The 272,639-nt window shown below is 45.2% G+C and overlaps 2 protein-coding genes across 2 annotated transcripts; one reads left to right on the top strand and one right to left on the bottom strand.

Moving 5' to 3' along the window:
- The first annotated feature begins 40,847 nt into the window (after positions 1–40,847).
- On the top strand, positions 40,848–128,588 carry CHPT1 (choline phosphotransferase 1). Its single transcript, XM_077472216.1, has 9 exons — positions 40,848–41,169; positions 64,071–64,218; positions 87,087–87,228; positions 88,941–89,025; positions 96,642–96,773; positions 108,814–108,972; positions 114,404–114,529; positions 124,989–125,099; positions 127,037–128,588. The coding sequence occupies exons 1-9, from the start codon at positions 40,927–40,929 to the stop codon at positions 127,079–127,081; spliced, it is 1,191 nt and encodes a 396-aa protein (XP_077328342.1). The 5' UTR covers positions 40,848–40,926; the 3' UTR covers positions 127,082–128,588.
- Positions 126,674–246,751, bottom strand: SYCP3 (synaptonemal complex protein 3). The gene is made up of 9 exons (XM_077472217.1): positions 246,666–246,751; positions 223,421–223,553; positions 217,240–217,339; positions 215,919–215,953; positions 215,690–215,807; positions 185,361–185,460; positions 150,071–150,169; positions 127,262–127,366; positions 126,674–127,116 (listed from the first exon to the last, which is right to left on the bottom strand). The coding sequence occupies exons 2-9, from the start codon at positions 223,542–223,544 to the stop codon at positions 127,063–127,065; spliced, it is 735 nt and encodes a 244-aa protein (XP_077328343.1). The 5' UTR covers positions 223,545–223,553; positions 246,666–246,751; the 3' UTR covers positions 126,674–127,062.
- Positions 246,752–272,639: the final 25,888 nt, after the last annotated feature.

The following is a 272,639-nucleotide window of genomic DNA, read 5'->3' as shown; positions in this document are numbered from 1 at the left end:
AGGGTTTTTGTTTCGGTTTGCGTGGAAGGAAGAGGAGTTCTGTTTTGGATCCGTTGAGTTTAAGGGAGCTCTCCATCATCCAATCTTCAATCAATGAGAGACAGTTTTCCAGTGCCTTGTATTGCTCTTTTTTGTTGGTGATGCATAGGTAGAGCTGGATGTCATCCGCGTAGGAGTGACAAAGTAGATCCTGGTTGCTGATGATTTTGGGGAGTGGGCGGAGATAGATGTTAAAGAGCACGGGCGACAGGGGTGATCTTTGAGGGACTCCGCATGTAATTTTTCGTGCTTCCGAAGGGAACGTTCCTAGTTTCACTTTCTGAGATCGGTTCTCTAGGAAGGATGTGAACCAGGGTAAGTCTGAGTCTGCAACTCCAGCTACTTCTGCGAGACGAGTGAGCAGGGTTTTGTGGTCTACAGCGTCAAACACTGCACTGAGGTCCAGCAGCACCAGGAGACACGATTCTCCTTCATCTGCTGCTTCAAGGGTGTCATCTCAGATTTTGAGGAGTGCAGTTTCTGTTCGGTGGCCAGGGCGGAAACCAGATTGTAGTGGATCCAAGAGTTTATGGGTGTCCAGATGGAGTTTTATCTGTTGTACTACTGCTTTCTCGATAATTTTGGAGAAGGTGTTGAGGCTTGTGACAGGTCTGCGATCGTTTGGGTCTTTGGGATCAAGGTCAGGCTTCTTTAGGGGGGGTTTGATTGTGCCTTGCTTGAGGGAGGTCTTCTCTCTCTGTTTTTCTTCTGATGTTGACCTAATGCTCTCTCCCACTGTAATGATGGGTGCACTGTGTCCACTACTTATGTTAGCATGGGTCAGGGTCGCCATTACCAGGTGATGTCACACGGAGGCCCCGCCCCTTATTATGTCACCCCCTGAGGCACGATGGGTGGTGACGTCATAAGGTGCGGGTCTCCGGTGACCCCACACCATGTCAATATAAGTAGGGGTTGTGTCAACATCAGAAGAATTACAGAGGCAGAAGACAGCAGAGAAGACCCAGCAAAAGAGCGAGAAGATAGCAGAGAAGACCCAGCAGAGACAGAAAACAGCAGACAGAGGGAGACTGGGAGCCCCCCAGAGAGAGCTAGAAGACATCAATGGAAAAGACCCAGAGAGGGGAAAAGAACCGGCAGAGGCAGAAGACGTCAGTGGAGGAGGAAAAAGAGCCGGAGTGGGGAGAAGAGATCAGAAGAGACGACATCGCTGCCTTAATAAATGACTTTAAAAATATGTGTAATGTGTTTAAAACAACCCCTTTCCTGAACTGCCAGGCTGTGTGCACGGATAAGGGTCTGGTATTGATTTTGGGGTGACTCCAATGCTGTTTTTTCAGCATGGGGGTTCCCCTGAATATCCATACCAGACCAGAGGACCTAGTATGTTCTTGAAGGGGGAACCCATGCTGTTTTTTTTACATTGTGCATGGAGTTCCCCCTAAAGATTCATACCAGCCACAGTGCCTGGTATTGTGGGGGATCAAAGTTGGATCCCTGTTCATTGAAGTCTGATGCATGTCGGATTTCAAGTCCCAGGGAAAAGTCAGATCCAAAGTGGTACGACTGTTGTGTCATACCAGTGTGAACCCGGCCTCAAAGAGGACTTTGACTACACATTTTGGGGTTGATTTACTAAAACCTGAGAGTGCTAAATCTGGTGCAGCTGTACATGGTAGCCAATCAGATTCAACATTCTTCAGCTTGTTCAATTAAGCTTTGACAAAACAAATCCTGGAAGCTGATTGGTTTCTCTGCAGAGCTGCACCAGATTTTGTACTCTCCAGTTTTAGTAAATCAACCCATTTGTGCATCATACAAAACAAAATGTGCCCACAAAGAGAACTATAGATTCCCGTACTGCCTTTCATCTTCTTCTAATGCCCAACATGACCTCCTCCTCTTAGCAAGAACAAGAAGAGACTCATTGAAGAGAAAAGTCTTGGCATGCACAATTTTTAAAAAGAAACAATGTACAGTGGTACCTTGGATTATGAGCATAATCTGTTCCAGAAGAATGCTTGTAATCCAAAGCACTCGCATATCAAAGCAAATTTCCCCATAGGAGTCAATGGAAACTCAGATAATTTGTTCTACCGTGAGTGCTATTGTATGCAGTCCCGCATGTGGCCAGAGGTGGGGGGTGCCGGAGACACTCGGAAACACTTGGAGACCGCTTGGAGCTGCTCGGATGCACTCAGAGACACTTGGGAACGGACGGTTTCCGGGTGTTTCCGAGTGTCTCTGAGTGGCTTCAAGCGACTCTGAGTATCACTGCCCCCCTTCACCTCAGGCCAAATGCAGTATTGCACACCCCATTGGCTTGAATCCTGCTTATCTTGCGAAACAATGCTCGTAAACCGAGTCAGGATTTTAAAAAAGTAATAACTCGTATTGCAAAACGCTTGTAAGCCGCGTTACTCGCAATCCGAAGTATTACTGTATATGTTCATGCTCGCATATTAGGAACTGGAGTTAAAAGCATCTTTAAAAAAGTGGACCTCAACTTTTTGCACAGTAAAAAAAATGTTCTCTTTAAAAAATAAACTATGCTGGTATATCTATTTGCTCCATGTCCTTACTTTTAGATTTCATATATTTTGCTTCAGATTTCTGTTTTGTTTCCTCTAAAACAATGGTGCACTGTACATGTGCAGAATCGGCTATTGTAAAATAGCCACATGTCATGGATGTCTGCCAATTTTGTGGACCAAACAGATTAAAACATTAGCGCTGATTTATTAAAGCAGTAGAGTTGTGTCCACCTTATAAAGTGAATTTTCAACTAGATTCATGAACGAGGTGAAGCTATTTTAAAATATTTACAAAAAGGATTTTTGCTTATACATGATTTGATGATTATAGGCAGAAAAGCTTCAACTTATTCCCTAAGCTAAGTGGAAATTCACTTTGCAAAGTAAACATGTTTTCCTCTTCTAATACAACTGAATCCATCGACCACTAAACAGTTGTGAATGGTGCTAGTAAGATCAATGTATTAAAGCAGAGCTCCAGTCGTTTTTGTTTACTACAAGTCAGCAGTACAAAAACTGTAGCTGCTGACTTTTAATAAACACATACTCACCTGTCCTAGGAGCTTGCATACGCTCAACTGAGACATCCCTTCTCTTCGTCTTCTCTCTCCGGTGCCAGCATCTCAACTGTGGGCACCCGGCCATGACTCACAGATTCACTGCACATGCGCGAGTTGCGCTGAACCTCCTGAATGGTCTGACAGTCTTCTGGGACCTGAGATGTGTCCCAGAAGACTGCACGGAGTGAGGGGGAGAAGAGAATTTCCGCTTGGATCACCCAGGCAATCTGAGCAGAAGTGGAACTGGGTACCTGTCTAAACCAGGTAGCCCCCACCCCCCCCCCCCCCCCAATATAAAATGACATGCAGGGAAGGAGGAAAGGAGTACTTGAAGTGGAATTTCCCCTTTTGGGTGGAGCTCCGCTTTAAAAAGCCAGTTTATTGGGATGCAATACAAACTAAGCACAATGACCTGGGCTTTTCTTTCCTGTGATTATTCCATCTGCAAATACATATATAACAATGGCTGTCACAGAGTTAACATATTATCTAGGATACAGTTAGGAAAGAAAAATACATTTTCATAAATATAAAAAAAAACGTGAGAATCGACTAAAGCACAATATTTTTGTCCGATAAATGATGCTTAGCACTTGCTAAATGCAAAAGTTGGTTAAAGTCAATTCACTAGAAATAAAATGTAAAAAATCCTTATTTATTATTTATCTCAAATTATAGGCACTTGATTTTTTTAGGAATGTACAAATTAACAAGGAGGGGAACTTTGAACTCACCAGTAATATGACCAGAAAAGAAAACAAGTTATACTGTAAGTGTGAAAAAGTAGGCATAAATTATAACTTTTAACTTATGATTACAGATACCCATGAGATAAATATACACTATAAATTAAAAAGAATACAAATGTTGCTCTGTGTTACCAAATTAGATGTGTCTTGGTTATATGTATCCCAGTACAAAGTACCAACTTCATATATCAAAATAACATTGTCAAAAAAAATGAAAATTCAAAGTGTGACACTACAATTCCAAAGTAACACAAAAATAAAAACTATCAATTATTAAATCAGTAAACATCTATACGGATGGAAGCCCATCACATATATGCAAATATCCACATAAAAACAAGTAATTATGTGTAGGACGGAATTCACCACCATTGGAAATATTTCTATATGTTTCCAATTGTGAATGACAACAAGCAGCCTTGTGAATTCAACTCCAACACCAATTGTGCCACCAAGCGATAACACCCCAAATTATAGGTGGACTTATAATAGCATGTTATCAGTAATCATGCATCCACAGCCTATAGGATATCACAACAACAAGTTGTACAATGGCACTGTTTTCACCTTCGCTCCTCTATGTACTGATGGGTTTACTTTCTCTTTGTTTCCCTGTAAAGGCAAAGCATAATGGGCTACTATGCATCGCATAGTAGCCCATTATGTGTCACTTACCTGACACAGGAGCCTACGATGTCCCCGATTTCCTCGCCGACTGTAAGCGTCCATCTTCCTTCCAAGGTCACGGACTCCGGCTCTGTGACTATCCGGAGTCCCGTGACGTCACTCCCACGCGTGGTATTTGGTGGTATTTAATTACTGCTGGGTTTTTTATTTTTTGCAATATAAGAGAAAAAAGAGAGAAATTTGGGGGGAAAAAACACTTTTTTTTAGTTTCTATTGTAAAATTTTGCAAATAAAAAATTTTCTTCATAAATTTGGGCCAAAATGTATACTGCTAGACATCTTTAGTAAAAATAACCCACATAAGTGTATATTATTTGGTCTCTGTGAAAGTTATAGCGTCTAAAAGCTATGGTGTAAATCATTGAAAAATTATCACATCTGATCACACCTGATGCAGTGAAGGCCTATCAAATTTCTTGAGACCCTAACAAGCCAGCAAAGTACAAATACCCCCCAAATTACCCCTTTTTGTAAAGCAGACATTCCAAGGTATTTAGTAAGAGGCATGATGAGTTTTGTGAAGTTGTAATTTTTTCCCACAATTCTTGGGAAAATGATATATATATTTTTTTGCACAAAATTGTCATAATAACAAATTATTTCTCTCACACAGCACATGCATACATGAAATGACACCCCAAAATACATTCTGCTACTCCTCCTGAGTATAGTGATACGACATGTGTGAGACCTTTACATAGCCTGGCCACATATAGAAGTCTAACATCCAAGTAGCACCGTCATGCGTTCTACGAGCATAAATTGCACATCTCATTTGATGACAACCTATCACAATTTGAAGGCCCTGGAGCACCAGGTCAATGGAAACGCCCACAAAATGACCCCATTTTGGAAAGCTAACACCCCAACGTATAATCTATGAGGCATAATGAGTCTTTTGAATGGTTCATTTTTTTCCAGAAGTTTTTGGAATCTGTGGAAAAAAATGAAAACACTTTTTTTTTTTACATAAAGTTGTCCATTTATAAGATATTTATAACACATAGCATGTACATAGCAAAAATGACACCCCAAAATACATTCTGCTACTCCTCCTGAGTATGGCGATACCAAATATGTGAGACTTTTACATAGCCTGGCCACATACAAAGGACCAACATTGAAATAGCACCGTCAGGCGTTCTATATGCATAAATTACACATCTCATTTCTCAACCACCTATTACAGTTTTGAAGACCCTGGAGCACCAGGACAATGTAAATGCCCGCAAAATGTCCCCATTTTGGAAAGCTAACACCCCAACGTATAATCTATGAGGTTTATTACTATAATGGTTCATTTTTTTCCAGAGTATTTTGGAATATGTGGGAAAAAAATGAAAACGTATTTTTTTATACAAAGTTGTCAATTTACAAGATATTTCCAACACATAGCATGTACATAGCAAAAATGACACCCCAAAATACATTCTGCTACTCCTCTTGAGTATGGTGATACCACAAGTGTGAGACTTTTACACAGCCTGGCCACATACAGAGGCCCAACATCCAAGTAGCACTGTCAGGTGTTCTAGGAGCATAAATTACACACATAAATTCCTGCCAACCTATCACATTGTTGAAGGCCCTTCATATTTCTAGCATGTACTGTACATACCAATTACAAACCAAAATACATTCTGCTGAGCAAAGGGTAAAGAAAAGATTACCTGCGGTTTTAGTAGTGCAGTGGTCCACAGAGGAGAGCATCGGTCCAGGCAGGAACGTGGACAGCAACAGCAAAACAGGCATCAGGCAGGAATAGTCAGTACAGGTAGAGATGGCTTCAGCACAGCCAATGCATTGGTTCAGATAGCAGGCAGGGATGTGGTCAGCAGAAGCAAAAGGATCAAAGGATCGTCCATGCAGCAGGCAGGAATACTGTCCATAGTTAGTACATGCAGCAGGCAGAGGTATGGTCAGCACAACCAGAGTATTTGTCCAGGGAGCAGGCAGGACCATCAAGCTTAGGGCATTGGTCAGGAAAGAATGGGGACAGGGGTAGAGGCTTATCCCACCCAAATCACTTTGAAGCCTCCGGACAACCAGACCCTGTTCTGGGAACACAGAAAACCAAAACCTGGTTTTCTGAACTCCGAACACTATTCTGGAGCCTCTCATATATGTGAGACCCCTGTGTAGCAGGGTAAAAGATCAGTCCAAGGGGCAGGCAAAAACATGGCCAACAGGCCGAGGTCAGTGCAGGTAAAAGGCAGAAATAGATGTTAGGCAGAGGCATAGTCGATACAGTCCAGGGTCAGTTCACATGAAAGGCAGAAACATGGCGGATAAACAATGCAGACGGTTGGCAGAGGCCTAGTCGAGAAACAGCCCAGAGTCAGTTCACATGGAAGACAATGATATGGTTGTTTAAGGCAGGGAAATATTCATGACAGAAATTGAAAACGGGGAAATGGCAGTATTAGAAATATGGGCTAATCATTTTCCAGAGTGTGATATCGCCTGAAGCATTCTCCGATGCAAAGGCCAGGTTGGGAGGGACAGTCGGAACAATGGAAACTGGTGTCTTTCCTAATTCCTCTTTTGGTGCACACCCGACATTTTTTTGGGCGTTGTCTTCCGGATCCTGATGGTGGAATATGGTCCAGAAAATGACGCTCATGTAGTCTGCTGCCAGAATCTGAGCGAATGCTTTCTGGGGGGGATACTTGTTGGTAGATAAGGGAAGTGACAATGTCTTCAATAAACTTTATTAAGGTGGTGGGTATTCCTGTTCATTTTTGGTAGATGATGAAAGAATTTAAAAGGGCCAAATGAAAAAAGTAAATTGCGACTTTTTTGTACCAGAAAGGGGATTTTCTTGTTGAAAGATAGGGCTGCAACATCTGGTAGTTTAAATCCACCCCCCCCCCCCCCCCCATGAATTTATTATACTCGCTGATACAGGAAGGCTTGCGAATGGGACTGCGTCTTCTGTGAAGTTCCACCGAGGTGTCATCGTGGGTGGTGGACATCATTTCCTATCCCTCCCCTTCACAGCCAACACTTCCTCATTCCTCAAGCTTGCCGATTCCCCCCTTTGAATGGTTGTGGTGACAAGACATTGTGGCAAGCCCTTTCCGTTTTTCCTTGTTGTACCACAGGCCAAAGTTTTTTTTTTAGGTACAGGTGGCGGAGAAGGGGCAAACTAGTGTAATAGTTGTCCATGTAAATATGATATCCCTTTTGGAGGAGTGGGAATGCCAACTTCCAAACTATCTTTCCACTTATTCCAATGTACGATGGACACTCAAGGGGCTGGAGCTGGAAATCTTTGCCTTCGTACACGCAAAATGAGTGCACATAACCGGTGGTGCTTTCACAGAGCTTGTTGAGCTTCAAACCGTACCTCACTCTCTTACTGGGGATATATTGCTTGATTCCCAGCCAGCCTGCGAAATGCACCAGGGATTCGTGAACACGTATGTTTTTGTCAGGGACATAAAGTTCAGAAAACTTCTTGAAAAAAAAATGAATTAGGGGGCGAATTTTATATAGTTTATCAAGGTTTGGGTGATTTCAGGGGGGGGGGGGCACTGTGAGTTGTCACTGAAATGCAGGAAGCGCATTATAAGTTCATATCGGGATCTGGACATGGCTGATGAAAAAACTGGCATACGATGGATGGGTTTGGTCGACCAATACTTATGCATTTAATTATTTTTTTTGTAAGCCCCATGTTGAACGTTAGGCTTAAAAACAATTTAAGCTCCACCACTGTTAGGGGTCGCCATTCAAAAGGGCGGGCATAGCTGGAGCTGGGGTTGGTTGCAATAAATTGTTGTGCAAAAAGGTTGGTTTGGTCCATGATGCCTTGAAGCAATTCGTCGCGGAAAAATAAATAAAAAAATCCATTTGGGAAAAACCCGCAGTGTCGACCTGCACACCTGGCTGTACTGTAAAAGGGGGGATCGTGGCTGACACTGTGGTAGAAGGCAGCCACCAGGGTTTGCCTTCTGGAAGCTGGGTTTGGGCCCTAATTCTTTGGTGTGCACTGGGCCTTTCCTCCTGGGGTCTAGCAGCGCTTGTACTGGGCCTCTCCTCCTTGGGTCTACCGCTGTTGGCACTGCTGGTAGCTGCCTGGTGTTCAGACCATCTTCTTTTAGGATGGACTGCTTCCTCCTCCAATTCGGATCCTGATGTGCTGCCTTCTGGGGGCTCATATTCCGAAACAGAATCGGAAACAGAACTGGGCAAAAAAAAACCCTGCTTGCATGGATCCTGGCCCTTTCATGCTGCTCCTGGAAGTCCTATTGGTGTAATCTTCTTGCCCAGACCATTATTTAAGGAGGTGTGAAGGATCCGGGGTGGTGCTGTGGATCCTGCGCCACCCTCCAGCTTGGCGTGTCTGCTCCCCTTTTGATTACCCTTCACGTGCCTCATTATTAAATGTCTTGGGTGTACCAACCTAACTTCCGGCGGTGACCGCGTCACTTCCTGTAATCTGTCCTGGAAGATTATTATTATTATTATATGGGATTTATATAGCGCCAACAGATTGTGCAGCGCTTTACAATATCGGAAGATGACTTGGAAAAAGATTCAAGAGCATGCAGTGTGCATGAGGCCTAAGGAGGAGGATTTGGGCTATTTTAGGTCAGCCACTGCATATATTTGTGGGGTTTTACTCTCTTGATATGCATTGTTGTTTTCTATATAGTATATACAGCATAAATAGTATATATGCTACTGTGCAAAAGTTTTAGGCATGTGTGAAAAAATAATGTTGTAAACTAAGAATGCTTTAAAGAAATAGAAGTGTTAATAGTTTATTTTTATCAATAACAAAATGGAAAATAAACAGAAGAGAAATCCAAATCAAACTGATATATGGTATGACTACTCTTTGCCTTCAAAACGGCATCATTCTTTCTAGGTACACTTGCACACAATTTTTGAAGGTTATTCCAAACACCTTGGAGAACTAACCACAGATCTTCTGTGGATGTAGGCTGCCTCTAATCCTTCTCTCATGTAAATCCAGACAGACTCGATAATGTTGAGATCAGGGCTCTGTTGGAGCCAAACCATCACTTCCAAGACTCCAAGATCCAAGATCCAAGATCACTTCCAGTTCTTCTGCTGAAGATAGTTCTTAATGACATTGGCTGTATGGGGTCATTGTCCTGCTGCAGAATACATTTGGGGCCAATCACACGCCTCCCCGATGGTATGGCATGATGGATAATTATCTGTGTATCTCAGCACGGAGGATACCATTGATCCTGACCAAATCTCCAACTCCATTTGCAGAAATGCAACCTCAAACTTGCAAGGAACCACCACCATGCTTCACTGTTACTTGGAGACACACGCATTATTGTACTGCTCTGCAGTCCTTTGGTGAAAAAAACTGCCTCCTGCTACAGCCAAATATTTCAAAATTTGACTCATCAGTCCAAGGCACTTGCTGCCAGTTTTCTGCACCACTGCTCCTATGCTATCATGCACAGTTGAGTCACTTAGCCTTGTTTGCACACCGTATGTATGGCTTTTTGGCCACAACTCTTCTACGGACAGTAGATGGGTGTACCTGGGACCAACTGGTTTCTACCAGTTCTGTGCTGATGTTATTGCTGGACATCATCCTGATGTCGATCAGAAGTCTTTTGTTTAGTACATTAAGTTTGGCCGACCACTGCATCTACAGTCCTCAGTGTTTAGGTTCCGCACATGTCAGAAGCGGGAGCTTGCAAACTCTTAAATATTAACATCTGAGTCTATGAGTCTGGGGGGGGGGGGTGAAGCAGCCATTTCTGGTTTGGGCACAGAGGCCCCAAATCTGTATCCAGGTCCTTGGTTCCCAGAGTCTGTGTATTTTCGGGGAGACATGGACCCTTATCTGAATCCAAACCATTCCAAAGGTCCCCCAGTGACACACCTCCCATTGAATAGAGCCCCCTCAAAAGCCAGAGCCCATAGACAGTAGACAAGAGGCTACCCTGCAGTCCCCTCCAAATGTCCCTGTCCTGGTTGGGTCTGTCACAACTTTTTTTTTGTCCGAAGTTGGGCTTTAATGTGCCCCAAAATATGTTGCATCAACATATGCTACATGAACATTCGGGAGCATCCCCATCCATTTGCATTTTAGTGCGTGGATGCACATTTTAGGCTCATAGGAAATGAGTAGACAGATGCAATGCACATCTGAGAATAAGTTCCTAGGCCTTACACACGTTCGGATGCTATAGGTTGAGGTAAAGTTAAATTTGCTTGGCTCCACTGTAGCCAGATGAGCAAGTTGGTTGCTTTTGGCTGTTCAGGCTTTCACAAGTTGCAGGATTGATAGCTCCTCCCTGCAATCCAGCACACTCTGGGAAGTTCTGGAACATAGGTGTGAAGTACCCAAATGGGCAGCCTGAAAATTTATGCTACCTTAGCAAATCCCTGGGTGGGGGAGTGGCCAGCAAGGAGCTGAGGTGTGCATAAATAGTTTAGGGTCTAGAAAAGCTAGGCTGTTAGCCTGGTGGAGTGAAACCCAGACTGAATAGGCTGTCTGCCCTCCTAGGCCATCAGGTGGAGCTACAGGTGGCTCAATGCAGTCTAACCTCAAGGAGAGCTGGGGGCTGACTGCTAAAGTTGAAAGAACAGTCTGGTGTAAAGTCTGCTGAGGATCTGGCTGGGAGGCTCACAGTACAGGGTCTGGCTGATACAGGAAGGAACCATCCATGTATATAGGGACATGGTGATTAAAGGCCTGAGGGATGTTCTGGAAAGACTATTGCTGTTTTTACCTCTTTTCGTGAGAGACTGTTCTAAAATTACTGGCTCAGTGCAGTTTTCAGTTTGGGACCCCCCTGAAGCTGTGTGTCCACTGCAGGCCTGTTTTGAAGAAGTTAGTTCTACCAAAGAATGTCCCCAGTTCAAGTTGCACTAGTTCTGGAGTATCCCATGGCTCACCCTATTCCCCATCTTCAACCAATAAACCCACAAAAGTAACTTCTGTCTGGTTACTGAGTGGAGAGACTGAGAAGCTGCTCTATGCCTGGCTGCGTGTCAGGAAGGGCATGCCAGCACCCAAGATGGCTGCCAAAGAAGACGACCTGTTACCTCTTCCTGTCAGGAAGGGCATGCCAGCACCCAAGATGGCTGCAGAAGAAGATAACCTATTACCTCTGCCCCTGTCAGGATGCCATTGGTGTGCACGCACCATGTGACAGCTTTGTCCGCCCAAACAGGCTTTTTAAACTCAGCCAGTTTCCAGGCTCAGTGCTGTCTGCTCTACAGCGTTCCCTGTGTAACCTGCAATTAGCTACCTGACTTCTGTTCCTGTTGTGACCTGGCTTGCTTCCTGACGTTCCTGTTTCCTGCCTGCATCCGACCCTGGCTTGTCCCCCACTCCGCGCTTGCCTGCTCCTTCTGCTACTCCGCTGCCAGCCTGTTGACGACCCGGCCTGTAATCTGATTCTGCTTCTGCTTCAGCCCCTGTTCCTGACGTGCCCGTTGTGTATGACCCAGCCTGCCTGTACTTGCCTTCTCTTCAGCCTTGAGGGTGCCACCGTCCCTTCTGCTGCATCTGCACTCCTGCCTGTGGGGATCAGTTGTCTACTTGTTCCAGCTACCTGCCTATCACTGCTCTGGGAGTTCTACAGACACCTCTACAGCCCGGCCGAGTGCTCCGATCCAGCTCCAGGTTCAGCGATCCCACCAGGCACTCGTGCGACTCTGCATCTCGGTGCTTCCTGTCAGCTCTATCAGGGGCTCCAAGTCAGAGTTGTAAGAGAGGCCGTCCTCTGCATATCAGGCTCCATCACCAGGTACGTGACACTGCGGTGCACTCAAAATGTTGTTTCTGGGGCGTAGCTTTAGGTTCATGAGCGCTGCTGCTTAGATCCACAGCTCCGGCTCTATATTCTCATCCTGCAGGCATCCTGTGTCCAAACTTCTCCCAAAAGGCACCAAATCCTTCCTAAGGACAGCAGGAATCTGATACAGGCATGATAGTGAACAAATACGGGTCACCCATGCCCCAGTCCATGGCAGAACAGCTAGCTAAGTACCGCAGGCAAGATAGTGCTGATCCCTCAGCTATGCATGAAGCCATGCTGCCGCCTTCCCTTACCTCAGCACAGCTCTCTACACAAGGGGGGAGTGACTCTCTGCCTAACGCCTTTGCACCCAGGCTGACAACCTAACACCTCTAGACTCAGTTACATGCTCAGGGGACTGCAACTCACCAGGTCCTTCTTCAGATGAGCCCACATTAGCTGAAATCCTGCTGGCTATAAAAGACTGTAAGGACTCCCCCACAGTTCAAATGGAAAGCATCCATATTGATTTCTCCCTACTGAAGCAGGATGTACAAAACATGCGGGAGGACGGAGGGGTGGAAGAACGTCTCAGCTCTCTGGAGGACACAGTGCACCCCTTAGTTGCTACAGTCCATGGTGGCTTTGAGGTTTCATGTGAATTCCAGCTTCTCTAGTCTCCATCTTGCTACACCAGTGGACAAACAAGTCCGCTGGTGAAGCCTTCCATGTCGGCGGGGTGTACGAGCGTGACATAATTCCGTCACGGTGATGCAGTCATGTGCATGTGCGCTAGGGATGTGTCCACGTGCATACAGCTCGAGAGGCCAGTCAGGACAGGACCACTTGCTTTCTGCCTTCCCAATCACACACAGCTGCATTGGGCAGGGAAACATATTTAGCTGTACAGGGGAAGAGGCTGAGTAATCATCCCGTGGAGACGCTGGATGACAGGCTGTCTCCACTTGTAACACTCAGCACATTGAAGGTAAAGTACAGTTTTATTTTTTAAGGGTTTTTTGGCTAATTGCTTTCTCTTAATGTATTACATTTGCACATTTTTGGGCTTATTAGTATAGCACTGACCCCCGAGGGAGCTGCTGGTTTGAATTGGGCCTGCACTCTACCGGGAAACCCCACTAACTTGACTCAATGCCCTTGGAACAGTTGTGGTGCAATGTAATACAGTACAATATATGACAATGCAAAGTACCTGCATTATACCCTCAGGTTCCACTGGCTCCACCTGGTGGGGAAAAACAGTATGCCACACAACTGGATACTTAACCAGAAATATTGTTTACTGCAAAATATTTAGACAGGTGGTTACAGAAATTGTGCTATCATCCCAATGTAGGACGACAGCACAATATATTTCAATAAAAAAACTGTATATTTATATAATATATACCTGGGAGCTCCCCCTACTTTAAAGGCTAAACGTGAGATCTCACTTAAAGTACTTCATCCTGGGTCTTCTTTCTTCGCTAGCTAAAAGTCACTCCTTTGTTATTTGTAATCCAAAAGTCTGTGGAGGGTTAAGCTGAAGTGCTCCTTGTGTAACTCCAATAACTTATCTACAACGCTTGAGGTGCCAAGGTAGATAGGCCTCAAGCCTGCTCAGTGTCAGTTGCTCTGCTACACCTCCGTGGAACCACAGATTCCAGCGAGGCCTGTATGTGAGTCTAACTGCGTGCAAAAGTCAACAAACCGTGGGTCGTAACCCATTCACCAACTGGATCAGAGTTCCGCATGATCACTTTAGTCCAGTGACTGTAGCTTGCCTCTCAGTCAGCTGGTCCAGACGCTCTGTATCACTCCGCTGAATGAATCCGGTTCTCCGATTCTCTGCTGAGTGCCTCTGGACCTTTTCTATCTGTTCTCCGTCTATCCGACTCCATCCAGTCACTTCACAACCGAACAGGCTGATGGCTACAGGCCATTGTCTCCGGGAAGCCTCCCCACAGATTCGCACAGGCAGGTAACGTGATCCCAAGAGACCTAAGATGGCTCTGGTACGGAACCACGTTAATAACCATTAACCGTACATTAAAGTATACATAACCACATCAATAAGCAAGGATGTCAGCGCTACATTAGAGAGCAATGTCCAGGGGCGTAACTAGAAATCACAGGGCCCCATAGCAAAATGTTGTATGGGGCCCCCCTGCAAACAGCCCCCCCCCCCCACAAAAAAAATTAACTAATTCAATTGAAAAACAGATTACCATACTCATGTGGCACAGTACCCAGGCCAGTAAATTAATTTGACCGTGACCAGTAAATTTATGCATCAGTGACCATGACCAGTAAAATCATTTGACCGTGACAAGTAAATTCATTCATTAGTGACCGTGACCAGTAAAATCATTTGACCGTGACCAGTAAATTCATTCATCAGTGACCGTGACCAGTAAATTCATTCATCAATGACCGTGACCAGTAAATTCATTCATCAGTGACCAGTAAATTCATTCATCAATGACCGTGACCAGTAAATTCATTCATCAGTGACCAGTAAATTCATGTATCAGTGACAGTGACCAGTAAATTCATGTATCAGTGACAGTGACCAGTAAATTCATTCATCAATGACAGTGACCAGTAAATTCATTTATCAGTGACCGTGACCAGTAAATTCATGCATCAGTGACCAGTAAATTCATTCATCAATGACAGTGACCAGTAAATTAATTTATCAGTGACAGTGACTAGTAAATTCATTCATCAATGACCGTGACCAGTAAATTCATTCATCAGTGACCAGTAAATTCATTTATCAGTGACCGTGACCAGTAAATTCATTCATCAGTGACCAGTAAATTCATTTATCAGTGACCGTAACCAATAAAATCATTCGACCGTGACCAGTAAATTCATTCATCAGTGACCAGTAAATTCATTTATCAGTGACCGTGACCAGTAAATTCATTCATTAGTGACTAACCAGTAAATTCATTCATCAGTGACCGTGACCAGTAAATTCATTCATCAGTGACCAGTAAATTCATTCATCAGTGACCAGTAAATTCATGTATCAGTGACCATGACCAGTAAATTCATTCATCAGTGACCGTGACCAGTAAATTCATTCATCAGTGACCAGTAAATTCATTCATCAGTGACCAGTAAATTCATTCATCAGTGACCGTGACCAGTAAATTCATTCATCAGTGACCGTGACCAGTAAATTCATTCATCAGTGACCAGTAAATTCATTCATCAGTGACCAGTAAATTCATTTATCAGTGACAGTGACCAGTAAATTCATTCATCAGTGACAGTGACCAGTAAATTCATTCATCAATGACCGTGACCAGTAAATTCATTCATCAGTGACCAGTAAATTAATTCATCAGTGACCAGTAAATTCATTCATCAGTGACCGTGACCAGTAAATTCATTCATCAGTGACCGTGACCAGTAAATTCATTCATCAGTGACCGTGACCAGTAAAATCATTTGACCGTGACCAGTAAATTCATTCATCAGTGACTGACCAGTAAATTCATTCATCAGTGACCGTGACCAGTAAATTCATTCATTAGTGGTCGACCAGTAAATTCATTCATCAGTGACCGTGACCAGGAAATTCATTCATCAGTGACCATGACCATTAAATTCATTCATCAGTGATCGTGACCAGTAAATTAATTCATCAATGACCGTGACCAGTAAATTAATTCATCAGTGACCAGTAAATTAATTCATCAGTGACCAGTAAATTCATTCATCAGTGACCGTGACCAGTAAATTCATTCATCAGTGACCGTGACCAGTAAATTCATTCATCAATGACCGTGACCAGTAAATTCATTCATCAGTGAACGTGACTAGTAAATTCATTCATCAGTGACCGTGACCAGTAAAATCATTTGACCATGACCAGTAAATTCATTCATCAGTGACTGACCAGTAAATTCATTCATCAGTGACCGTGACCAGTAAATTCATTCATCAGTGACCGTGACCAGTAAATTCATTCATCAGTGACCATGACCAGTAAATTCATTCATCAGTGACCGTGACCAGGAAATTCATTCATCAGTGACCGTGACCAGTAAATTCATTCATCAGTGACAGTGACCAGTAAATTCATTCATCAATGACAGTGACCAGTAAATTCATTCATCAGTGACCGTGACCAGTAAATTTATTCATCAGTGACCGTGACCAGTAAATTCATTCATCAGTGACCGTGACCGTGACCAGTAAATTCATTCATCAGTGACAGTGACCAGTGCAGGCCATTAATACAAAAATTACTGTGACCAGTGCAGGACATTTACCCCCGCCATGCTGCATATTAGAAAAATCAGTCAAACTCACAGACAGTGTGCAGTCTGGCCCCATCACTGCATCAGCTTAATTTAGCTTGTACGGTACCTCTGGAATTGTAGTCTGCAAATTCTGCAATCAAGTGAGGGCATTGACTGGTTCCTCCTCGGCGGTGCTGCCTGGCTCCTCTTGTATGCAGGCTGCAGTAGCTGAGCAGTAGCTCAGCATAGCATAGCTCAGTAGCTCCGCCCATCAAGCCTCCGGCCGAATGACGTCACAACGCTGGGACGGGGCTGACGCCGGTGTTCTAGGCAGGACAGAAGCTTGCCAATGCTGAGCCCCGGACTACTCGGCAGCGGTCCCCACTAGGCTGCGGGCCCCATAGTGACTGCGGGCCCCATAGCGACCGCGTGGGTTGCTATGGCTGTAGTTCATTCATCAGTGACCGTGACCAGTAAATTAATTCATCAATGACCGTGACCAGTAAATTAATTCATCAGTGACCAGTAAATTAATTCATCACTGACCAGTAAATTCATTCATCAGTGACCGTGACCAGTAAATTCATTCATCAGTGACCGTGACCAGTAAATTCATTCATCAATGACCGTGACCAGTAAATTCATTCATCAGTGAACGTGACTAGTAAATTCATTCATCAGTGACCGTGACCAGTAAAATCATTTGACCATGACCAGTAAATTCATTCATCAGTGACTGACCAGTAAATTCATTCATCAGTGACCGTGACCAGTAAATTCATTCATCAGTGACCGTGACCAGTAAATTCATTCATCAGTGACCATGACCAGTAAATTCATTCATCAGTGACCGTGACCAGGAAATTCATTCATCAGTGACCGTGACCAGTAAATTCATTCATCAGTGACAGTGACCAGTAAATTCATTCATCAATGACAGTGACCAGTAAATTCATTCATCAGTGACCGTGACCAGTAAATTTATTCATCAGTGACCGTGACCAGTAAATTCATTCATCAGTGACCGTGACCGTGACCAGTAAATTCATTCATCAGTGACAGTGACCAGTGCAGGCCATTAATACAAAAATTACTGTGACCAGTGCAGGACATTTACCCCCGCCATGCTGCATATTAGAAAAATCAGTCAAACTCACAGACAGTGTGCAGTCTGGCCCCATCACTGCATCAGCTTAATTTAGCTTGTACGGTACCTCTGGAATTGTAGTCTGCAAATTCTGCAATCAAGTGAGGGCATTGACTGGTTCCTCCTCGGCGGTGCTGCCTGGCTCCTCTTGTATGCAGGCTGCAGTAGCTGAGCAGTAGCTCAGCATAGCATAGCTCAGTAGCTCCGCCCATCAAGCCTCCGGCCGAATGACGTCACAACGCTGGGACGGGGCTGACGCCGGTGTTCTAGGCAGGACAGAAGCTTGCCAATGCTGAGCCCCGGACTACTCGGCAGCGGTCCCCACTAGGCTGCGGGCCCCATAGTGACTGCGGGCCCCATAGCGACCGCGTGGGTTGCTATGGCTGTAGTTCCGCCACTGGCAATGTCCTATGTTGGACAGTACATACATTTGCTTAATCTTTTTATATCCATGAATTATATTAACAATATGGGCTACTAAGGAACCTTTAACAGATTTATGCCCATACCATTGTGATATTAGGTGTATTTATATCCACCATTAGAGACTATACTTTAAAGCACTATATTGAACATACCATAGTTATCAAATTATATAAATGGGGGGGGGCATTTTTCTAGCCCCCCCCCCCCCATACATTTACTACAATGCCATAGCTTTCATTTGCTTACACACAGAAATGTATCCTTATATTTTGTGTATATTATATATTTCAGCTTATACTACTTCCATTTCCATTGCCTTTTCCTCTCTCCTCTCCCTCCACTGTAAAACACACGTATGATACTCTATAGCAAGGCTCAAAATTGCAAGTCCTGAGCTACTAGCCAGGTCTCAAGGGTTATTTGCCACCAGTTGCCCCACCCAACCCCAACCCTGCCCCATTTCTAATTCCGCCCCTAAATATGTCCTCATAAAATGACACTTAAATGTTTTATGCAGAATTAAGTTATAAAAATAAATATTAACAACAACTTTATCCGTGCCCACCAATGCAGCCTGTGTCCACCAATACAGCCTCTGCCCACCATGCAGCCTGTGTCCACTAATGCAGCCTGTGTCCACCATCCTGTGCCCATTATGCAGCCTGTGTCCACCATGCAGCCTGTGTCCCCCAATGCAGCCTCTGCTCACCATGCAGCCTGTGTCCACCATGCAGCCTGTGTCCACCAATGCTTCCTCTGCCCACCATGCAGCCTGTGTCCACCAATGCAGGCTCATGCAGCCTGTGCCCACCATGCAGGCCACCTGTGCAGGAGAGGAGAGGAACAGGAGAGCCACCCGGATGATGGAACACAGAGATAACAGCTTTCATTTCAATTGCTGTGTTCCCGCCGCCCAGTGTCATATATAGCCCCACCCCCTGGCCTGGGAACTTTGATTAACTTATTTCCGTCCCGGGATTGGATGGGTGATCTGTCTATCAAAGTCCTGGGACCAGGACGAGGGCCAGTATGTGACAGCGAGTAGCGGGGAACACAGCAATTGAAATGATAGTTGTTATCGCTGTGTTCCCTACACTCTAATCATCCAGACGGCTCACCTTTCTCTTCCCCACCATAATCGATGGACTCCCATTCAAGGTATGGGTTGAATGGGAGGAAGGACTCCCATTCAACCCAGGCTGCCGGTGGTGCTCCCCCCCTCCCTGCTCCCAGGCAGCCAATAGCGCGTCAGCCCTTAAAATCCACTTGCAAAATGCAAGCAGACGACTGAAGTTTTTGAGGGCTGCTCTACAGGCTTTAATTAAGCACATACAGTATACAGTATATTGATACACAATGATGTGCCATATATCTACTCGATGACCTAATAGCCCTATATCATAATACATTATCATCCATGTTTGCAGGTTCCTGTCCACCCATTGACCTCAGTGTTTTCCGCTGTCTAATATACCCTGGGGATGACCACTGGGAGATTTTTTCCTAAAAAAAATTAAAAATAGCAAGTTGATCACATTAGACAGCCAGAAGATTAATAGATTAATACTGTGATGAGCCATTGCAGCGAGAACCTCTGAGGCCGCGTACACACGCGCGGACTGTTGGCCCAACTTTGTCCGTCCAACAGTTTGAGCGAACAGTCCGCTCAAACTTAGCATGGACGGACATGGCCACACACGACGGACGAACAGTTTGCTGAAACCGTGCGCGATGACGTGAACGGCACGTACGACGGGACGAAAAATACGACGTCCTATACACTGCAATGCAACCTTCCGACGTGGAAATCCTTTCTGAGCATGCGCGAGACTTAGTTGGCCGAACAAGCCTACACACGAGCGAACAGTCCGCTGAAACCTTGTTTCAGCGGACAGTTTTTCGGAATTTCCGTAAGACCTTGTTCGGCCAACTGTCCGCTGAAACTGTCCGCTGAAGCCCCACACACGAGCGGACTGTCCGCCCAAACACTGTTCAGCGGACAAGGTTGGGCGAACAGTCCGCGCGTGTGTACGCGGCCTGAGACACAACCTTTTTATATGTCTATTTGATTTCAATAATCAACATGGAATATTTATCTGTGACACCATTGAAATATGAGTGAATTTTCGATATTATCAAAGTATAACATGTATCATGAACAGTTAATATGTTTATTATCACTGTTCTATAATTACATCCCTTTCTTGTTATAGATATATGGTCTAACCCCTCAAACACCCCTGAAGAAGGAACTGATTGATTTGCTCTGAAATGTGTCGGGTGAAGAAAAATCTTATTTGTTTTTATGTGGTGCTATTTCTATATAAAGTTGTGGTTATTCCATTTTTTAATATGGTTTTTATATATGCTTGTTTAATAAATATATTTTTACTATAATCATCATGTTATGTAATTAGTGCCTAAAAAGTCCACCCAAGGGGTATTCAGTTTGGTCTTCTGTCGCTCCTGGGTTTTTTCCCAGCTCTCTGGGAATTGTAAATCAGTTTGGCTGATCTGAATGGAAGAATTCTGCTTACAGTACACACTTTCCAGCATTTCTGTAAAGCTGTGCGATAAGTGAGTTGCGGAGTACTGCCATTTTGTGGCCAAATAAAATTCTGAATAACATTAAGGCCCCTTTCACACTGGGGCGGTGGGTGCGTCGGCGGTAAAGTGCTGCTATTTTTAGTGGCGCTTTACCGTCAATTTTGTGGCGCTATTCGGCCACTAGCGGAGGTGCTTTTACCCCCGCTCACGGCCAAGAAAGGGTTAAAACCACCGAAAAGCGATGTTGCAGCAGTGCTATGCCGGCGGTATAGCCGCGCTGCCCCACTGATTTCAATGGGCAGGAGCAGTGTATACACCGATCCTTCACCGCTCCAAAGATGCTGCTTGCAGGAGTTTTTTTTAACGTCCTGCAAGCGCACCGCTCCAGTGTGAAAGCACTCGGGCTTTCACACTGGAGTGGCTCTATACAGGCGCTACACAGACGCTATTTTTAGCGCTGTAGCACCTGTAAAGTGCCTCAGTGTGAAAGGGGTCTAACAGTGCACAGTGTTACACTAGGATGATGATGATTACTCTATGATGAGGCCATCTCTGGGATGTTTGCTGCATCGGGAGCTACATAGATTGGCTTTCACCTATAGCAAGGGCATTATCCAACTTTTGTCAAAGCTGCACAGTTTGTTTCTATCTAGGTTAAAAATTATACAATATTCCAGAGTAAAAAAGGTACAGGCAATTTTTTTTAAGCCCACAGTGTGCTGTGCAAAACTAAACAACATATGAAAAGTGTAAAAGTGCACAGGATGCATTAATGGTCCCCTCTCTGGTCCTCCAGGGCTCTACATTTCTGACAGGTAAAGAACAATCGCTTCATCACTAGTTGAATCCAACCACTAAGTACTAAGTATAGGATTCTCCTGGAGAGAGCCCACACCCACGTAGGCATGGTAGGGAGGAACTTAAGGGGCTAGTTCCTACTTCGCCTAGCCCAAAGATCCGCACCCTACAATCCTTAGTGAGTGACAAAGACACACATGAAAAGTGCAGTGACAAAACACCTGAAGAATAATATAAATAAAGGTGCCAATAACCTTGGGCCCTGGTAACAAACATTGCCCTAGTCTCAGCCAAAAGGCCTAGCCCATGAGGTGACATGGAAAAAAACAAGAGGTGTTGTGGCCTACTGCCTTTTCTCACAGTGGGGTGCCACTCCCAGAGGGTGCTTCACACTACAAGCTCTGTGACTTCCCAGCCCTCAGCTAAACCAGGTAGCACCACTCAGATCAGAAGGCACTGTGCCACTTGGGTCCCTCCACACTAGGGAAGTAGTAACCACCCCCACCTTACCCAGTGGACTCTCAAAGGGTATACTTCTGTTACGGACCGCCTGGCGCCCAGCTTCCTCCACTCTGGAACCAGGAACCAGGTATTATAGCTGAGAATTGCACCCAAGAACTAGATGACACTAGCTTAGGTCCAACCTGGAATTTACTTTATTGTAAACTCACACAGAATGTATACCACATAAAATCAGATGAGAGCTTGATAATATTATTCTAAACAATGCAAACTTTAAACAGTAATATCATCAGTACATCTAACAGTACAGCTAAAGAACAGCTAACATAAACACATAAACATCCCACAACAGTTCAGTAACGAGGTGAAGTGGACACAATACTAATCCCATCCCCAAGAGAATTAGCAGACAGACAGAAACAATAGGTGGCACAATTAACAATGCAAAATTTACACATAGGAGACACACAATAGTGGAATTATACCTATAAAAGACTGTAAGGCCTCCCTCACAGTTCAAATGGAAAGCATCCATATTGATTTCTCCCATACCTATAAAAGACTGTAAGGCCTCCCTCACAGTTCAAATGGAAAGCATCCATATTGATTTCTCCCTACTGAAGCAGGATGTGCAAAACCTTCCGGCGAGAATGGGGGGGGGGGGCGGAAGAACGTTTCAGCTCCCTGGACACAATGCACCCCTTAGCTGCTACTGTACACATGGCTACAGATGAGCTGGTGACCCTCAGAGCCAAGTTGGATGACCTGGAGAACCGTTCTCGCAGGAACAACCTCCATTTTGTGGGGTTCCCGGAACGCTCTGAGGGTTTCCTCCCTGAAGGATTCCTCCATTTATGGCTGCAAGATGTTTTTGGGATGGAGGTGCTATCCCGTGCCTATGTGATTAAAAGTGCACACCGCACCCCTCTCACATCTAACTCCCTCGGGGGCCCCTTCAAGATCCCTGATTGCAAAAATCCTCAATTTTCGAGACAAAGTCACTATCCTGAGTCTTGTTAGAGAAAAAGGGCCACTCAAGTTTAATGGCAACAATATCTCCATATATGCTATGAGTAAGCACTGTGTTTAGTGCAAAACCTGCCAGCTTTCCTGTCTGCTGTGGCATGTATTTTTGATCCTGTGTGTTTTTGAATAAAAGGCAATCGTTTTTTCTGAGTTGTTCAGAAATATTTTTTATCCAATATCTTCATATATCCTGACTCAGCTGAAGTTCAACGCCAGCGCATAGCCTTTGCAGCGGTGAAAGACCGACTCCGCACTGAAGGCATACCTTACGAAATGCTCTTCCCTGCTAAGCTGAGGAGGGTAAAGCTCACTTCTGCTCCTGTCCAAAAGAAGCCATGGCCTGGTTAGATGATCACTTTGGAAAACAACCCAGACAACGCCGCAATTGATGCTGCTTTCTGAAGTTACTTTAGTTCTCCCTACCTCTCTGCTTTTTCTAACTGCTACTTACTGGAGCACCTTAGGATTTCTCATTCCTCTGATTAGCACCCAATCCCATACTGCTGTGGATATTCTGTGGTATACACTTTTCCTATCCCTTCCTACTGGATGCTCTACATTGCCCTTGCTGTAGACCAGTTAGTTGCCTTAGCCAGTTCTACCACTTATTCTCCCTAAAGTTCGTTCCTGTCTTGCTTTTCATGACTGTTGCTGTTAGTGACTTATATTAAAGGTGAATCCCATATTCCACAGGATGGACACATACACCTTTCTGCATAGCCTTACTGGACCTGCTACCTCCCCCATACAAGTAGGTGGCGAGGCCATAGGTTTTTATGTTCCCTCTCATAACTGTTGCTGGGAGTTTTTTTCTGTTCAGGGAATCAAAGCTCACTATATTTGGGTTGGGTAAGCAGGTTTGGGGGGGTGGTTTTTTTTTTCTGAGCCCTTCTCATGTTCTGGTTGATGAGAATGATTGGACGTTAACCACGTCCTCATGCCAATGTTTTCTGTCCTGGACGTGCTGTTTGGGTTTGGCGAATTAAAATGCTTCCCCTGCCTGTAAGTGTAAACACAGGCAGGGGAAGTGATGTCATCTCCCTCTCTGGAATTCTTTTCAGTTCCAGAGAGAGGAGAGAAGACGTCTAAACACTACACTAACACCAGAACACAAAGGTACTCTTATCAACCCCTGATCGCCCCCCCCCCCCTCAGTCAACCCCTTCACTCCCTGTCACCGTGTCACCAATTGCAGTTGTCAGATTTTTCACTGATCACTGCACAGGTGTAATGTGTGACTGTAATAAGTGTTAGAGCAGTTAGTAGTAGGCCCAGGGTTCCCCCTAAAAAAGGTTTAACCCTTTGATCATCCCCCAGTTAACCCTTTCACTCCCTGTCGCCAGTGTGAATGAATGAATGACTTGTATAGCGCTACCTATACGAACTGAATCGCCTCAGGGCGCTTTTCTTGCCACAGGTGTTCATCTGCAGCTATTTATGCGGTCCTTTAACCTGTAGAGTCCCGACACACTTACAACATTGACATACACATATTATGGCCAATTTTTTTGGACAGGGTCTAATTAACCTACCAGCATGTCTTTGGAGTGTGGGAGGAAACCGGAGTACCCGGAGGAAACCCACGCAGGCACAGGGAGAACATGCAAACTCCAGGCAGATAGTGCCGTGGATTTGAACCAGCAACCCTATTGCTGCTAGGTGAAAGTGCTAACCACTACACCCCCTGTCACTAATAGATATTTTTTCTGATTGTTGTATTAGTGTTACTGGTTAGCCAGTTAGTTGATTCGTTTCACAGTCAGGTTTTTATAGCGTCAGGTACCCCTATATACTAACTAATAAAGGTTTTAACCCCCTGATTGCCCCCTAGTTAACCCTTTCACCCCCTGTCACCAGTGATCACTGTATAAGTGTTGCGGGTGACGTTGGTTAGTTCGTTCATTTTTTATAGCGTCAGGGCACCCGCAGGTTTAACCCCCTGATTTTGGGTGACATCAGTTAGGTTTTAGCATCAGTAAGGGTCTGCGTCACCCCAGGCAGCGTCAGATTAGTGCAAGTAGCGCTAACACCCACACACACACACCATACACTTCCCTTAGTAGTATAGTATCTGAAAGGATCAATATCTGATCTGATAAGATCTATACTAGCATCCCCAGTGATTTAGGGTTCCCAAAAATGAAGCGTTAGCGGGATCAGAGCAGATACCTGCTAGCACCTGCGTTTTGCCCCTCCGCTCAGCCCGCCCCAAGTGCAGTATCAATTGATCACTGTCACTTAATAAAAACACAACACACATAACTGCAGCGTTCGCAAATTCAAGCCTAATCCCTGTGAATGCTTATGCCGCGTACACACGACCGGACTAGGTCCGATGGATTTTCCGAATGAGCAGACTTGCGTACACATGCATCGTCACCTTCTTCTTCTTCATGCGTCGTCATCTTCTTCTTCTTCTGTTATTCCGATGTTGACACAACGCTCCCTCTGGCTGTAATGCCGTGGACATGACGTGTGATGACTTATGTAGCCATAAGGGGCAGGTTATGCCCCCCGGTGATCCCGCCCCTTATGACATCACAGTCCCGGGGCATGCTGGGAATGTGACGTCATAAGGGGCAGGCGGGACTGTGACGTCATATGCCTATATAAGTCGCCGCTCACCGTATCCACGGCATTACAGTGGGAGAGAGCGTCATGTCAACAATGGAAGAACAGAAGAAGGAAGAAGAAGATGGCGATGACGAAGGAGAAAGCCGGGCCACCGCTAGCAAAAGAGCAAAAGATAGCGGAGGAGCCCGAAGTTGGAAGAAGACCCCGAAGCTGCCTAATAAACTACTTTAAAAACCTGTGTAGTGTTTTTTTATTTACACTTTTTACCCCAGGTGAATGGGTAGGGGTACGATGTACCCCATACTTATTCACATAGGGTCGTGGGCTGGGATCGGGGGGCCCCTTTATTAAAGCTCATCCCCACCCCTTTCCTGACCGGCCGGGCTGCATGCTTGGATAAGGGTCTGGTATGGATTTTGGGGGGACACCATGCCGTTTTTTTCGGTGTAGGGGGTTCCCCTTAAAATCCATACCAGACCTAAGGGCCTGGTATGCCCCTGGAGGGGCATTCCCTCTCGTCCTCGCTGCAATAGGAAAATGTGTTTTTCCTATTGCAATGAGCGTGAGATGTACAATACCCTGTCACTGAGAACCAGCGCGAGAAACATTCTCGCAAGCAGGTGCTGTAGCTGGCCGTGCATCGTATTTAGTCCGTTGGACCAGCATACAGATGAATGGGCTTCCCGATAGGAACTGGGTCCGGCGGACCAAGATTTAAAACCTATTCTATTTCTAGGTCCGTCTGACTTTTGGGAAGAAAAAGTCTGACGGAGACCACATGCGATCGAATTGTCCGACGGATTCTGGTCCACCAGACCAAGTCTGCCAGAAAGTTAGATCGTGTGTATGCGGCATAACAGTGTTTTTGGTATCGTTTGAAGTAGTCGCTGACAGTCAAGTGCTCTTTTTTCCTGTGAGTCTCACCAAAATGTCCAATCGAAGGTACACTAGTGAAGAGGCCTACACGTTTCTGAGCATGACAGATGAGAGTGAAGAGGAAGTCACCCATCTGTCAGATTCAGGCTCAGTATTCAAACCCGTAGACAGCAGCGGCACCCTGACAGATAGCTCTGACGACGAAGTAGTGGCCCCTGCCAAGGTCAGGTGCACCCGACCCCGTTCTTCTGCTGTTGTTGAGGTCCAGCAGGGCTCTCATATGGAGCAGAGAGCCAATACTAGTGCCACTCATCCTTCTGGTGAACTGGCAAGCACCAGCAGCCTGGTACACCCTGGTCGTAGTCAAACCAGCACTGCAGTATCATGTGGTGACGTGGCGAGTCCCATAAGTGCAGCAAGCACAAGTAGAGTCCTGCAGCCACCAAGAAGACAAAGACAGGTCCGTCAAACCCATAGGGCCCTTCTTGCTGCATTTGCCAATCCTAATTGGGAGCCCACCACTTCTGCAGCACCAGTACTTCCCCCATTCACTGGCCAACCTGGAATTCAGGTGGAAACAGTTGATTTTATGTCACTTGATTTTTATTCGCTGTTTTTCACGGAAGATCTCTATAGATCTATTGTGGACCAAAGCAATTTGTATGTTGGTCAATTCATCGCAGCTAATCCCCATTTGACCCTTGCCAGAGAATGGAAACCTATTACGGTTTCCGAATTTAAGACCTTTCTGGGCCTATCCCTCCTCATGGGCATAAATAAAAAGAGTGATTTGCGGTCATATTGGTCCACTGACCCAATTCATCATATGCCAGTGTTCTCTGCCTCCATGGCCAGGGTTAGGTACGAGCAGATCTTGCAGTTCACGTATTTTAATGACAATGAACTATGTCGTCCTCGGGGTGACCCTGAATACTATCGGCTCCACAAAATTTGGCCCCTTGTAAACCACTTCAACCAACAGTTTGCAGCCTTGTTTACTCCCGATCAAGGTGTCTGCGTTGAGTCCCTGATTACGTTTTCTGGTCGCTTGTCTTTCAAACAGTATCTTCCCAGCAAGCGTGCCAGATATGGGGTCAAGATGTATAAGCTCTGTGACACCCTCAGGCTATACATATAGTTTTATGGTTTACGAGGGAAAAGATAGTCACGTGAAAAAAATTGGTACAGTGTTGCATGACCTGAGCTGAAAATTGGCCTGGGCAGGAAGGGAGTAAAAATATTGAAGTGGGTAACAAGGAAAACACGACTCCTCAGGGGGAGCGCTGCGTATGGAGCACACAACCCCTCAGGGGTAACGCTGTGTACAGAGCACACGACCATTCAGGGGGAGTGCTGTGCACGGGGTAGCGCTGTGTATGGCGCATGCCGACCCCTCAGGGGGAGCGCTCTGTACGGAGCACACGACCCCTCAGGGGGAGTGCTGTGTACGAAGCGCACGACCCCTCAGGGGTAACGCTGTGTATGGAGCACACTGACCCCTGGGGGTAGTGCTGTGTACGGAGCACACCAACCCCTGAGGGATTGGGGGGCAGCTGTGCACGGAGCACGCTGACCCTTCAGGGGGAGCGCACTGTACTGAGCATCCTGACCCCTCGGGGGAGCACTGTGTATGGGGTAGCACTGTGTATGGAGCACACTGACCCCTCAGGGGGAATGCTGTGTACGGAGCATGCTGACCCTTCAGGGGGAGTGTTGTGTACGGGGTAGCGCTGTGTACGGAGCATGCCGACCCCCCAGGGGTAGCGATGTGTACGGAGAACACCGACCCTTCAGGGGGAGTGTAGCGCTGTGTACGGAGCACTGTCCCCTGAGAGGGGGCACTCTGTACGGAGCAAGCCGACCCCTCAGGGGAGCACTGTGTACGGAGCACAACGACCCCTCAGGGGGACCGCTGTGTACGGAGCACACGACCCCTCAGGGGGAGTGCTGTGTACGAGGTAGCGCTGTGTACGGAGTACACCCACCTCTGAGGGGTCGGGGGATCACTGTGTACGAAGCACGCTGACCCCTCAGGGTTGCGCTGCGTACGGAGCACACTAACCTTCAGAGGTAGCGCTGCGTGTGGTGCACACTGACCCTTCAGAGGTAGTGCTGTGTACAGAGCACACCTACCCCTCAGGGGGAGCGCTGTGTATGGAGCACGCCAACCACTCAGGGGGAGCGGTGTGTACGGAGCACACCTACCCCTCACGGGGAGCACTGTATATGGAGCACACCTACCCCTCAGGGGTACAACTGTGGATGGAGCACACCGACCCCTCAGGGGGAGTGCTGTGTACGGGGTAGCCCTGTGTATGGAGCACACCGACCCCTGAGGAGTCAGGGGGAGCACTGTGTACGAAGCATGCTGACTTCTCAGGGGTAGCGCTGTGTATGGGGCACACCGACCCCTCATAGGTAGCACTGTGTACGGAGCACACCTACCCCTCAGGGGGAGCGCTGTGTATGGAGCATGTCGACCCCTCATGGGTAGTGCTGTGTACGAAGCATACAACCCCTCAGGTGGAGTGCTGTGTGTGGAGCAGTGTTAATCACTTAAGGACCGAGCCTCTTTTTCAGATTCGGTGTTTACATGTTTAAAACATTTTTTTTTGCTAGAAAATTACTTAGAACCCCCAAACATTATATATTGTTTTTTTTCTAACACCCTAGAGAATAAAATGGCGGTCATTGCAATACTTTTCTGCAAAAAATTTCCATAAGTGACATTTAAAAAATTCTACAGGTTGCTTGTCTTGCGTTACAGATTCTAGGGCTAGAATTATTGCTCTCGCTCTACCGATCGCAGTGATACCTCACGTGTGGTTTGACTACCGTTTTCATATACGGGCGCTACTCACATATGTGTTCGCTTCTGTGCGCGAGCTCATTGGGACGGGGTGTTTTACCTGATTTTATTTTTACACTGTTTAAAAAAACAAAATTGGATCACTTTTATTCCTATTACAAGGAATGTAAACATCTCTTGTAATAGAAAAAAGCCCGACAGGTCCTCTTAAATATGAGATCTGGGGTCAAAAAGTCCTCAGATCTCATATTTGGACTTAAATGCAATAAAAAAAAATGTAATTTGAAAAAATGACATTGAAAAAATGTGCCTTTAAGAGGTATGGGCAGAAGTGACGTTTTGATGTCGCTTCCGCCCTGCTATGGTATAGAGACGGGTGGGGGCCATCTTAGCCTCACTCGTCTCCATATCACAGAGAAGGCAGGTCCCGATCGCCTCAGCCACTACCGACGGCTCTGGCAAGCGGCGGAGGGTGCGAGAGAGCGGCGGGAGGGGGGTAGCACCTCTCCCGCCACGATAACGGTGATCTTGCAGCAAACCCGCCGCAGAGACCACCATTATCACACACACGACCGAAGCCTGAAGAGATGGATATCGCGGTTGTGGCAGCAGCTGCTGCCGTTACAAGATATACAGTGCCTTGCGAAAGTATTCGGCCCCCTTGAACTTTTCAACCTTTTGCCACATTTCAGGCTTCAAACATAAAGATATACATTTTTTATTTTTTGTGAAGAATCACCAACAAGTGGGACACAATTGTGAAGTGGAACGAAATCTATTGGATTTTTGAAACTTTTTTAACTAATAAAAAAATTAAAAGTGGAGCGTGCAAAATTATTCGGTCCCCTTGCGTTAATACTTTGTAGAGCCACCTTTTGCTGCGATTACAGCTGCAAGTCGCTTGGGGTATGTCTCTATCAGTTTTGCACATCGAGAGACTGAAATTCTTGCCCATTCTTCCTTGCAAAACAGCTCGAGCTCAGTGAGGTTGGATGGAGAGCGTTTGTGAACAGCAGTTTTCATCTCTTTCCACAGATTCTCGATTGGATTCAGGTCTGGACTTTGACTTGGCCATTCTAACACCTGGATACGCTTATTTGTGAACCATTCCTTTGTAGATTTTGCTGCATGTTTGGGATAATTGTCTTGTTGGAAAATAAATCTCCGTCCCAGTTTCAGGTCTTTTGCAGACTCCAACAGGTTTTCATCCAGAATGGCCCTGTATTTGGCTGCATCCATCTTCCCCTCAATTTTAACCATCTTCCCTGTCCCTGCTGAAGAAAAGCAGGCCCAAACCATGATGCTGCCACCACCATGTTTGACAGTGGGGATGGTGTGTTGAGGGTGATGAGCTGTGTTGCTTTTACGCCAAACATATCGTTTTGCATTGTGGGCAAAAAGTTCGATTTTGGTTTCATCTGACCAGAGCACCTTCTTCTACATGTTTGGTGTGTCTCCCAGGTGGCTTGTGGCAAACTTTAGACAAGACTTTTTATGGATATCTTTGAGAAATGGCTTTCTTCTTGCCACTCTTCCATAAAGGCCAGATTTGTGCAGTGTACGACTGATTGTTGTCCTATGGACAGACTCTCCCACCTCAGCTGTAGTTCTTTGCAGTTCATCCAGAGTGATCATGGGCCTCTTGGCTGCATCTCTGATCAGTCTTCTCCTTGTCTGAGCTGAAAGTTTAGAGGGACGGATTTGCAGTGGTCTGATACTCCTTCCATTTCAAAATGATCGCATGCACAGTGCTCCTTGGGATGTTTAAAGCTTGGGAAATCTTTTTGTATCCAAATCCGGCTTTAAACTTCTCCACAACAGTATTACGGACCTGCCTGGTGTGTTCCTTGGTCTTCATGATGCTCTCTGCGCTTTCAACAGAACCCTGAGACTATCACAGAGCAGGCGCATTTATACAGAGACTTGATTACACACAGGTGGATTCTATTTATCACCATCAGTCATTTAGGACAACATTGGATCATTCAGAGATTCTCGCTGAACTTCTGGAGTGAGTTTGCTGCACTGAAAGTAAAGGGGCCGAATAATTTTGCACGCACCACTTTTCAGTTTTTTATTTGCTAAAAAAGTTTCAAATATCCAATAGATTTCGTTCCACTTTACAATTGTGTCCCACTTGTTGGTGATTCTTCACAAAAAATTAAAATTTTATATCTTTATGTTTGTATGTATGTTTGTACCTCTTCAAAAATAAGACGTACATCGTTGTGCGTCGGTCGTAAAGTGGTTGGTTTGGCAGCAAATTTAAATTGCGTTTTAGTTTTAGGACTAAAATGGCATTTTAATTGTAGTCCCATTTTAGTCTTCTGCATTTGTTTTAGTTTTAGTGGTATTTAGTCGACTAAATCTCCAGGACATTTTAGTCATCTAAAATCTAATGGGTAGAGTTAAATTGTAATGCATTATTTAAGCATTTCTCTATAATTTCCAAACTCATATACTGCTGGAGTGAAAAATCGAATATGTTATTATTCATGGTATTGAGTTATGACCATGTACTACAGACCGGTGTTATTTTTTACGTCAAGTTTCAATTCAGTTTCAGTCTTAGGCCGCGTACACACGGGCGGATTGTCTGCCCAACTTAGTCCGCTGAACCGTGTTTCAGCGGACAATCCGCTCGTGTGTGGGCTTCAGCGGACTTTTTCAGCGGACAGTCTGACGGACTTTGTCTTTCGGAATTTCCGTAATTTTGTCCGCTGAAACTTGGTTTTGTCCATCCAAACTTGGTTTCAGCGGACAGTCCGCTCGTGTGTAGGCAAGTTGGACGGACTAAGTATGGCGCATGCTCAGAAAGGATTTACACGGCCGAAGGTTGCATTGCAGTGTATTGGACGTCGTTTTTCTAGTCCCGTCGTACGTGCTGTACACGTCATCGCGCAAGTTTTCAGCGGACTGTCTGTTCATCGTGTGTGGTCAAGTCCGTTCATTCAAAATTTGAACGGACTGTCTGCCGGATTGTCTGACGAACTTAGTTGGGCAGACAATCCGCCCGTGTGTACGCGGCCTCAGTCTTTTGACTAAAATAGCATTTTATTTTTAGTCCCATTTTAGTCTTTTGACTAAAATGGCATTTTAGTCGTATTTTAGTCATTTCAATTGTTTTAGTTGTATTTTAGTCAACTAAAATGGTAATAAGTTAATGGACTATAATATTTTAGTCGATAAAATTAACACTGGTATGGAGCACACCGACCCCTCAGAGCTAGCGCTGTGTACGGAGCACACGACCCCTTAGGGGGAGCGCTGTGTACAGAGCACAGCGATCCGAGGGGTCGGGGTGAGCGCTGTGTATGGAGCACAACGACCCAAGGGGTCGGGGTGAGTGCTGTGTACAGAGCACATCGACCCGATGGGCCGAGGTGAGCGCTGTGTATGGAGCACACCGACCCCTCAGAGGTAGCTCTGTGAACGGAGCATGCGACCCCTCAGGGGGAGCGCTGTTTACAGAGCACGCCGACCTCTCAGGGGTAGCGATGTGTACGGAGCACGCCTACCCCTCAGGGGGAGCGATGTCTATGGAACACACGACCCCTCGGGGAGCGATGTGTACGGAGCATACAACCACTTGGGGAGCGCTCTGTACAGAGCACACGACTCCTCAGGGGGAAAGTTCAGTATGGAGCACGCAACTCCTCAGGGGAAGCGCTGTGTACAGAGCACACCGACCCCTCAGGGGGAGTGCTGTGTACGGAGCACACTGACCCCTGAGGGGTTGGGGGGAGCGTTCTGTAGGGAGCAGCTGAATCCTCAGGGGTAGAGCTGTGTACAGAGCACACTGACCCCTCAGGAGAAGCGCTCTGTACAGAGCACACCGACCCCTCAAGGGGAGCACTGTGTACGGAGCACACCGACCCCTCAGGGGGAGTGCTGTGCATGGAGCACACCGACCCCTCAGGGGGAGTGCTGTGTATGGAGGACACTGACCCCAGAAGGGTTGGGGGGGAGCGTTCTGTAGGGAGCAGCCGAACCCTCAGGGGTAGAGCTGTGTACAGAGCACACTGACCCCTCAGGAGAAACGCTCTGTACAGAGCACACCGAGTCCTCAGGGGGAGCGCTGTGTACGGAGCACACCGACCCCTCAGGGGGAGTGCTGTGTATGGAGCACATGACACCTCAGAGGGAGTGCTGTGTATGGAGCACACCGACCCCTCAGGGGAAGTGCAGTGTATGGAGCACACTGACCCCTGAGGGGTTGGGGGGGAGCGTTCTGTAGGGGGCAGCCAAACCCTCAGGGGTATAGCTGTGTAAAGAGCAAACCAACCCCTCAGGGGGAGCGCTGTGTACGGAGCACACTGACCCCTCAGGAGAAGCGCTTTGTACAGAGCACACGACTCCTCAGGGGGAGCGTTGTGTATGGAGAACACCGACCCCTCAGGGGGAGTGCTGTGTACAGGGCCGCTGATAGGGCAGTACAGCCAGCCCTGTTGTACTGGGCCCAGCCCCCATCAGCTCCACAGGAGGGCCCGGGTAAATTTACAGTTAATTTATGCATATTACAATTTCGAAACCATTCTCCCGCTATTACTTGCTTAGAGAAGGGGGTTTCTAATTACATTTTCCTGGGCCCCATCTGGTCTACAGATAGGCCTAGGAGATGAGTGCAGCGTTCAGACTATTTTTCCTTTTTCGGGCGCATGTACATGAAGCCGCCCGCACATTGTTCTGCTAGCTAATTAGTCGTGGCTGCCGCTGCCCACTGCCTTCCCTGGTGGAGTGATACTACGAGGCTCCGTTTAGTTCCGCCTCTCATTTTCCTTTGCCGACTGCTGAGACTCAGGCAAGGCGACAGGTGGCTCAGTGGATGAAAGAGATAGGCTGCACTGATGGGAGCAAGAACCTGGAGGACACATGCACTGCACACAGTGAGTGGAGCACAGAAGTTGAATCCTTCACTGCGTCTCACTTAGGTACAGCATAGCTGGTCATGATTATTAGCATTATGACACTCACGCAGGCAGCACAGTCAGCATGTGTTCTGTCATGGATCTGTTACAGTGTGTCCTATTGCTGTTTGGTGCTTACTTTGTTATGGCTGTATTGGGTTATGGTTACTGTACACACAGTACAGCCATAAGTTAACAAAGTCAGCACCCAAAAGCCAAGTGACACTGTGAGATCCATGACAGAGCACATGCTGACTGTGCTGCCTGCACAATTTTCATAATGCTGATAATCATAAGACGCAGTGTGATGTTACTTTACACTTGTGTTTGGGAGGGGGGGCAGTAAACATGTGCCCCCCAACCACCCACTTTAACCGCTTCCTGTCTAGCAACATACTGGTACATTGCTGGATTGGAAGGGTGATATCTTTGTCATCGCTGCAGCAATGATCAAGATATCATTTTTTAGCCGTGACGAGTCTGCACAAAGTAAAAGTAATCCTAGTGGCTAAGAAGCCCCTGGATTACTTTTACAGGTAGTGGAAGGGGGTTCCACCACCGTCCCTCCATCACCTTTATTGGGCTCTCCCGTGCCATCAGGGGTCCCATTAAAGATGTGAGCGGCAACATTTAGTTCCTGGGACACAGTATGCGTGCATATGTAAACAGTGACAAATCTGCAGAGGTTGGGTCAGGGAAGGAGCCTGGGGTGGGGTCAAGGGTGGGTTTAAAAGGGGCCCTGTCAGGTAGGCTGTACGGGGCCCCATGATTTCTAACATCGGCCCTGGCTGTGTATGGAGCACACGACTCCTCAGGGGAGTGCTGTGTACAGAGCACACGACTCCTCAGGGGGAGCACTGTGTTCAGGGCATGCCGACCCCTCAGGGGGAGAGCTGTGTACGGAGCACACTGACCCCTCAGGAGAAGCGCTCTGTACAGAGCACACCAACCCCTCAGGGGGAGCGTTCTGTACGGAGCACACTGACCCCTGAGGGGTTGGGGGGGGAGCGTTCTGTGGGGAGTAGCCGAACCATCAGGGGTAGAGCTGTGTAAAGAGCACACCGACCCCTCAGGTGGAGCGCTGTGTATGGAGCACACTGACCCTTCAGGAGAAGCGCTCTGTACAGAGCACACCGACTCCTCAGGGGTAGAGCTGTGTAAAGAGTACACCAACCCCTCAGGGGGAGCGCTGTGTACAGAGCACACCGACTCCTCAGGGGGAGCGCTGTGTTCAGAGCACGCCGACCCCTCAGGGGGAGAACTGTGTACGGAGCACACTGACCCCTCAGGAGAAGCGCTCTGTACAGAACACACCGACCCCTCAGGGGGAGCGTTCTGTACAGAGCACACTGACCCCTGAGGGGTTGGGTTGGAGCGTTCTGTAGGTAGCAGCCGAACCCTCAGGAGTAGAGCTGTGTACGGAGCACACTGACCCCTCAGGAGAAGCGCTCTGTACAGAGCACACGACTCCTCAGGGGGAGTGCTGTGTACGGAGCACACCGACCCCTCAGGAGGAGTGCTGTGTACAAAGCACACCAACTCCTCAGGGGGAGCGCTGTGTACAGAGCACACCAACTCCTCAGGGGGAGCGCTGTGTACGGAGGCCACCGACTCCTCAGGGGGAGCGCTGTGTTCAGAGCACGCCAGACCCTCAGGGGAAGAGCTGTGCACGGAGCACACTGACCCCTCATGAGAAGCGCTCTGTACAGAGCACACCGACCCCTCAGGGGGAGCGTTCTGTATGGAGCACACTGACCCCTAAGGGGTTGGGGGGAGCGTTCTGTAGGGAGCAGCCGAACCCTCAGGGGTAGAGCTGTGTAAAGAGCACACCGACCCCTCAGGTGGAGCGCTGTGTACAGAGCACATTTACCCCTCAGGAGAAGCGCTCTGTACAGAGCACACCGACTCCTCAGGGGGAGCGCTGTGTACAGAGCACACAGACTCCTCAGGGGGAGCGTTGTGTTCAGAGCACGCCGACCCCTCAGGGGGAGCGCTGTGTTCAGAGCACGCCGACCCCTCAGGGGGAGAGCTGTGTACGGAGCACACTGACCCCTCAGAAGCATGGGCGTCCGCAGCAGGGGGCAAGGGGGGTCAAGTGCCCCCCCCTGGAATCCCCAAGGTGTTGCCGCCATGCTGCATTTTTTTACAGAGTCCGCCGGCGGCTGCATCCTCCGTTCTCTTCTCTGAATCACAGAGCTGGCTGCCTCTGTGTTCGGCCCCCCCCCAGACCTGCTTGTGTGATAGTAGAGAGAATCAACGTTCCGCCTATCACACGAGCCGGTCTGGGGGGGGGGCGGGGCCATGTTACAGAGCGGCCGCCGTACACAGAGCCAGCCAGCGCTTTTATCCATAGGAGGAGATGCTGCAGGTACAGCCCGCCCTGTGTGCCACAGTGCCTGGATAGGAGGATCGGGGGGGGGGGGGCTGCAGGGGGCCCCCCTTGCCAATTCTCCTATCCAACTTATTTTACTGTCCCCAGTTCACCTTGTGCTCCCTGCCCCCTCCCCCCAGTGCTCTCCTCCACCACCACACTCTCCCGCCCCCCCCCCCCCAGTGCCCTCCACTCCCCCAGTACTCTCCTCCACCACACTCTCCTGCCCCCCCCTGCTCTCCTCCACCACCACACTCTCCTGCCCCCCAGTGCCCTCCAATCCCCCAGTGCTCTCCCCAGTGCTCTTCCCCCCTGTTCTTTCTCCCCCCCAGTGCTCTCCCCCTGTTCTTTCCCCCCAGTGCTCTCCACTCCCCCCAGTGCTCTCCCCCCTGTTCTTTCCCCCCCCCAGTGCTCTCCACTCCCCCCAGTGCTCTCCCCCCTGTTCTTTCCCCCCAGTGCTCTCCCCCCAGTGCTCTCCACTCCCCCCAGTGCTCCCCCCCTGTTCTTTCCCCCCCAGTGCTCTCCACTCCCCCCAGTGCTCTCCCCCCTGTTCTTCCCCCCCCCCAGTGCTCTCCACTCCCCCAGTGCTCACCCCCCTGTTCTTCCCCCCCCAGTGCTCTCCCCCCTGTTCTTACCCCCCCAGTGCTCTCCACTCCCCCCAGTGCTCTCCCCCCTGTTCTCCCCCCCCCAGTGCTTTCCACTCCCCCCAGTGCTCTCCCCCCTGTTCTATCTTCCCCCCCCAGTGCTCTTCAGCTCTCCCCATCACTCTCCAGCCCCCACCCCAGTGCTCTCCAGCCCCCCATTCTCCCCACCCCTGTTCTTTCTGCCCCCCTGGTGCTCCCCAGCCCCCCCCCCAGTGTTCTCTACCCTCCGTGCTCTCCACCCGTTCTTTTTGGCTCCCCCCAGCACTCTCCACTCCCCCCCCCTGTACTCTCCACTCTCCCTGCATTTTGCCCCCACCCATGTGCTCTCCAACCCTACCAGTGCTCTCCACCCCCCATAGTGCTCTCCAGTCCCCCGTGCTTTCCACCCCTGTTCTTTCTGGCCCCCACTGGTGCGCTCAAGCTCTCCCCCCCATTGCTCTCCACTCCCCCCTGCTCTTTGTACCCCCCAGTACTCTCCAGCCCCCGTGCTCTCCACCCCTTTTTTTCTGCCCCCCCCCCAGTGCTCTTCACCACCCCACACTCTTAGCCCCCCCCCCCCCCCCAGTGCTCTCAGCCTACCGTGCTCTCTACCCCTGTTCTTATTGGCCCCCCCAGCACTCTCTGCTCCCCACCCCTGTGATTTCCACTCCCCCTCACTCTTTGCCCCCACCCATGTGTTCTCCAACCCCGCCAGTACTCTTTGCTCCCCCTTCCCTCCAACTCCCACCCAGTGCTCTCCACTTCCCCAGGACCAGAGGACAGGCTGACTGGGGCTGGAAAATTAGGACGGCTGAAGGTGCAGGTGGCCAGAGACCACTCCATCTCACAGCAGACAGATCCTCTGGAAGGAGCACCGTCCCCATTCAAAACGAGAACAGACCCTGCCTGCTGCTGGCCGTCATGGATATCCTGCTGGCATGCAAGGTACCGTACCAAGCATCAACAACACACCTTCCCACAGACAGGGACTGCAGACTGGGACATGGGGCACAGGAGGGGCTGCAATGATGGACACAGAGAGGCTGCATTCACGGCACAGTGAGGCTGCATTTGATGGACACACTGAGGCTGCATTTGATGAACACAGTGAGGCTGCATTTGATGGACACTGGTGAGGCTGCATTGAGCTCTTGCATCAAGTTTGCAGTCTCTGACCATCTCCTGTAGCATGTCTGCAGTCTCTGAGGGAGTCTGGAGAGGAGTCAAGAGTGGGAGCACCGCCAGGATGGGGGTCATGGGAGAAGTCAGACTTGTGTGGACTGTGGACAGGAGACTATAGGATAGAACCAGAGCCACCAAGCTGGAGCCGATTGACTGAGCCCTGCACAGTGCACCTGAGAGGAGGTCAGTGAAAGCACTGCCAGGCCAGTCGGGGGGGGGGGGGGGTCACTGATGTAAGGGGGGAGTGAATACGATAATGTAAGGGGCACTGATATAAAGGGTTTCCTCCTTTATAGTAGTAACTCACCCCCCTTACCTTACAGTATTCTTTCTGCAGAAGGTGGTCTCCCCATACGTTATGAGTTCCTGGGGTCCCCCTTGTTGATTGATCACTTACCACTATTAACTGGTAAAATGTATGGTTTTCCCTTTCATGAACAAGAAAATAATGACGTTATGCTGTTGAGCTGGTATAATAATGCTGTGAGGCTGGTTTTTGAAAGCATGCACGTCCGCAAGGTTACTCAGGTGGCTGCGTACCATGCCCATATTGTATTGCAATGTAAAAAGATGTACATTCTCTAGGCCAGGGGTCTCAAACTCGCGGCCCGCGGGCCAACTGCGGCCCGCGGGACAATATTTTGCGGCCCCCCGCCTGGAAAAGCACTTAGCCACCTTCCCTCCGGTACTTGAAGAAGATGAAGTCGCCGCTCTGAACGCACTTGGTGCAGGTCAGCCTCCGGCGATGTTACACAGCGGGCAGCGCTCCACCGCCAAGTACAGTACCTCGGCGTCTCACCAGGGGGAGTAAGTGGCGGTGGAGCGCTGCCCGCTGTGTAACACCGCCGGACGCTGACCTGCACCAAGTGCGTTCAGAGCGGCGACTTCATCTTCTTCGATGGGAGGGACACGGAGAGGCAAGTACCAGCCTGTCAGTCACGCTCTCCACGCCTCACTTTTTTTCTTCTCTTTCCCGTTCAGGCGACAGGACGTTCTGCCATTGGAGGCCCTGCATGGGAGGAGGAGACGCAGGGGTTTCTCAATGGGCGTCTCCTTCTCCCTGGCTGTGTTGTGATCCAATCACATCAAAGAGTGTCACAGACAAGGAGTTTTTTTCTTCCTGGCTGTGACTCTCACTGTGATTGGATTGAGGCACATGGAGAAGGAGACGCCCATTGAGAAAATCCGGCGTCTCTTCCTCCTTGATGCTCAGTATTAGCATACAGGGCAAGAAATATACAGGGGGGCACAGCAGAGTGGAGGAGTGCTATTTTTGTAAACCAGACAGGTGCGTGCCCACCCTAAAGGTTTTTGTGGAAAACTTGATGCGGCCCAGCCTTACCCAGAATCTACCTCCAGCGGCCCCCAGGTAAATTGAGTTTGAGACCCCTGCTCTAGGCTATATGGGCATGGAACACAGCCGCCAGAGTAACTTCCAATACAAAGTGAAGATGAATTATCTGTTATATAACACATATGTATTACCAGTGGAAAGATTTTCATGAGATTGTCTAAAAGGGGCAGGGCATGAGAGGCCTTAAAGCGGTAGTAAACCCGCACAGTTTTTTTTTTTAAACCTGCAAAGCAAAAGGCATAATGAGCTAGTATGCACCGCATACTAGCTCATTATGAAATACTTACCTTAGAACGAGGCCCCGACATCTGGCCCGATCCACGCCGAGGGAGCTGACATGCTCCCTCTGCGTTTCTTCCGGGTGACTCGGCTCCGGCGCTGTGAGTGGCCAGAGCCGCGATATCGTCACTCCCGCGCATGCGCGCGGGAGATTTCATTCCGGCCGCTGCCGGATTTTCAGGCCGAGAATCCCCTTGTGCGCATGCGCCGCTGCAGTCAGCGGCGCATACCGAGGGGGATATCTCCTAAACCGTACAGGTTTAGGAGATATTTTTTTTTACCTACAGGTAAGCCTTATTATAGGCTTTCCTGTAGGTAAAAGTTTAAAAATCGAGTATACAACCACTTTAAAATGATGCCCCCCCCTTGGAAAAAGTTCTGCGGACTCCCATGCTCAGAAGCGCTCTGTACAGAGCACACGACCCCTCAGGAGAAGCGCTCTGTACGGAGCACACTGACCCCTCAGCAGAAGTGCTCTGTACAGTGCACACCGACACCTCAGGGGGACTGCTGTGTACGGAGCACACCGACCCTCAGGGGGAGTGCAGTGTATGGAGTACACCGACACCTCAGGGGGAGTGCAGTGTATGGAGTACACCGACCCCTCGGGGGAGTGCAGTGTATGGAGCACACTGACCCCTGAGGGGTTGGGGGGGAGCGGCCGAACCCTCAGGGGTAGAGCTGTGTAAAGAGCACACCGACCCCTCAGGGGGAGCGTTCTGCACGGAGCACGCAACTCCTCAGGGATAGTGATGTGTACAGAGCACGCAACCCCTTGGGAAGCAATGTTTATGAAGCACGCCGACCCCTCACGGAGAGCAATGTGTACAGAGCACGTAACCCCTCAGGGGGAGCGTTGTGGACGGCGCGCTGTGTGTGTGTTGTTGTCTCGGGCTTCCTCGGTCTTCCGGGATGAAGTTCCCTAGTCCGGCCCCCTGAACTTTAGGGCGGCGGAAGGGAGTTGCTGTCCCGGACAGACAGGAAGGAGAGCCGGGTGGGGAGAAGAGGATGGCGGCCGTCCTGTGTTTCCCGGAGCCCCTGACTGCCCTGCAGCTGAAGCGGCTGGAGGAACACAAGTACAGCGCCCAGGGTCGCTCTCTGCTGGAGCCCCTCATGCAGGTCTATTGGAACTGGCTGGTGGAGAAGGTTCCCCTATGGGTGGCCCCCAACACTATCACCATGGTGGGGCTCATCATGAATGTACTGACCACCCTCGTCATAACCTACTACTGCCCCACCGCCACCGAGGAGGTGAGTTGTCACCTGTGTGTAGTGGGCGCAGTGCCAGGCCGGCAGCTTCTCTGTTCTATTATATTACAGGGGCAGCGATCGTTGCCCCATGGACTGTCCTCACCTACACACAGGACTTTCTGATCACTTCATTTGTCTTCCTATAGACACACTGACAGCACTGATTACATTCGGTGCATGCTTGTTCTTATGGACTACACCGATCAGCCATAAGATTCCGGCCACTGACAGGTTAGGTGAATAACATTGATTATCATGTGACAATGACACTTGGATATAGGTGAGATATATTAGGCAGAAAATGAATCTAGGTTCACGCTTGTGCCAGTCCTGCATGCCACATTTGCATGGGCACCAATCAGGCTGCTGTACCTGGGGGAAAAAAAAATGCTAATTTTCTCTGCTGTTTTTATTTTTTGCGCTATAAACAAGAAGATTGACAATTTTGAAAAAAATATATTTTTTACTTTCTGCTATAAAACATATGCAATAAAGCAATCAAATGTCTTCATCAGTTTAGGCCAATATGTATACTGCTACGTATTTTTGGTAAAAAAAAAAAAAAAAGTCGATCATTCATTCATTCAGCCTGCCATACTTGGTTTGAATCTCAGCCAGAGATTCGAGCCGTCTATGGCCAGCTTAAAGCGGAGTTCCACCCAAAAAATTTCCTTCTGCTTTAAGTGTAGGTGACCCCCTGACATGCCACATTTGACATGTCATTTTTTGGGGGAGGAGTGGGTACCCTGTTTTTTTTATGGGAATGCAGCTCCCTCTTCCTCCTCTGTCTCCGCAGCGTGGTAAGGAAGTTTACTTCTCTCCCTTCCCTCCCTGCAATCTTCTGGGACACTTCACAAGTCCCAGAAGATTGCCCGGCCATTCACAACACGCAGTGCGCGCCCGGCTGTGAAGCCACAGCTAGGCGCCCACAGTTAGAATGCCTGCGCCTCGGAAAGGAGCGAGGCTTCCTGCATCCACATCGCTGGACCGTGGAACAGGTGAGTGTCTGATTATTAAAAGTCAGCAGCTACGCTTTTTGTAGCTGATGACTTTTAAATGGGTGGAACTCCGCTTTAAGGAAGGAAACAGGGGCGTTGCTAGGTCTAGAAAAGATCTGGGGCTAGAGCCCATAGCAGGGTAGTAAAGAAAGTCATACGCTTGGACGGGCATAAACATGTATATATCCCCAGCGAGCCCCCCACTTACATCAGGATCCCCAGCGAGCCCCCCACTTACATCAGGATCCCCAGCGAGCCCCCCACTTACATCAGGATCCCCAGCGAGCCCCCCACTTACATCAGGATCCCCAGCGAGCCCCCCACTTACATCAGGGTTCCCAGCGAGCCCCCCACTTGCATCAGGGTTCTCAGCGAGCCTCCCCCTTAAATCAGGATCCCCAGAGAGCTTCTCCTCCCCTTGAGAACCCCTGTAGGCCAATTCAATAGATGAGTTACTGTGGCTCATATTGCTGAAAAAGTTCATGCTGGTTTCAATAGAAAGGTGTCGGAGCACACAGCACATCACAGTTTTTACATATGGGGCTGCTTAGCCGTAGGCCAGTCAGGGTGCCAATGCCCACCTGTGTCCACAGCCAAAAACACCTACAATGGGCACATGAGCATCAGAACAAGACCATGGGCCTTAAGAAAACATTTTGTCAGCCCTTCAGGACTCCAAGTGCCCAACGTTGATATACATATATTGTCCTTAGGCACATTTGATAACATTTTGTAGCAGAGCTCCCAGCAACGTTCTGAGTGAACATTTCAGACTGCTCACTGTGATTTGTCATGCTGACAACTAGTCACCACAGGACACAATAGTGACAAGGGGTCACCAGAGGGAACAGGTGGCAGTCACTGCACCATTATGCCCCGTACACACGATTCGAAAATCGTACGGAAAATTCCGCATTCGAATCGATCGTACGATAATCGGATCATTGGTACAGAGCTTTCGAGAGCTAATCGGGACAGTTTATCCGATATTATTCTATCGGACATGCGTGGAAATTTTTTTCGTATGATATCAGATCGTACCATTTTCGTTTAATCAGTACGGCTGTCGTTTCGAAAATGCAATACAAATGCATTACAACACATGACATCACTTCCGAATTTTTATTCTGTCGTACGAAAATTTTCGTGACTTTAAAAAACACATCAGATTCTACGTAAGATTAGCATGCAAAAAAAAAAAAAAACGGACGATGATTCATCCGATAATCTCATTGTGTGTACGGGGCATATCTGGAGCATTCGATTCTGCTGTTTCAGCTAGTGTGGAAGAAATGGTGTTGGGATTAGGTGAGTGTACCAGCAAGGGATCTCTAATGTTATATGACCCAAATAACACTTGTTTTGTTACATTGTATTGAAGATGCTGCAGATTTTCCTTGTATGCTTGTTTTCTTATAGCTGTGGTTTTGTTGTCACATTGGCCATATGCTATGGTAGTTATTCTTGTTTGTTGGTGATGGAGACTTGCTTGGCCAGTCTTCATAGTCTGTTCAGCTCAATGTTTGCCTTGTTTGTTGTCACCTGCTAATGTGTCAATCTGCCAGCTCAGCATTAGGAAACTTCATGACACAACAGATCGTTTTTCAGGAAGAATCTCAAATTATTTTCAGTCTGTTTTTTTTTTATTTTTTTTGTGTCTTTGCACTGCCATCTTCTTATAAGATCTATAGATTGCTGGGTTTAGTGAATTGATGAGCACCAACTTCAGTACAGAACCACGTTCATATAATTCAGGATAGGGAACCTAGCTCATGCAACATGGTGTGAATAGGGCTAAAATCAATGATTGTATAAAGCTGGCCATAGAGAGAATTTTGAAAGCAAACTCTTGGGAAAAGTTTTAAGAAAATTCTTACGAAAGTTCTAAGAATGGTCAAATGTCAATTAAAAGATTTTGGTTCCTTTGTATGTGTAGGATTCAGCCATAAAATGTACCAAATTTCAGGCTGCATTCACACCTGAGTATTTTCAGCTCATAAAACGCCTGAAAAACGCACAAGCAAAATCTTATTTATTTCAATGGCACCTGTTCACATCTGAGTGTTTTGTCACCTGACGCAAAACGCCCTAAGCTCAAAAAAGAACATGCACTTCTTTGGGGCAGATTACAGGCGTTTTTCTGCCTTTTACATTTCTGAACAAAATCGTGGCAAAAAAGGTGGCAAAATCGTGATATGATGACACTGTATTGCAATTGTGACAGTATGTGAAAAAACCCAAATTAGTTCATTTTTATTTTCAAAAAATTGTGACAAAATTTATAAAAAATCACCATGCCTATGACTAAATACTTTGTCTACCTGTATACTTTTCTAAAAGGGGTCATTTGGGGGGTATTTGTGCAGCCCTTTCATTTTTAGGGCCTCAAGAAATGAGATAGGAAGTCAGTACGTAAGGACTGATCAATGTTCAAATATACAGGTGCATCTTGTAAAATTTGAATATCATCAAAAAGTTAATTTTATTTCAGTAATTCAATTCAAAAAGTGAAATTCTTATATAGATATGTTACACACAACGTGATATCTCAAGCATTTCATTCTTTTAAATCTGATGTTTATGGCTTAGAGCTAGTGAAAACCCCAAATTCTGTATCTCAGAAAACTAAAATATTACAGAAGACCAATAAAAAAAAAAAAAAAAAAAGTTTTTAATATAGAAATGTTGGCTTATTGAAGAGTATGTCCCAGTACAGTATAGTATGCACTATACCAATACTTGATCTGGATCCTTTTGGATGAATTAATGCATCAATTCGGTGTGGCATATAGGCACTGCTGAGGTGTTATGGAAGGCCAGGTTTCCTTGATCGTGTCTTTCTGCTCTTAACAATACCCCACAGAGCCTCTATGGGGTTTAAGTCAGGCGGATTTGCTGGCCAATCAAGCACAGCGATACCATAATCATTAAAGCAGGTATTAATACTTTTGGCAATGTGGTCAGGTGGCAAGTCTGGCTGGAAAATGAAATCAGCATCTCCATAAAGCTGGTCAGCAGAGGGAAGCGCATGAAGTGCGCTAGAATTTCCGGCTAGAGGGCTGCGCTGACTTTGGACTTGATAAAACACACTGCTGCCCACACTGCCAAGTGTACCAATACCTGGTTTAACGATCATGGTGCTTGATTTGCCAGTAAACTCACCTGACCTAAACCTCATAGAGAATCCGTGACGTATTGTCAAGAGGAAGGTGAGACACCAGACCCAACAATGCAGATGAGCTGAAAGCCGCTATCAAAATTTTGAAACAGAAACTTGAAAAACATGTTTTTTCAAAAATGTAGTTTTTTTTCTGTTTATATAGCAATAAATAAAAAAACAGCAGTGATTTAAATACTGCCAAAATAAATCTCTGAAAAAAGTGATATAGGCTTCTTTTGGGTACCGTGCAATTACCAAGTAGTAAAAGTAGTGCAGTGCTGAATAGCAAAAAAAAAGGCCTGGTTACGAAGGGGGTAAAACCTTTCAGAGCTCAAGTGGTTAAGAAATTGACCATTTTTTGGCTTCCATTTAAGGTTATGTTCAGGACAGTGACAGAATGAATCAATATGCCCACGATTACAGGTTTCAAAGGTTAGCTTAGTGGGAAGTGTAGCTGAGGCATGAGTTTGTAGTGCCCTTTGATGACTGGGGGAAGGGTCAATCCTCTTAAGCAAGCAAGAAGAGTCAGGTACAGATAACTAATGAATGCTACTACTGTTTTTCAAGGGTTTGCAGTTATTCTGAGGGCTCAGAGCTTGTTTAAAGTGGTAGTAAACCGCTGCGGAAAAAAACAAAACAAAACGCTAGCAAGACAATGCAATAATGTGCTAGTATGTATTTCATACTAACACATTATGAAATATTTGCCTTAGAACGAAGCCCTTCCAGCGGTGCCCGCTCACTGCTGAGAGGACTGACATCTTCCCCTGGCCTTTCTGCCAGGTTCGCAGTCTAAGCCGAGATGACATCACTCCCGTGCATGCGTGCAGGAGCCCTGGGTTCCGGCAAGAAGCTCTGAATGATGTCAGCGGCTGCATGAAGGGTGAATATCTCCTAAACTGTGCATATTTAGGAGATATTAATTTTACCTACAGGTAAAATAAAACCTATGTGGCTCACGGCCAAAGTTAAAAAAGCTATAAACTATAAGAAAAGAGCTTTTAAAAAATATAAAAATGGAGGAAGACTAGTGTCATTTAACCACTTCAGCCCCAGAGGATTTTACCCCCTTCCTTACCAGAGCACTTTTTGCGATTTGGCCTTGCTTCGCTTTAACTGACAATTGCGCGGTCGTGCGACGTTGCACCCAAACAAAATTTGTCATCCTTTTTTCCACAAATAGAGATTTATTTTGATGGTATTTGATCACCTCTGCCGTTTTTATTTTTTGTGCTATAAACAAAAAAAAGAGCGACAATTTTGAAAAAAAACACAATTTTTTTACTTTTTGCTATAATAAATATCCCATTTAAAAAAAAAAAAAAAAAAGCTTTTCCCCAGTTTAGGCCAATAAGTATTCTTCTACGTATTTTTGGTAAAAAATTTTTTTTGCAATTAGCGATTATTGATTGGTTTGTGCAAAAGTTCTAGCATCTATAAAATAGGGGATAGATTTATGGCTTTTTTTTTTTTTTGCATGACATGCAACATTATGGCGGACACGTCGGACACTTTTTCCACATTTTTGGGACCATTCACATTTACACAGTGATCGTTGCTATAAAATTGCACTGATTACTGTGTAAATGTGACTGACAGGGAAGGGGTTAACACCAGGGGGCACTGCAGGGGTTAATATGTTCCCTATGGGAGTGATTCTAACTGTGGGGGAGGGGACTCACAAGGGGAGGAGACCGATCAGTGTTCCTCTGTACTGGGAACACACCATCGATCTCCTCTCCTCTGACAGCATGTGGATCTGTGTGTTTACATAGACAGATCTGCAGTCCTGCTGTGTTTCCGCGCAATCGTGGGTGCCCGGCGGACATCGCGGCCGCCGGGCACACGCACCGGGTCCTGAGCGATGCTGCGGGTGCGCGCGCGCCCCCTAGACGGCTGGGAATAAGGGGACGTCGTATGACGCCCACCCAGGATGGGAGATCCCATCTGTGGGCGTCAGATGGCTGAAGTGGTTAAATGTTACAAAGAATATAACAGAATATGTAAAAAGGAAATCAAGGGTGCAAACATTCAAAACAAAAGACAGATTGCAAAAGATAGTAGGACAAACACCAAAAAATTCTTCAAATATATTAATAGTAAAAAGGTCAGGTTTGAGCATGTAGGCCCTTTACAAAATAATCTGGAGTGGGTGACTGGGGACAAAGAGAAGGCTAATTTATTAAATACTTTCTTCAGCTCTGTGTACACAAAGAAGCATGGAGGAGCTCGTCTCCATAATGGGGGTGGTAGTGACACAGCCCCAAATCCACAATGGCTCAAAAGTGATATGGTCCAGAAATATTTGGACAGAATAAAGGTGGCTAAAGCACCTGGACCTGATGGCATCCACCCACGGATCCTAAAAGAATTGAGCTCTGTCATTTCAAAGCCATTGTATCTAATTTTTAGGGACTCATTAATGACAGGAATAGTACCACTGGATTGGCGCAGGGCCAATGTGGTGCCTATATTTAAAAAGGAACAAAGTCTTTACCAAGTAACTATAGACCTGTTTGTTTAACTTCTATAGTTGGGAAGATACTGGAGGGATTAATAAAAGACCACATAGACGAGTTCTTGCAGGAAAAAAATATTTTGAGCAACAGACAGCATGGATTCATGAAGGACAGAAGTTGTCAGACAAACCTGATTTCTTTTTATGAGGAGGTAAGTAAAGCCTTGGACAGAGGGGTGGTGGTGGACGTGGTATACTTGGATTTTGCAAAAGCATTCGATACAGTTCTGCACACACGGCTCATGTGTAAGGTAAAGTCTACAGGTTTGGAAATATCAGCTTGTAAATGGATAGAAAACTGGCTAAAAGACAGAATTCAGAGAGTCGTGGTTAATGATTCTTACTCTGAATGGTCTAAGATTATCAGTGGTGTACCCCAAGGTTCAGTGCTGGGACCCTTACTTTTTAATATCTTTATAAATGATATTGGGTCTGGGATCAAAAGTAACATTTCCATCTTTGCAGATGACACCAAGCTATGCAGTGGAATAACGTCCTTACAGGATGTCTCCAATTTACAAGATGGCCTCAATGCTCTGTCTAATTGGGCGACTATGTGGCAGATGAGGTTTAATGTTGAGAAATGTAAATTGTGCACTTGGGGGCTAATAATATGCATGTATCATACATGCTAGGGGGAGTACAACTGGGGGGGATCCATAGTGGAGAAGGATCTGGGGGTTTTGGTAGATCATAAGCTCAATAATAGCATGCAATGCCAAGCTGCGGTTTACAAAGTGAGCAAAGTCCTGTATTAAGAGAGGTATGTACTCCAGAGAGAGAGATATAATTTTGCCCCTGTTCAAATCATTAGTAAGACCTCATCTGGAATATGCAGTGGAGAAAGTGCAGAGAAGAACAACCAAACTGATAAGAGGCATGGAGGAACTCCGCTATGAGGAAAGATTAGAGGAACTGAATTTATTCTCTCTTGATAAGAGGAGATTAAGGGGGGATATGATCAACATGTACAAATATATAAGAGGCCCATATAGTGAACTTGTTGTTGAGTTATTCACTTTACAGTCAACAAAGAGGACAAAGGGGCATTCTTTACGTCTAGAGGAAAAGAGATTTCATCTTCAAATAAGGAATGGTTGGTTTCTTCACAGTAAGAGCTGTGAAAATGTGGAATAGACTCCCTCCAGAGGTGATTCTGGCTAGCTAAGTAGATTGCTTTAAGAAGGGCCTGGATTATTTCCTAAGTGTACATAATATAACTGGGTACTAACATTTATAGGTAACGGTGATCCGGGGAAAATCTGATTGCCTTTCGGGGGATCAGGAAGGAATTTGTTCCCCTGATTTAGCAAATTGGATCATGCTCTGCTGTTTTTTTTTTGCCTTCTTCTGGATCAACTGTGGGTATATGGCATTGTATGATATTATTATTATTTTTTTGTGGTTGAACTGGATGGACTTGTCCTTTTTTTCAGCCTGACTAACTATGTAACTATGTTATCCTTATTATAGGCTTACCTATAGGTAAAAATAACAAAACGGGCTTTACTAGCGCTTTGAGTGGACTTGTGCTTCTCCTGTGTAGAGTAAAGCAACAAGTTTACCTTAACCACTTAAGGACCGGATTTGCCCCCTTAATGACCAGGGCATTTTTTTTTGCGATATGGCACTGCGTCGCTTTAACTGACAATTGCGCGGTCGTGCGGTGCTGTACCCAAACAAAATGTATGTCATTTTTTCCCCACAAATAGAGCTTTCTTTTGGAGGTATTTGATCACCTCCTGCGGTTTTTATTTTTTTGTACTAAAGACCAAAACAAAAAAAGACCAACAATTTTATTAAAAAGAAAAAATATATAATATATATATTTTTTTTTTTTAAACTTTTTGCTATAATAAATATCCCCCAAAAAAAAGTCTTCCTCAGTTTAGGCCTATATGTATTTTTCTACATTTTTGGTAAAAAAAAATGCAAAAAGTTTATAGCATCTACAAAATAGGGAATATATTTATGGTATTTTTATAAATTTTTTATTTTTTTTTACTAGTTATGGTGGTCTGCAATTTTTGGTGGGACTGCAACATTGCGGCAGACCAGACGCTTTTTTGGGATCATTGACATTTATACAGCGATCAGATCAAAAAATAGCCACTGATTACTGTAGAAATGTCATTAGCTGGGAAGGCGTTAACACTAGGGGGGTCAAGGGGTTAAATGTGTGTCCTAGGGAGTGTTTCTAACTGGGGGGGTGGGACTGCCTGGAGGAGGAGACCTATCAATGCCCATAACCAGTATGAACAGCAGATCTGTCTCCTCTCTCCTGAGAGAATGGAGATTTGTCTGATTTCATTGACAGAACTCTGTTCTTTTTCTCTCAGAAGCAATTGTGGGTGCCCAACGGACATCGCGCCTGACCGGGCATGCGCATCGGCTCCGTTGTCATGCCCCCCTAGTGGTCTTAAAGCAGCCCACAGCGATTTACCCAGGGGAGCCAACTTGCCGCAGTATAACTATAAGTGGTTAAAGTAGTATTAAGGCCTGGTTCACACTTGTGTGCTTTTTATGTGCGTTTTGCAGCCCATATAAATGCATGTCATGAAAATACATTGACTTTAACCACTTTCAGACCGGACCAATTTGCTGGTCAAAGACCAGACCACTTTTTGCGATTCGGCACTGTGTCGCTTTAACTGACAATTGCGCGGTCGTGCGACGTGGCTCCCAAACAAAATTAACGTCCTTTTTTTCCCACAAATAGAGCTTTCTTTTGGTGGTATTTGATCACCCCTGCGGTTTTTATTTTTTGCGCTATAAACAAAAATAGAGCGATAATTTTGAAAAAAACGCATTATTTTTTACTTTTTGTAATAATAAATATCCCCCAAAAATATATAAAAAAACATTTTTTTCCCTCAGTTTAGGCCGATACGTATTCTTCTACATATTTTTGGTAAAAAAAATCGCAATAAGCGATTATTGATTGGTTTGCGCAAAAGTTATAGCGTTTACAAAATAGGGATAGTTTTATAGCATTTTTATTAATAATTTTTTATTTATTTTTTTACTAGTAATGGCGGCGATCTGCGATTTTTTTATTGTGACTGCGACATTGTGGGGGACCCATCGGACATTTTTGACACATTTTTGGGACCATTGTCATTTATACAGTAATCACTGCTATATAAATGCAGTGATTCCTGTGTAAATGACACTGGCAGTGAAAGGGTTAACCAGTGGGTGGCAGTGTAGGGGTTAAGTGTTCCTAGGGGTGTGTTACTAACTGTGGGGGGGTTGGGCTGTCATTTAGTGTACACTGATCTCTGCTCCAATCACATGGAGCAGAGATCAGCGTCACTAGTTGCTAGGCAGAATGGGACAATGTTGTTTATACAGCATTTCCTCCATTCGGCCGCTTCGTGAGACGATCGCGGGGATGCCCTCGGCGATCGAGTCCGCGGGTCCCGCGACCGGACTCACGGGGGTCCCGACCAGCGCGGGAGCGCGCCACCGGCGGCGCGCTCCCGATGGCACGGCGGCAACAAATATTGGACGTACATGTACGCCAATATGCCTGCCCGTGCCATTCTGTCGACGTACATCGTCGTGCGCTGGTCGGGAAGTGGTTAATAAAGCCATTCACAGCTGCCCACTGCATTGTTAGGCTACATTCACACCAGAGCATAGCGATTTTCAAGTCTTTTTCTTTGAGTTTTGCAAGCATACACAAGCACTAAAACTAAAAACCTAATATTGCACAACCATCCCTACTTGTATATTTCTCTTTCTTTAACCACTTAGCGCCCATACTACGTCTATTGACGTCATGGGCTTTCGGTGGTTATATCTGAATGATGCCTGAGGCCACAGACCTCATTCAGATATCGGCGTTTTCAGCCGGCGATTCCCTGCACCATAAGAATGATCATAGCGGCTGTTTCGCCACTTGATCGTTCTTACAGGCGACGGGAAGTTACCATCGAGATTTCCGGCGGACCAGATCGTCCCCGGAGTCTCTATGATCGTTCGGAGGCCAGGCGCAATGTTATGACATCACGCCCGGCCTCGGTATTCAAATTAATGGCGCCGATTTGGCTAGGAAGCCAGGATCTTCTTCTTTTTTTTTTTTTTTTATTCCCAGCCTAGAGGTGAGATATGGGGTCTTATTGACCTTTAGCATCCACCTCACATATCCAAAAGGCTTGTGTATTTGACCCAATAGAATGCAAGAAAAAAATATTTTAAAATAGTAAAAAATACGGTGTGGTTCCCCTCTTATAACCAAGTTCAAGTGAGGTAGTGGACAAAAGAAGGGGTATGTATAGTCCACAAATTGCATTATCAGGGATTTCTTCCAAGAGATACTCTTATGGATGACCACAAATTGTAATAGCTGGTATATATGTGCAGTGTATACTTTGTTATATAAGAGTGTATTCTCCAATAGCTGTTACCCGGAGGACCTCCCTCACACTGTACTAGATCCACCTGGTAGCATGTGGCAATAGTGGCCTGTTCATAGGCTCCACTTTGACTATTTTATATACATTTACCTGCTTTTTTTCTAGCCTATTGAAGTCTGGTAGCACATGAAAACGCATGTAAAATGCCCTAAAAAGCACGTTCAAGAACAAAAACACAAGGAAAAATGCATGACAGTGGAAGCAGAGAGATGTGAACTGAGCCCTAAAGGATAAGTTCACCTTTAAGTAACCTGTTACACCTGTATTCAGGGTGTAACATCTTACTAATGCAGCAGCCTTGCACCCCCTCGATCCTCCATTGTGACAGTGTGCAAGGGATCTTCTCCCACAGTCACAATTTAAAAACAGTGCGGCAGTGCAGGGCTCTGCCCATACAGCCACATCATTCATTCGCAGAGTTTTATAAATGAACGAATACAAGTCTTGTCAGCCCTTGCTGCAGATGGCTTGTAGTTCTCAATGAACTACCAGGGAGCTTATCAGCACCCTCATAATTCACTGACACTTCCTATAGCTGAGAATCGGCAGCCCTGTGTAATCAACTACAGAGATCAAGTTTTTCCTTACTCCTGGCAGTGAAGGAGTCATGGGTAGTGAAGGAAAGGGATGTATTAGATGCTTTGTGGATGTGGTGAGGGTAATGGGCTTCAAGCTGAACTCCAACCTTGCATTCAGTCTTGCACAGTTGTAGGGTAATCTTCTGTTCTGAAAGAGATTTCGCTGCACACTGTAGGCTTCTCACAGCATGCATTGGATTTTGATTAATTTATCACAGGTAGGCATTATTTAGGGTGGTCTGTATGCAAATGCAGTCTGCATAAGAATATCCACTGCTCCAGGCAGGCATCCACCCATTAAGGTATTTTGATATTTGCATAACTCTGAGGGCTCTTTAGAGGAGTACTGTGACAAGGTGCTGTGATGTTTTCAATAAGCTATGTATGGCACCCTGCAGGCCCCTCCCACTAGCCATGCATTGCGTAGGAACCACGGAAACCCACTGATGATGTCATTTGATCTAAAATAAGGTATGTAATTAAACGGGTTTAAATAAAAATGTGGATAGAAATATCACTGCGCAACCCTTAAAAAAATAATGAAAAAGCAGCTACACCAGAATGTGACAAATATTCGAATAAAGTGCTGAAGAAAAATGTAGCATTAAAAAAATGTGGAAACATAATATTAAATGCTGAAATAGGATAAGACCATATAGAAAATAGTGCTATAGCCACAATCCTAGAGAAAATGCATGATATAAGGTGCAGTCCAACTGTGAAATAATGATCTCCTGATGAGAAATTAGTCCAAAACAAGTGAATCCTTACAGTGAGAAGAGGTTTATGCACTCTTACCGAAATGGATGGATACGAATGTCGTACGACACCGAATCAAACGAGCATGAATATTCCAATGGATGTATTCTCCCAAGTGGAACCAGGAATTCAGTGGCGTCTCCATGGTATCCAACGAATGTGGGTAATCGTGCTCCGCCAATGATAAAAACCACTCTTATTCAATCATAACATATAGAAAGAGGGAATACTCCAATGGTGCAGGTCAAAAAAAATTATTTATTTTATTAAACCAAGTATAAAAATATTGTAAAAAGTTTTTAATAAAAATGTTATTAGAATGTTGATGAGGAAAGGAATAGAAGAACCAGAGGAGCCTAATATCCGCAGATTAAACTTCATCTTTAAAAGTGAACCTGTTGATTTGCCCTGCTTGTGCAGGTTTATTTTAATTCGAAGGGACTTTCCAGCTTGCTTGTTTTTTTCAAACAATGTAGGAGTGCCCCAAGAGAATAAATATGTATTTAACCACTTGCAGACCACCCACAGTACATTTACTGTGGGCGGACGGCACAGGCAAGCTGGATGAGGCACATGTACCTCATCCACCTTGGAGTGTGCAGCGCGCCACTCCAGCGACCGATGTGTACACTGGACAAAGCGGATTGGGGCTCCCGGTACTCAGCTGCTATGAGTGGCCTGGGGAATCATGTGATTGCGAACACAATGTCAACAGCTTAACAGTGCTTCTTATACAGTGATGGTGGGATTGGCCCTCAGCTATCACATGGTACCTGAGCCAATCACCTCGCCCTGTGTCTTGTGATTATCTGTAGCCAATCACAGATCACTAGTAATCACAGCTGTTATGAATTAAACCCATCAAAACATTTCTGTTACAGTGATCATTAGTGGAATGGCAACAAAAACAAATAAAATTATGATGAATGTATGTTAAAAAAAAAAAAGAGGAAAACCATGTTAAAGAAATTAATGATTTAATTTTTTTTTCTTTCCATGCTGTTGCCTGTCAATTTCCCTGATCACTGCCACACCAGTCATATGATGGTGCTGCACTGCGCTGGCGACAGTATGGTAGAAAAAAAAATGTCTTAATTTTCTAAAAAATTGTGACAAAAAATTACAACTTCAAAAAACTTGCCATGCCTCTGCCTACATACTTCAGACTGTCTACTTTCCAAAAAGGGGTAATTTGGGGGGAATTCGTATTGTCCTGGCATTTTAAGGGCCTCAAGAAATGAGAGGCTGTCAACATTTATTTTATTTTTTTGTCAACATTTTCAAATATATATATCATAGTTTGTAGACTATATAGCTTTCACACAAATCAACGATTATACACTTATTGGAATTTTTATATTTTTTACCAAAGACATGTAGCAGAATACATTTTGGCCTAAATGTATGAAGAAATTCGATTGTATTGGATATGTTTTATAACTGAAGTGGAAAATTTAATCTTTCTTTTTTTTAAAAATTGTCGGTCTTTTTTTGTTTTTATCACAAACAAAAAAAGTGTTGATTAAATCATACCAAAAAAAGTTATATTTGTGTGAGAAAATTGAAATAAATTGGGGCGTGGCCTGGCATGCAGCGCAGATGGCAGCATAGAGACAGAGCTCCGCTCTTCCCGCATCCTCACAGCCACACACTGACCGCTCCGATCCAGATAATGGGCAAATCAAACAGATCCCAATGCCGGCTTGTCAGCTAAGAACTCACCTGCAGTACAGAGATCTCACAGTATACCGGATCTTTTCACATCTCGGCATCAGACGGCTCGGGGCTCCAAGGCTTCCAAGATGGCGCAGGACGACCACGAGGACAACTACAGTGAGGACTCGCAGGCAGCATCAGAGGATCTGGTAAGACACCACTCCTCTCCCAATCAGCCCTTGACATATGCTGATATGTCAGCATTCATTGCTGACATAAAGGATGCTTTTTCCTCTGTCATCACTGAATTAAAAGCAGACGTGCTGGCTCTGAATGAGAGAACACACATTGAGCGCTCGGCACAGACGAGAGATAAAGCAGTCACTAGACTGGAGACTGTCTCAGAGGCACACACGGCCCAATTGATAGCAGTCAACCTACACTTAGAAGATTTGGACAATAGGGGCAGGCGGCATAATATTTGGGGGAGGAAGATACCGGAGGCAGTCTCACCAGAACAGATCGTCCCAGCCCTAACGTCCATATTTAATACCTTGCTGGAGAGACCTGTGGACACTACCATTGACTTTGAGTGTGCCCAGGCCAAACGAATCGGCACCGCCCAGAGATGTGATATGTTGTGTCACAGATTACAAGCTTAAAGAGGACATTCTAGCACATGCTCCTCAAAATGAGCTGATCACCTTTAATGAGCAAACAATCACATTATTCCAAGATCTCTCTCCAATTACATTGAATAATTGCAGGGCTCTGTGTCCTTTACTGGAAACACAGAGAAACCATCACCTCACCTACAGATGGAAATTCCCTTTTGCCATGTCTTTCACGTCAGAAGGTGTGACACATACACTCAAAACCCCAGATGAGCTACCATCATTTTGCTCAGCTCTACAACTACCGCCTGTGGATTTACCCGATTGGTATTGAGAATTCTGGTTTCCGTCTGCGCCCAATAGCCCGCCGGTTTCGCCACATTCAACACCAACAAAACATGTGCCTAAAAAAAGGGAAATTTCAGAAGCAGCAAGGAGCTGAATCCATGAGACCTTCCCAAACATCCAGGAGCACAACAGCCAGAGAACACACCTGAGGTACCTAGGCAGTAGGATCTTCATTTTTGTCTTTCTTGACAAACTGCATTATGGAGGTACACACTGTTCCTGGATGAGGGGGCTATCACACCCTCTCGTACTCCCCTCCGGTTGAATTCTCCACTGAAAGCGGAGCCATTTTAAACGCCTGATTGCTACTTAGGCGGTCACCTGAAATCTGTTTCTTAAACCACCACTCCATGCCTCTGAGCTTCAACTGCACAGGTATGTGAACTTTGGGAGCTCAACATCACCGTGACTCCACCGCGCCCCCCCCCCCCCCCCCTCCTGGGGGCATTAGTGAACCGATATATAACTTGATGGCTCCCCATACCCATTGTTTGACCCATGGTTCAGTTGCATAATATGACTTATATAATACTGCACCACTTTAGAGATGCGCGCGTTTTGCCTCCGAGCTCCCCTTTTACCAAGGCTGAGCTGGTGGCAGTATGTGCTCACTCCAACATCCTTTTAAAGCTTGATTGCCTATCTGGATCCTTAATTTGTATGCTTAAAGTTATGCTTACTTTCAGTGTTACAGTTGTGTGTTTAACATTTTCCTATAGGTTGCGAGAGGGGAATGCTACATGTCTTTTACATAGACAGACTACTTGACACCCTAACCAACCCGCTAGTTACTCCCACGCACTCCACACTGTGCCTTATCTTGGGTGTTTCCACTGGGGGTTTTTTTTTTCTTTCCTTCCACCCAGTTTTTCTACAGTTTTTACAAACTGTGGGCACTAAGGTAGGCACAATCTGAGGAGCCCCTCTACAGTCTGTAGAGGTGTGCATTTGTGAATTTAATCCTCCTGCCTATTCAGGGGGGCCCCCTTCCCCTTTTTCCTCTTTTTTTTTTTTTTTTCCATCGGTGAGTAGAGACCCTCGCTTTCTTGCATAGACGCCCTAACTATAGGGGGCAAAAATGGCATACTCTCTAGGCAGATGCCCCACATTAATTTCACATAATCTCAGAGGCCTCAACATGCCAAAAAGATTGGTATCCCTACTAAGGGAACTGAAAAAAGCACAACCTACCTTTGTGTTTATACAAGAAACACACTTTTGCTCCCAATCAATAAAGTAAAACCTTTTGCTTCTCTGAAACAAGACTTGAGCTCCCCAAAATGCTTTACACATTGGACCTACCGTCAAATACATGACTACATCCACACTTCCCCAGACAAACTACAGCTAACTAGACAGACCACCCCCTTTGAAAATATCTGCCACTCTGGAACTCTGATAGCCAAATCCACCTCCCTAAGGCCGGGTTTACACCGCTGCGATGCGGGAACGCCGCGAATCCGCGGCGTTTTCCCGCATCGCATTACTCCCGCCGGCAGTTCACACTGCCCTATGCGGACGGCTGGGAGTGTCAATGATTTGTTAATGACACCCCCAGATCCGTCCGCATATCGCAGTGCGATCTGCCGACTCGCACAGGAATCGGATCGCATGGTGTGAACCCCCATGCGATCCGATTCTGTTGCGGACCAAAAAAGGGTCCCGTGCGAGTTTGCTGCGGGAGCGATGCGAATTCAGCCATACTATCTGTATGGCTGAACTCGCATCGCTACGGAGATCGGATGTGATTTGCGGTGCGAATCACATCCGGATCTCCCCCCGCAGCAGTGTGAACCCAGCCTTATGTACTCTTGGCTCCAAGGGGACAGAAGAGGGGAAATCCAGGGAGCAGGAGTACAGTGGGAAAAAGCTTTTGAAACAAACAATGGCGGCAAGCCTCAATTTTTGCTCATAAATGTTCCATTGGTACTAAATTGCAAGAAATGTCCTATAAAGTGCTTACACATTGGTATCCTATGCCCGTTAAGGTGAAAAAGTGGTACCCACTGTCCTCGGACTCTTGCTGGAGATGTGAACAAGATAAAGGTGCAGTGCTTCACATTTGGTGGGATTGCCCCACACGGAGTCCTTTCTGGAATAAAGTGTGTGACCTGATTAAATCCATTACAGACACAAAAATCTCTCTTACACCTATGTGTTGCATATTGCACATCGCGGATTGCTCTATGAAACGCTATAAAAAAATCTTTGACGGGACACCTACTGAATGCAGCAAAAATTTTGATCCCAAGGCATTGGAAGTCGAAAGAAGTCCCTAGTACTCTGACCAATACATGCAACTTGATACTGGTTGAGGCCTTTACGGTTTCTGGGACAATACCTTGTAGCACCGATGGTAGGTTAAATCCTGGTTTGAATATTCTTTAACCACTTACAGACCGGACCATTTTGCTGGTCAAAGACCAGACCACTTTTTGCGATTCGGCACTGCGTCGTTTTAACTGACAATTGCGCGGTCGTGCGACGTGGCTCCCAAACAAAATTGACGTCCTTTTTTTCCCACAAATAGAGCTTTCTTTTGGTGGTATTTGATCACCTCTGCGGTTTTTATTTTTTGCGCTATAAACAAAAATAGAGCGACAATTTTGAAAAAAACGCATTATTTTTTACTTTTTGTTATAATAAATATCCCCCAAAAATATATCAAAAAACATTTTTTTCCCTCAGTTTAGGCCGATACGTATTCTTCTACATATTTTTGGTAAAAAAAATCGCAATAAGCGATTGCTTTGCGCAAAAGTTATAGCGTTTACAAAATAGGGATCGTTTTATGGCATTTTTATTAATAATTTTTTATTATTTATTTTTTTACTAGTAATGGCGGCGATCAGCGATTTTTATTGTGACTGCGACATTGTGGCGGACACATCGGACATTATTGACACATTTTTGGGACCATTGTCATTTATACAGTAATCACTGCTATATAAATGCAGCGATTCCTGTGTAAATGACACTGGCAGTGAAAGGGTTAACCAGTGGGTGGCAGTGTAGGGGTTAAGTGTTCCTAGGGGTATGTTACTAACTGTGGGGGGGTTGGGCTTTAATTTAGTGAACACTGATCTCTGCTCCAATCACATGGAGCAGAGATCAGCGTCACTAGTTGCTAGGCAGAATGGAGAAATGCTGTTTACAACGGCATTTCTTCATTCGGCCGCTCCGTGAGACGATCGCTGGTATGCCTGCGGTGATCGAGTCCGTGGGACCCGCAACCGGACTCACGGGGGTCCTGACCAGCACGGGAGCACGCCGCTGAGGGCGTGCTCCTGATGGCAGGGCGGCAAATTTAAAGGGACGTACTATAAATACAAATGATGTTACACCACCCACTACACTATCAACTTGGTTTCTATGCTCTCTCACCGAAGGATCCTGTTCCCATCACCCCTCCCTTCCTTTCCGTTTTCCCTCCCCCTTTCCACTCCTCATCCCCGGTTTTATTTTTTGTTTCCTAATATACAGCTTGATACGCTGACCTAGGCTCCAAATAAACGAGTAAGATAACTTGCCTTGCTAGGCTGTACAGCCAAGGTCTTATTAGAGCATAGTTCTCATTACTTATGTATGGTTGTATTAGTATTGTTCCTCCTCTCTTCTATCTTAAAATTCATGAAGATGTACGCTAAATGGACTGAATCACTATATCTATGGATATGTTGTATTTTGTAAGCTGTTTTTACAATAAAATACCATTGAAACTAAAATGAAATAAAGTTGCATGACTGTGCAATTGCCAGTTAAAGTACAGCAGTGCTGAATAGCAAAAAATGGCCTGGAGTGGCTAAAACCTTCTGGAGCTCATGTAGTTAAACAAATGAAAGACCACAAATAAACACCGTACACACACAGCTTTGTGTATTATATGTTCTAAAGCTGTGTATATCGTATTACAAATAATAATAATGGGACCAAAAATGGGTCCAATGAATGCAAATTGTTATATACCTAGAAGGCCACTCTAAGAATCGCTTTAAGAAATACACCCAGGCAGGGTCAGACTGTACTGTTTCAAACATAAACTTTATTTAATTCCTACCTTTTTACTTTCTCTACATTTCTGTCTTTTTCTTACATTTGTCCTTTACTAGATGGGTGGGTTTACGATTGTTTAAATCCAATAAATAAAATCTTTGAAAATAAAAGATCTTAACCACTTGCCGCCCGCCATATAGCAAAATTACGTTGGCAAAGTGGTTTAGTTATCCTGATCAGACGTCTTATGATTTGATCAGGATGAGGAGCCCACGGGGGTGCCCAGCGGGGCGATCAGTGGTGCGGCGTATCAGTCTGACACACCACAACTCCGATATAGGTAAAGACTTTTACTCTTTACCATGTGATCAGCTGTGTCCAATCACAGATGATCACGGTGTAAACAGGAAAAGCCATGTAACGGCTTTTCCTCTATTGCGTCTGTCAGACACGAGTAGAGGTGAGCCGATTGGCTGCTCCTCTGACGTGGGGGCGGGGTCTGCGCTGATTATCAGCATAGCCTCCCCAAGGATGCCCACCTAGGACCATCAGGGACACCACCATGGATGTCCACCACTTGTGACCACCAGGTATGCCACCCATGGCCACCAGGGATGCCAATTAGTGCCCATCACTAATGCCTGCCAGTGCCTGCCAATCAGTGATAAACATCAGTGTCATCTATCAATGTACATCAGTGCTACTTATCGGTGCTGCCTTTCAGTGCCACCTATGCGTGTGTCATGGTTTTGCAATAGAGTTTGTCTGCTTACCTGTTTCCATGTGTTCATCTTTAGAGACCAGCCGATCCTCACCTGACTGCTTTTGTAATCCATCCTCTGGCATGACTCCAACCTAGCTCCTATCAGAGAACTCTATATTAACCTGTGCACTGCAGGCCAACCCTGCTGATCAACCTTTGTGTGTTAGGTTCGTTACCTGCCGTGTGCTCTGCTGTTGTTCTGTAACCGACGTTGGCGTGTCCTTGACTATCCCTGTTTGCCTGTGATCCTGACCTTTTGGCGTGTCCCTGACTATTCCTGTCTGCTTGTGGCCCCGACCTTGGCTTTGTCCCTCACCATCCCTATCCTCCTGTTGCCTACTGTGGGTGTGAGCTGGGGGACCCTGGGGGTCGCGACCTGGAGCCAGTTGCAGCCAAGTCCATCCTCACTACTAGAGGCTCTGGTGAACACCTGCTGGCTCTTAGACTCCGCGCCCCAGGGAATCTTATGCTCTAACCCCGGTGGAATCCATCTTGGTGTTCTGGCGGCCCTGCTTTCCTATCACCTTGACCCCCTGTCCGCAGCAGTCAGCCATAGGGTCCACAACCTTGCGGTGCACTCCTGATCCCTACGGTGTGCATTTGTCACCTGGCCTCAAGGTGACCTGACAGCGTGCCCATCAGTGCCGCATATTAGTGCCCATCGGTGAGAGTGCAGCCTCATCAGTGCTTGTCAGTGAAGGAGAAAACCTACTTATTTAAAACGTTTTGTAACAAACGAAAAACAAAAAAAAAATTTTCAACATTCTCGGTCCTTTTTTTTTAAATTTTTTTTTTGCAAAAAAAAAAAATCCCAGAGGTGATCAAATACCACCAAAAGAATGCTCTATTTGTGGGAACAAAATTATAAAAATTTTGAGTACAGTGTAGCATGACCACAAAATGTATAATTTAAACAGTGACAGCACTGAAAATTGGCTTGGGCAGGGAGGGGAGAAGCACCCTGTCATGAAGTGGTTGAAAAGGGTAAAAATTTGGGAAATATACATGTATTGTAGAGAACAGAGATGTTATGTACATGCTCTGTGTTTGTTTTGTTTTTTTTATCTTTGCCCTGACATACAAAAAAAAACAATTAAAAGTCTGCAGCTACAAATAGGACACTTGCATGCCCCTGGATCCAGCTAAAGTGCCTTGAAAAAGTTTTCATACCCCTTTAAATTTTCCACATTGTGTCATGTTACAACCAAAAACGTAAATGTATTTTATGTGATTTATGTGATAGACCAACACAAAGTGGCACATAATTGTGAAGTGGAAGGAAAATGTATAAATGGTTTTCAAAATTTTTACAAATATTTGATAAGTGTGGCATGCATTTGTATTCAGCCCACCTTTTACTCTTATACTCCTAACAAAAATCTAGTGGAGCCAGTTGCCTTTAGAAGTCACCTAATTAGTAAATAGAGTCCACCTGTGTGTAGTTAACCACTTCAGCCCCGGAGGATTTTACCCCCTTCCTGACCAGAGCATTTTTGTGATTCAGCACTGCATCGCTTTAACTGACAATTGCACAGTCGCGCAACATTGTACCCAAACAAAACTACACAGAGTGCATGAGCATCATGGGAAATGTAGTTCCGAAACAACTGGGGTGCCAAGGTTCGCCATCACTGGTCTATCACATAAAATCCCAATAAAATACATTTATATTTTTGGCTGTAACATGACAAAATGTGGAAAGTCTGCTTCGGGTGCAGGTGCTGGACTCTTCACTAAGGGAAACCGGCAGTGAATGCTTCCAGTTAGTTTCATGGCCGGCTTCCAACTGCACATGTGTGAACTGCTTTGTGATTGGTCCCACAGTCTTCTGGGACCTGTGATGTGTCCCTGAAGGCTGTGGGGGGAGCGGATACCTGTCAAAATCAGGTACTCGCGCGCCCCCCCACCCAAAAGTATTATGTACCAAATATACAGGAGGAGGAATAGCGGAAATTCCCCTTTTGGGTGTTGGGCTTTAATAAACGTGTACCTTTTACCGTGCTGGATTGGTAGTTTAACCTTCCTGTATGATTGTCAGATTTTTGCATCTCAAAGTGGTATATTGTTTCGCATTGAAATTTGGCGTTTTATATTGTAGGCCTGTAATTCTTAGGAATAACTCGCTTAAATCTGTCCAAACGATAGTCTAGTAGACATCCCGATTATGATGAAGTTTGAAACACAAAATCATAAATTATAATAACGATAAATATTAATAATAAATTTTATTCAATAATGTAATCAAATCAAAAACACTGAACTTTGCTCAGTTACAGAATTGTCGCTGTCGTCACTTTCAGTGTCTGATGACAAATTTCCCCACTAATCACTATCGCTCAATTCTGCAAGTGTTCTAATTTTACTATCGCTGTTTTCTAGCGGTGGAGAACACAGCGGGGGGACATTGCAGGATCCCGGGGACAAGGTAAGTAACCTCTACTGGGATACTGCAATGCAGCCCCGAGTTGCTCGGGCTTGCTGCTTTTGACACTGAACATGAACCCCGAGCCACACTCGAGATTACCGCCAGGGAGGTTAAGGCCTCATGCACACAGGATGTTTTGCAAACTGTCCTTGAAGCCTTTCCTCCTGGCAGCAGCGTTTTGGTAGAAAAACCATTTGAACTTGTAAAAAGTGTGTAATTCTTTTAGACGCATTTAGAGGTGTCAAGCATATGGGAGTTAATTCATTTAATTAGCCACAATAATATTTTTTTTTTTCTGGCCATTGAAATGAATTAATGCTCAAGCGCTAAACATGCCTAGCATTAACACTCATTTACAAGAGTGAAGTATTTTTTCTGCCAAAACTCTGCTGCTCCTGGAAGCACTGACAGTGGGGTTTTTTTTTGGCCTCTAAAAGCTCCTGCCATTTGGTAGCTAAAAGCCTATGTGTGCACGGACATATAGGCTAACATGCAGGGGAGTTTCAGAGGCAGGGAAGAAAAGTAGCTGTAAAAATGTCCAGTGTGCATGGGGCCTAAATAAGGTGTTGTGTCTATTACTAGTTTAAATTATTATTGTATTGTATTTTATTTAAAACTGCTTTTTCACTTCCATAATGTTTACTTTAACAAACTATTGCTTTTTACAGGCTCCATCATGGGCATTTCTGCTTTGTGCCTTTGGTCTGTTTGTTTATCAGTCACTGGATGCCATTGATGGAAAACAAGCACGAAGAACAAACAGTAGCTCCCCATTAGGGGAACTTTTTGACCACGGCTGTGACTCTATATCTATAGGTAAGGTAATATTCTCCTAAAGTGTTGTTTTTTTTCATTTATTTTTATTTTGTAACCTTTTCTTTATTTGATAAATATATAGTTAAATTGTGTAGATGCCACAGAATCTGTGATGTACTAACGGCTAAAACCAACAGTCACTACTCTGTACTCCTACTCCTGATCTCTCTGCTGTCTTTGATATGGTTGACCACAGCCCCAAAAAACTCCACTCCTTGGGTCTCCATGACTGTACTCCTCACTGGTTCTCATCCTACCTATTCCACCACACCACTTATTCTACCTCCTCCTCTCAGCTGTTCTTGAACCCCCCCCCCCTATTCTTGAACTACACCTCCTCCCTGGGTCAGCTGATTGCCTCCCATGATTCTCAGTACCATCTTTACTCTGATGACACCCAAATCTATCGCTGTACTCCTTGGCTCACTCCATCAGTCTCCTCGCGCATTGCTAATTTATTAACAGACATATCAGACTGGATGTCGCACCACTTTCCCAAACTCAACCTATCCAAAACCAAGCTCATAATTTTTCCTCCCCCAGATGCCCCTTCCCCTGACATCTCTGTCAAGATTAATGGCACAACTATCAACCTGCATGACAAGGTTCTAGGTGTAATCCTGGACTATGAACTCTCTTTTTGGCGCCACATCCAATCACTCTCCAAAGCTTGTGGCCTCCACAACAGCTCTAAAATATGCCCCTTCCTAACCAACGACATCACAAAACTTCTAATTCGCCCCCTGATTATCGCTCACCTTGACTACTGCAACTCCCTTCTCACTGGATTATCCTTTCAATAGCCTGTCCCCCATTCAGTCCATCATGTATGTTCCTGCCAGACTCTACCTTACCAACCTTTTAGTGTCTTCTACCCCTTTCTGGCAATTCCTCCACTGGCTTCTGCTTGCCCAACAAATTAATTACAAAATACTAACAACTTGCAAAGACATCCACAACTCTGCCCCCAACTACATCACTAACCTAATCTCAAAATATCAACAAATTGTTCTCTTCGTTACTCCCAAGACTTCCTGCTCTCTAGCTTCCTTGTCACCTCCTCCCATGCCAGCCTCTAGGACTTCTCCTGAGCCTTTCCCATCCTCTGGAACTCTGTAGCCCAATCTGTCCTATTTTCTACCCTGTTCACCTTTTAGGTGATCCCTGAAAACCCTTCTCTTCAGAGAGGCCTATCCTGCCTGCACTTAGCAACTTTGATTTGATCTTCTTCATCAGCAGATCCGCCACAGTTATTACCTTTTTGTATCTCTTGACCCTCCCATTTAGATCAATGATTCTCAACTCCAGTCCTCAAGTAACCCCAACAGGTCATGTTTTCTGGATTTCTCTCAGATGAAACGGCTGTGGTAATTACTAAGGCAGTGAAACTGATCAAATCACCTGTGAAAAATAATGGAAGGCCTGAAAACATGACCTGTTGGGGGTACTTGAGGACTGGAGTTGAGAAACATTGTTTTAGATTGTAAACTCTAATAAACAGGGCCCTCAGATTCCTCCTATACTGAATTGCATTGTAACTGTACTGTCTGCCCTCCTGTTGTAAAGCGCTGTGCAAACTGTTGGTGATATATAAATCCTGTATAATAATAATAATAATAATAATAGATGCAGGCCAGAGGTATATTTGGTGCAAATACATATGTAGTAGATTGTCAGATCTAATCTAATGCAGCAAACTCAAGCCAAAATGATTTCTTTATCGTACATCATGGGACACAGAGCCTTAAGTAATTAGTTAATGGGTTATAGGTCACCTTCAGGTGATGGACACTGGCATACCCAATCCAGGAAGTCACTCTTTATATAACACCTCCTCCTTCCAGGAGCACATCAGTTTTTCCGCCAGTGTCTAAGTTGTTGGTCACGAGTGAAGATGTGCTTTGAGGAGCTCCAGGAGGGATCCATGCTGGATTTAAATAGCCTCCATAGACCAGATCCATCCAAAGTGCCACTGAGGCCTAAGTGGATGGTACCTCGTATCCGAAGCACAAGGTTTTTGCCTGTAACGCCTCTCTTTGTCAGGCTGGACCCCGGGAACCCAGGGCTTAGGTCTTGCTACTTTACCTAAAGCTTTCCTGGTGGGGTATTTTACAAGTCCAAGGGAGTTGGAACCCTGTTTTAGGGACCTGGTCCTTGAAGGTTTGCTAAACACAGCCCACCCTGATGGGTGAAGGTTAGATTGTCTATTAATTCAACAAATCCTGCGGCGGGGATAAAGTAAGGGCAGAAACTTGGGTACTAAAAACACCTATGTATTCAAACATTTTTTGTCATGCCTTCATTCTCCACTAGAGGGAGTCTATGCACATACCTTACTCTGTTGTTTTCACTATAAAGCTCAGTCAGTGTGTGTGGCCACAGCAGCATGTGCAGGGGGATTCCTCTCAGGTAAAAGAAATCTGCTAAATGTTTTCTTTCTCCCCCCTGAAGGGACCAGTGGGTTAGGGGAACATCAGAGCTGTACCCCCTTACAGAACACCCCCCCCCCCACCGTGGGGGGTGCGGAGGTCCCACTGCTAATATTGTTAAAGCGGGAGTCCACCGGGACTCCGCGTTTTTTTTTTTTTTTTTTAAAGCCAGCAGCTACAAATACTGCAGCTGCTGACTTTTAAATAGTGACACTTACCTGTCCAGCGCGCCCGCGATGTCGGCACCCGAAGCCGATCGCTCGCTCGTGCCGCCGCCATCTTGGGTATGGGAATCAGGAAATGGAGCCTTTTCGGCTTCATTTCCCGGTTCCCTACTGCGCATGCGCGAGCCGCGCGGCGCAATCCGGATGGTCCCCGCTGCCTCTGGGAGCTGTGTGTTTCCCAGCAGGCAGCGGGGCACTTGCTGAAGGGGGCGGGCGCTTGCGGAAAGGGGCGTAACGTACGCCCCTTTCCGCAGAGAGCTAGCCCGGAAGTGGGTGCAGTTACCTGGATTATCCAGGTAACTGCACCCCCCTCCCCCCTGAAAGGTGCCGATTGTGGCGCCGGAGGGGGGGGGGGATTCCGATGAGCGGAGGTCCATTTTAGGGTGGACCTCCGCTTTAACTATTGTTACTGTTGACTGGTGTTACTGTTGTTGTGTGCATGCTACTAAACAGGTCTCTGCCTCCCCTCCCCCTTCCTGTTGGGTCTGTAGACTCGAAAGCACCATGCACGAGCGTGGGAAAATGTTTAAATGAAAAGAGGGGCGGATTTTTTTCCCAGAGGGGGTGGGGCCTAAGTGCAGTGCCGTGAACGTCCATGAGGATGCACAACAGGCAAAAACAGATAAAGCTAAAGCTGGGACAGTCTCTCCTCAGCTGACAAGGAGGAAACATGCAGCCTGCACACAGGGACACAGGAGCTGTGGGACACGTGAGGGTTGCAAGCTTGCATTCCTGATACAGGAAGGACACTTTTTTTTTTTTTCCAAGCACTAGGCTGAACTTTATAGCGGATTTATTTTTCATGACTATATTCAGCGATTAAGTGCAATTGTATAGTGCCTCTGTTTTTGTGCTTAAGACTATGCCTACCAAAAAAGATGCTGTCATCCTCGCCTGAATTATCAGTTATATCAAGCCAGGGTGAGCCATTGGAACAAATTGATGGTACAACTGCTTCTCACATCTCAGCCCCTGTATATGTGACTGAAAATGTTATTTTCTCCAGTCATCTTCCAGGACGGCACACCTGAGAGATGACTGGTCCACCTGACAGGAAACACAATCAACAACAAGTTCAAAAGTCCCCACCCCTCCCTCAGACCCTCAGTTATTGATTGTGTTTCCCACAAGTGGCAGCGAAACCAAGTTTCTTCTTTTTTTATGTTTTTAATTGGAGGGGTCTGGGACCTTTTTCCTCTAAATCTTTCCCCAGACTTTGAGACTCGAGCAGACAGGGAGTCTGCGGTAGTCTCAAGCAAGGTCGGATGCGGACCTCCATGGGGTGATCTTCTCCTGAGGGAGACTAATTACAGGCTCACAAGACAGGGGAGTTGTCTTGGTAGCGCTGCTCCCCGTCTGGAGGGTTTTGCCTCTCTTACCTAGGGGGGGACCCTTAGAAAAGGGGGTCGGGGACCTCTTGTTTTTCTTAAACCCCCTTTTTCCCCCAGCTGGGCTCAAGTAGGCAGGGAGCCTGCATTAGTCCAGAGAGGTCACAGGAGACCCTCGGGGGGGGGGGTTCCTGCCTAGTTACAGGAATAGTTCAGGCTGCATAAACAGGGGAGTTGTTTTCTGCAGCTCTGTTCCCCGTTTGTACTGTTTGCCCCCCTTTTTACCTTAGGATCTCGGGCAGCGTCGGTGTAGGAGCAAGGCTCCGTCTGCGGTGCATAGTGCTGGACACGACGGCGTGCGTTCCAGCGTCTCTGCGCATGCCCGGAAGTCCGTCGCGCCGTCCGAACGTCACTTCCGGGCGACGGACTTCTTGAAAATGGCGCCAATCACCGGGACAAGACGCTGTAGCTGGTGCAGTGGAAAGCACCCAGGCAGCACGGACAGGGCTGGAGACGGGTTGACCGCAGATCCAGACCCACGACCACACTATCTTGGCAGCAAACAGGAGGGGACGCTCAGGACAGCACCCGGTCCACTTTAGCGATCCTGCGGGGCAGTGAAGACGCCATGGACATGGAAAGGGCATTCGAGCAGACAGCCAGTGAGGTCGCCACAGGGGGTGAGTGATCCGGCTGTTTATTGTAGGAGCAAGGTACTCTGTGAGACCCCCCTTCTCCTTTAGGACATGTGTAGCTAATGGGGACTTTTTTATTGTCTCTAGGGACCCAGGATTCTGCCCAGGGGTCAGCCAGTAGGTCCAAGGGTAAGGCTACTTCTAAGTCCAGGCGCTGCGGGTATTGTAACTCTAAGCTGCCACAAGACCACAGCAAGCCCTTCTGCGATAGGTGCATTTTTAAGCTCGCTGGCAAGGAGACCACTCGGGTAGTGAAGGATTGTCGGGCCTTACAGTCAGAGATGTTAGCTACGCTTCAGGCCTTCCGTGCTACACTGGAGAATCCCCTCTTTCACAAGAAGACTTATCTACATCCTACACCGGTTCCCAGGACCAGGTCTCTTTTCTATCCGAGGCAGAGGAAGGTCAGGTCCCAGATTTTAGTACTGGGGAGGAGGATTCGGACCAGGATAGCCAGGGAGAGGCTAAACCTGGAGGTCTCTTGTTCTCGACAGACGATATGGAAGGCTTATTAAAAGCCATCTATGCCTCAGAGGATATACAAGTACCTTCTACTCAGTTGTCAGCCCAGGATAGGGTATATAGAGGCTTAGGGAGGTTACAGGCCAGAACCTTTCCTGTGCACCAGTCCCTGAAGGATATAATCCTCAGGGAATGGAAGGAGCCTGAACGCAAGCTTCTTAGGTTAAAAGCCTGGAAGAGAAGGTGTCCTTTCAAGGACGAGGAGGAAGAGAGGTTTTTTAAGACTCCCCGCCTAGATGCAGCCTTAGCACAGGTGTCCAAAAGGTCCGATCTGTCCTTTGAGGATTCAGGAAGCATTCAGGACCAGATGGACAAGAAGTCGGAGATCCTACTCAGGAGGGCTTGGGAGGCAAATGCGGCAGCTATGGCCCCCACCTTAGCCTCGGCCTGTGTAGCCAGAAATGCAGATGCGTGGCTGGACAGACTAAGGGAACACGTCTCGCGTAACAAAGAGGCTAAAGAGATTGTAGACTCGCTGGAGGTAATCAGCAGAGCAGTAACATATGTGGCAGATGCAGCAGTGGAGACTGTCAGAACCACAGCTAAGTCAGCGGCACTTCTAAACTCCGCCAGGAGGGCCCTATGGGTAAAGACCTGGGACGGGGACTTCACCTCTAAGTCTCGTCTCTGTGGGATTCCCTTTTGAGGGCTCCCTGCTCTTTGGCTCGGGTTTGGATCAGGTCCTCTCCCGGTCCACAGAGAGGGGAAAGAAATTCCCGGGGAAACCTAAAAAAGAGAAGGGCAAGAGATTTTTTCGTGGCCCCCAGTCAAGAGGTCAGCATAAGGGGAGAAGTGACCAGAGGAAGAAGTGGGGTCTTGGGAAGGGAAAGGAAAAAGGTGCGATCCTTTTTTCCGGTTCTGCTCCTTCCCATAAGGAAGCCAAATGACGCCACCGTAAAGGTAGGCGCAAGGCTCCGCGGTTTCCTTTCCGAGTGGCAGAAGGTTACGTAGAGTCCATATATTTTAAGCCTCTTAAGAGAGGGGTACAGACTAGAGTTTCAGCTGTCTCCTCCACAAAATTTTCTTGTCACCTTTCTCCCCAGGGACCCTACCAAGGCAGAGGGTCTGCTGGGAAGTATACGAGAACTGGCAGAGCAAGACGTTATTGCTCCGGTACCAGTCAGTCAGTTGACCCAGGGCTTTTACTCACATGTTTTCGTGGTTCCGAAGCCCTCGGGCAAGTTTCGGTTGATAATAAATTTAAGAGGTCTCAACTGTTACTTATTACACAAAAAGTTCAGAATGGAAAGCATCTATTCTGTAAGGAGACATCTTCAGGCAGGAGTGTTTATGGTCACTCTGGACCTGAAAGACGCATATTTGCATATACCCATTGCTCCAGAACACCAGAAATACTTACACTTCGCAATACAGATGCAGCAGAAGATAGAGCACTGGCAGTTCAGGGCACTCCCCTTTGGTCTGGCAGCCAGTCCAAGGGTTTTCACAAAGGTAATGGCCGAGGTGGTGGCATACCTACATCTCCAGGGAATAGGTTTGATACCCTACCTGGACGATTTACTGGTCTACGGGGTGGATCAGACGCAGACCTTGAGAGACAGGGACACAGTGCTGAGGACCCTGGAGTCCTTGGGTTGGATGGTCAGCTGGGAGAAGTCCTCGCTTACTCCATCTCAGACCAAGCTTTACCTGGGCTACCTGATAGACTCGCAGTCACAGAGGGTGTTCTTACCAGCAGAAAAGGTAGCGAAAGTCCAGGCCGCAGTTATCGCCCTCCTCCAAGGGGGGGGTAGCCTCCCTGAGGTATATCATGAGACTCTTGGGTCTCATGACCTCTTGTATACCGGCAGTGACTTGGGCGCAACTCCATTCTCGGCAACTCCAAGCCTTCCTTCTTGCCTCCTGGGGAGGAAGAAAAGAAGCATTGGAAAGAAGAGTGTCTATCACAGAAGAGGTTGCTCTCTCTCTACAGTGGTGGCTCGACTCAGACAATCTGTTGAGGGGTCGCTCCTGGTTCCAGATAGACCCGCTGGTCCTAACCACGGACGCCAGCGCCTGGGGTTGGGGTGCTCACTTGGGAGACCGGTATACCCAGGGGTCCTGGAACTGCAGCCAAGCCAGAGAGTCCTCCAATTTCAGGGAACTTCTGGCAGTAGGCAAGGCGCTAAGCTCCTTCCAAGAGCAGCTTCAGGGCAGAGAGGTCCAGATCCTCTCGGACAACCTGGTCACGGTTGCCTACCTGAACCACCAGGGGGGGACAAGATCAGGCAGGCTGAGGAAGTTGACTCAGGAGATCCTAGAGGAAGCGGAGGGGAGGATCCTCTCGCTCTCAGCGGTACATTTAAAGGGGTCCCTCAATTTTCAGGCCGATTTCCTAAGCTTCAGGGAGAATGGGGGCTGAACAAGGAGGTCTTTGCCCTGGTGTGCAGACATTTTGGCAGACCAGAAGTAGATTTATTCGCTTCCTGGAGGAATGCGAAGGTCCGCAGGTTTTTCTCCCTCTTCAAGGAACAGGGAGCAGAGGGAGTAGACGCCTTTGTACAGATGTGGGATTTCAGGCTGGCCTATGCCTTTCCCCCACTAGCACTCATTCCCAGAGTTCTACAAAAGTTGGCTCAGTCAAGGACAGACCTGGTGTTGATAGCACCCTGTTGGCCGAAGAGGGTTTGGTTTCCCTCCATTCAGAACCGTTTAGTAGCTCCCCCGCTGCATCTGCCGGTACAACGAGACCTGCTCATTCAAGGTCCAGTCTTTCACCCCGACCCGGGACGTCTCTCTCTGACAGCATGGCTCTTGAGAGGGAAATCCTCCGTGATGGGGGTTGCTCGGAGAAAGTGATAGATACTCTTTTCCTCAGTAGAAAGGGAGTCACCAGGAGAATTTATGCAAAGGTCTGGAAAGTTTTCTCCCGTTGGTTACAGTCTAAGCAGGGGGCTCTCCAGATGATACCTACCATCCTAGATTTTCTTCAAGAGGGGGTGGACCAGGGATTGGCAGTTAGCACTCTTAAGGTCCAGGTAGCAGCCCTGTCTGTATTTTTTGACAGGAGACTAGCACAGGAACCCCTGATAAAAAGATTTCTGTTGGCCAGGGAAAGGGTGACCCCAGTCAGGTCGGTCAGGTGCCCTCCGTGGGACTTATCCCTGGTGTTAGATGTCCTGACAAGAGGGCCCTTTGAGCCGGTGGCTCAGGTTTCCGTTCGATTATTATCATTTAAGTTAGCCTTCCTTCTGGCCATTACCACGGCCAGAAGGGTTAGTGATTTACAGGCTCTTTCGATTAACCACTTGCCGACCGCCGCACGACGATGTACGTCGACAGAATGGCACGGGCAGGCATATGGGCATCCCGGATCGTTCAGAAGCGATCCGGGATGAGGGGGCGGCCATTCATTCATGGCCACCCCCTCTCGATCGCTCCTGACGAATGGAAGTGAGGCGTGACATCACTTCCTCTCCTGTAATGTAAACACAGGAGAGGAAGTGATGTAATCTCTCCTCTGTGTCGGTATTTTTCGTTCCGGCACCGAGGAGAGAGGATCGGTGAGTTGCACCAACACGACACTTCACAGTAGAACATGCCAGGCACACTCACACCCCCCCTTTACCCCCCGATCACCCCCCCCAATCACCCCTGCCCCCCCAGTCACAGTGACACCAATAGCATTTTTTTTTTTTTTTTGCATTGGTGTCATTTGTGACTGTAATAACTGTTAGGGCAGTTAGGGTTAGCCCCCTTTAGCTCTAGGGTACCCCCCTAACCCCCCCAATAAAGGTTTAACCCCGTGATCACCCCCCGTCGCCAGTGTCACTAAGGCTGGGTTCACATTGCAGCGGTTTATGAGAACGGATGTGATTCGCACCGCACTGCAGTGCAAATCACATCCGATCTCTGTGCGATTCGAGTTCAGCCATACAGATAGTATGGCTGAATTCGTGTCGCACCCGCCGCAAACTCGCACGGGACCCTTTTTTTGGTCCGCAGCAGAATCGGATCGCATGGGTGTTCACACCATGCGATCCGAGTTTGCAGATCGCACTGCGATATGCGAACTGATCTGGGGGTGTCATTAACATTTCACTGACACTCCCAGCAGTTCGCATAGGGCAGTGTGAACTGCCGCCGGGAGGCATGCGATGCGGGAACCCGCCGCGGATTTGTGGCGTTCCCGCATCGCTCCAGTGTGAACCCAGCCTAATAAGCGATCGTTTTTCTGATCGCTGTATTAGTGTCACAGGTGACGCTAGTTAGGCAGGTAGGTATTTAGGTTCGCCGCAGCTTTTTATAGCGCCAGGGACCCCCATATACTACCTCATAAAGCCCCCTGATTGCCCCCTAGTTAACCCTTTCACCAGTGATCACCATATAACTGTTACAGGTGACGCTGGTTGGTTAGTTAGTTATTTTTTTATAGTTTCAGGGCACCCACCATTTATTACCTAGTCTCACTAGTGTACCCCTAAATTTAGGGGTGTCTACTTTCCAAAATGGGGTCATTTGGGGGGGTTTGTGCCATCTTGGCATTTTATGGCCTTCAAAACTGTAACGCCCTTAGAAAGCCTGAAGGCGGTGCTTGGTTTTCAGGGCCCCGTACGCGGCTAGGCTCCCAAAAAGTCCCATATGTGGTATCCCTGTACTCAGGAGAAGCAGCAGAATTTATTTTGGGTTGTCATTTCACATATGCCCATGGCATGCATGAACAATATATCATTTAGTGACAACTTTGTGAAAAAAATAAATAAAATAAAAAAGTTTGTAATTTTCCCGCAACTTGTGGCAAAATATAAAATATTCCATGGACTCAACATGCCTCTCAGTAAATAGCTTGGGGTGTCTACTTTCTAAAATGGGGTCATTTGTGGGGGTTTTGTGCCATCTTGGCATTTTATGGCCTTCAAAACTGTAATAGGTAGTGAGAAGTGAAATCAAAAATTTACGCCCTTAGAAAGCCTGAAGGCGGTGCTTGGTTTTCGGGGCCCCGTACGCGGCTAGGCTCCCAAAAAGTCCCACATATGCGGTATCCCCGTACTCAGGAGAAGCAGCAGAATTTATTTTGGGGTGTCATTTCACATATGCCCATAGCATGTGTGAGCAATATATCATTTAGTGACAACTTTGTGTAAAAAAAAAAAAAAACATTATTTTTTTTGTCATTATTCAATCGCTTGAGGCAAAAAAATAAAATATTTAATGGGCTCAACATGCCACTTATCAATTTTCTTAAGGGGTCTACTTTCCAAAATGGGGTCATTTGGGGGGGTTTTGTACTGCCCTGCCATTTTAGCACCTCAAGAAATGAGATAGGCAGTCGTAAACTAAAAGCTGCGTAAATTCCAGAAAACGTACCTTAGTTTGTAGATGTGACAACTTTTGCGCAAACCAATAAATATACAGTTATTGACTTTTTTTTTACCAAAGACATGTGGCTGAATACATTTTGGCCTAAATGTATGACTAAAATTGAGTTTATTGGATTTTTCTAATAACAAAAAGTAGAAAATATCATTTTTTTTGCAAAATTTGCGGTCTTTTTACGTTTATATCGCAAAAAATAAAAATCGCAGAGGCAATCAAATACCATCAAAAGAAAGCTCTATTTGTGGGAAGAAAAGGACGCAAATTTTGTTTGGGTACAACATTGCATGACCGCGCAATTACCAGTTAAAGCAGCGCAGTGCCAAATTGTAAAAAGACCTCTGGTCATTGACCAGCAAAATGGTCCGGTCTGAAAGTGGTTAAGGAGCCATTTTTGCGTATCCTAGAGGATAGGATAATCCTCAATCAGGATCCCCTTTATTTGCCGAAGGTAGCTTCGGGTTTTCACAGAACACAAGAGATTATTCTCCCGTCCTTCTGCCTGAATCCTAAGAATAAGGAAGAGGAAAGGTTCTATCTCTTAGACGTCAGGCGCTGTCTCCTAGCGTACTTAGAGAGAGTAAGAGACTTTAGGAGATCCAGTCACTTACTAATCACCTTCTCAGGGAAGAGAAAGGGTTTGCAAGCTTCTAAGCCAACGATAGCGAGATGGATCAGACAGACCATAACTATAGCTTATGGGCAGGCAGGTAAACCAGTGCCTACCCACCTTAAGGCGCATTCAACCAGGTCCCTGGCGACCTCCTGGGCAGAAAGGGCAGGCGCCTCAATCGACCAGATCTGCAGGTCAGCAACATGGACGAGCCACAAGACATTTCTGAGGCACTACAGAGTGGAGCTGTTGTCTCCTCAGGACTTGGCATTTGGCAGGAAGGTCCTACAAGCGGTTGTCCCACCCTAAGGTAGGCCTGAACTTCTTGCTCATCCTCTCAGGTGTGCCGTCCTGGAAGATGACTGGAGAAAATGACCAGTTACACTTAGGCCGCGTACACACGGGCGGATTGTCTGGCCAACTAAGTTCGTCAGACAATCCGACAGACAATCCGTCCTACTTTTGAATGAACGGACTTGACCACACACGATGAGCAGACAGTCCGCCGAAAGCTTGCGCGATGACGTGTACGGCACGTACGACGGGACTAGAAATTCGACGTCCAATACACTGCAATGCAACCTTCGGCGTGTAAATCCTTTCTGAGCATGCGCCATACTTAGTCCGTCCAACTTGCCTACACACGAGCGGACTGTCCGCTGAAACCAAGTTTGGACGGACAAAATTACGGAAATTCCGAAAGACTTAGTCCGCCAGACTGTCCGCTGAAAAAGTCCGCTGAAGCCCACACACGAGCGGATTGTCCGCTGAAACACGTTTCAGCGGACTAAGTTGGGCAGACAATCCGCCCGTGTGTACGCGGCCTAACCGGTAACGGGTTTTCTAGGAAATCTTCCAGGACGGCAGGCCTACTTCCCTACCCTTGTTTTGTTGGTGTGGTATGTTCATTCCTCACAGAATGTTCCCTCTGACACTGGTGTGGGGTTTTTTCCTTTGCCATAACTGAGGGTCTGAGGGAGGGGTGGGGACTTTTGAACTTGTTGTTGATTGTGTTTCCTGTCAGATGGACCAGTCATCTCTCAGGTGTGCCGTCCTGGAAGATTTCCTAGAAAACCCGTTACCGGTAAGTGTAACTGGTCATTTTCCGCCACCCTGCAGGGTCTGGAAAGAAGATTAGCGGCTTTAATCGCATCCTCCATTCATATGGATAGGAAGCGTGCTAGATCTCCCTCTCCCACTTCAGAAACATTGCAAGGGGAACGGTGGGCACAGGATGAGGTTTTACCCTCAGGCGATCAGGAAGAAAAACAAACCAATGATTCCTCTGCGGAGGAAACAACGGTAGATGAACCTTTTTCAGCCTCTCAATCTGAGAAATTGCTAATACAAACTCTTAGGGAGGTGGTTCATTCTACTTTCATGCTACCTTTAACAGAGTCTCCTAAAAGCTTGGTTTCTTCCTTGAGTTCCTTAAAACCTTCTTAGCCTTTGCATACGTTTCCTGCACATACATTACTAGAGCAGCTTGTTTTTGATGAATGTAATCGTCCGGATAAGCATTTTTTCCCTCCTAAGAGATTTTCTCCCCTGGAGGAGAAAAATGGAATGTACCAGCAGTTAACGCTGCGATTTCCAGTGTAAATAAAGGCCTAACTTGTCCTGTAGACCATGCATAAATGCTTAAAGATCCAACAGATAAAAAAATTGGAATCCCTGTTAAAATCTACTTTTTCTATGGCAGGGGCCGTTGCTTAGCCTGCAGTCGCTACAATAGGCGTCTGTCAATCCCTAAAGGACCAATTTAAACAGGCCCTTAGAGAGGTTCCTGCACAACAAGCTCGGGAATTGGTTGAACTACTAAAAGCATTATGCTTTGCCATAGATGCCATTAAAGATTCTATTCACCAGGCATCCTGCCTTACGCTTATGCTTGTGCATACGCCTAGAATCCTGTGGTTAAAAAATTGGTCAGCTGAAGCAACATGTAAAATCCTCCTAACTGGGTTCCCTTTTCATGGGGAGCAACTTGTACAACAAACAACTTCTAGTGGCAAAAGTACTCTTTTGCCAGTCAAAAGAAAGTATAAACGCCCTTCATTTAAATGGGCTCTTTCCCCTGCACCAGGGGCTTCTGCCTCGAGGCAGCGGCGACCACCTCCAGCATCAGACTCTAGAGGAAAACCTCAGGGTCAGACCCAGGCTCAAAAGAAGTCCTGGGGTTGGAAACCTGCAAAGCAGAATCCTAAAGCCTCATTATAAAGAGGCAACCCCCCTCACTGCGGTTTTCAGAAGTCTGGAAAGAGGAAATTCAGGACAGAGGGGTCATCTCCACGGAAACGCGGGTACAAGCTGAAATTTCTGGACTTTCCATCATCTCGTTTCCTGAGGTCAAGCGTTCCCAAAGATCCAGAGAAAAGACAATCTCTGTTTCAGGCACTAGACCGATTCATTTCTCAAGGGGAGATCATAAAGATCCCTGCAAAAGAGGAAGGTTTGGGGTTTTATTCAAACCTTTTTATGGTCCCAAAATCAAATGGGGATGTTAGACCCATTCTAGATCTAAAAAATCTAAATCGGTTCCGGAAGATCCGCTCCTTTCACATGGAGACGATCGGGCCAGTAGTTTTTATCCTTCTAGGAGGAGAACTTGCATCTATCGACATCAGGGATGCATATCTGCATGTTCCTATGTTTCCCACTCACCAAAAGTTTCTGCAGTTCAAGTTAGAACAGCAGCATTTCCAGTTTGTAGCCCTGCCCTTCGGGCTAGCCACAGCACCCTGGGTGTTCACAAAAGTGCTGGCCCCACCTCTAGCCAGGTTAAGGGCACAGAGCATAACAGTCGTAGTGTACCTAAACGATCTATTGCTAATAGATCAGTCGGTGCCTCATTTGGAGCAAAGCGTACGCACTACAATCAATTATCTGGAAAGTTTGGGTTGGATTCTGAACCTAGGGAAATCTTCCTTAATACCACTAAAAAGGCTGGACTACTTGGGTCTGATCATACACAGCTCAGGAAAAGGTGTTCTTGCCTCAGGCAAAAATCAACTCCATAAGAGAGCTGGTGTGGGTGGTCAGGTCAAAAGGCGATCCCTCCATTCGCCTCTGCATGTGGTTGCTAGGAACCATGGTGGCTTCATTTGAAGCAGTTCCCTATGCCCAGTTCCATTCCAGACTGTTGCAAAAAAGTATCCTGTAGACTTGGAACAAAACAATTCAAGCTTTAGACTTGCCAATGTGGCTGTCCCCAAGAGTGTCCCAAGAGTGTCCCAAAGCCTCACTTGGTGGTTACCAACCCAGAATCTGCTGAAAGAAAAATCCTTCAGACCAATCATCTGGAAAGTGGTAACAATGGATGCCAGCCTTTCAGCCTGGGGAGCAGTACTAGAAAAGACAAGTGTCCAAGGAGGGTGGTTAAGAACTGAAAGATAAAAGTGGTCAGCCTTCGCGCCGCTAAGTGGTAATAAGTGACTAAAGTGGAACAAAATTCAAAATCAGATATAATGAAACACAGATGCTGTGAAAAAGAGCCTGAGTGATATAAAGTGCAAATGCTAACTAAAGGGATTGGCCAGAGGACGAACCGGAAGTAGAGTAAGGCGGGAGGAAGTTGTCATTATACCCTCTTCCTGATTGTGCTTGTTTTTGCAATTAAAATGTGAGAGTCTTTACTGCTTTTTAATAAATCTACCTGCCGTTTTTTAAACTACTACACTATGGAAGTCTCCTGTTTCTCCCTCTCTCCCCCTCCTCTCTCTTATTTTGAGCCATACACTGTGAAATAGAAGTGAAGATCCATTTCACCTGTTCTGGAAGCTGGGACTGGCCCTCTAGTGGCGGAATTGTATCATTGCATCCCTCCTTTGGATTTCCTGATGGCTATTATTTATTATTTATGAATGAAATAAGAGAATCCTGGAGTTTGTTTGATTTGCTTATTCACTTCGTTTAAAGGTGAGAGTTCTGGGAGCCTTGAGTAGCGGACATTTTATTATTGTTCTATCATTAAACCTTTTTTCCATTTTTTTATATATTTTTTATATATTTTTATGCGTGCTGTTTTTTGGACTATATTTTTTTTCACGGCATTGTATGTATGCACATATTTATATTATTTTGAATTTGTGTATTTTATTTGAGTGGCACGATTTGCGCAGGACCCACCCCTTTATAAGAACTGAAAGAACCTTGCCCATCAACATCCTAGAGATTCGGGCAGTGCGTCTGGCTCTAAAGGCCTGGACTCTCAGGTTACGGGATTGTCCTGTCAGGATTCAATCTGACAATGCCACAGCTGTGGCCTATATCAATCACCAAAGGGGCACCAAAAGTCTCTCAGCACAGAGAAAGGTGAACCATATTCTAACTTGGGCCAAAAGGAATGTTCCGTGGCTATCTGCAGTCTTCATTCCAGGAGTACAGAATTGGGGAATGGTCTTTTCACTCCGAAATATTTCTGGCTGTTTGCCAAAGATGGGGGACTCCGGACGTAGATCTTCTTCTAGCATCCAGGTTCAACATTAAGTTAGTCAACTTTGTGGCCAGAGCAAGGGATCCACTCGCATGTGGAACGGGTGCGTTGGTGACCCCGTGGGATCAGTTCCCATCTATGCAATCCCCCCTATTCAGTTGCTGCCTCGACTTCTTTGCAGGATCACGCTGGAAAGAAATCCGGTAATTCATGTGGCACCAGCATGGCCCAGAAGGTCGTGGTATGCAGAAATCATAAAGATGGCAGTGGAGGGCCCATGGTCCCTCCCACTACAGTCAGATCTGCTCTCACAATGACCGATATTCTGTCCTTCCTTGCAGTCTCTAAATTTAACAGCTTGGCTATTGAAACCCACATTCTGAAGATACGTGGGCTTTCCCGGGTCAGTTATCTCTTCCTTAATGCAAGGAAGCCACCCTCCAGAACTATATAGTATAGAGTCTGGAGGGCTTATGTTTCCTTGTGTGAATCCAAAGGTTGGCACCCTCGGAGATATATCATAGGCAAAATTCTTGCCTTTCTACAGTTAGGGGTAGAAATGAAATTGGCTTTGAGTACTATTAAAGGCCAAGTCTCAGCTTTATCGGTCTTATTTCAAAGATCGCTTTCTACACGTTCTTTAGTCCAAGGTTTTATGCAAGGGGTTATGCGGCTTAATCCGCCCTTCAAACCTCCCTTGAACCCTTGGAACTTGAACTTCGTTTTGTCTGTGTTACAAAAACAGCCATTTGAACCGATACAACATATTCCCTTAGTCCTTTTGACAAGGAAGTTAGTATTTTTGGTTGTTATATCCTCAGCAAGGAGGGTTTTGGAATTGGCTGCTCTTTCTTGTAGAGAGCCATGTTTGATTTTTCATGAGGACGTGTTATGCCCTCGTCCAGACTTTTTGCCAAAAGTGGTTTCAGGTTTTTACCTGAACCAAGATATTGTCCTGCCATCGTTTTTTCCAAAACCATGTTCCAGAGAAGAAAAGTCACTACATTGTCTTGATGTAGTGAGTGCAGTGAAAATCTATTTAAAGGCAACTGCTCCAATTCGTAAGACTGATGTCTTATTTATTCTGCCAGAGGGTCCTTTGAAAGGACAGGCAGCGTCGAAATCCACTGTCGCTAAGTGTATTTGGCTAGTTATAATTCAAACTTATGATTTAAGGGGTAAGATTCCCCCTTTTCAAGTTAAGGCGCACTCTACCAGGGTGGTTAGTGCTTCTTGGGCAGTGCGTCATCAGGCCTCCATGGCTCATCTGTAAAACCACAACTTGGTCTTCAATGCATACATTCACAAAATTTTATCAGGTGGATGTAAGGAGGTATGAGGATATCGCCTTCAGACGCAGTGTGCTGCAGGCAGCAATATAGGTCCTCAAGTCTGGGGGTACCCTCCGGGTTGTCTCCCCCTCCCCTCAAGTAGCATTGCTATGTAACGTCTCATTAAGTAATTACTTAAGGCTCTGTGTCCCATGATGTACAAAAAAGAAAATGGGATATTTATAACAGCTTACCTATAAAATCCTTTTCTTGGAGTACATCATGGGACACAGATCCCTCCCCTCTTTTTTGGCATTTAAGTATATATTGCTTTTGTTACAAAAACTGATGTGCTCCTGGAAGGAGGGGTTGTATAGGGAGTGAACTTCCTGGATTGGGTATACCAGTGTCCATCACCTGAAGGTGGCCTATAACCCATTAAATACTTAACCAGTTGCCAACCGCCGCACCCCGATGTACGTCCCTACTTTGGCTAGCTGCCATAACCCCGGTATCCCTGTGTTCGGCCTGGTGGTGGGCTACAAGATTCGCCGCAAGATCACTTTTATCGGTGGTGGGAGAGGGCCCCCCTTCCCGCCGCAATCCGGTGCCCTCCGCCACTTACGGGAGCCATCAGCAATGGCGGAGGTGCCCGCGTCTGTCCCCTGGGCTGACATGGAGACAAGTGAGGGGAAGATGGCCACCAGTCTCCATGACACTGCAGGGCGGAAGCGATGTCAAAACGTCACTTCCGCCCATATCTCTTAAAGGGCCAATTTTATATTTATTTTTTTAAATGCCAAATTGTTTATTATGTAGTTATTTTTATTGCATTTTAATGTAAATATGAGATCTGAGGTCTTTTTGACGCCAGATCTCATATTGAAGAGATCCTGTCTTGCTTTTTTTCAATTACAAGGGATGTTTACATTCCTTGTAATAGGAATAAAAGTGAAAAATAAAAAAAGTAAAAGGAAAAATAAGAAAAAAAAAATAACAATTTTTAAACGCGCCCCGTCCCGCCGAGCTTGCGTGCAGAAGCGAGCGCATATGTGAGTAGCGCCCACATATGAAAACAGTGTTCAAACCACACATGTGAGGTATTGCTGCGATCGGTAGAGCGAGAGAAATAATTCTAGTCCTAGACCTCCTCTGTAACACAAAACATGCAACCTGTATAATTTTTTAAATGTCGCTTTTTGGAGATTTTTAAAGGTAAAAGTTTATCGCCATTCCACGAGCGGGCACAATTTTGAAGCGTAACATGTTGGGTATCAATTTACTCAGCGTAACATTATCTTTCACAATATAAAAAGAAATTGGGCTAACTTTTTAGACCGCTGCACAAATATGGTGTGACAGAAAGTATTGCAACAACCGCCATTTTATTCTCTAGGATGTTAGAAAAAAATATATTTTGGGGGGGGTTCTAAGTAATTTCCTAGCGGAAAAAAAAACTGTTTTTAACTTGTAAACACCAGATCTAAAAAAGAGGCATGGTCCTAAAGTGGTTATGGCTCTGTGTCCCATGATGTACTCCAAGAAAAGGATTTTACAGGTAAGCTGTTATAAAAATCCTATTTTTTCAGTGCCAAAGGATTACAATTTCTGTCAACTATTTTTTTTCTATTTGGGTAGTTTCTCCTGTTTGGTTGATTTATGTCAGATAAAACGGGAAAGGAAAACTCCTACTCAATGACAACGAGAGCATGAGGAACACAGTGGTCGATGTTTGGGACTTACCAGTTCAGTAGATTTCTCCACAATTCCTTTTCAGGATAGGATAGGCAGTGAGGAGAAGACAGAGTTATAAATACCTCATAGATTTTAATCCTTCCCACTTTATCCAAACAAAATCAAAGTTTTGGCTCTTTTTTTTTTTTTTAAAGTGACACTGTTTTCAGCTTAAAGTGACAATGTCTGCTGATAGCCCACTCCCTCGGTAAAATATACTTACTGACCTGTGCTCATTCACAACCTCCCCGCTCCATTGCTGTAACAATGTATGTAACCTCCCCCATGTCAGTGCTTGTGCGTGAGCAGTCAGTCTTCAGGCCTGAACATTGTCACTCTGAAAGAGGAGCTTATCCACATTTACTTCTACAGCATAGAGTAATAGGGGGTGTGGATAGATAAACCTAGAGTGAATCTTGCTTGAGGGTTGGGTTATCAGGAGACCTTGTCACTCTGCCCTGAATGGGCAAACTGATAGGCCACTTTCACACTGAGGCAATTTACAGGCCTTTAGCACTAAAAAAACAGCGACTGCAAAGCGCCTAGCCCGAGTGCATTCACCCTGGAGTGGTGCACTTGCGAGACTTTAAAAAAAGTCCTGCAAGCACCATCTTTGTTGTTATTTAGGAGTGGTGTATACACCGCTCCTGCCCATTGTAATGCATGGGCAGCGCTGCCGAAGTGCCTGCAAATCGGTTTGGCAGCGGCGCTACACAGGCGCTATTAACCCCTTCGGCCACTAGCGGGGGTTAAAAGTGCCCCACTAGTGGGCGATTAGCCCTGCTAAAACTAGCAGCACTTTACCACCGATGCCCTCACCGCCCCAGTGTGAAAGTAGCCTTAAAGGGGTTGTAAACCCTTGTGTTTTTTCACCTATGCATTAAGGTGAAAAAACACCTGGCAGTCACCGGCCTCCCGCCCCCGCTTTACTTACCTGAGCCTCTTCATCTGCTCGGCGGGGACAGGCTGCCCCTCTCTCCACGGGGTCCCGGCTCCTGATTGGATAAATTGATAGCTGCGCAGCCATTGGCTCCCGCTGCTGTCAATCAAATCCAAATCCACTATTGTGAAAGATAATGTTACGCCGAGTAAACTGATACCAACTGTTACCCAACATGTCACGCTTCAAAATTGCGCCCACTCGTGGAATAGCGACACATTTTTACCCATAAAAAATCTCCATAGGCGACGTTTAAAAAATTCTACAGGTTGCATGTTTTGAGTTACAGAAGAGGTGTAGGGCTATAATTATTGCTCTCACTCTACCGATCGCAGCGATACCTCACATGTGTGGTTTGAACACCGTTTTCATTTACAGGCGTGTTCACTTCTGCACGTGAGCTCGGTGGGACGGGGCACGTTTTAAAAAAATATATTATTTTTTTTCTTATTTTACCTTTTTATTTTTATACTGTTCTTTTTAAAAAAAATGGCACTTTTATTCCTATTACAAGGAATGTAAACATCCCTTGTAATAGAAAAAAAGCATGACAGGACCTCTTAAATATGAGATCTGGGGTCAAAAAGACCTCAGATCTCATATTTAGACTAAAATGCAATAAAAAAAGAAAATTCTTTTTATTTAACCGCTTGCCAACCGCCTCGCGCCGATATACGTCGGCAGAAGGGCTCATACAGGCAAACTAATGTTCCTGTACGTGGCCCTTTTTAAGAGGCGGCCTGCAGGCGTGCGCCCGCAGCAAGCTCTGTGAGTCGGGTCGCAGGTCCCGCAGACTCAATCGGGGATACCCTCGATCTTCTCACGGGGAGGAAGAATGGGGAGATGCTAATGTAAACAAGCATCTCCCCCCCCCCCCCCCCCCGTTCTGCCTAGTGACAGTGTCGCTAATCTAAAAATAAAAAATGCAGGGGTGATCAAATACCACCAAAAGAAGGCTCTATTTGTGGGGAAAAAAGACGTCAATTTTGTTTGGGAGCCACGTCGCACGACCGCACAATTGTCGGCTGTTAAAGCGGCGCAGTGCCGAATCGCAAAAAGTGCTCTGGTCGGGAAGGGGGTAAATCCTTCCGTAGCTGAAGTGGTTAAAAATTTTTTTTTTAAATGGCCCTTTAAGAGCAATGGGCAGAAGTGACATTTTGACGTCGCTTCTGCCCTGCAGTGGTATGGAGACTGGTGGGGGCCATTTTCCCCTCACTCCTCTCCATACCCAGCAAGGAAGAGAATCCGATCGCCTTTGCCGATGCCGACAGCTCTGGTAAGTGGTCGAGGGCACTGGAGGGCGGGGGGGCCCTCTCCTGTCGCCGATTTAAATTGATCTTGCGGCGAATCCGCCACAGAGACCACCATTATCGGAAACTGGACCACCAGGCCGAAGAAGAGGATACAGGGGTTATGTCAGCTAGTTGCTGCCATAACAACAATATCCTTCGTCAAAGTTAGGGCGTATATCGGTAGCGGTCCGGAAGGGGTTAAACATTTACGGGCGAAGAAAGAGTGGAGAACAACAAATGGCGAGAAACATAACATCTCTATCCAAAGCGGGTCCACAACAATATGGCAAGTATCTAATCAATAATATTGGCTAACATCCCACTCAAAGTTGAGACCTGAAGGAATGCGAGTCTGGAGCCGGTGTATCCAGAACACCTCCCTTCCACATAACATCCCTTTTTGGTGCAAACCCCTTTTCTATAACCTGTGCTTTTATAGTCTTGATGGTACCATCATGGCGCACTCTAAGTGTTTGCTTCCCTAATTTTTGACTACACTGTATACGTGTTCGTAGAAACGGTCTTGCAGACGTCTTTTAGTCCTACCAACATATTGCATATAGCGAATGTCACAAGTAACTAGATATACTAAATAACTTGTGTTACAATTATAAAAGGACCTGTTTTCATATTCCCTCTGGTTGGATGATGCCCTAAACATATTTCCCACCAGAACATGGCAACAGCAGGGACTTCCTGACGACCCACATTTGAAATGCTAAACTAACCATGTGTGAAAGAAATGTTGATTCCGAGGCTTCCGACGCTTCATATCCCTCTTCTTCTTCGTTCTTGCTGGAGCCATTTCCTTCTTCCTTCTGGTGCTGGAGCCAATCACGGCGAGCAATGTATTCTATTAATGAATACAAAGCCTGCTGGGATTGGCGGAGGCTGTTACATCATCAGCCCGCGCCTCACTCTCAAAGCCAATCGGAGCAGGCTACTGTGTGTAGCCTGCTCGGATTGGCAGAGATTGCTGCTCCAATCCGAGCAGGCTCTGTATTCATTTGAATACATCGCTCACTGGGATTGGTTCAGTGGTATATACTGTATGTAGCCGAAGCTACATACAGTATTACCGGACAGCCAGAAGGCATCCCAGCAGCGGACCCGGCGTATAAGACGACCCGTCCTTTTTGCTCAGTTTTTTTAAGTGTAAAAGGTCGTCTTATACGCCGGCAAATACGATATATATATATATATATATATATATATATATATATATATATATATATATATATAATATGTGTGTACGCACTAACATAGCAGAATGAATTTTGCAATATGAACCTGAATTCCAGGTATGAATTTAATTCCATACTTGCATTGCTCTAGCTTGAACCAAGTAATTATGCCTTTTCCATACCTGAGTGACTGAGGTGGAAGCTGAAAATCCACTGTATTAGTCATAGATATTAAAGTAATTGTCACAATCTCCTGGGTCCTGTGCCTATGGCCGTCCTACTGTATACTGACCACAGGGGGTTGCTTGCTTGGAGAAGGCCTTGTATTTTCTTAAAGAATACAAGGCACAGTATTCTCTTATTGGAAGAGATAGAGATTGTGAAGTCACTGTCCCTCCTTTCCACCTGGTCCAATCCATTTGTTAAAAGAATACAAGGCATTCTATTAATAGCGGTAGTGCCAAGCAAGCCACCCACAGTGGTCACTATACAGAAAGGAGGTTGCAGGCACAGATTGCAGCGGTCACTCTACTTGCACCGACTACTACAGTGATTGTCAACTTCCACAGTTGACACTCAGATATGAGATTGTAACTATGCAATAAAAATCATACCTGGAATTCATCTTTAAGTTACATATATTAAGAAACAGCTTTTGTTTAAATACCATTGTAAAAAGAACTGCAGTAGTCCTTCGCATCCAATCAGAATTCACAGTATTGGGCTGTTGGTATGCTGCGCTGGAAGTTTTGTACAGCTATTTATCAGAAAGTATGAAAGTATGTTGATTGAATCGCAAAGATTCCCACTTGAAGTTTCATATTTGGATCAGTCATGTGTTTGCAGTTGTTTCTTGATATAACAACTTTTCCTTTTTCTGTGCAGTGTTTGTTGCGGTGGGGACAATTGCTGCAGGACGGCTTGGAACAATGCCCAGCTGGATGTTTTTCTGTTGCTTTATCAGCATGTTCATGTTTTTTTGTGCCCAGTGGCAGACCTATGTGTCGGGTACTCTGAGATTTGGAGTGTAAGTTGTTTTTGTATTTTCATCCTCTTGTACAGTGCCTAATAAATGTCCATTGAGTGGCAATAAAAATTTAAGAATTGGTTGCCTACTGTGTTTAACCACTTCAATACCAGGCACTTATACACCTTCCTGCCCAAGCCAATTTTCAGCTTTCAGCGCTGTCGCAATTTGAATGATAATTGCGCAGTCATGCTGCACTGCACCCAAACAATTTTTTTTATCATTTTGTTCCCACAAATAGAGCTTTCTTTTTAGTGGTATTTGATCACCTCTGTGATTTTTATTTTTTGCACAACAAATAAAAAATTTGTCCGAAAATTTTGAAAAAAAAAAAGTTTTTCTTTGTTTCTGTTAAATTTTTTTGTAAATAAGTAAGTTTTCTTCTTCAATGGTGGGCATTGATAAGGCGGCACTGATGGGCATAGATGAAGTGGCACCAATGAGGTCGCACTGATAGGCGGCACTTATGGGTGGCACTGATGGACCCTGATGGGTGGCATTGCTGGGCATCACTAATTTTATTTGTGCCATAGAGGTGCCAGTCAGTGCCCATTTCTGGGCACTGATTGGCATATGTTGGGCATTAATTTTCACATGTGAATGGCCATGGGGGATGTACCTGGCCATCCACACATTAGGTGCTTCCCTGGTGGTCCTGGTGGCTGTGCTCGCCCTCCGATTGGCTCTCCTCTACTCGCGTTTGTGAGATACGAGTGAAAAGCCGATCAACGGCTCTTCCTGATTCAAAACGGCTGAACACATGGTAAAGCGCCTCCTTCGGAGGTTCTTTACTGAGATGGGTGTAGCGGTGTGTCAGACTGACGCATCGCACCACCGATCTCCGCGATGTGTGCCCCTACGGGCACATGGCAGCTGTTATCCTGCTGGATGTCATATGATGCCCAATCAGGATAACTGAACCACCACCCGGCTGACATTCTGCTATAAGCCGGGCAGGAAGTGGTTAAAAGATAACATAAAAGAAATATATTCTTAATCCACTTTGTAAGAATGAATAAGAATTACTTACATATGGTGCCGGACCTACTTATATTGCATGTATATAACCAGTTTATATTACTGTATCTTTAACAGCAAAAACCTTATTTACATGAATATCATTAGACGGGATAGAGGCAGAACAGCAAGGAAAACATTTTCACAAAATTCATGGTACCATTGCCACTGACTGGTTACTGGTTATAAAACCAAACAACAATTAGTAATGCTTAAAGCTAAACTGCTTGTTTCTGTCTAGGGGTTTGGAGAGCTGAGATACACTCACCTAATCCTCCGACCCCGTCCAGTGCAAGACCGGTCCCTTCGGCTCCTGTGGTGGACTGTTCCTGATGACATGCTCATAGACTGGCTCTGAATGTGAAGACATCAGGTACGGCCCACCACTGGCCGTGGGTGAGTAAAGGCTCTGTGTTCACCCCTACACAAAACGAACAGTTAACCCATGCAGTTTATCAGGGCTATAACCAGCTAGTGTTTAGAAGTATGTTTGTATTCCGATTAGCAATGTGCTTCAGGGCTGAGTACCCATAGTGCCCTGATTTCTTACAAATATAGCCCTGCAGGCCTATATAATTTTATCATCGTGTGTAATGCTGTGTTACATATGAGTTGGCTGTATGGAAAAAACAATTTGACTGGTTTTGCACTGAATGTCATACTTTTAGAACACAACTATCTTCTTTTCTCCATAGGATTGATGTTACAGAGCTTCAGCTTTCAGTTACCACTCTATTTTTGTTGTCTGCATTTTTTGGGACTAGATTCTGGGACATTGAGGTAACATGTACACTTTTTAATCTCTGTGTTAGATCTACTCATTGTGTATATTTCCTGGTCCACCCTGCTGCTTTTGCCATGGTAGCTTTTTAAAATAAGAGGAAAGAAAAACAATTTTTCTGTTACATTACACCAAGGCATGATGATGTTGCTGTCATGTTCTTATGATTGTTTTAAAGGAGAAGTATAGCTAAAGCTTGTTTGGCTGTACTTCTATGGATCACAGGAGTGCAGCTTGTTCTGCACTTCTGCCACTAGTTTTCAGCCGACTGCAGGCTTTAGCTTGCTGTCAGATGGTGTCACTCAGTCAGTCCAGGCACGGTAAAGATACCGACCAACCATATGGTCGGGATCCACCCAGATGCACTGAGAGCCTGAGCCAGCCCCTCTCGCCTCTTTCACAGCCCAGCGCTGGAGGGGCAGATTAGAGAGCCAGTGACTGACTGGTCATGGCTCCCTACTCAGAGCAGAGAGGGAGAACTGCGCAATCAGTGGTGTTTGGTTCTCAGGCAGAGCTGATGGGGGACAGCTGCAGCTCGGATGTTCATATATTAGGGGCAAATCTTAGGGGTCTGTTTATAAATGTTTTAACACAACTTTCAATCAACAGTTAATAGGTCCCCCCCCCCCCCCCCCAGTCGTCTTCTAGGCAAGCCCTTGAGAGATGGAGCTCCTCCTCACACACAGGAAACGCATTGCCACTAATTTCTTTAAAAGGCGGTCCCCCAGGTTCCTGGTCAGTCTTAGTGTTTCCTCCATCCGGAGAAAATAAGGTTGCCTGAGGGACCGCTGGAGGCACCATCTCCAAAGGGCTGGGCTGGGACATGCGTCTCATGGCTGCAGCAGGGAGAGCACTTTGTGAGCCTATGGGCTGCGGGGGGCGAGTGCACCCTTTCCAGGATTGCTGAGCAGAGGAGGAAGGACATGCGGCCGCAGGCAACCCTCCTCAGTCTGAGTGCAGGAGGTGACCCGGATTCAGGCTTCTTCTGAGCCCAGGCATGGAGAGGCATCATCCCCTTGGTGGCTCCGGCGGGGGGGTCATGTACCCATGGCCAGCGGCTGCTTGAGCCAGAAGAAAAGGGGCATCATTTCTGGGACTGGGTGGTGTCATTGGTGCGCACGGGGAAACTGGTCCTACCCCTTAAAGGCGCGGGAAGCTTGAATGGCCAGCTAGTGCCATTATCGTGGACATGGCTGCAGGGGACAGCATGAATGCCACCGGAAGGTGTAGGATGCAAGAGGACAAGCTGTCCAGGATGCAAGAGGACACAGGCATCAGCAGGACACAGGTAGACACCAGAGGGTGACCTTTTGTTGTCTAATTTTGGGAACAGCTAGCTAGTGGTAGTGGTCTCTAGCAGGCTGAGGCATTACAGGTGGTAGTCCCCTGTGCTTTATGTCTCGGCAGGCCAAGCCTTCTAAAGAGCCTAAGCCCACTCCCACGAAGTGGTGTGCAAAATGTGCTACCAAGAAGTCCTGGAATACACAGAACCGATGTGTCAAGCTTGCATAGACAGACTGGTTAAAAAACAGATGCAATCTACACAAAAATCTTTGGATCTGTGAGGGATGACATGGCTACTACCTTTTTAAGGATCTTAAAATGTTTATTGCAGAGGTAAAACCTCCAGCAGCTCCCTCTGGAAGTTCCTCTACCATAGCCTCGCCAAGGTCAGTCGCCTCAGGGTCGCAGGAGCAAGCGAGGGAACGAGCAGGTAGCAGCGCAGCTTCAGAGCAGGAAGATGGGGAGAAGGAAAAAGAGGGCCCAAGTATAAATTGTCCCTAGAAGATGTAAAGGACATACTTGGGGCTATTTATGTAGTACTGTACCTACCCTCTCATCATCACACCGTACCTACTATTCGCAGAACCGTCAGAAGTACAGCTGGTAAAAGACCTGACAAAAGCTCAACTATGGCTGAAGTTATTAGGCTGGATTTTAAACATCAAAAAATCCAAGCTGTGTCCCATTCAGAACATGCAGTTTCTGGGATAGCTGCTCAACTCCATAGAGCAGAAAATGTCCCTACCAGAGAAGAAAATTCAAGGCCTCGCCAAAAGAGCAAGTTCTGTACAGAATAACCTCCCGATATCCATCAGGGAGCTGATATCGGTTCTGGGTCTGATGACGTCAACGATACCAGCAGTGCAACGGGCCAAGTTACAAGGCCCTTACAAATCTTTCTCCTAACAAAATAGCAAGAGGCTCCAGAGAGAACACTCTTATACTATACTTTTCTACATACTCCCAAACTCTGTGAAGAGTTCGTTCTGGTGGTGGAGGATCCACACAAATCTAAACCTGTGTCTGGCATGGTCTTTCCCAACCTCATGGAAGTTGACCACGGATGTGAGCAGTTGGGGATAGGCAGCCTATCTAGCAGGTTAGCCTGCTCAGGGGAAATGGTCCCTGAAAGAAGCCTAGGTGTCTTCAAATTGGAGGGAGCTTATGGCAATAGCCAAAACCTTAGAACACTTCCAAGACCAGCTGAGAAATCATCACACCCTGATCCTGCGACTCGGCAGTAGCTTATATGAACAAGCAAGGGGGCACGAGGAGCCCCTCCTTAAGCCAATCTTTCAATGGGCAGAAGGGAATCTACTTTAGTTGGGAGTGGTCCACCTAAAGGGGGGAAAACAAGTGGCAGACTTCTTCAGCCACCAAGAGATCTCCTAAGAGGAAGGGGAATAACACCCAGAGGTGTTCAAGGAAATTACAGCCCACTGGGAAATACCAAATATAGATCTATTTGCATCCCGGTAAAACACCAAGGTGAAGCGTTTCTACTCGCTAAACCCACAAGACCGGCCTCTGGGGATAGATGCACTTCAAAACTCGTGGGATTTCAAGATGTGCTACGCCCCGCCCCCCCCCCCCAGTATATCTGATTCCTCAAGTAATGAAGAAATTCCTACCGGAACAGACAAAGTTGATACTGATAGCACACCATATTGGCCCAAGAGAGCCTGGTTCTCTCAGATCCTCATTCTCTCAGCAGGAGAGCTGTGGCAACTTCCTCACAGGGATGACCTAATGTGTCAGGGACCCCTAACAGGCCTAAGACTAGAGAGCTTCAGATGGGTAGCCTGGTTACTGAGGAAGACATCTGGAGATCGAAAGGACTCTAAGATAAAGTGGTGGCGAGTCTTCTGGGCGCTTGAAAGCTGAACACCAGCGCCATCTACAAAAAGACCTGGAGAAAATGTAACAGCTGGTGCACTGAAAATAACAGACAAAAGATGGATGCACCGACTATTCTTGAGTTCCTACAGCAGGTCGCTGATAAAGGTCTAGCACTACGGTGTATCTAGAACGAACACTACAAAAAGACCTGTTGGTCTCTCGCTTTTGCAGACTGCTGGTTAAGTTTAGACCACACAAGACACAAAAATGTCCCACATGGGATCTGCCTGTGGTAATGAGAGGGATCATCAAAAGTCCTTTTGAAAACCACAATAGTGTGTGTGTGTATGTGTGTGTGTGTGTGTGTGTGTGTGTGTGTGTGTGTGTGTGTGTGTGTGTGTGTGTGTATATATATATATATATATATATATATATATATATATATATATATATATATATATATATATATATATAAAATATGTGTGTGTGTGTATGTAAATTAGTAGCGCTACAGATATAGTACACAGTAATAATACTCATATAAAAACCCCACAGTGATGTGGTGTAGCGAGAGAAGGTAAATAGTCGATGAGTAGTGTAATAATCAGACACTACGTTGCTGAGCTCCAACTGTCATAACACCATGTGAGCAAACGTGCCACCGCTTCCCCAATCAGATGTACATTCACCAGCTAATATTGCCTCGCACTCTCTTGTGTTTTGGCAAAAACAGCAAACCCTCAACGTTAAAACGATATCCCACCAGATAGGAGTCCAAAGATAGACGTAATATGTGGAGAAAATTAAGCTCCAAATAGTGTGATACCTTTATATAAAATTTTATTAAAACCATAGCATTACATCACCAGCCTAATGGTAGTGCACTTACCAGAAGGCAATATGACTCTCACATTGGTATCTTGTATGATGCCAGGGAAATCAAGTCGCGGCGAGCATAAGAAAAAAACTTTAAATTTCCCCCAACCTCCTCATCAAAACACTTGGACCGTCACTTCTGGTTGCTGTATAGCCATGTACCGATGCATTTCGTCATACCGACTTCGTCCTGGGATTGGAAAGTCCCTTTGAGCCTCTACAAGAAACATCTTTTTGCCTGCTGACACTCAAAACTGTGTTTTTCGTAGCTATGACTACAGCACGTAGAATAGGGGAACTCCAGGCTCTATCTGTCAGAAAGCCTTTTCTGAAGATTCACAATGACAGAATCGTCCTTCAAACAGATCCAGGATTTACACCAAAAGTGACGTCAGCTTTTCATAAATCCCAGGATATAATACTACCTTCATTTTGTAGTTCACCGGGCAAGAACCAAGCCTTCTAGATGTTAGAAGATGCCTTCTTCAGTACCTTGAAGTCACCAATGAGTTCAGAGCATCAGACGCTCTGTTCGTCCTGTACGCTGGAAAACAAAAAGGTAAACAAGCATCCAAATATCCGCTAGCTAGATGGAGCAAGTCAGTGATACTGGAGTGCTATGAAGTTCTGGAAGTAACACTACCAAAAGATCTAAGGGCTCATTTGAACAAGGGCTTCAGCGGCCTCGTGGGCAGAGAAGGCAGGAGCCACTCCAGAGCAAATTTGCAGGGCACCAACTTGGTTTAAAGATCTCTACCTTTTCAGCATTACAGACCAGATTTGATCTACAGTCAGGACCAGGCTTTTGGTGTGAAAGTCCTCCAAGCCGTTGTCCCACCCTAGTCTGGTGAGTACTTGGTTATCCTCTCAAGGGCTGACCTGGAAGATTACTGGGGGAAAAGCATAGTTGGTTCTTACCGGTAACTTTTTCCAGTAGTCTTCCAGGGCACGATCCCACCCTAATGTTTACCCTTGTGGAGTTGTTGTGTTTTTATGTTTTTCAGATTCCGACCTTCGGTTCTCTTGGATGACTGACCAGGGACCTGAGAACAGCCCTTTAAAGAAATTAGTGGCAATGTGTTTCCTGTGTGTGAGGAGGAGCTCCATCTCTCAAGGGCTGCCCTGGAAGACTACTGGAAACAGAGTTAACGGTAAGAACTAACTCTGCTTTTCTAATTTAATTTAATTAACTTAATTGGAAAAATGTGTGAATCCTGAGTGAAAGTTGTATGAATCGTGAAAATAATTTATCAATAGCTCCTCCATGCTGCTAGACCAGTCCCCGCCATTGCACTCCAGAGGTCTAAGGTCCTCTGATGTCATCAATACTGATGCAAGGACTATAACCCTGCATCTCATGTGAGTAGGTCATGAAACTTTTCATTGCCAGAGTGAAGGGAAGCAAAGCATCAGGTAGCTAAAAGGGCTTAAAATAGATGACCAGCTAACCCCTGGCAGTGCAGGTCATGCCCACTGTTAGGAGGAGCTTTATTATTACTGTAGTTGGGCTTTAAAGCAGTAGGAAACTGCTTTTTCACTTGTACTTCCAGGTAAGCTTATATTAAGTCTTACCTGTAGGTTCAGTGAATATCTCAGAAATGTGTACCTTTTTAGGAGATATTTGCATCGGCTGTAGCCGATTACTTCACTGCACATGCAAAGTACACTCTCTGCGTTTAAGGCACAGTGAGTGTGCCCGGAAGGTAGAGAGCGATGTGGAGCCGCTGTGGCGCCCATGCGTGGGAGTGACGTCTTCGCAGTCTGGGCCATTCAAGTGGCCAGAAAGAGTGAGCCTGGGAGGAAAACTGGGTCAAGATGCAATTGCTTGCAGTGGTCACACCTAGCCACTGAAGGGTTGTGTTTTAAAGGTAAGGTAGCACATACTAGCACATCATGTCATTAACCTGCAGGGCCCCAGCTAATTTTTTATTTTATTTTTTCTTTCAGAGTTTAATACTGCTTTAACCAACAAGACCAGAAAAGCAACATTTAAAACTTTTTGTTGGTTGTAACATATCCAAAAAATGGACATCTTATTTTATTACAATCACTGACACAGTTTTTCCATTTCTTGCGCTCATTGTGGTTCAAAATAATGTAAAATAAAAAAAGTACTTTTGAAATGTGATTATTTTATAAAATCGCTGCCCTCATGTAGAACAGGTTATGTCAGGAGAAGTTGTGGGTAAATGCTAAGGTACTGTTAATCATGCTCACTTTCAAATATTTTGCTCAATAATTGGCATTGGCTGGGCATTTCATTTTTCTCTCTTCACTTTACGCTGCCAATGGAAGTTTTCTTGCATCTGAAAAGAATGTTTCAGGTAATTATTTTAATAACTCATCATTCATCCTGTTATGTCTAACTGGCTGATGCAAATACATCTGCACAACACAAAAAAGGCAACTAATATGGTTTTGGCAATAAATACATATCACACTACACTTATTTTATGAAACCCTGATGGGCTACCAATTTCCTTCTTGCCAAAAATATATAATAATGTAAATACACAACCACCATGCACGGCACTCCTATATACACCCTCAAAGCCAGTTGCTGCATAAAGAAGTTCACACCTGGTCTTTCAAAGAATTTGCTTCATTTTCAGTTAAAATACACAGCAAGGCAATGATATAATGTGTCCAAACATCACCAAAAATGTGCAGATATATAATAGTTGCTATTCCTCCGCAAGCATCAATTAGTGTATATTACTACTCAAGCAGTATATGTAGCTAGGTCACTGCATTTGCCTATATAGTACACATGACTCTAAAGTTCCCACAGTAGCTGTGTATCAGTTACTCCAAGCAAATACCTTACTGCTGATCTTTTGACAAGGATGCAGTTTGTAGCATAACATGCTTGCATAAATTAGTGCAGTGTAATTTGTGTTTATTGTCCTGGAAGGGTGTTTGAACCTTCATATACCTGTTACTTGCATTTTAGTAATATATATATATATATATATATATATATGTGTGTGTATATATATATATATATATATATATATATATATATATATATATGCTAATATGAAAGAACCAATTAGGAGAACTAACAATTTGTGCAGTTGAATGGTGATTTGTATATGAGCCGTACACAGTCAAGAATGAATGCTAAGTCATTAGTAGGTTGCACAGGTGTATGCACTCAGCTGTGGCCACTCAGCCTTTCCAGTCCTATGACCGATTCCCTGGCTCTCTGCGTGTCAATACAAATCAAGCTCTTACATGCAGTTAGGGACAGGTAAGCAGCTCAGGAAGCATCCAGGGCTGCTCATCTGTCTCAAATCACATGCACCTACTCATCTCTGTGGTTACATGCATACAGCTGCAGTGCTTGTCAGCCACTTCTGATCACATGCACCTATGCTTGCAACAGAAATACATTCATTCTTGGTGGTGTTAGTGAAGTTATCCAATATTGGTTTTCTTGAGCATCTAATGTTTAGATCCTTCAGATATGGACAAAATGATGTATGAATGTATATGTTCCAGAGCTTTCTGTGCAATTATGCAGCATCTGAATCTCATGGTGTATTATGGAATATGTTTTAAACAGAAACATTTCTTTATTATTAACATTACTTTCTTTTTACTACATTTACAGATTCCTTTGACTGGACTACCTATGAAAGTCCTTCCTCTTATGGGTATTGTGTTTGGATCAATTTATTCCTGTAGCAATTACTTTAGAGTCATTCTCAGTGGTGGCATAGGAAAAAATGGATCTACTGTAGCTGTAAGTAAATTTGGAAATATTCTTTGCAGTAATATCTGCTTTTGTAAAGCAATTGTAATTTTTTTTTTTTCCCCTAAAAAAACAAACGTCATACTTGCCTGTTCTTTAGTGGTTTTGCACAGAGCAACCCCGATCCTTCTTTTCTGGGGTCCCTCACTGGCGGTCTCGACTTTTCCTCTTCTTTGAGTGGTTCAGATACAGCTAATTGCAGATCAAGGTAAAAAGCCAATCACAGAGGCCCTTTATCATGTGATAAGCTGTGTCCAGTCACAGCTCATAACATGTAAACAAATGCTGGTTATCTGCATTCCCTTTCTCAGTGATGTCGGTGTGTGAGGAGAGGAAAGCCAATAACTGACTTTCCTGTTTCAGGGGACATATACACTGATAATTGGGACACTGATCATCAGTGCCCTGATTATTTATGTAGTCCCATCAGTGGCAGGTAGTGTAGCCTCATCAGTGCAGCCTCATCAGGGCACATTAGTGAAGAAGAAAATTACTTATTTGCTAAATGCTAAACGGAAACAAATTTTCAATCTTTTTTTGTTTTTTGTCAAGTTTGCAACCTTAATGGTTGCAAAAAAAAGAAAGATGATGGAGTTTTTCTTCTACAGTCACTTCAAAAACTTACACCATTAAATCACTTATTACTTGTAGGACTACATATGTAGTATATATGCTTCAATGCTTTTGTGGGTTACAGTATGTTGGGCGTACCACCCGAGCATTGAATGTCAGACTCAGTGAGCACAATTCCTAAGGGCTACAAAAATCATAGTGTCTCCAGACACTATGATTTAGGTCATAATAGGTATCCAACTGGAATACTTTTCATAGGGATGGAAAGCTTTACCCCTCATTGAAGAGGAAATTTAAAAGTTGAACTGTCTAGAATTGAAACTAAATGTATTTATTGTTTAAAGAGTTACGTTCCGTTCTTCCCCAGAAGTGGTTTATTTTTGAGATGGGAGACACAGGTCTTCTATTTCCACCGCTGGTTAATACCAACTAATTGAGTCACTTTGTTTGGAATGTGAGTGACACGCACAGGCAGAAAGAGGCTTGGCTCAGGATGACGTTATGGTTAATCAGAGAGAGGTGTGGTAGAAACAGAGAGCCACAGAGCGAGGAGGTTGAGAGCGAAACTCTCTGGTAAGAGTACATCCCTCTTTATGGTGGTGGAGGAATTGAATGAGGAAGCATCCTTGCACATTTCATCATTTTGAAGACATTATACTGATGTGATTTTGAACACACATGGACTGATTGTGTTTCAATGCTGGTTCACACTGGGGCGGCTTCAAAGTTGCTTGATGCTGAAGCTGCCCCGCACAGTGCGACTTCAGCGCGGCTTGCAAACAACTTCTGTAATAGAAGTCAATGCAAGCTGATCCGAAATCACCCCCAAATAGTACAGGAACCTTTTACTAAGTCGAATGGTTCCATTGCACTGAATGGAGCGTGACTTGTCAGGCGGCTAAGTCACCTGACAGGTCACCCCAATGTGAACCGAGCCTAACTGACAGGGTAAATAATGACATTCATATAAATATTTACTGATGCAAAAGTATATCAACATGCTCAAAATACTGCAACAGTGAAAAAAAAAAACATATAGTAATCTTGTAGTGGTATTTGAACTGGCAGGAGGAACCGTAGTGTGTGTGGTGGTGGGGAGCTGGCATTCACACCCCAGGAATTGTTGAATACTTGCAGTAACTGAAAAAAGCACAGTGGCAGAATTTGAAAACCAAATGCCTTGATGCCAACAAGGAAGTGGCCTCTGCTGGGGATTATAAGGGACAAAGCGAAAGCTGTACAGTGCTCTTCCTGGAAGGTATGTTGTTGTGGTGTAATCGTATCAACCTCAAGTAGAAGGCAAGATTCCCCTTTACAAGGGGGACCGAATAGTTTTGATCATTGGTGAAGGAGGATTCTGGAAAGGAAATGCTAGAGTGCACATTGGGTGGTTTCCTGCAGAATATGTGGAAAAGGTTCAACCCAAGTCAAATGAAGGTTGGCAAGGAGGAACTGTGGGAACGTATCTGATCACTACTTTGCAGCCACTGGCAAAAATCAGCAAGGATATCTCTTGTGATGGCATAATTGTTACAGGCTGACATTCTTTGCTTGCTCTGGTAAATGCAGAGTGGTGGCAGTATTGGTGCACTTCTGGATATATGTGTGGCAGCTTTTTGCACTAATGCCGCGTACACATGATCAAACAATCGGGTGGAAAAGTCCGCCGGACAATCCCCCCGTGTGTAGCCTCCGGCATACTTTTTTGACCCGAAAGTACGGCGGACTTAGTAGTTTAGCACTCCAATCTTCCCGCCGGACTTGCATTTCGGCGGACAATCTGGCCGTGTGTATGCCAGTCCGCCGTACTTTTGGAATGAACGGACTTTTCCCGCCCGGAGAAAAGTCCGCTCATTTCGAGCGGTTCTCCAGGTAGGCTGGGCCCGTGAAGGAGACGTCGCTGGCCCCGCCACTTTGTATGGACTTAAAGGGGAACCCCAACGCCGAATAAAATCGGCGTGGGGGTTCCCCCCAGGTCCATATCAGACCCTTGTCCGAGCACGCTACCCGGCCGGCCAGGAAAGGGGTGGACGAGCGAGCACCCCCCCTCCTGAGCCGTACCAGGCCTCGTGCCCTCAACATGGGGGGTGCCTTGGGGAAGGGGGGGCCACGCGGCCCCCCCACCCCAAAGCACCTTGTCCCCATGTTGGTGAGGACAAGGGCCTCTTCCCGACAACCCTGGCCGTTGGTTGTCAGGGTCTGCGGGCGAGGGGCTTATCGGAATCCCGGAGCCCCCTTTAATAAGGGGGCCCCCGGGTACCGGCCCCCCACCCTATGTGAATGAGTATGGGGTACAATGTACCCCTACCCATTCACCTGTGAGAAAAGTACAAAAAAAACACAACACAGGGTAAAAATAGTTTATTGCACAGCTCCGGGGGTCTTCCGTATTCGGGGGGTCTTCTCGCCGGACTCCTCCGCTATCTTCTTCTAGCTCTTTTGCTAGCGGAGGAGCCCGGCTTTCTTCCTCGCCGCCGCCCTTCTTCCGACTTCGGGGGTCTTGTCCCCCTCTTCGGTTCTTCTGCCGGGCCACCGCGCCTTCTTATAGCTCTTTTACAGGCGGTGGCCCGGTCTTCTATCGACGCCGCCCCCTTCTGTTCTTCTGTTCTCTTCTTCTCTTCAGATCTTGACTCGTCGCTCCCTCCGCTCACAATGGCTCCGGCGCGGCGACTTATATAGGGACATCACCGGATGATGTCCCCGCCTATTATGATGTCACAGTCCCAGAGGATGCTGGGACTGTGACACCATAATGGGCGGGGACATCATCCGGTGATGTCCCTATATAAGTCGCCGCACGCCTGGTCCCCGTCATTGTGAGTGGAGCGAGCGACGAGGCAACATCTGAAGAGAAGAACAGAAGGCGGCGACAGAAGACCGGGCCACCGCCTGTAAAAGAGCTATAAGAAGGCGCGGTGGCCCGGCAGAAGAACCGAAGAGGGGGACAAGACCTCCGAAGTCGGAAGAAGAGGCCGCAGCGAGGAAGAAAGCCGGGCTGCTCCGCTAGCAAAAGAGCTAGAAGAAGATAGCGGAGGAGTCCGGCGAGAAGACCCCCGGAGCTGTGCAATAAACTATTTTATCTTGTGTGTTTTTTTTGTGTACTTTATTTTACAGGTGAATGGGTAGGGGTACATTGTACCCCATACTCATTCACATAGGGTGGGGGGCCGGGATCCGGGGGCCCCCTTATTAAAGGGGGCTCCCGGATTCCTATAAGCCCCCTGCCCGCAGACCCCGACAACCAACGGCCAGGGTTGTTGGGAAGAGGCCCTTGTCGTCATCAACATGGGAACAAGGTGATTTGGGGTGGGGGGGGCGCGGCCTCCCCCATGTTGAGGGCACGCGGCCTGGTACGGCTCGGAGGGGGGGCGCTCGCTCGTCCCCCCCTTTCCTGGCCGACCGGGTAGCGTGCTCGGACAAGGGTCTGATGTGGACCTGGGGGGGACCCCCACGCCGATTTTTTTCGGCATTGGGTTCCCCAGGTGGCAGGGCCAGCGACGTCTCCTTCGCGGGCCCCGCCTACCTGGAGATGCGCTCGAAATGAGCTGACTTTTCTCCGTGTGTGTGGGTGAGTCCATTCATTTCAAAAGTAGGGCGGATAGTACGGCGGACTTAGTCCGCCGTATTAGTCCACTGTAAAAGTGCTGTGTGTGGGCAAGTAGCTTGTTCGGAAAGTCCGACGGACAGTCTGGTGGGAAGTCCGCCAGACTAAGTCCGTCGGATAGTCGGCTACGTGTGTACGCGACATAAGGAGTACTTCCAACAATATTTACTTGTGAAAACAATATTTATGTTGGACATTTAATAATATGAACTTTTTTTTTATGATATACTTTACACTTTAAAGTGGTTGTAAACCCTTACAAACCACTTTGACCTACAGGTAAGCCTAGATTAAGGCTTTCCAGTAGGTCCAAGAAATATCTCCTAAACCTACACGGTTTAAGATATATTTACTAAAAGACATTCACTGCTGTCTACAGCGCATGCGCCATAGACAGTGGCGCGCAGGAGCACTATAGCAGTTAGCAGCATGCCGCTGCTAACGGTGATATGCCGTTAGTGGCAGCTCGCATGCGCGGGAGTGACGTCATCGCTGCTCCGGCGCTGTGAGTGGCCCGAGCAGTGACACCCGGAAGAAGATGGACGCTCCGTACTACAGGGGACAGTGGTGACATCACTGGCTCCTGTGTCAGGTAAGTGACATGCATAGTAGCCCATTATGCTTTACCGTTGCAGGGAGACAAAGAAGAAGTAAACCCATCAGGGTTTACTTCCTCTTTAAGCGCTTTATTATTGTGTGGACTGTTTTTTTTTTTCACTGCTGCACTATTTTGAGCACTTTGGTATACATTTGCATTAGTGAATATTCGTATGAATGTCATTATTTACACTGTCAGTTAATGTTTGAGCTCTGCACTTAATTTTTATTCAAGTGAGTTTTGTCATCTCTCAGTGCTAGCAGCCAGATATTCTCTAGCGCTCACTTTATCTCTTGCATTAAACATTTGTGGCTAGTTAATTCATTTTTATCTTACAAAAGGTTTAGTTTTTTTTTTATGCTTAGTGTAATAATGAATGTATATTAAATAAATGATGCAGTACATTCATTTTCACATTTTGTTTTTTTTTAATAAAAACAAATGAAATTGAGGTACTTGCACTTCTTTTGCTGTCATCCATTACCTAAACCAAACCCTAAATTTGAATGTAACTCTAAATTTACACTCAGACACTCATTGTGTCAAGTAGTTTACACAAATACAGCATTGGGAAACACATTTATATTACTTCGTATCAGCGCATATGTGGAATCTGTTTTTCCATCTCTTGCACAGCTCTTGAGTCCGCAATAGAAATTTCAGCATCTGACGCGTCGGGGGGTGTCAAATGCCTGTGTTTCCCTGTTGAATTTTGTGGTTCCTTCTTCCTAATCATTGCTGTATCCCTTTAGAGCAGTCAGGGGAGAAATACAAATATCAAACACTGGTGCACTACCAAACATTGTCAAAATCCAGCACTTCCTGTTCATAGAAAAAGTAGACCTCATGCATCCTTTCAATTAACCTAATTTACATTGTGTATATATAAATAACCTGTTTGGGATTTAGTGTTCTAAAAAATGGCAATATAACACAATATGTATAATATAAATTACAGCACAATCAATATCACATTGCACATCACATTGAGTCCACTTTACCCTCAAAGTCATTGTGGTCTGTATATATAGACATGAGCTTCTACCTCCATCCAGGAGGTATGCAGTCACCATCCTGGGCATCTCAAGATAAGGAGACCAGACCAAGATATATACGATTTTGATAAGTGAAATCTGTATATCCAAAACATTACATTTATGTGAAATAAGATGTTTTAATCGGTATGGTGAACTTCCAGGTTTTATTGTTTTTGTAATAAAGTATGTTATACTGTACAAATGGTTGCATTTTTATAAGAATCATGTACAAATTTAATGATTGCAGATGTTGATCTGTAATATAGCCCATTATCTAATGTAAAAATTGTGTAACTATATTAAAATACTTTTTAAAGGGTGATCAACACTGCATCAGCACTTTCAGTATTACCACTATCATATTCTAAGGGGACATTTTCACTGAATATTACAGTAAAATGTAATCTGGTTCATGGTCTTATCATGTAAGCCTATTTGTGATGATGTGTTTTTTGCTGTTATCTGCAATAAAGTAAAAGCCTTCACAGCAAAAAGCTTCATGCACACGAGACGCAGATGCAAACGCTGCTGGACACATGTTGAAACCGACGTTTAGAAACGCGCGTTTTGCCGCGATTTTTACCGCGATTTAGCGGCGTTTTACCGCGCTTGCGTCTAGAAGCGTTTAGTTAAGCTAACATCATAGACCCTCCCCAGCTCAAAAAAACTGTATTATTAACTATTTCAGCAATTTTGTGAGACCAGAGTGAGTAGCAGCAGCTGTGAGAGCTGCAGTGTACTTGTATTTAGCGTGTCACTTGCCACGGCACCTGCCACAAGTTGTGGATTGTCCACTTGCCACGTCACTTGCCACATCATCTGCCACAAGTTGTGGATTGTCCACTTGCCACGTGACTTGCCACATCACCTGCCACGTCACTTGCCACGTCACCTGCCACAAGTTTTGGATTGTCCACTTGCCACGTCACTTGCCACGTCACTTGCCACAAGTTGGGGCTTATCCACTTGCCACATCACCTGCCACGTCACCTGCCACAAGTTGTGGATTTCCACTTGCCACGTGACTTGCCACATCACCTGCCACGTCACTTGCCACGAGATGTGGATTGTCAACTTTCCACGTAATCTGCCATGCCACCTGCCACAAGCTGTGGATTGTCCACTTGCCACGTCACCAGCCACATCACCTGCCACAAGTAGTGGATTGTCCACTTGCCACGTCACTTGCCACATCACCTGCCACGTCACTTGCCACAAGTTGTGGATTGTCCACTTGCCACATCACTTGCCACCTGCCATGTCACTTGCCACAAGCTGTGGATTGTCCACTTGCCACGTCACTTGCCACATCACTTGCCACATCACCTGCCACGTCACCTGCCACAAGTTGTGGATTGTCCACTTGCCACGTCACTTGCCACATCACCTGCCATGTCACTTGCCACGAGATGTGGATTGTCCACTTTCCACGTCATCTGCCATGCCACCTGCCACAAGCTGTGGATTGTCCACTTGCCACGTCACCAGCCACATCACCTGCCACAAGTTGTGGATTGTCCACTTGCCACATCACCTGCCACGTCACTTGCCACATCACCTGCCACAAGTTGTGGATTGTCTACTTGCCACGTCACTTGCCACATCACCTGCCACGTCACTTTCCACAAGATGTGGATTGTCCACTTTCCACGTCACCTGCCATGCCACCTGCCACAAGTTGTGGATTGTCCACTTGCCACGTCACCAGCCACATCACCTGCCACAAGTTGTGGATTGTCCACTTGCCACGTGACTTGCCACATCACCTGCCACGTGACTTGCCACATCACCTGCAACAAGTTGTGGATTGTCTACTTGCCACGTCACTTGCCACATCACCTGCCACGTCACTTGCCACAAGATGTGGATTGTCCACTTTCCACGTCACCTGCCATGCCACCTGCCACAAGTTGTGGATTGTCCACTTGCCACGTCACCAGCCACATCACCTGCCACAAGTTGTGGATTGTCCACTTGCCACACCACTTTCCACGTCACCTGCCACGTCACCTGCCACAAGATGTGGATTGTCCACTTGCCACGTCACCAGCCACATCACCTGCCACAAGTTGTGGATTGTCCACTTGCCACATCACTTTCCACGTCACCTGCCACAAGTTGTGGATTGTCCACTTGCCACGTCCCTTGCCACGTCCCCTGCCACGTCACCTGCCACAAGTGGATTGTCCACTTGCAACATCACTTGCCATATCACCTGCCACAAGTTGTGGATTGTCCACTTGCCACGTCACCTGACACAAGTTGTGGATTGTCCACTCGCCACGTCACTTGCCATATCCCCTGCCACAAGTGGATTGTCCACTTGCCACGTCACTTGCCACGTCCCCTGCCACAAGTGGATTGTCCACTTGCCACGTCACTTGCCACGTCACCTGCCACGTCACCTGCCACAAGTTATGGATTGTCCACTTGCCACGTCACATGCCAGTCACCTGCCACAAGTTGTTGATTTTCCACTTGCCACGTCACCTGCCAGGTCACTTGCCGCGTCACCTGCCAGGTCACTTGCCACGTCACCTGCCACAAGTTGTGGATTGTCCACTTTCCACGTCACTTGCCACTTCACCTGCCACGTCACTTGCCACAAGTTGTGGATTGTCCACTTGCCACATCACTTGCCACCTGCCATGTCACTTGCCACAAGTTGTGGATTGTCCACTTGCCACGTCACTTGCCACCTGCCATGTCACTTGCCACAAGTTGTAGATTGTCCACTTGCAATTGCAATTGTTTAAAATATTTTTCTAATGGTTTTTCATCATTTGCAATCATTTTTGAGATTTTTAATGTAAAAAAAAAAGGTCACCTTTAAAAACGCATATAAACGCAAACGCGGCTAAACGCGGTAGCGGCGTTTTGCCGCGTTTTGCATCTGAAACGTGTTTTTTTTTTCTTCTGAACGCATTTTTTTGCTTCTGGAAAAACGAGATTAAACGCAACTGCATAAAAACGGAAAAAAACGAGACTGTGTGCATGGACACATAGGATAACATTGAATGAGTTCAGGGGCAGTTGAAAAAACTGTCCAACTGCATCTGAATGCGTGTTTAACTGCGTCTCGTGTGCATGAGGCCTTGGGCTTCATGCACACGAGATGCAGATGCAAACTGCTGGACACATGTTTTTAAAAGCTGAAACCGGCGTTTAGAAACGCGCGTTTTGCCGCGACTTTTACCGCGATTTAGCGGCGTTTTGCCGCGACTTTTACCGCGATTTAGCGGCGCTTTACCGCGTTTGCGTCTAGAAGCGTTTAGTTAAGCTAACATCATAGACCCTCCCCAGCTCAAAAAACAGTATTATTAACTATTTCAGCAATTTTGTGAGACCAGAGTGAGTAGCAGCAGCTGTGAGAGCTGCAGTGTACTTGTATTTAGCGTGTCACTTGCCACGGCACCTGCCACAAGTTGTGGATTGTCCACTTGCCACATGACTTGCCACGTCACTTGCCACGTCATCTGCCACAAGTTGTGGATTGTTCAACTGCCACGTCACCTGCCACAAGTTGTGGATTGTCCACTTGCCACGTGACTTGCCACATCACCTGCCACGTCACTTGCCACGTCACCTGCCACAAGTTTTGGATTGTCCACTTGCCACGTCACTTGCCACAAGTTGGGGATTGTCCACTTGCCACATCACCTGCCACGTCACCTGCCACAAGTTGTGGATTGTCCACTTGCCACGTCACTTGCCACATCACCTGCCACGTCACTTGCCACGAGATGTGGATTGTCCACTTTCCACGTCACCTGCCATGCCACCTGCCACAAGTTGTGGATTGTCCACTTGCCACGTCACCAGCCACATCACCTGCCACAAGTTGTGGATTGTCCACTTGCCACGTGACTTGCCACATCACCTGCCACAAGTTGTGGATTGTCTACTTGCCACGTCACTTGCCACATCACCTGCCACGTCACTTGCCACGTCACCTGCCACAAGTTGTGGATTGTCCACTTGCCACATCACCTGCCACGTCACTTGCCACAAGTTGTGGATTGTCCACTTGCCACGTCACCTGCCACAAGTTTTGGATTTTCCACTTGCCACGTCACTTTCCACGTCACCTGCCACAAGTTGGGGATTGTCCACTTGCCACATCACCTGCCACATCACCTGCCACAAGTTCTGGATTGTCCACTTGCCACGTCACTTGCCACATCACCTGCCACGTCACTTGCCACAAGATGTGGATTGTCAACTTTCCATGTCACCTGCCATGCCACCTGCCACAAGTTGTGGATTGTCCACTTGCCACGTCACCAGCCACATCACCTGCCACAAGTTGTGGATTTCCACTTGCCACGTGACTTGCCACATCACCTGCCACGTCACTTGCCATGTCACCTGCCACAAGTTTTGGATTGTCCACTTGCCAAGTCAGCTGCCACGTCACTTGCCACAAGATGTGGATTGTCCACTTGTCACATCACCTGCCACGTCACTTGCCACATCACCTGCCACGTCACCTGCCACAAGTTGTGGATTGTTCACTTGCCACGTCACTTGCCACATCACATGCCACGTCACTTGCCACAAGATGTGTATTGTCCACTTTCCACGTCACCTGCCATGCCACCTGCCACAAGTTGTGGATTGTCCACTTGCCACGTCACCAGCCACATCACCTGCCACAAGTTGTGGATTGTCCACTTGCCACACCACTTTCCACGTCACCTGCCACAAGTTGTGGATTGTCCACTTGCCACACCACTTTCCACGTCACTAGCCACATCACCTGCCACAAGTTGGGGATTGTCCACTTGCCACACCACTTTCCACGTCACCTGCCACAAGTTGTGGATTGTCCACTTGCCACGTCACCTACCACAAGTGGATTGTCCACTTGCCACATCACCTGCCACAAGTTGTGGATTGTCCACTTGCCACGTCATCTGACACAAGTTGTGGATTGTCCACTTGCCACGTCACTTGCCACGTCCCCTGCCACAAGTGGATTGTTCACTTGCCACGTCATTTGCCACGTCCCCTGCCACAAGTGGATTGTCCACTTGCCACGTCACCTGCCACAAGTTATGGATTTTCCACTTGCCACGTCACATGCCAGTCACCTGCCACAAGTTGTGGATTTTCCACTTGCCACGTCACCTGCCAGGTCACTTGCCACGTCACCTGCCACAAGTTGTGGATTGTCCACTTTCCACGTCACTTGCCACCTGCCATGTCACTTGCCACAAGTTGTGGATTGTCCACTTGCCTGGTCACTTGCCACCTGCCATGTCACTTGCCACAAGTTGTGGATTGTCCACTTGCAATTGCAATTGTTTAAAATATTTTTCTAATGTTTTTTTTATCATTTGCAATCATTTTTGAGATTTTTAATGTAAAAAAAAAAAAATACCTTTTGATAGGGAACCCCCAGAAATTAGGGGATTCCAATAACATGTTGACTGCTGAACCACATTATTAAAGATGTATTTAATATTCAAGCCTATGGTTTTAGCCATAGGCAGGGGAGCAAGCATATACAGTACATACAGTACATGGTGAAGTCATTGCTCTTCCTGAGGCTGGGAGCCTTAAAACATTTATACAATTCTAAAAGGGGGTGTGGAGGTCTTGTGAGTCTTCTTTGAAGGTCTGATCAAGTTGTAATTGTATTTATATTCACAAAGGGATGGTCACTTCGCACCTAGCTGTCACTTCCAGATTCTCTGGGAAAATGCCCATTCACAGCTGGAGGTGTGACTGGCATTTGGACACTATCAAGACAGTTATAAACACATCCTGTGTATTTGAAACAAATACTCTTGCTTAATCAGAATACATGTTTTTGATAATCATGACAAAATTGTTTATAAATAAATGGCAATTCCATTTACCCGCTCACCTTTAAAAACGCTTATAAACGAAAATGCGGCAAAACGCGGTAGCCGCGTTTGCCACGTTTTACGTCTGAAACGTGGAAACTTTTGCGTCTGAACCCATTTTTTTGCTTCTGGAAAAACGAGGTTAAACGCAACTGCATAAAAACGGCAAAAAACGAGACTGTATGCATGGATACATAGGATAACATTGAATGAGTTCAGGAGCAGTTGAAAAAAGTGTCCAACTGCCTCTGAACACACGTTTAACTGCGTCTCGTGTGCATGAGGCCTTACAGAAAAAGAAACTAAATTGCTATATATATGAATGAAAACTGAAAGTACAATAAGCATTTTTTTTTAATTCTCGCAGGGAACAAGTGTACTATCTCCTGGCCTCCATATTGGACTAGTGATCATATTAGGATTAATGATCTATCTAAAATCAACAACCGATTTATTACACAATCATCCATGTCTTTACACACTAACATTTGGATTTGTAAGTGCCAAGATTACTATTAAGCTTGTGGTAAGTTTTTCAATGTTTGTTTAGTGAAGTATTTCATACAACAATATAAATGTTCAAAGTGCAGTTCATGCATTGTAACCAACTAGAAGTTACTATTGTTTCAGCTGTTGTAAGAAAAAAATAAATCTTCATGATTTGGGTTACAGTACATAATTGCACCGATTAAGCCCTTAGCTCTTCATACATACTGTATAATCACAAAAAAGGGGACTTCACACTATTATACATCTATAGAATGTTGGGCTATGGAGTATGTGTATCAAAGATTATTAGTAGGCAGTCATCCAAATGCCTTGTTAGTGCTGCTTAGCAGGTTACTATTAGAAGAGTTGCTGTTGTTTACAGTGATCAACATTATTGTGGGAAAGCATAGATGCAGCGCCTACATTGAGAAAAGTATTCCATAGTCTTAAGCAGTCTCAGGCTAAAGTGTGATCACGTTACAACAACTTCTGCAGCGAGCGTAAAGCAGAATTTTAAGAGTTCAACTAATTACACGTTTATACAGTATCTCACAAAAGTAAGTACACCCCTTACATTTTTGTAAATATTCTATGGTATATTTTCATGTGACAACACTGAAGAAATTACACTTTGCTACAATGTAAAGTAGTGAGTGTACAGCTTTTATAACAGTGTGAATTTGCTGTCCCCTCAAAATAACTGAACACACTGAGTACACTCCTAGGTAAAAATGTCCAATTAACCATTTGTTAGTGTTACAAGGTTTCAGGTGTGAATGGGGAACAGGTGTGTTATTTGGTGTTATCGCTCTCACTCTCTCATACTGGTCACTGGAAGTTCAACATGGCACCTCATGGCAAAGAACTCTCTGAGGATCTGAAAAAAGGAATTGTTGCTCTACATAAAGATGGCCTAGGCTATAAGAAGATTGCCAAGACCCTGAAACTGAGCTGCAGCACAGTGGCCAAGACCATACAGCAGTTTAACAGGACAGGTTCCAACCAGAACAGGCCTCGCCATGGTCGACCAAAGAAGCTGAGTGCACGTGTTCAGCGTCATATCCAGAGGTTGTCTTTGGGAAATAGATGTATGAGCGTCGCCAGCATTGCTGCAGAGGTTGCAGAGGTGTGGGGTCAAGCCTGTCAGTTCTCAGACCACATGCTTCATCAAATTGGTCTGCATAGCTGTCATCTCAGAAGGAATCCTCTTCTAAAGATGATGCACAAGAAAGCCCGTAAACAGTGTGCTGAAGACAAGCAGACTAAGAACATGGATTACTGGAACCATGTCCTGTGGTCTGATGAGACCAAGATAAACTTATTTGGTTCAGATGGCGTAAAGTGTGTGTGTCGGCAACCAGGTGAGGAGTACAAAGACAAGTGTGTCTTGCCTACAGTCAAGCATGGTGATGGGAGTGTCATGGCCTGGAGCTGAATGAGTTCTGCCAGCGCTGGGAAGCTACATTTCATTGAGGGAACCCTAAATGCCAGCATGTACTGTGATATACTGAAGCAGAGCATGATCCCCTCCCTTCGGAGACTGGGCCGCGGGGTAGTATTCCAACATAACAAACCCAAACACATGTCCAAGGTAACCACTGCCTTGCTAAAGAAGCCGAGGGTAAAGGTGATGGACTGGCCAAACAGTCTCCAGACCTAAATCCTATTGAGCATCTGTGGGGTATCCTCAAACGGAAGGTGGAAAAGCGCAAGGTCTCTAACATCCACCAGCTCCTTGATGTCATCATGTCAGTGGCAACCTGTGAAGCTCTGGTGAACTCCATGCCGAAGAGGGTTAAGGCAGTGCTGGAAATTAATGGTGGCCACACAAATTATTGACACTTTAGGCCCAATTTGGGCATTTTCACTTAGGGGTGTACTCACTTTTGTTGCCAGCACTTTAGACATTAATGGCTGTGTGTTGCATTAGTTTGAGGGGACAGCAAATTTACACTGTTTTTATACAAGCTGTACAGTCACTACTTTACATTGTAGCAAATGTTCATTTCTCCAGTGTCACATGAAAAGATAAAATATTTACAAAAATATGAGGGGTGTACTCACTTTTGTGAGATAATGTATATGTGTTTATAGTGTTCCTGTTCTCATATGTGTAACACTACCCCCCCCCCCCCCCCCACCCCAGAAGAGTAGCTTAATTGTTTTGTAATTGCTCTGCACACCTGAAGATGATACACCTTGCTAAGCCATCACTTACTGACACCCTTAGATAGTTTAACCACTTCAGCTTCAGAAGGTTTACCCCCCTTCATGACCAGGCCATTTTTTTGCGATATGCCACTGCAGTACATTAAGTAACAATTGCATGGCCATGCAACACTGTACCCAGATAAAATGTTTGTCCTTTTGTCTTTTTGTTTTTTTTAGTAATGGTGGCAATTAGCGACTTATAGCGGGACTGCGATATTGCAGCGGACAAATCAGACATCTGACACTTAACACTTTTTGGGGACCAGTGACACTAATACAGTAACCAGTGCTTAAAATATGCACTGTCACTGTACTAATGACACTTAGCAGATACACAGGATCACTATATTCCCCTCTCACAGAACAGCAGTCTGCCTTGTTTACAGAGTGTAACAATCTTTGGCTTGTGACAATTCATCTACTAATAGCAGTCTCCAGATCCTAAAGAGAGGACTTGCGAACTACTGCTGATGGCTGAGGAGTTTTGAAGGATTACCTTCTTCCTCAGAGCAGCACTTGTCAAAAACAGTTTCCTGGGTTTCTTATTTTGACACTTTTTTTGGTGAATGGGTAGGGGTACGATGCCAACCCAATACCCATTTACATAGGAGGAGGGCAAGGTGCTTTGGAGTGAGGGGCGCAAAGAAATCACCACCCATGTTGAGGGCATGTGACACCCCCCCCCTTTCCTGACCTGCCAGGCTGCATGCTCAGGTAAGGGTCTTGTATGGATTTTGGAGGGGCCCCACTCCATTTTTATTTATTTTGTTGTGGGTTTACCCTTAAAATCCATACCAGACCCGTAGGGCCTGTTGTTGCCCGGCGAACCACATGAATGATCCCAGGGCACACCTGCGATTCACCCACGGCACACAGTTTTAGAAACACTGTGTTAACCCCTTCTCAGCCAGTGTCATTAGTACAGTGATAGTGTATAATATCACTGATCACTGTATTAATGTAAAGCCCCTTTCACACTGGGGCGATGGGTGCGTTGGTGGTAAAGCGCCGCTAAAAGCGGCGATTTACCGTCAATTTTGCAGCGCTAGTGGGGCGCTTTTACCCCCGCTAGCGGTCAAGAAAGGGTTAAAACCACCCACAAAAGGCTGCTGCAGCAGCGCTTTGCCGGCGGTTTAGCCACGCTGCCCATTGATTTCAATGTGCAGGAGCGGTATACGCACCGCTCCAAAGATGCTGCTAGCAGGACTTTTTTTAGCGTCCTGCCAGCGCACCGCTCCAGTGTGAAAGCCCTCCAGTGTGAAAAGGGTCTAACTGGTGAGGTCAGTGGAAATTAGTTCACCCCAGCTTCAGTTAGTGTCAGATTTCTCACCACACTATCGCAGTCCCATTACAAGTTGCTGATCCTTGCCAATAGTAGTTTAAAAAAAAATTCCAGTATATATCATGGTTTGTAGCCACTATAACTTTCATGCAAACCAATCAATATACACTTATTGGAATTTTTTAAATCAAAAACATATATAGCAGAATACATTTTGTCCAAAATTTATGAATGAATACGTTTTTTTTTTAAATATTGTATTAGATATGTTTTGTAGCAGAAAGTAAAAAAATATAGTATTTTTTTTTCAAAATTTTCAGTCTTTTTTTTTCATTTGTATTGGAAAACAAAAAAAAAAACTCAGTGATGATCAAATACCACCAAAAGAAAGCTCTATTTGTGTGCAAAAAAAGATATACAATTTGTTTGGGTACAGCATTGCCAGTGAAAGTAGTGCAGTGTTGAATGGCAAAAAATGGCCTGGTCGTGAAGGGGGTAAAATCTTAGAGGTCAAGTGGTTAATGAATGAGTAAGCCCTTGTACACACGGTCAGAGATTCCGACAGAATGTGTCCTATCGGACCGTTTTGTCGGATATTCCGACTGTGTGGTCTGCATCGGACTGTTTCCGTCGGAGTATCCGACGGACCAAGTTTTCCAACTTGCCGGTAAAATTTTCCGACAAAATGCTGCTATCGGACATACTCCGATCATGTGTAGCCTACTCCGAGGGACAAAGTGCCACGCATGCTCAGATCAAATTCCTAGACCAAAGCTATTGGCTACTAGCCTGAACGTAGTCCCGTCGTAACTAAATAACGTCCTCACGTTATGTACAGTCGGATTTTCCGACAATTTAGTCCGACCGTGTGTATGCAACATCACTTCCAGACCTCTTCCGGAATTAATCCGTCAGAATTACTCCGACGGATTTGGTTGTCGGAATCTCCGACCGTGTGTACAACGGCTAAGAGAACAGGATTTTTGTAATTGCTATAAAATCTGTTTCTTGAGGAAAGAAAATGATACTTTTTGTTTCTATGTTACTAGGTTACACTGAGTGTCCGCTGTATATTCTGATTTCAGAAGGTGTTATTTGACTTGCTAAATTATTATCCTGAGGCAGATTGCCAAACCAGGCAGTTTTTAACCCATGTTGAACAGCAGTGGGTGGGGTTTTATATGGCTTGTATGGCATCAAAATTATCATGGATTCCATTCAGGAACATCTGTGTCATTTTGTGACTGGTTAAAGTGATTGTAAACTAATGGTGGTTAAAAAAAAAAAAAATCCTGCAATGCAATGTCATAATGTGCTAGTATGCATTGCGTTATGAGAAACTTGCTTTAGAATGAAGCCCCTCCCAAGCTGCGATATCAGTGCTGAGGCAGCTGACATCTTGCCCCAGTCTTCCTTCCAGGTTTGCAGTTTCCGGCATGGGCTCTGAAGGTCCGGCACTGTAAGCCCTCCATGTAAGCCTTATTATGGGCATATGTGTAGGTACAAGTGGCAGGTACGGAGTTAACTACCACTTTAACAGTTTGCCTGCTTGTGTCATTCTCAGTGTATTTCATCTGTAAGGCCTCTTGTACACTGCTCAGTACACCTTTTTTTTTTTTCTTTACTGAGCTAAAATGCAGCCCACGCTGTGCATTCTTCAGTAAAAAAATAAATAGAAAAATATTTTTTTTTTGTTCAGTAAATTACAATTCGTGCACACAAATGCATGCAAATTCCCAATTGGATATTGTGCAGAACAAGAACGCGAAAATAAGTTTTTGCGAAAATGCACGCAAATACATGCAAAAAAAAACAACCCATCTAAAAAAGCAGATGCTCAAACAGGAGTATCATGTGCAAGAGGCCTAATACAAAGAACAATGCATGAGGTTTAATGAGCTCAATGACTATAACTGTAATGTCGCCTCCTATTTTATTTTTTCTTTGTTAATTCAAATTTTTTTTTTTTCTTCAGCTGGCATATATGACCAAAAGTGAACTGTATATTCAAGATGGTGCATTTATTGGACCAGGTCTTTTATTCCTAAACCAGTACTTCAACAGCTTTATAGATGAATACATTGTTTTGTGGTTAGCATTAGTAAGTATGTTTTTCGGTTATCGGACATGTAACTCTGCCCTTATCTTAAAAATCATAAGAAAGTAATGTGATTCTACATATACCTTTAGATAATTACAGGCTTTTTATTCTTTGCTTCCCTTTAATTAACTTTTCCTCACCATTCCTCTAAGGCCTGTTGCATACGGGAGTAAAAAATGCTCTTTTTTTCTGATCTGAAATGTTGGAAATGATCTGTAACATTGCACACAGCTGAGTAAAGATCAGCAATACAGCGTCGAGTACAGAGCAGTAAAATGGAAAAAAAATTCTACATTTTGAGTGCAGTAATTTACTTGTGTACTTACTCATTTAATGGTTACGTGAGTAAAAGTAAGTATATTACAGTGCTGGCAATAAAGAAGAATTTTACTCTTCTATACACTTGCGCACTTTTACACACCTATACTCAACATTACTCAGGTCTAGGAGCAAACATCAGAAAATTGACGCCATGTGCAAGGGGCCTAATGGTCGCCATTTTCACTAAGGGCAGATTAATCTACCTCCCTTTTACTTCCTAAACTATGGGTTTTCTTTCTCAAAAATGTAACCATGTATATCATCTGAGGGGAAGTCACTGGGGATGTAGTCTTCCTGGGATGCATCTATGAGGCCAGGGTTACATCACCAGTGCCTCAGGAAACCAGTAAGTGGAAAAATAAAGATTGTAAGTAAAAGCTAAAATTGCTTGATTAGTGAATGTAATAGGATTTCATATCAGCATGCTGATATATTTAAGAGAATAGGGGGAGTTGGGACATATAAGTGCCTCCATCCCGATGATAGATAGGTACAGTGCCTTGCGAAAGTATTCGGCCCCCTTGAACTTTTCAACCTTTTGCCACATTTCAGGCTTCAAACATAAAGATATAAAATTTGAATTTTTTGTGAAGAATCACCAACAAGTGGGACACAATTGTGAAGTGGCACGAAATCTATTGGATATTTTAAACTTTATTAGCAAATAAAAAACTGAAAAGTGGTGCGTGCAAAATTATTCGGCCCCTTTACTTTCAGTGCAGCAAACTCACTCCAGAAGTTCAGCGAGGATCTCTGAATGATCCAGTGTTGTCCTAAATGACTGATGGTGATAAATAGAATCCACCTGTGTGTAATCAACTCTCTGTATAGATGCATCTGCTCTGTGATAGTCTCAGGGTTCTGTTGAAAGCGCAGAGAGCATCATGAAGACCAAGGAACACACCAGGCAGGTCCGTAATACTGTTGTGGAGAAGTTTAAAGCCGGATTTGGATACAAAAAGATTTCCCAAGCTTTAAACATCCCAAGGAGCACTGTGCAAGTGATCATTTTGAAATGGAAGGAGTATCAGACCACTGCAAATCTACCAAGACCTGGCCGTCCCTCTAAACTTTCAGCTCAGACAAGGAGAAGACTGATCAGAGATGCAGCCAAGAGGCCCATGATCACTCTGGATGAACTGCAGAGAACTACAGCTGAGGTGGGAGAGTCTGTCCATAGGACAACAATCAGTCGTACACTGCACAAATCTGGCCTTTATGGAAGAGTGGCAAGTGTCAAAGTCCAGACTTGAATCCAATCGAAAATCTGTGGAAAGAGCTGAAAACTGCTGTTCACAAACGCTCTCCATCCAACCTCACTGAGCTCGAGCTGTTTTGCAAGGAAGAATGGGCAAGAATTTCAGTCTCTCGATGTGCAAAACTGATAGAGACATACCCCAAGCGACTTGCAGCTGTAATCGCAGCAAAAGGTGGCTCTACAAAGTTTTAATGCAAGGGGGCCGAATAATTTTGCACGCCCCACTTTTAATTTTTTTATTAGTTAAAAAAGTTTCAAAAATCCAATAGATTTCGTTCCACTTCACAATTGTGACCCACTTGTTGGTGATTCTTCACAAAAACTAAAAATTTTATATCTTTATGTTTGAAGCCTGAAATGTGGCAAAAGGTTGAAAAGTTCAAGGGGGCCGAATACTTTCGCAAGGCACTGTAGGTACAATAGGAAGTTTGGGACTTTAAATGAAGCACTTGGATAGTGGAGGTAAATTTGACCATGTTTAAGTTTCACCATGGAATGTGTATTAATTGTAAAATATACAGACAATAAAAAATGTTCATTTCATATGCATGTAAGGACGTGCACATAGCATAAGCGTAGTAAAAAAAGTACTCATACAACGCATGATTCTAAAAGTAAATATATTGAATAGTATAGCATCATAGTATCAGGGTAATAATATCAATGACAGCATGCCTAATATAGACAAATTTACCCACATGGTAAATATGCATCCACTAAGTAGGGAGAAGTTTATTATATATAATTTCATTTAAAGTCCCAAACTCCCTACTTTACCTGCTGATATATTTAGGGAATGGGGGAAAAAGTCAGATTTAAAGCAGGAGTAAACTCGCTGAGGTTTTTTTTTTTTTCATACCTGCAAGGGAAAAGGCATAATGAGCTAGTATACACCGCATACTAGCTCATTATGAAATACTTACCTTATAACGAGGCCCCGACATATCGCCTGATGCACGCAGAGGGAGCTGACATGTTCCCATGTGTGCCTCTGTGGGATTTGCACCTCCAGTAGAGGAACACTGGGAGTAGTTCATCTTATGTAGATGGACTGGGGTCACGTACTACCATCTTAGATTTTGTTATAAATGGATGAATTGTGCCCAACAAAAGGACCTAGCCAGTTCTGCAGTTGAGTGCAGTAAAGACCACAGGTAGGGTATTGGTGAATGATCATGCACCTCTAATAAGTGGGAGTGTGAAAGAGAAAGCATGTGGTAAATTCTAATGGAGAAAATTCTAGGCATAGCTTGCTCAAGAAAGGCAGTTAATTAACCATAATGCTGGAGCACTGTACAGAATTTAAGTTGAATAATCCCCTTCTTTGGTAAAATGTATGGCTGCAAAAGAGCCTGATCTATCTAAGCTGAGAAAGTGGTTATCAAAGTCGACCGAAAGGCTGTGGATCCCAAGGGGTGAGAAAGGACAAAATCAAGGACAGATTGTGGGATTTGAAAATTCTTACAAGGCATGTAGGCGTATGCCCAAGGTTGGCAACCCGTTGATGGCAGGAAGCCGACAGGTAGATCTTGATCAAGGCTGTGTGCCAATGCTTCCCCCTGTCTCCGACGGCGTTGCTCTCCCTTCACTAGCAGAGAGGAGTGAGGGGCAAAGCCGTGGAGCTGCGTTAATCACCGTTGCAAGTTAACTCTCAGATGATTGATTTGAAACGGGGCAGAAGACACTACTGCGACACACACTATGGCTCGCTCACACTGCAGCGATATGGGAACCTTGCGACTCCAGTACGGTTCCCTCATCACGTCTCCCACTGCAGTTCACACTGGTAGTGTCAGTACAAAGTTAATAACACCCCCAGATTGGTTCACATATCGCAGTGTGAACTATCAATTTGGGCAGGAATCTGAATGCATGAATGTGAACACCCATTCCTCTCCTGACATAATTACATACATCAGCACAGAACTATCAGCCCATCCCCTGCAGTCCCAGTTACATGCAGACGATATTGCATTAAAAAAACTAAAAACTGCCATTTACTATTGGCACAAAAGAGCACATATAATGGGAGTTTAACCACTTAACAATCGGCCCATAGCCAAATGACGGCTACAGGATGGTTGCTCAACTCTGGGAGGACTTACTATGACGTCCTCCCAGAATTGCGCTCTCGCGTGCCTCCTGGGGCACACACTCAAGAGCATCACGGCCGCTCATCGGAGCGATCACTTGTAAACAAACCGGTTCTTCCCTTCCCTGTGGGCTGGATCTGTAGTGCCCACAGCGCTGCTCACCGACAATTAACCCTGCAATCCCCTGCCAATACTCTGCAATACTCTGCCAATATACTCTGCAATACTCTGCCAATATACTCTGCAATACCCTGCCAATATACTCTGCAATACCCTGCCAATATACTCTGCAATACCCTGCCAATATACTCTGCAATACTCTACAATGCCCTGCCAATACTCTGCAATACCCTGCAATGCCTGTGGGCTCCTTGAGGGTAGGGACCGATGTGAGTGTGCAGTGTACAGAGACAATAGTAGACACTCACTCAGGTTGAACTGGTGTCTTTATTCAACCTTACTAACTATGAAACTAACTATGAAACTATGCCCTGCCAATACTCTGCAATACCCAGCAATAATCTGCAATACCCAGCCATACTCTGTGATACACTGCAATACCCAGCCATACTCGGCCATGCTCAGCCATACTCGGTGATACCCTGCAATACCCAGCCATACTCGGTGATATCCTGCAATACTCGGTGATACCCTGCAATACCTAGCCATACTCAGTGATACCCTGCACTACTCGTCCCCCTCCCGCCGCCCTCCGGTGCTTCTACTGACTCGCCAATACGATCAAAGCCAGAATAGTTTTTTCTATTTCAGGCTTTCCAGCCTAGAGGTGAGATGTGGGGTCGTATTGACCCCATATCTCACTGTAAAGAGGACCTGTCATGCCATATTCCTATTACAAGGAATGTTTACATTCCTTGTAATAGGAATAAAAGTAATCAAAAAATTTATTTTTTGGGAAAAAGTGTCAAACTAAAATAAAGTAAAATGAATAATAATAATAAAAAAAAAATGTTGTCCCCATGTGCTTGCATGCAGAAGCGAACGCATATGTAAGTCGCGCCCACATATGAATACGGTGTTCACACCACACATGTGAGGTATCGCTGTGAACGTTAGAGCGAGAGCAATAATTTTGTCCCTAGACCTTCTCTGTAACTCAAACATGTAACCAGTAAAAAATGTTAAAACGTTGCCTATGGGGATTTTTAAGTAGCGACGTTTTGGCACCATTCCACGAGCGTGTGCAATTTTGAAGGGTGACATGTTAGGTATCAATTTACTCGGCGTAACTTCATCTTTCATATTATGCAAAACCATTGGGCTAACTTTACTGTTTTTTTTTTTTGTTTTTTTTAAAGCACTTTTTTTGCGAAAAAAAACACGTTGGAAAAATTGCTGCGCAAATATCGTGCGAGATAGAGTTGCAACGACCACCATTGTATTTTCTAGGGTCTTTGCTAAAAAAAAACATATATAATGTTTTGGGGTTCTATGTAATTTTCTAGCAAATAAATGATGATTTTTACATGTAGGAGAGAAATGTCAGAATTGGCCTGGATTCTCCAGAACGCCTGATGGTGCTCCCTGCATGTTGGGCCTCTGTATGTGGCTGGGCTGTGTAAAAGTCTCACACGTGTGGTATCGCCATACTCGGGAGTAATAGCAGAATGTGTTTTGGGGTGTAATTTGTGGTATGCATATGCTGGGTATGAGAAATATCCTGATAATATGACAATTTTGTAAAAAAAAAAAAAGGAAAAAAAAACTTGATTTTGCAAAGAATTGTGGGAAAAAAATTACAAATACACATCATGCCTCTTACTAAATACCTTGGGATGTCTTCTTTCCAAAAAGGGGTCTTTTGTGGGGTATTTGTACTTTTCTGGCATGTTAGGGTCTAGATATTGGCACCATAGCTTGTGGACTTATTTTTATCAAAGATATGTAGTAGAATACATTTTGGCAAAAATGTATGAAGAAAAATTACTAATCTGCTAAATTTTATAACAAACGAAGAAAAATTTATTTTTTTTACAGAATTTTTGGTCTTTGTTCTTTTATAGCACAAAAAAACCCAGCGGTGATTAAATGCCACCAAAAGAAAGCTCTATTTGTGTGAACAAAAGGACAAAAATTTCATATAGGTACAGTTTTGCATGACTGAGTGACTGCCGAGTCCCCCCGATAGCGGCTGTTTACCACGTGATCGCTCCATCAAATGATGCAGCAATCACTTCTAAACAGCATGTCATGACGCCGGTTCCTCCCTCCCCTCTCTGTACCGATCAGTACAGTGTGAGGGGAGAGATTGTTTGCAGGGCTGTGGGCACTACAGATCGAGCCCACAGGGCTGCTCAGTGCCCATATTCTGGCAGTACTCTGCAATACTCGCCAACACTCTGCAATAAATTTTAACAAAAACAAATAATTTTTTATTTTATTTTTTAAAACAAATTTTCAGTCTTTTTTTGATTTATAGCGTAAAAAATAAACCCAGCTGTGATTAAATACCACCAAAAGAAAGCTCTATTTGTGTGAAAAAAGGACAAACCTTTAGCCTCTGTGGCGGTATGATTCAGTCTGGAATTAGGTGCTGAAAGCGGTACAATTATTTTGCATGGAAATTTGGCGTTTTATTTTGTAGTCCTGTAATTCTTAGGAATAACGCTCTTAAATCTTTTCAAACCAGAGTCTAGCAGACATCCCGGGGATGATAAAGTTTATAATATAATAAAGAATAATAAAAATTATTCAATAATGTAATCAAATCCTAAAACACTGAAAAAGGGACACGTTTTGGTTGCTATGGACAATCTCCAAATTCCAGGCAGAAAAAACAGTATTTATAATATAAAAGTGCATGCAGGGCACTGCACAGACCACTAGGGACAAAGGGGGTGTGTATTTTGTAATACAGCACTGTAATCTGTAAGATTACAGCGCTGTGTGTGTTTTGTGTCTTTTTACTTTTTTAAATTTGCCGCCGTTCTCCGCTCCCGTGCGCCGTAACGCCGCAGGGAACGGAGCTCAGCCACATTCGGCATTGTGAATCGAGCGGAGGACAACTCGATCACGCAGCGTGGGGGACATCGCTGGATCCAGGGGACAAGGTAAGTAAGTCTCCCTGTGTCCTCCCCTGCATCCAGCGAAGCGATCCCGAGTCTGGCTCGGGGTTACCGCTTCTATCAGTAAATTCCTAACCCGAGCCAGACTCGGTATTACCGCTAGGGGGGTTAATAAGGGTACAGTTTTGCATGACTGAGTAATTGTCATTCAAAGTCTAAGAGCACCGAAAGCTGAAAATTGGTCTGGTTATTAAGGGATTTAAGTGGTTAAGAGGCTTTACAACCACTTTAAATTGTAAGCTCCATCAGGGCAGGTGTAAACTCAAAACAAAAACACAAATATTGTATACAATGTAAAAAATGTATTATATTGAAAAAAAATAAACCAGTGGCATAATATCTCAAACTCTTATCACGCATGCACATAGAGGGCAAACTTCGGCAACCTGGTCAAGAGTCTCTTAAAGGTGCAGAAGCGCCAATAAATGTATGCTGGTTTACATTTGTCCAAATGTAAGAGATTCTATACAGGATGGAATAGAGAGCTGAGCTGAACTCCACGGCTTGGAGAGAGAAACTGCTAGTTGGGGTCCTTTTGAATAAAAGGGGTCATAAATCTCTGGTGAGTGTGCTATGTACCTATCTGGTGCAGAGAAAAAGCACTATTTATTTTGGTGTCACCTTTTTTTAGAGTTTTTTTGCACTGATCACTTTAACCACTTGCCTACTTAAACCCCCTCCCGCCCAGACCAATTTTCAGCTTTCGGTCCTCTCACATTTTGAATGACAATTAGTCATGTAACACTGTACCCAAATATTTTTTTTGTCCTTTTTTTCATACAAATAGAGCTTTCATTTGGTGTTTTTTTTATTTTTTTTTTGTTTGTGCTATAAATGGAAAAAAGACCGAAAATGTTGAAAAAAAACGCATTTTCTTTGTTTCTGTGATAAAATTTTGCAAATTATTATTTTTTTTCATGAATTTTGCCCACAATTTATACCTCTACATATCTTTGGTAAAAATAACCCAAATTAGTGGATATTATTTGGTCTTTGTGAAAGTTAGAGAGTCTACAAGCTGTGGTGCAAATCATAAAAAAATGGATCACATCTGATGTACTGGTGGCCTATCTCATTTCTTGCGACCCGAACAAGCCAGGAAAGTACAAATACCCCCCAAATGACCCCTTTTTGGAAAGTAGACATTCCAAGGTATTTAGTAAGAGGCATCGTGAGGTTTTTGGTGTTGTCATTTTTTCCCACGATTCTTTGCAAAATTAAGATTTTTTTTTATTTATTTGTTTTTTCCACAAAATTGTCATTGTAATAGGTTATTTCTCTCACATGGCATGAGTATACCACAAATGACACCCCAAAATAAATTCTGCTACTCCTCCTGAGTATTACAATACCACATGTGGACTTTTTCACAGCCTGGCCACTTTGAGAGGCCCAACATGCAGGGAGCGCCATCAGGTGTTCTAGGAGCATAAATTACACATCTAACTTGTTGACTACCTATTACACTTTTGAAAGCCCTGGAGCACCAGGACAATGACACGTGGCACTGATACGTGGCACTGGGGACAGATGGCACCGACAGGTGGCACTGGGGACAGATGGCACCGACAGGTGGCACTGGGGACAGATGGCACTGGGGACAGATGGCACTGGGGACAGATGGCACTGATATGTGGCACAGGGGACAGGTGGGCATATGTGTGTTTCACTCTGTGTATGTGTTCTTACTTTTCAGTGATGCTGCAGCTGTTCATCTCTCCCTCCTCACACGCTGTCTCTGTGTGATGAGGGAGAGCTGGCGATGAGAGATGAGCTCATATGTTTACATATGAGATCACCTCTCAATGGACATGCCGATTGAGTGCTAAATGGCCGCCGTGATTGGCCATTTAGCACGATCTGTGATTGGCTGTGTCCAAGGGACACGGGCAACGCAGAACTTCCCCGATGCATGCCCGCGCCCAGAGGGGAAGTAAACAGGATGACGTCCAGGGACGCTCTCCCGGCAATTAGCGTCCACGCTGTAGCCGTCTTTTTGCTATAGCGCGGGCGCGACGTGGTTGATTGGTATTTTTAGTTGTATGTATGATTTATGTTTTGATGACACTATAAATTTTTGTGGGGGTTGTGAAAGTGCAGTTTATTCTTTCTGGTTGATTCCCATGAGGACAGGGTCTGATATAAATGTACAGTATGAAAAGCCTTACGTAAGCTGTCGGCACTACATACTTGTTATTAGTAATTTATGAGCAAAGATTACAAAACCATTGCAGCTGACATTTCTTCACCATCCTTCCTTTTCCTTGTAGTCCTTCTTTCCCCGTCCCCATTCTCAGTGGCCAGGGGTATTTTCTGTTACCTAATTATTCTAGAAAATAATTTTAGTAAAACAGCTAAACCTGAAGTATAGTTTTTTGGGGATATAGCACCAAACAAGTTATACGTAATGGTGTGTATTCCATTACCTGCAGGTAGCTGCCTCCTAATAAATAAAATCTGTTGTGCCTCCTCTGAGCCACTGGATACTGTCCTAAGTGGCTGTCTTCTGGTGCTGTAAAGGTTAACAGCAGCCACTGCGAAAAGTAGCACATCTCTGCCATACACCAAGCTCCTACTATTATTGTCCCACAGCACGTTGTATTCTTTATATGGGGTGGAACAGTTGAATGACAGGATCTCCACTGTTTATTCAGAATGCAATGCATTGTGGGAAAATATCGGTAAGATTCCTGTAACTGGCGAAAGGGATCGGATGAGCAGTGCAACTTTTCTCAGTAACACTATCCTTCAGAGCACCAGGAGACCATCAACTCTGTGGAGGCACAGCAGGGAGAATCTTTACTAAAAGCAGCTGCTTGCAGGAAATTAGATACACATCCTTACATATAACTAATGTGTTTGGTGCAGTATACCAAAAACAAATACTTAACCTCAGCCTAAAGTGGTTGTAAAGGCAGAAGGTTTTTCATTTTAATGCATTCTATGCATTACAATAAAAAGCCTTCTGTGTGCAGCAGCCCCCTAATACTTACTTGAGCCCCCTCTCTATCCAGCGATGTTGTAGGATTGTCTCGGCTGCCCGGGACTCCCCTCCTCATTGGCTCATCCCCATTGGCTCCTGCTGCTGTCAATCAAAGTCAGCCAGTGAGGAGAGAAGGGGGGCAGGGCTGGGCCCCAGCTCTGTGTCTGAATGGATACACAGAGCTGCAGCTCGGCTGCTTGCTGTGGGGGCACTCATCAAGAGGGAGGGGCCAGGAGAGCTGAAGAGGATCCAGGCTGCTCTATGCAAAAAAAACACTGCAACAGAGCAGGCAAGTATAACATGTTTGTTACTTTTATACACTGGCCTTCGGAACATAATCTGGAAGGCCAAACAATTAGGCTCCGTTCACACCTTGGCGCTCCATTTTGCGGGCGGAAATGCCGCAAATCGCGGTAAAAACACGCAAACAGAATCATGGGACGCGCCGGGTGTCCCGCGATTCTCTTTACGTGTTTTTACCACGATTCATCGGGCGCCAATTGTGGGGATCAGAAGAGCGTTCCGCGATTTGCAGCGTTTCTGAATCGCGGGGAGAATCGCGACGATTCCGCCCGCAAAGCGGAATGCCAAGGTGTGAATGGAGCCTTAAAGATTGTCCTTGAATAGTGTTTAAGTGCAGTAAGACTAAAATTCCTAATTCCTGTAAATTAAACTCAGAAGGGCATAAGACTAATTGAATTTTTTTTTTTTTTTTTAGGTTATTTCGTTGTTTGAATTGACAAGATACTGCATAGGCATTTGTCTACAAATATCAACACACCTTCGGATATCTGTCTTCAGAATCCCTTCTATCCCAGCTGCTGTGCAGGTTCAAAATCAAAATCATACTGACTGACTGCTAAAACAAATGGAGGAAAAGAAACAGGGGGGAAAACAATGACATATTTATATGGTACCATAAAAATAATAGGACTCAATGAGACTTAAATCACTGGTTGCCTAATGAATAACTGTATGGCAATCCATTTTCCTAATTCAAATGTAATTGAAAAAAGAGCAAGTCCATTGGATTCTATACTTGAGCAGTGGTACGGAAAACAAATATCTGCTCTTTTGCTGATGAATTGTAGGAATATATGGGTAATATAATGCTCTTCTCAAACATATTTTTAATGACAGTATTTTCTGTCCATATTGCTTCAATTTTGGTAATGTGTTGTATCTGAAGCATCATTTGGTTCCCTTCACATTGTTCATGATTAGCTTATTGGGTTTGCCAAAAAGAAAAGATATACCTAACTTACTAAAATAACCACCATTTATTATTTTTTAATCTAAATGGATTTGCTTTTTCATTTAATAGCTTTTAATTGTTTAACAATTACAAGTTTCTTCTCCTCCATAAGAGCAGTTCTAAATTTTCTTATTCTTACCATAAAAGGAAATTAGTTTTAATTTGTTTTTATTTATTGCCTAATATAAAAAATTTAAGAAGTTTTTAAACGTTTTAAAATTACCATTACCAGCTAAAGATATGCTTCTGGACCAATGTGATTTTTCTTTTTTTTTCTTGCTTGTAATAACCCTTATAACACTGGGCAGGAATCCAGCTGTACAGTGTTCTTAAACTGGAAATAATCTTGTGAAGCACCAAGCCATGTGGTATTTGTGCTCTGTGGAGCTGATTCGTTTATTTTTGTTTTAAAAATGAAATTAAATTGATACGGTTTAATAAAAGGTTTTATTTTGTACAGGTAACTGTGTTTTGTTTGAAACTTAGCATACTTTGAAAACGACTTTAAAGCTCTAAAAATTATTACAGAAACCGCCTACAGAAGGCAAACTGCAGTAGAAAATCTTTAGGCTCTCAGGCTTGTAAGGATAGCACATAGCTGGGGATACAGTGTCTGCATGGCTGACAGCAATAACAATATAACAATACACATTTGTTCATTTTTTGGCAGCTGAGATTCCATATCCAAAAATACTTTTAAAAATCAGCATGGGTTACTTCTACATCCACTGTTATTTTGGTGGGTCCTGCGTTTTCACACATCTAAATTTATACTAACGTATGCGATATATAAAAAAAACTTTCTGGGACAGTGTGAGCAAAATGCTCTTAAAGCAGTCATAAACGCAGGTCCATTGTACTCAAACCCAGAGTAATTAGGGATGGAGAGCAGCTGCAATGGAGTGAACATAAACTTATACAAAGCAGGGTTGTATGGCACTTTGATTCAGGTCAAATGACTTGCATCAGCTGTGAATTATGGGAGTTGGCATCAGTGAAGTCTTCATTTACTTTAAACGTTTTTCTGACATCAACATCTTAGTACACTGCCATTACAGCTTAAAGTCATGGGGCCTGCTTTTTCAACTGATACTCACTTTCAGGGAGATTTACTAAGAATGGGGCACACAGAATCTGGTCCAACTGTGAATAGTAAGCAATCGGCCTTTAACTACCACTTGTGCTCCAGTTTTAGTAACCCCCCCCCCCCCCTTATCTCCCATACTCAATGCTTGCCTAATTGAGTTTAGGTTTGCCTTAATGATTTGCTTAATGTTCTTGCATTCCCTTCCTCTCTTTACCTGTAAATGTATACAAAAACAACTTGGATCATTGCCACTAGCAAGTTTTAGATTACATATTGTACACCACAAAGCAAAACTGTTTTACATATTAACATTTCATGTTTCTTTAAAACAAAACAAACTTTATTTAACTTTGTAAAATCAGAAGTCAAAATGGGACTTGTGTTCTTTTTTGGTGGATAATTATTTAATTATATGTTTAAATAGGTAGAAGTTATTCCTTCAGGGAGCCATCAGAATAACATTGACTGAAGCGACTTTCGAACACTTGCCATCTCTTGCTGTTGCTGACAGAAGAAAAAAAGAATGAAATAAAGTTAATATTTTTATATTTCTCATATATTTTGATAATAAAGCTGAAAGTAAAAAAAAAAAAAAAAATACTGTATTGAATGTCTCGCATGACAATGCAATCACTGGAATTTAACTTACGGTGTCCATAAGAATTTTCTTTTGTAACAAAGCCATTTCCTTTCTGAGTTCATTCTGAGCACCAGATAGAAGATTTTCTTGGTTCTTTTCCAGATCATGCATGTTCTATAAATATTGAGATTTCTTTTTTTTTTTTTTTTTTAAATACACTTTAAATTCTAAGACATATTATCTCCCTCCTGTCTTCATATGTGTTATAGCTGCTACTCCTTAACAAATGCAGATGTTTAGTATTAAAGTGTTCCTAAACCCACAACAGTAAAATTAGTCTGTATATGCAGTAAAACATGCTTGTCATACTCACTCTGGAACCTAAGGGGTTAATCCCCTGCATTATTTAAAAATGTTGTTTGATCCTGTCTTCTCTGATCCTCGTCTTCACTCATCCTCCCCTTCCCTCACAGTCCCCTGACCATCTCCTGATAGAACAGAACCTTGGATCAGCACTGTACAGACAGAGAGTCAGGGGTCCTGCAGCCTAATAAGAAAGTCCGAGTAGTATGAAAATAACTCCTAAAGACTTTAACCAGACACTGATGGAAGTCACAGGGCTGCTATATACTGCTGATGAGAAAAGGTATTTAGCAGTTTATATTTAGTAAAACTATTGCATTTTCGTGTACTGTGGGAGACCAGATATAGTGAATGCAGGGTCCTGGGTTTAGTAACACTTTAAGATCAGACATAATTTAAAGTTTTTTTTTATTTGTGAATAAAAAGTTCATTCAGTTTGTGAAAGTTGGTTAATATATTTGATCAAAATAACTGATAGGAATGGGTCTGGGGTGGGGTAACCTTGGATCATGCTCCTACTCACCAATCAAATGGATAAAATTACAAAATGTCTTTGGGACTGAAGGTGTAAAATGTGTAGCAAAGCAGATTCCACTTCAAATAAAAGGAGGATGTTAACTTGCATGCTTGTTCCAGGGTAGAGATTTCAAAAAGAATTAAAGCCATCCAACGGCAGCCTACAAGTTTACTTTAATACCTTGTGTGTTACAAAAGCCTTCACTACAGCCATGAGCCCTTGTTGATTGTCTAAGTTTTAATAGGCAGTCCATTAAGCTATGCAGTAAAACCTGTTTGGAGGTGACACTGTGGGTCATAATAATGCAATTTTAAATATATAATGAAAAATAAGGTAAATGCAGTGCATTAGAACATGTATTTCTCAAAAATATTGCTCAGTTTTCATTAAAATGAAAGAACACAGGGATATATTTTTAAAATGCTACAGGTCATTTGTTCTGTTATGGCTATAATAAATTTGGTTATTTTTAAATGCTGTACTTTATAAATCTTTAATAAAATGACTTTAAATGTTGGTGATCTAATTACAGTTGCATTTGTTTATGCCACTTTAGTAACCATGGCTCGTACTGCACTCTTTTCTTTCTTTTTATATGCTAATGAGTGAATAAAATAAGGAAACATATTTTCCAAATGCATATTTGTTATTCTGAGTAATATAGAGTATATTTTACCAAATCATTCAGGCTGAAAAATTTATATTACATAATATTGCTTTTGCAATTTCTAAGTTGTAGGTTGAAGTGAGCCAGCCACTCCTGCCCCCTCCACAGCCTGGTTCTGCAGTGAGGGGCAGAGCAGAGAGCCAGTGACTGACAGTCACCATCTCTGTGCAGGCTGAGGATAGAAAACTCTGCGATCAGCTGTTTGATTGCTCAGTTCTCGGTCTTTGAGGTGGCAGTGGGACAGCTGCAGCTGGAATTGTTGCTTCCTAAACTTCTCTTTTAAGCTACATGTAGACTGGTTTATAAAACTGAAACAGTAACACATAACAACCAGCTAGCAGAGGGAATGTTACTTTAATAAGTAAATAGCTACATGCCCAAGCATAACTTTTGTAGGCTACCTATCCCTTTAAGTTGAAAATGATCCCTGCAGCATTTCAGCTTTGTAATAGAGTTCTACATATTTATTTAGTGTAAATTGCTAGGATAACTCATATACTTTCCCCGCCACTTTTAAAGTTCCTCCCTAATGAAACAAAAAACTGACCATGGGTTGATAAAGGTCACTGACCAAGAGCATTTGGTACTTGGAGGAACCCAGTGTGTTAGCTGATTCACTAAAGTCATCTATTTGTGTTGTTACTGGATTGAATGAAGAGTCCCTCCTTTCCTGTCCATATCTTTGTAACAGCGCAGAGAATGAAGTGAAATCTCCCCTATTGGAACATAGACCACAATAACATGTTCTTGATGTCTCCATAAAGAGGAACTGTCCCCTGTCCAGTGCTATTACATACAGTGCCTTGCGAAAGTATTCGGTCCCCTTGAACTTTTCAACCTTTTGCCACATTTCAGGCTTCAAACAAAGATATAAAATTTTAATTTTTTGTGAAGAATCACCAACAAGTGGGACACAATTGTCAAGTGGAACGAAATCTATTGGATAATTTAAACTTTTTTAGCAAATAAAAAACTGAAAAGTGGTGCGTGCAAAATTATTCAGCCCCTTTACTTTCAGTGCAGCAAACTCACTCCAGAAGTTCAGCGAGGATCTCTGAATGATCCAATGTTGTCCTAAATGACTGATGGTGATAAATAGAATCCACCTGTGTGTAATCAAGTCTCTGTATAAATGCACCTGCTCTGTGATAGTCTCAGGGTTCTGTTGAAAGAGCAGAGAGCATCATGAAGACCAAGGAACACACCAGGCAGGTCCGTAATACTGTTGTGGAGAAGTTTAAAGCCGGATTTGGATACAAAAAGCTTTACACATCCCAAGGAGCACTGTGCAAGCAATCATTTTGAAATGGAAGGAGTATCAGACCACTGCAAATCTACCAAGACCTGGCCGTCCCTCTAAACTTTCAGCTCAAACAAGGAGAAGACTGATCAGAGATGCAGCCAAGAGGCCCATGATCACTCTGGATGAACTGCAGAGAACTACAGCTGAGGTGGGAGAGTCTGTCCATAGGACAACAATCAGTCGTACACTGCACAAATCTGGCCTTTATGGAGTGGCAAGAAGAAAGCCATTTCTCAAAGATATCCATAAAAAGTCTCATCTAAAGTTTGCCACAAGCCACCTGGGAGACACACCAAACATGTGGAAGAAGGTGCTCTGGTCAGATGAAACCAAAATCGAACTTTTTGCCCACAATGCAAAACGATATGTTTGGCGTAAAAGTAACACAGCTCATCACCCTCAACACACCATCCCCACTGTCAAACATGGTGGTGGCAGCATCATGGTTTGGGCCTGCTTTTTTTCAGCAGGGACAGGGAAGATGGTTAAAATTGAGGGGAAGATGGATGCAGCCAAATACAGGAGCATTCTGGATGAAAACCTGTTGGAGTCTGCAAAAGACCTGAAACTGGGACGGAGATTTATCTTCCAACAAGACAATGATCCCAAACATACAGCAAAATCTACAAAGGAATGGTTCACAAATAAACGTATCCAGGTGTTAGAATGGCCAAGTCAAAGTCCAGACCTGAATCCAATCGAGAATCTGTGGAAAGAGCTGAAAACTGCTGTTCACAAACGCTCTCCATCCAACCTCACTGAGCTTGAGCTGTTTTGCAAGGAAGAATGGGCAAGAATTTCAGTCTCTCGATGTGCAAAACTGATAGAGACATACCCCAAGCGACTTGCAGCTGTAATCGCAGCAAAAGGTGGCTCTACAAAGTATTAACGCAAGGTGGCCGAATAATTTTGCACGCCCCACTTTTCATTTTTTTATTAGTTAAAAAAGTTTCAAAAATCCAATAGATTTCGTTCCACTTCACAATTGTGTCCCACTTGTTGGTGATTCTTCACAAAAAATAACATTTTTATATCTTTATGTTTGAAGCCTGAAATGTGGCAAAAGGTTGAAAAGTTCAAGGGGGCCGAATACTTTCGCAAGGCACTGTAGGTTCTTGTAAGCCCTCTCTTAATGGCAATAAAGTTAAATTTAAAAAAAACATTTAAAGCATCTCTGTTGCCCTGTGCACATCTACAAATGCAAACACAGAGCACGGATATGTATGTAAGCAGTGATTGCACACACATTTGTTATATTTCCACAAACGTCAGAATGAGAGCAATAATTCTAGGCCCATACTTTATGGTTTACTCTAAAATGATGAGCTGAGGCATTTAAAGGGTCACAGACGCAGTTTTGAGGCTTGACATGTTTCTATCTATTTACTTTATACTACCTCATTTTTATTTCTTTTTTGTATTTAAAAAAAAAAAAGGGGGGGGGTTAAATTGTGTTTTTGTGTGCACTAAAATCAGTTTAAGTGTATTTTTTTTTTCCCTGAAAATTTAGAAGTAATAAACAGTTGTGCAAATATTGTGCAACATAAAAACGCAGCTAAAGTGAAGGACCTCTGCTTTCGGAACATATATAATCTTCTGGGGATTTTAAGTAATTTTATAGCCAAAAATGCAGATTTTGCAAAAAAAAAAAAAAAAATGAAAAAACTGATTTAGAGAGGAAGTGGTTAAAATAAAATGTAAAAGCTGGGGCTACACTTCCCTGCTCCTCATGGTAAACATTTAACATCCTTTTGTTTACAGAAGCACATATCAATAGCAAATATCTGGCAATCCTGCAGGTCCCCAATTTATTAACCCTTTCCTTGCCAGGCCTTATGCTCCATTTCTACCCTCAGGTGGCCAGACCATTTTTGCAATTTTTCCTTTGCTCTTTTATTTTTCACTTAGTTTTTAAATATATTTTCTGAAAGTACATGGGCAGTAGAATAAAAAGACTGCTACTGATTTCTACGGTCCCATGATATTTGCGCAAATGTTTATCAAATCAATATTTTTACTTAAAATCCACTAAAATCATGATTAGCAGATAAATACACAGCAAATATAAAAGCTTAACCTATATTGAGTTAATAACAAATATTTGTAATTTTTACATTGTGCCTTTTTGCAAAATGAACGTATCCCAAAAATGTGAATATCCAAATTTCTCTAACAAGCTGAAGATTAATTTTTCCCTTACAGCTTTTAGAATTTGTGAAAGACCCCCAAAACCAAATATTTTCTGAAAGCATGTGACCTCTAGAAAAAAAAAAAAAAAGGTGCTACTGATTTTTTTTTTTTTTTTTTTAGACCCCGCGGTATTTGCGAAAAGGTTTAGCAAATCAATATAATTGCAAAAAATACACTAAAACACAGCTAATTTTACAAAATTCCTGCTAAATCCCTACTACATATAAAAGCTTAACCTGTATGGAGTTAACAAGGAAAAAATATTTTTACATTGTGCCTTTTTGCAAAATGGTGAAAATTGAACTTACTCAAAAATTTCTCTAAAAATCTGGAGGTTTTAATTTTTCGCTTTCAGAATTTGTAAAAGACCCAAACCATATATTTTCTGAAAGCACATGGCCAGTAGAATAAAAAAAGGTGCTACTGATTTTAAAGGCAGCGTGCAAATGTTTTCAAATCAATATTTTCGCTAAAAATACCCTAAAATCTTTAATAGTGTACATTAAGCCAACATAACAAAATTCCTGCTAAATTGCTACTAAACCATCGTTCGCATGTGGCATAATAAAGTGTATGCCCATGGCGGGGAAATGTTTACCCGCACAGGAATGCACAGATGTTCCATGCATCCCTGTACAGGCAGTCCCATTTATGTCAATTGGGATGCAACGGCTGCACAGGCATAGCTGCTGTTCCCAATCTGACATCCATGTGGGTACTTCACCCCAAACTAGACAGTGTGAGCTCAGGGACATGCATGTGGACCTACATGGATGTAAAATTTGGAGCAACAACTCTCTTGATGCAGGTGCTACATCCCAAATGACATCAGTGGGACAGCCTGCACAGAGATGCGGTGAACATCTGCGCGTGTGTATGCTCTGTGTGAACAAGGCCTTAGGCCCCTTTCACACAAGCAGACTGATCAGGTCTGCCCGTCTGTTTTTCAGGCTGGCCCAATCGGACCACCCATTGTTCTCTATTGAGATACCGATGTAAATGGACATGTGTCCGATTACGCCTGCCTGCATCCGATCCAGTCCAGTCAGCTAAAAACAGATGGATGGGGATTCCATTACCCATCATCTAGCAGATAGTATCGGATGGAAATGGACAAGCGGTCCGGTTCCATTTTACTGCCCCATAGAGAATAGCGGGCGGTGTCCTAGGTTGTGCTCAGGGCGCAGAGCATTGCACCCCGAACCCACCCACTTGTGACAATAGCGAATTAATATTTGCTGTTGTCTTCCGGCTTCTCCTCCTGGCCAATCAGGACAGATCGGGTTGGCTGAGAGAAGAAGCTGAGGAAGCTGTGGAAGGGTGAGTGGCGGGACAGTCACAGTGAAGGGGGTGAGCATGTGTGGACCTGGGGGGGGTCTTACTTTGTTTTTAAAGAGATCTAAACAGACCCCAATATCTCTCTTTTTTTTGAGACAGAGAAAGGGACTGAAGATAGTCCCTTTCTCTGTAGCACTTTACATGAATAAATGGATCTGTATAGAGATTTCATTCATATAATGACAGTTTGATACATTGTAACTCTCGCGGTTAGAATGATCAGCTGTCAGTGGATATAAGCAATGATCGCTGCCTATATCCATTGTACGGGGGGTGGGTTTGGTGTACACATGTATACCAAGCTCCCCCAAGCCACAACTTCGACCACCCCCCCTCCCCCCACGATATCCAGCCTGATCACAGGATATCTGTACAGGAAGAAACTGCAGGCTGAGGGAGGGAAGGAGATATGCTGCTCAGAGTGGCCATGGATCGGGGGTGCGGGGGCAGTGTGGGGGGTGATTAGAGGTATTGAGGGGACACATCTTGATTCTCCCCAAGCCCCATGCAGCACCTGAAGCTGGAGTTATAGATTTCTGATATTGTCATTGAAGTGACCATAAGCTTTTATAGGAGAGGGAGATATGACGTCCGTACGGACTTGGCCACCTGCGGGCACTTCTATGAGTCCATACGGCGTACAGACCTGGCAGTGAAAGGGTTAAGGGGCTTGCTTTTAATACTGCCACACTAGACATGGAAGCAGATCTGTGCTAAGATGGTCAAATTCCATCCTTTACACTCTTCTCAGTAAAAATGCAGGATGCTTTTCTGCAGTAACGACTGTAGTCCCATTGCCAGCCAATTACATCACAGGCTGATATCCGAGTGTAAATAAATTGTATTAAAGTCTTTCTGTTTGGAAGAGCACTGAAGTTGCCTTATATTTGGTTCACCCAATTCCCTTGAAGAGCACAGAAGTTTTTTCACATACTTTGTTCACTTAGTTCCCTTTTGATATAAGGGGTTGCCAGTTGGATGTTTTTTTATGCACCTTTTATGAACTGAATCATATATTTTTCACTTTATTTCATCAATTTTTTTAATTTTTTTTTTATAGACTTGTTTTTGCAGGAGTGGACTTTATGCCCTTAAATTTTTGTTGTGTATTTTTGCACTGAATATTCTTATAGATTAGTGCACCTGTTTCTTTTAATTATCTATGCTTATGGTAGGGGTTCGGACCTTTTGGGTTGCAGCTTTTCTTCCTCTCTACATTTTCATTTATGTGTTTGATTTCTTAATTTCAATAATCACACTTCCCTTTATCAGGAGAGTAGGATAAGCACAGGATTTTAACCCTTTTTGACATTTTTAATATGAATACCCATTTCCTGCTGCGATCTCATCTTAATTATCAGTATGGATATTTTATAATATCATAAAAGTAGGAGGATTATTCCAGAAGAAATATTTGACAAGCCTGAATCTGAATCAAGTGGCATGAGAGGCATCTTTGACATTCAAAAATGTACTTGTCACAGAATTAAACACATCGTGGGATGTTGTATTTCTGGAAAAGATACATTAATGGCTTCACCCCCGGAGATTTTCCCCTCTTCCTGACCAGATCACTTTTTGCGATTTGGCACTGCGCTGCTTTAACTGACAATTGTGCAGTTGTGCGATGTTGCACCCAAACAAAATGTCTTTTTTGTTTCCCCCACAACTAGAGCTTTTTTTTGGTGGTATTTGATCGTCTCTGCGATTTTTTTATTTTTTGCGCTATAAACAAAATAAATAGCAACAATTTTGAAAAAAAAAAAACAATATTTAAAATTTTTTTGCTATAATAAATATCCTCCAAAAATATATTTAAAAAAAATGTTTTCCTCAGTTTAGGCCGATATGTCTTCTTCAAATTTTTGGTAAAAAAAAAAAATCGCAATAAGCGTATATTGATTGGTTTGCGCAAAAGTTATAGCGTCTACAAAATAGGGAATAGTTTTATGGCATTTTTATTAATTTTTTTTATTAGTAATGGCGGCGATTTTTATCATGACTGCAACATTATGGTGGACACATCGGACACTTTTGACACTATTTTGGGACCATTGTCATTTATAATAGCGATCATTCCAAAAAAAAAAGCACTGATTGCTGTGTAAATGACACTTGCAGGGAAGGGGTTAAACGTGTCATAGGAAGTGATTAATAACTGTGGGGGGATGGGCTACCACTCACATGACAGCAACTGAATATCAGTGCAGCCCCAACAGTGCCCACAAATACTGCAAATCTGTATCCATCGGTGCAGCCTCATTTAGTGCCCATCAATTCAGCCTAATCAGCACACATCAATGAAGGAGAAAAGTTACTTATTAGAGAATTTTATAACTGAAACTAAGCAAAACATTTTTTTTTTCAACATTTCTGTTCTTTACATTTAGAAAATAAAAAAAATCCCAGTGGTGATTAAATACCACCAAAAGAAAGCTCGGTCTCAAAAATATGATAAAAATGTTGTTTGGGTAGTGTTGCATGACTTTTCAATTGTCATTCAAAGTGTGACAGCGCTGAAAATTGGCATGGACAGGAAGGGGGTGAAAGTGCCCTGTAGGCAAGTGGTTAATTGGCTGCTATAGCGGAATTGTCTGATAGGAACTGTAAATGGTTACCTTTGACCTGATGCTGAATGACCAACAAGGCCTGGCCACTGCACTTAGTTCCCTCCCATTTGGATAAGGCTTTTGATTCCGCCAGAGACCATCTTCCCTGTGCCAAGTTGGACCCCAGCTGGGCTCTCTAATCCTATATGTTCCTGCATCCGTGCTCAATGACACTGGCCAGCGTTGGCGACCCATAAATCAGGGCACACAGGTGCCCCCCCATCCATGCATTTCCCCCCCCCATCTACATGCGGGGCACCAGACGCATGGATTTCAATGTTTTTTTTTCTTTTTAGCACGTGATTAGAGCCAGAGGCCCTAGGAGGGTTCAAAAAAGGGTGGGCTCGGGGCGCAGTGCACCGCACTCAGTTGTGTAATGATAGCGAATAAATATTCGCTATTGTCACACAGATTCTCCTCCCAGCCACTCAGGAAGCGGGTCCTGACTGGCCGAAAGGAGAAGTGAACCTAGGTGGAAGAGGGAGGAGACGCATGGCCGCTGTGAGGAGACACGGGAAAAGCTGGAGGGAATTGATGCTCACGCCATAGATGGGGTAAGTGCAGAACTGACCGCGCCCCCCCCCCCAAAAAACAAAGTTACTTCTTGGTAACATTCTTTCCTGGAGTCTCTCAGGACAGCATCTGAGAGACCTTGGCTCCTCCCCTCTGCAGGAAACACTGCACCAGCCCCTTTTAAAATTCCTCCTTCCCTGCTGGTTCCTCAGTTGTTTTAGAGCACCTCCAGTCTGCTGGGGAGACACAAGAACACGTGATACACATAATCAACAAAATACCACAGTTCCTGTTTCAGGAAATCTCAAATCATTTACATTCGGATGGGTACTAGTGCTGTCCTGAAAGACTCCAGGAAAGAACGTTACCAGTAAGTAACTTCGTTTTTCCCTTAATCGTCTTTCAGGAATGCCACCTGAAAGCATAAGTGAGCACTTACCCTTAGGGCGGGACTACAGCTTGTAAGACCTTGTATTCAAAGACTTGCTCCTTGGTCGACAAGAGATCCACTCTGTAGTGTTTGACAAAGGTATCAAAGCTGGACCAGGTTGCCGCTTTGGCATTGCTCCAGCCCTCTGCCTGTGAGTTTGCCATTGACCTTGTCGAATGTGCCCTAATACCATCTGGGATCTGCTACCCCCCAACATGTAGGCCTGGCTAATCACTTCTCTGAGACACCTGGCTATAATGCACCTTGAGGCTTTCTGGCCTTTTTTAGCCCCTAAAAATAAAACAAACAGGGAATCTGTCTTCCTGAAAGGTTTGGTTTCCTTTAAATAATGCAGGATGCGCCTCCTTGCATCTAACTTATGAAACTTATTCTCCTGTTCCAAGAAGGATTTGCACAAAAAGAAGGTAAAATAATATCTTGACCTCTGTGAAACTTTGAGATAACTTTAGGTAAAAAGGCTGGATCTAGCTTAACCACTTCAATACAGGGCACTTTCACCCCCTTCCTTCCCAGCCCAATTTTCAGCTTTCAGCGCTCTAGCGCTTTCAGTGACAATTGCGCGGTCATGCTACACTGTACCCAAATGAAATTGTTATCATTTTGTTCGCACAAATAGAGCTTTATTTTGGTGGTATTTATTCACGACTCCGTTTTTTTTTTTGTGATATAAGCGCAAAAAAAGCGGAAATTTGGGAAAAAAACAATATTTTCTTTTTTCTATTTGAAAAGAAATCCAATAAAACCAAATTTTGTCATAAATTTTAGCCAAAATGTATTCTGCTACATGTTTTTGGTAAAAAAAATTCCGTTAAGTGTATAATAATTGGTTTGTGTGATCACGGACATATGTACGCAAATAATCATGTACATATGTGTGCAGGTGATCACGTACATATGTGTGCAGATAATCATTGGGACATGTGATTTTAGTGGGACATATGTGGGGGACATGTTTTTATTATTAGGGACATGTGTTTTTATTATTTGGGGACATGTATGTTTTGGGGACATGTGTGTTTTGGGGACATATGTGGGGACTGTGTTTGTACTGTGTGGTGTGTTGTGTGTTTACACTACACTGATGATCAGTGAGTAAAAAGCTGTAAAAAGCAGCTCATACTCACTGATCATCAGCCGGCTGCAGCGTTCTGCTCTCCTCTCCTCAGCGGTGACTTCCGTGTGAGGAGAGGAGAGCCGATTGCCTAGCAACCGGCTGTTTGTTTACATCACATGACGGCCGTGATTGGACACGGCCGTCATGTGATCAGGAGGGCCAATCACAGAGCCCTCCTGCCGATCTGAGATGTGCCGTGTCCGGGTGACACGAGCACATCAGGATCGCGCCGCTGCGCGGGCGCGCGCGCGCGAACCCGCTACTCCTGAAGGACGTTCCTGAACGTCCTATCAGGATTAGACGGCTCCCACCCGGCCGTATATATGCATTGGCCGGGTGGGAAGTGGTTAAAAATGATATGATCCGGAAAAACTTAGGAAAAAGGAGGCTTGGTTGATAAGGCCTCCATTTCATAAACTCTTCTGGCGGTCGTGACCGCCACCAGAAAAACTGCTTTAAGCGTCAGTTTCATTGGACAAATTTCTTGCAGTTCGAATAGGTCCCCTGTCAAGGTTTGGAGCACCAATGACCGGCCCCATTTGGGAAAAGGTGATCTCTGTACTGGCCTTTGTCTACTTAAGGTTTGAAAAATCTAATTATCCATGGATTGGAAGCTAGCTTCTTTTCCTGATAAACAGAAATTGCCGATACCCGACTCTTCAATGTACTGATGCTCAGGTCCTTATCTGCCCCGTATTGTAGATATTCTAGGACCGCCTCTAAACTTTGTGCTGCACAGTATTTCTCGCTAGTTGTTGAATTGTATACATACTTTTCTATATATGGTGTGAGTCTCCATCTTTCTACTATTCAGCAATGTATTGATCAGCTGGTCTGAGAATCCCTTGGCCTTCAACAACTCCAGGTCCCATCTTTCTACCTGGGGACACCATACTGGTCCCTGAAAGAGGAGATCCTCTCTGGATGGTAGAAACTATGCAGGTTCTATAGTCAGTTCTGTTAGTATGGAGAACCATGACCTTCTGGGCCAGTGTGGTGCAATGAGAATCATTGATGTATTCTCTGTTCTGAGTTTCCTTAGTACCGCTGGTATGAGTACTGACCCTTCAGTTGTTCCTCGAAGCGTTTGAGTGCCAGAAAGACTGCCTTTGGTACTTAACAAATTCGAAGATCTTTTCATTTCTTCGTCTTTCCACACTCCTTGTGTTATCTGTGGACCTAGATGGGCCCCCCAACCTACGCCACTTGCATCTGTAGTCATTTGTTGAGTGACTGGTATGGTCCACATACGTCCTTTGGTTAAATTTTCTGGCTTCCTCCACCATCATAAGGACTTTTTGGTATATGTATCTGAGTGTCTAGTGAATCTTGTCTGTGATTCCATATTTTTAAGATAAAGCCATCGCCCTTCTTATTGTGCGTGGTTGGTTATTTTGTAGAATTTTCATTGCTTCTTGAATTTTTTGTACTTTTTCTCTGGGTAAAATCACCTTTTGTTTTGAATCTAGGGTGTATCCCAAGTACGTTAGCTGTTGGGAGGGGAGCAGGTTGGACTTCTCCAGATTTAATAACTATCCCAGTTTTTGGAGGAAATCCTGGGTGTAACTCAGATCTTTGGTTAATTTTTCTGGAGTGGTGGCAAAGATCAGCACGTCGTCGAGGTAAGTGATGACTGCGATGCCCCTGAGTCGGAGTGTCGCCAAAGGTTCTACCAATATCTTTGTGAATTTTTGAGGTGAAGATGAAAGCCCAAAAGGAAGAGCCTGAAACTGAAGGTGGCACATCTCTTCCTTTGTCTTTATTGCCAATCTTAGATATCTTTGGCATTTTGCTCTATTGGGATGTGTAAATATGCATCCTTTAGGTCCAGGGAAGCCATGTAGCAATTTGGGTGTAATAATGCCTTTACAGAAAAGACAGTCCATCCTGAACCGTCTGTAGGTCACTGACTGGTTTAAGGGCTTGAGATTTAGTATCGGTCTGAATTTCCCTGAGGGTTTCTGGACCACAAACACATGCCTATTTTTTCTTGTGGTACATAGCTTACCACTTCTTGTTTTATTAGTTCCCTTATGGCTTCCAATAGACCCCTGGCCTTTTCTTTGTTTTTTGGCAGTTACGTGGCATAAAATCTGCTTGGGGGTAGAGTAGAAAATTCCAAGCGATACCCTTGACGCACAATTCTTAGTATGAATCTGCTTGAGGAAATCGCCTCCCGTTGTGGGAGGGAGGCCCCCAATCTTCCCCCCACCACGACCAACTTGTCACTGTTTGTTACGGGTTTGCTCAGAAGGAAAAAAAATGCTCCTCCTTTGCCTTTCTGGTTCCAGGGTCTCTTGACTCACAGCCCTGGATGTGAGGCCTCGTATCTGTTCTTGGTCTTTTCTTCCCTTATTGCGGTTAACCCCAGGTTGGTTTTATGTTTCAACAGAAATGCTTTTTATCTGCTCTGCGGTCTAGTACTTTTTCCAATGCTAGCCAGAACTCCATGTTTCTAGTCACTACATTTACTGCCATAGCTGACTTTAGACACCCTACTGTAGAATCCCATGATTTTTTCAGAAGGGAATCCATTCTTTTGTTCTTTGGGTCAGACAGCACTCCCATGTCTTCGAAGGCTAGGTCTGTATGCCTTGAGACCTGGGCAAATGCTGCGTCTAGTTTGGGAACCTTGTTCCAAATCGACACAGGGTCATCCGCAAATGGAAATCTTCTTTTTAAAGCTTTTGAAAAGGAAGAGTTTCCTCTCCGGATCCAGACATTCTTCCTTGTCTCTACTAAGACATCATGGACCAGAAAAATGTCCTTTCTTGTTCTCCTAGACCCTGGTACATGTGGTCATGTAATGTTAGGGTCTTCTTTTCAGGTTGCATAACTAGGGTGGTATAGATGGCCCCCAGGAGGCTCTCTACTTCTTGCGAAAGATTATACCTGGAGGGATTTTCTGCCATCACCTTAAAGAGCTTCTCCCTCTGATTCTTGGGTAGCGGAAGCTGCACTATCTGGCTCCTCCTCCCTGGAGACTTCTGGTGGGCCCGCACTTGTTGAGCGTACCTGCAAGTTTGGCAATTCTACCTGTTGAAGTGGTAGCGGAGCAGTTTGAGGCTGCGGGATCTGAAAACCTGTGAACAATGTTTTGACAGACTGAAAGGTATTGGCTAGTTCTTTAACTGAAGCTGCTAACTCTCTGCCTTGGTCAGTGGAATGTTCCTGAACTACCTTGTCTATGCATTCTTTACATAGCGTCTTTACCCAGGAGCCTCCAAGTGTGACTTTACATGAAGGGCACCTCCTCTTGGAACTATGAGGTGGTTTGGTTTTGTCTGTTTTGCACTGAAATACACAATTGCAGGTATCAAAAACAAATTCAAGTTTACAATTTCCTGTATACATCCTCTTCAGTGTGCAGTTTTAAAAAAGAAACGTGGATTTTCTTACCCAGGGTCCTGTGTTTATCCCTTGGCACTAAGGATATGCTTCCCCCCCCCCGCTGAAACAGAAGAAGACATGAGGATGTCAGATCTGTAGAGCAGAGTGGGAGCTCTGTTACATTAAATGCACTGAGCTGCTGCTCTCTTGAAAATGACTAAGATTGGTCAGGAGAGTAGTAAGGTAAGGGGAGCTCCTCCTTAGGTCCCCCTTACCTTTGAGTGACTGGAGCTGGCCTCCGTGGGAGCAGTCTGCCGCTCCTCTGCCTTGGACATGTTCCAAACGGTTTCTTCCTTGTGCCACCAATGGAGCCTAATGCTGTCTCTATAGCAATGTGGCTCCTCTCCAGTCCTCGCCAAACATTGCGGTACGGCTTGCTTTGTACAGCAAGCGCGGATGCCCCTGCCCTTTCTTGTGGGGCCGGTACCTCCTTGCCACACTTCAGCAGGTAAAAGCCTTTCTGGTCAAGGGTCCTAGGAGCTCTGTACTGTACTTTCAGGATATCCATCTGAGCTTTCCTTGCTCCTGGACAGGTTCCTCTGTCGGTGTCTCCCCTCTGGAGGAAACACAATAACTGAGGAACCAGCACGGGAGGAGAAATTTTAAAAGGGGCTGGCGCAGTGTTTCCTGCAGAGGGGAGGAGCCAAGGTCTCAAGTGGCTGTCCTGAAAGATGATTAAGGGAAAAAATCGACCAGGCGCCACTGCTAGCCGAGTACATAGAAGTCGCCTTTAGAAATGTGAATGCTCCACCACCAGAGAGTTTGCTAGACCCTCCTTAGAATATAAGCATGATTGTCTAGAGATTGTAGGTTTCCCTTATAAAACTGGAGGAGAAATCCCTGGCGGGGTCTTTGGTGGAAAATTGCCCACTGCACCACAAGAATTTAGCATGTCATAAGACTGAGTGCTGAGAGAGGGGTTGATTTACTAAAACTGGAGAGTGGAAAATCTGGTGCTGCTCTGCATGGAAACCACTCTGCTTCCAGTTTTTTTGTCAAAGCTTAATTGAACACGCTAAAGTTAGAAACTGATTGGCTACAATACACAGCTGCACCAGAATGTGTGCACTCGATGAGGTTGTTTTACTAAAACGAATGTCCCTTATTGGAATTGAGTGGTTACGCTGAAGCTGGGCCATATATGTGCAGATCTTTTTAATCTTTTCTTCTGGGAGAAAAATCTCTCAACAATGAAGGTTTTAAACACAGAAAAAAAATAGCTTGGGGAGGCTGGAGATTGATTTCTCTAAATGTATTAACTATCCCAAGTCTTTCAACCACTGTAGAGTCTGAAAAATATTTCTCTGTGGTTATTCTTTCAAAGCGGCTGTTAACATGAAGTTGTACAGATAAGGAAAGATTGTAATCGAATGCAGCCTCAGATGAGCTAGGACCTCTGCTAGCAGTTTGGAAAAAAATCCTGGAGTTGAAAACCCTAATAGTAGAGCTCTGCATTGTTAACGATAAACCACTCCCTCTATATCAACAGCCAGCCGCAAAAAGTTTTGAGAGATTTCCCTGATCAGCATTTGCAGATGCACATCCTTTAAATCCAAGGTCACCATGAAACAATCTTGTTGTAAAATATTCTTCAGAGAAAAGATGGATTCCATACAGAATTCGTTGTCTCCTATTGCTTTGTTTAAAGGTTTGAGCTTGAAGAGCAATCAAAATTTCCCTGATGGTTTTTGACCCAAAAAACGCATAAAATAAATACCGTCTCCCTTGCTTTAAGACAGGGACTAAAACCTTCTGCTCTACAACATCCCCCATAGGAAGAGTTAGCGTACTGGCCTTCTAAAAATATTTGGGTAGCTTCGTTACCAACAATCTCTTTGGGGAATTGCTGTTGAATTCTAAAGTGTACTCATCTTCTATAATCTTAAGAATAAAACTGTTTTCCACTGTGGAAGGAAACCACTTAATCTTCCTCCCACAGATTGCATCTTGTCATTGGGACTTGGTGGTCTGATCAGGGGGTTAAAAAGAATGCCCTCCTTCCCTTTATTACCCTTGTGGCCAATCCAGTGCTTTTTTGGTTTAGCGTCTTTATTCTCTTGAGATTGAAACTTTTAGGGCTTCTTCTAGCTCAGGACTGAAAAGCAAATCCCTCAAAAATGGCAGACTACATGGCCACAGTTTAGAGGATGCATCCCCACACCAGGTCTTAAAAAGGAAGTAAACACTGATGGGTTTACTTCTTTGTCTCCCTGCAAAGGTAAACCATAATGGGCTACTATGCATCGCATTGTAGCCCATTATGTGTCACTTACCTGACACAGGAGCCAGCGATGTCACCAATGTCCCCTCTTCTTCCGGGTGTTGCTGCTTCAGTTACTCACAGCGCCGAAGCAACGATGACGTCCCTCCCACGCATGCGCATGGGAGCCGACACTAACGGCATATCGCCGTTAGCGGTATGCTCCTAACAGCGATAGTGCGCCTGCACGCATGCGCCGTAGACAGCAGTGCCTGTCTATTAGTAAATATCTCCTAAACCGTGTAGGTTTAGGAGATATTTCTTGAACCTAAAGGTAAGCCTTAATCTAGGCTTACCTGTAGGTCAAAGTGGTCTGTAAGAGTTTACAACCACTTTAAGTCACAGTGATATTCTTACCACAACAACTAAGGGCATGAACTCTTGCTGACATCTGATTCTGCAGAAGCATCTTCAATATATGTAACTGCTTTGAATAGCATAGGAAGAGATTCTAGCACAGGGATATGCAATTAGCGGACCTCCAGCTGTTGCAGAACTACAAATCCTATGAGGCATAGCAAGACTCTGACAGCCACAAGCATGACACCCAGAGGCAGAGGCATGATGGGATTTGTAGTTTTGCAACAGCTGGAGGTCCGCTAATTGCAGATCCCTGTTCTAGCAGTTGCTCTGTAGGTTCTCCAGCCATCAAATTAGCCTGCAATTGTGACAGCTAAAACTGCAGATCTCTTACAACACAATTAGTGGCCAAAGCCAACTTCATTTTTTTTCATGTTGCACTCCTAGGCCCATTTAAGAAGATCACCTCTTCTTTTTTTTTTTTCCAGAAATTTTTTATTGAGTTTTATATAACACAAACAGTTATAATGAGGCACATAGGGTAAGTTTCACAGCATTTGCATAGTACCAATATGCACAAAAGTCTTACAATTGCCATCAATTGATAAACAATAGACAATACTGTTATGTGTCACCTATAAGCAATATAGTGCATATAATATTAGTAGAAAGGTGAACACGAAATACCGTAGCAAAAATAGGCAATTAACTGCTAGATTAGAAAAAACAAAAACAAAAAAAAACTTCAAACCAAGGGGAAGTTATATAGATGGCTAAACATGGCCAGGGTCCGAAAGCATGTCTCATCTCCTTACGTCCACCCCTACAGGGAACTTGCTGTGGAAGATCACCTCTTCTATCCATAGAATCTTTTAGTAACCCCATGTCCTCAAAAGGCAAGAGCCCTTTTCTTTTTTTAAATTTCAGATAAAGAGGCATTCTGCCATGGATGCTTATATTCCAGACTAGGCTAGGATCTCCATTAAATAAATTGAAATCTCCCTTTGATACTGTTGGAGAAAGGTTACTTTTCTGAATCAGACCACTCTTTAAGGATCAAAAGGATAAAAGATGGAAGCAATCAGATAAAACTTTATGCACTGGAAAAACTCAGGATTTTTTCCTTTGCAGCCCCTGATACATTTGACCATGTCTTGACAATTGGACTTTTTCTTTGTTAATATCAAATGTCTTGTAACTGGAAACTGGTAGTTCATCTACCTTTCCCTAGGACAATTTGAAACTGGAAATCTTGTCAGCTTCTTCCTGGTCTTCATCATGGTCAGACACAGACTGAGAAGGTCCGGGTCACTGACAACTGTCTTGACCTCTTTCCCCTGAAAATTCTGTCCCAAACCGAATGGCACCAGATTGGAAGGAATGTGCACTGATAGAAGACTGACTGACTGGCTGGGTTTGCTGAGCCATGCATATCAGACAAAAAGGATTGGAAGGTATGAAATATGGATGCCAAGTTTTTGACCAATGTCAGAAATGTGGTGCATACTGCGACTGATTCTTCTTTAAGAAGATCCCCAATACAAGTGTCAGAGCAGTTTAGAATAATTGGATCTAAACTTAACTACGCACCGCAGTCATTTTCTTTTTAGGAGTAGTACACTTATCCTACTCTAGGCCCTTAGTTTGAATCAAACCAGCAAAAGGACCAAATGACCATGTTTACAGGGACAAGACTCCATACCCCATACCCAACTGAATCACAAATGCAGCCGAACAGTGTCTGACCAGCACAGTTCCACCACCAAGGAGACCCAGGTGACCTCTTCAATCCAACCACTAGTAAAACAACACAGTATACCCAGCAGCACAGAAACCAGCATTACCGCTTACCTGTGAGGTGCTGATGCCTGCTTCCACCAAAGCTTTCGAATGGGAGGAAGCCCCATAGCCACATGCACCAAACAACCAGGAGGGAATGATCCTCTCCCATGCCGCTGCCTGGGCGCATGGAATGGTCAGCCAAAAAAAGATAACCATCCACGGTATAGACCTTCGCCAGGCACAGAGAAGGTAATGGGTCTCTTCCTGTTCCCTCACTAGGAGGGATCCCAAAACAACAGACAAGTTAGGTGAGGAACTCGGCTACATGCTAAAGAGATGGCCAGTTCCCCAGGCAACATGTTCTTCCAGATGGAGAAAACACTCAAAATTGTGTGCCTGGAAGACAGCCTTTTAGCTCTGATGTGGCAATGTGTTTCCTGTCCTGGTGGGAGGAGCTCCATTTCTTAAAGGCTGTCCAGGAAGATGACTGGGGGGAAAAAAAATCAAGCTGGTGATGATATTGTCCAAAGATATACAGGAAACTAATGATGTGAAAGTACTAATTTATACATGTGGTGGTACCTGCACATACCTTCAAATGTGCCTTGTGCCGCGTACACACGATCAAACAATCGGGTGGAAAAGTCCGGCAAACTCAAGTCCGCCGGACAATCCCCCGTGTGTAGCCTCCGGCATACTTTTTTGACCCGAAAGTATGGCGGACTTAGAAAGTAGCTTTGCACTCCAATCTTCCCGCCAGACTCGCATTTCGGCGGACAATCCAGCCGTGCGTATGTCAGTCCGCCGTACTTTTGAAATGAACGGACTTTTCCCGTCCGGAGAAAAGTCCGCTCATTTCGAGCGGGTCTCCAGGTAGGCGAGGCCCGCGAAGGAGACGTTGCTGGCCCCGCCACCTGGTATGGACTTACAGGGGAACCCCAACGCCGAAAAAAATCGGCGTTGGGGTTCCCCCCAGGTCCACATCAGACCCTTGTTCGAGCATGCTACCCAGCCGGCCAGGAAAGGGGGGACGATGGAGCGCCCCACCCCTGAGCCGTACCAGGCCACGTGCCCTCAACATGGGGGGTGCACCTTGTCCCCATGTTGATGAGGACAAGGGCCTCTTCCCCACAACCCTGGCCGTTGGTTGTCGGGGTCTGCGGGCGGGGGGCTTATCGGAATCCAGGAGCCCCCTTTAATAAGGGGGACCCCGGATACCTGCCCCCCACCCTATGTGAATGAGTATGGGGTACAATGTACCCCTACCCATTCACCTGTGAAAAAAAGTACAAAAAAAACACAACACAGGGTAAAAATAGTTTATTGCACAGCTCCGGGGGTCTTCCGTCTTCGGGGGTCTTCTCGCCGGAAGTGAGCGGAGGGAGCGACGAGTCAACATCTGAAGAGAAGAAGAACAGAAGGCGGCGACGACGACGACAGCGGCGACAGAAGACCGGAGAGGGGGACAAGAACCCCGAAGTCGGAAGAAGAGGCCGCGGCTAGGAAGAAAGCCGGGCTCCTCCGCTAGCAAAAGAGCTAGAAGAAGATAGCGGAGGAGTCCGGCGAGAAGACCCCCGGAGCTGTGCAATAAAATATTTTTACCCTGTGTTGTGTTTTTTTTGTACTTTTTTTTTTACAGGTGAATGGGTAGGGGTACATTGTACCCCATACTCATTCACATAGGGTGGAGGGCCGGTATCCGGGGGCCCCCTTATTAAAGGGGGCTCCCGGATTCCGATAAGCCCCCCGCCCACAGACCCCGACAACCAACGGCCAGGGTTGTCGGGAAGAGGCCCTTGTCCTCATCAACATGGGGACAAGGTGCTTTGGGGTGGGGGGGCCATGTGGCCCCCCTTCCCCAAGGCGCTCCCCCATGTTGAGGGCACGCGGCCTGGTACAGCTCAGGAGGGGGGGGGCGATTTTTTCGGCGTTGGGGTTCCCCTTTAAGTCCATACCAGGTGGCGGGGCCAGCGACGTCTCCTTCGCGGGCCCCACCTACCTGGAGACGCGCTCGAAATCAGTGGACTTTCCTCCACGTGTGTGGGCGAGTCCGTTCATTTTAAAAGTACGTCGGACTTAGTACGCCGTATTAGTCCGCTGAAAAAGTGCCGCGTGTGGGCAAGTAGCCCGTTCGGAAAGTCGGACGGACAGTCCGGCGGGAAGTCCGCCAGACTAAGTCCGCCGGATAGTCGGCTACGTGTGTACGCGGCATTGGAAACCCTGAAACCTATGGCATGCTAATCTGTAAGATTCAACACTGACTAAACCGGACCACAACCCCCCACTGCTTCCTTTTCTTCATCTGCCAAGATTGGCAGCCTCACCATTCAAGGGGAGGCGAGGTTTCCGGGAACTCTGGCTGCACTCCAGTAGGGCTGAAAGCATATGCAGGCTACTCCTTGCACCTGCACTGTATAAATATATTTACTTCACACAGATTTTGTTTTTAAATTATTGATGGATATACTTAAGCACTGATTTCCAATCAACACTGTTATTGTAGGGCTGTGGAAATTAAAGATTAATTCCTCGATTAATTTTTTTGATCGATCAAAATTCTTTTGATCGGTACTCACCTCTCCACCGGCTTCCAGGTCTTCAGGGAGTTCCATCAGAGATCCGGTGACATCACGGACATCGACGTCACTGGACTCCTCCCTTCCCCAAATGCCTCCATCTGCAAATGAAGGGAAGGGGGGAGGAGTCCGATGACTAAGTTCTGATTGAAAGTAACGCGTACGGGGGAGGAGTTATGCATGACATCACCCGCTGCTGCCCTATGGAACTAACACGATTGTCGGTTTTACATGCTGTGTTTTTATCATCTTTATGCAAGTAGTTTCTGTTTGAACACAAAAATGTTATCTTATACTTAAGCTGTAAGCACTTAGATTTTTTCTTTCTATCCATGACCTGGCATCCTTGCTGAGATCTAAGGAGATGTGAGAGAAGTTTATGGTTCGTGTTAACCCTTTTGATACCCACTTGCATGACCACCTGTTTGCACAGGGGTCCATGCCATAAGGTGAGAGTGATTAGTTAGACCGGGGGTGGAGGGATTGTCACTGTGGAAAAAAAAATTACTTACGCCAGTGCAACAGTTTGAATTTAAAATGTATTTGTGTGAACTGTAAAGTTAAGTCATGGATTGTGGAAACTAACTAGGGTCGGGTGATTGTATATAGCGTATACCACATTTACCACTGACTAATGCAGAGTTGCAATGCAAGGAGATCAGCTAAAAGTAGTTGGATCTGTATGTGTGTTATGATCAAAATTAGTCAATTAATCGATTTAAAAATAAATCGATTAATCGAACACGGAAATTTGAATCAGTAACAGCCCTATGTTATTGCAATACTTCAGTTTGGACACATAATGGTGTTGAAATAAATAACACATTTTTCAGCTTATATCTGTCTAAAGTAGAACACCAATTTTCAAAGAATGCCTTAGAAGACATGCATGTCAGACTGTACTAACTTATAGAAAAGACACAACAGCTGTGTCATATTGAAAGCCATTGGGGTTGATTTACTAAAGGAAATAGACTGTGCACTTTGCAAGTGCGGTCCCACTCATTTTCCCCAGAGCTTAGTGAATGTGGTGAAGCTTCACTTTAAAGAATATCCAATCATGTGTATGGAAAATAAACAGTATTTTTGCTTGCACAACTGGATAATGGAAAACAGTATAGCTTCACCACATATGCTCTGGGTAAAATAAGTGCAACTGCACTTGCAAAGTGCACAGTTTATTTGCCTTTAGTAAATCAACCCCAATGACTTTCTATATGACACAGCTGTTCTGTCTTTTCTATAAGTTAGTACAGTCTGACATGCATGTCTTCTAGGGCATTCTTCGAAAATTGCTGTTCTACTTCAGACAGATATAAGCTGAAAAATTTGCTATTTATTTCTGTTCAACAATATTGAATATTACTTTAGGATATAACAGCACATATGTTTAAAATATTTTTGCACAATGATATTTAAATTACATACCTTGACATTTACTCTTCTGTACATATTTGTCTATGTACCTAAATTGTCCATTCATTCATAATAATCATGAGAAATACCTTTAAGAACTGTTCATACAGTTGCTTGATTGTTTTCAGTCTATGGTTCTGCACTATTCTGGCCTGTTGAAAAAGTTTCTGCTGTTGGCGGAACATAGTCTAATATGGAAGGCAAAAGGAAATAAGGGTTTAGACTGATGTAATTGGTAACATTTTAACTACAAGTATGCAGTGAATTTCTTTACAGATGGAAAATCCTTCCTTTATTTTAGCTCTAACAATAAAGACTGTGCAAAGTTTTAACAAAAAATGCCTAGATATCCCTGCACTTCAGTTATAAAGTAGGGTGTGCCTCAGAAGCCCTAACATGGTGTGCCTCTTGGGCTCTATTTTTTAACCCATTCACACCTACCATGTGCAAATTTGTGTTCATGGCTTTTTAGAGTGGGCGGTTGGCTTTTTAGTGATAACAGATGCGGCTAAAAGGAGCAGGAGGGGACTCCCCCCCCCCCTCCCTCCGCCACTCCACCCAGGCCTCCCACCCCCCCCCGGGAAACCCAGGCCATCAGCCGGCACTTTAGTCGCCTAGGCTGAGACCCATAAGTTTTTGGCGAAATGTAAACTGTGTTCAAATCACACATGTGCGGTATCGCCGCGATCGTCAGAGTGAGAGCAATAATTCTAGTGAAAGACCTCCTCTGTAACTCTAACCTGGTAACCATTAATTTTTTTTTTTAAAACGTCGCCTATAGAGATTTTTAGGTACTGTCATTTGTCACCATTCCACAATTTCAAAAGAAATTGGACTAACTTTACTATTTAACTTTCCTTTTGTGATTCTCAACCAGGGTTCCATGGAACCCTAGGATTCCTCCAGAGGTTGCCAGGGGTTCCTTCAGCATTGGGCAATTTCTGTCTCTCAGATAAGTTCCCACTGACACCCCTGATCTTTTTAACTATCTGTAAAGAGGTAATTCTTCCCAATTACTAGAAGTGTAAGGACCATTCTTCCCACTCACCATCACACTAATGTATAATAAGTTGTAGATTTCTAATTTTTAGCAGAGGTTCCCTGAGACCGGAGAACTATTTCAAGGGTTCCTCTGTGATGAGAAAGGCTGCATTAAAGTGTTTTTTTTCCTCCAAAAAAGTGGGTTTGAAAGACCGCTGCGCAAATATCGGGTGACATAAAATATTGCAACGATAACCATTTATTCCATAGGGTCTCTGATAAATATAAATATATATATATATTTGAGGGTTCTAAGTAATTTTCTAGAAAAAAATACAGATTTTTAACCTGTAAGCAACAAATGTCTGAAATAGGCTTAGGCGTGAAAGGCATAAATACAGACTTCAGCAAGAAAGACCAAGTTAGACTTACCGGTAACTTGTTTTCCAGAAGTCTTTCAGGACAGCACCTGAGAGATAGTGACTCCTCCCTCCTCGTTAGGAAACACCTTCTTCCTCCAAACTTTAAAGGGAGGCACCTCCCTACCACACCTCAGTTGTAGAAGAGAACCTCCGGCCCCGGCTGGAACACATAAACATATACGTTAGTCACAGCGTAGCATAATACAATACAATAGGGCGGGATGTTGCTGTCCTGAAAGACTTCTGGAAAACAAGTTACCGGTAAGTCTAACTTGATCTTTCCCAAGGCGTCTTTCAGGACAGCACCTGAGAGGATAACAGAGACTTACCCCTTAGGGCGGGAACAACAGCTTGCAGGACCTTTCTGGCAAACGCTTGATCGCTGGCCGATGTGAGGTCCAATCTATAATGTTTCACAAATGTGTGAAAACTCGACCATGTCGCCGCCTTGCAGATCTGCTCAGGGGTGGCACCAGCTCTCTCTGCCCATGTAGACCCCAGAGCCCTGGTTGAGTGTGCACAAATTCCTGCCGGAGGGGATAACCCTGCTTGGGAATATGCCTCCGAGATAGATAATTTCAGCCATCTAGCTAAAGTAACTTTAGAAGCCTGGAAACCCTTTTTATTTCCTGAAAAAAGTACAAACAGTGAATCTGAATGTCTGAAAGGCTCTGTCCTTTCTAGATAACTCAACAGAGTCCTCCTGACGTCCAACATGTGGAAAAGAGTCTCCTTATCTCCTTTTGGGTTAACGCAAAAGGTTGGAAGTACTATGTCCTGTATACGGTTCTGAACTGAAGCTGCCTTCGGTAAGAACTTTGCATCTGTTCTAAGAATAACTGTCAGGAAAAATGGACAGATACGGTTCTTTAATTGACAGAGCATTTAGCTCACTGATCCTGCGTGCAGAGACAATGACAATCATAAAAACGGTCTTTAATGTGAGAAACCTAAGGGGCGCCTCCTCCAGGGGCTCAAAAGGACCCCTTGTTAGAAACTGTAGGACTACCGACAAATCCCATCTAGGAAAAACGCTGGTCTAGACCTCTTGAGAGCTCTAAAGAATCTGATTACCAGCGGATCTGAGGCCACAGATCTTTCTAAGAACACTGTCAGTGCCGCTTACTGTACCTTCAGGGTACTAACTGCTAGTCCCTTGTCTGCTCCATCTTGTAAAAACTCCAAGATGGAGACAAGGCTCCCTGGCACCTGGGCAGCTGAAAAACACCACGTTTTATAACGCTTCCAAACCTTAGAGTAAATGACCCCTGTAACCCTTTTCCTACTTGCCAAAAGGGTTGAGATCAAACGGCTGGAAAAACCCTTGCTCTTAAGGAGCTGCTCTTCAGAAACCAGGCTGTGAGGGCCAAGCTGGCCACTCCTGGATGGTTTACTGGGCCCTGCAACAACAGATCGTGCCTGAGGGGCAGATGCCAACAAGGCTTGATTGCCAGACTTAGAATGGTCGAAAACCAGGCCCTCTTTGGCCAAAAGGGCGTGATTAGTATAACTGGCACTCTTTCCTTCTGAATTTTTCTTAAAATTAACGGAATTAACTGAAATGGGAGGAAAGCGTAGCAAAGACGGAATTCCCATGGATATGCTAGCGCATCTGTGCCCAGTGACCCATCGCGACTGTCCAGGGAAAAGAACTGGGGAACCTGGGCGTTCTCCTTTGAGGCGAACAGGTCCACCTCTGGTAGCCCCCATTTCCCGGCAATCATTGCGAAGACCTCTGGGTTTAGAGACCGCTTACCGAATATGGTTTCTGCTTAGGAAGCCTGCTAACCTGTTTAGATCCCCTTTTAGGTGGACTGTTGATAGAGACAAATGCTTTTCCGCCCACCGAAGGATCTCCATGGCCAGTACTTGGAGCAACCTGCTTCTTGTACCCCCCTGCCTGTTTAAATAAGCCACCGCCGTGGCATTGTCTGTTAGGATTGATGTATAAAATACCTCTGCGCCAACCAACCAAACAAAGAAAAAGAAAACTGCTGCGTACACTAGAAAAGGGGTTTGCCTACCCCAAAAGTTTTGCCAATTATAGATGATAGTGTCGCGCAGTATGAGACAAGAAAGAAATAGGGAGAAAGAAAAAGGGGAGAAAAAAGAAGGGAAGGGGTGGGGGGAAAAAGCAAATAGGGGGGTAGATAATGGAGCTATAGATGAAAGGTAGTGAAAGAGAACTATATAAATTAATATGGACTTGATATAAAAAATAACCTTTTACCTTATATGTTTCGTAATGAGCTATGTAAATAAATATATAGTAGCAATCATAGGCTAGTATCTGGACAACAGAAATCCATATACGTACACTCTAATAGTAGTACACACAACTGTGCAAAAAATGCAATATAGCGTGCCAAGTGAATGTGCAAAATATAGAACAAATCTAAATATATCAAATACATTAACTAAGAAAAAGTAGTGGCAGCAAAAAAGAAAAAAAAAAAAAATTAAACATGGACTACTAGTTCATACAGTGCATTACATTGTGCAAATACTGCTAGCAGCAAAAAAAGCAGTGCATAGTTTTGTGTAAACGTTGCAAAGTGGCAAAAAGGAAAAATAAAGTGCTAATGATACAACTTGATTAGTCCTGAAATATTAAAAATAGGCGTGCAAAATTCTGCAAAATAAAAGTTCAACTTTGTTTCAAACTTAAGTGTTGGTGTTATCATGCAAACACATCAGTGCAGTGGTTGTTTCTTTCCTCCGTCCAATAAGTGAGAGGATGTGCCCTTACCTCACGGCTGTGAGGTTACAGCCTTATTATAGTGTAGGTGTGTGTATCCTATCGCTCCAGTTCTGCAATCTTAGGATGGGTATACCTCACAAGATATAAAGATGGTAATCCATAGTGTAGTAGTTCAGCAAAACAAATTTTATTTAAGATATAACAACAGGGTACTCACATTATGGAGCACTCATATACAGCGGTGTATGAATAAAAACGAGCGGTGCACTCCAGCACTCCATTGTCTGTTAGGACCTGAACATGATGGGACTTATGCTCCTGAACAAACAACTCCAGAGCCAAGGCAATCGCCTTGAGCTCCCTCCAGTTTGAGGACCTTACTGCCTCCTCTTTGGCCCAGGATCCCTGAGTAAAACGTGTTCCTAGGTGGGCTCCCCACCCCCAGAAACTGGCGTCGGTTGTTAGTCTTTTCTCGACTGGAAAGGCCCAGACTAACCCCTCTGATAGGACATCCTGTCTTTTCCACCACCATAGGGACCTTTTCACCTGGGTTGGCACTCTTACCTCTGCCTCTAGGGATGCCACTGTGTGATCCCAAGATCTTAGAAGAAAAGCCTGCAGACACCTGAAATGCAGCCTTGCCCACTGGACTGCCGGCATTGTTGAGGTTAGAACCCCCAAAGCTGACATAACCTGTCTTACCGTCAGATTTTGACTGGTCCGCAGTAAAGACACTGCACTGGAAATCCTGTCCTTTTAGTCTAAGGGAAGGAAGATCTTTTGATCCACTGAATTTATTAGATCCCCTAAAAACCGAATCTCCTGGGATGGGTTTAGGGAAGACTTTTGGAGGTTCAAAATCCACCCCAGAGCCTCTAGATGGCTGCGAGCTTTGCCCAGATTGATCTGCAATTCTTCGCTGGATGGGGCGAAAAACAGCAGATCGTCTAAAAAAGGAATAACTGTGATTCCCTGAAGTTGCAGCGGAGCTAAAGCTTCTGCCATCACTTTGGTAAAAATCCGGGGGGGGGGGGGGGGATGATGACAGACCGAAGGGTAAGGCCCTGAACTGGAAATGATGAACCACAACCCCCAACCTCACCGCCAGCCTGAGGAACCTCTGAGACTGGGGCGAGAACGGAACATGCAGGTATGCATCCTTTAAATCCACTGACGCCATAAAACATCCTGGCGTCAGTAGATTCCTGACTGAGAAAACTGAGTCCATCTTGAACCTTCTGTACCTGAAGGACTAGTTTAAAGGTTTTAGGTTGAGAATCAACCGAAATTTTTCTGTCGGTTTTTTTACTAGGAAAACATGCGAATAAAACCCCTCCTGCTGCTCTTGCAGGGGCACCTGTACTACTACACCCTGCTGTATCAGTTCCTCGAGAGAGGACTTTATGGCTAGGGCCATTAACGAGTCCTGCGGGTGTTTGTAATCAAGAACCTTCTTGGGGGGTTGTTGGCAAACTCGAGTGTGTAACCCTGCGAGAGAGTGGTCAGAATAAACTGATTTGAAGTTATCCCTGGCCACTGCGGAAGAAATTCTTGTAGTCTTCCGCCCACCCGCAGAGACGAGTCATTGGGATTTTTCGGCCTGTGTAGGAGGTCGGAAGAGAATTCCGCCTCTACCTTTCGGCTTCGGGGCGGACCAATTTTTCCTTCTCCCCTGCAACTTGCTGTCTTGATCCTGAGTTTTTTGAGGTTGAAAAAGACGTTTTGGTAGCTGTTTTTTCTTTTTGACCGGGAAGGATCTCTTTTTATCGGCTGTCCTGTCAAGAATATTATCGAGGTCAGGGCCGAAGAGAAGGTCACCCGAGAAGGGTAACCCACACAGCTTGTTCTTTGATGCCGAATCACCGGGCCAGGTTTTAAGCCATAAGGCTCTTCTTGCAGCAATAGTTAGAGCTGCTGACCTGGCTGACATCTTAATTGCCTCAGCTGAGGCGTCTGCAATATAAGCGACTGCCGCAGTCAGGGTAGGAAAAGAATCTAAGATTTCCTGTTTGGGGGAATCTGCAGCTATATGCGACTTTAGCTGGTTGATCCAGTATTCTAAATTCCTGGCTACACAAGTTGTGGCCATTTCTGGCTTTAAATTGCTCATAACTGATTGCCATGATCTCTTGAGCAAAAGATCCATGCGTTTGTCCATCGGATCCTTTAAAACTCCCATGTCTTCGAAGGACAGATCCGTGGACCTTGAAACCTGGGAGAAGGTGGCATCCAGTCTGGGCACCTTGTTCCACACTGCTGCAGGGTCCTCCTCGAAAGGAAAACGCCTCTTGTGGGCTTTGGATAAAAGGGATTTCTCTCTGGATCCTGCCATTCTTTCCTAATGGCCTCAGAGATGACCGGATGAACTGGGAACGTTCGGCCCTTAGGCTCGTCCAACCCAGCATACATGCGGTCATGGAGTGATAATTCCTTTCTTTCCTCACTTAAACCAAGCGTAGCATGAATAGCTTTAAGGAGCCCATCTACCTCTTCAAGGGACAGTTTGAATTTAGAGGGGACCACCTCAGTCTCCTCCAACTCCTCTTTTCCGAATCCTTAACGGAAGAGCAGTGGACTGCTTTTCCCTATCTGAAGGGTCCTCAGGCAGAGATTCCAACACTGGGATAGAGAACAACCCCTGGAAAGACTCTGAAGTGGAAGGCTGACTAGCAGCCGGGTTTACTAGTGAGTCACGAAAATTCTGAATCGTGGCGTATAGCTCCTTCTTTACAGAGGCAACCAGATCCTCACATACACAGGCTGATTCCTCTTTAACCAAAGAAGTAATGCAGGCACTGCATAAGGTTTTCTTCCAATTTTCTCCCAGCTTGGCCCTGCAAGAAGGGCATCTCTTCTTTGGGTCAGAGCTCTTAGCCTATGAAGAAAAAGACAAAAAAGGGAAAAAAAACAGGGGACCCTTAGTGAAACCCAGTCTCAGCCTTGATAGGGATCACCACACAGGTGCACTGAGAAGAAACCAGTCAGCCTCCAGTGCCCAGACAGGCCCCTTGCCACCAGGGGGGAAAGAAAAAAAGAGAGAGAGACCAAAAGCCAGGAAATGGGAGAAAAAGGCAGACTTTAACCGCTGCCTCCTACCTGGACTTTGCTGGTGCCTGTGCCTGTCCCCACTGCTGCAGACGCTGATTCTTCCATAGCAGGTGTGCAGAATTCCATTTGTGGCTTCACACGCCGCCTCCGGACTCCCATAATGCATCTGCACCGGACCGGAAGCGGAAATAGGCACCGGCTCCTGTCCTCCCTCCTCTCCCCTGCGTCCACGCCGGAAACAGCGTTTTCGCCGACCCAGTGACCCGCTCTGTCTGCCTACGGACGTGCGGGCGACTGAATCTTCGGCTCTCTCCGAGCAACAAGAGGGGAAGAGGAGCCCGCTTGCTACCGCTGCCGAGGCCTGGGTAGGTCTGGAGGACAGCGGGTCCCTAAGGAGGAAAAAAAGGGAAGGAAGCCCTGTCCCTCAGGAACACCCAAGAGATCTTGACTCCCTCCCAAAAGATGTTCCCTCCGGGCCGGAGGAAACACAATAACTGAGGTGTGGTAGGGAGGTGCCTCCCTTTAAAGTTTGGAGGAAGAAGGTGTTTCCTAACGAGGAGGGAGGAGTCACTATCTCTCAGGTGCTGTCCTGAAAGACGTCTTGGGAAAGTGGCTTGCACCCGCACTTTTGGTCAGTCATGCCGCCAATCATATATACAGACCGATAGTGAGACTCAAGAGGGAACATCCTAGAGTTGGAACAGGTGGAATATAGGGCGCGCTGGGTAAAGGTAGACCCTCTTAAGGGTAAAGATCCACAATGTGGCCCAGGCAGGAAATGGAATCGGCAGGCAGATGTCTGTACAGCACTTCAGTAGAGGGAAGCACACGCTGGTAAAAGCAGAACACAAAGAAGGTGCTTCTAATGCCGCATACACACGATCAGACTATCCGGCGGACTTAGTCTGGTGGACAAACTGCCGGAAAGACTTTCCGAACGAGCGGACCTGCCCACACACCGCCGGACTACGGCGGGAGTCCGCCGTACTTTTGAAATGAAGTACCTTGCCCACACACGGAGGAACGTCCATTCATTTTGAATGTGGCTCCAGGTAGCCAGGACTAGCGCAGGGGGTCAATTTTGCCACCTCCATGGGCGAGATTGACACCTGGTATGCACTTAAAGGGGAAGCCCTATGCCGAAAAAACGGCGTGGGGTCCCCCCAAGGTCCATACTTATCAGACCCTTATCCGAGCATGCAGCCCGGTCGGCCGTACCAGGCCACATGCCCTCAACATGGGGGGGTGCTTTGGGGAAGGGGGGGCCAAAGCCCAACACCACACAACGCGTCCCTGTCATTGCGGCCAGAGAGATCGTTGAGTCAACATCTCAAGGAAGAAGAAGAAGAACAGAAGAAGAGAAGGCGACGGCGGCGACAGAAGACCGGGCCACAGAAGATAGCGGAGGAGTCTGGCGAGAAGACCCCCAAGACGGAAGAAGACCACCGGAGCTGTGCAATAAATTATTTTAAAAAGATGTGTTGTGGTTTTTTTTTTTCACCAGGTGAATGGGTAGGGGTACATGGTACCCCAATACTCATTCACATAGGGTGGGGGGCCGGTATCTGGGGGCCCCCGGAACATGGGGACAAGGTGCTTTGGGGTGGGGGGGCCGCAGGGCCCCCCTTTCCCAAGGCACCCCCCATGTTGAGGGCACGGGGCCTGGTACAGCTCAGGAGGGGGGACGCTCGCTCATCCCCACCCTCTTTCCTGACCGTCCGGGCTGCGTGCTCGGATAAGGGTCTGATATGGACCTGGGGGGGACCCCCACGCAGTTTTTTCAGCGTAGGGCTTCCCCTTTAAGTCCATACCAGGTGACAGGACAGCGAGGTGTCAATCTCGTCCATGGAGGCGGCGACATTGACCTCCTGCGCTAGTCCCGGAGGACTGGAGCCACGTTCAAAATAAACAGACTTTTCTCCGTGTAAGCAAGTCCGTTCATTTCAAACGTCAGGCGGACTAGCGCACAGACGGCCGGATTGTCCGTCTGACAATTTTTGAGTCAAAACTACTTTCTAAGTCCGCCGGACTTTTGGGGAAAAAAAGTCTGCCGGAGCCCACACATGGGCGGATTGTCCAGCGGGTCTGATTGTGTGTACGCAAGACTTCAATTGCCCATAGAAGAATAAAAATGCTTACAAGAGATAAAGAGTAAACCGTCTCATCAATATGCATAGGACGTCCAGTCCAGCGGGTTTCCTATAGGATGTAGCAGTCACAGCATGTACTCCAGCTGGCCAGCGGTGAGGAGCTGTGTTTCAGAGTATTTAAAAAATAACCAGACATGTACCCTATAACAGACCCTATATTGCATGGATTATTGGTGTGACCTGTGATGTGTTTCAGAGTATTTAAAAAATGACCAGACATGTACCCTATATTGCATGGATTATTGGTGTGACGTTTTAAACTGTGTCAGATGTTTTGGTATTGTAACCAACTGTGGATTCATTGGAAACTGTCATATAGAATGGCTCAATGAGTTTATGAACCACTTAACAACCGAACCATAGACGAATGACGGCTACAGGGCAGTTGCTCAACTCTGGGAGGCCGTCATATGACGTCCTCCCAGAATTCCGCCCTTACGCACACTCAAGAGCATCCGACGGATCACGGTAAACGCCCACTCATCGTGGCCATTTACCACGTGATCACTCCATCAAATGACGGAGCGATCACTTGTAAACAAACCGGTGTCATGTTATGACGCCGGTCCCTCCCCTCTCTGTACCGATCGGTACAGTGAGAGGGGAGAGATCGGTGTCAGCAGTGCTGTGGGCTGGATCTGCAGTGCCCACAGCGCTGCTCACCAACAATTAACCCTACAATGCCCTGCCAATACTCTGCAATACCCAGCAATGCCCTGCCAATACCCAGCAATTCTCTGCAATACCCTGCAATAATCTGCAATAGCCTGCAATACCCTGCCAATACTCTGCCATAAATTGCAATACCCGGTGATACCCTGCAATACCCAGCCATACTCGGTGATACCCTGCAATACCCAGCCATACTCGGTGATACCCAGCCATGCTCAGCCATGCTTGGCCTCTGTATGTGGCCAGGCTGTGGAAGTCTCACACATGTGGTATCCCCGTACTCAGGAGGAGTAGGAGAATCTATTTTGGGGTGTCATTTTTGGTATGTACATGCTATGTGTTAGAAATATTGTACAAATGGACAACTTTGTGTTAAAAAAAAAAATACATTTTAACCACTTTCCGCCCGCCGGCCGTCATGATGTCCTTGACTTTGTGCGGGTATATCTGAATGATGCCTGTAGCTACAGGCATCATTCAGATATCAGCTTTTACAGCCGGCGATTCCCTACATCATAAGAATGATCATAGCGGCTGTTCCGCTGCTTGATTGTTCTTACAGGAGGCGAGAGGGGACGTCCCCCTCCCCTCCCGCCACCCTCCGGTGCTTCTACCGAATCGCCAATACGATCAAAGCCAGAATCGTTTTTTTTTTTATTATTTCAGGCTTCCCAGCCTAGAGGTGAGATGTGGGGTCTTATTGACCCAATATCTCACTGTAAAGAGGACCTGTCATGCCATATTCCTATTACAAGGGATGTTTACATTCCTTGTAATAGGAATAAAAGTGATCAAAAAATTTATTTTTGGGGAAAAAAGTGTCAAACTAAAATAAATAAAGTAAAATGAATACAATAAAAAAAAAAATAATAATAATAATAATTTTAAAGAGCCCCTGTCCACATGTGCTCGCATGCAGAAGCGAACGCATACGTAAGTCCCGCCCACATATGAAAACGGTGTTCACACCACACATGTGAGGTATCGCTGCGAACATTAGAGCGAGAACAATAATTTTGGCCCTAGACCTCCTCTGTAACTCAAAACATGTAACCAGTAAAAAAATTTAAAGCGTCGCCTATGGGGATATTTAATTAGCGATGTTTGGCGCCATTCCACGAGCATCTGCAATTTTGAAGGGTGACATGTTAGGTATCTATTTACTCGGCGTAACTTCATCTTTCACATTATGCAAAAACATTGGGCTAACTTTACTGTTTTTTTTTTTTAAAGCACAAAACTGATTTTTTTTCCCCAAAAAAACACGTTTGAAAAATTGCTGTGCAAATATTATGTGAGATAAAAAGCAACCACCATTGTATTCTCTAGGGTCTTTGCTAAAAAAACATATATAATGTTTTGGGGTTCTATGTAATTTTCTAGCAAATAAATGTTGATTTTTACACGTAGGAGAGAAATGTCAGAATTGGCCTGGGTGCTCCAGAAAGCCTAATGGTACTCCCTGCATGTTGGGCCTCTGTATGTGGCCACACTGTGTAAAAAAAAGTCTCACACATGTGGTATCGCCATACTCGGGAGTAATAGCAGAATGTGTTTTGGGGTGTAATTTGTGGTATGCATATGCATATAACCTGATAATATGACAATTTTGTGAAAAAAAACCTTCATTTTGCAAAGAATTGTGGGAAAAAAATGAAAACTTCAAAAAACTCATCATGCCTCCTACTAAATACCTTGGAATGTCTTGTTTCTAAAAAGGGGTCATTTGGGGGTACTTTCCTGGCTTGTTAGGGTCTCAAGAAACGAGATAAGCCGTCAGTACTTCAGGTGTGATCAATTTTCAGATATTGGCACCATAGCTTGTGGACTCTAACGTACTAGTACGTCCCTCCCCGTAGGGCGGGGGGCGTGACAGCAACAATCACTCCCCTTCCCCCGTGGCAGGTGGGTTTATTAGAGGAGCGATCAGTCTCCAGGGCGAGACCAATGATTTATGGTCTGGCCCTGGCGATCGCTCCCAATGAATGAAAACCTTCCCCTACCTGTGTAAGTGTAAACACAGGCAGAAGGAAGTGATGTCACCTCTTCTCGTGGAGTCTTTTGGATTCCAACAAGAGAGGAGACATCTAAACGTGAATTGCACCAACAACACACTAACACCAGCACACATAGTTACACTTTCCACCTCCCTGATCACCCCCAGTTAACCCCTTCACTCCCTGTCACTGTGTCACCAATTGCAGTTTTCAGATTTTTCACTGATCACTGCATTGGTGTCATTTGTGACTTCAATAACTGTTAGGTCTAGGTTACCCCCCCCAAACTCCCCTAATAAAGGTTTAACCCCTTGATCACCCCCCAGGTAACCCTTTCACCCCCTGTCGCCAGCGTCACTAATTGACCACCGTATTTGTCACTGGTGACACTAATTAGCCAGTTAGGTGATTAGTTTCACCATCAGGTTTTTATAGCCTTGGGTACCCCAATATATACTACCTAATAAAGGTTTTAACCCCCTGATTAACCCTTTCACCCCATTGGCAGTGTCACTAATTGATCGCCGTATTTGTGTTACTGGTGACGCTAATTAGTCAGTTAGGTGATTAGTTATACCGTCAGGTTTTTATAGCCTCAGGTATCCCCATATTATCTATTAAAGGTTTTAACCCCCGATTGCCCCCTAGTTAACCCTTTCACCCTGTCACCAGTGATCAGCGTATTAGTGTTACAGGTGATGCTGGTTAGTTTGCTTTTTATAGCATCAGGGCACCCGCCGTAAATTAGCCAATAAAGGTTTAACCCCGATCACCCGGTGGGTGATATAAGTTAGGTTTTAGCATCAAATAGGGTCTGCGTCGACCCAGGCAGCGTCAGATTAGTGCCAGTAGCGCTAACACCCACGCAACATACACCTCCCTTAGTAGTATAGAGTCTGAACGGATCTATATCTGATCAGATCTACAGATCCGGCTTCAAGAAAATGGCCGCCAGTGTTCTGAATAGGGAATCACCGGGAAAATGGCAGTTTAAAGCCCAGAAGCATGCTGTCCTTTGCCCACACTGAAAATGGCCGTCAGCCAGCGCCATGAGAGACAGAAAAAAACATGTGGCAGAGACACAGCGCTGCACCGACACAGGGGCAAACTTCACAGGCACCTCCCGGGAGTTTAGCACTCAGGATCCAGGCACCCCCAGACAGCCAGAACCCAGGTGAGAGTCCAGGGGCACACACACACCGCTCAGTATCCATGCACAGCCCCCCCCCCCGTGAGGGGGGAAGGAGGGGACATAGGGACAGGGGAGAGAAGAGAGGGGGTGAGGGGGCCCCCGAATCGACCTCACTGGGAATGCCCAGCTGCTCAACCCTGCCGAGACCGGGAGAGCTGTACTTACCAGTCCTGAAGAGCTGGGAGACATTCCATTGTAGCCAACTCCTGATCAGTACAGGAAAGATTACTGGCCTGGCATACTGTGACGCAGACATCATTAGCCCGGTCATATATATGCCCCGGAGCATAAAAGCTCACCGACCACCTCTGGAGCTGAGGTATGTTGTGGCCTGCCGAGCCATAGCTGTGACTTGCACACGCTCGATGGCCGGACTGGGGAGACTACAAGGATAAGTGAACCAGCCTGTTACCCAGCCGGGTGTTGATAGAAGATCACAGGATCATTCATCTTGCGCAAAAAGCCAAGCTTCTACATAAAAAAAACACATGGACCTATGGGCCCGCAGGGTTCCTAGGTCTATCTCCCTCACTAGGCAAAATAAAACTGAGGCTGCTAGGGCAGAGTGTGGGGATTGTAGCCGAAGGGACCACCCCCCTGGGTGGAACTAAGAGTTCTGTAGTGTTGTATTACAACTTTGCCTAGTATCTCCTAGTGATAGGGCTAACAACCCACTTTGTTACAGAGAGGAGCTGTGTCGGTCGGTGAATATAAGAGAAAAGTGTCTGTTTATTTATTTCAATTGGCTTTGCTGAATGCCTTTCTGCTATACAAAGCTTCAGGACGAACTGGATCCTTCCTTAGATTCCAGGAAGAGGTCATCAGAGCCCTTCTGTTTCCAGACGGTGGTTTGGCCCAACTTCCCACTGCAAATGCAGTAAGCTGGCTGCATGAGAGGCATTTTCCATATGCCATCCCTGGTAACCCTACCCAAAGAGCCCCCCAAAGAAAATGTTGTGTTTGTAGAAAGCGCAGATATAGGCGTGACACCAGCTATTTTTGTCCCTCCTGTCCTGTCCATCCTGGTCTTTGCATTGGTGAATGTTTTGAACGCTACCACTCACTAGTGGAGTTTTAGCGTAGGGTACCGCACTGCACAGACTATCTCTCTATTGTTCTGCTCTTTTTACTGTATTCTACAATGCAATGTTTTATTGTTACTATGTTTTATCATGTTTGCTTTTCGGGTATTCTTTTATACTTTACTGTTTACTGTGTTTTACTGTTAACCATTTTTTCGTTTTCAGGTACGCCATTCAGAACGGGTTTATTTATCTTAACAGCAACAGCGTTTGCTCCCACGATATGTAAAGCTGTGACTCAAGTGCTGTCGGAGGTGATTTCACCACCACAGTTAAAAAAAAAAAAAAAGCATATATGCCGAAGCATGGGGGCAGTGGTGAAGGAGTGGTTTGCTCCTAACATTAGGGGCGGATGTCCCCATGGTTTGGCATATATATTTTAGCCACAAATTGCGTTAAAAAATGTTTTGTTTTTACTATGTTTTATTGTATTTGCTTTGCAGGTGTGGTAAGTCTTACTGTTATACTGTAATGTTTTATTGTTAAACATCATTTGCTTAGCAAGTATGCCATTCAGCTGCAGCACTGATTTATTTATCTTGACAGCAACAGCGTTTGCTCCCACGATACGTAAATCAGCAACTCCAGCGCTGTAGGACGTGATTTCACCACCACAGTTAAAAGAAAATCGTGCATGTATGCCCATCATTAGAAGTGGATGGATGAAGGAGTGGTATTCTAATGGTGGGCATTCCCACCAATCAGTCTCTTTTTTTGTTCAGCCCACAGGCTGCATGAAAAAAAGAACATTACAATGTATACCCAACAAGGACCAGCAACGTACTGGTATGTTGCTGGACTTTGAGTGGTTATACCAGAATGATGCCTGCAGGTTTAGGTATCATCTTGGTATTATTCTTTTCAGCCAACGGTCGACTTTCATGTAAAAGCAATCCTAGCGGCTAACTAGCCTCTAGACTGCTTTTATAAGCAGTGGGGTGGAACATCCCCCCCCCCCTTCCATGGTTTTCTCTGGCTCTCTTGTCCCAACAAGGAACCCAAGACTGCAGCCGGTGGTTCCGCCAGCTGACCATAGAGCTGATCAGAGACCAGAACGGCTCCAATCATCTCTATAGCCTAAGAAACCAGGAAGCTATGAGCATTTCATGATTTAGGTTTCGCCGGATATAAACAGCGCCATTGGGAAATTGGCAAAGCATTTTATCACACCGATCTTGGTATGGTCAGATGCTTTGAGGGCAGAGGAGAGATCTAGGCTCTAATATACCCCAATTAGAAAAAAAAAAAAAAGAGGAGTACCTGTCACTACCTATTGCTATCATAGGGGATATTTATATTCCCTGAGATAACAATAAAAATGATAAAAAAAATTAAAGGAACAGTTTAAAAATATAATAAAAAAGCAAAATAAATAATAAAAAAAGAAAAGTGCACCCCTGTCCCCCCGTGCTCACACGCAAAGGCGAATGCAAGCATCGGTCTGGTGTCATATGTAAACAGCAATTGCACCACGCAAAGGTCAGATCGAGGGCAGTCATTTTAGCAGTAGACCTCCTCTATAAATCTAAAATGGTAACCTGTAAAGGCTTTTAAAAATGTATGCAGTTGGTCGCCGCTGCACGTTTGTGTGCAATTTTAAAGTGTGTCGTGTTTGATATTCATGTTCTCGGCATAAGATCATCTTTTTTATTTCATCAAACATTTGGGCAATATAGTGGGTTTTAGTGCATTAAAATTAAAAAAAGTGTTTTTTTTCCACAAAAAATTGCGTTTTGAAAAATCTCTGCACAAATACTGTGTGAAGAAAAAAATTGCAACACCCACCATTTTAATCTTTGGGGCCTTTGCTTTAAAAAAATATATATATAATGTTTGGGGGTTCAAAGTAATTTTCTTGCAAAAAAAAATATTTTTTCATGTTCTATTTGCTGATAGGCATTTTGAGTCCATGGAATATTTTATATTTTGCCACAAGTTTGGGGAAAATTACACTTTTTTTTTTTTTGCACAAAGTTGTCACTAAATGATATATTGTTCAAACATGGCATGGTCATATGTGGAATTACACCCCAAAATATATTCTGCTTCTCCTGAGTGCGGGGATACCTCATGTGTGAGACTTTTTGGGAGCCTAGCCGTGTACAGGACCCCGAAAACCAATCACTGCCCTCAGGCTTTCTAAGGGCGTACATTTTTTATTTCACTCCTCACTACCTATCACAGTTTTGAAGGCCATAAAATGGCAAGATAGCACAAAACCACCCCAAATGACCCCATTTTGGAAAGAAGACATTCCAAGCTATTTGCTGATAGGCATGTTGGGTCCATGGAATATTTTATATTTTGCCACAAGTTGCAGGAACATAAATTTTTTATTTTTTGCGCAAAGTTGTCACTAAATGATCTATTGCTCAAACATACCATGGGCATATGTGGAATTGCACCCCAAAATACATTCTGCTGCTTCTCCTGAGTATGGGGATACCACAGGTGTGAGACTTTTTTGGAGCCTAGCCACGTACAGGACCCCAAAAACCAACCAAGTACGTTGTTTCCGGCAATAGATATGTGGTGGGCGGTCTTTAACCACCTCAATACAGTGCACTTACACCCCCTTCCTGACCAGACCAATTTTCAGCTTTCAGCGCTCTCACAGTATGAATGACAATTACTCAGTCATGCAACACTGTACCCATATGAAAACTGCGTCCTTTTTTCCACACAAATAGAGCTTTCTTTTAGTGGTATTTAATCACTAGTGGGTTTTTTATTTTTTGTGCTATAAATAAAAAAAACTGGGGGGGCGTGGCTTGGTGCCGGGACGAGATGGCCGCGTTCTAAAACAGCTCCGTCCGCGGGAGTCCTCAAGCCCTTTATCTCGCAGCCTACCTTTCGCTCACGATGGGGAAATCAAGGGGACAAGGCTCCCAGTCCCGTTCTAGATCCCCGAGAGGATCCGACGCTCCGATCGGCCGCGGCATCCCGGAACTCTTTCGGCCCCGCTCACGAGAGGCCGAGGCCTCACTTCAGGCCTACGCAGAGGAGCCTTCTCCCAGCAGAAGCCCACCGCCCACCGCGCGCTCACACACGGCGGAAAGTCCACCGGGCAGAAACACCCTCACCATGGCTGACCTTAGGGATGTGGCTGCGGACATCAAAAACTCGCTGACAGCGGTAATCACAGATCTCAGAAGAGACATCCATGCCATGCATGCCCGAGTGGCGGAAGTAGAGGAAACAACAGCCTGCCATGACACCGCCATATTGCAGCTCCAGCAATCCTCCCTATCATACAACACACAGTTGAGGGATGTCAATCGTTACATAGAGGACCTGGACAACAGAGGACGCCGTCACAACATCAGGGTAAGAGGCATCCCCGAATCTGTTGATCAGGCAAAATTGGCTCAGGTCACCATACAAATATTTAATGATCTGCTAGGCAGACCTTCAGAATCGCCTCTTGAGTACGAGAGACTGCACAGGGCCTTGAGACCTAGAGGCAGGGACACTGATCCCCCTAGGGATGTTGTATGTTGCCTGGTGAATTACAGAGTCAAGGAGGACATTCTGAAAAGAGCCAGGGACAGACGCCACCTCCTATACCAGGGTTCTGAGATTAACATTTTTCAGAACTTATCACCTGTAACCCTCCAGAACAGAAGGGACCTGCGCCCCCTGCTGGACATCCTTCGCCGTAAAGGTATCCAATATAAATGGAGGTTCCCATTTGGCTTAACTGCTACAGTGGCAGGTCGCACTGCAATCCTGAGAGTCCCTGAGGAACTGGCAAGATTCTGCGACACGCTTCAGATTCCCATTGTTGATCTTCCAGACTGGTATAAGGCTTTCCGTCCTACCCAGCTTCAGAGAGCTTCCTCAATGGATACCATTCCTGAAAGGGAGGAATTTCACATCAGGAGACGCAGATCCTCTTCACCAAGGCCACCACCGCAAAGGAACCGAGAGGACAGATCGTATACTAGTCCCACTGCCTCCCCCGCTCACAGGCGAGCCAGACCAGACTGTCCTTAATTCATTAATCTCCTTTGACTTTCACTTTGCTCATTAGCCCTTACAAGAGCTCTTACCTGTTCGGCTCCTGCTCCCCCCCCCCCTTCCCTATTTTTTCTTTATTATCATCTATTTATTTTTATGCCTCTCCTGGTCCCCTCACCCATTTTTTTGCCCCCTTCCCCACCGCGACCTTCTGACCTGTGGCCCTCACAGAAGTAGCCATTTGCCTGTGGGCTAGAAACGCACAATTACGCACGCCCTAGCGATCTTCTGGACTCTAAATCTCTCATGCTCAGTTAAATGTGACTGTATTCTTATATTGCTGCCCTAACTATATCGGCAGAGGAAAGTCGCTTCTTTACTTTTCAATCCCGATCCCCCCCTTTTTTTTTTTTTTTTTTTTTTTTTTTTATTATATTGTATATCTATATGCCTTCTGTGTTTGTACATTATTCGGCCTCTTGAGTTTTGACCGGCCGACTCCTCCTGGCTACCGCCAATCTAGGCCTTTGTTTTTGCTGGTAAAATGCGGGGAGCGGCTCCAGCTGCTGTATCTGCCGAAGAAGCCTACCCTTCCCCCCTTTTCTTTTTTTACTTCTTCTTCAGACGGCGTAGTTTGCTATGTTTGCAGTTGTTTAACTTGTTTCTTTTTTTTTATTATTTTATTTATTTTTTTTCTTTCTTAAAGTAGGAAAATTATGTATGGTCTTATTTGAAGGGTGGGCTACAGGTTCTGATTGTTTTAACGACAAAGTTAGGCAAGATTAGTACTTTGGGGACACCCCCTGACAAACGTATGTTGTATTCCATTATACTGTTATCTCACCTGTTAGGACTATTGTTGGTTAATCACTCTGACCTTTTTCTCTGTTTTTGCACTCGGGTTGCTCTTCCCCTCTACCTTCGTTCCTTAGCCTCATGTTAATCTCATGTGCTGTGTTCCTCCGGTGCTTAATTATTTTTGTCCCCATTGCCTTATTTATTTTAGCAGGCTCCCTTGTGCCTCCCTGGATATATCTGAGGACTCCCGTTGGACTGACCCCGATCAGGACTTGACCCGGACCACCCTCTACTCCCCCACTCAACGGAAGGTATCCCCGACCGTTGACCACACCCGGATCCCCCGACTCAAGTCAGGGTAAGGTAGCCAGCTACCCAGCCCTCCGGTATTTACTGTTCCCTCTCCTCCCTACCCCCTCCTCTTCTGCCTCCCCACATTCCTTGATCCCCCCCCTATAGGCCTTTCCCACCTCCTGTTTATTTCCCTTTCCCTTAACTCTGTTCTCTCCGGTCTCCTCCACACCACATAGAGGCTCGTAAGCCTATACCCCCGCTCTCTTGTCAGCTGTTTGATTTGTTCCCTCACTGTGACGCTATCACTGGGGTTAGAGTCCCAATTCTGGTTGATTCGCGCTATGTTACCCACCCTCCCTTTTTACACCATGCACACTTCGAACACAGGTGATCGTCCTGCCACTCTAAAAATAGTGTCCCAAAACGCGAAAGGCCTTAATGTGCCTGAAAAGCGCAGCCAAATCTTGAGCCTGATGTCACAACAAAAGGCAGATATTATCTTTCTTCAAGAAACCCACTTTTGCACTAAACATATACCCAACCTTGTCAGTCGCAAATATCCCACGGTCTACCACGCTACTAACCCTTTGGCAAAAACTAAGGGCGTCTCTATCCTTCTAGCGAAACATTTACCTTGGCAATTGGAGGACTCCCTAATTGACCCTAATTGAGGGAGATATGTAATCCTAAAAGGGCGTCTTCATAACCTCCCTGTCACCTTGGCAAATATCTATAGCCCCAACACAGCTCAACTAAGCTTTTTTCGCTCAATTTCAGACCTACTAACAAGCTTTGGGAAAGGGCTGATCATCTTTGGTGGGGACTTTAATATTACGCTACAACCCCTTCTAGATTCCTCGTCAGGTACTTCATCCCTCCCCTATCGAAACTTGCGGCAAATTAGAACCCTCTTACAAAACCTCACTCTGCATGACTCCTGGCGCACCCTGCACCCCAATGCCAAAGACTACACCTTCTTCTCGCCTCCACACAATAGGTATTCCCGTTTAGATTATCTATTTGTTTCCCAGGGTGACCTTCCCCTTCTTAGAGCCGCCACGATTGAACCCCTTGTTATAGCTGACCATCACCCTATTTCGATACTACTTACCCTCCCACACCAGAGACAGGCCACAAAGATCTGGCGTCTAGACGCCTCCCTACTCTCCTCGGAGGCTAACATTAACCTCATTAATTCTAGCTTGGCCCATTTTTTCCGAGAAAATGTAGACCCCTCGATCTCGCCAATAACGACCTGGGAAGCCCACAAGTGCACAATACGGGGAAAGTTTCTTGAACTTTCTGCAATCAGGAAAAGAGCAAACCAAGCTAAAACCTCGGAGTTGATACAGAAAATCCAAAGGCTCGAACGGTCCCACAAACAATCGTTAGCTCAGGATACCCTTCAAGATCTGACTGAAACTAGAAAACTTCTTTTAGAGACATTGAACTATAAAGCCCGGCGTAAACTAGTCTTGAGTCAGAAGCTGTTCTACGAACAAAGTAATAAGTGCGGTAGACTTCTAGCCCGTGCCTTACGCACTAGAAATGCCTCCACAAATGTACACACTATAACCGACTCGTCGGGAAACGCACATACTTCATCAGAGGACATAGCTGCCCAGTTCGAACGCTACTACAAAGACCTGTATAATTTACCTTGTCATACTGCTTCTAGCTCTACAAAGCGACAAAGGGAGACCCTTATCTCCCAGTTTCTTGATCAATTTAGCCCCGATAAATTATCCAGGCCTGACAAATCCATCTCAGAACTGGAATTAAGACAGGCTATCAAACAATTGAAGCCGGGTAAGAGTCCAGGCCCTGATGGCTTCTCCGCCCCATACTACAAAACCTTCACTGATGTCTTAGTAACCCCCTTCCTTAGCGCCTTTAACTCTCTAAATAATATGCCCACTCCATTCCACAGGCTTTTAGAAGCACATATAACGGTCATCCCCAAGCAAGGTAAAGATGCCTCCTCAGTTGCCAGTTATAGGCCCATCTCGCTTCTCAATTCGGACATAAAACTCTTCGCAAAGATCTTGGCTAATCGCTTACTCCCATTCCTCCCCTCCCTTATAGGAAACTACCAAGTGGGCTTTGTCCCTGGTAGAGAAGCCAGGGACAATACTACCAAGGCCATTAACTTGCACCACTGGCTCACGTCCCGAAAACAGAAGGGCTTCTTCCTGTCCCTGGATGCGGAGAAGGCATTTGACAGGCTCACCTGGGATTACCTGGAGGCGGTACTTCGTCACCTGGGGTTACCCGAAAGAATGCTTAATCTCATCATGTCCCTTTATTCGGTCCCGACTGCTAGCATACGAGTTAATGGCCGCCTGTCAAATGCCTTCCCCATCCGCAACGGAACGAGACAGGGCTGCCCGCTGTCCCCCATTTTATTTATTCTGACGCTAGAACCCCTGCTCAGACGTATTCAAGCAAACGACAATATTAGAGGAATTCCAGTGGCTGGGCGTATCCATAAATTAGCTGCATACGCAGACGATATCCTGCTTTTTCTCAGTGACCCGTTAGTAACGATCCCAAACCTACTCAAAGATTTTGAAACCTTTGGCCGTATCTCCAATCTCAAAATAAACTTCTCCAAATCTAGCGCCCTGAATGTCACCCTGCCTGAAGTGTTAGTCTCCCAATGCCAAAGCTCATTCCCGTTCTCCTGGCAACGGGAAGCTATAACGTACCTAGGAATCCAACTTCCCACACGCCTTAGCGATCTATTCACTAAAAATGTTCTCCCCCTCTCTCGGATCATTGCCGAAGACTTACGGAAATGGGATAAATCCCACTTCTCGTGGTTTGGTCGTGCAGCAATTCTCAAAATGAATGTTCTCCCACGAGTCCTCTATCTTCTACAAACTATCCCCATCCAGCTATCGCCCTCCTTCTTTCGACTTGTTAAACGCTTATCTACCCAATTTCTGTGGAAACACAGGTGCCCTAGGATTAGCTACAATCAGCTCACACTCCCCAAGAGCGCAGGTTGAATCGGCCTCCCTGACCTCAAAAATCATTATCTGGCCTGCCACATGGTTAGAATAGTGGACTGGTCCACCCGTAAAGGGGATAAGGATTGGATCCACATAGATGACTCACTTTCTGCCATACCCATCAAAAACGCCCCGTGGATCCTCTCCGCCAAGATTCCCAAGCCGCTTAAAGATCACCCCCTTGTAAGTGCTACTCTGAATAATTTCAAAGAAGCTTGCCGTAAATTCCAGATCTCCACCACTCCGGGTCCTTTCACACCCATCCGATTAAACCCAGCCTTCCCCCCGGGAATGTCTAACAATTTTCTCAAAGATTGCTGGGTGCACCAGGAAGTCCAAGCCCACCACTTCTACAGCAATGAGGGACTTTTGGAATATAGCGCTCTCCCCACCAGGGATGACTGCCCCCCCTGCCCTCTGTGGACATACTTTCAAATTCGCCACTTCCTTAGAGCGGAAAACACAGATGGCAAATTGTCCAGACGGCTAACATTATTTGAGAATCTCTGTTCCCAAACCACTCCTCAACGTCATTTAATTTTTATAATCTATTCCCTATTCTTTCAGTCCGCCTCCCCGAAGGACTGGAAAGCTTGTCAGGCTTGGGGGAGAGATTTACAAATAGACCTCTCTGAGGACGACTGGGAAAGGATTTTAATAATCACACACAAAGGCTCGCTGAACGTCCACACACAGGAAAACAACTTCAAACTTCTATCTAGATGGTATAGGCCGCCTGAACTGTTACATAAATTTAAGCCTGATGTCCCTAACAAATGTTGAAGATGCTTACATGATGGGGGATTGCTCTTACATATATGGTGGACTTGCCCCAAAATCCAAACCTTTTGGACACGGGTTCATAGAATATCTAGCACCATCACCAGTAGCACGATAGAATATACACCAGCTTGCATGCTTCTCCACCATACCTCTGTCCCCACACGCCTCTACCTGAAATCATTGACCCTACATCTCCTTAACGCCGCCAAGCTCTGCATCCCTATCCATTGGGGCTCCCCCAATATCCCCTCCGTTACTGACTGGCTAAACAAGGTAGCGAAAATAGCAGAAATGGAGGAGCTCATTCACATTGCCCGGGACTCCCCACAGAAGTATGCACGGACCTGGGATAAATGGACACAGTTCCGAGACTATGGTTGCCTTTTCTCATCGAATAGCTCTCACAATTGAGTACACTGCTAGTTCACCCCTGTGTGTTTTGCTATATGACCTGGTACTGGCCCAGGTAGTGCAAGTCTTATCTTTATTTTCTTGCATTTTTGCACTCTTTCCCCTTTCGAAGGAACTTGAGCGGACGGCCGTACGCACCTATACAACGGTGCATATTTGGTGGAGGAGCCCGGAGAGACGACACCCCTCCCCTTCCCTTACCCCTTCCTCATCCCCTATCCCCCCCCATACCTGTCCCATTCACTTTCCCTTCTTCCCCTAGTATCCCACTGATCTCCCCCCGGTGGGAAGTTAGCCCAGACACAGATGACTTCGCTCTCGGCCCGACTGACTGGTTCCAGTCAGCCGCTTACCCATTTGTTATGCCCCCCATACCGTACTATCGCCCGACAGTTTTACCATTCCCCCCGTGCCCTCACTCATTGACACAATCCCTTAGGGATATGACAATACCCACAACTAATGACGAACCCCGACAGCTTCAACTGTGGGTTGTATACAATATGATGCGCTGTGACAGGTACTCGGGTACTCTGATGAACTGGGACAGGTACTCGGGTACTCTGATGGACCATGAGTGACAGGTACTATAATGGGTGGTGACAGGTCATCTTTATTGGGGGGGGGCAATCAGTGTGATTTGTGTGTACTGTAAGCTCTAACGAGATGTTACCACAATCTCCTTCTCACACACGATCGATGTGTGAGAAGGAGAACCTGGTAACATCTCGTTACCGCGGTTTGTTTACATTTAGTGATCGGCTGTGAAAGGATCACAGCCAATCATGTGGGTAAACAGACAGCCAATGGCTGTTTACAGCGTCGGTGACGAGCAGTGTTCCCGAGAACACACCGCCACCGACGTACGCACGCGCCGTGCACAGTGGGGGTGGAACCATCTGTGATCGGCCGTGATGAAATCATGTGGTAAACAGCCATGTCCAATGGCTGTTCACCCCCCTCGGTGGCGAGCGGTGCCTCCGTGACACACCGCCACTGAAGGAACAGGGATGATTGCGCGCATTCCGTTTAAACGGGAGGACATCATATGATGGCCTCCTGCAACAATAGGTGTGCCGCCTGGCCGTCATTTGACGGCCGGCGGTCAGCAACTAGTTAAGTGGTTAAAGGAAGTTTAAAAATAATAGGCTTACTGGCTGGATCACTAGATGAAAATAAAGGAAAAAAATGCAGCCACCACAGTTATGAATAGTAAACTGCAAAAACAGGATTTTTAAAACAGCTTACCTGTAAAATCCTTTTCTTGGAGTACATCATAGGACACAGAGCCTCAAGTATTTACTTAGTGGGTTATGGGCCTACCTTCAGTTGTGGACACTGGTATAACCAATACAGGAATTTGACTCCCCTATATAACCCCTCCTCCTACCAGGAGCACTCAGTTTTTGTATTCAAGCAATAAAAGCAATATACTCTCACCCCATAAAACAAAGGGGCGGGAGCTCTATGTCCTATCATGTACTCCAAGAAAAGGATTTTACAGGTAAGCTGTTTTAGAAATCCTGTTTTCTTTATCATACATCATAGGACACAGAGCCTCAAGTATTTACTTAGTGGGATGTCCCATAGCAATGCTACTTGAGGGGAGGGAGACACAACCCGTAGGGTAACCCCCAGACCTGAGGACTTATACTGCTGCCTGCAGCACACTGCGCCCGAAGGCAATATCCTCATTCCATCTTACATTCACTTGATAACATTTTGCAAATGTATGTACTGAAGACCAATTTGCGGCCTTGCAGATCTGAGACATGGAGGCCTGGTAATGCATTGCCCAAGAAGCACCAACCGCTCTGGTAGAGTGCGCCTTAACTTGAAAAGGGAGACTGTTTCCATTTAAATCATAAGTTTGAATTATAACTTGCCGAATCCACTTAGCAACAGTGGATTTCGATACTGCCTGTCCTTTTTTAGGACCCTCTGGCAGAAGAAATGAGACATTAGTCTTACGAATCTGAGCAGTTTTCTTTAAATAGATTTTCACTGCTCTCACTACATCAAGACAATATAGTGACCTTTCTTCCCTGGAACATGGTCTTGGGAAAAACCATGGCAGGACAATATCTTCATTCAGATGAAAGCCTGAAACCACTTTTGGCAAAAAGCCTGGACGAGGGCGTAACACCACTCTGTCCTCACGAATAATCAAATATGGCTCTTTACTAGAAAGAGCAGCCAATTCTGAAACCCTCCTTGCTGAGGATATAGCAACCAAAAATATCAGCTTCCTAGTCAGAAGGACTAAGGGAACATGCTGTAACGGTTCGCATGGCTGTTTTTGTAACACTGACAAAACTAAATTTAAGGCCAAGGGCTTAAGGGTGATTTAACTGGTGGATTAATCCACAGCACTCTTTGCATGAAACCCCGGACTAAAGAATGCATAGCAAGCGTCTTTGAAATAAAAATTGATAAGACTGAGATTTGGCCCTTAATAGTACTCAGGGCCAACTTCATCTCTACGCTTAATTGTAGAAAGGCAAGAATTCTGCCTATGATATATCTCCGAGTGTACCAACCCTTGGATTCACTCCAGGAAACATAAACTTTCCAGACTCTATAATATATAGCTCTAGAAGCTGGCTTTCTAGCATTAATCAAAGTAGAGATAACTGACCTGGAAAGCCCACATTTATTCAGAATGTGGGTTCAATAGCCAAGCCATTAAATTTAACGTTCGTAAAGTAGGATGGAATATCGGCCCCTGAGATAGCAGGTCTGGCCTTAGTGGGAAGAGCCCTGGACCCTCCACTGCCATCTTTACGATCTCTGCGTACCATGACCTACTGGGCCATTCTGGTGCTACCAATATTACAGACTTTCTTTCCAGCTTGATCCTGCAAAGAACGCGAGGTAGCAACTGAATCAGGGGAAAATGCACAGATCAGTGGAAACTGATCCCACGGGGTCACCAACGCATCTGTTCCGTATGCGAGTGGGTCCCTTGTCCTGGACACAAAGTTGGTTAGCTTTGTGTTGAATCTGGATGCTAGAAGGTCTATGTCCGGAGTCCCCCAACTTTGGCAAACAGCCCGAAACACTTCTGGGTGAAGAGACCATTCCCCCCTGGGAATAACTGCTGGCGACTTAGATAGTCCGCCTGCCAATTCTCTACTCCTGGAATGAAAACTGCCGATAGGCATGGGACATTCTCTTCTGCCCAAGTTAGAATCTGGTTCCCCTCTCTCTGAGCTGAGACTCATGGGGTCAGCCACATTGGCAAGTCCAAAGCTTGAATCGTTTTGTTCCAAGCAGACAGGATACTGTTTTGAAACACTCTTGAATGGAATTGGGCATAGGGAACTGCTTAGAATTAAGCTACCATCTTCCCTAACAACCTCATGCAAAGGTGAATTGAAGGATTTCTCTTTGACCTGATCATCCTCACCAGCTCTTGTATGGAGCTGATCCTTGCGGGAGGCAAGAACACTCTTTTCTGGGCTGTGTCTATGATCAGGCCCAGATACTCCAGCCTTCTTAGTGGCTTTAAAGGGGTTGTAAAGGTAAATGTTTTTTCACCTTAATGCATTCTATGCATTAAGGTGAAAAAACATCTCACACTGCTGGCACCCCCAGTCCCCCCATTTTACTTACCTGACCCTTCGAAAATCTTGCTTCAAGCGAGCCACTGACTGGTCTATTAACAATAGATCGTCTAAGTAAGCCAAGACAGTTATGCCCTGTGCCCTTAACCTGGCTAGAGTTGGAGCTAATACCTTAGTGAATACCTGAGGTGCTGTAGCAAGCCCGAAGGGCAAGGCTATAAACTGAAAATGCTTCTGTTCTACTTCGAACCGCAGAAAACTCTGGTGAGGAGGAAATATAGGGACATGCAGATATGCATCTCTGATATGCGATGGATATCAGAAGTTCTCCTTCTTGGACTCCTGACTTGATTGACTCCATGTGAGCGGATCTTCAGGAACTGATTTAGATTCCGTAGATCTAGTCTTGGTCTGATATCTCCATTTGGCTTTGGCACCAAAAATAAGTTTGAGTAAAACCGGAAACCTTGCTCTTGTTTGGGAATCTGTCTGATCACCCCTTGAGCCAATAATCGGTCTAATGCTTGCAACAGGGATTGCCTTTTCCCTGGATCCTTGGGAACGTTTGATCTCAGAAAACGAGACAGAAACTCTCGAAGCTCTAGCTTATATCCTAGAGACACTGTGGAGAGAGTTCATTTGTCCTGAATCTCCCTTTGCCAGACTTCTGAGTACATCAGAAGTCTTCCCCCTACCTTGGTGAGGGGAGATGCCTCTTCATAACGAGGTCTTGTATTCTGTTTTGCAGACTTGCGGCCCCAGGTCTTCCTTTATGCCTGGTCTGATGGCAGAGGCCGAACAGTTTAAATGAAGGACTCTTATATTTTTGATTGGCAAAAGAATACTCTTTCCGCTGGAAATTGTTTGAATGTATTTATCCAAACTATCGCCAAATAATCGTTCTGCCTTAAAGGGGAAACTAGTTAAAAGGTTCTTACAAGGCGTTTCAGCTGACCAACCCTTTAACCAAAGGGTCCTTTGCATATGTACAAGTACAAGTGCAAGGCGTGATGCCTGGTGAATAGAATCCTTCATAGCATCTATAGCAAAGCATAATGCTTTAGGTAGCTCGGCCAGTTCCCATGCTTGTTGTGCAGGGAGCTCATTTGAGAGCATCTGTGAACTGGTCCTTTAAGGACTGACAGATGCCTATAGCTGCAATTGCAGGCTGAGCAACAGTACCTGCTAAGGAAAAGAGGATTTTAACAGACCTTCCAACTTCTCATCAGTTGGATTTTTAAGCATAAGCACATTGTCCACTGGGCAAGTTAATCTTTTTTTTTTCACACTGGAAATCGCAGCATCAACTGCTAGAACTTTCCATCTTTTAGTGAATTTTTACTCCATAGGATAGAGACTTGAGAGTCTCTGGGGGGGGGGGCTATGCTTATCCAGATGATCCCATTCGGTATAAATAAGCGTTTTTAGTAATGCATGGACGGGAAATGCATGCAAAGGCTTTAAAATCTTCAAGGAACCCAAGGAGGAGACCGGACCTTCAACTAACCCTGTTAAGGGTAGCATGAAAGCAAAGCAAACCATCTTTGTAAGGCTCTGTACTTCAGATTGTGAAGTAGGATCTTCAAGTATTGTTTACTCCTCTGAGGAATAATCAGCATGTCTTTCCTCTTGATCATCTGAGGGCAATACCCCATCCTTTCCCCATAATTATTTTGGGCCCTCCACTGACTATAAAGAGTCTAAGGTGGGAGAGGGGGATCTAGGACGCTTCCTATACACTTGGATGGAGGATGCGATTAAAGCCGCTAATCTTCCTTCTAAGCCTTGCAAGGCAGAGGAAAATGCATCTTCAGTCACATATACAGGGGCTGAAGTGTGTGAAGCAGTTGCACCACCGCTAGCTTCCAATGACTCACCCTGGCTTGCCATGTCTAATCTCTCCGAAGAGGAAGACAGTATGGAGGCATAACTGGGATTCCCAGCACCTGGGAGTGACACCTTAGGTACCTTTACGGTAGGTCTGGAAGACATAGTGTAAAGCACAAAGCAGAGGTACACACAAAATATGTGCTTGACAACAATTCTAGCAAAGACAATGTCACCAAAATAACAGTTCTTTTACAGCTAAGTAACAATAGTTTTTTTCCTGTCTGGAAATGCCTGTTTACACCCTTACATGCCCAGCGCTCTGGTGTCTCTTATGCCGCGTACACACAATCAAACTATCCGGCGGATAGTTCGGCTGGACAATCCACCCATGTGTGAGCTCCGGTGGACTTTTTCTTTCCAAAAGTCCGACAGACTTAGAAAGAAGTTTTGACTCAAAATTGTCCGCCGGAAAATCCGGCCGTCTGTGTGCTAGTCTGCCGGACTTTTGAAATGAACGAACTTGGCCACACACGGAGAAAAGTCAGTTCATTTTGAATGCGGCTCCAGGTAGACGGGACTAGCGAAGGGGGTCAATGTCGCCGCCTCCATCGGTGAGATTGACACGTCGCTGGCCCCGTCACCTATTATGGACTTAAAGGGGAAGCCTTACGTCGAAAAAACAGCGTGGGAGTCCCCCCAAAGTCCATATTAGACCCTTATCCGAGCACGCAGCCTGGCTGGTCAGGAAAGGGGGTGGGGACGAGCGAGCACCCCCCCCTCCTGAGCCGTACCAGGCCGCATGCCCTCAACATGGGGGTGTGCTTTGGGGAAGGGTGGGCCTTGCGGCCCCCCACTCCAAAGCACCTTGTCCCCATGTTGATGAGGACAAGGGCCTCTTCCCGACAACCCTGGCTGTTGGTTGTTGGGGTCTGCGGGCGGGGGACTTATCGGAATCTGGGAGACCCCAGATACCGGCCCCCCACCCTATGTGAATGAGTATTCACCTGGTGAAAAAAAAAAGTGTAAAGAAAAAAACAGAACACGTTTTTTAAATAATTGCACAGCTCCGGTGGTCTTCCGTCTTGGGGGGTCTCCTCTTCGGACTCCCAGCTTTCTTCTTCGTTGTCCAGGGGTCTTCTTCCAACTTCGGGGGTCTTGTCCCCCTCTTCGGTACTTCTTGCTGGGCCTCCGCTTTCTTCTTCCAGCTCTTTTAATAGGAATCTATTGTGACAGGTCCTCTTTATGGAGAGATGTGGGGTGAATAAGACCCCACATCTCTCCTCCAGGCCGGAAAGCATGAGATCGAGAAAAAAAATTCACTGATATAATGATGACAGCTGCAACCGCGGCTTTGTTTACATCCGAGAACCCGGCGTGGCGTCATAACGTCACGCCCGGGCCTCCGACAGTCATAAAGATGACTGGTGACCATCTGGTCACCGGAAATCTCTATCATCGTAATCCAGCACCGGCCAATTCTTTCTCCGGGCCCCCGATGGCACGGGAGAGCCTGGAGAAGCACCGGATGGCGGCAGGAGGATGTCCCCTCCTGTTGCCTATAAGAATGATCAAGCAGTGGAACTGCCGCTATGATTGTTCTTATCGTGCACAGAATTGCCGGCTGGAAAGAATGATATCTGAATGATGCCTGTAGCTGCAGGCATCATTCAGATATTCCCGCACAAAGTCAAGGACGTCAAATGACTATGTGCGGTAGGGAAGTGGTTAAGTAGGTTTATCTTTTGTTCTCACGGCTGACAATGGACTTTAAAGGATAACTGTACCAAAACACAAACCTCTTTTACAGCTAAACTCAAGCCAAACTGCTAAATACACAGCTAAAATACAGATACAAAAACAAATGATTTGTAATTGTGTTCAGCTAGTCTTATGATCCACCCCTGCCAGACCAGTGACCTTGTTTCTCTAGAAGTTGTCACTCTTGCATTGGAGCCCTGGCTCTTTGGTTTGAATTCCACTCATGACACTATCTGCATGGAGTGTGTGTTTTTTCCATGTCTCCAGTTTCCCTCCAGGTACTCCCAATTTCTCCCTCAAGCTAAAAGCATAATGGTAGATTAACTGGCTTCCACTCACAATTGCTCCTAATGTGAAATAACGTGGTAAGGACAATAGACTGTAAGCTCATTCAAAAGACAAGTACTGATGTTAATAAATCTATGTTCTCTGTAAATCCAGTGTAACATGTCTGTGTTATTTACACTCATCAGCCACAACTTCATGACTACCCACCTAATATCCAGTAGGTCCCTCTTTTTCTGCCAAAACAGTCCTGACAAGGCATGGATGCCACTAGACTTCTGAAGTTATCCTATGGTATCTGGCACCAAGCAGTCAGTAGTGGATCCTTTAACCACTTGACAACTGGGCACTTAAACCCCCCTCGTGACCAGACCAATTTTCAGCTTTCAGTGCTCTCATACTTTGAATGACAATTACTAGTCATGTAATACTATACCCAAATCAATTTTTTGTCCTTTTGTTCATACAAATAGTGCTTTCTTTTGGTCCTATATGATCACCTCTGGGTTTTTTTATTTTTTGCGCTATCAATGAACAAAGACCGAAAATTTTGAAAAAAAAAACATAGTTTTCTTAGTTTCTGTGATAAAATTTTGCAAATTATTAATTCTTCTTCATAAATTTTGGCCACAATTTATACTGATACATATCTTTGGTAAAAATAACCCAAATTAGTGGATATTATTTGGTCTTTGTGAAAGCTATGTGGTGCAAATCATAAAAAAATGATCACACCTGATGTACTGGTGGCCTATCTCATTTCTTGCGACCCGAACAAGCCAGGAAAGTACAAATACCCCCCAAATGACCCCTTTTCAGAAAAGGAGCTCCAAGGTATTTAGCAAGATGCATGGTGAGGTTTTTTTTTCCCTACAATTCTTTGCAAAATTAAGATTTTTTTCCACAAAATTGTCATTGTAATAGATTATTTCTCTCACAGGGCATGTGTATACCACAAATGACACCCCAAAATACATTCTGCTACTCCTCCTGAGTATTACGATACCACATGTTTGGGATGTTTTCACAGCCTAGCCACATAGAGGGGCCCAACATGCAGGGAGTTGCATACTAGCCCATTATGCTTTTAATTTGCAGGGAAAAAAAGAGGAAATAAAACCCATCAGGGTTTACTTCCTCTTTAAGTACTGTAACTTGTTAGGTGGGGTCTCCATGGTTCGGGCTTGTTTTTCCAGCACATCCCACAGATGCTCAATGAATTTAGAGCTAGAGAATTTGGAGGCCAAATCAACCTTGGACTTGTTGCTGTGTTCCTCGAACCATTCTTGAACCATTTTTGCAGGTATAGCATGGTGCATTTTCCTGCTGATCAGGGAATACCATTTCCAGGAAGGGATGTACTTGGTCAGCAACAACGTTGCCTAAAGCATCAAAATGCCTCTACCGACTTACCTTCTCCTCATAGTGCATCTTGGTGCTAATTCTTCCCCAGGTAAGTGACGCACATGCACCGGGCCATCCACATAAAGTAAAAGAAAATGCGATTCATTAGATCAGTCCACCTTCCATTGCTCTGTGGTCCAGTTCTGAAGCTCATGGCTCATTTGGCTGTGGACATGGGTCAGTATGGGCACCCTGGCTGGTCTGCGGCTTTGCAGTCCCATACACAACAAACTGCATTGCCCATTTTTTCTACTTTCAATGCAACTGCAGGGATAACATGTTCACTTGCTGCCTAATTTATCCCACCAACTTTTAGATGCCATTGTAATGAGGTAATCATTATTATTCATTTTAATTTGTCAGTGGACATAAACATATGGCTGTTCAGTTTATACACAGTGTCTAGCTTGGTCACCAGCTGGGCACAGACTATCCGTTTTTGTTTTTTTTCCATTAGACAACGGCTGAACAAAAAAAAAAAAAAAAGCTATCCACACAAGTAAGACAGATGGAGGCTCCCGCTAATGTCAGAATACACATTAAGTACTAAAAATAAGTGCCTGGTCTGTCCCTTTAGCAGACTAAAAATGCCCACAGTGCATAATACATTCATATGAAAATTACCTATACCACATACTGTTAAAGCAATTGATTTTACCACATATAAGTCCAGTGCTCCAAATTATTGTGCATAACGTGCATGTGCTATAAATAAATTAAATCATTTTTATATATGAAATACACTTGATATTCAAAAATAATGCTGTGAACCAAACACTGCACAGTAATTCACATGCTCCTCCACCCTGCGGTGCTCAGACTCCTTACTAAACCAGAGGAACCTCTAAATAATAGGAGGTCATAACAGCACAAGTTGAAACAAACGATCTCAATGTCAATAGCATATGACACACACGGGAAAACCTTCCACCACTAGGGGGCTCCTAAGGGATCAGTGTGTGTGTGATCAACAGAGATCACACACTGATCCATTTAGACAACTGTTTACCTCAGTCTAAGTAAGCACTGGTGGGCGGTAGGGGTGAGGATGGTGTAGAAATAAGTACTGGTGAAAAAGGTACAGGGCACATTGCACTGTAATATTTATTTTAGCACAAAAGTACAGAAGTGAGCTGTGGGCAGCGGTGAGATGTGCGCTTGGTACAGGGGTGAGCTGTGGGCAAAGTACAAAAGTGAGTTGTGGGCAGGGTAGAGGTGAGCTGTGGGCAGGGTACAAAAGTGAGCTGTGAGTGGGGGGGTTCAGGGGTGAGCTATGGGCAGGGTATATGGGTGAGCTGTGGGCAAAATACTAAAGTGAGCTGTGGGCAGGGCACAGGGGTGAGCGGTGGGCAGGGGTACAAGGGTGAGCTGTGGGCAAGGTACAGAGGTGAGCTTTGGATGATGGAATGCAGAGGTGAGCTTTGAACATGGGGAAGAGGAGCAGTGGATGGTGCAAAGGTGAGGGATGGGTGTTGCTTTTCTTATAGGAGAAAAGTTGTAAGGTTTTGACTGGAGAAGATTGTTCATTTGTAGGGAGGGACAGTACAGCATGAAGAAGAGATCAGTTGTTTAACAATGCCCCTAAAACTCCACTGTGGAATTAGGATACACCCACTCTGACACATACCGCGTCACTACTACTAACCCCCCCGGTCCCCCAGGGTTTTAGTTCCTACACCTTCTCTCTAAGGAAAAAAAGCCTATACTGTTTAAAATCCAGTAATACATCGTCTCACACTGCTGTTCAGGGACTTCAGCAAAATGGTGACATCCAGCAAGAAGAAACAGGAACAATGCTATTGGCAATTTACAGCACACATTCACTTTGGTAGTATAAGTATTAATGTGGAATGTCTGTTCCTTGCTAAAGAAAATAATTTTTTTTTATCAAATTGTAATGGGTAAAGCTCCACTTTAATTTGCTGCAGAATTGTTCCAGGACATTTATAGAAGCCAAAGACAGCCATGCAACTGGCATTTTTATCAAAAGGTCAGCGCTGCCAACCTATATATTTCTGTCATGCCAGGCTTCCTTCAATTAGCATAGTCTTTCAACAGTTATAACCCCAATGCTAATGTTATTTTGTAACACCTAGTGAAATCAGTGCTATAGCGTATCAACACATGTTATGGCTTCAAACATACATTACTCATCAATTAGTGCCAAGAAGCCTAAATTCAATCAATTAATAATATATTTGGCTTGAAAGTGACTACTCAGTAACATGTAGAACTGACTCTTTCATAGAGAGCTTGAGTTGAGGATTTTTAGATACGTCTCATAACTAGTAAAAACAAGCACAGGCAACTTGTTGAAAGAATAGACTAGAGAGTAATGCCGCGTACACACGACTGGACTTTTTGACAGCAAAGGTCCGACGGAACGAGTCCGTCAGACAATTCGATCATGTGTGGGCTCCATCAGACCTTTGCTTGCCACAAATCTGGCGGACTTTAGAAATAGAACATGTTGTAAATTTTCCCGCCGGAACACCGCTGGACTGAGAAATCCTTTCGTGTGTATGCTAGTCCGACGGACAAAAACCGACGCTAGGGCAGCTATTGGCTACTGGCTATGAACTTCCTTATTCTAGTCCGGTCGTACGGCATCACGTTCGAATCCATCGGACTTTGGTGTGATTGTGTGTGTCCAAGTCCGTTCATTCAGAAAGTCCGCCGGAACTCCACCGAAAGTCCGTAAGGAAGACTGTCGGACCTAGTCCGTCAAAAAGTCCAGTCGTGTGTACGTGGCATAACAGGACTAAAAAAGGCATTAGGCTGTTATTCTTTGTTAGTGATAAATGTATGGATTATTTTTAAGTCTAGCAGCAATATATATTTGATTTTGCTAGGTGTTCAGCTTTTTAACAATGATATAAAATAGTAAAATGGCAAGTGATGGAAAGGCATTACAAAATCTGTTCACAATAGTTAACCCTACATTGATAAATATTTCTTCTGTAGCTTCCCTTCTTTGTAAGCATAACCCTAAGTTTAGATATATAATGGTTTCAGCAAACTGTATACTAACAGTGAACTTTTCTTCTTGTGCTTCTGTTTTCTGTACGTCAGCTTCCCACTGTTCAAATATTGCCTGAAATTGCTGAGAATATTCATTGCTCAACTTCTGCCTAAAGTATATATATATAAAATAAACATGATAACAAGTTAAGAAGGGTATAAAAAATGCAAATGTTTTTAGTCGCACAGTACAGGACATAGAATGTTTAGTCTTTAACCATACCAACCCCCCACCCCCTGCTCGTCCTGCTGCTGCCAGTTCCCTATTGGTCACACTGAGAACCAATCAGTGGCAGAAGAAAGGAGCACCATGGGACATGTAATCCCAGAACACAAGCGGTCCCAATTAATTTTATTGGGGCAGACTACAGCCCCCCTGCACACTGAAAAGCAGGGTAGAGTGAGCTAGGAGCACGGAAAGGGGGAGGGAAATACTCAAGGCAGGAGAGAGGTCACGAGGTGCCCTAGTAGAGCAAGAGAGAGGAGACCATGAGACCAGAAGCGGGAGAAGGATCTCTTGCACTTGCCTGCTGTGTGGGTACATTGCGGTCTGGACAGAGGGAGGTTCATTCCGGCCACCAAGCTTCACCCCTGGATGCAGATCCACAGCCATCTTATCAGTGGTGTGGCTACTCAGGGTTACCTCCTGGCATACCTGCACAGATATAGCTAAGTCCCTAGGTCATCAGGCCGTCAATCAGGTCTTTCAGAAGCCTGTTTCGGGACAACCCATTCCTTTGAGCCTTGGTATTATCAGGACTGGTGAGCGAGTGGAAGCCCACCCTGCTACATAATACAAAGAAACTGCATGTAGACACCTTTATCCCATCTCTGTACATGAGAGCTTCCAAAGGAAACACTTTGAACACATTATGCTTTATTGCCCAACACCATTGCACAGCAGTTACCATATGCGCTTGTTGATCTAGCTGAAGACTCTGGACATCTACACTACAAGGCCTTCTCCACTTTCTCCCCTCAACTTAAAGGAGCCTTAAAGTGCATAACATCTGTGCACTTTAAGGAGGAACTCTACTCAGATGCTGATTATTTGTTGTTTTATAAATTGTGCTGTTTACTTTTTGGGCCCCTGGCAGCAAGATTTTAAGAGAGCAGTTGATACGGAAAGGTCATTCTCTTCCCTTTTTTTACCTGGTGTCATAGGTTCTTCCAGAGCCTACAGGTTATTACCAGTTGATTTACTGTGATCTTTCTTACATTGCATGTCTTTTGTATACTTGCTTAGACCAACTTTGAGATAGAATATATCTGCATTAACATTCCTTTCTTTTTGTTTCCTTAAAAAAAACCCTTGTAAAATATTAATTTGCTTTGCATTTGCAGTGATTTTGTTTAACCATTTGACCACTGGGCACTTAAACCCCCTTCCTAAACCAGACCAATTTTCAGCTTTCGGTGCTCTCAGACTTGAGACAGAATGACAATTACTCAGTCATGCAAAACCGTACCCTTATTAAATGTTTGCCCTTTTTTCACACAAATAGAGCTTTCTTTTGGTGGTATTTAATCACTGCTGGGTTTATTTTTTATGCTATAAATCAAAAAAAGACTTTGTTAAAAAAAGACTTTTGTTAAAAAAAAAATAAAATAAAAAATCTTTGTTTCTGTTAAAATTTATTGCAGAGTGTTGGCAAGTATTGCAGAGTATTACATAGTTTTGCATAGTACTGCCAGAATATGGGCACTGAGCAGCCCTGTGGGCTGGATCTGTAGTGCCCACAGCACTGCAAACAATCTTTCCCCTCTCCTTTCACACAGTACTGATCGGTACAGAGAGGGGACGGAGGAACCGGCGTCATGACATGACGCCAGTTTTACAAGTGATCGCTGCATCATTTGACAGAGCGATCACGTGGTAAACAGGGGGACCCGGCGGTCACAGATGTTCCCATGTGCGCACCCCAGGGGGCGCAGGGGAGCACAATTCTGTGAGGACGTCCCATGGACGTCCACCCAGAATAAGCGAACCGCGCAGTAGCTGTCTCTCAGCTATGGCCCGGTCGGCATGTGGTTAACCAAGTGTGTGAAAGAGGGTGAGATTGTTCTTGAGGTTGAGGCGCAGAACAGAGAACCTAAAATTACAGAGCAGCTCCTTCGGGTGGCGCTACACTGGCAAAAAAGGCTGCAGGGACATCCTTCTCATTACCCATCCCACTCCCTGTTAGTCTTAGTTTTTTACTAGTGTTCTTAAATGCTGGATGTCTTCTGTCTGCTGAGAAAAGCGTATTTATTTTCCGTTTTTTTAAAAAAAAAAAAGATTCTTCTATCAAGATTCCTAGCTGCACCATGGCCATTACAGCTTTCAGATCAGTTGACTTCTCATCTATGTCTTGGGGAACCATACCTGGACCCGGCCTGGAGATGATGCAGCATTGCTTCGGGCTCTAGATCCTACAAGGGAGCGGTTCACCATGATGAGTTAGCTATGGGGGTGCTATACAAATTCAGGGTTGTGGTCTTTAACCACTTTAGCCCCAGAAGGTTTTACCCCCTTAATGACCAGAGAACTTTTTACAATTTGGCACTGCGCTGCTTTAACTGGTAATTGTAGCATTGCTGTACCCAAATGAAATTTGCATCCTTTTTTCCCCACAAACAGAGCTTTCTTTTACTGGTATTTGATCACCTCTAGGATCTTTATTTTTTGCGATATAAATGAAAAGACTGAAAATTTTGAAAAAAATTATATTTTCTATTTTTTGTCATAAAAAAAATCCAAAAAACTCAATTTTAGTCATACATTTAGGCCAAAATGTATTCAGCCACATCTTGGGTAAAAAAAATAAAAATAAAAATCAGTAAGCTTATATTTATTGGTTTGCGCAAAAGTTATAGCGTCTACAAACTATGATCCATCTTCTTGAATTTACACAGCTTTTAGTTTATGACTGCCTGTCTCATTTCTTGAGGTGTTAAAATGGCAGGTTAGTACAAAACCCTTCCAAATTACCCCTTTTTGGAAAGTAGACAGCCCAAGGAATTTGCCGAGAGGCATGTTGAGCCCATTGAATATACAGTGCCTTGCGAAAGTATTCGACCCCCTTGAACTTTTCAACCTTTTGCCACATTTCAGGCTTCAAACATAAAGATATAAAATTTTAATTTTTTGTGAAGAATCACCAAGTGGGACACAATTGTGAAGTGGAGCGAAATCTATTGGATTTTTGAAACTTTTTTAACTAATAAAAAAGTGAAAAGTGGGGCGTGCAAAATTATTCGGCCCCCTTGCGTTAATACTTTGTAGAGCCTCCTTTTGCTGCGATTACAGCAGCAAGTCGCTTGGGGTATGTCTCTATCAGTTTTGCACATCGAGAGACTGAAATTCTTGCCCATTCTTCCTTGCAAAACAGCTCAAGCTCAGTGAGGTTGGATGGAGAGTGTTTGTGAAGAGCAGTTTTCAGCTCTTTCCACAGATTCTCGATTGGATTCAGGTCTGGACTTTGACTTGGCCATTCTAACACCTGGATACGTTTATTTGTGAACCATTCCTTTGTAGATTTTGCTGTATGTTTGAGATCATTGTCTTGTTGGAAGATAAATCTCCGTCCCAGTTTCAGGTCTTTTGCAGACTCCAACAGGTTTTCATCCAATGGTCCTGTACTTGGCTGCATCCATCTTCCCCTCAATTTTAACCATCTTCCCTGTCCCTGCTGAAGAAAAGCAGGCCCAAACCATGATGCTGCCACCACCATGTTTGACAGTGGGGATGGTGTGTTGAGGGTGACGAGCTGTGTTGCTTTTACGCCAAACATATCATTTTGCATTGTGGGCAAAAAGTTCGATTTTGGTTTCATTTGACCAGAGCACCTTCTTCCACATGTTTGGTGTGTCTCCCAAGTGGCTTGTGGCAAACTTTAGACGAGACTTTTTATGGATATCTTTGAGAAATGGCTTTCTTCTTGCCACTCTACCATAAAGGCCAGATTTGGCCAGGTCTTGGTAGATTTGCAGTGGTCTGATACTCCTTCCATTTCAAATTGATTGCTTGCACAGTGCTCCTTGGGATGTGTAAAGCTTTTTGTATCCAAATCTGGCTTTAACCACTTGAGATCCGCGTTATAGCCAAATGACGGCTACAGCGCGGATCTCCTTTGCCGGGACTACGTCTATGGACGTCGTCCCGTGCACGAGCGGCCTGCGCGCCCCCTGAGGGGCGCACGCGGCGCGCTCTGTGATCGGCAAGTCCATGAGACTCGCCAGATCACCGATCCGTGCAAGGGGTCGATCCCGACCCCTTATCACGTGATCAGCTGTCAGCCAATGACAGCTGATCATGTGATATAACGGAGCCGGTAATCGGCTATTATCCGATCCACCGGCGGCCGTGATCGGGACATCAGTCCCGATCACGGCCAGGCCTGCTAGTGCCCACCTGCCAGTGCCCACCTGCCCCCTGCAGTGCCAAATGTTTAAAAAGTGCCCCCCGTCAGTGCCACCCAGCAGTGCCCACAGTGCCACCCAGCAGTGCCCACAGTGCCAATCTGCCTCAAAGGTGCTGCACCCCAGTGCCACTTATCCGTGCCCATCAGTGTCATCTACCAGTGCCCAGCAGTGCCGCCCATCAGTGCCTAGCAGTGCCACCTATCAGAGCCACCTATCAGTGCCACCTATCAGTGCCCATCAGTCCCATCTATCAGTGGTACCTATCAGTGCCCATCCGTGCCACCCATCCGTGCCACCCATCCGTGCCCATCTTTGCCCATCAGTGCCGCCTTATCTGTGCCCATCGGTGCCGCCTTATCTGTGCCTATCAGTGCTGCCTTAACTATGCCTATCAGTGCCCACCAGTGCAGCCTATCAGTGCCCACCAATGCAGCCTATCAGTGCCCACCAATGCAGCCCATCAGTGCCCACCAGTGCAGCCTATCAGTGCCGCCTAATCAGCGCACTTCAATGAAGGAGAAAAATTACCCGTTTGCAAAATTTTATAACAAACTATTAAACGTGATTTTTTTTTTGCATCTTTTTTTGTTTGTTTAGCAAAAAATAAAACTCCCAGCTGTAACTAAATACCACCAAAAGAAAGCTCTATTTGTGGGAAAAAAATGATAAAAATTTCATTTGGGTACAGTGTTGTATGCCCGCGCAATTGTCATTCAAAGTGCATCAGCGCTGAAAGCTGAAAATTGGTCTGGGACTGAGGGGGGTTTAAGTGCCCAGTAAGCAAGTGGTTAAACTTCTCCACAACAGTATTATGGACCTGCCTGGTGTGTTCCTTGGTCTTCATGATGCTCTCTGCGCTTTCAACAGAACCCTGAGACTATCACAGAGCAGGTGCATTTATACAGAGACTTGATTACACACAGGTGGATTCTATTTATCACCATCAGTCATTTAGGACAACATTGGATCATTCAGAGATCCTCGCTGAACTTCTGGAGTGAGTTTGCTGCACTGAAAGTAAAGGGGCCGAATAATTTTGCACGCACCACTTTTCAGTTTTTAATTTGCTAAAGAAGTTTAAAATATCCAATAGATTTCGTTCCACTTCACAATTGTGTCCCACTTGTTGGTGATTCTTCACAAAAAAATAAAAATTTTATATCTTTATGTTTGAAGCCTGAAATGTGGCAAATGATGAACTACTGATATAATATTTTCCTTTTCTTTCTTCATTTTTCAAAACAAATGAGAGCTGCAAAATACTCATCATGCCTCTTAGAAAATGCCTTAGGTTGTCTACATTCCAAAATGGGGTTGTTGGGGTGGGGGGGGGTTTGGTTGTGCTGACTTGACACTTCAGGGCCTCTGAAACTGTGATAGGTAGTGAGGAGTGAAATCACCATTTTATGCCCTTAAAAAGCCTGAAGGCGGTGATTGGTTTTCGGGGTCCTGTACATGGCTAGGCTCCCAATAATTCTCACACATGTGGTATCCCAGTACTGAGAAGCCGCAGAATTTATTTTGGGGGTGTCCTTTCACATATATCCATGCCATGTGTGAGCAATATATAATTTAGTGATAACTTTGTGTAAAAAAAAAAAAAAAAATTCCAGAAACTTGTGGCAAAACCGTCCTGGTATTTTATGCCCAATAATTAGAAGCTTATGCCACACATCGCCCACTTTTCTAACCACTTAAACCACCAAGTCCTTTCTGACACTTTTTGCTTACATGAAAAAACATTTTTTTTGCTAGAAAATTACTTTGGACCCCCAAACATTATATATATTTTTTTAAAGCAGAGATCCTACAGATTAATATGGTGGGTGTTGCAAATTTTTTTCACAAAGTATTTGCGCTGCAATTTTTCTAATGCAGATTTTGGGGGGGGAAACAAAACTTTTTATGAATTTTAATGCACGAAAACACATTATATTGCCCAAATGTTTGGTGAACTATAAAAGATGTTCCTATGCCAAGTATATAGATACAAAACACGACATGCTTTAAAATTATGCACACCCGTGCAGAGGCGGCAGACTATATACATTTTTAAAAGCCTTTACAGGTTACCACTTTAGATTTACAAAGGAAGTCTACTAGAATTACTGCCCTCTATCTGACATTCGCGGTGATCCCTCAAATGCATGGTGCAACGGTTGTTTACATATGACACAAGATTGATGCTTGCGTTCGCCTTTGCACGCATGCAGGGGGAGACAGGGGTTTTGCTTTTATATTTTTACACTGTCCCGTACACTGTCCCTTTCATTTTTTTTACATTTTTTTATATTTTTTTGTTATCACAGGGAATGTAGTGACGGGTACATTTTTTTGGGGTCTATTAGACTCTAGATCACTCTTCAACCCTTAAAGCATCTGACCACACCAAGATCGGTGTGATAAGTTGCTTTCCCAATGGTGCTGTTTTTTATCCAGCGAAACCAAAGTCATTAAATGATGGCAGCTTCCGGTTTATTAGGCCATAGTGATAATTGGAGCTGTTGGTCTCCAATCAGCTGGCAGAACCAGTGGCTGCATTCTCGGGTTCCCGGGCGGGACAGGAGAGCCTGAGAAAACCATGGAAGACGGCTGCTTGTAAAAGCAAAAAAAAAAACAATACCAAGATGATACATATACCTGCAGGCATCATTCTGGTATAACCGCTCAAAGTCCAGCAACATACCAGTATGTCGCTGGTCCTTGTTGGGCATATATTATTATGTTCTTTTTTTTCATGCAGGCCGTGGGCTAAACGAAAAAAGAGAACCTAACAGATTTCTCCATTCACATCATTCGGTGGTATGCCCACCATTAGAATACCGCCTAGCATCCAGCCACTTCTAATGATGGGCATACAATAAATAAAAAAAATATATGTCCACCCCTGCCCCTATGCTTTGGCATATATGCTTTCACATGCGTTTGCAAATGTGTGCTAACTAAACCCCTGCTTTTAACAGACGGTTAGAAAGGTTAATTTGGTTGGTCAGCAGACTGGTTGGTGAGTTGAGCTAAAGAATTGTCTTTGTTTTATATGTATATACCCTCCATGGGCTCCTCACTGTGAAGGCCAGTTTTGGGTGTGGGCAGTGGCCAGTTTTTTGTTACTGTTTGTATATATGGTCAGGGGACATACTGGGCATCTTCGCTGCCATTGTGCTCTTGCTGGGTGTCCAGTGTGCTCCTGTTCCTTTAAGGGGGCTTGGGCAGTCTCCAGACACCCGTTCCACATATATCCATTCCATGCATGTGCTTCCACTGTGGAGACACTTATAAATTTGTAGTGTTAGGACTGCAAGCAACGCGGGGTGCCGTGACAAGGCCTTGCAGCTTTCGCATGCGTTTGCAAATGTATGCTAACTAAACCCCTGCTTTTAACAGATGGTTAGACAGGCTAATTTGGTTGGTCAGCAGACTTGTTGGTGAGTTGAGCTATGGAATTGTCTTTGTTTTATATGTACATGCCCCCCATGGGCTCCTCACTGTGAAGGCCAGTTATGGATGTGGGCAGTGGCCAGTTTTTTGTTCGGCATATATGCTGCTGCAAAGCAAAGAATTGTAGCAATAAATCACAGTATAAATAAAACATTAACTCAATAAAACAACTTATGCCAAATCATTGGCACAATCCGCCCCTAACGTCCACCCCTGCCCCTATGCTTCAGCATATATGCTTTTTATTTTATTTTAAACTGTGATGGTGAAATCACCTCCTACAGCGCTGGAGTCACGGATATATGTATCATGAGAGCCACCCCTGTTGCTTTTAAAATAAATAAATCAGTGCTGCAGCTGAATGGTTTACCTGCAAAGCAAATTATAGTTAACAATAAAACACAGTAACAGTACAATATAAACAGTAGAATGACATACCTGCAAAGCAAATATGATAAAACATTACAATCAAGCATAAAATACAGTAAAAACAGAGCAGAACAATAGAGAGAAGAACCATAAAACGACAACTATTTTGGCTTTTTTATACACATATTTTTTACACTTTTATTTGTTACTGTAAGGGTTCCAGGTTCAGGTCTCTAAAAATGTAATGGCCATCTCATCTTTCGAGACCCTGTTTGAAAATGTGCCCTAGGACTGTGCGGTGCTGTACCCTATGCTAAAACTCCACTAGTCTGTGGTAGCAACGGAAACAGTACCTGTTGCAGAGATCAGGTTGGTCAGGTTAGGAGGGACAATAATAGTGGGTGTCACGCCTATATTCGTGTTTTTTTTACAGAAACAACATCTTCTTTGGGGTAATCTTTTGACAGCACCTTCTAGAAACAGAAAGGCTGTGATGTTCTCTTCCTGGAATTTTAGGAAGGATCCAGTTCATCCAGATGATTTGTATAGCACATAAGCATTATACAGAGGCAATTGGAATAGGTATACAGACACTTTTTTGTACCAGCGTCTGGCCTTATGGGCAATTAAGTACGGCCACATAATCTGGTCATTGAAGTCCACCCCTCCCATTTTAAGGTTGTATTTGTGGAAACAGAGCTGCTTCTCAACACCAGTCGCTGTAGTAATTTGGACTGCCGTGTCTGCGTGAATGGAAGACAGAACAAAAACGTTCCATTTGTCTTTCCATCTCACGGCAAGCAATTTGTTGGACCTCAAGCAGGCTCTCTCCCCCTGTCTAAGTTGGGTAGCTACAAGCCGTTTGGGGTCGCACTGTGCCACATGCACCAATTCCTAATTGTAAGAGGTGTCTAAAAAGTGGAACGCTTGTATAAAAATTGTCCACGTATAAATGGTACCCCTTTCGGAATAAGGGTGACACCAAGTCCCAAACAATCTTGTCCCTGCTCTCTATGTAGTCTGGGCAATCATGGGGCTCTATGCTTCTATCTTTTCCCTCGTAAACCAGGAAACTATATGTGTAGGATATTGCCCTATCACAGAGCTTATACATCTTGACCCAATATCTGGCACGCTTGCTGGGTAGAAACTGTTTGAACACAAGGTGGCCAGAAAATGTAATCAGGGACTCATCAATGAAGACATCTTGATCAGGAATAAACAAGGCTGCAAATTGTTGGTTGAAGTGGTTTATGAGGGGCCGAATTTTATGGAGCCGATCATATTTAAGGTCACCCCAAGGTTGACAGAATTCATTGTCATTGAAATGCATGAACTGCAAGATTTGCTCATATCGAGTCCTGGTCATGGATGCAGAGAACGGGCATATAGTGAATGGGATCAGTGGACCAATATGACCAAAACTCACTCTTTTTAGTGATGCCCATGAGGAGGGATAGGCCCAGAAGTGTTTTAAATTCGGGAACTGTAATAGGTTTCCAGCCAAATTCTCTGGCAAGGATAACATTTGGATTTGCGGTGATAAATTGACAAGCATATAAATTGCTTTGGTCCACAATAGCTCTGTACAGATCTTCTGTGAAAAACAGCGTGTAAAAGTCAAGGGAAGTAAAATACGCTGTTTTCACCTGAACTCCGGGTTGGCCAGTGAATGGAGGAAGTATGAGCGCTGCAGAAGTGGTGGGCTGCCAATCAGCATCTGCAAACATATCAGGAAGGGCCCTATGGGCTCTACAGGCCCGTCTTTGAATTCTTGGTGGCTGTAGGGCACTACAAGTGCTAGCCACCGCTCCAGCTTGAACTGCACTTACGGGACTTGCCACGTCACCAAGTGTTACTGCTGTGCTGGTTTGTCTATGACTAGAATGTACTAGGCCGCTGGTGCTTGCCAGTTCACTTGAAAGTTGAGCAGCACTAGTTCTGGCTCTCTGCTCCATACGAGAACCCTGTGGTTGTTGCACCTCGACAACAGAAGAACGAGGTCGGGTACGCCTGTCCTTAGCAGTGACCACTACTCCATCGTCAGGACTATCTGTCAGGGTGCCGCTTCTCTCTACCAGTTCGTATACTGAGCCTGAATATGACGATGAGGCTTCCTCTTCGCTCTCATCTGTCATGCTCAGCAACGCTTAGGCCTTTTCACTAGTGTACCTCTGTTTGGACATTTTGGCCTCTAAATTTGCAGGTACTAGTGCAATCACAGGAAAAAGAGCAACTGGTTGTCAGCAACTGCTTGTATCGCAAAAAAAAAATTAACTGTTGGCGCTAACAGGGATCAGGCCTGACTCTGTTAACGCTGCAGTTTTGTGTGTTGTGTTTTGTAAGTGACAGTGATCGAGTGATACTGCACTTGGGTGGGCTGGGCGGAGTGGCTAAACGCAGTTGCTAGCAGGTGTCTGGACTGATCCTGCTAACGGAGCACTAGTATAGATCTGATCAAATATATTGATCCGTTCAAACACTAAACTAATAAGAGAGGTGTGTGCGTGGGTGTTATTGCTACTGCCAATAATCTGACACTGCCTGGGATTGACGCTGACTCTGACACTAAAACCTGTACTGGGGGGGGGATCAGGGTGTTAAACCTTTAGGCGGGTACCCTGACACTATAAAAAAACTGATGATGACAGTAACTAGCTAACTGATGTCACCAGTGATACTGATAAGGTGATCAGAAAAGAGATCTGTACACTATACTAGTGACAGGGGGTGAAATGCTGATGCTGATTAGTGTCACAAGTGACACCAGTACACTGATCAATAAAAAAATCTGAAAACTACACTTGGTGGCACTGTGACAGGGAGTTAAAGTGTTAACTGGGGGGGGGGGGGGGGGGTTCACGTGGTGACAAGTGTGCCTATTTGTACTGGTGTTAGTGTAGTGTTGGTGCAACTCATGGTTAGATGTCATCTCTCCTCTCACTGGAACTGAAAAGGGCTCCACGAGGGGAGGTGACATCACTTGTCTGCCTGTGTTTACATTCACAGGCAGAGGACAGTCTCCCATTTGTTAGAACAGATCACCAGGTCCAGGCCAGAAATCATAGACCTGGGCCTGTAGACTGGTCGGTTCTCTACTGAATCCGATCGCCGTGGGGACGCCAGGAGCATGACCTATACCTACAGGGATTTGCCCAGGAGAGCTGACCTGCCGCAGTATAATGATGGTGGCTATTTGGCAAATGGTTAAAGCAATCTACTGAGATGGCCAGAACCAGCTCTTGAGGGAGTCTATTCCACATTTTCATAGCTTACTGTGAAACCTTTCCAAATTTGTAGATAAAATCTCTTTTCCTCTGGACTCTGTGATGACCTTCAGCCCACGTGCACATTGGGCCAATTTGACATGCGATTTGACATGTCAAATCGCATGCCAAATCAGTGCCTATTGCTGGCAATGGCATCTTCCGAATCGGTGCGACACCGGCTTTGCAGCACCGCACTGATTCCCCAAAGTAGTTTCTGCTCTACTTTTGGCAACTTCTAGTCATTTCAATAGACAGCTGTGCATGAACCCACACACAGATGACTGTCAAATCACTCTCGAATTTGGACTGTTTGAAATCATGCAAGTTCACCCGAACTTGCTCAATTTCAAACCCACCCTTTGTGTGAAAGTGGGCTAAAGTGAAAAACTCAACACTAAGTTCGATATACAGTGCCTTGAAAAAGTATTCATACCCCTTGACATTTTCCTCATTTTGTCATGTTACAACCAAAAACGTAAATGTATTTTATTGGGATTTTATGTAACAGACCAATACAAAGTGGCACATAATTTTGAAGTAGAAGGATAATGATAAATGGTTTTCCATATTTTTTTTTACAATTAAATACCTGAAAAGTCTGGCGTGCATTTGCATTTAGCCCCCTTTACTCTGATACCCCTAACTAAAATCTAGTATAACAAATTGTCCTCAAAAGTCATCTAATTAGTAAATAGAATCCACCTGTGTGTAATGTAATCTCAGTATAAATACAGCTGTTCTTTGAAGCCCTCAGAGGTTTGTTAGAGAATAAGGATGAGCTCAGGTGTGTTTGCATGGAACACATGCAGAGGCCGCCAGGAAGTGGGCGCAGGACCTCTTAAATATGAGATCTAGGGTCAAAAAAATGCAAAAAAAATAAAAAAAATTGTCATTTAATAAAAATGGCCCTTTAAGAGCTGTGGGCGGAAGTGACGTTTTGATGTCGCTTCCGTCCAGCAATTATATGGAGACGGGTGGGGGCCATCTTCCCCTCACTCATCTCCATACCTGACAAGAGACAATACGCAATCGCCTCCGCCGCTGCTGACAGCTTGGTAAACGGCGGCGGGGGGTCCCTCTCCCACCACCAACAACAGTGATCTTGCGGCGAATCCGCTTCAGAGACCACTTTTATCTTGTAGTGGACTACCCGCTGAAGATACCGGGGTTATGGCAGCTAGCTGCTGCCATAACAGCGATATCCTCCTTCAAACAGCTGACGTTAAACTGCAGCGGGCGGTCCGTAAGTGGTTAAGCAGAGAGCAGCCAATAGGCCCATGGTAACTCTGGAGGAGCTGCAGAGATCTACAGCTCAAATGGGAGAATCTATCCACAGGACAACCATTATTCGTGTACTTGACAATTCTGGTCTTTATGGAGAAGTGACAAAAAGAAAGTCATTACTGAAAAAAGCCATAAGACATCCCATTTGCAGTTTGCGAGAAGCCAGGTGGGGGACACAGCAGACATGTGGAAGAAGATGTCCTGGTCAGATGAGAAATGTAACTTTTTGGCCTAAAAGCAAAACGCTATGTATGGCGGAAAACTAACACTGTACATCACCCAGAACACACCATCCCCACCGCAAAATATGGTGGTGGGGATTCTTTTCTTTAGCAGGGACAGGGAAGCCGGTCAGAGTTGTTGGGAAGATGGATGGAGCCAAATGCAGGGCACCCTTATGCCACGTACACACGATCGGACTTTCCGGCAGACTTGGTCCGGTGGACTTTCCAAACGAGCAGACTTGCACACACATGAACGAACTTTCCAGCGGACTAGGTCCGACAGACTTCTCGCGGGACTTTTGGCAGAGGTCCGTTGGACTTTCCAAATGAACGAACTTGCCCACACACGGACTAAAGTCTGTTCATTTTGAACGGGACTTCAGGTACGACGGGACTAGAGAAGAAAGTCAATGTCGCCGCTTTCATCGGCGAGATTGACACCTTGCGAGCCCCATTGCCTGGTATGGGTTTTTAGGGTAACCCTCACACCGAAAAAACGGAGTGGGGGTCCCCCCAAAGTCCATACCAGACCCTTATATGTGCACGCAGCCCAGCCGGTCAGGAAAGGGGGTGGGGACGAGCGAGCGCCCCCCTCCTCCTGAGCCGTACCAGGTCGCGTGCCCTCAACATGGGGGGTGCTTTGGGGAAGGGGGGCCCCCCACCCCAAAGCACCTTGGAGAAGGGGAGGCCCACTTTATCTTTTTGCAAAAAAATGTAAAAAACTTTTTTTACTTAACTCCCCCCCCCCCCCCATCACGTCTGCTCTTCTCCCCTGACTCTGGGTCAAGCTCTCGGTGTGCCCAGCTAGCTTAGCCAGGAAATGTTTCGCAATTCGATCTCGATTGCAAAACATTTGAGCACAGGGGAGACATGCAAGGTCTTTTATACCGTGAATATCTCAATAAAGAGAACCTGTCACCAAAAACATCACATAGGAAACTCTGTCCCCTATTTGATGGAAAAAAAAAAAAGTTAAGTAAAAAAGTTTTTTACACTTTTTTGCAAGAAGATAAAGTTACTCCCAAGCTCATAAAATACCCCCCCCCCCCCCCAACGTAAATGGATGCGTCGGGCGCCTATGCGTGAAAACGTTGATTGCACTACACTTTACATGTAACCACGCACGCAGGAGTGAGAGCAATAATTCTAACACAAGACCTCCTCCATAACAGTAAACTGATGCCTATAGGGGGCTTTTAAAGCTTCACCCATAGAAAATATAGGGTACTAAAGCTTGATGCCATTACATTGAAGTTTGGCATGTTGGGTATCCATTTACTTGGTGCAACCTCGTCTTTTATACTTTAGCAAAAATTTGGGTAATTTATTGCGTTTGTTTGCCCTAAAATTCACATTAGTGTGTTTTTTTACAGAAATTTTGCATTTCCTAGATCTTTACGGTAATATTGTGTGGGCGGAGCGACGCACTGACGTCACCTCGTGCTAGTGGTCGGAGGATCCAGGAAGGACAGGTTTGTCCGTGTGTGTGCCGGCCGGCGCATCGGACTTAAGGCTCTTGTCTTTTCGCATATTCCATTATATCTTTTTTATGATACTAATACGCAGTGCCGGGACAAGGTCATCCAGAGCCTAGGACAAACACGCCAAACTGCGCCCCAAACCCCCCCCCCCCAATGTGTATGAGCATTATGTGTCATCAAAAGTCCCCCCCCCCCCCCAAAAAAAACAAAAAACTGAGCACTAATCTTTTTCATCCCCCTAAGCATAAATTCCCCCTCCTCCTAGTGCAAATCTGTTCCCCTGCTGAAATCCCCACTCCATCCCCCAAATCCCCCCAATTCAAGTGCCCCCCCCCCAAAAAAAGAAAAAAAAATCACTCCTCCTAGCACATATTCTCTACCCCCAAAATTGCCCCTCCCAATAAGCCCACTGAAAATCCCTCCTTCCAGCACAAAGTGCCCCAATCATCCCTCCTAGCACAAATCTTCTCCCCCCATTCCTTCTCCCCTTACATTTTAGCATACCCCTCAAATTTCCCCTCCCAGAACAATACTTACTCCCTGCTGCCCCCCAAATCCCCTCCCCCCCAATTTCCATGTGGTGCCCCCCCACCTCACAAGAAACCACAGTGCCCAGGGCAGCCTCCCCTCCTGCCCACCCCTTGTCCCGGCCCTGCTAATACGTACCCATGAGTCCTGGGTTATGTGGGACAAGCTGAAGAGCTCCTGTTTCACAATCTGTTTGGTGGAGATGGTGGTTTAAGGAGATCAGCAGGATCGGTTTGAGAACTTGGGAAACACATACATTTACACGTTTTCTGCGTCCCTCTGTAGCGGCGGACTTCTGGTAAGAAGTAAATCTTGACACAGTGGTGGTGGATCATACATAGTTTACAAGCGGAGGAATCTGCTCTCTTTTTCGTCTTTTATTGAAAGGACTTTCATTTTATTTTTATTTTGTATATTTAATATATATTTTTATTTGTTTATATCAATGCACATGGGTAGAAGTCACACTGTTTTTTCACTAGCAATTGGACTGTATTGCAACAGTTATTATTTATAATTGTGTTGTTTTTATAAAGTCCATCCAAGTTTGAATTCATTGCTGCATATGTATATGGTTTTATCTTAGATTGGGTATTGTGATATTTGCACCACTCTTGCTACTTGATGTAGCCTTTGTGACACAGCATGTAGGTGTTTTTACACGATTTTTAATGTCACTATTGTAGCGCAGCTTATTTATATTTCTCCTTTGTATTTTTCTGTAGTTATGTGGTACAGTTAAGCTGCAGCTCTCAACAGGTCCCCACATAGACCACCTATTACGCAGTTTGCGTACATTTAATATATTTGCACACTGTAGCGCAGTTTCTTTTTCTATTTTTCCGGTAATATTGTGTGACATAAAAGATTGAAACTACCACTATTTTATTCTCTGGGGTATCTGCTTTCAGAAAGTATATCATATTTGTGGGTTTTCTGCAATCTTCAGACATAAAATTATTTTTCAAACGTGTGCAAAAACGGCTCTGGCAGTGAAAGGATAATCTGTACACAACCCGATGTCTCTGAGCACCAAAACGCTGCAACCAATGATGACGCTTTACAGTGCCATGAATTTATTATTAATTTAATGACTGCCAAATCCTTTTGTCTGCCAAAGTATTTTTTCAGTACTCACCTGAGCTAAGCATGTATTGCAACTTGCATTGAGGATGAATGGCAGCCATCCTGCATGATCCAGTGCATATCAGTACAATGCATGCTTACTGAATGTGGGGATAGAAGCATATGCATCAGCCCTATAGCTAGCTATAAATAGGAAGATCTCTAATGTCACCCTAAGTTAAAGTGAAAGTGAGATATATGCCCTAGTAATGAGCACCCAATCCTGTTAAAACCCTTTCTTTTAACTCATGCATTATTTTTTTTCATCAGTGCCTTTGCAGTGAAACAACTGTTTCCTTGTCTATGATACAATTACTGAAATATTTTCAGCAATATTACAACCCCAAATCCAAAAAAAGTCGGGACGCTGTGTAAAATCTACAGAATGGTTTGCAAATCTCATAAACCCATATTTTATTCACCATACAAAATAGAAAACATATTAAATGTTTAAACTAAGAAATTGTACCATTTTAAGGAAAAAAAAAAAAGGTAATTTTGAAATTTATGGCAGCAACACGGCCCAGTCTTCTGACGCCGCCGCCTCTTCTTCAGACTTTGGGGTCTTGTCCCCCTCTTCGGTTCTTCTTGCCAGGCCTCCGCTCCTTCTTCCAGCTCTTTTACTAGCGGTGGCCCGGTCTTCTGTCGCCGCCTTCTCTTCTTCTTTCTTGAGATGTTGACTCGACGCTGTCTCTGGCTGCAATGACAGGGACATGTTGCGCAGCGACTTATATAGGGACAATGGGTGGGGTCATCAGGTGATGTCCCCGCCCATTATGATGTCACAGTCCCAGAGGATGCTGGAAGAAGGAGCGGAGGACCGGCAAGAAGAACCGAAGAGGGGGACAAAACCCCCAAAGTCGGAAGAAGACCCCTGGGCGGCGACGAAGAAGAAAGCCGGGCTCCTCCGCTAGTAAAAGAGCTAGCAGAAGATAGCAGAGGAGTCCGGCGGGAAGACCCCACCCCCTTTCCTGACCGGCCGGTCTGCGTGCTAGGATAAGGATCTGATATGGACCTTGTGGGGGACCCCCACGCCGTTTTTTCGGGCGTAGGGCTTCCCCTTTAAGTCCATACCAGGTTACCAGGAAGCCCTACGCCCGAAAAAACGGCGTGGGGGTCCCCCTTTAAGTCCATACCAGGTGACGGGACCAGCGACGTGTCAATCTCGCCCATGGAGGCTGCGACATGACCTCCAAAATGAACGGATTTTCCTCCGTGTGGGGACAAGTCTGTACATTTCAAAAGTCCAGCCATAGTCCGGCGGTTTGTCCGCCGCACCTAGTCCGCCGGAAAAGTCCGGTCGTATGTGGGCAGGTCCGCTCGTTTTGAAGTCCGCTTCAAAGTCCGGAGGTTTGTCCGCCGGACTAAGTCCACCAGATAGTCCGGTCGTGTGTACGCGGCATCAGTGGCACTAACAAGGAATAGCTGGAAGAACATTTTGCAACTAATTAGGTTAATTGGCTAAGGTCAGTAACATAATTGGGTAGGAAAAGTGCATCTAAAGCCTCATACACACGATCGGATTTTCGGCAGGGAATTGTGTGATGACAGACTGTTTGCCTGAAAATCCGACCATTAGTACGCTCCATCAGACAATTGTCGTACAACTTTCGGCCAACAAATGTTGGATGGCAGGCTAGTAAATTTTTGGCTGACAACAGTCTGTTGTCAGATTTTCGTATCGTCTGTACACAAGTCCATCACACAAAAGTCCAAAGTACAAACATGCATGCTCGGAATCAATGCTCACTAAACACAACATTAGCAGAAGGTGCCCAAAGGGTGGCGCTCAAGAGCTGAAATTCCATGTAATACGTCACTATGTTTGTGTTTGTTGGCCAACAATTGTGTGTCATTAGTATGCAAGACAAGTTCCAGGCACACACTCTTCGGACAAAAGTCTGACGCACTGTTGGCCAACAATCCGATCGTGTTTACGAGGCTTAAGTCTAGATTCACACTGATGCGGGTTTGAAATTCAGCTGCACAAGCACCATGCAGTCCATTTTCGGGGGTGATTTGGCAGACATCTGTGCAGGTTCATGCACAAATGTATATTCAAATCGCCCCTGAAGTTGGCAAAAGTAGTACAGGAACTACTAATAATTAGGGTTGCTACCTCATCCCTTTAAACCCAAACACATATTAATTCCACAGGTTCAGTGGCTGATTGAGGTGCTAATTAAACTCACTTGGTGCCTTATCCGCATTAAATTAGCCTCAGAACCTGTGGAAATTGTAATACATATGTGTTTGGGTTTAAAGGGATGAGGTGTCAACCCTACTAATAATATCAAAGGATTCCGAGAACCTGGAGAAATCTCTGTGCACAAGGGACAAGGCTGAAACACAATATAAAGTCTGGCCTTCAGATGACACTGCATTAAAAACAGGCATGGTTCTGTGATGGATATCACTGCATGGGCTCAGGAATACTTTCAAAAATCATTGTCTGTGAACACAGTTCACTGTGCCACCTAAAAATACAAAGTAAAGCAAAGAAACCACATCTGAATATGATCCATAAACGCCTCCCTCTTCTCTGGCCAAAGCTCATTTAAAATGGTCTGTTGCAAAGTGGAAAACTGTTCTGTGATCAGACAAATAAAAATTTTACATTCTTAATGGCAACCATGCACGCCGCATTCTCAGAGGAGAAGGAGCTTCCGGCTTGTTACTCAGTTCAAAAGCCTGCATCGCTGATGTTATGGGGGTGCACAAGTGTGTATGGAATGGGAGCTTGCACATCTGGAAACCACCATTAATGCTGAAAGATATATCCAGGTTTTAGAGCAGCTTATGCTCCCATCCAGACAATGTGTTCTTCAGGGAAGGCCTTGCATTTTTCAGCAGGACAATGCAAAACAGCATGGCTTCATAGTAGATGAGTCCAGGTGCTTAACTGGTGTGCCTGCAGTCCAGACCTTTCACCAACTGAAAATATTTGGCACATCTTGAAATGAATGAAAAATATGACCCAGGAGTGTTGAGCAGTTAGAATACTATATTAGGCAAGAATAGGCAAGAATAGGACAACATTCCTCCCACAAAACTCCAGCAACTGGTCTCCTCAGTTCCCAGACATTAAGAGAGTGTTGTTAAAAAAAGAGGGGATGCTACACTGTGGTAAACATGGCCCTGTCCCAATTTTTGTGTTAAAAATGAGCTTATTTTTTTTCTTAACCATTTGCCATCTGGGCCATTTCGGGAACTTTGCTCCTACATGTAAAAATCTACTTTTTTTGCTAGAAAAATACTTAGAACCCCCAAACATTATATATATAATTTTTTTTTAGCAGAGACCCTAGGGAATAAAATGATGGGTGTTGCATTTTTTTTATATCAGAGTGTATTCACGCAAATTAGGCTTATTTCAGCTCAAAATGTACCAATCTCTCAAAGCCACTTTAAAATTTTGACTGGTCTTAACGATATGCTGGATTCCCAAGTTAACACTCGCCACCGTCCCTGCATGCAGACTCATACAATAAAGCAGAAACACATATCATAGCGCAATATGTATAATATGCACCAACGAATATGTAAAAGCAAAGATTCCACTCACAAAACCTCAGCTTAATATGCACTTCCAGGTAAAAAAGCCATTGCTATTCCTTGAAAATGTCACGTGACATATGATGCAACACGTAGGAGGAGCCAGTGACGCGGATCAGTGAGGCTGGTGTCAGCAATAAATTAGCGGTGTGTTTTGTAAAACGCTGTAGCTGGCAGGCTATTTTTTTTATCATATGTTTAATGTATGGCGGATTTTTTTGGAGCACGCTGATTGGAGCATACTAAGCACATCAGCACTTTATTGATTTAGCACCATTTAATTACAAAGTATGTGGGAGTTCATTAACCACTTCAGCCCCGGAGGATTTTACCCCCTTCCATACCAGAGCACTTTTTGTGATTTGGCACTGCGTCGCTTTAACTGACAATTGTGCATTCGTGCGATGTTGCACCCAAGCAAAATTTATTTTTTTCCCACAAATAGAGCTTTATTTTGGTGGTATTTGATCACCTCTGCAGTTTTTATTTTTTGCACTATAAACAAAAGAAGAGCGGCAATTTTGAAAAAAACCACAATATTTTTTACTTTTTGCTATAATAAATGTCCTATTTAAAAAAAATAAGAATTATAATTTTTTTCCTCAGTTTAGGCCGATACGTATTCTTCTATATATTTTTGGTAAAAAAATAAATAAAAAATAAATAAAAAAATCGCAATAAAGAGTCTATTGATTGGTTTGTGCAAAAGTTATAGCATCTACAAAATAGGGGGTAGATTTATGGCATTTTTATTTTTTTTTACTAGTAATGGCGGAGATCTGCGATTTTTTTTTTGTGACTGCAACATTATGTTGGACACATCAGACACTTTTGACAAATTTTTGGGACCATTCACATTTACACAGCGATCGGTGCTATAAAATTGCACTGATTACTGTGTAAATGTGACAGGCAGGGAAGGGGTTAACACTAGGGGGCGCTGCAGGGGTTATCTTTCCTGGGAGTGATTCTAACTGTGGCAGGGGGGGGGGGGGACTCACAAGGGGAGGAGACCAATCAATGTTCCTCTGTACTGAGAACACACCATTGGTCTCCTCTCCACTGACAGGACGTGGATCTGTGTGTTTACATACACAAATCCACGGTCCCGCTGTGTTCCCGGGCATTCGCGGGTGCCTGGCGGACATCGCGGCCGCCAGGCAAGCGCACCGGGTCCCGAGCGATGGCGCGGGTGCACACGCGCCCCCTAGACAGCCGGGAATGAGAGGATGTCATATGACGCCCGCCTAGGATGGGAGATCCCATCTGCGGGCGTCACATGACTATACGCCATTGTTGAAGTGGTTAAGCACATTAGCACATATTGGATCAATTATCAAGCACCCAGCACTTTATTATATTATTAAGCACATAGTACTTTTGTAGGAAGTGGGGCATATTGTGCATTGGATTATTTATGGCTATTTCAAGCACTTAAGCCCCATACACACTATCAGTTTTTCTGCTGAGTTTTTCCTTCAGGTTTACCAAAACCATGTAGTACAAGGGCCTGCCTGATTGCATACACATTGAAACTCCTAAGATTTGACCTCATATTATATGGTTTTGGTAAATCTGAAGGAAAAACTCAGAGGAAAAACTGATAGTGTGTATGGGGCTTTAGCACTTTGTTTGCTAATTGCACACAATCACTTTTATTAAGTATTGTTATGCTGTCTATTTTGTACTACTGATGCACTAGGTTGGAAGTTGATTAGAGCGCATCATTTGTAATTTTCAACTGGTGCTAGAATAATTGCTCTTGCTCTGACGTTCACAACAATACTTCACATGTGTGGTTCGATCGCCGTTTACATATGCGTGCGAGTAATGTATGCGTTCGCATTTGCACGTAAACACTGCGGGATGGGGGTGCACTTTAAATGTTATTACTTATTTATTTTACAGAAAAAAAAAAGTACACTTTTTTTTGTTGTACTTAATTGCTATCACAAGGGATGAACAACATCCCCTGATAGCATGGGTCGTGACAGGTCCTCTTTATGGTGAGATTTGTGGTCTATTAGACCTCAAATTTCTTCTCTGGCCTCCCATGTAGCCGTTCAGACAGAGATCGATCTGATCGGCTACTTACATGGCCGCTGGTGGCCAGGTAAAAACAAAGGGGCAGAATTCGGAGGGGATGATCTACTCGCCGCTCCCGGTTTCCGGGGTTACAGAGAGAGGGGAACAACGTCTCGCTGTACAGGGCAGCTGCATTGCTCCCAGCTTCTGCAATGTCCACTGACATCTGATCCAATCCGCTGAGTCTAGATGGATGGAAACCCTATTTTCTATCCATCTGGCGGATTGGATGAAAACGGACAGGCGGATCCATTTTCATCCAATCCCCCATAGAGGAGAGCTCACGACCCAGTGCTGTCCCAGCTGCAGCTCTTCTTCCTTCACTTTCTAGTTTCACAGGCAGCTGCTGTCAGTCATGTCCTGTGAAGAGGAAGTGAGAAGCGTGGCCGAGCCATGCTGTGTATCTATGGAGCACATGGCTTGCTGAGGGGACCAGCAGGGGACTCCAGAAGAGAAGGTAAGGGACCGCTTGCACAGAGCAGGTAAGTAGAACGTCTTTTTTTATTTTAATGTAAAAAAAACTCCTTTAAAAAAAAAATCCCTACTCTATGTGCTTATGTTACACACATCAGCTTATTCAGGGCTTCTTTACATGGGTATTAGATTTTGATGCTTGTCAAAAGCAGGATGCTTTCAGGTTCTTCTCAGCTGCTTTGATTTGCCCATGAGTAGCTCAGGGATTTTCTCTAAACTGCTTTCAGCTGCTTTGGCATGTACGTTAAAGTGATATGAAAGGCGGATTAAAAAAAAAAAAAAAAAAATTTAAATAGCAAACATGTTATGCTTACCTGTTCTGTGCAATTGTAACCTCCTCTTGTGGGGTCCCCAGCTGGTGCTCTCTGCTCCTCCTCTTCTGCGTCTTCACCCATAGCAAGCGCTTGTTATGGTGGTGGACACGCAGGTTTGCTCACGAGCCAGGCTCTGTGAATCCATAGACACACACCAGCGCAGCTCAGCCTCACCTCCACTTCCTTCTCACAGGATTTGATTGGAAGCAGCAGAAGCCAATGGCTCCCACTGCTGCCTCTGTGCCTGTGAGGAGAGAGAGCAGCAACGCTGCTCTGGGGCACAGCACTATATTTAAAGAAGAGCTAGGTGGGGGCGGTGACCGGATGTGTGAGGGGGCGTGGTGCGGGTGGGAAGATGTGGCAGGGCTGAGGTGAGTGAGACGCCGCTGCTCTGTCTCCTCCTCGCCCTATTCCCGAGAGACACACGCTGGATGGCTGCGAAACCCGAGGACCGGGAGGTCGGAAGTGCCGGCATAAGCCGAGTCTGTCCGAATACGGCCGAAGATTTCTAGAAGCATGGCGAGCCCGGCCGAGGACTTTCGGGATATCGCTAGAGTGAAGGCATGGTAATCTTCGCCAGCTACTAACGGCCGAAGTTACAGATAGACCAGCGTGGGCATTATCCAGACGTCGTCTCCTCCCAGTCTATGGTAGCCGTGAGTACCCCCGGTGCCCCCAGTGGGGGAATATAGCTGAGGAATACCCTCCCTCGGTGAGAGGAGAGGAGTCAAGCTTAGTACACTGAGTGTTTCTGTGATGGTTTGAAAGATCATTACACTGGGGTCTTTTCCGTTCCACTTCTGGTATACAAAAGCTAAATCAGCTGGATGCAATCTACACTCCCCCTGTGTTCCATACATTGTTGTGTATTCCTCTGTGTCGGGATCTAAGGCTTATACAGATATAATGCCATATTTTGAACTGTAATTAGCTCTGCTTCTCTGAAGTTGATAAGGACTATTTTTTTTTTTTTTTTTTTTTTTTTTCTCTTCTATAGAAGCTGGCTCGGCAGGACGCAATCTATATTTTACATGTGTTTTATACCTGTTACACTTTCCCCGGTGCTGGGATTTAAGGCTTACACAGTTATAATGTTTTACACTGAACTGTTATCAGCTCTGTTCCCTTGATGTTGATAAAGACTATCCTTTTTTTTTTTTTTTTTCAAACCCCCTGAATGATATTCCGTTGATATTTTTTATATAACTGATTAACGGCAAGCTTACTACCGGTTAACTACTCCTGATTAAGGTCATTAGTGGTCACAGCCTTGCACGGGTTTTTTTTTTTTTTTTTTTTTTTTTTTTTTTTTTGTATAAAAACATAGGGCTTTAGCAGGAATTCTCTAGAGGACGGTGTGAAAAAGGGAGACATTTTTTTTTCTCTTGGAGGGGTATTTCTTCTTTTTCCTCTCTCAGTGGTTTTCCTCCTGTGTATGGTAAGGAGCTGGGGGTCCCCTGGGGAGGTTTTGATACTGGTACACCAGGTCTCCAGCTATATTTCAGGCTCTATCTTGGGGGAACGGCCTACATAAGTAAATATGTCTAGACGCCGCGGGGAAGACCAGGGGCAGCAGGAGGGGCAGGGGATACAACATCTCCGCTCCTCTAAAGAAAAAGAAAAAAGTACACAAGCAGCAAGCTCAGCCGCGGCAAAACTAGAGCGGTTTGCGCATGCCTCGATGCATACCCCAGATCAAACACCAATAAAAGGGGCTCAGGCGGTACAAACCAAATCTCACCCCGGGGGTTCCACGGATAGAAAAAGTCAAGGCCAAGTGGCCCCATTGTCTACCTTGGTTCCTGAGGGTAAGAGTAAGAAGAGCATGGGCGGTACCCAAGGAGAATTGGAGGCTGATAGACCTGGCAGGCCGCAAGAGGAGGCCCCAACCCTGAGGGATGTATTACAGGCGGTTAATGTATGCCAACAGTCTTTGGGAGACCTGGCAGCTCAGCTAACAGGAATGAAGGAGGACATACTGTTAGTGCGACAGGACATCCAGAAAGTAATTGAAAGAACAGCGGAGCTGGAAGTTAGAATAAGCCAGCTGGAGGACGATTTAAACCCAATACAGCATACGGTTAAGAATATGCAAAAAAACTTGGACAGCTACGCCTTTAAAATGGATGAGTTAGAAAATAGAGCACGCCGGGTCAATATTAGACTCCTGGGGCTACCTGAGAAAAGTGAAGGCCCAGACGCCGTAAAATTCTTGGAGTCCTGGTTGCCAGACAAGTTTGGAAAGGAAGGTTTTTCACCGTTTTTCTCGATAGAGAGGGCCCACAGGTATCCCTCTAGAATACCACCGCCAGGGGGACGCCCCAGACCTCTAATGTTGAAGTTCTTTAACTATAAGGACAAGGTGACATTAATGCGTAAGGCAAGGGAGATGGGGGATATCTCCTTTAATGGTTCAAGGATCTCTTTTTATCCAGACTATTCTCCTGACTTACAGAGGCGCAGAGCGGAATTCCGGACAATTAAAGCCACTTTTCAGACATATAACTTAACATATGCCCTCTTATACCCAGCAAGGCTGCGAGTGGTAACCCCCTCTGGGGTTCAGATTTTTGACTCAGCAGCCGGAGCACTGAAATGGCTGGAGGATAACAAGGAGTCTTTACGGACTAGCCACGGGGAAAGGGAGGGGCGATAGGGGAAGAGAGTGCTTGTAAATGAGTTTGATAAATTCATGGCTGGATAATGTAGCTTTCAGGATGGGGAGGGGGGGGATCACTGTGGCGGTGTTTGTGAGATAGGGTGTGAGGAGGGTTATGGATGGTTCGGTCACGTTAAACTCCCGTAAGGGATACCTGGTTAGGTGGGGGGGAGGAAGGGAGGGTTTGTTCTTAAATGGGCGGGAAGGCGGGCTGTGGGAGGGAGGAGGGTTTAGAGGGGCAGGGACGGGGGGGATGGAGGGGGGAGGCGGGCTGGGTGGAGTTGGGCTGGGTGGGGAAGAAAAATTGTTTGTAAAAAGAAAACACGTAGAGGTAGAATTGGAAAATAGCACGATAATTACACAAGAGAGTAAATACCTGAAGGGGAAATTTGTAGGTGGTAGGATAAACGCACAGGAGAGAAGGAATACAAACACAAAGCACCATTATAAGACATTCTTTAGGGTTAAATTTAATTGCGTGTTATTATGGCACAAAGCTGGGAAACACCAATGGGTTATGATATTTGGGAATCACCAATGGGTTATGATATTAAGTGGGCTGTACTTAACGAGGATAGGTATCCTAGTAGACCCTATATCTGATAAGTCTTATATACTCCCTTCTTGCTTGGTTGCGTGGTGCTTTCTGTTTGTCAGCATGTCTTCTTTTATAACAGATGGTAAATCTGGTGCAGGGTAAATCTATTAACATTGGATCTTGGAACGTGAGGGGCTTGGGTACTCCAGCAAAAAAAGCGATAGTCTTTGCTATGCTGGAGAGATTTGATATTGGATTAGCATGTTTGCAGGAGACCCACCTAACTAATATGTCTAAATCACTGTTAAACTATAGGAAATATCAACAACAATACCACTCAGTTTATTCCTCCTATTCAAGAGGAGTAAGCGTGTTAATAAAGGACGGGGTGAGTTTCTCCTGCACCCAGGTTAGCATAGATGAGTTGGGGCGATATGTTTTCCTGTTTGGTAAACTTGAGGGTAATAGCTGTATTTTGGCAAATATATATATACCCCCCCCGTTTAAAATGGAAGTTATCTACAAACTGATGGAATTTATTGGGGACAAAGAGGATATTCCTATTATCGCGATGGGGGACTTCAACGAAGTCCTAGATGTAAACTATGATAGGTTTCCCCCTAAGGGGCGGTCTGGGGACTTGGGTGAAACTAGGCTGAGTTGCTTCCTGAGTGAAATAGGTTTGAGGGATCTTTGGAGAGAGAGACACCCGAGAGTTAAGCAATATTCCTGCTTGTCAGGATCGTATGGTACCCTGTCTAGGATAGACATGGTTATAGGAAATTTGGAAATGGCACAAAAAATAAGGGAGATAGAATATCTGCCAAGGGGGGTCTCAGACCACTCTTTGGTGAGGGCTGTGTTCAACACGGGGGTTAAAAAAGTTCAAGGGGGTTGGAAGATTAGTCCTTTTTGGCTAGAACTCATGAAGGATGAAATGGAAGTTAAATTAAGATTAAGAGAATTCATAAGCTTTAATTTGGGCTCGGCGCCAATGAATGTGGTCTGGGATACCCTAAAGGCGTTTATTAGGGGCGTGTTGATTCAACAGGTAGCAAGAATGAAGAGAAAATCCAGAATATGGGAGGAGAACATCAGGAAGGAACTCTTAGAAGCAGAGAATACCTATGTCATGGACCCAACTCCAGAAAATCAAAAAATTTGGTTAAATAAACAACAAGGTTATAAAACAGCGATAGTAAAAAAAGAAGAGAGTAAACGAATCTTCGTGAAACAGCGATACTTTGGAGAAGGAGAAGGGGTGGGAAGATTGCTTGCACAGTTGGTTAAGACAAATTCCTCACCCTCATTCATTTCAAATATTAGAAATATAAATGGGGCGACAACATGCAATAGTGAAGAGATAGTAGAAATCTTCGGAAATTACTATAGGGAGCTGTACCAGTCACAAGGTACAGGCGAGCCAGGGGCAATGGATAGCTTCTTGGAAAACTTAGAAATGGTGACCCTTACCCGGGAGGAACGGGAAGTTCTAGATGCCCCGATAACCCTTAGTGAGCTTCAACAGGCAGTGGCCGGAATGCCAAATTGTAAGGCTCCAGGCCCGGATGGGCTCCCGGTAGAATTATATAAATACTATGGAGAATTGTTACTCCCTGAGTTGTATAAAACTCTAATAGACATAACGGATGGGAAACACCTACCGGCATCAATGACAGAGGCAACGATTATAGTGATCCCCAAAATGGATAAGGATCCGCTGGAAGTGGCCTCGTATAGGCCAATTTCACTACTGAATGCGGATGAAAAATTTTTAGCTAAAGTACTTTCAAATAGGCTGAATCAATTTATGACAAAGTTAATACACCCAGATCAAACAGGGTTTATTATGGGAAGATCTACTAGTATGAACATCAGAAGAACTTTCCTAAACATGCAGATCCCAGCAGAGAATGCAGGAGAGAGGGCTATAATGTCTCTGGATGTAACGAAAGCTTTTGACAGCTTAGAATGGAACTTTCTGTGGCGGGTGTTGGAGAAAGTAGGAATGGGCCCCAACTTTATTGGTTGGATCAAAAGGATGTATAACGCCCCTAGTGCTAGGGTAAGGGCCAATGGCAGGTATTCTGAGAGGATCGAGATGAGTAGAGGGACAAGACAGGGTTGTCCCCTGTCCCCTCTACTCTTTGCGTTGGCCATAGAGCCTTTGGCCATAGCCATTAGGGCAAACTCCGGGATTAAGGGCTTTCAAAGAAGCGGAGGGAGACAGGAAAAGATAGCCCTATACGCAGACGATGTGTTACTGTTTCTGGGAGATACTGGTCCATCCTTGACGCAGGCAGTCACTTTAGTAGAAAGCTTTGGAGGTCTCTCAGGGTTGGCCATTAACTGGGCGAAATCCGAACTGCTCCGAGTCGATCCCCCGGTTGTTGCGTCTTCGCCGCCGGGGATAAAGGTAAGAGAGGTAGATGCGTTGAAATACCTTGGCATATTCTTGACACAGAACCCTGATCAATATATCAACAAAAATTTAATTCCCCTCCTGCATAAATTTAAGCGTAAATGCGACGTCTGGAGTAAACTTCCGCTCTCAGTAATGGGCCGTTGCAGCCTGATTAAGATGATTTGGTTGCCACAGCTGCTGTACGTTTTGCATAATGCGCCGGTATGGATTTGTAAAAAATGGTTTAGGAAATTGGAGACCCTCTTTCGCGAACTGATCTGGAAGAAAGGCAAGGCCCGGATACGACTCCGGACGCTGCAAATGCCAATAGATAGAGGAGGCCTAGCGGTTCCACATCCTAGGAGCTACTACTTGGCGGCGCAGATGCAGCACCTGGCGGGTTGCGACTCGGAGCAGGGAAGGAAGCTAAAAGGAGGGATTAGAATGATAGGAGCCCCACATGAGTTCATGGCTGAGGTCCTGGAGGCCGACTCCTTTCGACATAACAACTCGATAACTAAAATGCTAACCAAGGTATGGAAAGCGGTGAAGTTAAAACTGGGTTATTCGGGGTTATTAGAATCTATACCCCTCTGGGACAATAAAAATCTACCTGAAATATTAACCATTGGTAAGATTAAATCATGGGAAAAAAAGGGTATAACTAAGTTGATCCAGCTTTATGATGGAGGGGCCTTAAGGACATTTTCGGATTTAAAAAATATATATGATATACCACAATATTCATTCTTTAGCTACCTGAGGGTGAGACACGCCCTGGCAGCACAATTTGGGGGAAATATGCCCACGTGGGATAAAATACCTTTACTTCAGAAGTGGCTTACTACAGATGGGGTAAAGGGGTTTATCTCAGGTATTTACAATCAATTAGGTATGGTTCTTAATCAGGAAACTGTTCATCCGAACTTGAAGAAGAAATGGGAAGAGGATTTAGGAGAAATATTAGATACACAGTGGAGGAGAATTATGGAATTAGGGCCGGTAACTTCAATCTCCCCTTCCCAAAAGGTTTCACAGTTGATGTTGGTGCACAGGGCTTACTACACACCCAAGAAATTATGTCAGTTTGGTAGGAGGATAGACGACAGATGCCCTAGGTGTCAGGGACAGGGAGATCTCCTACACATGTTGTGGCGTTGTCCGAAGCTTTTTCGTTATTGGAGAGATGTGTTGGCGAGTATTAATAGGGTTTTTAAGTTAGAAATGGTAATGGACCCGATTCTGTGTGTACTGGGATGCAGGCAAGAGCCGAGAGAAGGGAAATGTGTCACGGTGGCAGTGGTAAGATGTCTGTTTCAGGCACGTAGATTGATCATGCAAAGATGGCAAGCTGAAAGAGCCCCCACAGGAGGAGAATGGATCCAATGTATTGATGAATTAATCTGGAAAGAGAAGACACTGTATGTAAGGAGAGGAAACTATAGAGAGTGGAAGGGAATATGGACCCCTTGGATAACAGAGATGGGACATCCTATAGATTAGTCTGATTAAGAGATCTAGTGGTAGAATACCGATGTGTTTGAGTACATGGGTGCTTGGGAGGCCTACGGGAAGGGGGGGGTGGGGGGGAGGATTTAGGATGGGTAGGGGTGGGGTGAGTTTGCTTGGGAGGGTTCGGGAAGGGGGGGGCGGGGGGGAGGAATTAGGACGGGTAGGGGTAGGGGGGGTAGGAGATAAATTTCACTGGGAGTTTGTTGCCGGTTAGATATGATTTAGGAAGGTTTGTAAATGCTGTTCGGTTATTTAATAAAAAAAGAATAAAAAGATTTAAAAAAAAATAAATAAAAAAAAAATAAATAATAATGCATAAACCACAATGATGAGATATTGTGCAGTGATATAGATGAGAGGCAATATGAATGAGTCTCTAGCACACGAACTCTGACGTGGGATAAAAAATTAAAAAAAAAAAAAAAAAAAAATCAAAAAAAAAAAAAAAAAAAAAGAAGAGCTAGGTAAGTAGTATTTGGGTTGGGGGACTGGAGGGAGCCGATCATGGAAGTTTTTTTTTACCTTAATGCATGGAATACATTAGGGTAAAGAACCTTAAGCCTTTGAAATCACTTTACCTTATGGGGAAGAAAAGCAGATGAAATGCAAATAAACGCCTATGCACATGATACATTACTATCGAGCAACATATAGCCAGCTTATGTATGTATCCCACCTTTGTTCTTGCTGTGTTTTCCAAACATGTTCAATTTTTTGGCTGCTGGTCTTTAGAGAAGCCTTTGTATACATCTCCAATCTCTTTCGTTTTGCTAAAAGTGCCTTGCTAATATCCGCTGTATTGGAAGATTTTATGAAATGTAGTTAAAACAGTGTCTGGAAGGAAATAATCACTGCCTCAAGCTGACTGATGAAGACATTAGAAATAATGATTAACATTTACTTGCCTCCAAATCTTTCCAACATATTTTGTACTTCACCACTAGAAGAGAAAAGCACACAGTAAAATATTTTGACAACTGCATGCTAACCTTTCTCTTCAGCTGAAAGAAAATATCTAGGAAAATAAAAGGAAATGTGTGATGCTATGCTAAGTATTGGGTGAATTAGTAATTGTAAGGGAATTGCTGAACTGGGGATGGAAGTTAGTAATATTTTCTAGAATATTACATAGAACCACTGCTAAGTAATACTTACAGAAATAGCCTGCTGCTAAGCCAAAGACAGGGTATCCCCACGACGATCGAGTCCGCGGGACCCGCGGCCAGACTCACAGGGGTCCTGGCCGGTACGTGCATGCAATGGCAGGGCGGCAAATACAAATGGACGTACCTGTACGCCAATTTGCCTGCCCGTGCCATTCTGCCGACGTACATCGGCGTGCGCCAGTCAGGAAGTGGTTAAGCGAATAATATCTACATATAGTGTTCTCCTTATACAGGGATGGAAGGGACAATAGTGTTGAGCCAGTATTTGGGAGAGTGATGGGGCAATGGCGTTTGCAAGGGCATGTCTAAGTAAAGGATACATCAAAATTTCCAACTGGGTTGCCAACTGTCTGTATTTTACAGACAGTTTGTAAAAAAAAGTAAATGTTTGGGAAGGTAGCAACTGCCCTTATCATTACTGATTTGGCAGCTTTCAGACAATAGATTTGCAAAGCATGGAGGACAGCCTACACCAGTCTCTAGAGAACCATAATGAAGAGGAGCCACTTCTACACCGAGAACTGAGCCATCAGAGACCATTGATCGCTCAATTCTCAGATCTGCACAGAGCGGTGACTATCACTGCTCTGTGCTCTACCTCTACACCCAGCATCTGGTTGGATCCTGACATTGTTGGGATGCTTGCAGAGTCTGGACCAGCTCTATGACGTCAGCCAACAGCAGACTTTAGCCTGCTGTCAGCTGAATCTGGGTCACAAAAGTGCAGAACTAACATCTAGTACACGATCAGAAAATTTGATGACAAAAATCACTTAAGTTATATTACAATACAACATATTACATCACTTTCCAAGTTGTATGAGAATTTTCGTAACTTTAGTAACCTCTTAATTTTTGATATGAGCCTAGCATTCAACAAAAAACGGACCGTAATTCGTCTGATAATCTCATCGTGTGTACGAGGCATTAGTGCGCTGCTGTGACCCATAAATAGCTTTGGCCAAACTTCTCCGTCGATATACAGCTGTCTCTACTAGAAGAGCGGATTATAACTGAAGAGGTTAGAAATGCAGACCTACTGCTCTAAAAATATTATTACCCCACATGTTCTTCATCTATTCCTTGATCTGTAACAGATGCAGGACGTTTTTTTCCATGTTTCTCCAAACCTGGAGCCTTTTCTGTATTCTGTATATATTCTGTATTAAAAAAAAAACCCTAGTTAGACTTACCGGTAACGGTATTTCTACGAGTCTTTCAGGACAGCACCTGGAGAGAGCGCAGCTCCACCCATTTTCCCAGGAAACACTGCAGATCACTTTAAAGACCGGACACTTCAACCATGGCCTCAGTTGTTCATAGAGTACCCCCAGCCATGCTGAAATTAAATAAGCAGAACATAGCAATAACACCACATTTTTCAAATACAATCTAGGGTGGGTCATCCGCGCTGTCCTGAAAGACTCGTAAAAATACCGTTACCGGTAAGTCTAACTAGGGTTTTCTCCCTTTGTCTTTCAGGACAGCACCTGGAGATGATAGGAGAGTACTTACTCTAGGGTGGGACCACCGCCTGCAGAACCTTTCTGCCAAACGATTGATCTAAAGCTGAAAGCAGGTCCAACCTGTAGTGACGGGTGAAGGTGGAGAAGCTTGTCCACGTAGCCGCTTTACAGATCCGACTCGGAGAGGCCCCTGCTCTTTCCGCCCAGAATGTTGCTACTGCCCGAGTGGAATGGGCGACTACCCCTGAGGGGGGCTCTATTCTGGATGCTCTATAGGCTTCCCTAATAGCCATTCGTAGCCACCTAGCTATAGTATTCTTGGACGCACTATAGCCCTTCCGTGGTCCTGAGAATACGATAAAGAGAGAGTTTGACTTCCTGAACTTACTTGTGATCCCTAGATAGTGTAATAGACACCTTCTTACATCTAGGCTATGAAAAGACCTCTCCTTAGCATTTGAAGGTGAAGGACAAAAGGTAGATAGAATTATTTCCTGTGTCCTATGGAAGGCTGTTGAGACTTTTGGTAGGAAACCCGGGTCAGTTTTAAGAACCACCCGGTCCGGAAATATGCAACAGAAAGGCTCCACTATTGATAAGGCTTGTAACTCGCTTACTCTTCTAGCAGATGTAATAGCCACTAAAAGAATTAACTTAAGCGACCAAAACCTGATAGTCGCTTCCTCTGGGGGTTCAAAAGGTTCTCTGGTCAATGCCTGTAGAACCAATGATAAGTCCCATTTTGGAAAAAAACTTAAATGGTACAGGCCTAGCTCTGGCCAATGCCTTAAAAAATCTAATAATAAGCGGTTCTTGAGATAACTGTCTCTCAAGAAAAACCGATAAAGCAGCCACCTGTGCCTTCAGGGTACTGGCTGCCAACCCTAGTTCCATGCCCTCATGGAGAAATTCTAGAACCGAAAGTATCTCCTGGGAGGGAATTCCTTTCATAGGTACCAGGAGTTAAAAACGTTTCCACGTTTTAAAATAAATTGACCTAGTAGTATCTTTTCTACTTCCTAAGAGGGTTGTGACGAGCTTATCAGATAACCCCTTTCTTTTTAAGATTTGCTCCTCAGTAACCACCCAGTTAGGTTGAGTTGCCCGATATTCGGATGCTGAAGAGGTCCCTGGGTTAGTAGATCTCTTCGAAGCAGAAGAACCCAGAGGGGTCCCACCGCCATCCTCTGTAGGGTTGCAAACCATGTCCTTTTGGGCCAAAAGGGAGCCACTAGAATCAGACTTGTGGATTCCCCCTGCAATTTCTTCAGAACCAAAGGGATCATCTGAGTGGAAGTTCCACGGTTGTGCTAGGGCATCCAGTCCCCTTGCTTGATCTTGCCTGTTTAAAGAGAAGAAGGCCTTCACGTTGGTGTTGCTCCGTGACGCGAATAGATCTATCTGAGGTAGTCCCAATTTCACTGTCAGATCTTGAAAAACCTCGGGGTTCAGACTCCATTCTGACTCACGAATTTTTTCCCTGCTCAAAAAATCCGCTACAAAATTCAGGTCTCTTTTAGGTGTACTGCTGATATGGACCTCAGGTTGCTTTCTGCCCATGACAGAATCTGACTGGCCAGGGATAGCAGCACCCTGCTTCTCGTGCCCCCCTGCCTTGTTATATAGGATACAGCTGTGGCGTTGTCGGATAAGACCTGGATATGGAGACCTTGAACCACTTCTTTGAAGGCCCATAGTCCCAGCAGGATGGCCCTGGAGGATCTCCTGGCCTCTTTGACAGTCCAGCTCCTCTGGGCCATCTGTCCTTCCAGGTGGGCACCCCACCCCCAGGAGCTTGCATCTGTAGTCAACCTCCGGTCTCCCGGAAAACACCAAAGTAGACCCTTGTCTAGATTTGAGTGACTCCTCCACCACCAGAGCTTTCTCTGAACCTGAGGGGGCATCCTGAATTGCTTCTCCAGGGACTCCCCGTAGGACCAATTCGTCAATATTGCCTGTTGGAGATCCCTTGCATGGAGGCGTGCCCATTGCACTGCAGGGATGGATGCTGCGAGGAGGCCCAAAACTGACACGGCTGCCCTGATAGAAATAGTCAGGTTTGTCTGGGTCCTCTTCACGGCACTCTGAACCTTTTCTATTTTCTCTACTGGGAGAAAAATATTTTCCTGTCTGGAGTCGATGGTGTATCCCAGGAACTTTATCGACTGAGATGCAATCATGCTTGATTTCTCCCTGTTTATCAGCCAACCGAGACCCTCTAAGTGTCTTACTGTCCTTCCCAGGTCCCTCTCCAATAGATGTTTTGTATTGGCAAAAATTAAAAGGTCGTCCAAGTATGGAACGATTGATATACCTTCTACTCTGTGGGGGGCTAGGGCCTCTGCTACGATCTTTGTAAATATCCTCAGAGATGAGGATAGACCGAACGGGAGAGCTCTGAACTGGAGATGTAGCACCGAGCCTCCCGTCCTGACCGCAAACCTCAGATATTTCTGTGAAGCTATGGCCATAGGCACATGGAGATATGCATCTCTTAGGTCTATGGATGCCATAAAACAGTTTGGCATCAGAAGACTCTTCACTGAGAAAATTGTATCCATCTTGAATCTCTTGTATCTGATCGATTTGTTTAAAATCTTCAGATTCAAAATCAATCTGAATTTGCCAAATGGTTTCTTTACAAGGAAGATGTGTGAGTAGCAGCCCAGCCCTACCTCCTCGGGGGGAACGTACATGATCACCCTTTGCTGCATCAGTTCTTGCAAAATAGAGATCATGGCTACTGATTTTTCTGGGTCTCGAGGAGCCTGGGTTACATAAAACCGTGCGGGGGGGGGGGGGGGATGAGCGAATTCCAGCCTGTAACCCTCCTTTATTGTTTTGAGGATGAACATACTGTTTGTCACTGACTTCCACTGTGGAAAAAAGGCCTGTAACCTTGCTCCCACAGTTGGAAGACTGTCACTTTGGGTTTGGGGTAGGGGGGCGGAATAACACTCCCAACTTGCGCCTTCCTCTCTGCGGCTTCCAGGGCCTTCTATATCCTGTCTCTTTGGTTTCCGAGGTTTTTCGAAAAGCACCTGGCTGACATCTTAATTGATTCTGCCGAGGCATCTGCCATATACCCCACTGCTTTTAAGAGGGCAGGCAAGGTATCGAGCAGGTCCTTTCTAGGCGTTCCTGCCTCGATATGGTCTTTTAACTGTTCCAACCAGTGCTCCAGATTTCTGGCTACTACTGTTGAAGCCATCGCTGGTTTGAGGTTTGCCAATGTTGAGTCCCAAGCCTTCCTTAGGAGAGAATCAGCCCTTTTGTCCATGGAATCCTTGAGGATACCCATGTCCTCAAAACGCAAAATCCGTATTCCTTGAAACCTGAGAAAAGGCCACGTCAAGCTTAGGTTTCTTGTTCCATACCTGAGAGCTATCCTCTTCAAAGGGAAACCTGCATTTGAGGGACCTGGAAAAGAAAGGGGCCCTCTCTGGGTCTCTCCATTCCTTTTTGATAGTTTCGGATAAAAAACGTATGCACCGGGAACACTCTGTGTTTCACCTCGCCTAAACCCTGAAACATTTTGTCATGTAGTGACAGTTGGGCTTTATCCTCTGTGAGAGTAGTGTGGATATTTTTAAGTAGGTCATCCACCTCCTCTAGGGATAACTTATACCGGGATGATGAAGCAGAAGCCTCCTTTACCTCCTCTGCCTCCTCCTCAGAAGCAGAGGACCTACTAAGTTCCTCATCATCCGAGTCACTGCCCCCCCTGGATGCAGATGCTGGGGAGTGAGAACGGGGCACTGAGCTACTACCTGCAGCTGGGCGTCTGTCTAAATTAGACCGGAAAGATTCAAAATTATCTGATAATTCTTTCCTAAAAGAACTTAGCAGCTCTCCCTGCTGAGACGCAGGGGTAGTGGAAGCTGCTTCTTCCTCGACCAAGTCGCTTATGCAGGACCTGCATAACACCTTGGTCCAAGAATCTCTAAGTACATTTTTACATGATGGACACCTCTTCTTGGGGAGACATGTTTGGTCTTTTCTTTCACCTTCTGAAATACACCAAGGAAAAAACCCCAAAACCTCAGTTACAATACACACACATGAACAAAGAGAAAAAAGACATGCTGCCAAATAGAACAGATTAAACATTTTCAAATTCTATTTGCTCTTCAGCCAGTGAATCCCCCCACAGACTCACTAAACAACTATTGAAAAGCATTATTCCTAAATAGCAACATAGGAAAAGAATGCTGCAGGCTTCCCAGTGCAAGGAAGGGAGGAAACGACATGCCTCAAACAGTAATGACAGAGACCACTGCCCCTGCTTACCTGAGCCTGGCTGACAATCGTGGCTCCTGCTCCTGCCACCGCCGATTGATCCTCTTCCATCGTTCAGCGAGGATCAATGGCATCTGGGCGCTTTTATCAGTTTAAATTCCGCGCCAATCCCGGAAGTGATGTCAGCCGAAGAGACCGCCCCCTCTCCCTGCGTTCTAGCGGCCGGAACCCGCGTCGCACCGTCGAAAGTTCGGCCCCCGGCCGGAATGACGCGCTCGTCATCCGGACCCGGAAGACATGAGCCTGAAACGGACGGCGCGAGATATGAATCCCAGCCGCGTCTCAGACCCAGCCGCCGGTCTAGAAGAGGGGGGGCCTCCACAGCCTGACCCCCCTGGGTATGAAGGAGAGCAGACACCGGAGCGACCCCCGCACGTGAAGGGAGGAAGCTGGGCCAGGTCTGTAGCAAAAAGATTCAATGGTATGCCTCCAACTCTCCCCACCTGGAGAGAGCGCAGCACCCCTTGGTTCCCTGCAGCGCTTCCCCCATGGCCGGAGGAAACACTACAACTGAGGCCATGGTGGAAGTGTCCGGTCTTTAAAGTGATCTGCAGTGTTTCCTGGGAAAATGGGTGGAGCTGCGCTCTCTCCAGGTGCTCTCCTGAAAGACGAAGGGAGAAAATAAACTTAGCAATTATTTGGAACATCTAAGGCACCATTCATACCTTGCATAGGTGAACGCTAGATTTTCTTTTTTGTGCATTTTGCGTGTCACGCATAGGGCAGCCCGATTACTTGAATAGGTTGCCCTTTGCGTGACAAACACAACAAAGAAGCTAGAGAACCTTTTCGGCACAGAGCTTTGTGCATTTTGTAGCATGCAAAAGTGCACAACTGCTGGTTGTGAATGGGATGCCATTAGGAAATGACACTTCGACCATTTCTGCAGAATGCGCAGGTGTGATTGTGGGCCTAAAATGTACTTGGTTATACATAAGAAATATAACAGTCCAAAAATCATGGGTGCTGTTTGAGTATAGTATAAAAACTGGGCTAAAACTAAAACGTTCCGGCACTTTGTTAAAAAAAAGTGATACTTTGCTAATTATTTACGTCATTATTTAAGTAATAAAAAACTTACACCTGCACCATATAAAATAAGCACTTTAGAGAAAGAAAAAAAAAAACACAGAAACTCTGTAATCGTTAGTTTTATCCTGGAATTCCACTTTAATACATAAAGTGTCTCTCCTGGCAAAAATGAAAATCTTTATTGTTCAATGTGCCCATAATCTGTGTGCATTACATTATGCTCCTTCAAATTAGTCGTTATTAATATCAATAGCAAAGCCCTGCACAGCTGTGCAGTGGCTGCAGGGGAGAGGGACCCCATCCATTGTCACAGGGGGAGGGCTTAAGAGTGAGGATTGCATGTTACCAAATTTTCAACGGCGATAGGATTTTCTGTAAAAATGATGCAAATATGTAAAACCAACACCACAATCACAAAACGTTGCAGCAATGAGACCTGTATACCTTCTGTTGTATCTTCTTCTGATCCAGAAAGGGTTTTTTCCTCTATCTCTTGAAACTTGTAGGATAGCACCTTCTCCTCTTGAATGGCCTTTACAGATTTTCCTGTCTTCCTTCCAGGAGCCATGACTGTTATCTAACATCAACATCATAATTCCTAGTCACATTCAAGTTATATGTGGATATTGTAGGATTAATCACACACTGGCTCTTATTACTTCCTGGTGAAGTTTAAAATAGAAATGCAATGGAAAACATTTGTGTGTGTTTGTATATATTCTAAATGTTTTGTTTTTTAATTGATCACATGACCTCTGTTCTCTACTGCATAAGGGGCTGGGGGTGCAGACTGCAGATGGGCGCGTCAGAAAGAGGCAGAGAAATATCAATACACTGATCTTCCCAGTGAATGGCTGTGCAGAGGGACATGTCAACTTCTACAACAGATGTACTTTGAGGTGTGGTTAGATTGTGCTGTGATAGCAGACATTTTTGTGAATTCTCTGCAAGATGGATTTATATACTTCGATTTGACACTTGACTTGGTCCAGCTTACCTTGGCTGAAACAAAAATCTTTGCCACTGGTAATAATGCTTAATGCCTCTGATCCTACCTGCCACTGTTAGTATTACTGTCTGGCTGATGCCTTTGCCTGCACACAGAAGCAAATGGTGTTACCACACGATTGCTCTGTACAACCAGGAAGTGGATGGAGCTGCTCTGTCCTAGTTCTCTATAATATCACAGTGCATTCTGGGATGCCAGAGCCCCCCACTGTCTCTCTCCCAATGCCCAGCTAACACTTTATAAATGCTTCACTAATGCCATAAATGCTATAGGCGTGGTTCAGTAGTTTGAAACGCAGAGTTTAGTAGTTTGAAACAAAGATTTCTTTGCATTACAATCTACTGATCTCTGAACTGTGTTACAAACTACTGAACGCACTACTGAACACAGAGTTCTGTAGTTGGTATCGCAGAGTTCAGTAGTTGGTAAAACAGAGTTCAGAGATCAGTAGTTTATAAGTCAGATAACTCTGCCTTACAAACTCCTGACCTCTGCACACTGTTACAATTAACTGAACTTAAAGCGGGATTCCACCCTAAAGTGGAACCTCCGCTGATCGGATCCCTCCCCCCCTCCGGTGTCACAATTGACACCTTTCAGGGGGGAGGGGGGTGGAGATACCTGTCAAAGACAGGTATTTTCACCCACTTCCGGGCATAGACTCCCGTGGGAGTCTATGCCATTTCCTGCCCTGCCGCGCTGTCTGCTGGGACACACACGGGTCCCAGTGACAGCGCGGAGATTTCCTATTGCGCGGCGCGGCTCGCACATGCGCAGTAGGGAACCGGGAAGTGAAGCCGATTCGCTTCACTTCCTGATTCCCTCACCTAGAATGGTGACTGCAGCAGCCGAGAGGCGAGCGATCGATCGGCCTCGGCTGCCGGCATCGCTGGAACCCAGGACAGGTGAGTGTCCATTTATTAAAAGTCAGCAGCTGTAGTATTTATAGCTGCTGGCTTTTAATATTTTTTTTTTTGGTGGAATCCCTCTTTAAGAGTTCAGTAGTTTGTAATGCAGAGGTCTGTCGAATTAAACTGATCTCTGAATTCTGTGTGATAAACTACTAAACTCTGGACTTTAGTTTTGGATAGATTGGTTATGTTACTAATTTTGTTTAGTTGATTTGTTTCGGATTTTTTCTAGTTTTGTTTCTTTTATTAATTTTCTAACGAATTCCAAATTTTAGGAATGATTTGAATTTGTACTGGTCGAAAATGATCAACCGATTTGAATTCTGTGTGAAGAATAGCTGGTTGTTAACCACTTGCCGACCAGCTGCCGCAGTTTTACTGCAGCACAATGGCACGGCTGGGCGAAACGACATTATATTACGTCGGCCACAAGGCATGCTCGCCCCCCGGAGCTGATGCAAGTGCCCGGCCATCACGATAACCGCCGGGTTCCTGCGATTGCTGGTTACACACCGAGAACCAGGATCTGTGTGTGTTAACACAGTTTCCGGTTCTCTGAGGGGAGAAGGGACTAATCGTCTGTTACAGAGTATGAACAGTGATCTGTCCTCTCTCCTACAGTCCCCTGCCCCCTTCAGTTAGAACACATTCTAGGTAACACAATTAACCCCTTCCCTGCAAGTGAAATTTTTACAGTAATCAGTGCATTATTATAGCACTGAACTCTGTATAACTGCCAATGGTCCTAAAAATGTGTCAAAAGTGTCCGCCATAATGTCACAGTCCAGATAAAAATTGCAGATCGCCGCCATTACTAGTAAAAAAAAAAAAAAAAGGATTTTTTTTTGTACTCACAGTAAAATCCTTTTCTCTGTAATTCACTGACTGACACAGCCTTCTCTCTTTAGACCATTGGGACCTCCCCAAGCAGTGCCAAAACGAGGGGTGGGAAAACAGCATAAAACTTCATTGACCATGGCATGTGGGAGCTAGTACAAACTTCACTCACAGAAAACTACAGAGTATGGAAAAAAACACCACAAAAAAACAGGGTGCTCCTCAATGGAGAAGCACTACCCTCAAAGCACACCAAAGACTGCGGTAACAAATGCAACAGTGCATTAACTTAAAGGTACTGCGTTTTTACCCCAAAAAACTGGAAAAAAAGGGAAAAAATGCATATACAATTACAACTATACAGCTGCCTGCAAAAGTTTGTGGCCAAACAGGCATCACCCGATGCACTGACATCTACCTTGTAGAACTTTGTAAACGGGTGGACAGGCGACCAGGTCGCCGCTTTACACACTTGAGCAACAGACGCTTGATGTCAGAAGGCCCAAGACATTCCAATTGCCCTCATGGAGTGGGCCGTAACCGGAAAGGGGGGCACCTGCCCCTTCAAAGCGTAGACTTGTACTACAATCTCTCTGATCCACCTGGAAATGGTGGCCGACGAGACCGCTATGCCTTTCTTTGGACCAGCCACCGAACCAAACAGTGAGTCTGACTTCCGGAAGGGAGCCGTGGCAGACAAATACACCTTCAGAGCCCAAATCACCTCCAGAGGGGCCACCTCCTTAGGATGTGCCGCGTAGGACACAGAGATGGTAACACAATGTCCTCATTGATGTGAAACGCCGAGACCACCTTCGGTAGAAAAGACAGTTGCGGACGCAACACCACCTTATCCTTGTGGATAACCAGATAGGGCGACTTGCAAGACAAGGCCGCCAGTTCCGAAATCCTCCTGGCCGATGTGATGACCACTAGAAAGAACGCTTTCTGGGAAAGAGTCAACAGGGGAAACTCTGATATTTATGGGGTAATCAGAATTACTGGGATCCCCTCAGCCTCCACTCTGCGGAGCAGACGTGGTAACAGTTTTAGTAGAGGAAAGGCATAGATCAGCTGGTACTGATCCCACGGAGCACCCAGCGCGAAGTTTGCAGTCAGGGTGTTCAAGCTGAGGTGTCCTCCCACACACCAATAGACAAACGGTCATTGAGTAAAAGAAGCAGCTGGCAACTCCATAACATTAAGCGTATTTACTTTCAAGCCTTCACAGTGAGTACAGTCAGCAACAGACCAGTTTCAGCGATAAGCCTTGTTCACAGCACTCCTTGTGCTGTGAACAAGGCTTATCACCAAAACTAGTCTGCTGCTGACTTTACTCACTGTGAACACTTGAAGGCTGTGAAGGCTTGAAATAAATATGCTTGATGTTATGGAGTTTCCGGCTGCTTTTTTTACTCAGTTTTGTTTGGGTGGAACGTTGCACGACCGTGCAATTGACGGTTAAAGCGACGCAGTGCCGAATTGCAAAAAGTGCTCTGGTCAGGTCAGGAAGGGGCTAAAACCTTCTGGGGCTGAAGTGGTTAAGGAGCGGGCTGGGAAGCTCACTACAGCTACCCCACTGTTAGATAAATGTAAACAGAACTGCTGGCAAATAAAAAATTAGAAAAAAAAAGCACCCCATGTTGATGGCGACAGTGGCCTCTTCCCCACAACTCTGGCCTGGTGGCTGTGGGGGTGACTTATCGGAATCTGGTAGCCCGTAGATCCCTCCAGCCCACACTATGCAAATGAGTATGGACCCCTACTCATTCACCAAAAATAAAGTCAAAGTTAATTAACCACTTGACAACTGGGCACTTAAACCCCCCTCCTGCCCAGACCAATTTTCAGCTTTTGGTGCTCTCACACTTTGAATGACAATTACTCAGTCATGCAACACTATACCCAAATTAATTTTTTGTCCTTTTTTTCCCACAAATAGAGCTTTCTTTTGGTGGTATTTGATCACCTCTGGGTTTTTTATTTTTTGTGCTATAAATAAAAAAAACTTGAAGAGTGTCGGGAGTATGGAGAGGATTTGTCAGTGTTGCTGTGCAAGTGTCGGACATGGAGGCCGGGAGGAGCGGGGTTTGAGGAAATGTGACTACTGCCATACAACTATCCAATGTGGGTACTCCACGAACTTGTCAGTTGATTTGACTCTGAGTGGGAGAAAGCTGTATCTTCGATTGTGAACCGGTCGGACATTATCTGTGAGGAGGAATACAGCAATTGGATGAGTTGATAAGCATTCGCTGATATTAAGTGCATGTGACCCTCTGTAATTTAAAGGGTCCATACGATGAGGTGAGCAGCCAATTCTACCATTGGTGGCGGTCCCCCCCCCCCCCGGCACTAAGTCACTTTATGCATACTCTGACTGTATACCACTGAAGATTTCTCACGTGGATTTTTTGACACATAAGCTATTTTGGACTTTTAATTAATTTTAATATGTTAGAAATTATTTTATTTTAGTTAGAGCGCTGTACCATCTGTTGGATATATCTGATGTACTGGTGGCCTATCTCATTTCTTGCGACCCGAACAAGCCAGGAAAGTACAAATACCCCCCAAATGACCCATTTTTTGAAAGTAGACATTCCAAGGTATTTAGTAAGAGGCATGGTGAGCTTTTTGATGTTGTTATGTTTTCCCACAATTCTTTGCAAAATGAAGATTTTTTATTTTATTTTAATTTTTTCCAGAAAATTGTCATTGTAATAGGTTATTTCTTTCACATGGCATGTGTATATCACATATAATGCCCCAAAATAAATTCTACTACTCCTCCTGAGTATTACGATACCACATGTGTGGGACTTTTCCACAGCCTGGCCACTTAGAGAGGCCCAACATGCAGGGAGCACAGTCACGTGTTCTAGAAGCATAAATTACACACCTAACTTGTTGACTATCTATTACACTTTTGAAGGCCCTGGAGCACCTGGACAATGACACGTGACACCGATGTGGCACTGATGACAGATGCCACTAATACGTGGCACTGATGACAGATGCCACTAATACGTGGTACTGATGACACGTGACACTGATGACAGATGGCATTAATATGTGGCACTGATGACACGTGGCTCTAATACATGGCACTGATGACACATGGCACTAATATGTGGCACTGACGACACGACACTGATATGGCACTGATGACAGATGGCACTATGCGACACTGATGGCACTTATATGTGTCACTGAGGACAGGTGGCAGTGGGGACAGATGGACACTTTATTTTCATTTTTTTTTTTCACTAACCGCTGTGGTTATCTCACAGCGGTTCATCCTTACTTCCTCACACGCTGTCTGTGTGAGGAGAGAGAGCCGGCGATGATCTCATGTGTTTACATATGAGATCATCTCTCATTGGACACACCGATCGCGCTGTAAACGGTCGCTGTGATTGGCCGTTTACAGCGATCTGTGACTGGCTGTGTCCGAGGGACACATGGCACTTATACATACTATATATATATATATATATATATATATATATATATATATATATATATACACACTTATACATACCTCTACTCATTCACATGGGGGGTGGGATCTGGGGGCCCCCTTGTTAAAGGGTGCTTTCAGATTCCAATAAGCCTCCACCCACAGAACCCCGCAACCACCGGGCAAGTGTTGTGGGGAAGAGGCTCTTTTTGCCATCAACATCGGAACAAGGTGCTTTGTGGGGGCCTGGTATGGGACCCCACGCTGGTTTTTAATCAGATTTTTTATTTGCCAGAAGTTGTGTTTTCATTGAGCTGATGGGTTCGATATTTTGATTCTTTTTCGACCAATCCAAATTTGATTCATTCTGAAATTTTAAATTCGTTAGAAAACGAATATATGAAACTAAATAAATTTCAATTAAATTCATTACTATTTTATTCGGAGACTTGGATACATCCAAATCTCAGAATAACCAAAAATGTGTCTGAATTTATATTGGGACCAAAACTAAATGCACGTCTAATGCAGAGTTCAGTAGTTTATAACACAGAATTTAGTATTTTGAAATACACAGTTCAGAGTTTTTTTCATTATAAACTACTGAAGTCTGCATTACCAACTATTGTGCTGCGAGTTTAGTACAGTTCCTTGAAAAAGTATTCATATCCTTTGAAATTTTCCACATTTTGTCACGCTCAAACCAAAAACGTAAATGATTTTTATTGGGATTTTATGTGATAGACCAACACAAAGTGGCACATAATTGTGAAGTGGATGGAAAATGATCAAGGTTTTTGAAACTTTTTTACAAATAAATACCAGTATGTGAAGTGTCGCGTGCATTTGTATTCAGCCTTCCTGAGTCAATACTTTGTAGAACCACCTTTCGCTGCAATTACAGCTCAAAGTCTTTTTGGTTATGTCTCTACAAACTTTGATCATCTAGAGAGTGACATTCTTCTTTGCAAAATAGCTCAAGCTCTGTCAGATTGGATGGAGATCGTCTGTGAACAGCAATTTTCAAGTCTTGCCACAGATTCTCAATTGGATTTAGGTCTGCACTTTGACTGGGACATTCTAACACATGAACATGCTTTGATCTAAACCATTCCATTGTAGCTCTGTCTGTATGTTTAGGGTCATTGTCCTGCTGGAAAGTAAACCCTTGCCCCAGTCTCAAGTCTTTTGCAAAATCTAAAAGATTTTTTTCTAAGATTGCCACCCATCTTCCCATCAATTCTGATCATCTTCCCCCCCACGGAAGAAACACAACCACACATGATGCTGCCCCCACCATGTTTCGTGGTGGGGATGGTGTGTTCAGGGTGATGTGCAGTGTTAGTTTTCCACCACACATTGTATTTTGCTTATAGGCTGTGTCCTCCACATGGCTTCTCGCAAACAGGACTTTTTATGGCTTATTTTCAACAATGGCTTTCTTCGTGCTACTCTTCCATAAAAGGCCAGATTTGTGGAGTATCACGACTAATAGTTGTCCTGTGGACAGATTCACCCACCTGAGCTGTGGATCGCTGCAGTTCCTCCAGAGTTACCATGGGCCTCTTGGCTGCTTCTCTGATTAATGCTTTCCTTGCCCGGCTTGTCAGTTTAGGTGGATGGCCATGTCTTGGTAGGTTTGCAGTTGTGCCATTTCCCAATGATGGATTGAACAGTGCTCCATGAGATGTTCAAAGCGTGGGATATATTTTTTATAATCTAACCCCACTTTAAACATCTTCACAACATTATCTCTGACCTGTCTGATGTGTTCCTTGGCCTTTATGATGCTGTTTTCTCACTAATGCCGGCCATACACGGTTCGAATTTCGAAAGAATTTTCTTTCGAAAATCGTATCTAAGAATTTTCGTATGAATTTCGCACCATTAGTGGGCTGCAGCAACAGCCGATTTTCGTGCAGAAATAAAATTTGAGGAATCGGACATGTTGGAAATTTTTAGAAAAACGAACGATTTTCTAATCAATGATGGGAGAATCGTGCGAGAAACGTAAGAAAATGTACGGAGATAAAAGAAAATGTACGGAGATAAAAGAAAATGTACGGAGAGAAAAGAAGATTCCCAGCCAAGAAAATTCTTTTCTGTAGCAACATGAGGTGAAATTGAAGGCTTGGTCGGCCGAATTTCGAAAATCAATGGTGGCATCATCGGATCACAAAAAAAACGAATTTTCTGATTTTGAAAAGAAAATTCGTTCGAAATTCGACCGTGTATGGCCTGCATAAGAGTCTCTAACAAACCTCTGAGTGCTTAAAAGAACAGCTGTATTTAAACTGAGATTAAGTTACACACAGGTGGACTCTATTTACTAATTAGGTGACTTCTAAAGGCAATTGGTTCCACTAGATTTTAGTTAGGGCTATCAGAGTAAAGGGGGCTGAATACAAATGCACACCACACTTTTCATATATTTATTTGTAAAACATTTTGAAAACCATTATGATTTTCCTTCCACTTTACAATTATGTGCCACCTTGTGTTGGTCTATCACTTAAAATCCCAATAAAATACATTTACATTTTTAGTTGTAACATGACAAAATGTGGAAAACTACTGATCTCTGAATTACAAACTACTGAAGTCTGCATTATAAACTATTGTACTCTGGACTGGCTGGTGTGCCCCAAGATTCTGCATAATTTTAAAGTTTTTTGGGGGAAATGCCTGCTTTGTCAATGCAGGGCCTCCTACCATGCAACAATGCTGATGCTTGGTGGTAGCACTGCCACATAGGCATGGGGAATGAGTCTTCTTAATTTCCAGTGCTTGAACAGCATAAGTACAACATAGGTTTACGTTAAGCAGACCATGTAACCAAGTCAAACATAGCGAGTAAATTTACTTACATACCAATAAGTCAATGTGCCTTTATTAAAGTAAAATTAAACTCCGCTATTTTTTAAAATTAAATGGGCCCCCGGGAGGCTTATGCCATAATATGCTGGTATACACTGCATATTAGCATACTATGGCAGATTTACTTGTCAAATGATGCCCTCCAGAGCTGTGATGTCAGTGCTGTCGCTGGTCACAGGCACTTCCATTTTCTGCCCGATCTTTCTTCTGGGTTTGGTTAATTTTTGACCATCTGAATGGCTTGGCTGCATTGATGTCACTCCCACACGTGTGCACAGGTGTCACATTATCACAACAGAGGGTCTCTTCTTTTCTAAAAAAAAAAAAACCCTGTCATAATTTTTTTGTTGTTCAATTCCAACTTAGTGCTGAACTCCAGCCACAGACATAAATATTATATATATATATATATATATATATATATATATATATATATATATATATATATATATATATATATATATTCATAAGATCCCTTTCACACTGGGTCGTTTTGCAGGGGCTATAGCGCTAAAAATAGCTCCTGCAAACTGACCTGAAACAACCACTGCTGTCTCTCCAATGAGGGCTTTCACACTGGAGCGGTGCCACCTATTGGAGTGAGGAATAAGGTAATAAGTGTAACAGCTTGTGTAACCCTTAGGTATAACAAGCATTTAACTCTTGCAGTGTGGTAGACTTCACTGCAAAGTATTCTTCCTGTCTGGAGTGGGGCTTTAACCACTTGGTGACTACCCTATAGCAGTTTTACTGCTAAAGGGTGCCAACAGTGCACCGAATCACAATATATATATATATATATATATATATATATATATATATATATATATAGGATTACGGACTTCTGCCTGGCAGGATGCTTCTGCTGTGATAATCGACAACAGAATCTGTTCTACGGGTGCTGGGCACTCAATGTCTCCCGGCACCCGCCGATCATTGGTAAAGTACACAGAACGGGAATCTGCCTGTAAATAAGTCAGATCCCTGTTCTGACGGGGTGGGGGGAGGGATGGATTTAGTGTTCCTGCAAAGCAGGGACTAGAATCCATCTCTTGCCTTAGTAAAAGCAGCACACATAGTAAACATAAGACACTAGCTAGGCTCACATTTAACCCCTTGATCGGCCTAGTTGTTTAACCCCCTTCCCAGCCAGTGTCATTGTGACAGTGCATATTTTTAGCAAACAGTGTCTCTGGTGCCCAAAACATGTCAGTTAGTGTCAGAATGTCCACCATCATCAAAGTCCCACTGTAAGTCACCGATAGCCACCATGGCTAGTATAAAAAAACATAAACAAACACAAATTCCATAAGGGCCAGTTCACCCCACATGCAGTCCAGTGCGGTTTTTTTCCTGCATCAAAAATGCATGGAAAGTAGGTTATATGGTTTTCAATAGCATAGTTCACATCAGTGCGTTCCAGTGCCAGAAAAAAAAAAAAAAGTAGAGCATGCTGCATTTTTCCTGCAGTGGACTGTACTGGAACGTACAGTGCCTTGCGAAAGTATTCCGCCCCCTTGAACTTTTCAACCTTTTGCCACATTTCAGGCTTCAAACATAAAGATATAACATTTTTATTTTTTGTGAAGAATCACCAACAAGTGGGACACAATTGTGAAGTGGAAATAAATCTATTGGATTTTTGAAACTTTAACTAATAAAAAAATGAAAAGTGGGGCTTGCAAAATTATTCGGCCCCCTTGCGTTAATACCGTATTTTTCGGACTATAAGGCGCACCGGATTATAAGGCGCACTAGCAACGACCGGCTGATAAAATGGATATTTCCATATATAAGGCGCATCGGACTATAAGGCGCACCGGATTATAAGGCGCACTAGCAACGACCGGCTGATAAAATGGATATTTCCATATATATAAGGCGCATCGGACTATAAGGCGCACGGTCGATTTTGTGAGAAAATTTAGGCTTTTACGTGCGCCTTATAGTCCGAAGGTTAACGTCAAGAGACTTGATCTGTGACTCCATGCGCGCCCATCTGACAGATACTGTTAACAAAGAACTCCAGCGATGTCAACAGGTCATATATAAGGCGCACCGGATTATAAGGCGCACGGTCGTTTTTGGGAGAAAATTTAGGCTTTTACGTGCGCCTTATAGTCCGAAAAATACGGTACTTTGTAGAGCCACCTTTTGCTGCGATTACAGCTGCAAGTCGCTTGGGGTATGTCTCTATCAGTTTTGCACATCGAGAGACTGAAATTCTTGCCTATTCTTCCTTGCAAAACAGCTCGAGCTCAGTGAGGTTGGATGGAGAGCGTTTGTGAACAGCAGTTTTCAGCTCTTTCCACAGATTCTAGATTGGATTCAGGTCTGGACTTTGACTTGGCCATTCTAACACCTGGATACGTTTATTTGTGAACCATTCCTTTGTAGATTTTGCTGTATGTTTGGGATCATTGTCTTGTTGGAAGATAAATCTCCGTCCCAGTTTCAGGTCTTTTGCAGACTCCAACAGGTTTTCATCCAGAATGGTCCTGTGTTTGGCTGCATCCATCTTCCCCTCAATTTTAACCATCTTTCCTGTCCCTGCTGAAGAAAAGCAGGCCCAAACCATGATGCTGCCACCACCATGTTTGACAGTGGGGATGGTGTGTTGAGGGTGATGAGCTGTGTTGCTTTTACGCCAAACATATCGTTTTGCATTGTGGGCAAAAAGTTTGATTTTGGTTTCATCTGAGCAGAGCACCTTCTTCCACATGTTTGGTGTGTCTCCCAGGTGGCTTGTGGCAAACTTTAGACGAGACTTTTTATGGATATCTTTGAGAAATGGCTTTCTTCTTGCCACTCTTCCAAAAAGGCCAGATTTGTGCAGTGTACGACTGATTGTTGTCCTATGGACAGACTCTCCCACCTCAGCTGTAGTTCTCTGCAGTTCATCCAGAGTGATCATGGGCCTCTTGGCTGCATCTCTGATCAGTCTTCTCCTTGTCTGAGCTGAAAGTTTAGAGGGACGGCCAGGTCTTGGTAGATTTGCAGTGGTCTGATACTCCTTCCATTTCAAAATGATCGCTTGCACAGTGCTCCTTGGGATGTTTAAAGCTTGGGAAATCTTTTTGTAATCAAATCCGGCTTTAAACTTCTCCACAACAGTATTACGGACCTGCCTGGTGTGTTCCTTGGTCTTCATGATGCTCTCTGCGCTTTCAACAGAACCCTGAGACTATCACAGAGCAGGTGCATTTATACAGAGACTTGATTACACACAGGTGGATTCTATTTATCACCATCAGTCATTTAGGACAACATTGGATCATTCAGAGATCCTCGCTGAACTTCTGGAGTGAGTTTGCTGCACTGAAAGTAAAGGGGCCGAATAATTTTGCACGCACCACTTTTCAGTTTTTTATTTGCTAAAAAAGTTTAAAATATCCAATAGATTTCGTTTCACTTCACAATTGTGTCCCACTTGTTGGTGATTCTTCACAAAAAATTTACATTTTATATCTTTATGTTTGAAGCCTGAAATGTGGCAAAAGGTTGAGAAGTTCAAGGGGGCCGAATACTTTCGCAAGGCACTGTATCTCTATTTATATACATATTTTCAGAAACCCTGGAGAATAAAATGGCGGTTGTTGCAATACTTTATGTCACACCGTATTTGCGCAGCGGTCTTACAAGAACAATTTTTGGGGAAAATAAACTTTTTTGAATTAAGACAACAGTAAAGTTAGGGCATTTTTTTATATTGTGAAAGATAATGTTACGCCGAGTAAACTGATACCCCAAAATGTCACGCTTCAAAATTGCGCCTGCTCGTGGAATGGCAACAAATTTTGATCTTTAAAAATCTTCATAGGCAACGTTTAAAACGGTCTCCAGGTTACTAGTTTTGCATTAGAGAGGGGATCTAGTGCTAGAATTACTGCTCTCATGCGTATGATCGCGGCAATACCTCACGTGTGTGGTTTGAACACCGTTTTTTTTTTTTTCAAATTTTTTATTTAATACAAGGAAGACCAGGGTACATGAATCAGTACAACCAAAAGTATAGAAAACAATACAACTGCAAAATAAACAAACGGCAACATTTCTATACCCATGTAGGCATAACGCCCTTCGTTAAGGTCTCACCACTAGGGAAGTCTAGAGGGTAGGGTCAGTTTGACACATATAGTTCCCGCGGCCGACACCGTCTCCTCCAGGGAGGTGAACAGCCCGTCCACGTGCGGGTGAGCAGCAATGTATCTGACCATGCACACGTGGTCCCTCCTTCTTTTTTATATTTTTTGTTTTTTATTTTGTAATCTCAAACTCTCCCTACAGCGGTCCCCCCAGGGATACTAAAAGACCGGAGGAGGTCCGCTGAGCAAGAGTGTAACCTAGCAAAAGGGACAGGCCAGTAAAGAGGAGGAAGGGGGGGAAGGGAGAAGGGGGGAAAGAGGGTAGGTAAGAAGGATTCTGTAACAATATCCCGAAAAGGTCATCATTCAGCGCTCCTGAGAGCACGACCTTCAGTGGAATACCTGAAGGCATTCCATGCCTGCCATGTCTTAGAGAACGCTTCCTGTCGGTGTTGGCTGGTGAGGATCAGGTCCTCCAGCCTGCTGATGTCATCTACTTTGTGTAGCCATTGAGCGACAGTCGGCGGGTTAGAGGATTTCCAGTTGAGAGGTATGCACGCCTTAGCAGCATCCAGTAGGTGTCGTATCACGGATCTGCCATATTTCCGGGCCGGAATATCCGTCATATGAAAAAGAAAATAGGCAGGTGAAAACGGCACCTCCCTGTCAGTGAATGTCTGGGTAATGCGCCACACCTCTCTCCAGAAATTATGTAATCGGGGGCAGGACCAGAATATATGCAGGAGGGTACCTTCTTCTGAGTGGCACCTCCAGCATCTGTCCGAGGTCGTCGGGAAGATCTTGTGCAGGAGAGCGGGAGTTCTATACCAGCGGGAGATAATTTTAAAGTTTGTTTCCTGTTGTCCAGTGCATAGTGAGGATTTGTGGGTGTAATTGATTATTTGTCGCTTCTGACTGTCTGTGAAGGTGACCGCAAGGTCCTCTTCCCACTTAGCAAGATATGGGGGCTGGAAATCCCTTGGGGGTTCAATCAACATGTCATATGCCATAGACAATGTGTGGGCGAGGGTCCCGGTCTCTGTGCAGAGCTTCTCCAGGCAAGTAAGGGGTCTCTGTGAGTCAGTGGGTGGCGGCGGCATACTCTGGAGAAAATGGGATAGCTGGGAAGCCCGTAGAAAGTCAAGGCGGTATGGGCCCCCCGGGTCCGTCAAGTCCGCGAGCGTCTTCCATCTACCCAGTTGACTAAAATGGGACGCTTGGGAGAGACCCTGTCTACAAAGGTCCCGGAAACACTTGTCTCTGAGACCAGGAGTGAAATTCGGGTGACCGATCACCGGCCGCACCGGCGCGTCAGGTGTCGACAGGTCCGGGTCAGTTAAAAGGAGTGAGCAAATCTTTGCAGTATTGCCTATCAGTGGGTGACGTCTAAGCTCAATAGGTAAGTCTCCATAGCACCACGGGCTGCCCGTCAATGGAATGTCAGATTGGTCCTGTTCTAACTGCGTCCAAAGTTTGGTGTCTTTATGGCGGCACCAGTCTAGGAGTCTACTGAGATGGGCAGCATAATAGTATTTCCGAATCTCCGGCATCGCCAAACCCCCCCGATGCTTAGGGTTGGAAAGCATACTCCTGGGTAGACGTGGATGCTTGCCCGCCCACAAAAAGCGGGTGAAAAGTGAGTGAACCTGCCCGAAAAAGGCCCTGGGAATGTGGACCGGGAGGGCCTGGAGTAGATAGAGAAATTTTGGTAGGATCGACATTTTAAGAATATTACATCTGCCCAGCCAGGAGTGCATTCCGCCCACCCAATCATCCAAAAGCTTTTGTACGGTTTTCAGTAAGGGGGGAAAATTAAGTTTAAAAAGTTGCGAAATGGAAGGGGGAATAAAGGTGCCCAGATACTTCAGAGCAGTATCTGACCATTTCAGCGCAAAGGAGGTCTTTAGACGCTGCAAACGTGCGGGTGGTATCCCCACACCCATAGCTTCGGATTTCGAAAAATTTATCCGCAGGTTAGAAAGTTGGCCGTAAGCATGAAATTCCTGCAAAAGGGTCTTAAGGGAAGTCTCAGGTTCTGCCAAGGAGAACATAAGGTCATCAGCATAAGCAGACACCTTATGCCTAGTTCCCCCCGATCCCTATTCCCTTAATTGCCACGTTACTACGAACATGGCACAGAAAGGGCTCCAAGGTCAGAGCGAACAGCAAGGGGGACAGAGGGCAACCCTGACGAGTACCATTCGTAATAGGAAACACGTCAGAGAGCATCCCGTTTACCCGTACCCTCGCCGTTGGCCCCGAATAGGCTGCTGAAATCCAGCGTATCATTTTATCTCCGAGGCCTACATGTTTAAGGGTGGCAAACATAAAGGACCACTCAACCCGATCGAATGCCTTCTCGGCATCTGTGCCAAGAAACACACTCGGGGTCCGGGTCTTGGAAGCTATATGGAGCAGGTTAAGGACCTTCGTAGTGTTGTCCCTTGCCTCTCTAGACGGGACAAAACCCACCTGATCCAGATGGATCAACTGAGGAAGATATTGTTGTAGCCTCGTGCCCAGAACTTTAGTAAAAAGCTTCAGGTCTGAGTTCAGGAGGGAGATCGGGCGGTAGCTCCCGCACTGAGACAGGTCCTTGCCTTCCTTGGGGATAACCGAGATATGCGCCCGCAGAGTAGTGTCGTGAAGTCTGGTCCCCGTCCCCAGCCCATTAAAGAGGTCTACTAAAGGGCCCCCCAGGGTCGGCAGCAGGATTTTGTAGTAAGCGAGAGTCAACCCGTCAGGGCCCGGCGCTTTACCCGGTTTCGTACTCTTCAAGGCTGCTTGGATTTCCGACAACGTAATGGGCTCCTCCAGAGTGGCACTCGCCTCCGGAGACAGGGATGTCATTTTGGACTCGGTAAGATACTGCGAGACGACGGAGGGCGACGGCGGCAAACCGGACAGGTTGTACAGAGAGCTGTAATAGTCCCTGAACTCCTGTGAGATCTGCAGGGGAAGCGACCGTTTTTGTCCCGACGGGGTCACAATCTCGGGAACGTAGGAAGCCAAACGCTGTGCTTTCAAGGTCTGAGCAAGGTGTCGCCCGCATTTATTACCCGACTCGTATACCGTCCGTCTACATCTCTGCAGCGCAGCCTTAGCTCTGTGTTGAAGTAGGTCGTTAATTTGTGAGCGGAGAACGTCCAACTCCACGCCGAGGGCCGACGACGGAGATGTTTTATGCGTCTGTTCTGTGACATGGAGCTTCGCTAGTAGGGAGTCCAATTGTTCAGTCCTCTGTCTCTTCAGTCTGGCCCCGTGTTTTATAAGGACCCCCCTGATTACCGCCTTATGGGCTTCCCACACTACGCCCATGTCACTGCCTGGGGTGCTGTTCGTGGCAAAATAGTGACCTATTTCCTTGGTCACGTCTGCCAGAACTACAGGGTCCTGTAGCAAACTCTCGTTAAGGCGCCACTGCGCTTGAGGATGTGTAAGGTTGTCTGACAGTGTATACTGCATGCTGATCGGGGCGTGGTCGGACCACGTAATCGACCCTATGGAAGTGTGTGACACTGCATGTAACTGCCCGTGTGGTATTAGAAAATAGTCCAGACGTGAATAAGTCTGGTGTGGTCTGGAAAAGAATGTGAAGTCACGTTCCCCCGGGTGGAAAAGTCGCCAGACGTCGATAAGTTGTGCCGAGTGTAGAGATAAGCCTATACGTTTGCGCATGTCTCTCGATGTAGTAGATGTACCGGACGAGGTGTCTTCCAGAGGGTTGAGGGGGATGTTCAAGTCGCCCCCAACTATCAACTGACCTTCCGCATAACGCTGAAGATGATCCAGACGCTTGCGAAGGAATACATCCTGGCGGTCGTTTGGGGCATAAAGATTTGCTAGTGTGACCTTCCTACCCCCAATCAGTCCCTTTAAATACAGGAAGCGGCCCTCTTCATCTGTTCGGGAGCCGATCAGCGTCCACGGTACCCTCGCCGAGATTAAGATCGTCACCCCTCTCGCTTTGGCTACCGCATATTTGGAGTGGTATGCAAAAGGATAATGTCGACTCTTAAGGAATGGTACACTACCGTCTCTAAAATGAGTTTCCTGGATAAAAACTACGTCCGCTTTGGCCCGACGCATGTCATGTATGAGAATCCTACGCTTTTCGGGTATATTGAGGCCCTTCGCGTTAACTGAGAGTATGTGAATGGCGTCCATCGCTACAAGCGAAAGAGAGAATAGCAAGTCAAAGGGTAGGGGTGGGGGAGGGGAGGAGGGGAAGGGGAAGTAAAAGAAAAGTAACAAAACAGGGGGAAGGGAAAGGGAATGGAAGGGAGTTATAAAAATTGGGGAGTCTCGGGAAAGAAGGAGGGGCGTAAAAAACCTAAATAAGGGGAAGGGGGCCGTCACAGTCCTGAGCGGCCAAGTAAGCAAAACTAAAGTAGCCTAGACGGCTGCAACGCTCACCAGAGCTATGCCTGGTAACTGAGCGAAAACCTAAGTGGGAGCTGGAGTGAACCGAGTTGTAAGGGTGAACTCCCGGTCCTGTATAGCATCTCACCCCCGGCAACCAACAATCACATGTGAAAATAGATAAAGACAGACATAATAATATGAAAATATATAAACCGGCATAACAGTAGAAAATTAAAAGCAAAGACATTAGGTAAGCAAATGCATAGAACGTCCCATGCGGCAGTAGGTACAGCCAGGGGGGAGGGAGACCACCAAGGCAGGGGGCCATATAGACCAAAAGAGTCTATCATGTGGGAGCGGGGGCCGCGGAGGGTCCTCAGCACCCACCACCAAACACTAAGTCCAGCCGAACGTGCTTCTCCCCCACGGCCTCCCGCCTCCCCAAAACAACCCCCTCCCCCCCAGGTGCACGCCACAATGCCGAGGCATAGGTCAATAGAAAAGGAGGAGACCCCCTCTACCCAGCACCTCTCGGTAATGTGCCCTATCGGGCGGGAAAGGCTCCCGCAGGCTCCACGGTATACCCGAGGGTCCCCCCCCCCACATAGAAGATTAAACAGGTCAAAACATAGCCCAGTGCTCCCCCCCACAAGCAACCAGCGCAGCACGAACAGGCCGCAAATCCCCTATGACAGAAGTCCCGTTTGCCGCCCCCGACCTGGGAGCAAAAAGTTCCTGCAAATGGTGGACCCGCTAATCCGTGATGGTGGGTTGCAGTCCGGTCCCCTGTACCAGCAAAACATGGATCAGAGCTGACAGTTTGGTCCTCCAGACAGCAGCGCGTTGCCCAGCGCAGTGCAGAACAAAACAGGTGACAGTAGTGGCATCCGGGAGTAGTCCATTGCAGACAGCACGGGGCGGTTTGCACTGGCCGGGGTGTGGGGTTGTAGGGAGCGGAGGGCAGCATCAAAAAGAAAGTAAAAAACAGAAAAGACCTGTCCGGGAGGTGTCCCAATAGTCCGCGACAGTCGCCCACGCCAGAGAGGCCACCAGGGGCCCCCGGGGGGGGGGGAATCCCACGGGATCAGCGGGGGGTCCGATTGGCAAGGGGGACGGTGCGGGGGGATGCCCAGAAAAACAAAACGAAAACAAGGTGGCATAGAGGACAAGGGGGTGCGTACAACCATAGCAAAGTGTGCATATCACCTATGTCAGCGTGGCTTCCGCCATGTAGAAGTGGGGCGAGTAGCTGGAGTGTGTGGCCCAGGGCCTACTCACGTGGGGCTCCTCCCGAAGCCGATCGGTGTCTCCGACGTCCTCGTTGCTGGCGGGGGGGCTGGGGGCCCCGGTTAACCGATGCACCCGATCTGCCCACTTGCCGAGGGAGTAGCTGTAGCCAGTCCGGGATCGGGATGGGTTCTGTCCCCAGAAACCGAAAAAGAGCCGGTAGGTCGGCGGCTGTCTGCAGGGTGAAGCTGCCAGCGTCTTTGCGGAACATGACGGACAGGGGGTACCCCCAGCGGTATGTGTAACCCAGCCGTTTGGCCAGGTCAAGGAGTGGTCGAAGAAGGGCTCTCCGTCGCAGCGTAGAGCGGGACAGGTCCTGCAGAACACGGATGGTCGCCCCATTCACCTCCACATCACCAAGCTCCCAGGCACGTCTCAAGATGGCTTCCTTCTGCCCATAACGGTGCAGTCTGCACACAATGTCCCGCGGTCTGTCCGGGTCTGTCGGTCTCGGGCCGAGAGCTCTATGCGCTCTGTCCAGGGGGACCACCACATCCGGATCTCCGAGCACCGTGTGGATAATAGCGCCAACTACCGCACTCACGTCCTCCGGACCTGCTGTCTCCGGGACCCCACGGAGCCGCAGGTTGTTGCGGCGGCTCCGGTCTTCCAGGTCCTCCACGTGTAGTTGGAGGGAGATGGCGGCGTCTCTGTGCTGGTCCCTCGATTGTTCCAGCGCGGTGACCCTGGCCTCCAAGGTCGTCAGAGAGGACTCCCCCGCTGTCACTCTGTCCGCAATACCGGAGACCTCTCCGCGGACCTCCTGGATGTCCCGCCTGTGCGTTTCCTCCAGCCGCAGAATCAACGCCTCAACGGCAGACTGTGTTGGGAGGGCCTGGAGCATGTCTCTAATGTCCTGGTCTAGCATGGAGGGCCCAGGAGCCGCCGGGACAGGCATCACCCCCGCTCCCTGCTCCGTCTCCGCCATACAAAACTCCGGAGGTGTCTCCCCGCCGGGCTGGAGCGAGCCCAAGAGTTCCGAACGTGAATGCCTCGGTGAGGCCTGCAAGGCCTCTCGTGGAGCTGCGACGGCCGCTCCCGGTGGGGATCCCTCTCCGCGCCCGAAGTAGCGGCGGAACGAACCGGCGGATTTACTGTGGGGGGTCCCTCGTGTTGCTCCCCGTGTCCGGTGCTTCTTGGATGAGCTCATGCCGGTGGAAAGGACTATCAGCGCCGGGGCATGAGGCCTTGGACCGGGAGCTCCAAGAAAAAGCTGCCTCACTCGGCCATTCCTTAGCCACGCCCCCTGAACACCGTTTTTATATGCGGGCGCGACTTGCGTATGTGGGAGCTTCTGCACACAAGCTTGGCGGGACAGGGCGCTTTAACCACTTGCGACCGCTGCATATATACATCGGCAGAAGGGCACGGCTGGGCAAAGTAACGTAACCCGTACGTTACTTTGAAATTCCCACCGTAAGCTCCTTGACCGTGCCTGCAGGACCCGTGGATTCGATCGTGGCCGGAAATCCCCGTGATCGTGTCACAGAGCTCAAGAACGGGGAGATGCCAATGTAAACAGCATCTCCCCGTTCTGCCTAATGACAGGATACTGATTGTCTACTCCCTGTCATCGGGTGCAGCGATCAGTGTCCATGTCACACAGCCCATCCCCCAGTCAGTTATAAACACTCCCTAGGACACACTTAACCCCTCTCCGCCCCCTAGTGGTTAACCCCTTCACTACCAGTGACATTTTTACAGTAATCAATGCAATTTTAAAGCATTGATCGCTGTATTAATGCCAATGGTCCCAAAAATGTGTCACAAATGTCCGATGTGTCCGCCATAATGTCGCAGTCACAATAAAAATCGTTGATCGCCATTACTAGTAGAAAAAAAAAATATTAATAAAAATGCCATAAAACTATCCCCTATTTTGTAGAGGTTATAACTTTTGCACAAACCAATCAATAAATGCTTATTGCAATTTTTTTTAATCAAAAATATGTAAAAGAATACGTATCAGCCTAAACTAAGGGAAAAAATTTTTTTTATATATTTTTGGGGGATATTTATTATAGCAAAAAGTTAAAAATAATGTGTTTTTTTCAAAATTGTCGCTATTTTTTTGTTTATAGTGCAAAAAAAAAAAAAAAAACGCAGGGGTGATCAAATACCACCAAAAGAACACTCTGTTTGTGGGAAAAAAAAGGATGCAAATTGGGAGCCACGTCGCACAACCACGCAATTGTCAGGTAAAGCGACGCAGTGCCGAATCACAAAAAGTGCTCTGGTAAGGAAGGGGGTAAATAAAAATCGTTTTTATTTTATTTTCACGCTGTCCTTTTAAAAAAAAAAAAAATTGGGTCGCTTTTATTCCTATTACAAGGAATGTAAAGCATGACAGGACCTTTTAAATATGAGATCTGGGGTCAAAAAGACCTCAGATGTAACATTTACACTAAAATGCAATAAAAAATAAATACTTATAATAATAATTAGTAATTTTTTTTTGGTAAAAAAAAATAAAAAAATAAAAATAAGCTCCTTTAAGACCATTGGGTGGAAGTGACGTTTGACGTCACTTCTGTCATCCCATGGTGTGGAGCCGAGCAGGGGCCATCTTTCCCTCACCTGGCATCCAGCCTGTGAGGGGAGAGGACCCGATCATCTCCAGGTAAGCGGCAGGGACAACTGGAGCACAGTGGGGGGCCCTCTCCCACTCCCGATAAAAGTGATCTTGCTGCGAATGAGAGACCACTTTTATTTGAAAGAGGATCGCCCACTGATGAAGAGGATACCAGGGTTATGGCAGCTAGCTGCTGCTATAACAACGGTACCCCTCTTCAAACAGCTGATGTACAACTGGGGGTGGGGGAGTTCTTAAGTGGTTAAAGTTAATAAAAAAGGGGGGGATGCACTGGAGTGCATCAAAAATGCGAATGCAGAAAAGCATCTGGAATGCACCCGGACTGTGTTTCTAAGGTGTGAACAGGCCCTTACTGCTAAATCACACCAGATGCAGTCCAGTGCATGTCTGTTCTGCATAAAAAAACCGCATGCAGTGTTTTCCATGTATTCCACTGACCCTAGTTCACACCAGTGCAGTCAGTTTTCAGTGCAGAGGAAAAAAATAAAAAAGCACATGCTGCATTTTGTCTGTTCTTGAACACAGCAAAACATAATAAAAACGCACTGGAACTGCATGTGGCATGAACTGTAAGTAAAAACTCGTCTGGAATGTATCCGGAGTGCATTTTTGTGGCGTGAAATGACCCTTATAGCAGATAGTAAAAAAAAAAAAAATAGTCCGTCTTTTTTTGTTTATAGTGCAAAAAAAAAAAAAGAAAACACAGTGGTGATCAAATACCACCAAAAGAAAGCTCTATTTGTAGGGAAAACAAGGACACATTTTATTTGGGTACGGCGTCACACGACCACACACTTTACAGTTAAAGTAATTCAGTGCTGTATTGCATTAAATGGTCTGTGTCGGAGGGGGGGGGGGGGGGAATCTTCCGGTCAAGTGGTTAACTCGCTGTGCAGAGGGTGGGGACAAGTTCTCTTTAAGGGTTAGCTTACCTTTACTGACTTTTGACTTTTCTACTGAGCATTACAGCTCCCTCAATACAGTACCATGCTGTGTTCCATTTTGAAAAGGAATGCCTATTTTTTGCAGCTGCTCATTCCATTGCCCTCCCCTGTCCATCCTGCAGATGGTAGGATGTACCAAGCCTCGGATACACAGCCCCCACAATCTCTCAGACAAGTGGCTGACTCCATGCCTTATCCCACACATGCGCAGTCTGCTGTCTCTTGCAGCTCTATGCTCTGCAAGAGTAAAAGAGAGCCAATAGCAGGTAGGGAATGGAGCCAAGCGCTTTTTCTGCACACGCCTTCTACGTCTTACCATCTGCAGGAAGGACAGGGGAGGGCAATGGAATGAGCAGCTGCAAAAAAGCATTCTTTTATACAATCATACCTCCCAACATTTTGAGAAATGGGAATGAGGGGCATCTGCTTACAAATGTATGTAGGCATAGGACATGCCCCTGGCACGCCCACTTAAAGGGGAATTAACAAAAAACAAAAGTTAATTAAATCCACAAGGGTTTTTTTTTTACCACTACTGTTCCTTTATATTGGCTCTTAAAATGTACAAATGCAGCAATTTAGAAATTGGATGAAACGTTTAGCACTGGGAAACACTTTTTGAAAGATAAAAAAGAGAGACGGAGGAACATTGCTCTAAATCAGGGACAGTCCCTAAAAATCAGGGGTAATCCCTCAAAATCAGGGACAGTCAGGAGCTATGCAAAATGGAAGATGCCATAATGCAAGTGGAAGTCTTTGACAAAAGTCCATAAGGCCAATCGCACAAAGATGCATTTTTTCACTTTTTGTGCACATTTTCACATGAGAAACGCACCAAAGTTCCAGGACCTTTTTGGGCATGGAGCTTCACATTTGTGTGCCAGCTGCGTTTAGGATGCCATTAAATGCCTGGCAAACGTGACACGCATTATTCACGTGTTCTGGGCAAAGCATGTGGAAATACACTTGTGCACGTGTTCCAAGAATGTGCAGATGTGAATGGAGCTTTAAGATGAACTCACCCTACTAGATAGCTTCCTGAGTAAATGAATAATGATAGAATACATAGAGGTGTAGAGAGGATGAGGAGATGTGAGGTGTAATTGTGTGTAGCTGGCTTCCCTCAGAGGAAGGCAAACATTCCCCCCTCCTAGTCCTGCCAGGTGATAGGCTTCCTCACAGGAGGGAAGGCGGGCTGCTCTCATTCACAAAGACTGCTGACTTTCTATAGAAGATGAAGGGCCACCCGGCCGCCTTCCCTCCTGAGTTGGTGACCAGCTCTGAGAACACATAAGAAGCTGACAGGAGAACCTCTTACTAGGACCGCTGGAAATCTGAGGTGAAGACTGACTCTCCGCTATAATGATTTCCACACGCCGCGCTCCACCTTCACACAGCACAGCCACCACAGAGCGCGCCCGCCTGCAACCAACCAATCAGGGGCCGGGGAAGGGGTGGAGCTGCGGACTGAGCGGGAACAAAACACACTGAGAGGCAGGTGTACACAGTTTACACAGGCAGCTTCACCTTCTGTACGGAGATAGAAGGGCAGTGGTCTCACTCCCTTCTCTCTCGAACAATGGCTCCTGTTATTATTATCTGTAGTCTTTTAGCCCCTAGAAGAGTCGGCCAGGCTGCAGCTTCTCTCGTTACCCCTTTAACACTATTTTTAACCTTTTCATTGCCATTGCATTTTTCTGAACTGATGTTTAACCACTTCAGCCCTGGACGATTTTACCCCCTTCCTTACCAGAGCACTTTTTTGCGATTGGGCACTGCGTCACTTTAACTGACAATTGCGCGGTCGTGCGATGTTGCACCCAAACAAAATTGACGCAATTTTTTTCCCACAAATAGAGCTTTCTTTTGGTGGTATTTGATCACCTCTGCGGTTTTTATTTTTTGCGCTATAAACAAAAGAGCGACAATTTTGAAAAAAGCACAATATTTTTTACTTTTTGCTATAATAAATATCCAATTTGTTTTTTTTAAAAAAGCAACAATTTTATCCCTCAGTTTAGGCCCATACGTATGCTTCTACATATTTTTGGTAAAAAGATTTCCAATAAGTGTACATTGATTGGTTTGCGAAAAAGTTATAGCGTCTACAAAACAGGGAATACATTTATGGCATTTTTTTTTTTTTTTTACTAGTAATGGTGGCGATCTGTGATTTATTTTTTATATTTTTTTTTTGTGACGAACATATCGGACACTTTTGACACATTTTTGGGACCATTCACGTTTACACAGCAATCGGTGCTATAAAATTGCACTGATTACTGTGTAAATGTGACTGGCAGGGAAGGGGTTAACACCAGGGGGCACTGCAGGGGTTAATTATGTTCCTTGGGAGTGATTCTAACTGTGGGGGGAGGGGACTCACAAGGGGAGGAGACCAATCGGTGTTCCTCTGTACTGGGAACACACCATCGGTCTCTCCTCTCCTCTGACAGGACATGGATCTGTGTGTTTACATACACATCCATGGTCCTGCTGTGTTCCCAGGCAATCGCGCGTGCCTGGCGGACATCGCAGCCGCTGGGCACGTGCACCAGGGCCCGAGCAACGCCCCCTAAGTGGCTGGGAATGGGAGGACGTCATATGACGCCCGCCCAGGATGGGAGATCCCATCTGCAGGCGTCATATTACTATAGGTGGGTAGGGAATTGGTAAATCACCTGGATACTGGACATTTACACCCCCTTCCTGCCCAGGTCATTTTTCAGCTCTGTCACACTTTGAATGACAATTGCACGGTCATGCTATACTGTACCCAGGTGAAATTTTTTTAATTTTCTAGAACTTTTTGGTGGTATTTAATCACTTCTGGGTTTTTTATTTTTTCCAAAAAAAAAAAATAAAAGACCAAAAAGTTTGAAAAATAAAGTTTTTCTTATGCCCCATAAACGCAGTCGGATTTTTCGACGGAAAATGTGCAATCGGATCATGTTGTCGACCGCGTGTGGGCTACATCTGACTTTTGCCGTTGGATTTTGAGACACAACGTTTGAGAGCAGGATCTAAAATTTTCCGACCACAAAATCCGATCGTGTGTAGACAAATCCGACGCACAAAGTGCCACGCATGCTCAGAATAAATTACGAGACAGAAGCGTTCGGTCTGGTAAAACTAGCGTTCGTAATTGATATAGCACATTCGTCATGCTGCAATGTTAAAAATTGTTTAATGCAGCGCATTCTCTTTTTCTTTATAATGCTAGAAGTATGTTTTGCTGCTCATATTCACACAGACATCTCACAAACTTCTTTCTTTATTCTTTCTCCTGATTTCATGAATAGAATTATCATCAGATCCCCAGAATCATTTTTAATTTTTATGTTTTAATGTAAAATTTTGTGGTTGTTTTTTTAATCAAGATCTCCTTTTTTTTTTTTTTTGGTCATCTTCGTAGTTTTTTTTGTGTGTCAACTTACCACAACACCATTATTATCTTTTTATTTTATCGTTTTATTTTTTAATCTCGAGGAGGTTGTTTATTGTTGGTGTCCCTTGTTAAAGTGGTTGTATAGTCTTTTTTACAACTTTTACCTACAGGCTTGCCTGTAGGTAAAAAAAAAATATCTCCTAAACCTGTATGGAGGAGATATTCCCCTCGCAATGGGATTCTTGGCTGAAAGTCCGGCTGACGGCAGACCCTGCCGGAAAGAAATCTCCCGTGTGCATGCGCGGGAGTGACGATATCGCGGCTCTGGCCACTCATTGCGCCAGAGCCGCGATACCCGGAAGACACGCCGAGGGAACATGTCAGCTCCCTCGGCGTGGATCGGCGAGATGTTGGGGCGTCGTTCTAAGGTATTTCATAATGAGCTAGTATGCGGTGCATACTAGCTCATTATGCCCTTTCCCTTGCAGGTATGAAAAAAAAAAAAACCCTCAGCGGGTATACTACCGCTTTAATTTGACTTTGTATTTTTGAAATGTACCTACTCACAAATAAACTGTCCTTTTTGAAGTAAAACACATAGGCAAGTATTTCTTTAACCAGTTCCCAACCGGCGCATGACGATGTACGTCAGCAGAATGGCACGGGCAGACAAACTGGCGTACAGGTACGTCCAGTTGAAATAGCCGCCCTGCCATCATGTGTGTGCCGCCGTTGGCGTGCGTGTGCCGGTTGGGACCCCGTGAGTCCGGTCGCGGGTCCCGCGGACTCAATCGCCGCGGGGATACCCGCGATCGTCTCACAGGGAGGCTGAACGGGGAGATGCCGATGTAAACAGCATCTCCCCGTTCTGCCTAGCAACAAGTGACTATGATCTCTGCTCCCTGTGATTGGAGAAGAGATCAGTGTTCACTAACACACAGCCCAGCCCCCCACAGTTAGTAACACGCTCCTGGGGCACACTTAACCCCTACACTGCCACCCCCTGGTTAACCCCTTCACTGCCAGTGTCATTTACACAGGAATCAGTGCATTTGTATAGCACTGATTGCTGTATAAATCACAATGGTCCCAAAAATGTCCGATGTGTCTGCCATAATGTCGCAGTCACAATAAAAATCACTGATCTCCGCCATTACTAGTAAAAAAAAAAAAATTATTAATAAAAATGCCATAAACTATCCCCTATTTTGTAAACGCTATAATTTTTGCACAAACCAATCAATAATCGCTAATTGCAATTTTTTTTTACCAAAATATGTAGAAGAATACGTATCGGCCTAAACTGAGGAAATAAAAAGTTTTTTTATATATATTTTTGGGGGATATTTATTGTAGCAAAAAGTAAAAAATAATGCGTTTTTTTTTCAAAATTGTCTCTCTTTTTTTGTTTATAGTGCAAAAAATAAAAACTGCAGGGGTGATCAAATACCACCAAAAGAAAGCTCTATTTGTAGGAAAAAAAGGACGTCAATTTTGTTTGGAAGCCATGTCGCACTACCGTGTAATTGTCAGTTAAAGTGACGCAGTGCCGAATCGCAAAAAGTGGTCTGGTCTTAAGCCAGCAAAAAAAACCTTTATTAGGTGTCATAACCAAATAAAGAGGAAGACAACGCTGGAGAAACTGGTGAAATTCGCGAAGCCTTTGGTCCCCAGGGCACACATCAACTATTTAAAGGCAAAATTGTTGGCCTGAGGAGTCCATATATAAGGGAATACAATCTGGTCCAGAAGTCCAAGAGATCAGGAACAGCAGCAGATGGCATCTATGTCCCCAGGCTGTGGTCATACAAGAGCCTGTATCTTTTGTCAGACCAGACTGAACCCAGGCCATCACTCTCTGGTCTTCCTTCCACGCTTCCTTCCAGGCTGTGGCTGGGGTGTTGGAGGTGTGGCAGAAGGAGGGAGAGGAGTATGGTCCAACTCACACAGGTGTTTTTTTTTTTGGGTTAGTTCGCCCCTCAACCCCTTGTTTAATGTGAGTGTCACGTACCTTAAGGCAGAGCCCGGAATGCAGGGAGCGGCCTCTCGTAGACCTCTGACTCGGGAGGCCCTGGTAGTGATGACAGGGGCTCGGGAGCACAGAGGAGCACAAGTGCCTGACTGGATGGTTGATGTAGGAAGCAGCAGACCGTTGGTAATGGGAGGTGTCCTGTAGTCCAGCAGCGGAGTGCAGGTGATGGCAAGGTACAGCAGACAGCGGGAGGATTCCTGTAGTCCGACAGCAGAGTGCAAGTGGCCGCAGGATACAGCGGACAACGGGAGGAGTTTTGTAGTCCAACAACGGAGTGCAGGTGCAAACAGGATATAGTGGGAAGTGGAAGAAGTCCTGTAGTCCGCAGCAAGAGATAAGAGGCAACAGGTCACAAAGGAAGACAACAGCCGGGTACGGTGGCGGACTGGGATGTGTCCTGTAGTCCAGCAGCGGTAAACGGGAAACTGGCAGGTAACGGAGTAGTACAACGGTCCAGGTCAGGCACAGGCGAGCAGATCAGGTACAGAAACTAAATCCAGAAGAGTAGTCGGGTACAAAGCCAAAAGTCGGGGGCAGGTAGCAAACAGCGAAGTCAGGAACAAGCTGGGTTCAATACAGATCAGGATACGGATCAGGTGAATTCAGATACAGGATACCAGAGTACACGGGAACGCTGTTGATCGGGCAGCAAGACAGCAAAGCAAGGATCCACTTTAAATAGCGCTATTGGCGCCAATTGCGTCAAACGGCCGCGCCCGCTCCCGCCGACCGCGATAACGCTCTTCTTACCGCACAGATGATCTTCTGCGACTGACGCCGCTCGGATGCCGGTGAGAAGGATCTTCCTGACATTGCCCCCCTCCAATGGGCAGCCTTAGGATGCCCAACTGGGACATCTTACCCGGGTGAGATCTCTTGAAGGCCAGAACCAACCTCTTGGCGTGGATACCAGTCTCTGGTTCCCAGGAGTTCTCTTCTGGCCCATACCCCTTCCACTTCACCAGATATTGGACTTGGTTGCGTCTCTTTCTGCAATCTAAAATCGCTTCAACCTCGAATTCTTCCTCACCGTTAATAAGCACAGGTTCAGGGGGACCAACATTCCGATTGGTGAAGGGATCCTGGATTGAGGGTTTTAGGAGGGCCACATGGAACACGGGTGGATACGAAACGACTCCGGTAGTTTCAGTTCATAGGCCACGTTATTAATTTTCCTGGTTACTGGGAAGGGACCCACAAATTTTGGGCCCAGTTTTCTGGATGGGCATGCCAATTTCAAATTCAGGGTAGACAGCCAGACTAAATCCCCGGGTTTTAGATTGAGCTCCCCTCTCCTCTTTTTGTCAAAAGCCACCTTGTTGCGTTCTTGGGTCCTTGCCATCGTCTCTTGAAGCAGCTTGTTTATTGGTGCAGAAAAAGTTCAAGGTTTCCTGAGCCGCCAGAAACCGTACATTCTGGAATGTTGTTTGATAAGAACAGAGGGTGAAAACCATAATTCGCAAAAAAGGGAGATTGATTTGTTGCAGAATGAATGAGTTGTTGTAGGCGAACTCGGCAAGTGGTAAAAGGGATACCCAATCGTCTTGCGAAAAGGAAGAATAACATCGCAAATATTGCTCGAGGGTCTGGCCATTGGTCTGGGGGTGGTAGGCAGAGGAGAACGAAAGATCAATCTTCAGGGACTCACACAAAGCTCTCCAAAATTTAGATGTAAATTGCACCCCACGATCGGAAACAATGTTTGCAGGTATACCGTGGAGTCTTACTATTTCCTTAATGAAGATCCTTGCGGTCTCAGGGGCAGAAGGTGTACCCTTCATGGGGAGAAAATGAGCCATCTTGGAGAATCTATCAACCACCACAAAGATAGTGGTGTAGCCTTCTGACGGTGGTAATTCAACAATAAAGTCCATGGAAATCATTTTCCATGGCCTTTCCGGAATAGGGAGTGGTTTCAGCAACCCCCAGGCTTTGGTCTTGCTACCCTTGTTCTGGGTACAGGTGGTGCATGATTCAACATAAAGCTTGCAATCTCTTAGCAGCTGAGGCCACCAGAAGGTGCGTTGGAGGAGTTCGGCAGTCTTGTGTACCCCAAAATGGCCGGCTAGTCTGAAAGCAGCCTGAGCTTCCGGAGTCCACTGGAACTTGATACCCTGTCTGGTCAATCTTGTGATTGGGGCGATGATAGTAGAGAAACCCTTGATGAACTTGCGATAAAAATTCGCAAACCCCACAAAACATTGGATTCCTCTCTTATCTGTAGGAGCTGGCCAATCCAGGATGGCGGAAACTTTTTGTGGATCCATCTTGATTCCATCCACCGAAATAATCAGCCCCAGAAACTGAATGCTGCTACGTTCAAACTCGCACTTCTCAGGTTTCACATACAAGCCGTGTTGACGAAGCCGAGTAAGAACCTTTCTAACGTGTTCCCTGTGAACGGGCAGAGAGGGGGAGAAGATCAAGATGGCGTCCAAATATACTATGACAAACAGGTCGAGATAGTCTCTGAAAATATCATTCACAAAATGCTGGAAGGTCGCAGGAGCGTTGCATAGCCCAAAGGGCATTACGAGATATTCGAAGTGTCCGAAGCGGGTGCAGAAGGCAGTCTTCCATTCGTCCCTGCTTCGGATACGGACCAAATTGTAGGCTCCGTGAAGATCCAGTTTTGTGAAGATAACGGCTGATCCGAGTCGCTGAAATAATTCGGGCACCAAAGGCAATGGGTACCGGTTCTTGACTGTAACTTTATTTAAGTCCCGATAGTCGACACAAGGGCGCAGGGAATGGTCCTTCTTTTCTACAAAAAAGATTCCTGCTCCTGCTGGGGAGGTAGAAGGGCGTATGAACCCCTTTTTCAGATTGTCATCAATGTAAGTCCTGAGAGTCTCAAGTTCCACTTCCGTTAAGGGGAAAATCCTCCCGAAAGGGATTTCAGCTCCGGGGAGTATCTCAATTGGACAGTCATAGGGTCTATGGGGAGGAAGCGTTTCCGCCCCCTTCTTGCTGAACACGTCCAAGAAACTATGGTAGGCCTCTGGAACATACTGGCGAGTTTCAACATCGATCTCCATACACATTAAGTGGGGCGAGACCTTAATTGCTTCTTGCAGGCAGGGCTGACGGCAATAGGGAGAAGGAAAGTTAATGTTCCCGGTGGACCAGTCAATTTGCGGGTTGTGTGCCCGAAGCCAGGGCATGCCCAGTATAATAGGGAAAAGGGAAGACTCAATAATGTCCAGGCAGAGTAGTTCCTGATGGTTACCGGAAATAGTGGCAGTCAAAGGAAGCGCCTCTTGTGTCACCGGCCCGGATTTGATGGCCGTTACATCGGCAAGGTGTACAGTCAATCCCTTCGCCCTGGGCCGTAGGGGGACTCGGAATTTTCGGGCAAAAGACAAGTCCATGAACCCACTGCACGCTCCTGAATCAATTATCGCGGTGACTTGAGTATTCCCTCCTGGAAGCTGAAGAGAAACGGTAATAGCCAGGTGAGTGGTATTACTAAGCACAGCAGGTAAAACAGTAGTAGACAAAGAAGAGTGCTTACGGAGTTTGGCGGGACAGGATCTCACGTAGTGTCCGGACTCCCCACAGTAAAGACACAGATTGTTGAGCTGCCGGCGTTGTCGTTCTTCGGTAGTGAGAGTAGGTCTAAGTAAGCCCAGTTGCATGGGCTCAGGAGTGTCAGCTGCGGAATGTGCAGGAGGGTTGGGAACACGGGGTAACATCCAGACTGGTCCGGAAGGACCGGCAGTGCGTTCTGCTTTCCGTTCTCTCAGGCGTCTGTCAATCTGGATGGACAGGTTAATAAGGGATTCAAGCGTTGCTGGGATACCAACCCGGGCCAATTCATCCTTTAAGGGTTCAGAGAGTCCCATGCGAAACTGATAACGTAGAGCGGCATCGTTCCAGGTAGTATCGGAACTCCAGCGCAGGAATTCGGACGCATAGTCCTCTGCCACTCTACGACCTTGCTGAAGTGAATATAACGCTGCTTCCGCAGTAGCCGCTTGTTGTGGATCCTCATAGAGCAAACCCATTGCTTGGAAGAAGGTACTCAGGTTGTTAAGGCACGTACCAAGAGGTGGTGGGCCCATGCCTGGGGCTCACCCAGTAGGAGGGAGATGACAAAACCCACCTTAGTGGATTCAAGGGAAAAAGTTCTGGGTTGGAGTGCAAAAAATATTTCACAGGCATTGCGGAAAGCCTTGCTGCGATTTCCCGAAAACCTCTCCGGAGTTGGGACCTTAGGCTCAGGGGGCATCATAACCACTGATGGTGCAGAAGAAGTTCCCGGCACGGTAGGGCCTGTGGTAGATAAGACCTGGACATGCTCTTCCAACCGGGAATAGCCCTCTTGTAGGGATTTAACGGCCTGGGTAAGTCCAGCAAGATGACGGCATAAATCATCCATAGCAGAATCTCCCTGCGTGGGCTCAGACATGGCTGCCCGATACTGTCACATACCTTAAGGCAGAGCCCGGAATGCAGGGAGCGGCCTCTCGTAGACCTCTGACTCGGGAGGCCCTGGTAGTGATGACAGGGGCTCGGGAGCACAGAGGAGCACAAGTGCCTGACTGGATGGTTGATGTAGGAAGCAGCAGACCGTTGGTGATGGGAGGTGTCCTGTAGTCCAGCAGCGGAGTGCAGGTGATGGCAAGGTACAGCAGACAGCGGGAGGATTCCTGTAGTCCGACAGCAGAGTGCAAGTGGCCGCAGGATACAGCGGACAACGGGAGAAGTTTTGTAGTCCAACAACAGAGTGCAGGTGCAAACAGGATATAGCGGGAAGTGGAAGAAGTCCTGTAGTCCGCAGCAAGAGATAAGAGGCAACAGGTCACAAAGGAAGACAACAGCCGGGTACGGTGGCGGACTGGGAGGTGTCCTGTAGTCCAGCAGCGGTAAACAGGAAACTGGCAGGTAACGGAGTAGTACAACGGTCCAGGTCAGGCACAGGCGAGCAGATCAGGTACAGAAACGAAATCCAGAAGAGTAGTCGGGTACAAAGCCAAAAGTCAGGGGCAGGCAGCAAACAGCGAAGTCAGGAACAAGCCGGGTTCAATACAGATCAGGATAAGGATCAGGTGAATTCAGATACAGGGTACCAGAGTACACGGGAACGCTGTTGATCGGGCAGCAAGGCAGCAAAGCAAGGATCCACTTTAAATAGCGCTATTGGCGCCAATTGCTTCAAACGGCCGCGCGCGCTCCCGCCGACCGCGATAACGCTCTTCTTACCGCACAGATGATCTTCTGCGACTTACGCCGCTCAGATGCCGGTGAGAAGGATCTTCCTGACAGTGAGGTAAGTTTGCAGTCAGCCAAGGTGGCAAAGGTCTCTTGATGAGTGGGGGTGGTTTTGAGGGCAACAGAAGCCTCCCCAATCAGCCTGAGTGCTGACTCCTCCACGCCCCCCCCCCCTTTCTGGGCCTTTTGATTGGAAGGCGGAGGGGAGGGACCTGAGATTCTGTCAGGCTTCTAGGCCTGCCCTCCTCCTGGCTGCAATTAACCCCTGCCTCCTCCTGGCTGCCACTAACCCCTACCTCCTCCTGGCTGCCACATTCCACAGCCACCTCCTCGTTGCCACATACCACGCCCTCCTCCTGGCTGAGGTCTTTATGTGTATGAAAATGGGACATACTTTTAGTTTTTGGTTCATCAATCACACACAATTTTCAGCTCATGTCTGTCGCAAATTGAATGTTAACAAATAGAAAAGACTATCATTCTGAGCCCAGCATTTTTCATTCTTGTCCCAATTATTTATTATTATTGATATGTAAAACACTTTATTAAATCAGTAATTAGTGATCAATAATCACATCTAGTTAAGCTCATTCATTTTTACTCAAAAAATATGTCGAACAATACTATACCTGGCTCAAGCTGGGCTCCTCCTGGCTGGAAGGCCCAGGGTGGGCATCGGAAGCCTCAGATGGGGTGCAACAAAGCGTGGAAGGAAACATGGAGGGAAGGGTTGAGAGGGATTCCCTGACTTCAGTCTGGTCTGACAGAAAATGCAGTCTCTCATAGTACCACAGCCTGGAGACATAAATGTCATCTGCTGCAGTTCCTGATCTCATGGAGTCCTGGACCTTCTTGCACTCCCTCAGATATGTACTCCTCAGGCCACCAATTTTGGCTTTTAAATAGGGGATGTCTGCTGTGGGGACCACCGGCTTCACCAACTCCAGCGGTTTCTTCAGCGCTGCCTGCCTCTTTAATTTATTTTTATAATGGGGGTGTTTCACCTGCCATAGACAGGGCAGCTCCCTGTACTTGTGTATGAAAATAGGCAGAAAACTGTGGCCTTTGAACCCATCCATTTTCTCTGCAAGACATAACACAAGACAAACCCTAATGTCAAGCTAACCTCTCCTAATCTTGACCCAATATATACCTCAATCTAGAAGCAGTATATGCCAGTGAAGTACCAAGTTAAAATTGTACCTTCGTTCTAACGATCGTCGCTTCCGATACTCCGGCCTCCGCTCACAGATCGTACGTACAACGCACACGTGTTATGTTTTATATACACTGTGCATGCGTGAAACTCCACCCACTCCTGACGTTCTTTCTAGTCTATTCCCCACCCCTTGTCTTTTGGCGCAGTGGGGAGAGCACATGGCGGAGACACAACAGGCGCATGCTAATTTCAACAATGAGGAGGACGACGAAAGCCCGGAGCCAGAAACGTCCCGATCCCGGAGGAGATTTAAGGCCTCAAATATGTCCTTTGTAGAGAAGTTGGAGATGGTGGATATACTGAAGAGGAACAATTATGATGGGAAATATGGACCTTACCCAAACCCAAATATCAGAAAGGCCAAGATCATGACTAAAGTTGTGGAGAGTCTGCAGAAGAATTTTGGGGTATGACGATCCAAGGATCAACTGCGGAAATGCTGTCAGACCTGAAACTGAGGGAGCACGATCAGTACAAAAAGATCAAGCGAGTTCTTCAAAAAAGTAAGTAGTTGTCATGTGTTCATATTATTATTATTGCTTGCACACTGCTCCATGTGCTTTTCTTTTGTGTTGTACAGTTTAAAATAGCCACTTTCATGTTCATGGGTTCAATCGTTCATAGTACACATCGTTCGTTTGCCCACTAAAATACAATGTTTTTGGAAAGTTGCAGTTAAACACATTTGTTCAGGCCTATTTCTAGTCAAAGGAAGTTTGTTGTCTAGAGGGGTTTGTAACTAGAATGAAATGCAAACTTGATTCAGTGTAATGAGAGGACACTCGGCAGCTGTTTACGCATCTGGACTCAGGAGCACTAGTGTGGGACACCAGAACACCCTTTTTATTTCGGGTGTCCCACACACGTGCTCCAGTCAATACTATAAGAGTGTCTCCATCTGTGAAACTTGCACAAAACAGGTAAGTATTCCAGCTTTAGAAAGTGTATAAAATAATGTTTTCAGCTTTGAACTCTGCCAAAAAACAAAATTGTACGACGCTTCCAAGCAATGTTTCATATTCCTATTTCTGCCTGCAAATATCTGTGTGCTAAGTATTCCTTTTTTACATTCTCATAGGGGAGAGAAGACTCAGGACGTCTGAGGACACCAGGGATCCCACACCTCCCAAAGAAGGGGAAATCCCAAAACCAGAAGCAGAGGAGGGGGAAGAAGGAGAGGTTGTTGAAATTGGCACCACAACAGGTTAGTGTCTGAGATCACAGCTTCAGGTAATAGATGTATGCCTGCATTTTTATAATACATTGGTGTGTTTTTTTGTTTATTTTTAGGTGATGTGGATGTTGTGGAAGAAGAAACTAATTTTACCAGTGAAAGTGCCCAGATCCTCATTGGGGAGATAATGGGGTGCATTCGCAATTTAAAAAATCTCAATAAAAACATCAATGATGTTGAACAAAAAATGAAGAACATCATTGATATTTTAGGGAGAATCTAAAACACTCAAAACTAACTAGCATTGATTTGCCATTTTAAAAAACATTTTTATATTTTTTTTAAATCCAAATTTGGAAGATGCACACAGTGTGTCAACATGTGCTATCTTCCATCATGGGGGACCAATGTACGCATTTTGTGGGTGCAACCTCTTCCTTGCTACTAAAGTGGCTGAGATGAAGGAGTTGCACCCCCAAAACACATACATTGATCCCCCATGATGGGAGATAGCACATGTTGACATTAAGCATGGGATCGGGAGGAACATGCCCCAGTTTGAATCACAATCTGTGTGCATCTTCTAAATTTGGCTTTTACAGGGGTGACACCCCATCAGCTGAAGACAATACCAACAAAGTTTGGACATGTCTGATACTGCCTTCACTTTTCAAAGTTGAACTTTGTAAGTTCCTGAGTTCTGTATGTTATGCTTTGAAACGTGCCTGTTTTAGAAAAAATGGCTAGTTATATTATTGTTACCAAAAATAATGTTATATACACCAAAAATGTTGGTTTGTTGTAAAACCCTTTTATAAATGCACATGTGAATGTTCTTTGAGTAAAACATTTTCTTATCATCAACAATGTGTGGCTTCTTCTTTCAATGCTCAAAAGCATTTTTTGTAGTAAAGTTGGTGTTTTCTGTGACAATGGGTGTTATTTACTAAAGGCAAATCCACTTTGTAATCCAAGTGCAGTTTTAAGTGCACTTTTACAGTGCACTTGTAGTGCATAGTGGATTTGCCTTTAGTAAATAACACCCACAGTGCTTTTTAATTTTCCCCAATCATGCCATTTTCATGACTCCACACATTTCTGTCATGGTGCTGAAAATGAGGAATATTTTTCTCAGTAATGCACTACATACATTAACAACAAAAACAAGCTGTGTGTGTAGCAGGCCCATAACATTATAATATTATCTGAAGAAGAGACTATGACCTCATGTCTGCAAGAAATTTGGTTTGCACTGTTGAAGAAAAAAAAGGCCCAAAAAAATTCTAAAGAAAAACCTAGGAGACAGCTAAAACAAACCCAAGCAGTAAATGAAAACAAATATTATTGCAGTTTCAAAGATAAATGTATTAAAAAAAATGCCTCTCAGACATTGTCTGGCATATCAATGGCCCCCCCTACCCGCAAAGTACTCTGTATATCTGTTTCGGACCTCGCGGGCGCTTTGGGGGGGCAAGCAAGGACGGCCTGCTTCAAGTGCCGTCAGGTTTTAAAGTTCAGGAAAGTCTGCATCAGGCCCAACTGAGGCCACATAGTTTGTTGATTTATTTTTTAGATAATTGTGCAAAATGCAGCACGAAAGCACTATATGGTTCAGTTTATATTCCGCCATGTGGATTGGAGTCAAAAATAGGCAGAACTAGCTGGTCATTATCCCGAAAGTGTTCTCCACTACTCTTTTGGCTGTGGCCAGCCAGTAATTATAAACCCTCTGGTCCGGGGTGAGAGTCCTAATCAGTAATGGCCGCATAAGATGGTCTCCCAGTGCAAAGGCTTCATCCGCGACAAAGATGAAGGGAAGTCCTTCCACATTCTCCTCTGGAGATGGCAAGCCAAAACTGCCACTCTGGAGACGCCAGTAGAACTCCATCTGGGCGATCACTCCACCATCTGACATCCGGCCATTTTTCCCCACGTCCACATACAGGAACTCGTAGGTAGCTGACACCACCGGCAACATCACTATACTATTATACCCCTTGTAATTATAATAGTAGGACCCCGAGTTGGGGGGTGGGATGATGTGGACGTGTTTCCCATCAATTGCACCTACACAATTGGGAAAGTCCCAAGGGATGGCAAAGTGGGAGGCCACAGTCTGCCATTCCTGTGGCATTGAAGGAAACTGTGGAGTCAAACAAGAAAACATTTTTTGTAATTTTGCACATCAACATTGCAAGCAGATTAGACACAAACATTTCTGGCCAACATCAGTATAACATTTTTTGAAATGAGTATTTAAAGACAAACGTATAAGGTCCACTTATCAGATTCCTCACTTCATTGAGAGCTGAATGCATAAATAATGTGTGTTAACTTTGGCCAGCCCCTTCTTACTTACGCTACTGGACAGGTAAGACATGTCATAATAAAAAACAAAAAAAAATACAGACTGAACAAATGGAAGCACATTTTTACATTCTGCTATTACCTATTAAGATAATAATAGGAGAAACAACATTTAAACAGTTGCATTTGAAAGTATTTAGGCAGGCCCTTGCACTACATGCTTTGGTGAATTCATCCATAAATCTGACCGCAAAAGAGGTAGGTATCGTGTGCATGGGTTGGCAAAGTCAGCAGATAGAGGATTGCTATCAGCTGACTTAGCAGTTGGGGGAAGAGGGGGTTCCAAATGAGTTTTGGCCACCAAAAAAAAACCTCTGGCACTCTGCATGAATTTAACCAGTTGCCGACCGCCGCACGCCGATGTACGTCGGTACAATGGCACGGGCAGGCATAAGGACATACATGTACGTCCCTTGCCTCCCGCGGGTCGGGGGCCCGATCGGGCCCCCGCCCGGTGCCTGCGGCGGTCGGTATTCGTTCGGGAGCGATCCCGGACGAGGGGACGGCCATTCATTCATGGCCACCCCCTCGCGATCGCTCCCGACGAATAGAAATCCCCGGTGACATCACTTCCTCTCCTGTAATGTAAACACAGGAGAGGAAGTGATGTATTCTCTCCTCCGTGTCGGTATTTTTCGTTCCGACACGGAGGAGAGCGGATCAGTAAGTTGCACCAACACTCACACACACAGTAGAACATGCCAGGCACACTCACACCCCCCCTTTACCCCCCGATCACCCCCCCAATTACCCCTGCCCCCCAGTCACAGTGACACCAATGTCATTTTTTTTTTTTTTTTTTTTTTTTTTTGCATTGGTGTCATTTGTGACTGTAATAACTGTTAGGGCAGTTAGAGTTAGCCCCCTTTAGTTCTAATGTACCCCCCTAACCCCCCCAATAAAGGTTTAACCCCGTGATCACCCCCCGTCGCCAGTGTCACTAAGGCTGGGTTCACATTGCAGCGGTTTATGAGAACGAATGTGATTCGCACCGCACTGCAGTGCAAATCACATCCGATCTCTGTGCGATTCGAGTTCAGCCATTCGCCGCACCCGCCGCACCCGCCACACCCGCCGCACCCGCCGCAAATTCGCACGGGACCCTTTTTTTGGCCCGCAGCAGAATCGGATCGCATGGGTGTTCACACCATGCGATCCGAGTTTGCAGATCGCACTGCGATATGCGAACTGATCTGGGGGTGTCAGTAACATTTCACTGACACTCCCAGCAGTTCCCATAGGGCAGTGTGAACTGCCGCCGGGAGGCATGCGATGCGGGAACCCGCCGCGGATTCGCGGCGTTTCCGCATCGCTCCAGTGTGAACCCAGCCTAATAAGCGATCATTTTTCTGATCGCCGTATTAGTGTCACAGGTGACGCTAGTTAGGCAGGTAGGTATTTAGGTTCGCCGCAGCTTTTTATAGCGCCAGGGACCCCCATATACTACCGCATAAAGCCCCCTGATTGCCCCCTAGTTAACCCTTTCACCAGTGATCACCATATAACTGTTACAGGTGACGCTGGTTGGTTAGTTCTTTTTTTATAGTTTCAGGGCACCCGCCATTTATTACCTAATAAAGGTTTAACCCCCTGATCACCCGGCGGGTGTCATTTGTGACTAATAACTGTTAGGGCAGTTAGGGTTAGCCCCCTTTAGTTCTAAGGTACCCCCCTAACCCCCCCAATAAAGGTTTAACCCCGTGATCACCCCCCGTCGCCAGTGTCACTAAGGCTGGGTTCACATTGCAGCGGTTTATGAGAACGGATGTGATTCGCACCGCACTGCAGTGCAAATCACATCCGATCTCTGTGCGATTCGAGTTCAGCCATTCGCCGCACCCGCCGCACCCGCCGCAAATTCGCACGGGACCCTTTTTTTGGCCCGCAGCAGAATCGGATCGCATGGGTGTTCACACCATGCGATCCGAGTTTGCAGATCGCACTGCGATATGCGAACTGATCTGGGGGTGTCAGTAACATTTCACTGACACTCCCAGCAGTTCGCATAGGGCAGTGTGAACTGCCGCCGGGAGGCATGCGATGCGGGAACCCGCCGCGCATTCGTGGCGTTCCCGCATCGCTCCAGTGTGAACCCAGCCTAATAAGCGATCGTTTTTCTGATCGCTGTATTAGTGTCACAGGTGACGCTAGTTAGGCAGGTAGGTATTTAGGTTCGCTGCAGCTTTTTATAGCGCCAGGGACCCCCATATACTACCGCATAAAGCCCCCTAATTGCCCCCTAGTTAACCCTTTCACCAGTGATCACCATATAACTGTTACAGGTGACGCTGGTTGGTTAGTTATTTTTTTTATAGTTTCAGGGCACCCGCCATTTATTACCTAGTCTCACTAGTGTACCCCTAAATTTAGGGGTGTCTACTTTCCAAAATGGGGTCATTTGGGGGGGGTTTGTGCCATCTTGGCATTTTATGGCCTTCAAAACTGTAACGCCCTTAGAAAGCCTGAAGGCGGTGCTTGGTTTTCGGGGCCCCGTACGCGGCTAGGCTCCCAAAAAGTCCCACATATGTGGTATCCCCGTACTCAGGAGAAGCAGCAGAATTTATTTTGGGGTGTCATTTCACATATGCCCATGGCATGCGTGAGCAATATATCATTTAGTGACAACTTTGTGAAAAAAAAAAAAAAAAAAAAAAAAGTTTGTAATTTTCCCGCAACTTGTGGCAAAATATAAAATATTCCATGGACTCAACATGCCTCTCAGCAAATAGCTTGGGGTGTCTACTTTCTAAAATGGGGTCATTTGTGGGGGTTTTGTGCCATCTTGGCATTTTATGGCCTTCAAAACTGTAATAGGTAGTGAGGAGTGAAATCAAAAAATTACGCCCTTAGAAAGCCTGAAGGCGGTGCTTGGTTTTCGGGGCCCCGTACGCGGCTAGGCTCCCAAAAAGTCCCACATATGTGGTATCCCCGTACTCAGGAGAAGCAGCAGAATTTATTTTGGGGTATCATTTCACATATGCCCATGGCATGCGTGAGCAATATATCATTTAGTGACAACTTTGTGAAAAAAAAAAAAAAAAAAAAAAGTTTGTAATTTTCCCGCAACTTGTGGCAAAATATAAAATATTCCATGAACTCAACATGCCTCTCAGCAAATAGCTTGGGGTGTCTACTTTCTAAAATGGGGTCATTTGTGGGGGTTTTGTGCCATCTTGGCATTTTATGGCCTTCAAAACTGTAATAGGTAGTGAGAAGTGAACTCAAAAATTTACGCCCTTAGAAAGCCTGAAGGCGGTGCTTGGTTTTCGGGGCCCCGTACGCGGCTAGGCTCCCAAAAAGTCCCACATATGTGGTATCCCCGTACTCAGGAGAAGCAGCAGAATTTATTTTGGGGTGTCATTTCACATACGCCCATAGCATGTGTGAGCAATATATCATTTAGTGACAACTTTGTGTAAAAAAAAAAAAAAATTTTTTTTTTTGTCATTATTCAATCGCTTGAGGCAAAAAAATAAAATATTCAATGGGCTCAACATGCCTCTTATCAATTTCCTTAGGGGGTCTACTTTCCAAAATGGGGTCATTTGGGGGGGTTTTGTACTGCCCTGCCATTTTAGCACCTCAAGAAATGAGATAGGCAGTCGTAAACTAAAAGCTGCGTAAATTCCAGAAAACGTACCTTAGTTTGTAGATGTGACAACTTTTGCGCAAACCAATAAATATACAATTATTGACTTTTTTTTTACCAAAGACATGTGGCTGAATACATTTTGGCCTAAATGTATGACTAAAATTGAGTTTATTGGATTTTTCTAATAACAAAAAGTAGAAAATATCATTTTTTTTCAAAATTTGCGGTCTTTTTACGTTTATATCGCAAAAAATAAAAATCGCAGAGGCAATCAAATACCATCAAAAGAAAGCTCTATTTGTGGGAAGAAAAGGACGCAAATTTTGTTTGGGTACAACATTGCATGACCGCGCAATTACCAGTTAAAGCAGCGCAGTGCCAAAGTGTAAAAAGACCTCTGGTCATTTACCAGCAAAATGGTCCGGTCTGAAAGTGGTTAAGGACACAAATAAAATTTGTTTTCACCTGGTGATCTGACCACTGGTGATCACTGGTCAGATCACCAGGTGAAAACAGACGGGGAAAAAAGCCTGACTGGGAGTGACATTTGGAGCAACAGCCACAGCCCTATTGCGTGAGGGATTCGGGATCGCCTGAGGGGGAACCGTTACCCGGACATCCTTTGATTGTTTTTGCCTGTGGTGACCCTCTGTAACGGGGGGTCGCTTGGATCTGGTAAGGAGCCAATTCATTTATTCGGTGATGGGAAAAGCACATTATATTTCTGGAGAAGATTTCTAATTTGTGCACTTCTAATTCAGCTCTTACATGAAGTTTTTCTTCACCGGTGTTATGTACCATATGGACATTTTATAATTTTTTGGTTCACAACTATATGGACATTATATAGAGTGTCTCAGAATATATATTTTTTGACAATTTATTTCATGTAAAAAAATTGGAAACAAAATAATAATTTTTTCACTTTAGGGGTATATGTACAGAGATTTACACAATCTGTATTGCGTTTGGGTAATTCACATTATTGACACGTATTTGTGTCCCATTTTTGTATTTAATTTTATTTATTTGTACATATAATAGTATGCATTATATTTTTGAGGTGGTCTTAAGGCCCATACACACGATCAGACTTTTTTACAACAAACATGCAAATTAGCTGTTTTGGAGCAACATCCGACCGTGTGTACGCTCCATCGGACAAACTTTTTTGGTTTTCATCGGACTTTTGTTGGCTGTGCGAACGGACAAACTTTCTGGCAACAAAAGTCTGATGGAGCAAAGTCTGATCGTGTGTACAGAAAACCATAGGACTTTTGTACAAAGTACAAACAGGCATGCTCAGAACCAATGCAAAAGATCAGACAACAATACAGAAGTTGACCACAGGTGGCGGTAAAGAGCAGAAAAACCACGTGATTTGGTGAAAGTTGGCTGAAAAAGTCCTGCTGTGTGTATGAGGCTTTAGAGACAATAAGACACTAAGACTCATATCGTGGGTTTGGCACATACACATACCCCATTCACTTTGGGCATTTGAGGTTAGCGCAGTTCTCTTTTTTTCCCTTTTTGTTCAGTGTATTTTTGGTGTACATTTGAATTGCTGCTTCCGACCAATATCATTCTTATTCCGTAGCGCAGTTTCTTCTTCTTTGCTTTTTTCTGTCACTACATACTGCCCACTGACCACCTTGCCACTACATACTGCTCACCAACCATCCTGCCACTACGTACTGCTCACTGGCCACCCTACCACTACGTACTGCTCACTGACCATCCTGCCACTACGTACTGCTCATTGACCATGCTGCCACTACGTAATGCTCACTGACCATCCTGCCACTACGTACTGCTCACTGGCCACCCTGTCACTACATACTGCTCACTGACCAACCTGTCACTACATACTGCTCACTGACTGCCCTGTCACTACATACTGCTCACTGACCGCCCTGTCACTACATACTGCTCACTGACCGCCCTGTCACTACATACTGCTCACTGACTGCCCTGTCACTACATACTGCTCACTGTCTGCCCTGTCACTATATACTGCCCACTGATCGCCCTGTCACTACATACTGCTCACTGACCACCCTGTCAATACATACTGCTCACTGACCAGCCTGCCACTACATACTGTTCACTGACCACCCTGTCACTGCATACTGCTCACTGACTGCCCTGTCACTACATACTGCTCACTGACCAACCTGCCACTACACACTACTCACTAACTGCCCTGTCACTACATACTGCACACTGACCAATCTGCCACTACATACTGATAACTGACTGCCCTGTCACTACATACTGTTCACTGACCATCCTGCCACTACATACTGCTCAGTGACCGACCTTTCACTACATGCTGTGCATTGATTATCCTGCCACTACATACTGCTCACTGGCCAACCTGTCACTACATACTGCTCACTGATCATCCTGCAACTACATACTGCTTACTGACTGCCCTGTTACGACATACTGCTCACTGATGATCCTGCCACTACATACTGCTCACTGACTGACCTGTAACTACATACTGCTCACTGACCATCCTGCCACTGTGTACTGCTCACTGGCTGCCCTGTTACTATACATGGCTCAATGGCCACCCTGTCACTACATACTGCTCACTGACTGCCCTGTCACTACATACAGCTCACTGACTGACCTGTAACTACATACTGCTCACTGGCTGCCCTGTCACTACATACTGATTGGTCACTGACTGCCCTGTTACTACACATGGTTCAATGGCCACCCTGCTACTACATACTGCTCACTGGCCGAACTGTCACTACATACTGCTCACTGACTGCCCTGTCACTACATACGGCTCACTGACTGACCTGTAACTACATACTGCTCACTGGCTGCCCTGTCACTACATACTGCTCGGTCACTGACTGCCCTGTTACTACACATGGTTCAATGGCCACCCTGCTACTACATACTGCTCACTGACCATCCTGCCACTACATAATGCCCACTGGCCAATTTGCTTGCCTGCTGCTACTTACCGATACCATCCATAGCTCAGCAGTGCATACTTTTTTTTTTACATTTGTATTTCTTTAGCCTCATAACTACAGCTCTCTTATATTTTCTTAATTAAAAGTACAGTTAGGGGAAAAAGGTAATTGATCCCCTGCTGATTTTGTAAGTTTGCCCACTGACAAAGAAATGATCAGTCTATATTTTAATGGTAGGTTTATTTTAACAGTGAGAGACAGAATAACAACAAAAATATCCAGAAAAACGCATTTCAAAAAAGTTATAAATTGATTTGCATTTTAATTAGTGAAATAAGTACCGTATATACTCGAGTATAGGCCGACCCGAATATAAGCCGAGGCACCTACTTTTACCACAAAAAACTGGAAAAAGTTATTGACTCGAGTATAAGCCTAGGGTGGGAAATGCAGCAGCTACCGGTAAATTTCAAAAATAAAAATAGATACCAATAATGTTTTTGAATATTTATTTCAAAGAAAAACAGTAAACTATCTCTGTAAAAAAATATAAAAGTGTAAAGAGGGTCAATAAAACAATATGGTATCAACAATAACTTTAAAAGTACAAAAACCTTAGCTCATTCAGCAACCAAGCTAAAACACAAGAGTTAAAATCCTTCAAAACTGGATTCCTCATCATCTGTATGTCCAAACAGAGCTTCAGCATTAGCTGGTGTGAGATTATCAGCGTAGACATTGTCATCATCACTGAGTTCGCAGTCATCACTATCACTGCTGTCGTTCTCATACAAAGCGCTGTCTTCACTGCCATCCATAGCATTACTAATGCCACATTTCTTGAAGGCGCGTTGCACCATGTCCTCCGGAATCTCTTCCCATGCATCACGAACCCACTTTGCTATCAATTCTATGTCGGGCTTCATCAGATTTCCACCTTTTGTCAGTCGGGCTTGACCAGATGACATCCATTCATGCCACATCTTTCTCACACGGTCTTTAAAAGGTTTATTTAAACACACATCTAGCGGTTGCAATACAGATGTAAGCCCACCTGGAATAACGGCCAAAGTAACTTGAGAAGATTTTGCCATTTCTTTTATGCCATCAGATGTGTGGGCTCTGAACATATCCCAAACTAGCAATGATGGTTTTTTCTTTAAGGCTGCTCCTGGTCGTTCTTTCCAAATTTCTTCCAGCCATTTTTTTGTTCCGTCTTCATCCATCCAGCCTTTCACATGTGCGCGCACTGTAATTCGTGGTGGGAATTTGACCTTTTTAGGCAAGGTCTTTCTTTTAAAAATAATGACAGGCCGCAGCTTTGTTCCATTAGCCAAACATGACAGAACAACTGTGAAATGATTTTTTTCATTTCCTGTGGTTCTGAGAAAAATAGTTTTGTCTCCCAAACTTGCCACAGTTCTGTTGCTTGGAAGATCAAAGGTCATCGGTGTTTCATCCATATTTCCAATATCTCCCAGGTCATAGTTATGGATCCTTCTTTGTTTTATGATGAATGAATGGAATGACATCACTTTTTCATCAAGGTCTTTTGGCAACTTCTGTGAAATCTTTGTTCTTTGCCGCAAACATAGGCCAAACCTATTCATGAAGCGGGTACACCATCCTGCTGACGCAACAAATTTTTCAATGCCTGGTGCTTTTAATTTGTCATCTTTAGCCATCTGAAGGGCACGTAAGCGAATTCCCATGCGTGTTACGCAGTAACCATTTTGACGACACTCCATAACCCATTTATGCAATTCAGTCTCTAAAGCCCCATATGAAGTTGTTAAACCACGTTGAGCTTTTTTTGCCTTTGGAATCTTTTCCAAGTCAGCTTTCTTTTTCCGCCATTCCCTCACTTGTTTTTCATCAACACAAAATTCCCTACTTGCAATACTGTTATTGCTTTCTTCTGCTCTTGACACAACCTTAAGTTTGAAACCAGCTTCGAATGACCTGCGTTTTTCTTTTGGTCCAGGATTACCGGTAGAAGTACTGGGATCCATTTCTAACAGGATAAAAAAAAAAAAAGACTTGTTCGGGTACCTTTTGAGGCCTAATGCAGGCTGATATTACAGAAAGTGATGACATGACTGTTTGCAAAGAGCAGCCTGTGTTAGGGCTCATATTACCGGTAATATACCGTACATTCTACCAGTGTCCTGCCTGTGCCCATTAAATATACAGTCCAGCCTGCCTGTGTCCATTAAATATACCGTACAGCCTGCCTGTGTCCATTAAATATACCGTACAGCCTGCCTGTGTCCATTAAATATACCGTACAGCCTGCCTGTGTCCATTAAATATACCGTACAGCCTGCCTGTGTCCATTAAATATACCGTACAGCCTGCCTGTGTCTATTAAATATACCGTACAGCCTGCCTGTGTCCATTAAATATACCGTACAGCCTGCCTGTGTCCATTAAATATACAGTACCCATTGTAATAATGCTCTGGATAACACATTAGACACATACCGGTATACAGCCTGCCCATTAAATATACAGTAACCATTGTGATTTTTCACTCACCTCATGATGCTGATGTCCCGCTGTGATGATGATGTCCACGGACAGGGCCGCTGATAGAAATCATGGGGCCCCGTACAGCCTACCTGACGGGGCCCCCTTCAGCTCCACCCTGGCCCCACCCATTGCCCCTCCCCAGACCCCGGCGCCGTCTATGGATAATATAAATTTACCGTAGTGTGCTGCCATTCCACAGGTGGGCATCGTTTTAAAGCATGGTACGGTATGTTTGGTACCGTATCTATTCACCACTCGGTGCAACATCTTTTATATTTAACAAAAAAAAAAAAAGGGTACCGGTATTCTTTTGTGTTTACATGTGCTAGAACTCATTGAGGCTGGGTTCACACTGCTGTGGCTACGAGAACCGGATGTCATTCGCACCGCACTGCAGTGCAAAATCACATCCGATCTCTGTGCGATGCGAGTTCAGCCATACAGATAGTATGGCTGAATTGGCATCGCATCCGACCCAAACTCGCACAGGACCCTTTTTTTGGTCCGCAGCAGAATCGGATCGCATGGGTGTTCACACCATGCGATCCGATTCCTGTGCGAGTGTGCAGATCGCACTGCGATATGCGAACTGATCTGGGGGTGTCATTAACATTTCACTGACACTCCCAGCAGTTCGCATAGGGCAGTGTGAAGTGGCGCTGGGAGGTATGCGATGCGGGAACCCGCCGTGGATTTGCGGCATTCCCGCATCGCTCCGGTGTGAACCCAGCCTTTTGAAACATAATTTTACGGTAATACCGGTAATTGCACTTTAGGCTGGGTTCACACTGCAGCGATGCGGGAACGCCGTGAATCCGCAGCAGGTTCCCGCATCGCATACCTCCCAGCGGCACTTCACACTGCCCTATGCGAACTGCTGGGAGTGTCAGTGAAATGTTAATGACACCCCCAGATCAGTTCGCATATCGCAGTGCGATCTGCAAACTCGGACAGGAATCGGATCGCATGGTGTGAACACCCATGCGATCCGATTCTGCTGCGGGTCCTGTGCGAGTTTGGGTCGGATGTGATGCCAATTCAGCCATACTATCTGTATGGCTGAACTCGCATCGCACAGAGATCGCATGTGATTTGCACTGCAGTGCAGTGCGAATCACATCCGATTCTCGTAACCTCTGCAGTGTGAACCCAGCCTTAAAGTACAATATTGCTTAAGCTAAAAAAAAAATCCAGGATTCTAATCAATATATGGTAGATAGAATAAGGTCTACAAAAGCAGGTCAGTTTCATTTTTTTTTTTTTGCCTCTTACCTCAACTTAAAAATCACTGGATCGCCCGGCCCCTGCTCTCTCTGCTTCTTGTTATAGTGTGTAGAGAGAGAGAGAGAGAGGACTGGATCGGATATCACTCCGCAGCACACAGTAACCTAATGCTGAGCGGTGTGCGGCGCGGGTGCAGAGGATGTATTCATCCGCGCCCGAAATAGCAGAAAGAGTCCCCCCACTGCGGTGACCAGCCTAATGCTGAGGAGTGCGGCGCGGGCGCTGAGGATGTATTCCTCCGCGCCCGAAATAGAAGAAAGAGTCCCCCCCGCCACTGCAGCCATACAGCCATACAGCCATAAGCACGAGGAAGAAAAAAAAAAAACTGGACAGAACGAAAGAGAGCAGAGGGGATGGTGTTGAGCGGTACACTTACAGGCCATTCACTAGCGTCAGCCAGCGGCATGGCCCCGCCCCCTTTTCTCCTCCATCTCCGGCAAAAAATTTCAGTGACTCGAGTATAAGCCGAGGCGGCTTTTTTCAGCCCAAAAAGTGGACTGAAAAACTCGGCTTATACTCGAGTATATACGGTATTTGACACCTTCACAAAACATGACTTGGTACTTGGTGGCAAAACCCTTGTTGGCAATCACAGAGGTCAGATGTTTCTTGTAGTTGGCCACCAGGTTTGCACACATCTCCAGAGGGATTTTGTCCCACTTCTCTTTGCAGATCCTCACCAAATCATTAAGGTTTTGAGGCTGAAATTTGATGACTCGAACCTTCAGCTCCCTCCACATATTTTCTATGGGATTAAGGTCCGAAGACTGGCTAGGCCATTCCACTCCTTTGTTGCCTTGGCTGTGTGTTTGGGATCATTGTCATGCTGGAATACCCATTCACTACCCATTTTCAATGCCCTGGCTGAGGGAAGGAGGTTCTCACCCAAGATTTGATGATACATGGCCCCATCCATTGTCCCTTTGATGTGGTGAAGTTGTCTTGTCTCCTTAGCAGAAAACCACCCCCAAAGCATGTTTCCATCTCTGTGTTTGATGTTTGATGCCAAAGAGTTGATGTCAAAGAGCTTGATTTTGGTCTCATCTGACCACAACACTTTCACCCAGTTCTCCTCTGAATCATTCAGATGTTCATTAGCAAACTCCAGATGGGACCTTGAGGGCACTGCAGGATTTCAGTCCTCCGCAGCATAGTGTGTTACCAATTGTTTTCTTGTTGACTATGGTCCCATCTGCTGGTGTGTACCTAGAGCATTTGGCACCCCTTAACATTACATAGCACCCTACACCTCTGAACCCCTTTACATTACACAGCACCCTGGACCTCTGGACCCCTTTACATTACACAACCCCCACAGCTCTGGACCCCTGCATCTTACACAGACCCCCCTACAGTTCTGGACTCCCTGCTTGTTACACAGACCCCCTCTAACAGCTCTGGACCCCCTGCATGTTACACAGACCCCCCCAACTCTGTCCCTGCTTACCAGAATCGTGCAGATGGAGAGACAGTGAGCAGTGCTGAACAGAGGTTGAGAACTGCTGGAGTTAATATTTTTTCATATTAACAAGCTATTGATTGGTTGCTAGG

This window comes from Lithobates pipiens, unplaced genomic scaffold (genome assembly GCF_037356315.1).
Source record: "Lithobates pipiens isolate NorthernLeopardFrog02 unplaced genomic scaffold, aLitPip1_a1.2 Scaffold_8, whole genome shotgun sequence".
Classification (NCBI taxonomy): Eukaryota; Metazoa; Chordata; class Amphibia; order Anura; family Ranidae; genus Lithobates; species Lithobates pipiens.
This window is presented reverse-complemented; position numbering and strand designations above follow the sequence as displayed.

Bases quoted from the DNA above. Each gene is read 5' to 3' on its own strand.
- SYCP3 (XM_077472217.1), bottom strand. From the start codon at position 223,544: ATGGCTCCTGGAAGGAAGACAGGAAAATCTGTAAAGGCCATTCAAGAG. The intron at 217,340-223,420 runs GTATACAGGTCT...TTTTTAATACAG, and splicing joins AGAAGAAGATACAACAGAAG to AATATATACAGAATACAGAA. The intron at 215,808-215,918 runs GCAAGTAAATGT...CTTCCAATACAG, and splicing joins TATGTTGGAAAGATTTGGAG to CGGATATTAGCAAGGCACTT.
- CHPT1 (XM_077472216.1), top strand. From the start codon at position 40,927: ATGGCGGCCGTCCTGTGTTTCCCGGAGCCCCTGACTGCCCTGCAGCTG. The intron at 96,774-108,813 runs GTAAGTAAATTT...TAATTCTCGCAG, and splicing joins AAAATGGATCTACTGTAGCT to GGAACAAGTGTACTATCTCC. The intron at 125,100-127,036 runs GTTCAAAATCAA...ATGTTTAAATAG, and splicing joins CTATCCCAGCTGCTGTGCAG to GTAGAAGTTATTCCTTCAGG.